Here is a 288,358-nt window from a genome sequence, read left to right as displayed (position 1 = left end):
ACTACAACTAACTAACTCACAACACCACTAACTAACTCACGCTACCACTAACTCGCACGCGATAACACTAACTGACTCTCTCACACTAACACTAACTCTCACAATAACTCAGTAAATCTCCAAAACCCCACCAGCAACACAGTCAAAGAAGCCATGCTTGTGTGGTGCTTATATACCCTGTGTAAATGTTTAATGATGTACCTGTTTGCCTTGTAAATTGTGTTCAGGTGTGCTTTGTTAGTAATTAGTATGTGTGCAATGTGTATTAGTTGTGTGAATTTGCGCATGCTCATATTGAGTTAGTATTTGTGGAATGTGTAGAATGTGATGATGTCATAGTGATTGTTTTGCATGACATTGTCCAATAGTATTATGTGTAAATGTAAATGTTTATTTGTGATGGTGTCGTATTTGTGAAGTTTTGTAAATGTTTGTTTGTACTAATATTCCGTAATGTTGAATGCGAGTGTTTTGATTGTGTATGAATGTGCAATTTTTCTTTCGTGTTGTTTTGTTCCGTGTTTCCGGATCGTAAGGTATATCTGTTTTCCTCGTTTAGTGTAATGTTTTATTTTCCCCGCTTGTGAATGTGTAATGCGTGTGTGCTACGTTTTGTGATTGTTGTTATGACATTTTCCTTTTGTTTTTATTGTGCATTATGTGTTATAGGTCATATGACCGAGCAGTGTGTATTTCTCGCGAGATCGAGTGTTAGGTGAAAAAAGCGTGCTTTTCTGATTTCTCATAGATCTCTATGGGAGACTGTCTAACGCGGGCGTGATTACGCGTCTAAAATATACGCGTTAGGAGTCGCGTTAGGAGCTTTTTTTGAAACTCTAAATACCAGAGTTAAAAACACCGTGCATTAGAGAAAAAAGACGCGTAGCTAACGCACCCCTTCTAACGCAACACTCTAAATCTAGCCGTAAGGGTTCAGTCTGCAATGGCTTAGATACAAGCTAATCACACAGTTAAAATGTATCTTATAATAAATGTTATTTCTCCAACATAGGTGTGTCCGGTCCACGGCGTCATCCTTACTTGTGGGATATTCTCTTCCCCAACAGGAAATGGCAAAGAGCCCAGCAAAGCTGGTCACATGATCCCTCCTAGGCTCCGCCTACCCCAGTCATTCTCTTTGCCGTTGCACAGGCAACATCTCCACGGAGATGGTTAAGAGTTTTTTGGTGTTTAAATGTAGTTTTTATCCTTCAATCAAGTGTTTGTTATTTTAAAATAGTGCTGGTATGTACTATTTACTCTGAAACAGAAAAGAGATGAAGATTTCTGTTTGTAAGAGGAAGATGATTTTAGCAAACGTTACTAAAATCGATGGCTGTTTCCACACAGGACTGTTGAGATGAAGTAACTTCAGTTGGGGGAAACAGTTGGCAGACTTTTCTGCTTGAGGTATGACTGGCCACATTTCTAACAAGACTTTGTAATGCTGGAAGGCTGTCATTTTCCCTATGGGGACCGGTAAGCCATTTTCTTAGTTTAAGTAAAAGAATAAAGGGCTTCATAAGGGCTTAAAAGACTGGTAGACATTTTTCTGGGCTAAAACGAGTACTTTACTAAGCATATTTGGCAGATTATAACTCTTAATAGTTATTATAATCTTGGGGATTGTTTTAAAAAAACGGCAGACACTGTATTGGACACCTTTTTCAATGGGGGCCTTTTCTAGTCATAGGCAGAGCCTCATTTTCGCGCCACTAATGCGCAGTTGTTTTTGGAGAGCAAGGCATGCAGATGCATGTGTGAGGAGCTAAGAACCACTGAAAAAGCTTATAGAAGGCGTCATTTGGTATCGTATTCCCCTCTGGGCTTGGTTGGGTCTCAGCAAAGCAGATACCTGGGACTGTATAGGGGTTAAATGTAAAAACGGCTCCGGTTCCGTTATTTTAAGGGTTAAAGCTTTCAAATTTGGTGTGCAATACTTTCAAGGCTTTAAGACACTGTGGTGAAATTTTGGTGAATTTTGAACAATTCCTTCATACTTTTTCACATATTCAGTAATAAAGTGTGTTCAGTTTAAAATTTAAAGTGACAGTAACGGTTTTATTTTAAAACGTTTTTTGTGCTTTGTTGTCAAGTTTAAGCCTGTTTAACATGTCTGAACCATCAGATAAACGATGTTCTATATGTATGAAAGCCAAGGTTTCTCCCCATTTAAATATATGTGATGATTGTGACATAGTGTCCAAACAAAGTAGAGACAATGATGCCACAGATAATGATATTGCCCAAGATCATTCCTCAAATGAGGGGAGTAAGCATGGTACTGCATCATCCCCTTCTGTGTCTACACCAGTTTTGCCCACACAAGAGGCCCCTAGTACATCTAGTGCGCCAATACTTATTACCATGCAACAATTAACGGCTGTAATGGATAATTCTATTGCAAACATTTTATCCAAAATGCCTACTTATCAGAGAAAGCGCGATTGCTCTGTTTTAAACACTGAAGAGCAAGAGGACGCTGATGATAACTGTTCTGACATACCCTCACACCAATCTGAAGGGGCCAGGAGGGAGGTTTTGTCTGAGGGAGAAATTTCTCAACAAGCTGAACCTGATGTTGTAACATTTAAATTTAAATTAGAACATCTCCGCGCACTACTTAAGGAGGTATTATCTACTCTGGATGATTGTGACAATTTGGTCATTCCAGAGAAATTATGTAAGATGGACAAGTTCCTAGAGGTTCCGGTGCCCCCCGATGCTTTTCCTATACCCAAGCGGGTGGCGGACATAGTAAATAAGGAATGGGAAAGGCCCGGCATACCTTTTGTTCCTCCCCCTATATTTAAGAAATTATTTCCTGTGGTCGACCCCAGAAAGGACTTATGGCAGACAGTCCCCAAGGTCGAGGGGGCGGTTTCCACTCTAAACAAACGCACTACTATCCCTATAGAAGATAGTTGTGCTTTCAAAGATCCTATGGATAAAAAATTAGAGGGTTTGCTTAAAAAGATGTTTGTTCAGCAAGGTTACCTTCTACAACCTATTTCATGCATTGTTCCTGTCACTACAGCAGCGTGTTTCTGGTTCGAAGAACTAGAAAAGTCGCTCAATAAAGAATCTTCGTATGAGGAGGTTATGGACAGAGTTCAAGCACTTAAATTGGCTAACTCTTTTATTTTAGATGCCGCTTTGCAATTAGCTAGATTAGCGGCGAAAAATTCAGGGTTTGCTATCGTGGCGCGCAGAGCGCTTTGGCTAAAGTCTTGGTCAGCGGATGTGTCTTCCAAGACAAAATTGCTTAACATCCCTTTCAAGGGTAAAACACTGTTTGGTCCTGATTTGAAAGAGATTATTTCAGACATCACCGGGGGAAAGGGCCACGCCCTTCCTCAGGATAGGTCTTTTAAGGCTAAAAATAAGCCTAATTTTCGTCCCTTTCGCAGAAACGGACCAGCCTCAAATTCTACATCCTCTAAGCAAGAGGGTAATACTTCTCAACCCAAACCAGCCTGGAGACCAATGCAAGGCTGGAACAAGGGTAAGCAGGCCAAGAAGCCTGCCACTGCTACCAAAACAGCATGAAGGGATGGCCCCCGATCCGGGACCGGATCTGGTGGGGGGCAGACTTTCTCTCTTTGCTCAGGCTTGGGCAAGAGATGTTCAGGATCCTTGGGCACTAGAAATAGTTTCTCAGGGTTATCTCCTGGAATTCAAGGAACTACCCCCAAGGGGAAGGTTCCACAGGTCTCAATTATCTTCAAACAAAATAAAAAGACAGGCATTCTTACATTGTGTAGAAGACCTGTTAAGAATGGGAGTAATTCATCCAGTTCCATTAGGAGAACAAGGGATGGGGTTTTACTCCAACCTGTTCATAGTTCCCAAAAAAGAGGGAACATTCAGACCAATTTTAGATCTCAAGATTCTAAACAAATTTCTCAGGGTTCCATCGTTCAAAATGGAAACCATTCGAACGATCCTTCCTACCATCCAGGAAGGTCAATTTATGACCACGGTGGATTTAAAGGATGCGTACCTACATATTCCTATCCACAAGGAACATCATCGGTTCCTAAGGTTCGCTTTTCTGGACAAGCATTACCAGTTTGTGGCACTTCCATTCGGATTAGCCACTGCTCCAAGGATTTTCACAAAGGTACTAGGGTCCCTTCTAGCGGTTCTAAGACCAAGGGGCATTGCAGTAGTACCTTACTTGGACGACATCCTGATTCAAGCGTCGTCTCTGTCAAAAGCAAAGGCTCATACGGACATCGTCCTAGCCTTTCTCAGATCTCACGGATGGAAGGTGAACATAGAAAAAAGTTCTCTGTCCCCGTCAACAAGAGTTCCCTTCTTGGGAACAATAATAGATTCCTTAGAAATGAGGATTTTTCTGACAGAGGTCAGAAAATCAAAACTTCTAAGCTCTTGTCAAGTACTTCATTCTGTTCTTCATCCTTCCATAGCGCAGTGCATGGAAGTAATAGGATTGATGGTTGCAGCAATGGACATAGTTCCTTTTGCACAAATTCATCTAAGACCATTACAACTGTGCATGCTCAGACAGTGGAATGGGGATTATACAGACTTGTCTCCGACGATTCAAGTAGATCAAAAGACCAGAGATTCACTCCGTTGGTGGCTGACCCTGGACAATCTGTCACAGGGAATGAGCTTCCGCAGACCAGAGTGGGTCATTGTCACGACCGACGCCAGCCTGGTGGGCTGGGGCGCGGTCTGGAAACCCCTGAAAGCGCAGGGTCTATGGTCTCGGGAAGAATCTCTTCTCCCGATAAACATTCTGGAACTGAGAGCGATATTCAATGCTCTCAAAGCTTGGCCTCACCTAGCAAAGGCCAAATTCATAAGGTTTCAATCAGACAACATGACGACTGTTGCATATATCAACCATCAGGGGGGAACAAGGAGTTCCCTGGCGATGGAGGAAGTGACCAAGATAATTCTATGGGCGGAGGATCACTCCTGCCACTTGTCTGCAATCCACATCCCAGGAGTGGAAAATTGGGAAGCGGATTTTCTGAGTCGTCAGACTTTCCATCCGGGGGAGTGGGAACTCCATCCGGAAATCTTTGCCCAAATAACACAATTATGGGGCATTCCAGACATGGATCTGATGGCCTCTCGTCAGAACTTCAAGGTTCCTTGTTACGGGTCCAGATCCAGGGATCTCAAGGCGACTCTAGTGGATGCACTAGTAGCGCCTTGGACCTTCAACCTAGCTTATGTATTCCCACCGTTTCCTCTCATTCCCAGGCTGGTAGCCAGGATCAATCAGGAGAGGGCTTCAGTGATCTTGATAGCTCCTGCGTGGCCACGCAGGACTTGGTATGCAGACCTGGTGAATATGTCATCGGCTCCACCATGGAAGCTACCTTTGAGACAGGACCTTCTTGTTCAAGGTCCATTCGAACATCCGAATCTGGTTTCCCTCCAACTGACTGCTTGGAGATTGAACGCTTGATTTTATCAAAGCGTGGGTTTTCAGATCCTGTAATAGATACTCTTATTCAGGCTAGAAAGCCTGTAACTAGAAAAATTTACCATAAAATATGGAAAAAATATATCTGTTGGTGTGAATCTAAAGGATTCCCATGGAACAAGATAAAAATTCCTAAGATTCTATCCTTTCTACAAGAAGGTTTGGAGAAAGGATTATCTGCAAGTTCTCTGAAGGGACAGATCTCTGCTTTATCTGTTTTACTTCACAAAAAGCTGGCAGCTGTGCCAGATGTTCAAGCTTTTGTTCAGGCTCTGGTTAGAATCAAGCCTGTTTACAGACCTTTGACTCCTCCCTGGAGTCTAAATCTAGTTCTTTCAGTTCTTCAAGGGGTTCCGTTTGAACCCTTACATTCCGTAGATATTAAGTTATTATCTTGGAAAGTTTTGTTTTTGGTTGCAATTTCTTCTGCTAGAAGAGTTTCAGAGTTATCTGCTCTGCAGTGTTCTCCGCCCTATCTGGTGTTTCATGCAGATAAGGTGGTTTTGCGTACTAAGCCTGGTTTTCTTCCGAAAGTTGTTTCCAACAAAAATATTAACCAGGAGATAGTTGTACCTTCTTTGTGTCCGAATCCAGTTTCAAAGAAGGAACGTTTGTTACACAATTTGGACGTAGTCCGTGCTCTAAAATTCTATTTAGAGGCTACTAAGGATTTCAGACAAACATCTTCTTTGTTTGTTGTTTATTCTGGTAAAAGGAGAGGTCAAAAAGCAACTTCTACCTCTTTCTTTTTGGCTTAAAAGCATTATCCGATTGGCTTATGAGACTGCCGGACGGCAGCCTCCTGAAAGAATCACAGCTCACTCCACTAGGGCTGTGGCTTCCACATGGGCCTTCAAGAACGAGGCTTCTGTTGACCAGATATGTAAGGCAGCGACTTGGTCTTCACTGCACACTTTTGCCAAATTTTACAAATTTGATACTTTTGCTTCTTCAGAGGCTATTTTTGGGAGAAAGGTTTTGCAAGCCGTGGTGCCTTCCATTTAGGTGACCTGATTTGCTCCCTCCCTTCATCCGTGTCCTAAAGCTTTGGTATTGGTTCCCACAAGTAAGGATGACGCCGTGGACCGGACACACCTATGTTGGAGAAAACAGAATTTATGCTTACCTGATAAATTACTTTCTCCAACGGTGTGTCCGGTCCACGGCCCGCCCTGGTTTTTTTAATCAGGTCTGATGAATTATTTTCTCTAACTACAGTCACCACGGTATCATATGATTTCTCCTATGCATATTCCTCCTGTACGTCGGTCGAATGACTGGGGTAGGCGGAGCCTAGGAGGGATCATGTGACCAGCTTTGCTGGGCTCTTTGCCATTTCTTGTTGGGGAAGAGAATATCCCACAAGTAAGGATGACGCCGTGGACCGGACACACCGTTGGAGAAAGTAATTTATCAGGTAAGCATAAATTCTGTTTTTTTAAATAAAAATGGATTTAGAAATAAAGGGATCATGTATGTTTTTTTTTAAATAATTTATGTTGTTGAATGTCCCTTTGAGTCATTTTATCTCTTCTTGCATTGACATCAATTGTTAGACATTTATCTGTCATTATTTGTCTATTCCTAATATAGATCATTTTAGTTTTAATCTTGAAACTCATGATACTATATTTGTAAAACATATACAAATTAATGTATACATTTGACTAGGGCTGCAACTAACGATTATTTTCATAATCGATTAATCGGCCGATTATTTTTTCGATTAATCGACTAATCGGATAAAAAGAGAATCAATAATAGTTTTCTATGTTTTAAATAACATCCACATTATGAGTGTTACAAATATAAACTTCAGACTAAAACTTTACATTAACACAAGTGTTTCTTCAATTTTTAAGCAGCAGAGCACAGTTATATAATTAAACAAAACAAAACCACAAACTGAAAAGAGGTAGAACTAGAAAGAGTTAGACTATCAATGTTAATAACATTCTGTTATTCACTCTTTCAGAAACTTTGCATTGAAATGCAAAAATCTCAACATGTCCACATGCTTCTGGCTAAAGCTGGTTCTCTGTTTGCAGCTATATTTCCTGCAGCAGAGAACAGGCTGTAGAGGTGTATAGGTTGGGTTTTGCCAATTTCACCAAAGTGGGATATTTATCTTTGTTAGCTCTTCACCAATGCTAAGTGTTTTCTACCTTGGCAAGGGGCCTCTCAATAAAGTAACCATTGACTTCATTCTAACATAAAAATATCTTGAATATCTATATGCAATGGTAAATAACCAGCTATAAGGTTAGGGGAAATATCTAGTCCGCTCTAAAAATAACGAATATATACTTATAAAGGTTGAATCTGGTACATATTATCACAATTTATTAAAAATCTAAAAAAAACAATAAAAAAAAATCAAAAGCGCTAAGGACTGTATATCAATAACAGGACAAAGCCTTACACATTTATTTATACAGTACATATAATCATCAATAGCAAGCAATACGCTAATAATTGGGCAAACAGATAATAGTGCACATCAATTTAAATAACACCCATTAATCTAGGGGCTAGGTGTAAATAACAAGCTCAGCACTATATCATACAAAGCATAGTTCCAAATCACCTGATTTAATATAAACAATCCAAATGATGACTATTATATCTGGGTTGCACATAAGCCAGGGGTAGTTGTAAACTTATACTGTTCTGAAAAAGTGAAAAGTATATGTCTGTAGACGTCCTTTAGGCAAAGGACATAACCATAAAATACAATACCATGTGCAGGAGCGCAGTGGAGTGAAGCAGCTGGTGTTGTGCACAGACCAACTAATTGCAAACCAACTAATCGATTAACTATTTTCATAATCGATTATGACGATTAGTTGTTGCAGCTCTACATTTGACCAACATGTATAAAGTAATGCCACTGTAACATCAAACTCATGTTCACGTCTCTGCGCAATTATTTTATCGATGAGCATTGCGCAATAATTAAAAGCGTAATTGTGCATCCGTGATTGTAAATATATTTTGATCTAGTAGTGTAATAAGTATATTTTAGATATGTTTTTAATATATTAACAATTGTGTGTATTACGATATTCAGATATGTTTAAAAATATTTGAAGATGAAAATTAATGTTTACAAGTTACGTAGTAATCGATATTCAATTGATAAAATGGCGGAGGATAGGGAGTTCACGGATGCACACTTCCATTTTATCTCTGTAAAGCATAATCGTCACTGCGCAATATTTATACTTATTCATATATGATGTTTGATGAATCTAAAATCATATGTATATCATCCTAGTTAACGTCTGTTGTAAATATGAATGTATACACAAAGATTAAAATATTATATCAAGTCTAATCTTTACCTGGTTCAACCTCTGTCCCGCTTGCTCCCAGGTCACCTATGTGAGGAGCACTGGCCTCTGGGTTGGGAGCATCAGCTGGATGCTGAGAGGGGGGTCAAGGACCATACGCTTCCAAATGAGGAGGGGAATTGGAGTTTGAGGAGTGAGCATAAAGTCTCCTCATGAGGCTTGAGGACTAGTTTCCATGGGGCTAAGCCATGAGCCTCACCTCTCTGACGGGAACGAGTCCACTCCTTCATGAGACTGACTTTATTCCGCAAACGCAACCTTATATCTCTGAATCTCCTACTTATTTGCAAGGGTGTCCTCTGGATGTCTGCCACTCCATTAACTGAGATAGAGACATACATTCAGGTGGCATTTTTTTCTGCTATAGTTGTCAACCTCCTCTGAGCCCCATAAAGCTGTGGATAATGCTCCTCCACCGTGTAGACCAGTGCCACACTCTCCTCTCTGGTGAATCTGGGAAGCACCATGTTGCCAAACAGGGTTTAGAGAACTGACAAAATTGGCTATGTGAATTGGACTTTTATATGAGGAAGTAAACATGAGATACACCATGGGATATGGTATCTGTATATCTCATTGGATAAAATAATATAATTTGCTAAATGTAGCATGTCTGTAAGGCCATACTGACTCAAGTCATGTTTGGGTGATGAACTCTTATTAGTCGTTACTTAATGGTTCATGGATTTATATCTTTGTAACTTACATACACATACCTCCTAGGGGTGCTATGACTACATTTGACATGTAAACTTTTCTTTATAATTTATGATAATGGAATGTGTATGTGATGCATAAATAATATACAGCATTCGTTAACTATTATGCTATTTTGTTTTCATTTGACTGTTTAAATATATTTTATTTAATATTCCGAAAGTAAATATTATCCAGGCACATTAGTAAATGTTTATTTAAACATGTCTGTTCGAATTAGACGTTTCAAAGTTTAATATTGAGCAATAGATGTGTAACATTGTTCAATTATAACTTTTTCTAATCCAGAATGTTAATATTGTATTTTTTCCTTTGTTATTAACCCCTTAACGACATGCGTCGTACAGGGTACGTCGCACACAACCTGGTCTTTAAAGACCAGCGACGTACCCTGTACGACGTTGGGGTTGAAAGCGGCTGGAAGCGATCCTGATCGCTTCCAGCCGCTTTCCGGTTATTGCGGTGATGCCTCGATATCGAGGCATCACTGCAATAACATTTTACCCCATCCGATGCAGAGAGAGCCACTCTGTGGCCCTCTCTGCACCGGACATCGATGGCCCGCAATCGTTGGTGGGTGGGAGCCGACGTGGGAGGCGGGTGGGCGGCCATCGGTGCATTAAGTAATGCAGCGGTGGGCGGGATCGTGGGCAGGCTCGCTGGGGGCGCGCACGGATGCGCGCGCGTGCACGGGGGAGGCGGGTGGGCGCGTGCACGGGGAGGGAGCGGGTGGGAACCATTACACTATGGAACAAATTTGGTTATACATATATAGGGAGAGAGGGGGGTATATAAAAGTATAAAATTTAATATATATAATCTAAGTGATCTGGGAGGGGGTGGGGTTTAGTCTTGGGGGGGGAAGCTACACTACAGAAAAGTGGGGGGAAAAAATAAAAAATATATCTTTTTTTATAAACTGGGTACTGGCAGACAGCTGCCAGTACCCAAGATGGCTCCCAAAAATTTAGAGGGGGAGGGTTAGAGAGCTGTTTGGGGGGGATCAGGGAGGTTTGGGGCTAAGGGGGATCCTACACAGCAGCATATGTAAATATGCTTAAAAAAAAGAATAAAAAAAAAAAGATACCTTTTATTTTAGTACTGGCAGACTTTCTGCCAGTACTTAAGATGGCGGGGACAATTGTGGGGTGGGGGAGGGAAGAGAGCTGTTTGGGAGGGATCAGGTGGTCTGATGTGTTAGGTGGGAGGCTGATCTCTACACTAAAGCTAACATTAACCCTGCAAGATCCCTAATTAACCCCTTCACTGCTAGACATAATACATGTGTGATGTGCAGCGGCATTTAGCAGTCTTCTAATTACCAAAAAGCATTGCCAAAACCATATATGCCTGCTATTTCTGAACAAAGGGGATCCCAGAGAAGCATTTACAACCATGTGTGCCATAATTGCACAAGCTGTTTGTAAATAATTTCAGTGAGAAACCTAAAATTGCGAAAAAAATTACGTTTTTTAAAATTTGATCGCATTTGGCGGTGAAATGGTGGCATTAAATATACCAAAATGGGCCTAGATCAATACTTTGGGTTGTCTACTACACTGCACTAACGCTAAAATTAACTCTACAAGCTCCCTACATGCTCCCTAATTCACCCCTTCACTGCTGGGCATAAAACACGTGTGGTGCGCAGTGGCATTTAGCAGCCTTCTAATTACCAAAAAGCAACACCAAAGCCATATAAGTCTGCTATTCCTGAACAAAGGGGATCCCAGAGAAGCATTTACAACCATTTATGCCATAATTGCACAAGTTGTTTGTAAATAATTTCTCTGAGAAACCTAAAGTTTGCGAAACAATTTGTGAAAAATTGAACAATTTTTTTTATTTGATTGCATTTGGCAGTGAAATGGTGGCATGAAATATACCAAAATGTGCCTAGATCAATACTTTGGGTTGTCTTCTAACAAAAAATATATACATGTTAAGGGATATTCAGGTATTCCTGACAGATATCAGGGTTCCAATGTAACTAGCGCTCATTTTGAAAAAAAGTGGTTTTGAAATAGCAAAGTGCTACTTGTATTTATTGCCCTATAACTTGCAAAAAAAGCAAAGAACATGTTAACATTGGGTATTTCTAAACTCAGGACAAAATATAGAAACTATTTAGCATGGGTGTTTTTTGGTGATTGTAGATGTGTAACAGATTTTGGGGGTCAAAGTTAGAAAAAGTATGTTTTTTTCCATTTTTTCCTCATATTTTATATTTTTTTTAATAATAAATTATAAGATATGATGAAAATAATGGTATCTTTAGAAAGTCCATTTAGTGGCGAGAAAAACGGTATATAATATGTGTGGGTACAGTAAATGAGTAAGAGGAAAATTACAGCTAAACACAAACACCGCAGAAATGTAAAAATAGCCCTGGTCTTTAAGGGAAAGAAATTGAAAAATGGCCTTGGTCCTTAAGGGGTTAAATAAATATTGTGACTTCTTGTCAAGTATTCACAGTGCTTCATTTTTTTTTTTTTTTTTTTTTTATAAAGTCGTCTTTTATTGGGTAGAAATGCTTAATACAACAATAAAAATGGGGGCTACATGCCCGGCAAGCATATTCAATACAGGTCACATTTCTCTGCATACACATAATATTTCAAGAGACGGCTATTATTAAACCTTAAGATAATCAAACATTTAGAACAACATAAATAACAATTCTGGTCAGTTGCTAAGTATAGATACTACTCTGTAATTAGCTGAATTATTAACTAAGATGGGTGGGCTGTAACCTTGAGGGATTCATCCCATAAAAATCTCATGTCATGGAAGAACTCTAGCTTATTTCTTTTCATAAAACCATATTCCTCCAGCACTAACATCTCCTCCACCTTTGTCAACCACATTTGTCCTGTCAATGATGTCGGCATTTTCCATTGTGCCGCTATTAGCGACTTTGCACTATTTATTCCTATTTGCAACAGCTGTCTCCGAAGTTTGCAAGGTATTTTTGGGTGTTGGTTGAATAATACTAAGTGGGGGGTAAGGTTGAAGTCTGGAATCAGTCCATTTCTGAAGTGGACTTCTATAAAATTCCAAAGCTGGGTCAGAGAACTACATTCCCACCACATGTGTAGGTAACTACCTTTTAGTCTACAACCTCTCCAGCATCTGTCGGAGGAGGAAGGGTAAATTGAGTGTAGCCTTGCTGGGGTCAAGTACCATCTGGTCAGAACTTTAAAATTAAGTTTGAGTATTTTGGGTGCTGTTGAAGTTTTTTTTGTGTGCTGAAAAATCCTACCCCAAGATCTATCACTTAATGTCTCGTTCAGTTCTCTGTGCCATTTATCAGTGTATGTTGGGAGTTCAAATTCCATTTGAGATTGTAGTATTGAACGCATCTTAGAGAGAGAATGTGGTATTTGCGTGTTGGCATTGCAAATCTTTTCAAAGGGGGTCAGTTGTCTTAGATAGTCAGTTTTATGTGGGGACGTGTTGATAAAATGGTCGAGTTGCATGTATTTTAACCATGGGTAGTAAACACCATTAGCTACTTCTTTTATGGCCTCCCTATGTAGCAATTTGCCCTCTCGTAGGAATTCCCAAAGGGGTGTTGTGTGTCCCCATTCCACTGCTCTTTGGTAATTTTTGTCTAGTCCTCCTGTAAGTTCTGCATTTAATGGGATCGGGAAGAGTGGGGATCTAGGACCCGAGATATAACTATTCTTCTGAACTAATAGGTCCCATTCTCTAAAGAAGTGGTAGTGTATAGGTAGTATTGAGCATTGTGGGGGTCTCAGCGACTTAGGAACCCAACAGAGGGCTCCCACCAACGGGACTTTCAATATATGGGAATCAATTGCAGTCCAGGCTTTTTGGCCTGACGGCGTATGCCAGTCTAGGACTCTTTGTAAAGTTATTGCGTCTATATAAATTTGTATATCGGGTAGACCAAGTCCCCCTAGTGTCGTGGGTCTGTGCATAGTAGCTTTGTTTACTCGAGGTTTGCATTTGCCCCATATGAATTTATTGATATGTTTTTGCATCTGAGTGGGGAACCATTTCGGTATAGCTATTGGTAGGGCTTGGAGAACGTATAGTATTCTAGGCAGTGTTGTCATCTTAATACATTGCACTCTACCCCACCAAGATATGGGCTTCCCCGACCATCTATTCAAGTCTTTCTGTAATGCTTGTTGTAAAGGTTCATAATTTGTTTTGAAAAGTATTCTCTGGGATGGGGAGAGGTATATACCTAAATATTTAAGAGCATCTGGTTGGAGCTTTAATGGACAAACTTCTGTTAATCTCATGAATATGTCTTGGCCAAGGGAGATGTTTAGTAGTTCTGATTTGGAGGTGTTAACCGCAAAATTGGAGTATTTACCATATTTGTCTAATTCTCTCATGATCTCTGCTATGGATTGAGACGGGTCAGTTATTGTGAAAAGAACATCATCGGCATATAGCGCTATTTTAAAGCTATGGGGGCCAATTTCTATACCTTTTATTAAGTGGTTTTTACGAACGTGCGATGCCAAAACCTCCATTGTCAGTACAAATAGCAAGGGGGACAAAGGGCAGCCCTGCCTAGTTCCGTTTCCTATTGAAAATAAGTTAGATAGAGTTCCGTTAGCTTTAACCTTTGCTGTTGGATGTGCATAAAGGCTAAAAATTCTATTGAGCATGTGGGGGCCTATTCCTATTTCTATTAGTGTTTCTCTGAGGAATTGCCAATCTAGCCTGTCGAAGGCCTTCTCGGCATCTGTTGCCATGAAGACCGTGGGGATTTTGTAGTGTTTTACATAAGATATAAGGGTCAGGGCTCTAATAGTGTTATCCCTTGCCTCTCTATGGGGGATGAAACCCACCTGGTCTGTATGAATAATGTCTATAAGTAATTTGTTTAGTCTTCTTGCTAAGATTTTTCCCAGAATTTTTAAATCTGCATTCAAGAGAGATATGGGTCTGAAATTTTTGGGGTCAGTGGGAACTTTATCCGGTTTCAAAATTACTGAGATATGTGCTTGTTGCATTGTGGCGGGTAAGGGAAGTGCCTCTGTCTATGGTCTGGAAAAAAGTAAGGAGGTGAGGGGCCAATGAAGACCTGAACATTTTATAATACATATTAGTGAACCCGTCTGGGCCTGGACTTTTCCCTGCTGGTAAGTATTTTATAACGGAGAGAACCTCCGCTAATGTGATAGGTGTCTCAAATTCTTCTTTCAAAGGTGTTTGGATTTTAGGTAGATTTGCTTCTTTTATATAATTTTTAATATCATTTAACCTATTTGTGGATTGGCTAGTTCGGATATTATATAGGTCGTTGTAATATGTACTAAAATGGTCTGCAATTTCTTTGCTCTCTATTAGTGTATGACCCAATGGCGTTATCAATTTGTGGATATTGGATTGCATTTTCTGTTCGTTAAGTAGTCTGGCTAGTTTTGGTCCTGCTCTGTTACTTTCATAAAAGTAAATTTTTTTAATTGCTAGGGCTTTTCTTTGTGCTTCTTTAGTTAGTATTTTATTAATATCCTCTCTTAGTTTAGTTATCTGTGAGAGAAGAGATGTGTCATTAGGGGTATTTTTGTGTTTTAATTCCAATTCAGTCAGTTGGGTTGTTAATGTCTGTATAGAGGAGTTATACTGTTTTCTCATGATGGCCTTTTGTTTCAGGCATTCCCCTCTGATATATGCCTTATGTGCCTCCCAGATAAAACCTGGTTGAGTCTCATTATTATTATTAAATAGGAAATATTCTGAGATTGCCTTTTGTAACACAGTCTGTACCGGGGGATAATGGAGAAGTGAGTTGTCCATTCTCCATATGAAGGGATTTATAGGCGTTTCCGGCCACTCCAGGTCCATAATAACCGCGGAGTGGTCAGACCACGCCGTAGTATTAATCTCTGTGTCTTTTAAAAGGGATAGGTGGTTCCTGTCTAGAAAAATGTAGTCGATGCGTGTGTACGTGGACCATGGGTGTGAATAAAAAGTAAAGTTCTTTTGCGTAGGATGTTGTATTCTCCACACATCAATCAATCCCAGAGAGTCTATCAGTGTATAAGCAGCGTTTGGGGCCCGAGATTTTGTCTGTGCGTGTTTCGAGGATGTGTCAAGCTTTGGGTCTAATGTGGTGTTGAAGTCCCCTCCCATAATCAGTAGGCCTTTTTTGTGTTCTAGGATAAGTGTGAGTAATGTATGGAAGAATTTTCGTCTGCAGCTCAATGGGGCGTATTCATTGACCAATGTGACAGGTCTGTTAAACAAAAATCCCACTAAGATTAGGATCCTGCCCTCTCCGTCTACTACCTTATTTTGTAATTGAAAGTGTAGATGTTTATGTATCAAGGTGCTAACCCCTTGCTTCTTAGTGTTATAAGCATTGTGGAAGCATGTTGGAAAGTCTTTTGATATGAGAGAAGGTTCCTCGCCAGCTACAAAGTGGGTCTCTTGGAGGAATACTATTGAATGAGAGAATTTCGACAGATGTTTGAGGGCTACTGAACGTTTAGTTGGGGAGTTAAGTCCCTTGGTGTTTTGGGTTAATATATGTACCTTAGGGGGTGACATGTGATCTTATCTTGGGAACTGTAAGCTTGTTTAAGGATTGGCTTACCTGTTGGAGACAGCTGTGCAAAGGTCTGAGGGTTCTTTCTTGAGACTGTCTGGAGGATGGAGCCTCTACTAAGGGAGCATGTTCTAAACGAGAGAAATAGATTGTTCTTCTATTTGTAGATCTAAAGGCAATAAATGTATTAGCAAAGTTGACCAGTTCAACACATACAAAACAACATAAACTCAGACATGACAAACAAAAACGAACATTACAAATACTCATTGGTGAGATTAACTAGTAATTTTTCAATTTTCAATGCAGACTACTAATAGTCCACGAGTGGGTGGGGGTTTTAGACTGATGGATTTGTCTCTCCACTCTAAGATGAGGTAATAAAGGTTGCTATCATGTAAATTAAGCTATCTATCACATTCAACTGGGGTTGTGAATCTAGGAGCTAGCTATTTTTTGTAAATGGCCAAGTTTTCAAAGCTAGCTAAAAAGTTCTAGCGAATTTAGTAAGGAAAATTTCAAGTGTCCTCTGCAGGATGTAAAGTGGGAACAGGATCCTGTTTCTCAGTGTTCCTTCTTTTGTATGGCACTGTAGACCAGTTCCCTCTGAGATTTAGACGCTGGTTGGCCCCTTTGGGTCTCATCATTTTTTTTGGTGTCTGAGAGTTTAGGCAAAGAAGGTTGTGCTATATTAAGTTGCTTGCAGAACTGTTCTATGTCCTCAGGTCCTCTGTAGGTATAGGTTTTATCCTCTTTCATGACCTTAATAGCAAAGGGAAATCCCCATCTATATGTTATTCCCAAATCTTGGAGGTGCAAGGTCAGGTATCTGGCCTCTTTGCGTTTGGCCAAGGTGATTGGACTGAGATCTGGAAAAACCTGTATGGTATCTTCTCCAAAGTGTAGAGGAGATTTTTTCTTGGCTGCCTGTAGTATCTTTTCTTTGTCTGTGTATTTGTGGCAGCACAGGATCACATCTCGAGGGGGCAGATGATCAGGGGGTTTCGGTCTTAAAGCCCTGTGGGCTCTGTCCAGAGTTATGGGGTCTTTTTCAGGATCTAGGAGATATTTGAATAGGTTTTGGAGGTAAGAGGAAAGTTGTTGCGGTACTATTTTTTCCGGAATGCCCCGGATTCGTAGATTCTGGAGGCGGCCTCTGTTATCTAAATCTTCCATTTGTATTTGAAGGTTTTCAATGGCCTCATGCTGGTACTGGAACGCTTGAGTGGTATTATCAGAAGATTTGTTAGTTTCTTCCATTTGTTCTTCCAGTTCCAGAACTCTTTCTCCCAGTTCCCTAATGTCTCTTTTCACTTCCGCAAGTCCGTCTTTGATAGCTTTGCTGACCTGGTGCGTTATGGTGGCAAGGTCTGCCTTTGTAGATAAAGCTTGCAAGTCAGCCCGAGTTATAGGTGTTAAGTCCTCATGAACAGAGTTATTTGATTGCGAGGAGTTATCATGTAGGTCTGGGATGAGCAATGCAGGATCCCCCCTTGCATGAGAGTCCTGACTTTTGAAATAAGAATTTAATTTGCCTCCTCGACAAAGTCCCCCCCTTAGAGGATTTATCTGTTTTGTTTTTATTTTTAGAAGACATTCTTTTGAATTTGTAAAGGAGCCTGCAGAGTCGATAATGGCCCTGTATCATAAAAGGCCTCTTCAACTGATTGAGGTTAACTGATATTTGAGGGTTGATTCCCTGCAGTGCATTAAATGGTCTTGTAATACTCCGTTTGTGTTAGTGTTGAGGATCCCTGCAATAAGCCAGTTGTTATGGAGTTCTTATAGAGTTACTCCGATTTAAATGATATTGGGTGACCTGAGGTTAGATGTTGTGGAGGATGTTAGTGTAGATATGTTTTTGAATGTTTCCTGTGGCCTACTGTCTCGTCGAAAACCACCTGTATTCTGATGCAGAATTGGTCCGGCGTATCAATCTGTAGTCTGATCCTCCGTGAAGATATAGGTGGTATATCTAGGCTGTCAGGCACTAACCTCCGTTCCATAAGAGCAGTCCGTGTTTACCGATGGATCAGCGTACACTATGTAAGTGTTGATGCGTCACAGGCTGCTCCGTTTCCTTGGGATAGGCCTCAGGCTGCAGCGGCGATCGTGTAGGGGACAAACTTCCTTAAAAGTTTGACCTTCTTATGTAAAGGGCTTTAGCAGGGTCCTGTAATACGATTATGCCCAGCTGGTGATTAAATTAAGCGTTATAAGACCCTCATCCGAGTCGACAGCACCGGAGCTTTCTAACTATGCGACCATTAGTCTCGCTGGTCGTCTCCGCCCCCCCACAGTGCTTCATTTTTAATGTTCTTACAATCCTAAAAATGCCCATCAATTGTGTGAAGTTATATTTTACATTTCAGAAATGCGAATCTTGTGTTGAAAGATACGTTTACCACGCTATATTTCACTATTGGTGAATTGTGTCATTTGTATTTTAAATATATGTTACAGACATGCCCTGATGGTTCCGGTGGAGGAGGAGCAAAGCAGGTGTAGCTGAGCTCTGCTCTCCAGTCCCATAGCTGTGGTTAGACGCGCCTTACCCCAAACCTTGTGGGGTTGCTCCTGGACAGTCAAATCATCGCTTCTGGAACCACAACAGCAGCAAACCACCCTGCTGTTTTTTGCATAAAATAAAATCATCTTAAAAAACAAACCATCTTAAAGAAAAGCCTTAAAAATCAGCTGCAATCTATGGGCGTATTACCAGAGCTGGACATTCTAAAAAATCCTTTTCGCTTCTGCTCTTAAACAAAAAGAAAGAAGGGAAAGCCTTTTTCATTTCTCCCGGCGTATATACCTACTTATATGTAAAGAAAAGACTGCTCTAACAACCGGATTCAAGCACCTGATACTCCGGGATTCCCTGCACCCTAGTAGGTCAATACTAGCTCACCCCTCTGGCCTCAATACACCTCACAACCCGCACCCCGCCTACCGAAGTCCAAAATACACTGTACCTGCAGAACGCGACTCCTACAGTGCCTGGGGCTCCTACTGCTTCATCTTCCTCCCGCTTGCCTGCCCCCCTCTCCCACTGGTGCTGCGTGAGAGGGTGGGAACACAGGAGTGTGATTGCCTGGAGATCCAAGGAAGTGATTGGATCTGTGGCCTTGCATCAGGAGGACATCCACGGAGGTTGGCCCCCTCCTCTCCCACCGATGTTGCGTGAGAGGAGGCGGGGCTGACTCAGAGCGCGACCAGAGCTTGGCCCAGCAGACGGACAGGCAGTGAGGTTCCTCCAGACTGCATCTGACTTGAGCTGCCCCCAGCAAGAGGTCCCAGCAGACGGCACCTGACGGTCGGTGTGCGGGGGATGAGGAGGTAAGACTGCTCAATTTTTACACTGAAAGCCTGACTGACAGGTAAACTTGGGACACTTTATCTGGCGAAGCTCTGCACGGCAGGGCAGTCTTGCTGATAATAACTTTTGAGTATGCTGGCCAAGAAAGGCAGGGGGTAACAATAAATAAAAAGAATAAATAAAAAAGCTAAGACCTACAGGGAAAAGGGAAAAAAAGCGAGCCAAGTGGAAAGGGAGAAGAGGAGAAGAAACAAGGGAAATAAATCCAAGGGGCTAAATTCCTTAAAAGACTTTATCTCTGCACTACCACTCCCCATTATAGAAAAGAAACAGAGGAAGGAGATCGAAATAGAAGGAGGAAAGAGGGGGAACAGAGGAGGGAAGAGATAAGCAAGAAGAGCAAAAGAAATATTGTTTTAAAGAGGAAAGAAAAGAAGAAAAAAAACAAACTATCAATCTTAAACAGATTGAGTGCTTCTCATCCTTTTTTCAGTCACTCTCCATGTTTTTTTTTTTTTTTTTTTTTTTTTTTTTTTTTGTTTGTTGCTTTTTTTTCCTGCCTTTTTTTTCCAGCAAGGGCTTACACAATATAAACTTTATACTTTAAAATCTCTTAGACTCCCTAAGTGTGCAATTAGGGTCTCCCTTAAATCCTGAAAAGCTCTATAAACTAAGAGGAAATAGTGGCAATAAAGTATCCATAAACATTAACGCTAAGGAGCCATTTAGATATTTTGTCACCAAGGTTCAAGAGCAGATAACTGCATAATTTTGAGATACTAAGTTACTTAAAAAGAACTCTTCGGACTTCCGGTGGGCGGCGTACCAAGATGGCCACGGACTGAAGCTGCTCCGTCTCAGCTCTTGTTATAGCAAGAATTAGTGGCCACACTTTTAGCCATCCATATCACCCTTGGCAAGCATTGTGCCCGGGTACCTACCAGGATCAAGATTTGACATCTCTTGGCTCCCGTGAAGTCATTAACAGAGAGAGGAGAACTGGCGCAACATTACACACTGTTCACAATATAGTAAGGAACAGACACAGAAATGGAAGCCTTTTCCACTGAAAGGGAACTCCGAGCCATGACTATTTCTCTCAAGGACCTGCTACTACCAGCTCTGGATAAAATAGAACTCACACTACAGAAATTGCTGACGGAAACTCAAGTCGGGAACTCCTTGAGCCCCTTTTCAACATGGCGCCGATTCACAGCAGAGGCATCTCAGGATAATGTCCACATGACTCCAGAGGTGCATCAATCAGAGCACAATGTGGGTTCGCAGGGGCAGCAGGCACACAATCCAGCTTTACTGGACACCGGCTTATTGGACCACCGCTCCCGCACCCAAGACAGAGCAGTAGAGATCGGCACAATCATGAGAGATAGAGTGCCAGCGCAGAGGAATATGGTAACAAGAAATACATGTGTATCGCAGCGTGATACTGGAACTTGCTTGTCTATTCAGCAGCTGCTGAAGAGTGCACTCTCCTATACAGCATGTCAGACATATGGCGACACATTGCTCCGAGAATCAAGACCGCTTGTTACTCAGCTAGTACACCCATCTGCAGCAGGGCTGTCTACAGCTGCCTGCAGCATCAGCTCCCACGTGGAGAACAATGGACGATACATTCGAAGGGCAATGGGCATCGGCTGAGTGCCAGTACAAATGAAGCCACAATGAGTCAGTTCAATCACAGGTACTAATTTTGTGAGAGGCGACTCGTTTCAGAGCTCGCTATACTCAGTCCAGCGTTTTGATTATATAGAAACCCTATCGTATGTGGAACAGAATTGACTCCAAGGATTCCCCAATTATATGTGCTGCAGCAAAGTTGTGTTTTTTTTTTTTTTTATGCTCCTCTATGAAAGACACTTCGGGAGAACTCTGATCATAGGTGCCCTTTATTATTATTAATTGTTGTTCACAACTGCTTGGCTTTATACTCGCAACTTCTGTGCCAACATAAAGGAACAATACTTCTAACTGTCGCAGTAGTTACTATGAAGAACTGCCGTAGTGAAGACCAGCTATATAAATATTTACACTAATGTTTATCTCCTTTACAGCGCCCTTGGTTGTTTGTGACCTGACTCCACACACAGTGTTAGCCTTATACTTTCGGAGCTTGGTATACTTTCATCCCTTCTCCTTACAAGCAGATAGCTGCTTGTACTGTGGCTAAGTTTTCAATTTTATTTTTAATCTCGTTTATTACAATCTAGTACCTGTTAAAATGTTTAGTTAATGTTTTGTTGTTGACATTTAGCAATGAGATAACCCTGGAAAGTCCTATTTTATTTTTCAGATAGTAAGCTTGTGACAACTCATGAATAACGTTGTTAAATATTCAATATTTCTGAACAACCTAATTTATTCCCAGTTGAAGTCAATTGTATCCCAGGGCGAAATGCCTATACTGCTGCTAACCTTTTGTAACAACCACACATTATATAAGAATTTTATCACAGTATAGCAGTATCAATTCTAACTGCATTATCCCACTTAAGTTTGCAGTCATATATAGAAATGTAAGCAGTTTATATTCCTGCCTCAGGCATGGTTATCTTGGTGCCTTTGATACACAAGAGCAGGCTTATTCCCCTCTTTTTCTTACTACTGAGACTGTTGCGTAGCAAGATATGAGCATTTATACCCACTGCAAAAGCTATGTTACTTCCTAACGCTGATAGATTACTATGCGAATAGGTACCATAATTATGCCCAGATCTCCTAACTATTATCTTTCCAACAGCGTTTGGAGCATTCAAAAATGGCCAATGAATTAGTTCATCATGGTACATATCAACCCTCTACAATTTTGAGAAATACCACCTATAGACCTTCAAGTTACTTTAAGGTATTACCTATAAGGCCCCCCTGGTATCTACTTTGTGCTGTTTGTGTCTTATTGTTTATTTTTGTTTTGTATTTAGTTAAGTTTTATTTTAAGGTTTTTGGAGGTTTAGAGCTTATAAAATGGAAAAACTCCAATATGGAGGTACATTTGCATGTATGCCAAACTGTTCTTTGATCTGTGATAGATTTTTGCAGCTCTCACTTTCCTCCTTAACCAACTACCAGACCACTGTTTATTAAAAGCAAACTATTGGGCAGTATAACCTACTATTAGATTCAGATATGCCTTCACAATAACACTCATATCAACTCATAGGATCAATAGTCTTATTAATTTAAAGGCATAAGCTTGCTTTCCCGGCAACACCAGGTAGCTTATATGCGGACACCCCTCATACACGCATAATAGGGATGGCATACCCCTGAATTCTCTGGGTCATCTGGAAATGTGTTTAATAATCTTAATTTTCATAATTGTTGTTTGGTTGAGGAGTTCTTATGTGTGTATTGTCTTAGTATTCTGTTAATTTTGTTTTTGCTAGTACTTATTCTCCTGTAGTAAGAGTAACTATCTTCAAGTGTCTAATGTAAGTAACATTTTGATATGTCATGTGCTCTGACACCTAATGTATTAGAAGATACTTCCACCACAATATAACTTGGCTTACATACATATACTCAATACTTATACGGATCTCATCTCACCCCCCTTTAAACCGTGTTTATCAATACCAATCCTCACTTATAAATAACCATAGTATATCAGGTCTTATCCCACAAGAACTAGCCCATCTCTACAAAATGTTTATGTATGAGGCCTGCAAGCACTCTCAGGGTTGTACCTTCACCTAATACTTAACCTGGTACCTTAACCTAATACTTACACAATGTTGCAATTCACGGTGAACCTAAAACTCTAAATAAGTGGAGGTTTTCCGCATTAGCTTCAAAGGGGGACATACATATATATACTCTCCGTGATAGAAGGTACTAGTTTACTTTATTTTAGTTTATTATTGTTTGGTTATGCTATGTTAGTGTAGGTTTTATTTAGTTTAGTTTAGTTTTGATGATACTATAAAATTTAGGGACACGGGTGCAACATAAGAAAATGCCTGAATAAGCTATATGTACCTCTAAATACATAAGTGTCTTTCATCTTTCTCAAAAATACGTGAATACTGTATATCGATTCTTATAATGTAACATTTAACCTAGAACTCTGATTGTAACTTGTTTTCTGTATTATTACTCTGAGTGCATATGAATATGTTGTCTTGCTCCTATGTCTCTTCAATAAAAAGAATTTAAAAAAAAAAAAAAAAAAAAAAGAACTCTTCTTTTTTCTTATTGGGACTATTTGAGAACTCTCTGATTGGAGAAATGATTTAAGTGCTGGCTTAGAAGAAAGTTTGTCTTCAAGATTGGATTTTTTTTTTTCTTTTTCTCTTTCTGTCCTTTAAATGCTCTATAATATGTAAAACAAAAAGAAGGGTGTAAAAATTTAAAAACCTGTTTTTTGTCTAAATCTGTTACATCTGGCTTGGGTATTACTGTATCAGAGCTGAACAAGGTGCAAAATAACTCTCTAAATTAGGGAATTACTTACCTTTATTAAATTTATAAAACAGAAAGAATAAAAGGGCAGTCTAACTTAGACACTGTTCTCTATCTCCAGTAGAGAAAATCTATCTTAGCATCTCTTAAAAGTATTGCACAAAAAAATCTAAATCTAATCTAACTAATATTCATTTCTTGTAAGGAAATAATACCTAGATTTATGTCATATAACATCCTAATTGAAAGAGAACTTTAAAATAATAGAATACTATAATCCTTGTATAAGGCTTGCCTTGTTCTTGTTTTCTTGTTTTTTTTTTTTTTCTCTTCTCTGAATTTTGATAGAAATCCTTCTTGTGTTATATAAGAACTTTATAACACGACTGGATGCCTAGATCTCTATATATTTTTCTCTCTGTGAATGATTAGAATTGAACTATTCTAGTAACAGTTATAATAAGGAGCTGACCTAGAGGGTTATAGAACTACAATTGGCCCACTTAAACTGTTCGTATTTTTCAGTTTTTGAAATAATTGCAGCCTAAATAGGCAAATACATAATTGGTGGTTTAGCCTACAGAAACTAATAACCATAAGATACAAATTTACATCTTGAAACCTATCAGAGTATTCTGCTGTGGAATATATTTGCATAACCTTGTTTAGGCTCTGCCATACGCTGGTCTTATTTCTTTATAACAGCACGGAAGCAATTCCATCACTAAACACTTTATAAAGTCACCCACCTTAACTTTATCTTTTTTTTTTTTTCTCTTTCTCTCCCTCCCTCACGTAGACTTCCCTCACCTTCACCCCCGCCCTCACTTATTCTATTATTTTTGAGTACTATCACTTTGTATGGATAAATTTATTACATCACCTTCCCTCATACTTAAACATAATCCAGGTATGGCAGCTAAACAGAGAGAACGAAAAAATAAAACCTTTACAGATAGCCCAGCAGAAGCCCAGGTAGAAAACACTGCAAAGATTCAAAATACTACATCTACGATAGATACACAAGCCTTAGTTTCTAGCATAATGGAAGCCATAAACCCCAAATTCGAAGTGTTGAAAACCGAAATTAAACAAGATATTCTAACCCTAACAACAGAAATAAAACAATTTTCCAGAAGGCTGCAAGAGGTTGAGCAACGAGTTTCAGACATTGAAGATGTCACAAATTTATATATTCCTAGAACAGAAGCTAATCAGAATGAAATAGTGAAAATTCAGACTAAATTGGAAGATTTGGAAAACAGGTCTAGAAGAAATAATCTTAGGATTATAGGTTTTCCAGAAACCAGACATAATGAGGATCTATTAAAAATAATGACCCAAACACTACCACAACTACTAAATATACCCCCACCTCAGCAACCTTATGTCATTGAGAGAGTTCACAGGTTGGGGAAACCACAAGATATCTCGAATGATCTTGTTAAACCAAGACCGATAATAGCGAGGTTCTTGAATTATCAAGATAAAATATCCTTTTTACAGCACTACCGCAAAAAACAACCACTTTATTATAACAATTCTAAAATTTTACTGTTTCAAGATTTCTCATTTGAAACCTCCACAAAAAGAAGAGAGCTATCCCCAATCTGTGGCAAGATGATAAATGCTGGGTGGCAAGCCACAGTAATATATCCAGCTAGACTTAAATTTATTCTAGAAGGGCAAACCTTTTTCTTTGACTCAGCAAAAGAAGCTGAGGAAAAATTTGCTGAATAGAACCCCAAAAATCACTAAATAAAAAGAAATAACATATGTTTTAAACTTTTTTGCCTAATTAAGATGACGCAAGTAGAAATGTATTTAATATTTTCTCTCTATCTCTGCTTTTTAAATGTAAACAAAGCAATTAGGAGGTGGCTCCCCCCTTTATTTTTTTTTTATTTTATTTTTTTTTCCTTTTTCCTCTCTCCCCCCCTCTTCCCTTTCTCCCCTGGGCTCCCTGGCTCCTCCTATTTATAAAATAAGAAACTATGAACCTTAATATTAGACTTACCTCCTGGAATATTGGGGGAATCTCCTCTCCAATAAAACGGAAAACTATTTTAAAACATCTTCGTAAATTAAACACAACTATAGAATTATTACAAGAAACACATCTAAACGCAGAAGAATCAAGTAAATTGAAATCTTCCTGGGTAGCTGAAGCCATTTTTGCTCCAACTTCCAATAGGAAAAAAGGAGTGGCGATATTATTGGGGAAAAAATTAAATTATGTTAAACTATTAACAATACTTGACCCTGAGAGTAGATTTATAATTTTAAAGATAAAAATAACCGACTCAATCTATACTATATGCAATTTATATGCGCCCAATATAATTGATCAAGAATTCTGGAACTCTCTCCAGGCTCAAATCTTGAAGGTGGCAGAAGGGCACACAATTTTAGCAGGAGACTTTAATATGGCCCCACGGTTCCCTATAGACAGACTGAGACAAAGTCACTCTCACAAAAAAACAAAAAAAGATAATCTTGAAGCGAAATTATTTAATTCTATTTTTCATAATTTAGCAGTCAGAGACATTTGGAGAACGCAGAATCCGGATGACAAAAACTATACATGCTACTCTAAATCGTTTAAATCATTCTCACGGATTGATCTTATATTAACTAGTGAGAGCTTATATAAAGCGGGAGCAAAAGCTTTAATTTCTGAAATATGTATCTCGGACCATGCTCCCATAATGTTAGATATTCCAAGTAAAAACATTAATAAAAAAATCAGCTCGTTTTTTCTATCCAAATTATTTAAATTCAAATCCTAAATTTAATAATTGGTTAAAAACTAAAATTGAGGAATATTTTCAATTCAACATTGGCTCAGTGTCAAATTTCGAAATAATATGGGAAACTGCAAAAGCAGTGATAAGGGGCGAAATAATCGCATATGTGGCTAAGTTCAAAAAGGACATGAGACAGAGGGAAAGTGAAGTGACGGCGGCCGTAACTAATGCCTATAATAGATATTTAAATGCTTCCTCAAATGACAATTGGAAAAGGTACTTAAAGGCAAAAAACGAACGAGATACACTCTTAATTTCCACCACATCTCACGCTGACTTAAAATACCAGGCGAACTTATTCAAATATGGCAATAAATCAGGCAGGCTACTCTCTAAATTAGTGAAGAATTGTAGACAGACGTCAATAATTGACGCCATACAAGAAGATGGTAAATTGATTACCTCTCATGAAGAAATCTCTAACTCTTTCTATCATTATTTCAAAACAATTTACTCATTGCCACCCTCGGAGGGTAACACACATGAGAAATTCTGGGAGGATATCATATTACCACACAATAGTAATGAAATTAATCTTAAATTAAACTCAGAGATACTAGAAAGTGAAGTTAATCAAGCAATTCAATCACTTAAACTCACAAAAGCTCCAGGCCCAGATGCACTGCCTAATGAACTTTATAAAAAGCTAGCCCCCACTCTTGTCCCTTATTTGACAAAGCTCTTTAACTTATATTATATAGATAATCTGGCAATTTCTCGTAACTTTGCGGCGTCCCAAACCATTCTCATACTCAAACCAGGGAAAGATCCAAACAAAAAAGAGTCGTATAGGCCTATAGCCCTTTTAAACTCAGATTATAAAATACTGATGTCCATCCTGGCTAAAAGACTACAGGAGGGACTATCAGAAAGTATTCATAAAGATCAAGCGGGGTTTCTTCATAATCGTAACTCTTCAGCTAAAATAAGGCAATTATTACTTACTATTGATTATTTTAAAAATAGTGATGAACAAGAGAAGGATGATCAATCTGATGCAGTAGTTATAGCCATCGACGCAGAAAAAGCGTTTGATAGAGTGAACCATGATCATATCCTGAATACACTTAACCGGTTTTGATTTAATAACAATTTCCCAAACTTTATCAAAAAGCTATGTGCTCAATCCTACACTGGATTAATAATTAATGGAACAGAGTCGAAAGTGATAAAAATAGAGAGAGGGACGCGGCAAGGCTGCCCTATATCGCCGCTACTTTTTGATTTGGCAATCGAGCCCTTTGCTATTAAAGTTAGAAAACACATTGAAGGTATAAAAATCAACAAAAAAGAGGTGAAACTGGCACTTTATGCCGATGATATACTAATATATATGGCTAACACCCATCTAAACATACCTAAACTTAAGAATATAATTAATTTATTTGGTCAATTCTCTGGGTATAAAGTTAACTATTCAAAATCTGAGCTGATGTGGTTGAAAAAAGCAAAGAGCTCCATAGCAAAAGTCCCCTTTAAAGTTGTTACAGAGGCATTTAGATACCTAGGGATCATGATCTCGGCCGATCCACAAAATTGGTACTCTGAATGTCCCCCCCCATCTTGGCACAAATTACTAATCACATGAAAAATTGGCAAAATCTTCCTCTATCACTATCTGGAAGAATAGCACTGTTTAAAATGGTGCTGCTGCCCAAAATTTTATGTATCTTGCAAAATCTTCCTATTCTATTGAGATCATATGATTTAAGGAAATTAAACACAACAGTTCGTCAATTTATCTGGCAATCAAGGAAACCAAGGATAGCAATACCTAAACTATCTTTCTCCAAACAAGCTCTTGGATTAGCTCTTCCTGATCTGTGTACATATAACTTAGCCTTTCTTGGTCGTATTGTAATCGACTGGATAATAGAATCGGATTACTTTACGGACAACACTCTAGAGGCTAATATGATATATCCTTATTCTCCCATGAGCCTAATTCATATAAATCTCAAAGAAATTCCGTCTCAAGTAAAAGCCCTCAAGTCAATTTATGTAATAATACAAGCCTGGAAAAAGATTGGGGCACAAGCAGGTGTAAATATAAATATTCCAAAGTTCCAGACGTTTATAGGGAATCCAGAATATCAGGAAGGATCACAATCAACAATATTAAAAAACTGGCAAAGAAAGGGTCTTAAATATGTAGCTCAATTTATTAATCCTATAACAGGAGTCATTTGATCCTTTGAGGATTTGAAACATGAATATGATCTTACCAATAGGGACTTTTTCGCATTTTTACAAGCAAGACATTATACGCAGCAGCTATTAAATACATTCCCAGGGAAATGGTCATGGGGTAAAATTGAAAATTGGCCAATTTTAGCCAAAGCAGGGCATCATTCTATTTCTACTTGTTATCTATACTTGATATCGCAGACTGAAAGTTCTAACTTAGAAACTATAGCCCTTAAATGGTCAGATTTGTTAACTGATGACATTGACCCAAAGCAGCATGTATCAAGATCAATACAATTGCTTTTTCAAGCCACAATCTCAGAGACCTGGAGAGAGTCCCATATAAAATTAATTTATCAAACCTACTATACACCCGAGAAAGGAGCTAAATGGAAGAATAAAAATTTCAATAAATGTCCAAAATGCAGTCTTCCGGCTGCAAATTTGATACATATGTTATGGACATGCCCCAAAATAAAACAATTATGGAATAGAATAGAATTTTGGATACTCAACGTCCTTAAAATATCTGCAAATAGACTTACTCCAAAAGATATAATATTCTTGATAGGTCAAAAAATCCCCTCAAGTGAAATTAAGATAATAAATTTAATCATTTTGGCCGTCAGATATCAAATATTTAAGAACTGGAAGAATAAATTCTCCCCAACAATAACAGAAGTTAAGAATTATTTAAAAAAACAACTAATAATGGAGCAAATGACTACATACTTGAACTCAGAGGAGGATATATGTAAATTCTTTAAAAAATGGTCTAAATTTATTAGAACTTTCCCAACCAGAGAAATTGATTATTTAATTTTTCCATTTAGAAATACTGAAATGGTTCTGCTTAATATCTGGTAGAATGTGGAGGAGCTTGGGGGGTACAGAGGGGTGGAGAGGGGTCTCGAGGAGAGAGGCTTGTCTGTTTATAATTATTATTTTTTTATTTATTTTTTTTGGCTCTTTTATTAAGGTAGGCCTCACTCTTAACAAGAAATAGATATCTAATATTGCAATAGGTCTAAGATGTTAGGATAAGCAAAATAAGAATTTCTTTTCATGAAGGCCCAAAATGACATTTATTTTTCATGATAATTATGTTGCTGTAACATTAAAGGGGAAGGGGGAAGGGAAAAGGAAGATAAGGGGTTGAGAATCCTCTCAATATTATACAAATGGTTTTGATTTACAAATGATGGTAATTCCCAGTAAAATGTCTTTGATAACATACATATCTATTTATATCTTTTTTTTTTCTTTTTCTGATTGTAATATCTGTGAAAGGAAGAAAAAAAGAAAAAAAAAATCAAAACATACCGCGTTCAAACTAAATATTTTCTTTAGATATTCTGTATGCTGACGTATAGTATATCCAATTTGACGATGGATAATAATAACTGTAGAGGTCTTAATAACAAGGGCCTAGATTTGGAGTTCGGCGGTAAAAGGGCTGTTAACGCTCCGCGGGCTTTTTTCTGGCCGCACCATAAATTTAACTCTGGTATCGAGAGTTTAATCAAATGCTGCGTTAGGCTCCAAAAAAGGAGCGTAGAGCATTTTTACCGCAAATGCAACTCTCGATACCAGAGTTGCTTACGGACGCGGCCGGCCTCAAAAACGTGCTCGTGCACGATATCCCCATAGGAAACAATGGGGCTGTTTGAGCTGGAAAAAAACCTAACACCTGCAAAAAAGCAGCGTTCAGCTCCTAACGCAGCCCCATTGTTTCCTATGGGGAAACACTTTCTACGTCTGCACCTAACACTCTAACATGTACCCCGAGTCTAAACACCCCTAACCTTACACTTATTAACCCCTAATCTGCCGCCCCCGCTATCGCTGAGCCCTGCATATTTTTTTAACCCCTAATCTGCCGCTCCGTAAACCGCCGCCACCTACGTTATCCCTATGTACCCCTAATCTGCTGCCCTAACATCGCCGACCCCTATATTATATTTATTAACCCCTAATCTGCCCCCCTCAATGTCGCCGACACCTGCCTACACTTATTAACCCCTAATCTGCCGAGCGGACCTGAGCGCTACTATAATAAAGTTATGAACCCCTAACCCGCCTCACTAACCCTATCATAAATAGTATTAACCCCTAATCTGCCCTCCCTAACATCGCCGACACCTAACTTCAATTATTAACCCCTAATCTGCCGACCGGAGCTCACCGCTATTCTAATAAATTGATTAACCCCTAAAGCTAAGTCTAACCCTAACACTAACACCCCCCTAAGTTAAATATAATTTTTATCTAACGAAATAAATTAACTCTTATTAAATAAATGATTCCTATTTAAAGCTAAATACTTACCTGTAAAATAAATCATAATATAGCTACAATATAAATTATAATTATATTATAGCTATTTTAGGATTAATATTTATTTTACAGGCAACTTTGTAATTATTTTAACCAGGTACAATAGCTATTAAATAGTTAAGAACTATTTAATAGTTACCTAGTTAAAATAATAACAAATTTACCTGTAAAATAAATCCTAACCTAAGATATAATTAAACCTAACACTACCCTATCAATAAAATAATTAAATAAACTACCTACAATTACCTACAATTAACCTAACACTACACTATCAATAAATTAATTAAACACAATTCCTACAAATAAATACAATTAAATAAACTAGCTAAAGTACAAAAAATAAAAAAGAACTAAGTTACAGAAAATAAAAAAATATTTACAAACATAAGAAAAATATTACAACAATTTTAAACTAATTACACCTACTCTAAGCCCCCTAATAAAATAACAAAGCCCCCCAAAATAAAAAATTCCCTACCCTATTCTAAATTAAAAAAGTTACAAGCTCTTTTACCTTACCAGCCCTGAACAGGGCCCTTTGCGGGGCATGCCCCAAGAATTTCAGCTCTTTTGCCTGTAAAAGAATAAATACAATACCCCCCCCCAACATTACAACCCACCACCCACATACCCCTAATCTAACCCAAACCCCCCTTAAATAAACCTAACACTAAGCCCCTGAAGATCTTCCTACCTTGTCTTCACCATACCAGGTTCACCGATCCGTCCTGAAGAGCTCCTCCGATGTCCTGATCCAAGCCCAAGCGGGGGCTGAAGAGGTCCATGATCCGGTCAAAGTCTTCATCCAAGCGGGGCAGAAGAGGATCTTCCATCCGATTGAAGTCATCATCCAGGCGGCATCTTCTATGGTCTTCCATCCGGAGCGAAGCGGCAGGATCCTGAAGACCTCCAGCGCGGAACATCCATCCGGACCGACGACTGAACGACGAATGACTGTTCCTTTAAGGGACGTCATCCAAGATGGCGTCCCTCGAATTCCGATTGGCTGATAGGATTCTATCAGCCAATCGGAATTAAGGTAGGAATTTTCTGATTGGCTGATGGAATCAGCCAATCAGAATCAAGTTCAATCCGATTTATTCTTTTACAGGCAAAAGAGCTGAAATTCTTGGGGCATGCCCCGCAAAGGGCCCTGTTCAGGGCTGGTAAGGTAAAAGAGCTTGTAACTTTTTTAATTTAGAATAGGGTAGGGAATTTTTTATTTTGGGGGGCTTTGTTATTTTATTAGGGGGCTTAGAGTAGGTGTAATTAGTTTAAAATTGTTGTAATATTTTTCTTATGTTTGTAAATATTTTTTTATTTTCTGTAACTTAGTTCTTTTTTATTTTTTGTACTTTAGCTAGTTTATTTAATTGTATTTATTTGTAGGAATTGTGTTTAATTAATTTATTGATAGTGTAGTGTTAGGTTAATTGTAGGTAATTGTAGGTAGTTTATTTAATTAATTTATTGATAGGGTAGTGTTAGGTTTAATTATAACTTAGGTTAGGATTTATTTTACAGGTACATTTGTTATTATTTTAACTAGGTAACTATTAAATAGTTCTTAACTATTTAATAGCTATTGTACCTGGTTAAAATAATTACAAAGTTGCCTGTAAAATAAATATTAATCCTAAAATAGCTATAATATAATTATAATTTATATTGTAGCTATATTAGGATTTATTTTACAGGTAAGTATTTAGCTTTAAATAGGAATCATTTATTTAATAAGAGTTAATTTATTTCGTTAGATAAAAATTATATTTAACTTAGGGGGGTGTTAGTGTTAGGGTTAGACTTAGCTTTAGGGGTTAATCAATTTATTAGAATAGCGGTGAGCTCCGGTCGGCAGATTAGGGGTTAATAATTGAAGTTAGGTGTCGGCGATGTTAGGGAGGGCAGATTAGGGGTTAATACTATTTATGATAGGGTTAGTGAGGCGGGTTAGGGGTTCATAACTTTATTATAGTAGCGCTCAGGTCCGCTCGGCAGATTAGGGGTTAATAAGTGTAGGCAGGTGTCGGCGACGTTGAGGGGGGCAGATTAGGGGTTAATAAATATAATATAGGGGTCGGCGATGTTAGGGGCAGCAGATTAGGGGTACATAGGGATAACGTAGGTGGCGGCGATTTGCGGTCGGAAGATTAGGGGTTAATTATTTTAAGTAGCTGGCGGCGACGTTGTGGGGGGCAAGTTAGGGGTTAATAAATATAATATAGGGGTCGGCGGGGTTAGGGGCAGCAGATTAGGGGTACATAAGTATAACGTAGGTGGCGGTCGGCAGATTAGGGGTTAAACATTTTTATTATAGTGGCGGCGGTGTGGGGGGACCTCGGTTTAGGGGTACATAGGTAGTTTATGGGTGTTAGTGTACTTTAGGGTACAGTAGTTAAGAGCTTTATGAACCGGCGTTAGCCAGAAAGCTCTTAACTCCTGCTATTTTCAGGCGGCTGGAATCTTGTCGTTAGAGCTCTAACGCTCACTTCAGAAACGACTCTAAATACCGGCGTTAGAAAGATCCCATTGAAAAGATAGGCTACGCAAATGGCGTAGGGGGATCTGCGGTATGGAAAAGTCGCGGCTGAAAAGTGAGCGTTAGATCCTTTAATCACTGACTCCAAATACCAGCGGGCGGCCAAAACCAGCGTTAGGAGCCTCTAACGCTGGTTTTGACGGCTACCGCCGAACTCCAAATCTAGGCCTTAGACTGTACATTTGTCCACTCTCATATGTCAGCACATTCATATTTTTTGTTGTTCTAAAATTGAAAAAAGTGAGGTTAAGCTTATTTCTTATCTGGTTGGATTATTCTGTGATGAAACAGAAATGAGTTTATGTGCTTAATAATGTGCATACTGTGTTTTTTTTTCTCTTTCATTTTTCTACTGTATTTGTGCATATTTTGTTATATCACAGTGGTGATGTATTGTAATATTAACCTCAATAAAAATTATTATAAAAATAAATAAATATATGTTACATTTATAAATTAAAGGGACATTAAAAAGAAATGATTATTGTAATTATTTCACATAAATCAAACCAATCATGTAATTCTATTAAATATTCACATATACTTAATTTATAGAATTAATTCTCATGTTTATTAAAAATTTTAAGGAACGGCTATGCAATACTGGGAAGTATCTGAAGACATCTGGATAACCATTGAAACTATGCATTGTTGACCACCCACAAATAAGCAGATAGCTCCCATTAATGCTTTGCTGCTCATGATCCTTTGTAGACCGTTTTTTTAACTAAGGATACCAAGATAATTAATCAATTTGGATTATCAAAGCTAAATGTATCCTTTTTTAAATATGCTCTATCTGAATCATGGAAGATGAACTTTGGGTTGCATGTCGCTTTCAATAAAAATTAAATACGCATCTCAAGCAATTAACAACAACAATTAAATAGTTAAGATATTGACATTTATATTATTGTTCTTATCATTGATAAATGCATGTAATACACACTATTCTAATAGTAAATATGCATAGGTAATTTTTGAAGAAAATAAGATTTAGATGCAGTGATGTCTAAAAATAAGAATACATTTAAATATATTAGTGTAGACAACGTCAAAGGTTAAGGGGCCACAACGCTTCATTTTCCCTACCGCTGCTATTACAAGTTTCCGTAGCGCCACAAATATCACCATCTATGCTCAAATACATACCGCTCACACAGACCCAGTAGTTAATGATATAACGCTGACAAAAACATCCACAAATCACTTCAAAAACATTACACAAAGTACACTTACACTCATACAAACACTCTACAATATTTTTATTTAAAATTTTTCATGTCAAAATATAACGGATAAAAATACGAGATCTCGGGTGTTTGAAAAAAAATGCACACAAACCCATTTTACATTGACTTACATAGACATACATTAGCTACATCTAACTACAAATATTATCACATGCATACAGAATTAGATACATACAAACAATATACAGCACATTATGTACACAAAACATATTTTTATTACTAAATTAACACGATTTAGCTACTTTTTCACAGAAGAACATGACGTCACTCACTTTACGCTCAACACAAGTGTTGGATTTTATTTCTCTTGAAATTTCTCTCCTCCATTGACTTCTATGTGTAATACATGCTCGTGCACGCAACCGGCAGATTTACCACAAAATATAGTAAAAATAACTCATTGTGTAGTTAATGAACTACACAATGAGTTATTTTTTCTATATTTTGTGCGTAGTGGAGGATTTTAAACTCGCCTTTTATCTCCCCCTAATTTAAAATGTTGTTGTATTCTGCCTGGAATCAACTTCACCCAGCAGTGATTCTAACCTTCTCCCAGCTGATGAGTGGCAAAAACCACGAAACAGTCTGTCCTGGGATGGTTATGAATCACTGCACTAACCCTAGCTAAGTTTATAAGCTGTGTGAACAGCGATACTTTGGCTTAAAGGGAACCTGCTGAAAAGCAGACTGAAGTAAAAAGGTGTGTCATTGTGTACTTAATTTGCATATCTTACCCAGAATCCTTTTCTGCATTGGAAACAATGTAATTCAGAGGTTTTCTGTGGGAAAACAAGCCTTTGGGCCTATCTAGATTTGTTAATGAACTACACAATGAGTTATTTTTTCTATATTTTGTGCGTAGTGGAGGATTTTAAACTCGCCTTTTATCTCCCCCTAATTTAAAATGTTATTTAGACTATATATAGGTTGAAATAATAAGCTGGAGGACGTATAAAAAAGGGATGAGGGAATGTTGTGATGACAGGCATGGAAAATGATAAGAGGTCTAATAGACAGAGATTAATTTAATTCAGAGTATATTTGTAAGAGTATATCTATATCCAAAGTCTTCATGGTCTGTGTTTTTCTGAGAACTTCCTAGAGACTAATTCTAAAAACTGTTTTTTTTTTAAATATATATATATAGAGCTCCTTTTAAAAAACATGGCTAGCCTAATTTCTAGCCTTCTAAGATACTCCATTGTTGTAGGCCATAGAGTTAATAATATAGTGTGTAAAATGCAGGTGTGATTACTCAAATTTGATTACTAAAAAATGGGATACTTGATAATACTTGTCCCTTGTATTGCACTACTTAGTAAAGTTAAAAATATGGGAGAGGTCTTCTTTATTGTTTAGGCCCTTAGGGTATAGGCAATTCAGGGAAAATATCCATTTGGATTCATGTAGGAGTAATTTCTGTTCATGATTTCCCCCTCTCAAATTTTTACTGACTATTTCTATTCCACAGAATTTCATAGCTTTGAGATTTCCTCCATGTTTTGTAGTAAAGTGTTTATATAGTGCAGTTTCTGTGCTTTTTCTTTCTATGCACAGTATGTGCTCTCTCATTCTGTCTTTTAATTGTCTGGAAGTTTGTCCTACAGATTGTAACTTGCATGGACATTCAATGAGGTATATAATACTTTGATCACAACATCTTATTAGATTGTTAATTGTGAATTTCTCTTTACTATAGTGAGATGAGAAGGAGTTGGTTTTCCAACCATTCTTACATGCCTTACAATTGGGGCAAGGGAAGAAACCTTTTATCCTCTTATTGCATTGATCCACCACAGCTCCTCTTTTCTGTTTGGGGATGCTGGGAGCCAATCTATTTTTTAAATAAACTTGGGGTGTGGGATTAGTGTTTCTCCTATGACATCATCTTCCTTTAACAATGACCAGTGTTTCCTGTAGATCTTCTCTATGATCTGTTTGTTTACACAGTATTCTGTGATGAAAGGGACATTGATAGTGTCATCAGATGATGTTTTCTTCTCTTTCATTTTGTATTTTAGAAGGTTTTTTCTGTCATTGGTTTTGATCTCCTCAATCTAGTAGTGCCTCATTGTATCCTCTATCGATGAATCTCTGTTTTAACACCTGTGTTTGTTCTTCCAATTTTTTCAGGTTTGTGCAAATTTTCTTGATCCTTAATAGTTGCCCTTTGGGGATGTTTTCTTTCCAAGTTGTGTGGTGGCAACTTTCACTATGAATGTAATTATTGCAGTCGACCTCCTTAAAGAAGGTCAAAGTCTCTATCTTTCCATTTACAATTTCTATTTTCAGATCAAGAAAATGTATGGCTTGTTTGCTGCATTCGTAGGTGAATTTCAGATACTTTTTGTTCTTATTCATGACTTCTATGGTGTAGTGTAGATCTTCCATAGTTCCTTTCCAAATTAACATGGGGTTAACTGCCTGTGGCTCTGGTGACATCACAGCTTTTTTGGAGTGCTATTTAGCACCCAGGGCTGGGATGTTGCTGAGTCACTTGATGTGTACCTGGTCTGGTCTTGGAGTGCAGTTCCCTTCTGTGTTTTGTATTTCACTGGGTGATTACATCCACCTGTGCACCACTTCTTTGTTCTCAGTTTGTTTGGCATTGTAAGCTCGCATGGTGTGGCTGTGTTAGGGACTCAGGCAGGGGAAAGGACCTTGACGTGGTGCCTGAGCTTTTTCCCATTTGGCCAGATGCAGTAACTAACCTTTCCAGTTGTGATTTTATCTTAGATGTGAGCTAGCTGGTGAGTGCTGGGTGTCTCTATGTGTTGTATTACTTTTTGTTTGTAATCCCCCTTGTTTCTTGCACCCATTCCGGACTGGGGTTAACTGCCTGTGGCTCTGGTGACATCACAGCTTTTTTGGAGTGCTATTTTGCACCCAGGGCTGGGAAGTTGCTGAGTCACTTGATGTGTACCTGGTCAGGTCTTGGAGTGCAGTTCCCTCCCGTGTTTTGTATTTCTCTGGGTAATTACATCCACCTGTGTACCCCTTCTTTCTTCTTAGTTTGTTTGGCTTTGTAAGCTCGCATGGTGCTGCTGTGTTAGGGACTCAGGCAGTGGAAAGGACCTTGACGTGGTGCCTGAGCTTTTCCCATTTGGCCAGATGCGGTAACTAACCTTTCCAGTTGTGATTTTATCTTAGCTGTGAGCTAGCTGGTGAGTGCTGGGTGTCTCTATGTGTTGTATTACTTTTTGTTTGTAATCCCCCTTGTTTCTTGCACCCATTCCGGACTGGGGTTAACTGCCTGTAGCTCTGGTGACATCACAGCTTTTTTGGAGTGCTATTTAGCACCCAGGGCTGGGATGTTGCTGAGTCACTTGATGTGTACCTGGTCCGGTCTTGGAGTGCAGTTCCCTTCCGTGTTTTGTATTTCTCTGGTTGATTACATCCACCTGTGCACCCCTTCTTTCTTCTTAGTTTGTTTGGCTTTCTAAGCTCGCATGGTGCGGCTGTGTTAGGGACTCAGGCAGTGGAAAGGACCTTGACGTGGTGCCTGAGCTTTTCCCATTTGGCCAGATGCAGTAACTAACCTTTCCAGTTGTGATTTTGTCTTAGCTTTGAGCTAGCTGGTGAGTGCTGGGTGTCTCTATGTGTTGTATTACTTTTTGTTTGTAATCCCCCTTGTTTCTTGCACCCATTTCGGACTGGGGTTAACTGCCTGTGGCTCTGGTGGCATCACAGCTTTTTTGGAGTGCTATTTAGCACCCAGGGCTGGGATGTTGCTGAGTCACTTGATGTGTACCTGGTCCGGTCTTGGAGTGCAGTTCCCTTCCGTGTTTTGTATTTCTCTGGGTGATTACATCCACCTGTGCACCACTTCTTTGTTCTCAGTTTGTTTGGCTTTGTAAGCTCGCATGGTGTGGCTGTATTAGGGACTCAGGCAGTGGAAAGGACCTTGACGTGGTGCCTGAGCTTTTCCCATTTGGCCAGATGCGGTAACTAACCTTTCCAGTTGTGATTTTATCTTAGCTGTGAGCTAGCTGGTGAGTGTTGGGTGTCTCTATGTGTTGTATTACTTTTTGTTTGTAATCCCCCTTGTTTCTTGCACCCATTCCGGACTGGGGTTAACTGCCTGTGGCTCTGGTGACATCACAGCTTTTTTGGAGTGCTATTTAGCACCCAGGGCTGGGATGTTGCTGAGTCACTTGATGTGTACCTGGTCCGGTCTTGGAGTGCAGTTCCCTTCCGTGTTTTGTATTTCTCTGGGTGATTACATCAACCTGTGCACCCCTTCTTTGTTCTCAGTTTGTTTGGCTTTGTAAGCTCGCATGGTGTGGCTGTGTTAGGGACTCAGGCAGTGGAAAGGACCTTGACGTGGTGCCTGAGCTTTTCCCATTTGGCCAGATGCGGTAACTAACCTTTCCAGTTGTGATTTGATCTTAGCTGTGAGCTAGCTGGTGAGTGTTGGGTGTCTCTATGTGTTGTATTACTATTTGTTTGTAATCCCCCTTGTTTCTTGCACCCATTCCGGACTGGAGTTAACTGCCTGTGGCTCTGGTGACATCACAGCTTTTTTGGAGTGCTATTTAGCACCCAGGGCTGGGATGTTGCTGAGTCACTTGATGTGTACTTGGTCCGGTCTTGGAGTGCAGTTCCCTTTCGTGTTTTGTATTTCTCTGGGTGATTACATCCACCTGTGCACCCCTTCTTTGTTCTCAGTTTGGCTTTGTAAGCTCGCATGGTGTGACTGTGTTAGGGACTCAGGCAGTGGAAAGGACCTTGACGTGGTGCCTGATCTTTTCCCATTTGGCCAGATGCGGTAACTAACCTTTCCAGTTGTGATTTTATCTTAGCTGTGAGCTAGCTGGTGAGTGGGTGTCTCTATGTGTTGTGTGTATATATATATATATATATATAAAAATATATAATATTATAGATGTCAGCCGTTACTTTTTCATTTTGAAACAATATTGCAGCAACATTAATCGATCAGATTCTATGCCATGTCTATGCACACATTATACACAAGTATGCACTTTCATTCATGTTAGCGTGGACGTGTGCTTTTTACTATAACATCGCGTTTAATAAGTATTTGTTACGCATATGAACAAACATTACGAAGGTGCACTGTATGTTATATTTCTTTTACAAAGATATGACGAGTCCACGGATTTCATCCTTACTTGGGGATATTAACCTCCTGCTAACAGGAAGTGGCAAAGAGCACCACAGCAGAGCTGTATATATAGCCCCTCCCCTTCCCCTCCACCCTCAGTCATTCTCTTTGCCTGTGTTATACTAGGAAGACATGGTAAAGTGAGGTGTTAGTTTTAGTTTCTTCAATCAAGAAGTTTTTTATTTTAAATGGTACCGGTGCATACTATTTTCCTCAGGGGGATATGGAAGAAGATTTCTGCCCTGAGGTTTGATGATCTTAGCATTTGTCACTAAGATCCACGCTGGTTCCCACAAGAATTCTGAAGGTAACCATGAGACATCTTCAGTGTGGAGACCGGTTTCATGCTACAAGCAGCATTAAGGTATGTGCAGTCTTTTTTCTGAGGAGACTTGGTGTATCAGAACTGGCTCGCATTATTTCCCTGTATGGGAATGGGGTAAGCAGTAAAGCCTATTTTAATAAGAGGGGTGTTACTGGACTCCCTATTTTATATTTATCATTAGTTGATATTTAGGCATTATGTGACATGGGAGACAATATAAAAAAACGATGTTTTATGTTTTTTATTTTTAGCACTTAAAACTTATTGGTTTTATGCTTGAGAGTTATATTGTGTGTGTATTTTTACTTTAGTGCGAAACTGCATTTCCATGCGGTGTTGTTTGGGCCTGCTCCAACTTTTGACCTTAAGGGGCAGAGCCTATTTTGGCGCAATTTCTTCAGGCTTAGCAGCAGCAAACAGTAACTTGGTGGCTCCTGGACTACGTAGCTGGTCTGAAGGGTTGGAAACTTGATTCGAAGTACCCTGGGGGCAGGTAGGCGCCGAGGTGCAGAGTGTATTTTTATCTATCTTTTGACTACATGTTGATATAAGTACTTCTAAAGCCCTATTTCTGCCCTTGCTTCTGGGTGCAGTAATTTTTGGATTAACCAACAATATTAAGTTAAATTTGGGAATAATTTAACGTTTTTTGTGCATTTTGGAAAAAATGTTCACTTTTTTTTTTCCTTAAAGTCACAGTACACGTTTTTTCTAAAGTTTATTTTATGCTATAAATAAGTGTTTAAACGACTTTTGTGGTATTACTAGTCTGTTCAACATGTCTGACATTGAGGTTTCTCATTGTTCTATGTGTTAAGAAGCTATTGTGGAACCCCCTCTAACATTGTGTAACTTTTGTACTGAAAGGGCTTTACAATGTAAAAAGCATATTTTAAATAAAGTAAGTGTGCCTAGGGATGATTCTCAGTCTGAAGAGAATCAGGATATGCCATCCAATTCTCCCCAAGTGTCACAACCTTTTATGCCCACACAAGAGACGCCTAGTACTTCTAGTGTGTCTAATTCCTTTACTCTGCAGGAGATGGCTGCAGTTATGTCAACTACCCTTACAGAGGTATTGTCTAAACTACCAGTGTTGCAGGGTAAACGCAGTAGGTCAAGTATTAATGTAAATACTGAATCCTCTGATGCTTTATTAGCTATTTCCGATGTTCCCTCACAGTGCTCTGAGTTGGGGATCAGGGAATTACTGTCTGAGGGTGACATTTCTAAATCAGGGAATGTTTTGCCTCAGACAGATTCGGATGCTATGTCATTTAAATTTAAGCTTGAACACCTCTGCCTGTTGCTTAGGGAGGTTTTAGCGACTCTGGATGATTGTGATCCTATTGTGATTCCTCCAGAGAAATTGTGTAAAATGGATAAATATTTGGAAGTTCCTACTTACATTGATGTTTTCCGGTTCCTAAGAGAATTTCGGAAATTATTAGCAAGGAATGGGATAGACCAGGTATACCGTTTTCTCCCTCTCCTAATTTTAAGAAAATGTTTCCTATATCAGATACCATTCGGGACTCATGGCAAGTGGTCCCTAAGGTAGAGGGAGCTATATCTTCCCTAGCTAAGCATACTACTATACCCATTGAGGATAGTTGTGCTTTCAAGGATCCTATGGATAAGAAATTAGAGGGTCTACTAAAGAAATGATTTGTTAATCAGGGTTTTCTTTTACAACCTACGGCTTGCATTATTCCAGTAACTACTGCAGCAGCTTTTTAGTTTGAGGCTCTAGAAGAGTCTCTTAAGGTTGAGACTCCATTAGATGACATTCTAGATAGAATTAAGGCACTTAAGCTAGCTAATTCTATTATTACTGATGCCGCTTTTGAAATTGCTAAATTAGCGGCAAAAAATGCAGGTTTTGCTATTTTAGCACGTAGAGCATTGTGGCTCAAATCTTGGTCTGCTGATGTGTCATCAAAACATAAGCTTTTAGCTATTCCCTTTAAAAGTAAGAACCTTTTTGGGCCAAAATTGAAGATCATTTCTGATATTACAGGAGGTAAGGACCATGCCCTACCTCAGGATAGGTCAGTTAAAATGAGGGGTAAACAGAATAATTTTCATTCCTTTCGGAACTTTAATAGAGGACCCCCCGCTTCTTCTTCCACAAAGCAGCATGAAGGGGTGGCCCCCAATCCAGAACCGGATCTAGTAGGGGGCAGACTTTCTTTCTTTGCTCAGGCTTGGGCAAGTGATGCTCAGGATTCATGGGCACTAGAAATAGTGACCCACGGTTATCAATTGGAATTCAAGGATTTTCTCCCAAGGGGGAGAGTTCATCTTTCAAAATTATCTGCAAACCAGATAAAGAGAGAGGCGTTCTTACGCTGTGTAAAATACCTTTTTACTATGGGAGTAATCTGTCCTGTTTCAAAATTGGAACAGGGACAGGGGTTTTACTCAAACCTATTTGTGGTCCCCAAAAAAGAGGGAACGTTCAGACCCATTTTGGACCTCAAGTGTCTAAACAAATTTCTAAAAGTTCCATCATTCAAGATGGAGACAATTCGAATGATTTTGCCAATGATCCAGGAGGGTCAATATATGACTACCGTGGATTTGAAGGAGGCTTACCTTCATATTCCAATCCACAAAGATCATCATCGGTGTCTAAGGTTTGCTTTCTTGGACAAACATTATCAGTTTGTGGCTCTTCCTTTTGGGTTGGCCACAGCACCCAGAATCTTCACAAAGGTTCTAGGGTCTCTTTTGGCAGTTCTCAGACCGCAAGGGATAGTGGTGGTGCCTTATCTGGACAATATTCTGATTCAGGCGTCAACATATCATTTGACAAAATCTCACACGGACACAGTGTTGTCTTTTCTGAAAACTCACGGCTGGAAAGTGAACATAGAGAAGAGTTCACTTGTTCCACACACAAGGGTTCCTTTTCTGGGAACTCTGATAGACTTGGTAACCATGAAAGTATTTCTGATGGAGGTCAGAAAATCAAAGATTTTGAATACTTGCCGAGCACTTCTGTCCATTCCTTGGCCATCAGTGGCTCAGTGTATGGAGTTAATCGCATTAATAGTAGTGGCAATGGACATCGTTCCATTTGCTCGCTTTCATCTCAGACCACTGCAACTGTGCATGCTCGGTCAGTGGAATGGGGATTATGCGGATTTATCTCCAAAGATAATTCTGGATCAAGAGACCAGAAACTCTCTTCTTTGGTGGTTGTCGCCAGATCATCTTTCCCAGGGGACTTGTTTCCGCAGACCCTCGTGTGTGATAGTGACAACAGATGCCAGCCTTCTGGGCTGGGGTGCAGTTTGGAACTCCCTGAAGGCTCAGGGTGTTTGGACTAAGGTGGAGTCTCTACTTCCAATCAATATTCTGGAACTGAGAGCAATATTCAATGTGCTTCAGGCATGGACTCAGTTGGCTTCAGCCAAATTAATCAGATTCCAGTCGGACAACATAACGACTGTGGCATATGTCAATCATCAGGGGGGAACAAGGAGTTCCTTAGCGATGATAGAAGTATCCAAGATAATAAGTTGGGCAGAGGCCCACTCTTGTCATCTGTCAGCGATCTACATCCCAGGGGTAGAGAACTGGGAAGCAAATTTTCGACAGACTTTTCATCCGGGGGAGTGGGAACTTCACCCAGAGGTATTTGCCTCATTGATTCTCAGATGGGGCAGACCGGATTTGGATTTGATGGCATCTCGTCAGAATGCCAAGCTTCCAAGATACGGATCCTGGTCAAGGGATCCTCAGGCCGAACTAATAGATGCCTTGGCAGTACCATGGTTGTTCAGCCTAGCTTATGTGTTTCCGCCATTTCCTCTCCTCCCATGCGTGATTGCTCGAATCAAACAGGAGAGAGCTTCAGTGATCCTGATAGCGCCTGCGTGGCCACGCAGGACTTGGTATGTGGATCTAGTGGACATGTCCTCTCTGCCACCGTGGAAACTTCAGTTGAGACAAGACTTCTCATTCAAGGTCCTTTCCAACATCCAAATCTAATTTCTCTGCAACTGACTGCGTGGAGATTGAACGCTTGATTTTATCGAAGCGAGGATTCTCTAAGTCAGTTATCAATACTTTGATACAGGCTAGAAAGCCTGTCACTAGAAAAATCTATCATAAGATATGGCGTAAATATCTTTTTGGTGTGAATCCAAGGGTTACTCATGGAGTAAAGTTAGGATTCCTAGGATTTTGTCTTTTCTCCAAGAAGGATTGGAGAAAGGGTTATCAGCAAGTTCCTTAAAGGGACAAATTTCAGCTTTGTCAATTCTGTTTCACAAACGTTTGGCAAATGTATCAGATGTTCAGTCTTTTTGTCAGGCTCTATCTAGAATTAAGCCTGTATTTAGACCTATTACTACTCCCTAGAGTTTGAATTTAGTTCTTTGAGTTCTGCAAAGGGTTCCGTTTGAACCTATGCATTCCATAGATATTAAACTATTATCTTGGAAAGTTCTGTTTTTGGTTGCTATTTCTTCTGCTCGAAGAGTTTCTGAGCTTTCAGCATTACAGTGTGATTCGCCTTATCTCATATTTCATTCTGATAAGGTGGTTTTTTACGTACCAAACCTGGGTTCCTTCCTAAGGTTGTTTCGAATAAGAATTTTAATCAGGAAATTGTTGTTCCTTCCTTGTGTCCTTATCCTTCTTCTAAGAAGGAGCGTCTGTTACATAACTTGGACGTGGTCCGTGCCTTAAAGTTTTACTTACAGGCAACTAAGGATTTACGTCAATCATCTTCATTATTCATTGTTTATTCTGGAAAGCGTAGGGGTCAGAAAGCTACGGCTACCTCTATTTCTCTTTGGCTGAGAAGTATCATCCGCCTGGCATATGAGACTACTGGACAGCAGCCTCCTGAAATAATTACGGCTCATTCTTCTAGGGCCATGGCTTCCACATGGGCTTTTAAAAATGATGCATCTGTGGAACAGATTTGTAAGGCTGCGACTTGGTCGTCCCTTCACACTTTTTCCAAATTTTCCAAATTTGATACTTTTGCTTCTTCTGAGGCTATCTTTGGGAGAAAGGTTCTTCAAGCATTGGTGCCTTCCGTTTAGGTTCCTGTCTTGTCCCTCCCTTTCATCCGTGTCCTATTGCTTTGGTATTGGTTTCCCACAAGTAAGGATGAAATTCGTGGACTTGTCATATCTTTGTAAAAGAAAACTAAATTTATGCTTACCTGATAAATTACTTTCTTTTACGATATGACGAATCCACGACCCACCCTGTTCTTTTTAAGACAATTTTTCTTTATATTTTTTGTAAACTTCAGTCACCTCTGCACCTTTTTAGCCTTTCCTTTTTTCTCTTCCTATACCTTCGGCCGAATGACTGGTGCAGAGGAAGGGGAGGGGCTATATATACAGCTCTGCTGTGGTGCTCTTTGCCACTTCCTGTTAGCAGGAGGTTAATATCCCACAAGTAAGGATGAAATACGTGGACTCGTCATATCGTAAAAGAAAGTAATTTATCAGGTAAGCATAAATTTAGTTTTTTGTCAGGATGCCAGGAATCAGACTGAGACGAGAAGTACAAAAATAATCACACCTTTATTAATAGCAAAATATACTAAAAAGTCCACAAGTCAAATAACAAGCTAGGAATCAAAACCAGAGCTGGTAGTTAGACGAGCCGAGTCAGGAGCCAAAGCAAATAGTCAGACGAGCCGAGTTAGGAGCCAAAGCGAGTAGTCAGACGAGACGGAATCAGGAACAAGGAGAACAGCAGAGTCAGGAACAAGCCAGGGATCAGGAACCAGGAGGGACATCAGACAGCCAGGTAATACACAGGAGCTCTCACAAACAGGTCTGAGAAAATGCAAGGGCAAAGCATACTGAACAGAGGCCCTTTAAATAATAAGTGATGACATCACAATTATGAGACTGCATCCTGTCTCACATGGATGATTTACACCAGTCTGGCCATAAAAGGAAGTGCAGGAAATGAGCAGCATCACACAGTATGCACCAGAGTCAGCAAGAGAGGTGAGTAAAATGGCTGCCAGCAGCACATGGCAAACAAAGCAGTAAAAAAAAAACTGACAGTACCCTCCCCTCAATGACCCCTCCCCACGGGAGGACAAAAGGCTTATTGGGGAAATGGGCATGGAAGGCATGGAGAAGCGCGGGAGCATGAACATCAGAGGAGGGAACCCATGAACGCTCCTCCGGACAGTAGCCCCTCCAGTGAACCAAATAATGTACTTGGCCCCTGGACATACATGAGTCAATAATGCTGCTGACCTCATACTCCTTATGGTTGTCAACAAAGATAGGACGGGGACGAGGCAACACAGTGGTAAACCGATTACAAACCAATGGTTTCAAGAGAGAGACATGAAAAACATTGGAGATGCGCATTTCAGGAGGAAGGTCAGGAGCGTAGGCCACAGGATTGACTCATCGGAGTATTTGAAAACGACCAACATAACAGGGAGCCAGTTTATTGGAAGGCACACAAAGGTTCAAGTTGCGGGAGGACAGCCAAACTCTCTCACCAACCTGGTAGGAAGGCGCGGGCAGACGCCTACGATCAGCCTGGAATTTTTGGCGCTGCATAGAACGATGAAAGCAATCTTGAATCTGCACCCACGTGGAACGGAGTTGCCGGAGATGCTCCTCCAAAGCTGTTATACCTGAGACATGAATGAATCGGGCAACAAGGATGGTTGAAACCCATAATTCGTCATGAACGGGGATAAATTACAGGAAGCATTAATAGCACTATTACGATCAAACTCTGCCCAAGGTAACAGTTCAGACCAATTATTGTGGTGATCTGAGACAGCAACGGAGAAACTGTTCCAGAGCTTGATTAGACCGTTCCGCAGCCCCATTGGATTGAGGGTGATATGCAGAGGAGAAGGAAAGCTGGATCCCCATTTGAGCACAAAAGGAACGCCAAAATCTAGAGACAAACTGGCTACCCCGGTCCGACACTATCTCCTTGGGTAACCCATGTAAACGGAAGACCTCCCGGGCAAAAATTGAAACAAGCTCCTGAGCAGTAGGCAACTTCTTCAAGGGAATGCAATGTGACATTTTAGAAAAACGGTCAACCACCATAAGGATAACAGTATTGCCATTGGAAACAGGGAGCTCGACAATGAAGTCCATGGAAAGATATGTCCAAGGATGCTCAGCATTAGCAATAGGTTGAAGAAGACCCACAGGAAGATGTCGAGGAGTCTTATTCTGTGCACAAACTGAGCAGGAGGACACATATGCAGCAACATCAGAACGAAGACCTGGCCACCAGAATTTTCGAGTGACAGACCAAATCATTTGGTTCTTGCCTGGGTGACCTGCAACTTTAGGATAGTGGTAAGTGTGCAAAAGTTTAGTTCGAAGATTCTCAGGAACAAAACAGTAGGTTTCTCAGGAGGTGCATTGGTTTGTGCAGCCAGGATCTCCTCCCCCAAGGGAGAAGTCAAATTAGTACATATGGTAGCCAAAATATGGTCGGGAGGTATAACTGGAGTGGGTACAGACTCCTCCTTGGACAGAGGCGAAAATTGTCGAGAGAGGGCATCAGCCCTAACATTCTCACTACCAGGCAGGTAGGAGACCACATAATTAAACTGAGACAAAAATAGCGCCCATCTGGCGTGTCGGGGCGACAAACGTTTTGCTTCAGATAGATAAGTTAAATTCTTGTGGTCAGTAAGAATGAGCACTGGCACGCTAGTACCCTCAAGAAGATGCCTCCATTCCTTAAGTGCCAAAATTATGGCCAGTAATTCCCTGTCACCAATTTCATAATTGCACTCCGCAGGAGACAATTTCTTAGGGAGGGCACCTACTTCAGTCTCAGACGCATCGACCTCAAGAACGAAAGGCAGGACAGGGTTAGGATGAGCCAGAACTGGAGCGGCAGCAAAGGCAGCCTTAAGACTATCAAAGGCCTTAATGGCAGTAGGTGACCAATGGAGTGGATCATTCTCTTTACGGGTCATGTCTGTGATAGGTTTGACCAAGGAAGAAAAGTTTTTAATAAACTTTCTATAGTAATTGGCAAACCCCAAAAAATGTTGAATAGACCAAAGACCAACTGGGCGAGGCCACTGCAGAACTGCAGATAACTTGTCAGGATCCATGGAGAACCCTGCAACGGAGATAACATAACCTAGGAAGGTTCCTTGAGTCTGATGGAACTCACATTTCTCGAGTTTACCGAACAGGCCGTTCTCATGTAGTCTATGAAGAACCCATGTAACATCAGAACGATGAGCCTCAAGTGTGGGTGAGTGTATGAGGATGTCGTTTAAGTACACCACAACACCCTGTTGCAACATATCTCGTAGGACATCATTAATAAAGTCCTGGAAAACAGCAGGAGCATTACATAGGCCAAAGGGCATTACAAGATACTAATAATGCCCGCTCCTGGTGTTAAATGCTGTTTTCCATTCGTGGCCCTCCTTGATCCTAACGAGATTGTACGCTCCTTTCAAATCAAGTTTAGTAAAGACCGTAGCTCCCTTGAGGCGGTCAAAGAGTTCTGTAATGAGCGGAATAGGGTAAGCATTCTTAATGGTAAGACAATTAAGACCCCTATAATCGATGTATGGTCTTAACTCGCCACCCATCTTCTTCACAAAGAAGAATCCAGCCCCTGCAGGAGATCAGGATTTGCGGATGATCCCCCGCGACAGAGCATTGGAAACATACTCCTCCATAGCACAATTCTCCACAACAGACAGAGGGTAAACCCGGCCCGAGGAGGAATTGCTCCGGGTTGCAGGTCTATGGCACAATCGTAAGACCGGTGAGGAGGCAACGTACCGGCACGCACCTTGTCAAAAACGTCTAGGAACTCTCGGTACTCCTTTTGCAATTGAGATACCAAAGAAGTGCACAAGACTTTAACTGGTTTCCGAAAACACGTGGAAATACATTGCAGAGACCACAACAAAATTTCAGACCAGCTCTAGTCAAGACTGGGATTGTGCTTTTGGAGCCAGGGATAACCCAGAACTACTGGAAAATGCGGAGAGTTTATCACCTGGAACTAGTGGGTTTAAAAATGGAGAGCCCCAACAGCCATGGATAACGGAGCAGTTTCATGAGTAACGAGTGCGGGCTGAAGGGGTCTGCCATCAATGGCCTCAATAGCAAGCGGAATGGACTGAGGCAAAACAGGAATGGAGTGCTTTGATATGGAAGCACTGTCAATGAAATAGCCCGCAGCACCGGAGTCAACAAGAGCATGGGTGACTATGGAGGAGTCGACCCAGGAAAGGACAACCTTGACCAAAGGTTTTTCCTTTAGCGGTTCTGGGGATGAGGATAAACCACCCAAGGTCTGCCCCCGACAGGACCTTAGGTGTGAGCGTTTCCCAGCCATGTAGGACAAGACTTCAAAAGGTGATCCTGTAACCCACAATAGAGGCAGAGCCCCTCCTCCTAAAGGCCCTCTCCGCCATGAAAAGGCGTGTGAATCCCAAATACATTGGCTCAGAATAATAGAACTAGTTATTGTGATGAGCACCGAGGGATCCAGCACTGATGGTAACCTGCCGTTGCAGGCTTCTGGTAAGTCCATTGACTCATTCATATGTCATTAAAGGTGTCTTTTTCATAAATATTCTGATCATGATTCTGATGAAGCATTCCATTTGAATAAAACTTATAATTTACTCCTCTTATGATATATATATATATTAAACAATTTTTATTAGTTTTCCATATAGATAATACAGTAGTACAGAGGGTTTCCACTAGACATATCATACAATGGTACAGTGGGTATGTATTTTCCAGTCCATTCTTTAGTGTCCTTTGCAATCTCGTTATGAGACTGAGTGAGCAGAGTTCTTGCGTGGATTATGGAGTAATGGGGGGGGAACCTTATAGTTGGGTTTTAACATAGAGCGGAAATATAACTTATCAAACTATAACGTGAAAATAAAAGTAACAACTGGAAACTGAGTTTTGTGATTATGAAGTGGTCAAGCTTCTTATTGTCCTTGTGGCTGAGAAGTTTAGCTGGCATCTTGGTAGTGGTCTGCATGTCTATCTCATTTTAGTGTTAGGTCCTAGCTTTAGTCAAAGGTGTCTCACAGTTTAGAGGCTTTATTGAGCGTTGAGTGTGTTGAGGAGTGACTCCCAATAAAACCTGACATCTAGGAATAGGTCTAGTTGGTTGCGCCTATAATAACCATACTGTTCTAGTTGCATGGTTTCTGAGACTTTTGATAACCATTGCTGGCTAGATGGGACGGAAAGAGATTTCCAGTTTTGTGCTATTAAGGCTTTCGCACTGTTTAGACATATTGTCAACAGTGTCGATCGTATCTTACATGGGTTCTCTGGTCTTAGATTGAACAGCGCTAGTGTGGGGGATAATGTAAAGTCGTTGCCCATGATGTTTTTTAGCTGAAGTTCTATCGACCTCCAAAAAGGTTTTATCTTGTCACATTGCCACCATATATGTGCCATTGTTCCCAATTCACCACATCCTCTCCAACATGATGCTGTAGAGGAGGGGTAGATTCTATGTAGTCTATGTGGTGTTAAGTACCACCGTGTAAGTATTTTAAAGTTTAGTTCTATAAATCTGGTGGAAGTTGATGACTTACGAGCATTGTTAAATATTTTCCTCCATTCCTTCTCACCTAGTTGTATCTTTAGGTCTCGTTGCCATTGTACAGTATATGATGGGAGGGGGGTCAGTTCTACATTTTCTAGCATTTTTTTTGCAAGTGATAAGGTGCCTTTAGTGGGAATTGCTGACAGGCAGCATTGTTCGAAGGGGGTGGGTGATCTTAGCAAGTTCTCTCTAGCTTGATTATTGCATATAAATATATATATATTTTTTTATTAGTTTAATAATAAGATCTCAAAGCTTCTTAGTCTACACCTTTGTGCTTCAGAACATGGCTAGCACATGTTTATATTTAGTATAAATTTAGACAACAATCATCAAGTGATACACACTTGAGAACACTTAAATGTTCCATGTACTCAGCTTTTAAGAATATTTTCAAAATACAGACACTAAAAGGTAATTATTACTCATCGATAAATATAAATCTTATTTCATTAGCATGCTCCATCAAAATGATGTAATTCCTAACTTTGGTTCAGTATATCTTTAATTCAACATTGATGTGTGTCCTTGAGCACCAGTAACACAGTAAAATATTTTGTTTTAACGTGTACAAAACATATTCGCCTAGACTACGAGTCTTGCGTTAGCCTTAAAAAGCAGCGTTGAGAGGTCCCAACGCTGCTTTTTAACGCCCGCTGGTATTACAAGTCTGGCAGGTACAGGTGTACCGCTCACTTTTTTTCCGCAACTCAAGCATTCCGCAAATCCACTTACGTCAATTGTGTATCCTATCTTTTTAATGGGACTTGCATAATTACGAGTCTTGGAAAAAGTGAGAGGTACAGCCTCTCTTGTCAAGACTCCTACCGCATTTAAAAGTCAGTAGTTAAGAGTTTTATGGGCTAACGCCGTAACATAAAACTCTTATCTAAAGTGCTAAAAAGTACACTAACACCCATAAACTACCTATTAATCCCTAAACTGAGGCTCCCACCCGCACATCCCAAACACTTTAATACATTTTTTTAACCCATAATCTGCCGACCGGACATCGCCGCCACTGTAATAAATATATTAACCCCTAAACTGCCGCACTCCCGCCTCGCAAACACTATTTACATTTTATTAACCCCTAATCTGCCGTCCCTAACATCACTGACACCTACCTACATTTATTAACCCCTATTCTGTTGCCCCCAATGTCGCTGCCACTATATTAACTGTATTAACCCCTAAACCTAAGTCTAACCCTAACCCCCCCTAACTTAAATATAATTTAAAATAGTCAGAAAAAAAAATTACTACAATTAACTAAATTATTCCTATTTAAAACTAAATACTTACCTTTAAAATAAACCCTAAAATAGATACAATGGGGGGTAGTTATCAAGCCGTCAACCTCAAATACGCTGGAATTCCGCAGCGTATTTGTGGCGAGGCTAATTCGCCTTAGTTATCAAGCCCTAGATACCAGCAAAAGTAGAATTTTGTGACGTAAGCTTCGATCCGCCGGACTCAATCCGACACAGATCGATTCTTACGTCACTCCAGATGTTCCGCACACAAGTGCGGCACAATCTGACTACTTTTGCTAGTTATCAAAAAACTAGCAGGTACGCTCGGCACTTTTCCGGCCCAGCGTACCTGGTTTTCAATCCGCCGCCCTGGAGGCGGCGGATCCCATAGAAATCAATGGGAGTCTGACCATAGCGAAAGTTCATGTTCGCTGCTGCCAGACATCCCATTGATTCCTATGTGAGCTGTCTACACCTAACACCCTAACATGTACCCTGAGTCTAAACACCCCTAATCTGCCCCCCCACACCACCGCAACTAAATAAAGTTATTACCCCCTAAACCGCCGCTCCCGGAGCCCACCGCAAGCTATACTAAATATGTTAACCCCTAAACCGCCGCTCCCGGAGCCCACCGCCACTCTAATAAACTGATTAACCCCTAAACCGTCGCTCCCGGAGCCCACCGCAAGCTATACTAAATATGTTAACCCCTAAACCGCCGCTCCCGGTCCCCACCGCAACTATAATATATGTATTAACCCCTAAACCGCCGCTCCCAAACCCCGCCGCCACCTAAATGACACCTATTAACCCCTATCCTGCCCCCCCTATACCGTCACCACCTATAATAAATTTATTAACCCCTATCCTGCCCCCCACAACACACCGCCGCCATTGTAATAAAATTATTAACCCCTAAACCTAGTCTAACCCTAACCCTAACACCCCCCTAACTTAAATATTAATTAAATAAATCTAAATAATATTTCTCTTATTATATAAATTAATCCTATTTAAAACTAAATACTTACCTTTAAAATAAACCCTAATATAGCTACAATATAAATAATAATTATCTTGTAGCTATTTTAGGATTTATATTTATTTTACAGGTAACTTTCAATTTATTTTAACTAGGTACAATAGCTATTAAATAGTTATTAACTATGTAATAGCTACCTAGCTAAAATAAAGAGACATTTACCTGTAAAATAAAAACTAACCTAAGTTACAATTACACCTAACACTACACTATACTTAAATAAATTATTTCTATTTAAAACTAAATACTTACCTGTAAAATAAACCCTAAGAAAGCTACAATATAATTAATAATTACATTGTAGCTATTTTAGGATTTATATTTATTTTACAGGTAACTTTGTATTTATTTTAGCTAGTTATAATAGTTATTAAATAGTTATTAATGTAAGGATTCCACTCCTGGTTTTCCTTCTTTTCCTACAGCTCACCTTCCACCTCTATTTAAGTCATGTCTCCGCCCCAAACAAGTGCTTAGTTATTAAGTTCATGACAGCTAAGCTCTATGCATCCAATTCCTATCCTGTGTATAAATTCATGAATTGAAGATATATGCTATTACAAGTTATTGGATTTACAATTACCAGCAGGAACTGCTCCTATAAACAACTTTTCCAGTGAACGGAATTAATTCATCTAAGTTACTTATTGTTTGCTCTGCAGCCAACACAAGCTTTTACACTGAGGATTGGATCTGTTTCATCAGACACCTGCAAGCAGGACAAACCGGGACTTTCAAGGAGTAACCGCAAGTAAAATAAAATCTTAAGTTGCTTCCACAAATTTAACTGATCTATTTACTGCACTTACTAGCATATCACTACTTTTGTTTCAATATATCATTTGTATCAAGCCGGTTTCACTGTAACGCTACGGAACAGCTCTGACGTCATCAGCTGGGGAACTCCTGTGTACCTGACACGCCCCTGTCAGCAGCTGCATGTTTCTGTGTTCTCTCTCACTACATAGCACACGGATACTATTACAAACAGCCTTTACAGTGGTTAGTCCACATTTCACTCGCTCACTATCTGAACTTAAGTCTCAATACTGAAATTCACTGATTATCATTTCTGAATTCTAATTCAAAGTTATTGAACTACCTTTGCAGTTATAGATTGGAATATTGCTACACATTAATAGTACCTTATTACTATAACTATATTCTCAGTCTTCAATTCATCATAAATTAAAACTCACTCTAAATCATCACAGCCTATGCTGAAATAATAGTCTGTATTTTAGAGTGAAACATTCATACTTTTACGGCAGTTGAGATCCAACATTAATAAGCACATTACAGAATAACTAAGCCATTATTATGGATCCAGCCGAGCTCCCACAAATTGTCTTTAACCTGTCACAAAGGGTAGACCAACTCAGCCAGGGTCTAAGAGAATTACAATTGGAGAATGAGACTTTGAGAAACGTTATAAAAGATTCCATCAATCCTAAGCTACCAGCCCAAGAGACCTCTCCTGAACCCTTTGTTGCTCCTCCAGAATGTTTTCAAGGAGACAGAAATCAATACCGCCACTTTAAGAATGCTTGCCTTCTTAATTTTTCTCTCAAGCCTAGGACTTATCCAAACGATAGGGTGAAAGTTCTCAGCATGATAAGTTATTTAAGGGGAGAACCCCGTATATGGGCTGACACACTATTCGAGACTAATAATCCGGTCCTATCATCTTTTTCGGCATTTCTTGACGTTATGGATGAATTGTATAATGATACCAACCTCCAAATAACAGCTGAGAGCAAAATGAGGAAATTGAAGCAAGGATCCAGACATGTGGAATATTACATAACGGAGTTCAAACAGTACTCCATTGACTCCCAATGGAATGCCATAGCCCTCAGAAATCAATTTAGGCTTGGTCTTTCTGATGCAGTCAAGGATGAATTAGCCAGAACAGAATTGCCAGAGACACTTGAGGCTCTTATGAAATTAAGTAGCCATATTGATAGAAGATTAAGGGAGAGAAGATCCGAACGACAATATTCAGACCAGCCAAACAAAAAGTTTTCCAGTCCTATCCAACCTACTCTTAGGTCTACTAGTCCCACCGGAGCTGAAGCTATGGATATCAGCATCTTCAGGGGACCTCTATCACCGGATGAACGTATGAGAAGAAAGACCCGGGGCCTTTGCATGTATTGTGGTGATCCAGCTCACAGTCTTAAGGACTGCCCTATCATACCCCAGAAAAAGAACAGTAAGTGTAACACTAACTTCACCTCTCAAGTAGTACTTAACAAACCACTTCACTGTTCTCTACTTTTGTCTTTACAGTAGGCAAGTAAACAGATCTCCGTCCCTGCTATCCTTGACACCGGAGCTCAAGGCAACTACATCGACAGCTCATTAGTGTCTATCAATAAAATACCCCTGATTAAGAAATTGTCTCCTATTTCACTTCGTGTTGTTGATGGCTCTGAGATTTCTTCTGGACCTATTACACATCATACCATTCCTCTTTCTGTCACTACATTAAACAATCATCATGAACATCTCTCTTTTGATGTGATTACATCTCCGTTATTTCCAATTGTTCTTGGGTTGGCTTGGCTACAACTACATGAACCTCAGATCACTTGGAAATCTTTAGACATACATTTAAACTCACAATATTGCCAACAAACCTGTATTAGGCAGTCATTACTTTCTCTGAACCCCACTTCTGACAGTCTTGTACCAATTGAATACAGTCACTTCGCTGAGGTTTTCAGTAAAAAAGAGGCTGAAACACTTCCTCCCCATCGATCCTATGACTGCCCCATAGAGTTGAAACCAGGTACAACTCCCCCCATAGGACATTTATATCCTCTATGTCAATCCGAATTAGACCATCTGAAAAGCTACTTAGATGAGAACTTGAAGAAAGGATTCATTCGTCCTTCTGTCTCACCAGCCGGTGCTGGTATGTTTTTTGTCCGAAACAAGGACAACTCTTTACGCCCTATTATCGATTTTAGACAACTAAATAAGATCACCATAAAAAATCGCTACCCACTTCCACTCATTCCGGAACTCATAGAGAGACTAAGACATGCTACTATCTACACTAAATTGGATCTGAGGGGAGCATACAACCTTGTACGCATCAGAGAGGGGGATGAATGGCTCACGGCTTTTAGAACAAGATATGGGTTGTATGAATACCTAGTTATGCCTTTCGGACTCACCAATGCACCAGCAACCTTCCAATTCTTTATAAATGACATTTTTCATGATTTACTCGATATTTGTGTCATAGTTTATTTAGATGACATTTTAATTTATTCCTCCAATACTACTGACCACATCAAACACGTTAGTTGGGTTTTATCTCGTCTCCAGGTTCACCGACTCTATGCCAAACTAGAAAAATGTATTTTTCATACTACAACGATTGATTTCCTGGGTTATTCCATCAGCCCTGAAGGCATTCAAATGCAAGAGGGAAAAGTTGAGGCAGTAAAATCATGGCCAACTCCTATGAACAGAAAGGATCTACAAAAATTCCTCGGATTCAGAAATTATTACAGGAAATTCATCCGAAATTTCTCAAGGATTTCGAAACCTCTTACCAAACTTACTAGCTCCAATTGCGTGTTCCGATGGTCGAAAGAAGCAGCTGATGCTTTCAGTTTCCTCAAGGAGTCTTTTTCTTCAGCTCCTATTTTAAAGTATCCTGACCCCGACCTGCAATATATATTGGAAGTGGATTCTTCGGACTATGCACTCAGTGCAGTCTTATCACAACGTAAGACACTCAAAGAACCTCTATTCCCTATCGGCTTCTTCTCAAAAATTATGTCCTCTGCAGAAATGAATTACTCCATAGGGGATAAAGAATTACTGGCCATCAAAAGAGCTTTGGAATTTTGGAGACATCTCCTGGAAAGTACATCTCATCCCATCATAATATATACAGACCATCGTAATCTTGAATTTCTACAGAACAACAAAACCTTATCTGGAAGACAGGTTAGATGGAGCCTCTTCTTCAGTCGTTTTGACTTCCAGATTTTGTATAGACCTGGATCGAAAAATGGAAAGGCAGATGCCCTCTCCCGCAGAGATCCTAGACCTATTCCAGAATATACACCTAGTTGTATCCTCCCACCTACTAAATTTCTCGCTTCACTATCTATATCAGTTCCAGATTATGAAGCCGCCTTAGGTTTGGAAAAACAAACACTTCTGAACTCCCTAATTAAGAAAGATGGGTTATATTTTCATGGTTCTCAGATTTACGTACCTGAACCACTCAGAGCACAAATAATTAAAGAACACCATGATCCTCCCTTACTTGGTCATGTAGGTATCAGACGCACTAAGGAATTAGTAAGCAGAACTTACTGGTGGCCATCCATGGAAAATTCTATCAAGCTTTATATTCAGCAGTGTAATACTTGCTCTGTATCCAAACCCGAGAGAAGACCTCCGTACGGACTCCTCATGCCTTTGGACATACCCACTTCACCCTGGGCTCACATTGGTATGGATTTTATAGTAGAACTACCACCAAGCTCTGGTTTCACCACCATTTTAGTCGTTACTGACCACTTTACTAAAATGGCACATTTCATTGCTTACCACAAGTTACCTACTTCCTCAGAAACTGCACATTTGTTTCTAAACAACGTTGTAAGGCATCATGGTTTACCGACTGTTTTGTTCACAGACAGAGGTAGCCAATTTACCTCAAGGTTTTGGAAAACACTCACTACAACTCTGCAAATTGAACAACGGCTCAGTACTGCCTTCCACCCGCAAACGAATGGACAAACTGAAAGATTGAACCAATGGCTTGAGCAATACTTACGTTGTTACTGTTCATACCATCAACATAAATGGTCATCTTTTCTTGCTATGGCAGAATTTTCCTACAATAACACTATCAACAGTACCACCAATTACTCTCCATTCTTTGCTAACTACGGTTTCAATCCTAGATTCAATTTTCAGCACTCCTCTTCTGAAAATACACCATCTGTTGACGAATTATTACAACGCCTATCAGAAAACTTCCATCATTTATGTACGAACATACAGCATGCACAAGCATCTCAGAAAAAGTATTATGACTTACGACGAAGAGTTCCTCCAAAGTATAAAATAGGGGACTTTGTATGGTTGTCAACAAAAAATATCAAGTTACATCTTCCCAAGAAGAAATTGGCTAGTCTATTCATAGGCCCATTCAAGATCACTCACATAGTAAATGAGAATGCAGTTACCTTGGATCTGCCTGATACTTTGGTAATACACCCTACCTTCCATGTCTCTTTACTTAAGCCTTATACAGGTCAACACCCTCCTACACCTTTCCTTCCTCCTGATCCGGTATGCCTGGACGCAAACATGTATGAAGTTCAGGATCTCCTGGATTCAAGATATTGTAATGGTGAACTTCAGTATCTTGTAAGATGGAAGGGGTTTTCATCTGACGAAGACTCCTGGGAACCTCATACCCATATTGATGCTACTAGGCTTGTTGCACGTTTCCATAGACGTTTTCCACACCTAAACATCCAGCCGTGGTCGGCTTGCTTGAGGGGGGGGACGTGTAAGGATTCCACTCCTGGTTTTCCTTCTTTTCCTACAGCTCACCTTCCACCTCTATTTAAGTCATGTCTCCGCCCCAAACAAGCGCTTAGTTATTAAGTTCATGACAGCTAAGCTCTATGCATCCAATTCCTATCCTGTGTATAAATTCATGAATTGAAGATATATGCTATTACAAGTTATTGGATTTACAATTACCAGCAGGAACTGCTCCTATAAACAACTTTTCCAGTGAACGGAATTAATTCATCTAAGTTACTTATTGTTTGCTCTGCAGCCAACACAAGCTTTTACACTGAGGATTGGATCTGTTTCATCAGACACCTGCAAGCAGGACAAACCGGGACTTTCAAGGAGTAACCGCAAGTAAAATAAAATCTTAAGTTGCTTCCACAAATTTAACTGATCTATTTACTGCACTTACTAGCATATCGCTACTTTTGTTTCAATATATCATTTGTATCAAGCCGGTTTCACTGTAACGCTACGGAACAGCTCTGACGTCATCAGCTGGGGAACTCCTGTGTACCTGACACGCCCCTGTCAGCAGCTGCATGTTTCTGTTTTCTCTCTCACTACATAGCACACGGATACTTTTACAAACAGCCTTTACAGTGGTTAGTCCACATTTCACTCGCTCACTATCTGAACTTAAGTCTCAATACTGAAATTCACTGATTATCATTTCTGAATTCTAATTCAAAGTTATTGAACTACCTTTGCAGTTATAGATTGGAATATTGCTACACATTAATAGTACCTTATTACTATAACTATATTCTCAGTCTTCAATTCATCATAAATTAAAACTCACTCTAAATCATCACAGCCTATGCTGAAATAATAGTCTGTATTTTAGAGTGAAACATTCATACTTTTACGGCAGTTGAGATCCAACATTAATAAGCACATTACAATTAACTATTTAATAACTACCTAGCTAAAAGAAATACAAAATTACCTGTAAAATAAATCCTAACCTAAGTTACAATTAAACCTAACACTACACTATCATTAAATTAATTAAATAAATTACCTACAAATAACTACAATTAAATAAACTAACTAAAGTACAAAAAAAAAAAAAAAATAAGTTACAAACATTTAAAAAATATTACAACAATTTTAAGCTACTTACACCTAATCTAAGCCCCCTAATAAAATAACAAAGCCCCCCAAAATAAAAAAATTCCCTACCCTATTCTAAATTAAAAAGTTCAAAGCTCTTTTACCTTACCAGCCCTTAAAAGGGCCTTTTGTGGGGCATGCCCCAAAGAATTCAGCTCTTTTGCCTGTAAAAGAAAAATACAACGCCCCAACATTAAAACCCACCACCCACATACCCCAATCTAACCCAAACCCCCCCTTAAAAAACCTAACACTACCCCCCTGAAGATCATCCTACCTTTAGTCGTCTTCAGCCAGCCGACCATCGATGGAACCGAAGAGGAGATCCGGAGCGGCAGAAGTCATCATCCAAGGGGCGCTGAAGAAATCTTCCATCCGATGAAGTCATCATCCAGGCGGCGCTGAAGAATTCTTCCATCCAGGCGATATCATCTTCCAAGCGGCGTCTTCAATCTTCATCCATCCGGAGCGGAGCCATCTTCAGACGAGCCGACGCGGAGCCATCCTCTTCTTCCCGACGACTACCGACGAATGGATATTCCTTTAAGGGACGTTATCCAAGATGGCGTCCCTTCAATTCCGATTGGCTGATAGGATTCTATCAGCCAATCGGAATTAAGGTAGGAAAAATCTGATTGGCTGATTGAATCAGCCAATCAGATTGAAGTTCAATCGGATTGGCTGATCCAATCAGCCAATCAGATTGAGCTTGCATTCTATTGGCTGTTCCGATCAGCCAATAGAATGCAAGCTCAATCTGATTGGCTGACAGCCGATGCGGAGTCAGCCGATGCGGAGCATCCTCTTCCAACGACATCCAACTGAATTGCATCAGCCAATAGGATTTTCCTACCTTAATTCCGATTGGCTGATAGAATCCTATCAGCCAATCGGAATTCAAGGGACACCATCTTGGATGACATAATTTAAAGGAACCTTCATTCTTCAGTTGGATGTCGTTGGAAGAGGATGCTCCGCGTCGGCTGGCTTGAAGATGGACCCGCTCTGGATGGATGAAGATAGAGGATGCCGCCTGGATGAAAACTTCTGGCCGTCTGGAGGTCCTCTTCTGCCCGGATCGGATGAAAACTTCTGGCCGTCTGGAGGTCCACTTCTGCCCGGTTGGGTGAAGACGTCTCAAGGTAGGGTGATCTTCAAGGGGTTAGTGTTAGGTTTTATTAAGGGGGGATTGGGTTGGTTTTAGAGTAGGGTTGGGTGTGTGGGTGGTGGGTTGTAATGTTGGGGGGTATTGTAATTTTTTTACAGGTAATAGAGCTGATTACTTTGGGGCAATGCCCCGCAAAAAGCTCTTTTAAGGGCTATTTGTAATTTAGTATTGGGTAGGGATTTTTATTATTTTGGGGGGGTTATTTTATTAGGGGGATTAGAGTCGGTGTAATTATTTTAAAATTATTTTTTGTAATTTAGTGTTTGGTTTTTTTTGTACTTTAGTTTATTTTATTTAATTGTAATTAGTTTAATTTAATTTAGGTAATTGTTACGGTACCAACAGTGTACCAAGGGTTAGTACCAAGGAACAATGTCCTGCATAGGGAATCAGCAATTCACAACCCAGCCAGTTTCAGGTTTAAAAACAGAATGTTATTTATTAAAGGCTATGCCTAGTATTTATGCAGGTCTGACCCCCCCCCCCCAGATGGGGGTTGAAAGACTGTTGTACATTACATGGAGGGAACAAGCCCTTTGACATGATACAATAGAATTATTTTACTTAAACACTTCAACCACAAGACACTCTTGGCTCTTCTTATCACTTAGGCGTTTTCTCTCTGAGGGTGATCAAACAATGGAATTCTTATCACTAACTAAATTATGGTTGGAGCCAGCAACCTGTGTTTAGAAAATAGTTTCTTAAAGCTAAACACAGTTAACTCCTTCAGTCCTGACAGAAGGGTCTGTCACATAGCTCCCCCCTTGTGGAACACTCCGGCAGACCCGGCTTGACCCTTTTGCGGGTCAACCTGGGGATGACCGGACTAGGAGGTGGTAGGCATGTCAGTTTGCTGGGACAATCCATCTGTATTCCCGTTATGAGAGAGAATTCCTGTCCATACAAACAAGGGTTCAAATTCCTCAGTGCCCAGACCAGGGCCAAACAGTCTTTCAAAATCCCATCAGCTTCTTTACGAGTTTTCTGTACCTGCTCTTTATAGGTATCCACAATCCCTTCATACTGACATAGGGTGCCCTTGAGTTGCTGCACCTCACTATGAGCCAGCGTCAGCTTCTCCTCAAGTGTCGCTAAGTTTGTCTTTAAGGTTTCATGTCCCACTCTCAAGCTGGTGTTTTCTGCAGTCTGTCGGTGCAGCTTGTCTAGCAGAGATTCACGTTCTAAACGTGCTTTTTCCTCTGCGCTCCTCTTCTCCTTCATCAGCGCATTGTAACGGGACCTCCACATATCAATAGCGGATAGAGATTTACTGAGCTCAGCGTCCTGGGGCTTAGCAGCAGGTGGGTCAGTCTCTGCTGCACAGATCTGGGCACGGGTAGTCACAGGGTTAACATCAGCGGGACCCATAGGAGCATAGGCAGAAACAAGGGGGGCCAAGTCATTTCCAAGAAGAACATCAGCAGGTAAGTCCTTCTTGACCCCCACATTCACAGGTCTAGCGCCCACTCCCCAATCCAAATGTACCCTGGCAACAGGTAGGCTGAACACATCGCCCCCTGCTACCCTCAAAGCCACAGTATCTCCAGTGTACTGTTTCTCAGACACCAAGTTCTTTTGAAGCAAGGTCATGGTAGCACCAGTATCCCGTAGACCACTGACCTTCTTCCCATTCACTTTAACCAGTTGCCGGTTATTCCGGTGGGCAGCTTGCACAAGGTCTGCCTCATGTAGGATGCTCCAGCATTCTTGCACCTCTACGTAGCGGGCCGCAGGCTGAGGATTACGTGGGATTCCGCCGGCGGGTCTTCTCCAGGACTGCGCTTGGTTCGCTGCGTTTAGGGGACACTCTGGTCTTTTGTGCCCTAGTTGCTTACATCTAAAGCACCGAATCGGTTGTGAGTAGCCCCGCGAATTGAACCGGGCTCTCTGAGGGTAGTTCGTGGCCGGATGCCGTGTGGTATAGCGGTGCGCTGGGGGTTGGTAACTGGCAGCTGCTGGGGTGACTGGGGGGTCTGTACTCCACTCTAGCAGGGGGCTTAGTGGTAGCAGTGTCCAGTTTGCGGGCATCCGTATACTCATCTGCCAAGCGAGCCGCTTCATGCAGGGTGGAGGGTTTACGGTCCCGAACCCACTCTCGAACTCCTGCGGGTAACTTGTCGAAGCAATGTTCCAACAGGAATAGCTGCAGCACCTCTTCCCCAGATACGGCTTGGCACCCCGCTATCCAGTGAGCTGCTGTGCGGTGCACCTTACATGCCCACTCAAGGTAGGAATCACCAGCTAATTTAACAGTGTCTCTGAACCGCCTCCGGTATGCCTCCGGTGTAACCGCATACCTGGAGAGCAGAGCCTCTTTTACAGTATTATAATCCCTGACTTCCTCATCTGGAATGGCCCGAAAAGCCTCATTGGCCCGGCCGGATAATTTTCCGGATAATATCATGACCCAGTCCTCTGCGGGTACCTTGTGTAGTGCACATTGCCTCTCAAAATCCGCAAGGTACCCATCAATCTCTCCTTCTGTTTCCAGGAAGTTTTTAAAAGCTGCAAAATTTACTTTTCTCTTTTCCACTGGGTTTGCTGCAGCGCCGCTTTGGCGAAGTAGGTTGGCCTCCACAGCTGCTATGACCCGGTCGATAATTTCCGCAGATGGGTTGGGGCCATAATGTGCCAGTCTTATTTTAACCGCCCGATCAAAGCTTGCTTCTGCGGGGGTTCTGTCTGCTATGCTGGGCCCATTGGTTCCTTCTGTCCCTGGTACTCTTTCCATCTTAGTCAGTATTGTAATAATCCCCCTCTTCCTGAGGTTACTGGCTTGTGTAGTTGCTCTTCTGGGCGATAAGGTTCATTCCGTCGCTTGCCAGCAATTGTTACGGTACCAACAGTGTACCAAGGGTTAGTACCAAGGAACAATGTCCTGCATAGGGAATCAGCAATTCACAACCCAGCCAGTTTCAGGTTTAAAAACAGAATGTTATTTATTAAAGGCTATGCCTAGTATTTATGCAGGTCTGACCCCCCCCCCCCCAGATGGGGGTTGAAAGACTGTTGTACATTACATGGAGGGAACAAGCCCTTTGACATGATACAATAGAATTATTTTACTTAAACACTTCAACCACAAGACACTCTTGGCTCTTCTTATCACTTAGGCGTTTTCTCTCTGAGGGTGATCAAACAATGGAATTCTTATCACTAACTAAATTATGGTTGGAGCCAGCAACCTGTGTTTAGAAAATAGTTTCTTAAAGCTAAACACAGTTAACTCCTTCAGTCCTGACAGAAGGGCCTGTCACAGTAATTAATTTATTTATAGTGTAGTGTTAGCTGTAATTGTAACTTAGGTTAGGGTTTATTTTACAGGTAAATTTGTAATTATTTTAGCTAGGTAGTTATTAAATAGTTAATAACTATTTAATAACTATTCTACCTAGTTAAAATAAATACAAAGTTGCCTGTAAAATAAAAAAAACCCTAATCTAGCTACAATGTAATTATTAGTTATATTGTAGCTATTTTAGGGTTTATTTTATAGGTAAGTATTTAGTTTTAAATAATTTGGGGGGCGGAGTCCGGAGCCCATGAGAATGGTCGCATACCCTTGCTGCTCTGATCCTGATTACACTATATACTACTTTATATATTGATCACCACAGAACTGAACCCTGAGAAACCCTTTGAACAAACCTAGGATCTTTTGCTAACAGCTGGCGATAGCCAAATTTCACTCTAGGTGCTCTTCCTTTGAATTAGGATTGGGACTCTACTCTAATTCTGCATGTGCAGCGGCCATCTTTTTAACCTCGTGGCTGTAGATTTTCATAAGTCTACCCGGACTCCTAAATTATCCTGAGGTCTGTTACCACCATTTAGACCCCCCGGCGGGTACCCTTTGCAGGCCTGTCGTTAAGGAGCAGTGCTGCCTCAATAGTCACTGCAACAGGAATAATCTTGCACATAACAAGTGGGGACTTCATTATTAGGAATACCGGATGGAGCCCATTGAAGCTACCCTTTTTACAAAGATTGTAAACCTACTAAATACACACTTTTCAAAGCTTGAGAACGACCTTATTACAGCTTGGGGAAATGGTGGCGACGAGACTAAGCCGAATTATGGGGACTTAGACAACATCCCAGTTCTGGAGCTGTTGCCTACTATGGAGGATAAGATGATCCCTACTGTAACGAGTGTAGCGCTGCCTTCAACGGATCAGCACAGCTTAGTGAGCACACTCGCTCCAGCTACTTTGGGGAATCATGTGGACACTGCTGTACCAAGCCTAACCGCGCTAACCCAGCCGCCTACTGCTTTGTCCTTGCCTCTTTTACAGAATCCTAATCAGTCTGTCCAGAGTAATCAGACGGACCTACCTGGCTCCCCGATGTTGGCCGCTGCAATACTACATGTTGCGGTGCCAGCTCAGAGGCATAAATGGCAGATATTTAGCGTGGCTCTCAACCCAGCAATATCTTCATCTACTTGTGGAACTGACCCCAGGCTGTGGCGACAACTATACAGGCAAGCATGCTCAGATCCCCATTGCGGTTCCCTGTGCCATAAACCCTGCATGGATGTTTTGAGGACTGGGGTGGGTTAACTTTTTCCATATCTCTGGCTCCAGGTAGCGAACAACCAAGGTTTTCTACCAATTAGGACTATCAAAGTCAGACGGACCCTTATGCATGTAATTGCCGTAATTTTTACTCATATTTTCGTAGTACATTAGTTAGAGCCAGCAGTTATGGCAACCACGGCTATAGAAGTGACACTTAGTTTTATATTTAGAGTTTTATTCACTTCAGCATATGTTTGACATGGGGGATGAATGTTTACCTGATATGTATCTATGGGATATGCATTAACGGTTTCACCCACTTAAAAGTCATAGCTACCTTTCAATGTTACTTTAATTCAATCCCTCTAGCTATTTTTTTTAAGAATTCCTGCTCCCTACTCCCACTTATAGAGCTTTGGGGTTTTGTTATCTGTGGCCGGGATGGCAGACCTTTAATTTTATTGCTCAATGGAAGGAGGTTTCTCCCTTTTTTTTATTTTATTTATTATTAAATGCATAGGTGTGATAACCAGCTTACTAATGTTCCTACTACAGCAGCTCCATTACATCTTTTAATATATGACCTGTAGGCCAAGTTAGGTATCTTTCCCCCTCAGCATAGCATATTGCTCAAGGAACCACAGATTACTACAATACTATATATATAAGCCACATCCATGGTCTTTGTACAGGTTCTAAGCCTATGTTTTCTCTAGGATATATGTAATTACCAAACAGTCCAGCTGCTTACTGTGGAGTGGGGCTGTTATATTAAGCCTGATTTAAAGCTATATTGCTACCAGTTGGAATCCTCCGGTAGACCACCATTGTTTGATTAACAACTATATTGTCCCCTTCCATATTATCCTTATAACTAAATAATAAAATAATACCTGAGGTCTCAATATTGAGATCCACAAGTGGTCTCCTCTCTTTAATATAGCCTTCGGTCCATGTTATTACTCTATAAAGTATGAGGTCCAAGAGTGGCCTCCTGTTCCCCATAGAAGGCTTAACCGATTATTGGCATGTGTTTCTCTTTCTTTTTTTTAGCAAATGTTCAGTCGCAGTGCTTTATATCTTATAAATGGTAGACATCATTTACTGTATACAAAACTTTTACTTTCAATTTTGCATTATGTTCCTTGATGTAGCAGATGTTGCTAATTGCATACGCCTTATTAATATGTAACTTATAAGATGTACCTTACTATATGCCCTGAAGAAATGTGACTACGCAAGGTTACAGATTTATATATGTACCAACACTTGTATTTTAACGTGTGTTCCTTTTCTTTTCCTTTTGCAGAGTTTGCTTCCTCTCAGAGCTCTAATTGTCAATTGCATATGTTTTACTATTTTGCACTTAATATGATGTATCTTTCCATAAGTCTTTTTTTTTTTCTTTTTTTCTTGGAATGTAACCACACAATGCTATGCAATGTCATTATATTTTCTTTGTATGCCAAAATTCTGACCTCAATAAAAATTATAAAATTAAATAGGACTAATTTAGTTAATCGTAGTTATTTTATTTCGATTTTTTTAAATTATATTTCAGTTAGGGGGGTTAGGTTTAGGGTTAGACTTAGATTTAGGGGTTAATAACTTTATTATAGTTGCGGCGACGTTGGGGACGGCAGATTAGGGGTTAAGAAGTGTAGGTTGGTTGCAGCGACATTGGGGGTGGCAGATTAGGGGTTAATAAATATAATGTAGGTATCGGCGATGTTGGTGGCAGCAGATTAGGGGTTCATAGGTATAATGTAGGTTGCGGCGGTGTACGGAGCGGCAGATTAGGGGTTAATAATATAATGCAGGTCTCAGCGATGTCGGGGGCGGCAGATTAGGGGTTAATAAGTGTAAGATTAGGGGTGTTTAGACTCGGGGTTCATGTTAGGGTGTTAGGTGTAAACATAAAATGTATTTTCCCATAGGAAACAATGGGGCTGCGTTAGGAGCTGAATGCTGCTTTTTTGCAGGTGTTAGGTTTTTTTCAGCCGGCTCAGCCCCATTGTTTCCTATGGGGAAATCGTGCACGAGCACATTTAGCCAGCTTACCGCTATCGTAAGCAGCGCTGGTATTGAGGTGAGATGTGGAGCTACATTTTGCTCAACGCTTACTTTTCTGCGGCTAACGCCGGGTTTGTAAAAACCCGTAATACCAGCGTTGTCTTAAGTGAGCGGTGAGAAAAAAAGGCTTGTTAACACCGCACACCATTACCGACAAAAACTCGTAATCTCGCCGATTATGTTTTACAGAGATTGATGTAACATGTGCGATGAAGGAGGAAGTGGCTACCTTGGAGTCTGATGGTACGTCAAATATTTATAACATGTATATAACGTAGGTTGACCATATTGCCGCTTTAAAAAGGGACACATAAAAATACATAGGTCAGGTCTGTTTTCAAGGCTGTTTCAAGAAATGTTTTGTATGAGAACCCTGATCTATGTATTTTTCATATGTGTCCATTTTTAAAGTGGGAATATGGTCACCCTAATATAACGTGTTTTGTTTCTAAATTACAATTGACGAAAAATAAAGTTTACAGCGTTGTACCTTTCAAATATATTATTCAATTCTTTTCAAATACCCTACTGCCCCCACTTTCTATATCATGCAGCATGAACATATGTTTTTATCTTCTGATACAGACAGGCATTGCTATTCTTCTGAGTGAAAAACAGACAATAAGATGAGCGCTAAATTAATAGCAAATTGAGAAAATAAAATATGTGATAATGTAAAAAAACATGTATATGATACCTAATATATAAGGTGTGCACTAAAATAAATAGTATAAATTGTAATAATTTATGATAACTGTTGTACTATATAAAGGATTAAAAGAGACCTAACGCTCTGTTAAAAATGTAAACACTTTAATATGCAGGTGAGTAAATTCATATAAACATTAAAAACATTAAAAAAACTAAACCTTGCAAGGTACTAACTAACAACTAAAATGGCATTGAGTTAGATGCGATATGTCAGGAACAAATTGTTTTGGAACAATATGTGCAAACAATTAAAATAACAACAATATCTAAAAAAATCTATAGGATTAGAAGTACATATCTTGATAGAAGTACAATGCAAGTCTAAAATAATGTCTCTTAAAACGGTGGTTAAGTAACCGTAAACAGTACCTTAATAGACCAAGAGCCCAAACAATCATTTTGGGAGGATAAGCAGTTATATCTTTCAACAAATGCTAATAAAAGTACAAGGCAAAACAAGTGTTGATTCTGATGATTTTGCAGGTTAGGTGGAGAACGTAGATCGTGTAATTCACTCCAGAGTGTGTCATAGGAGAAAAGAGTGACAGTCAGTTCACAATCCAAATCTTGGGATTGGTGGGTAACTATAAGCGATAATTTCAACAGACAGCGTCTGTAATTGAGTGCTGCAATTCCAACAGACAGCGTCTGTTTGTGTTTTGATATTCCAGAAAGACAGCGTCTGATGGGTAGTTTCCCACAGGTGATGAAGCAATGCAGAGGCTGTAGTGACTTCCTTTTTTTATACATTATCACATATTTTATTTTCTCAATTTGCTATTAATTTAGCACTCACCTTATTGACTGTTTTTCACTATTATTATTTACATATTGAGCAAGGTTGTAATTTTTAGGTGTAGCTTATATTGAGTCTTAGAAGTGTTTCCCTCATATTGTTGTTTTTTCTATTCATCTGAGTGCCTAGATGCAGACCATATAATTATGTCATCATTGTTTTGAACTTCTAAGCCACTTCTAAGTATACATAAAATATAATCGTGTTGAAATTCCTTGATTTAATTTCATGATGTATGATATGTAAATGGATTTTAAAATGATTTATGCGTAGACTGTCCATTTTAATTAAACAAACATTAATATACATCAAAACTAAAGCATGCATTTTGGAATGTGTCTATTAATATTGGGATGACATACGTTTAATCCTAATGTAAAAGAGAGATTCACAAAAAATACTCTGAAAATGTAATATCAGATCAAATTATATTCTTAATATTTAATATAAACAGTAGTATCTACTGTGTATATATTCTGAATAGTAATTGATTGAACCATCAAGCTTCAAATGATTCAATTTAAGATTACAAAGGCAATCACCAAAAAATATATGTAAATCAGTGTTTACCTGGTTTTAAAGGCTAGGTGGAGTGGCCATTTAGATTTGATCATATTACACACTCCCATATTATTCATTTGTTGGATTTTAAAAAATCAATCCACGGGCATGTGTCTAAAAGAACTCTATTGCACTTCTATCTCAAATGCATACATGCATACCAAAATATTATCCAAAAGATAAATATATTATAAAATCATAAAGATTAGCACATAATGTTGACTTTGAAAAATATGATTTGTAATGTATTTATGAAATGTTACATGAAAAATAACGGTGAACAGTCAGAGTTTAAAGGATCAATTAAATATTATTAATTATATTTGATTCAAATCTATCACTAACTTAAAACATAGTCATTATTGTAACTTTGTCTAAATATTTTATTAGAACAAGAATCCAGATTTTAAATAATGTTGAATCTTGATTTCTTTCAAGATAATAATTATATTTTCATATAATATATGTATTTATAGAATTATTTTATATATTTCAGATGGACCTTCCACTTCTGGGCATCAGCCTCCCCCCCCCAGCCAGAAGCCCCTCCCGCCCCTTCCCAGCCAGAATCAACTCCTGACCCTTCCCAAACTGAACCCGCTCCCGGCCCTTCCCATTCTTACTACTGTCCCTCCAATTAAATGATTCCTTGCCCCCACTCGTCACTCTCCCCGTTTGTCCCACCTTGTATCTCCCCCACCTGCACAGCCACCAACTCCCCAGGCCCCTGACTCCCCAGCTGTGCAGGCTCCACCGGAGCGGCAACCCAGTCCCCCACCTCGCCCCATCCCTCCCCATCAACACCTTAACCCTAATCCCAATCCCGACCTTCATTGTCCTGGGTGTCGGATTGTCCTTCCCAGCCACCGATATAAGTATCATTACGAATCAACATTAGAAGATACTTTCTTAAAGGGACATTATACTGATCTAATTATACATAAATTGAATTTGATTTGAAAATGTTTTTGATAAACCTTTTCTTTATTTGATTAATGTAAATGTTTCCGATCTTTAGTTTTGGAAATCAACATCCACATTTTCTAATATCTAAATGATATTGCCTAGATGTTGGATATCTATTATGTATATATGACAATATTTTGGATTTGGTATCACTGCCCTTTTCACAGTGTGTTATAAACCAAAGAAATATTTTTTTAAAGATTGATAGGGTTTTGATTTGTCTTAATATCTTAATGTTTTATCTCTGAAGAACATATTTAATGTGTAGATCTTCTATAAAGCATATTTAATTATAATAATAATTTGTATTTTAATTATTACAATGTCTCTTTTTATTATGTTCTGTAATTATTAATTTGTATTATTTATTTTTGTTTAGGTTGTGACTCATGGTTAACGCTAGAGGCTCCAGCACGTATTGAGCAGACCATGCTGAGTAACAATCAGTTGCTTGGTAGGATGCATGAGACCATGCGTATCCAGCTGCGACTTCATCGATTGACTCTAGAACGCATAATGTGGTTAGAGGCAATGGCATCTACTTATCAAAGCGTGGACTTTCTTGCATTGGACGGCACCAATACGCTCGCCTAAGATCACCTAACATCGCTGCCGCAGACCTGAATACGTTCTCCAAAGTTACCAAAAAAGCTGTCAAAAAGCTGCGCAACAAGTACGGTGCGATGAGCAGTGGACTATTGTTAACTAACAGTCATCGATCTCGCTGCTCTTCGGCTTTTTTCAGCTTTCTTGGTAAACTGTCACTAAACACCCACACTATACTATACTGTTTACCCCCTATAACGCCGCTCCCGGAGCCCACCACACCTAAATAAAGTTGTTAACCCCTAAACCGCCACTCCCGGAGCCCACCGCAACTCTAATAAATGTATTAACCCCTAAACCGCCGCTCCTGGAGCCCACCGCCACCTACATTATACATATTAACCCCTAATCTTCCGCCCCCTATACCGCCGCCACCTACATAAAGTTATTAACCCCTATCCTGCTGCTCCTGGACCCCGCCGCAACTAAATAAAGTGTTTAACCCCTAAACCGCCGCTCCCGGAGCCCACCGCCACATACATTATATTTATTAAACCCTAATCTGCCCCCCCCTACACCGCCGCCACCTACATTATATTTATTAACCCCTAATCTGCTCCCCCTACACCGCCGCCACTATATTAAATGTATTAACCCCTAAACCTAAGTCTAACACTAACTCTAACACCTCCTAACTTAAATATAATTTCTTTTGCATGATGTACCGAGTCCACGGATTCATCCTAACTTGTGGGATATTGTCCTTCCTGACAGGAAGTAGCAAAGAGAGCACCACAGCAGAGCTGTCTATATAGCTCCCCCTTAACTATTTACTCTCAGGCAGGACATAGATTAAGATTTCTGCCTGGAGGATGATGATCTTAGCATTTGTAACTAAGGTCCACTGCTGTTCCCACAGAAGCTGAGGAGTACAGGAAAACTTCAGTGTGAGGAACTGTTTCTTGCTATACAGCAATGAGGTATGTTCAGTCATATTTTCTGCAGAGACTGTGTTAACTCAGAAAGGCTGACAGTGTCCCCATTAGGGGAAGGGGAAGCAGTAATCCTAGTGTTATCAGAGGTTTTTGCATAAAGGGTTCATTTTTTGTGGGCACTCAGTTTGTTATGTGAATTTGGACAATCCAAGCCAACCTGGAGACCTAATCAGGCTTGAAACAAGGGTAAACAGGCCAAAAAGCCTGCTGCTGCCACTAAGTCAGCATGAAGGGGTAGCCCCCGATCCGGGACCGAATCTAGTAGGGGGCAGACTCTCTCTCTTTGCTCAGGCCTGGGCAAGAGACATTCAGGATTCCTGGGCAGTTAGAAATTGTAACCCAGGGATACCTTCTAGATTTCAAGGATTCCCCTCCAAGGGGGAGGTTCCATCTTTCTCAATTGTCTGTAAACCCGACAAAAAGAGAGGCGTTCTTACGCTGTGTAGAAGACCTTTTTACCATGGGAGTGATCTGCCCAGTTCCAAAAGCAGAACAGGGGCAGGGGTTCTACTCCAATCTGTTTATAGTTCCCAAAAAGGAGGGAACCTTCAGACCAATTCTGGATCTCAAGATCCTAAACCAATTCCTAAGAGTTCCATCATTCGGACTATCTTACCATTGATCCAGGAGGGTCAATATATGACCACCGTGGACTTAAAGGATGCATATCTGCACATTCCTATCCACAAAGATCATCTCCAGTTCCTCAGGTTCGCCTTTCTGGACAAGCATTATCAGTTTTGTGGCTCTTCCTTTCGGCTTGGCCACAGCGCCGCAAATCTTCACGAAGGTGCTAGGGTCCCTTCTGGCGGTTCTAAGGCCATGGGGCATAGCAGTGGCGCCTTATCTAGACGACATTCTAATTCAAGCGTCGTCCTTCCAACTAGCCAAGTCTCACATGGACTTAGTGTTGGCCTTTCTAAGGTCTCACGGGTGGAAAGTGAACGTAAAAAAGAGTTATCTTCCCCCCTCACAGGAGTTTCATTTCTAGGGACTCTGATAGACTCGGTGGACATGAAAATATTTCTGACGGAGGTCAGGAAATCAAAGATTTTGTCCACCTGCCGAGCTCTTCATTCCATTCCTCGGCCGTCAGTGGCTCAGTGTATGGAGGTAATCGGACTAATGGTAGCGGCAATGGACATAGTTCCGTTTGCTCGCTTGCATCTCAGACCACTGCAACTATGCATGCTCAATCAGTGGAATGGGGATTATGTGGATTTATATCCTCAGATAAATCTGGATCAAGAGACCAGAGACTCTCTTCTTTGGTGGTTGTCACAGGATCATCTGTCCCAGGGAATGTGTTTCCGCAGGCCAGAATGGGTTATAGTGATGACAGACGCCAGTTTTCTGGGCTGGGGTGCAGTCTGGAATTCCCTGAAAGCTCAGGGTTTGTGGACTCGGGAGGAGGCTCTCCTACCGATAAATTTTCTGGAATTAAGAGCGATATTCAATGCTCTCCAGGCATGGCCTCAGCTGGCTTCGAATTTTAAAACAGTAGTGTGGGTGAAGCGCTGAATCTAATCTCCAAAGCCTCACTGTAAAACTATCCCCTTCCTGGATAGTAACAATTTAAATAACAGATTTATAAATAGTGGGCGCTTAAAGCAGGAGATTCAGTAGATATGCAAAACAATTATAATTCCCTCTGTAGAGAATAGATCAGACTTTGGGGAATAATATCCAATCTACTACCGTTATAGTTATATTAAAATATTTAGTTAATAAACAAATCTGATATGTTAAAAAAATTTTTATTTGATGATCAATTCCAAAATGATAGTTAATATTCAAGATTAAGACAATAATTAATATTCAATATCTAAAACAATACACATTCACTCCCAACTATAGTTGCTCTTTCAGCCGTTCACACACTCCCTAAAACAATTACAGTCTAGATGTGTATAAAAACAAAATGCAAGCTTGAATTAGTATCAAAACCAGAAGGTGCAATATATTTCCAAAAAGGAAAAAGGTAATATTGTCTGTTCCTGATAAAAGATTTTATGATAAAAGTTTGTGCACAGTCTGGCTTCGGACAGATTCATCAGGTTTCAGTCGGACAACATCACGACTGTGGGTTATATCAATCATAAGGGCGGAACAAAGAGTTCCTTAGCGATGATAGAGGTCTCAAGGATAATCCAATGGGCAGAGGCTCACTCTTGCCATCTGTCAGAGATCTGTATCCCAGGTGTAGAGAACTGGGAGGCAGATTTTCTAAGTCGTCAGACTTTTCATCCGGGGGAGTGGGAACTCCATCTGGAGGCGTTTGCTCAGCTGGTTCGGCTATGGGGCACACCAGAGTTGGATCTGATGGCGTCTCATCAGAACGCCAAACTTCCTCGTTATGGCTCCAAGTCAAGGGATCCTCAGGCTTACTGATAGATGCTCTAGCAGTACCCTGGTCATTCAACCTGGCTTATGTGTTTCCATGAATAATAACCCCAGTAAAGAGGTGACCCTTTGGAAAACATAAACGTGTCTCTTATGCAGTGTAGGAATAGTGAGACATACTTGGTACCTCCACTGTTAGTGACCTCACTTGAATGACATAGTCTCCGCTTCTCCTTATTAATGCCAAACAGGACTTACCCTCTCTTCACGGCCCTTGTAAGGAATGCTCTCTTGCCTAGAGTGGAGAGCCATTCGGGAGACCTCTCTCCTGGGCTCTCTGCGGTACGGTCCTGCTCGGAGTATACTCCCACGAGCTAACAGCTACTCACACGCTGCACTGGCATCCGTCCAAACACTCCGGGGCTCCGTGAGATGACGTCACTCAGACGCGGCCGACTTGGGAGGGAGGGAGAATGGCATAGCCTGGCAGAACGATCCCAAAGGCAAACCGGGACAGCAGGTAAGATGTGTAGTCACTCTACACCGCTATCGTTACTTTAGCCTCCAAGACTTCACCAACTGCAAAGCACTCCAAGCAGGAATAGGCTCATACTTGAAAAAAAAACACATAAAGTCCGGAGCTGCGGTTAAAAGGTTCTTCTCTTTATTAATCCAATAAAAGCATACATGTGGGAATACAAGACAAAGACATGCCCTTAGTATCCAAAGCTTACGCGTTTCGGCTGGAGTGCCGTACTCATAGCTTTCTATTATGTGTTTCCACCTTTCCCTCTCCTTCCACGTCTGATTGCCAGAATCAAACAGGAGAGAGCATCAGTGATTTTGATAGCGCCTGCGTGGCCACGCAGGACTTGGTATGCAGACCTGGTGGACATGTCATCCCTTCCACCATGGTCTCTACCATTGAGACAGGACCTTCTGATTCAAGGTCCATTCAAGCATCCAAATCTAATTTCTCTGCAACTGACTGCTTGGAGATTGAACGCTTGATTCTATCAAAGCGGGGTTTCTCTGAGTCAGTCATAATATAACGATACAACTATAAATGTGGAACACAACTGCAGGTTAAAATGATAGATTGTTTTCACTAATGTAGTGGATCCCCTATGGGAAGAGGAGATCCTTTTTTATCAGTGATATTAATATTTTCTTAATACTGTATAGTTGTTACACAGTAATTGGTTGAGAGAAAGAGATGATTCTAGCTCTCTTAGAACTGTATTGCAATGAGAGATGATATGAAAAAAAAGGTAACAGGTGTTAAACACAGGTAACTTTCCAGCAAGAACTAAAGGAAAGTCTCTTTAACAAAAACACAGTTCCTCTGCTGTTGGTCCAAACAGTTACTTAGTAGTGTATTGCAGGGATGTTGGAGAGATAAATTAATCCCAGTGTAATTACAATACAAGCAGTCAGTTCCGTGTGTTAAACAAACACTGATTCAGCAACAAAAGTGTCAAGAAGGATTCCGGCATATGTATCTTATCAAGAGGTTAAATGTAAGTAACAGATCTCAAATGTACCTGAATGTCCAATGAATTGAATACTGATCCGTTCCTCTGCGAGCTTCCCTGCTCGGTAATCTCAGCAATGTGTCCGGGAGAACCGGAAGTGATGTCACGTCAGTCCGGTACAGCAGTTCTTGAGACTTACCGGGTAAGTAAAATAAGAAAGCAAGTTGTTAGTGGAAGTCCCGAATTTACCTGCAGTCTGATTGTCCCAATAGTGAACTGTAGCACACAGCAAAATCAGCAGCTCAGTAGTTAGTGCTTCACGGCAGCTTGTAATACAGGAAGGAAGAGAGACCTCTGTAATCCGTTTTTGGGAGATAGTAGAAATGCTGAAAGAGGAAAATACGAATCAGTGAATAAATTACAACTTTATATTTATCAGGCTTGTATCACACCTAACTTAGGCTAGGTTTCCAGAATACTGAGCAAGGTGTGTTGGGAGAGCACCTGTTTTAAAGGAGGTGTAACCAATCAGCAGCAGGGAGATGAATAATCCTTAAAGAGACAGCGAGAAACCCTGACATGACCCCCCTCTCAGGGTCGCTGTTCCACAGCGAGAGGACGAGGACGTTCAGGGTGTCTGCGATGAAAAACAGAGATCAAACGAGGAGCATTTAAATTGGAAACAGGTTCCCAAGAGTCCTCATCCACCGAGTAGTTTTTCCATCTCACCAGATACTGCAAGACTCCTTTGTGATATCTGGAATCTAAAACTGACTCAACCTCATATTCATCCAAAGCTAGTCCGGGATCAGTTGGTGGGAGTAATACCTGCTCATCTCTTGTCCTTATGTAAGGTTTTACCAAAGATACATGGACAGTAGGATGTATCTTCATTGTTGCAGGTAACTGCAATCGTATAGCATTTTCGTTTACAATTTTCTGAACGGGAAAAGGTCCAATAAAAAGAGTGGCTAACTTTTTTGAAGGGATCTGAAGCTTCAGATTTTTTGTGGAAAGCCACACTAAGTCTCCTATAGAATAGGTTGGTGGTTTCCTTCGACGAAGATCGTAGTAATGTTTCTGAGTATGTTGAGCTCTTAAGATATTTTCTTTTATATGCTTGAAATTTTCTTGTAGGGTGTTACATAAATCGTCAACTAATGGCGAATCGGGTGACCCATTTTTTGACAGTGGGAAATCCGGATGATAAGCGTAGTTCGCATAAAACGGTGTCATCTTTGTAGAGGAGTTAATTGAGTTGTTATATGCGAACTCAGCCATAGAGAGGAATTTTATCCAGTCTGTTTGATGGTATGAACAGTAACATCTGAGGTAATGGTCGAGCCATTGATTGAGTCTCTCAGCTTGACCATTGGTCTGTGGGTGAAATGCTGTGGTATAACGGTGGTCGATTTTAGTCAACTCACATAGCTTGGTCCAGAATTTCGAAGTGAATTGACATCCCCTATCAGTTGTCAAGATGGGGGGTATGCCATGTAACTTAACTATGTGGTCGATAAAAAGATGAGCTGTTTCAGAGGAGGAAGGGACCTTGTGATAGGGAACGAAATGAGCCATTTTAGTGAATAGATCTATGACTACAAAAATAGTTGTTTGTTTGTTGGATGGGGGCAAATCAACGATGAAGTCCATTGACACATGTTCCCAGGGTTTCTGTGGAACAGGAATGGACATTAAGAGTCCATACGGTGGTTTCCTCTCAGGTTTGGAAGTGGCACAAACCTTGCACGTCTTGATGTAGTTTTGAACAGTTGTTTTCATCTCAGGCCACCAGAAACTGCGTTTTATTCGCTCCATGGTCCGTCGGACACCAGGGTGTCCAGCAAGGGGTGAATCATGTGTTGACTGTAATAGTTGTAATCTCATATGAGAGGGCAAATAAATTTTATCCCCGTGATAGTATATTCCAGAGGTTTTTAAGAGATTGGGTTCTGGGGAAAGAGGTACATTCCTACAGTAATCCTTGAGTTCATCAAGTAATGGGATGGACAACCCGATAAAACACTCTGGAGGAACAATAGAAGTCCTAGTGTGCAAGGGTGTAGGTTTATTAGGGATGCGAGATAAGGCATCTGCCTTGCCGTTTTTTTCTGCAGGCCTATAAATGATGTTAAAATTGAATCGATCGAAGTAAAGGCTCCATCGTACTTGACGAGCCGAGAGTGTTTTATTCCTTTGGAGGTACTGGAGGTTCTTATGATCTGTGAAGATATTGATTGGTAGTTTAGTTCCTTCCAGGAGATGCCTCCAATGCTCTAGAGATCGGCGGATTGCCAACAACTCCTTATCCCCAATAGCATAATTTCTTTCAGCTGGAGTCATTGTTTTTGAATAGAAAGATATGGGATGTAGCGGTTCTTGTAAGGTTTTCTGTTGGGACAAGACAGCTCCAATTGCATAATCAGAGGAATCGACTTCCAATGTGTATTGATATTGTGGGTTTGGGAATTGAAGAATAGGTGCAGATGTAAACCTGGCTTTTAACAGATTGAATGTGCTTTTGGCATCAGAATCCCATCTGAATACAGCGTTAGAGCCAGTTAATCTTGTCAAAGGTTTTACCAGTGTGGAAAAATTCTTTATGAATTTTCTATAATAGTTAGAAAACCCTAAAAATCTCTGTAGATCCTTTTTTGTTTTAGGTTCTGGCCATTCTAGTACGGCGGTAACCTTTTCAGTCTGCATTTGTACTCCCTTGGGTGAGATGTTATACCCGAGGAAGGAGACATGATTAGTATGGAATTTACATTTTTCGGGTTTGGCATACAGCTTATGGACTCTAAGTCTGGAGAGGACCCAACGCACGTGTTTTTTGTGTTCTTCCATAGTTCTGGAATAAATGAGGATGTCGTCGAGATAGATGACTACGCACACGTCCAACAAATCACGAAACACATCGTTGATGAAGTGTTGGAACGTGGCGGGGGCATTGCATAGGCCGAACGGCATTACCAGGTACTCAAAAAGACCGTACCTGGTCCTAAATGCCGTCAGCCACTCATGACCTTCCTTTATCCGGATGAGGTTGTAGGCCCCTCTTAGGTCTAATTTAGAGAAGATGGTAGCTTCAGAGAGTCTTTCGATCATCTCTGGAATTAGGGGTAAAGGATATCGATTTTTTATTGTGCACTTATTAAGTTCACGATAATCTATTATGGGTCTGAGACTGGAATCTTTATTGCGGACAAAAAATATACCTGCACCAGCAGGGGAGGTGGAACTCCTGATGAAGCCTTTCCGCAAATTCTCCTCCAAATACGTTTTCAGGTGTTCTAGTTCTGGAGGACTTAAGGGATAGAGGTGTCCGCATGGTATCCTTGCACCAGGTTGGAGGTCTATGGGGCAATCGTATGCCCTATGGGGTGGTAAATTCTCAGCCTCAGTTTTGCTAAAGACATCTAGAAAGTCTTTGTATTCTGAGGGTAAATCTTCAGATTGGGGGTTAGTGTGAAATAAGAATTGATCATGGAAACAGGTTTCTTTGCAATAATCTGAAACAAAATTTATTGAGAATGGAGACCATACAATTGAAGGGTTATGGAGTTTAAGCCACTCCAAGCCTATAACCAAAGTAAAATGAGGAGAAGGTAAAACATCAAAAGAAATCATTTCAACATGTCCTGAAATGTTAGCATATAATGGTACAGTCTCTTGAGTAATAGGTCCGGAGGTCATAGGGGAACCGTCTATGACCTTGATTGGAATAGGGACTTTCTTTGTAATCAGTGGAATGTTGTTGGTTAGGCAGAACTCTTCATCAATATAGTTCCCTGTAGCACCAGAATCTATTATGGCGTCGTTAATCGTCAGACGTTTTTGATCCAGCTGCAGGAAGAGAGATAAAGTACAGTAAGAATTTGAAGCTTTCGGCAGAGATAGTATAGAGGTGTATGCTATGTGTGACATACCTTTCTTGGTTTTTGTCAGAACTGCGCAATCCTGGACAGAATGGGTGGGACTAGCGCAGTACATACATAGGTTTTTTACCTTACGTCGTAGTTTTTCCTCTGGAGTGAGGGGACCCCTTAGGAATCCAATCTCCATAGCCTCGGTCTGAGGTTTGGAATGACTGTAGGAGCTAATACCTGTTGAAGTTGAATAACTTTTAGGCTTCGTTTCTACAGTATAACGTTCTGCTTTTCTTTCACGTATGCGTCTATCGATCTGGGTGGCAACTCGCATAAAGTCATCCAAAGTTTTTGGCAGCTCAATCCTTGCGAATTCATCTTTTAGCGCCTCTGATAGCCCTAAACGGAACTGATTCCGCAAGGCAACGGGGCTCCAGAGCGAATCAGCAGCGAATTGTTTAAAATCCGTAATATACTCCTCCACAGGCCTTTTGCCTTGTTTGAGGCTCCTCATGGAGGTTTCTGCGGTTAATTGTATATCAGTGTCCTGAAACAATTCATCCATAGCTGAGAAGAATTCATTCAGGGACCCAAGTATGGAGTCATCGGTTTCAAAGAACCGGTCTGCCCAATTCCTGGGTTCCCCTCTGAGAAAGGAAATGGTAGTTAGAACCTTCACTCTCTCAGTGGGGTAAGTACGAGGTTTCATCAGAAATAGTAGGTGACATGCATTCTTAAATTGCCTATAAGCTTTTCTGTTCCCTGAAAATGTTTCTGGCAATGAAACTTGGGGTTCAGCTAATATTTCCAACTGGTTAGATTTAACAGCAATTGAATCTCTTATGACACCTTTTAAAGCAGCATTTTCTATACGTAGGTCATGCAAGCCTTGGGCTAGCTGATCTACTTTTTGGGATAAGTTGAAAACAATCTGGGGTAACTCTGCTGGTTCCATTTCCTTTTTAGGGCTCAGTATTATATAACGATACAACTATAAATGTGGAACACAACTGCAGGTTAAAATGATAGATTGTTTTCACTAATGTAGTGGATCCCCTATGGGAAGAGGAGATCCTTTTTTATCAGTGATATTAATATTTTCTTAATACTGTATAGTTGTTACACAGTAATTGGTTGAGAGAAAGAGATGATTCTAGCTCTCTTAGAACTGTATTGCAATGAGAGATGATATGAAAAAAAAGGTAACAGGTGTTAAACACAGGTAACTTTCCAGCAAGAACTAAAGGAAAGTCTCTTTAACAAAAACACAGTTCCTCTGCTGTTGGTCCAAACAGTTACTTAGTAGTGTATTGCAGGGATGTTGGAGAGATAAATTAATCCCAGTGTAATTACAATACAAGCAGTCAGTTCCGTGTGTTAAACAAACACTGATTCAGCAACAAAAGTGTCAAGAAGGATTCCGGCATATGTATCTTATCAAGAGGTTAAATGTAAGTAACAGATCTCAAATGTACCTGAATGTCCAATGAATTGAATACTGATCCGTTCCTCTGCGAGCTTCCCTGCTCGGTAATCTCAGCAATGTGTCCGGGAGAACCGGAAGTGATGTCACGTCAGTCCGGTACAGCAGTTCTTGAGACTTACCGGGTAAGTAAAATAAGAAAGCAAGTTGTTAGTGGAAGTCCCGAATTTACCTGCAGTCTGATTGTCCCAATAGTGAACTGTAGCACACAGCAAAATCAGCAGCTCAGTAGTTAGTGCTTCACGGCAGCTTGTAATACAGGAAGGAAGAGAGACCTCTGTAATCCGTTTTTGGGAGATAGTAGAAATGCTGAAAGAGGAAAATACGAATCAGTGAATAAATTACAACTTTATATTTATCAGGCTTGTATCACACCTAACTTAGGCTAGGTTTCCAGAATACTGAGCAAGGTGTGTTGGGAGAGCACCTGTTTTAAAGGAGGTGTAACCAATCAGCAGCAGGGAGATGAATAATCCTTAAAGAGACAGCGAGAAACCCTGACACATAAATACCTTGATTCAGGCTCGAAAGCCTGTTACCAGGAAAATTTATCATAAGATATGGTGTAAATATCTTTTTTGGTGCAAATCCAAAGGCTTCTTCTGGAGTAAAATCAGGATTCCTAGGATTTTGTCTTTTCTCCAAGAGGGATTTGAGAAAGGATTATCAGCTAGTTCCCTAAAGGGACAGATATCTGCTCTGTCTATTTAGTTGCACAAGCGTCTGGCAGATGTCCCAGACGTTCGGGCTTTTTGCCAGGCTTTAGTTAGAATTAAGCCTGTGTTTAAACCTATTGCTCCGCCATGGAGTCTAAATTTAGTTCTTAGAGTTCTTCAGGGGGTTCAGTTTGAACATATGCATTCCATAGATATTAAGCTTTTATCTTGGAAACTTTTGTTCCTAGTTGCTAGCTCTTCAGCTCGAAGAGTTTCTGAACTATCTGCATTACAATGTGACTCTCCTTATCTTGTGTTCCATGCTGATAAGGTGGTTTTGCGTACCAAGCCTGGGTTCCTACCTAAGGTTGTTACTAACAGGAATATCAATCAAAAAATTGTTGTTCCTTCTCTGTGTCCTAATCCTTCTTGTAAGAAGGAATGTCTGTTGCACAACTTGGACATGGTTCGTGCTTTGAAATTTTATTTGCAGGCAACCAAAGATTTTCGTCAAACATCTTCTTTGTTTGTTATCTATTCTGGAAAGCGTAGGGGTCAAAAGGCTATGGCAACTTCTCTTTCCTTTTGGCTGAAAAGCATCATCCGTTTGGCTTATGAAACTGCTGGACAGCAGCCTCCTGAAAGGATTACAGCTCATTCTACTAGAGCGGTAGCTTCCACATGGTAGCTTCCACATAGTTACATTGTAGCTATCTTAGGTTTTATTTTTATTTTACAGGCAACTTTGTATTTATTTTAACTAGCTTCAATAGTTATTAAATAGTTATTAACTATTTAATAACTACCTACTTAAAATAAATACAAAAGTACCTGTAAAATAAAACCTAACCTAAGTTACAATTACACCTAACAGTATACTATAATTAAATAATTTACCTACATTAACTACAATTAACTACAATTAAATAAAATTATCTAAAGTACAAAAACCCCCCACTAAATTACAGAAAATAATAAAATAATTACAAGATTTTTAAACTAATTATACCTAATCTAATCCCCCTAACAAAATAATAAAGCCACTTAAAATAAAATAGTCCTACCCTATACTAAATTACAAATAGCCCTTAAAAGGGCTTTTTGCGGGGCATTACCCCAAAGTAATCAGCTCTTTTACCTGAAGAAAAAGTACAGTACCCCCCAACATTAAAACCCACCACCCACACACCCAACCCTACTCTAAAACCCACTCAATGCCCCCTTTAAAAAACCTAACACTAACCCCTTGAAGATCACCATACCTTGAAGTGGTCCTCCAGATGGGCAGAAGTCTTCATCCAAGCCGGGCAGAAGAGGTCCTCCAGACGAGCAGAAGTCTTCATCCAGGCGGCATCTTCTATCTTCATCCATCCTGCGCGGATCGGATCCATCTTCAAGACATCCGACACGGAGCATCCTCTTCCATCGACGTCGACTGTAGAATGAAGGTTCCTTTAAATGACGTCATCCAAGATGGCGTCCCTTCAATTCTGATTGGCTGATAGAATTATATCAGCCAATTGGAATTAAGGTAGGAAAAATCCTATTGGTTGATAGAAGATGCCGCCTGGATGAAGACTTCTGCCCGTCTGGAGGACCACTTCGTCTGGCTTCGTTGAGGACTTCGGCCCGGTTGGGTGAAGACGTCTCAAGGTAGGGTGATCTTCAAGGGGTTAGTGTTAGGTTTTAATAAAGGGGGATTGGGTGGGTTTTAGAGTGGGGTTGGGTGTGTGGAACTCTTTTTTTTTAATAACGTAAAAAAGAGTTCTCTTCCCCCTCACAGGAGTTTCATTTCTAGGGACTCTGATAGACTCAGTGGACATGAAAATATTTCTGACGGAGGTCAGGAAATCAAAGATTTTGTCCACCTGCCGAGCTCTTCATTCCATTCCTCGGCCGTCAGTGGCTCAGTGTATGGAGGTAATCGGACTAATGGTAGCAGCAATGGACATAGTTCCGTTTGCTCGCTTGCATCTCAGACCACTGCAACTATGCATGCTCAATCAGTGGAATGGGGATTAAGTGGATTTATCTCCTCAGATAAATCTGGATCAAGAGACCAGAGACTCTCTTCTTTGGTGGTTGTCACAGGATCATCTGTCCCATGGAATGTGTTTCCGCAGGCCAGAATGGGTTATAGTGATGACAGACGCCAGTTTTCTGGGCTGGGGTGCAGTCTGGAATTCTCTGAAAGCTCAGGGTTTGTGGACTCGGGAGGAGGCTCTCCTACCGATAAATATTCTGGAATTAAGAGTGATATTCAATGCTCTCCAGGCATGGCCTCAGCTGGCTTCGGCCAGATTCATCAGGTTTCAGTCGGACAACATCACGACTGTGACTTATATCAATCATAAGGGCGGAACAAAGAGTTCCTTAGCAATGATAGAGGTCTCAAGGATAATCCAATGGGCAGAGGCTCACTCTTGCCATCTGTCAGCGATCTGTATCCCAGGTGTAGAGAACTGGGAGGCAGATTTTCTAAGTCGTCAGACTTTTCATCCGGGGGAGTGGGAACTCCATCCGGAGGTGTTTGCTCAGCTGGTTCAGCTATGGGGCACACCGGAGTTGGATCTGATGGCGTCTCGCCAGAACGCCAAACTTCCTTGTTATGGCTCCAGGTCAAGGGATCCTCAGACTTACTGATAGATGCTCTAGCAGTACCCTGGTCATTCAACCTGGCTTATGTGTTTCCACCTTTCCCTCTCCTTCCACGTCTGATTGCCAGAATCAAACAGGAGAGAGCATCAGTGATTTTGATAGCGCCTGCGTGGCCATGCAGGACTTGGTATGTAGACCTGGTGGACATGTCATCTCTTCCACCATGGTCTCTGCCATTGAGACAGGACCTTCTGATTCAAGGTCCATTCAAGCATCCAAATCTAATTTCTCTGCAACTGACTGCTTGGAGATTGAACGCTTGATTCTATCAAAGCGGGCAGACTCGAAAGCCTGTTACCAGGAAAATTTATCATAAGATATGGTGTAAATATCTTTTTTGGTGCGAATCCAAAGGCTTCTTCTGGAGTAAAATCAGGATTCCTAGGATTTTGTCTTTTCTCCAAGAGGGATTGGAGAAAGGATTATCAGCTAGTTCCCTAAAGGGACAGATATCTGCTCTGTCTATTTAGTTGCACAAGCGTCTGGCAGATGTTCCAGACGTTCAGGCTTTTTGTCAGGCTTTAGTTAGAATTAAGCCTGTGTTTAAACCTATTGCTCCGCCATGGAGTCTAAATTTAGTTCTTAGAGTTCTTCAGGGGGTTCAGTTTGAACATATGCATTCCATAGATATTAAGCTTTTATCTTGGAAACTTTTGTTCCTAGTTGCTAGCTCTTCAGCTCGAAGAGTTTCTGAACTATCTGCATTACAATGTGACTCTCCTTATCTTGTGTTCAATGCTGATAAGGTGGTTTTGCGTACCAAGCCTGGGTTCCTACCTAAGGTTGTTACTAACAGGAATATCAATCAAGAAATTGTTGTTCCTTCTCTGTGTCCTAATCCTTCTTGTAAGAAGGAACGTCTGTTGCACAACTTGGACGTGGTTCATGCTTTGACATTTTATTTGCAGGCAACCAAAGATTTTCGTCAAACATCTTCTTTGTTTGTTATCTATTCTGGAAAGCGTAGGGTCAAAAGGCTACGGCGACTTCTCTTTCCTTTTGGCTGAAAAGCATCATCCGTTTGGCTTATGAAACTACTGGACAGCAGCCTCCTGAAAGGATTACAGCTCATTCTACTAGAGCGGTAGCTTCCACATGGGCTTTTAAAAATGATGCTTCTGTTGAACAGATTTGTTAAGCTGCGACTTGGTCGTCGCTTCATACCTTTTCAAAATTTTATAAATTTGATACTTTTGCTTCTTCGGAGGCTAATTTTGGGAGAAAGGTTTTGCAAGCAGTGGTGCCTTCCATTTAGGTTCCTGTCTTGTCCCTCCCTTCATCCGTGTCCTAAAGCTTTGGTGGGATTGGTATCCCACAAGTTAGGATGAATCCGTGGACTCGGTACATCATGCAAAAGAAAACAAAATTTATGCTTACCTGATAAATTTCTTTCTTTTGGGATGTACCGAGCCCATGTCCCGCCCTGTCTATTCAAGACAGATAGTATTTTTTTATGTAAACTTCAGTCACCTCTGCACCTTATAGTTTCTCCTTTTCTTCCTTGGCCTTCGGTCGAATTACTGGGGGGTGGAGTTAAGGGGGGAGCTATATAGACAGCTCTGCTGTGGTGCTCTCTTTGCTACTTCCTGTCAGGAAGGACAATATCCCACAAGTTAGGATGAATCCGTGGACTCGGTACATCGCAAAAGAAAGAAATTTATCAGGTAAGCATAAATTTTGTTTTAAATAAATCGAAATAAATTATTCCTATTTAAAACTAAATACTTACATATAAAATAAACCCTAAGCTAGCTACAATATAACTAATAGTTACATTGTAGCTATCTTAGGTTTTATTTTTATTTTACAGGCAACTTTGTATTTATTTTAACTAGTTTCAATAGTTATTAAATAGTTATTAACTATTTAATAACTACCTAGTTAAAATAAATACAAATGTACCTGTAAAATAAAACCTAACCTAAGTTACAATTACACCTAACACTATACTATAATTAAATAATTTACCTACATTAACTACAATTAACTACAATTAAATAAAATTATCTAAAGTACAAAAACCCCCCCACTAAATTACAGAAAATAATAAAATAATTACAAGATTTTTAAACTAATTACACCTAATCTAATCCCCTAACAAAATAAAAAAGCCACTTAAAATAAAAAAGTCCTAGCCTACACTAAATTACAAATAGCCCTTAAAAGGGCTTTTTGCGTGGCATTGCCCCAAAGTAATCAGCTCTTTTACCTGAAAAAAGTACAATACCCCCCCAACATTAAAACCCACCACCCACACACCCAACCCTACTCTAAAACCCACCCAATACCCCCTTTAAAAAACCTAACACTAACCCCTTGAAGATCACCATACCTTGAAGTGGTCCTCCAGACGGGCAGAAGTCTTCATCCAAGCCGGGCAGAAGAGGTCCTCCAGACGGGCAGAAGTCTTCAACCAGGCGGCATCTTCTATCTTCATCTATCCTGCGCGGATCGGATCCATCTTCAAGACATCCGACACGGAGCATCCTCTTCCATCGACGTTGACTGTAGAATGAAGGTTCCTTTAAATGACATCATCCAAGATGGCGTCCATTCAATTCTGATTGGCTGATAGAATTCTATCAGCCAATTGGAATTAAGGTAGGAAAAATCCTATTGGTTGATAGAAGATGCCGCCTGGATGAAGACTTCTGCCCGTCTGGAGGACCACTTCGCCCGGCTTCGTTGAGGACTTCGGCCCGGTTGGGTGAAGACGTCTCAAGGTAGGGTGATCTTCAAGGGGTTAGTGTTAGGTTTTATTAAGCGGGGATTGGGTGGGTTTTAGAGTGGGGTTGGGTGTGTGGGTGGTGGGTTTTAATATTGGGGAGTATTGTACTTTTTTCAGGTAAAAGAACTGATTACTTTGGGGAAATGCCCCGCAAAAAGCCTTTTTAAGGGCTATTTGTAATTTAGTGTAGGGTAGGGCTTTTATTTTAGGGGGCTTTTTTATTTTGTTAGGGGGATTAGATTGGGTGTAATTAGTTTAAAAATCTTGTAATTATTTTATTATTTTCTAGGTAGTTATTAAATAGTTAATAACTATTTAGTAACTATTCTACCTAGTTAAAATAAATACAAAGTTGCCTGTAAAATAAAAATAAATCCTAAAATAGCTACAATGTAACTATTAGTTATATTGTAGCTAGTTTAGGGTTTATTTTATAGGTAAGTATTTAGTTTTAAATAGGAATAATTTATTTTGATTTATTTAAATTATATTTAAGTTAGGGGATGTTAGGGTTAGTGTTAGACTTAGGTTTAGGGGTTAATACATTTAATATAGTGGCGGCGGTGTGGGGGGCAGATTAGGGGTTAATAAATATAATGTAGGTGGCGGTGGTGTAGGGGGGGGCAGATTAGGGGTTAATAAGTATAATGTAGGTGGCGGTGGGCTCCGGGTGCGGCAGTTTAGGGGTTAAACACTTTAGCTGCGGTGGGGTCCGGGAGCATCGGTTTAGGGGTTAATAAGTATAATGTAGGTGGCGGCAGTGTAGGGGGGGGCAGATTAGGGGTGTTTAGACTCGGGGTACATGTTAGGGTGTTAGGTGTAGACATTCCCATAGGAATCAATGGGATATCGGGCAGCAGCAATTATTATTATTATTATTATTTTTTGCTATTAATAAAGGTGTGATTATTTTTGCACTTCTTGTCTGATTCCTGGTACCCTGATAGTCACCTTGTCAGATGGCTCCAATGGGGCTGTGTTGGCCTTTGTTTGTCCTTGTCAACTCCCTACAAGGACTGTGATGCACTATGTCACCTTGTCAGATGGCTCCAATGGGGCTGTGTTGGCCTTTGTTTGCCCTTGTCAACTCCCTACAAGGACTGTGATGCACTATGTCACCTTGTCAGGTGGCTCTAATGGGTCAGGTGGCTCTAATGGGGCTGATTTATCATTATGACTTGTTTTAAAGTTATCTTATTTCTTTATGTTTTATGACATTCCTATATCATATTCATCATAATAAAAATATAGTCATTAATATGTTATTTTTCATCTTTATTTATTCATGTCATTTATTAAAAACTATATTTTATGTGGTTAATCCTTAAAGGGACATGAAATAAAAAAATGGTCTTTCATGATTCACATATATAATACAAATTTTAACAAATTTAAATAATCTATTAAATAATTTGCTTCATCTTCTTAAGCACAAAAATACACTAAACAGCGCTAGGTTAATAGATTCACACCTAAAATTTAAAAATATGTTATTAATGCCAAAAAGGGAATGTTATCCACAATAATTTGGAGTGAAAAATAATATTAACAACAAAAAGTAGAAAAATTGATAAACAGATAGTCCATTGTACCTTTAAATCTCCAAATAGTACAAATGTTCATTCAGATAAAATATAAAAGTCTGGACAGGTTTCCACTTCTTTTCCCCTCCTTTGCTGCTTGTTTTAAAACTCTTCCTCCTCCAGAGTTTTGTGGGATACAGGATCCAAAATATGCAACCAAAAAGACAAAAGCGCAAAAGAGAGGGGATTCAAGTGTAGTTATTCAGACACCAAAATTCTTGCGCAAATGAAATTCTACTCACCAGAGTTGATATATATATATGCCTTTATTGTCAATACAACATTAAAATGACTCTGTGTCCCATAGACAGCAAACGGTTTCCCAAACAGTTAACAACTGGAAGTTCTAATCACAGGATACTACCTGCGGCGGGGATAGCCGGCTTGCCCACCCTCAGCTGTTACTCTTGGTTCCCGGAGCTCAGGACCAGTAGTTGATTACCCCAACGCATTTCCCCCGGTACTCGCCAGGTTTTTTCAAGGGGATCTGAACAGAAAATGGATGTCAGGCTTCTGTGGAACTCACAGCTTTATACCCGTATGTGTTTTGGTAAATACGCCCACTCCAGGGGCCCGGTTCTCATGTCCTTATTTGATTGGTTGAGTTTACCAGTTAGTAAAAGAGCAACAGATATTATCAATATTAAAACCATTACATCTGGTATACCATTTTGCACAAGTTAATCATCATAGTTACAAACAAATAGACATTCAACAAATATATACAGCAATGATAAAACCGTAAAACATTCAGAGCGCTCTTTCAGTTTTAAAAGGGAAATTTTCCCGGTGCAGTTTGAATATTGTTAAATCACTTAAGGTGGTATTGCACAATGTTTGTTTTTACTTACATGATAATATATCTTATGTACATCTGCTAAAAATTCTCAAAATAGTACATTATAAAATACATACATCTACAACTTTAAATATATAAAACCTATAAAATATACATCTACAAAAATCGATAGTTAAAAAAGTTCTCTAAAATAATAGACATTTTATATATCTAAAAAATACCATAAGATATTCTCTAAGACATTCAAGTGTATGAAGTAATTCATAGGAAAAATTAATATTTAAATTAAAAAAAAAATTAAAATATCTAAAACATTCCTAAAATCTAACCTTTACTAGATACACTTTTCCATTATACTACTTCTATTTACATATAAGCGGCCACATCTATATCAATATTGAGACCAGCAGAATATAAAGTCTTTAATTTATATATCCAATATGTTTCTAATTTTTGTAATTCCAACAGTCTGTTATGTTTAAGTGGCGAAATCCACCCAATTACCTGTACTTTTATGTTTAAATCTTTTTATTAGCATATTTTTTAGAACATGTTATAACATAACAAAATTAATGAGGAGACATTTTAACACTCAATTTCCAAAAATCCTTCACAGTATCCAATCTCCAATAAAAAAAAAAAAATACATATAAAAAAAAATTAACCAATCAATTACAGACCAATCTTCTTGTAGCCTTCACCCCAACAGAGTCAAGTATTAGTTGAGTTAGGCTACAATATTATAAGACATTTATACACTTTAATAATTGTCTGCACAAACCCATAATTAACATTTAGAAAAACAATAACAAATCAACAGTAACAGAGAAAAATAAGAAAGAAGAGAAAAAAAAAAAAGGGATGGGTGGGTGGGGATTAGATTAGGTCATTTGAAGTCATGACGTCTATATCCTTTTTTATTATTCTTCATCTATCACTTCTGTTTAAGAAAAAGTAGTGGTTCTTTAGTTGTGTAGGTGGATATGTCCATTTACTTAAATCTGCTAAACTTTGTGCGTCGCTAGCTAAGGTCTTGGAGCATAAGCATTCGGTCCCCTGAAGGTCCAATAGAACCAAATTTGATCTACTCTCTCCTTGTTATCCAGAATCCAAGCCGCTGATTCATACATAGAATATGTAGAAATAATTTTGTTAAGTATCTCCTGCCAGGAAAGATTGCCAGTTTTCCAATATTTGGCAATCCCTGTCCTTGTGACAGTGCACAAAATTTTTATGAATATATTTATGGAATTATTGAAGCGGGGGAAACGTTCATGAAGCAAAGCTTGGGCCTGAGTGAGTCGGATATTTTCATCCAATACATTACTAAGTAAAAGAGAGAGGGCATCCCAAATAGGTCTAATTCTGTCACATTCCCACCAAAGGTGGCTGTATGTGCCTAGGCTTTCACATCCTCTATAACATAATCTATTTCCCATAGGGGTCATATGTGCTGTCTGAATTGGGGTTAAGTACCATCTGAAGGTGGTCTTCATTGCATTTTCCCTTAAGTCTGCACTCAGCAGACCTTTTTCTGTGAGACCTAATAGATCTATCCATTTCTGCTCATCTATCTCCCGTCCTAAGTCCATCTCCCATTTCAGCATCAGTGATGTTTTAGAGTGAATATGCGACTTCTGGATGGCTACATATAGCTTTGAGATAGTGTGTTTTGTTCTATGAGGGGACTTGTACAATGCTTCTAAACTAGTCATAGATCGAGAGACATTGTGATCTTGGAACTGCTTAAAGGAGGATAATATTTGTAGATACAAGAACCAATGAAGCGAGAGTGGGGCGATTCTCTCTTGTAACTGTGTGAATGACATAAATTGCCCATTAATTACTAGGTCTGCAACCCTGTAGAGCCCTTTATTACTCCATTTGTTGATTAAGGTGCGGTGATCTCGAGTTAGTAGGTATCTAATTGGCATTACCCAAGAATATTGTGGTTTCAGTTTGGTGATTTTCGCTATCTTAGTCCAGGAATTTATAGTTGAGTCCAGAGAGGGCGGAACCGTCTGCCCTCTAGCCGAACCATGTGATTGTGAGCCCCACAGCATATCTGCAGGGGAGTCCCAGCCTCCCATTTCTGCCTCAAGAGTGGGCCAAATAGTATCTAAATCGGGCTTATCCAGGAGTGTTGTTTGAGCTAATCTAGCTGCATGGTAATGATCAACTAAATTGGGTGCCCCCACTCCTCCTATCGATTTATGTCTTGTGAAAATGGCTGATGCTATTCTAGGTAACTTTTTCCCTCATATATATTTTAATAAGTCCGATTGAAGCCGAATAATTTCTGGGATTGGGATTTTAATGGGGAGTTCCCTAAATAGATATAGTATACGTGGCAAAATGTTCATCTTAACCGCTGCTATACGACCATACCAAGAAAACGAGTATTGCGACCATTTTTGAATGTCTCGACGAATATCCCTAAATAAAGATATATAGTTGTACTTATATAATTGTCAAATTTAGTGTGGGATATGTATTCCCAAGTATTTTATGGAATGTTTGGCCCACTTAATTGAAAAGTTAAGTTCTATAAGCTTTTGTGTTTGATGTGGTAATATAATTGGGAGGACCTCGCTTTTCTCTAAATTAATTTTATAACCTGATATATTAGAGAAGGTGTCTAATAATTGGTATAAATTTGGGAGTGAAATAAGCGGTTTGGTGATAGTCAATAGGATGTCGTCCGCGAATAAAGTCAATTTGTATTCAGTGGAGCAAATTTTAAAACCTGATATATCTGGGGAACCCCTTATCCTTTACCTGTACTTTTAAAGAGGCAGGATCACTATTATGATGGTCAAAAAAATGTTTTGCCAAATTATGTTTAAATATTTTTTCTTTTATATTGTATATATGTTCATACACCCTACGTCTAATATGGCGCTTAGTGCGGCCCACATACATTAGGCCACACCCACAGCGTAAAAGATAGACCACATACGTGGACTCACAGTTGCTCCTAAAGTCTATTTCAAAAGTATCTGTTCCACTTGAATTATTAAAAAATTTAGATCTGTTGATATGGGGACACATGGTGCATCTGGATTTTGAGCATCGCATTGTTCCCTTCCAGTCACTGAGCCAAGTACCTTTTGATTCCATTTTGTCCTCTTTTATATCTCTTAACTTACTTGGAGCTAGAATATTCTTTAGGCTCATACCTTTCCTGTATGTTATATTTGCTTTTTCTTCTAATTGTGGTCCTAGTATCGGATCTGCCTTTAAAATAGACCAATGTTTATTTATAATATTTTTAATTGCTCCTGCTCCTCCATTAAATGTGGTCATAAACCTAATGCACTCATTGCTATTATTTTTATTTTTATTTTGGCTTTTTACCCCCATATTCTTTGGAGAAATAAGTTCTTTTCTATCTATTATAGTCGCTTTGTCTCTAGCTCCCTTAATTAGATTCATATCATATCCTTTAGCTCTAAATTTGTTTTCAAGAATGTCTGCTTACTGCTCATAATTTTGTAAATGAGTGCAATTTCTCCTAATTCGTAAAAATTTACTATAGGGTACGTTATTAATCCACGATTTTTTATGTGCACTAGTTGCCTCTATATATCCATTTCTTTCTGTTGATTTTCTAGAATTTTTAACACAAATAGTTTTCTTGTTGTTATGATTATCACTACTAAATAGTACCAGATCTAGAAATTCTATTGATATCTGTGAAGTTTGTTTAGTGAATCTCAGGTTATATGTATTATTATTCATATGGGAAACAAACTCATCTATTTTGGAATGATCACCTCGCCATAAGATGATAATATCATCTATATACCGGCCATATTTGTAAATATTGTCCGCAAATGAATTACTATTCCAGACATGCTCATTTTCTTGATATACTTTGCTGAAAGATTTATCTTTGCAAGATCATGAGTAGCAGAGAACCTAGGTTCTAGATGTTGATTGTTGGTTGCATATATATATTGGTTGTTATTGGCTCATCCATGTGTTCATTTAGAAACCATTAGTGAATTGATGCACCTTTAACAAATTATTCCAAGATTATTAAACTAATGAGATAATCGATGTAAATAGGGCTGAAACAACTAATCGACTTAATCGATAATAATCGATAATGAAAATCGTTGTTAACGATTTTCATTATCGATTAGTTGGTCAGTCGATTAGTTGGGCTGCTTGCAGCGTGCATGTGTGTAGAGTGAGGAAGAGAGGAAGACGCACCGTGGGACAGTTCACTTTGCTCACGCTGCACTGTTGTAAGGTAGGTCTCCCCCCGGTTATTTAACTTAGTTGTTTACTTGCTTAATACACATGCAGGCTGCAGCGTGTCAGATCAGTCCTGTAAGAAAGCGGACGTTTGTTGGGAAGGGCTGGTTGGGAAGGGCTGTGTAGACGGGGCATCAGTGACTTATCCTGCACACTCAAGCCATCTCAGATCATGCGCAGCACGCAGGGCGGCTCAGGATTCTTATAGTGCTTGCTAGCACACAGCAGCGAGACTTGGGAGTGCTGTCAAGGTAAAGAGCTGTGTGAGGGAACGGCACACACTGTGTTAAAAGCTTAGGCCTAAATATAAGAAAAAGTTTGCAAACGTATGTGCTAACTTAGTGACCGGCATCTGCAGATACCATGTTTATTTATCTCTCAAAAATATAACATGGTGCCTGCAGATGCCGGTCACTAAGTTAGCACACAAATTCGCAAATGTTTTCCTATGTTTAGGCCTAAGCTTTTATCACAGTGTGTGCCTTTCTCTCTCACACAGCTCTTTATCTTAGGGAGCTAAAAAGAGGCCATGTGTTGGGAAGGGCTGTGTGGGCAGGGGCATCAGGGACAGTTACCATTCATTTATTCCAGCACTTAGGAAGCCTTCTTAGAGCGTACTGGAAGTTACCTTTTTTGTTTAAAATAAAATAAATATATATTGGGCTTGGCAGAATGGCTTGCAGATCCTGCAATACATTTTTAAAAAAAAGTAATATTCCCTCCCTGGTAGTCTATTGGGGGAGCATTTGTCTGGTACACTACAGACCAACCATACTAATTGCTACTCCAATTTCCAGCTCTCACAGAGACATACACAGAAATCATGTCCATTCCATTTTCTGTCCCACATCTGTTGATTGAGCCAGATAATCATATTTGTTTTAAAGCACCAAATAAATTGCAATGTATTGTAAAAAGTAGTAGTTTCTCATGTATTTCCAATTACTAATACCAGCGGCAGAGTTTAACATGTAAGGAAGGAAGATTATACATTAGGTTTATATTTGAATATAGCAGTTCCTGTTAATTATACTTACAACCCAATAAAATGTGCTTAGTGTTTAGAGAGAGCAGACCAAGAGTCCTTAATTTATTTCTCACCATTTACTTGCAGAGACCAATACTTATAGTAGAGAAAATCAGAAAATTGAAAAGGAACATTTTAGTACCTCTCTGTTTATGTTACAACCCCACTGGGAGCATAATCATGATGACATCCCATGTAAACCTAAAAACTATTTTTAAAATAATTTTAGGAAAAATAAGTAATTTTAGTTTTTGGTTCTTTGGAACCGGCAGCGGAGAGAGAGCTTGAACTGGAAACCAGTCCACATCTGCTAATAATATAAAATATAATATTTCTCTTGTAAGATGTATCAAGTCCACGGATTCATCCTTTACTTGTGGGATATTCTCCTTCCCAACAGGAAGTGGCAAAGAGAGCACACAGCAGAGCTGTCCATATAGCTCCCCCTCTAGCTCCACCCCCCAGTCATTCTCTTTGCCGGCTCTAAGCAATCGGAAATGTAAAGTGAATGTGGTGTTAGAAATGTAGTTTTTATTTTCTACAAGCAAAAGTTTGTTATTTTAAATGGTACCGGTGTGTACTATTTACTCTCTAGCAGAAAGGAGATGAAGATTTCTGCAGGGAGGAAGATGATTTTAGCATGTTGTAACTAAAATCCACTGCTGTTCCCACAAAGGACTGAGGAGTACAAGAAAACTTCAGTTGGGGGGAACGGTTTGCAGATTAGGCTGCAAAAAAAGGTATGTTCACTCATTTATTTCTAGACAAGACTGTGATAATGCTAGAAAGGACTGATAATATCCCCATGAGGGAAGGGTAAGCTATATTCAGAAACTAAGTATGGAATTTTAAGCTTACATAACAGGGCTAGTTTATGCTGGTTGACACTACTTTATGGCAAACGGTTTTTATTGAAAATTTCGTTTGTTTGAGACACTTTGAGGGTTACTTTGGTTTTTTTTTTAGGGGTTTTTACCCACATGGCTATTATTCATACACTTGGGAGTGTTTCTTTAGGCCTCACAAGCACCATAGTGAGGTGGGAGGGGCCTAATTTTGCGCCTCAGATGTGCAGTTAAAATTGACTAGAAGTTCAGGCTGCTTCACATGGAGGGTCCGGCTGCAGTTTATGGGCCTATAAGAAGTTTTTTCCCCACAAATCTGGTTCCTAACAGGTAGGGCCACAGCAGAGCTGTGGCACGGTGCTGAAAGTTTTTTAACCTTTTTTTGGCTCACTGTCGATCCGGTTTTGGCATTAAGGGGTTAATCGTTTTTATTGCTAGTGGTGCAATCTTACTAATGCTTTAGGTACATACTGTAAAAATTTTGAAAAGTTTGCTGCATTTTTTCACTGTTTTGTAAAATTGTGTGCCTTTTTTATCTCTTAAAGGCACAGTAACGTTTTTTCAAAGTGTGTTTTTTTACTTGATTAAAGTGATTTCCAAGCCTGCTTGTTTTAATACTAGTCTGTTAAACATGTCTGACACCAAGGAAAATCCTTGTTCAATGTGTTTAGAAGCCATGGTGGAACCCCCCCTCAGAATGTGTCCCAATTGTACTGATATGTCTATACACTTTAAAGAACATATTGTTGCACTTAAAAATGTGGCCCAAGATGATTCTCAGACAGAAGGTAACAAGGTTAGTCCGTCAACCTCTCCCCAAGTGTCACAACCAGTTACGCCCGCTCAAGCGACGCCTAGCACCTCTAGTGCGTCTAACTCCTTTACCTTGCAAGACTTGGCGGCAGTTATGAATAATACTCTCTCAGTGTTTTTATCTAAACTGCACGTGTTACCTGCAAAACGTGATAGCTCTGTTTTAAGAACAGATTCTGAGCATTCTGATGCTTTAGTAGTTGTATCCGATATACCCTCACAACGCTCTGAAGTGGGGGCGAGGGATGTGCTGTCTGAGGGAGACATTTCCGATTCAGGAAAGGTTGCTCCTCAGACGGATTCAGATACATTGGCTTTTAAATTTAAACTAGAACACCTCCGCTTATTGCTCAGGGAGGTATTAGTTACTCTGGATGACTGCGACCCTATGGTGGTTCCAGAGAAATTGTGTAAAATGGACAAGTACCTTGAAGTTCCTGTTTACACTGATGTGTTCCCGGTCCCTAAGAGGATTGCGGATATTGTTACTAGGGAGTGGGATAGACCAGGTATTCCCTTTGTTCCCCCTCCTGTTTTTAAGAAAATGTTCCCCATATCTGACCCCATGCGGGACTCGTGGCAGACGGTCCCTAAGGTGGAGGGGGCTATTTCTTCACTTGCTAAACGCACAACCATACCAATTGAAGACAGTTGTGCTTTTAAAGACCCTATGGATAAAAAATTAGAGGGTTTACTTAAGAAAATTTTTGTTCAACAAGGTTTAATTCTCCAACCTATTGCGTGCATTGTTCCTGTAACTACTGCAGCTGCTTTCTGGTTCGAGGCGCTGGAAGATGCGCTCCAGACGGAGAACTCATATGAGGACATTATGGACAGAATTAAGGCTCTTAAGCTGGCTAATTCTTTTATCACAGATGCCGCTTTCCAACTAGCTAAGTTAGCGGCAAAGAATTCAGGTTTCGCCATTTTAGCGCGCAGGGCGCTATGGCTAAAGTCCTGGTCGGCCGATGTGTCATCAAAATCCAAACTCTTGAACATCCCTTTCAAAGGAAAGACCCTCTTCGGGCCTGAATTGAAAGAGATTATTTCAGAAATCACTGGGGGAAAAGGCTATGCTCTCCCTCAGGACAAGTCCTTTAAGATAAAGAACAAACAAAATAATTTTCGTTCCTTTCGGAATTTCAGGATCGGTCTCGATTCATCCTCCCCTGCTACAAAGCAAGAGGGTAACGCTTCGCAACCCAGGTCAGCCTGGAAACCTTACCAGGGCTGGAACAAGGGTAAACAGGCCAAGAAGCCTGCAGCTGCCTCCAAGACAGCATGATGGGGTAGCCCCAGATCCGGGACTGGATCTAGTAGGGGGCAGACTCTCTCTCTTCGCTCAGGCCTGGGCAAGAGACGTACACGATCCCTGGGCCTTAGAGATTGTATCCCAGGGATATCTTCTAGAATTCAAGGACTCCCCTCCAAGGGGAAGGTTCCACATTTTTCGTCTGTCTACAGACATGACAAAGAAAGAGGCGTTCTTACGCTGTGTAAAAGACCTACATACAATGGGAGTGATCCACCCAGTTCCAATTGCGGAACAAGGGCTGGGTTTTTACTCAAACCTGTTTGTGGTTCCCAAGAAAGAAGGAACTTTCAGACCAATCCTGGATCTCAAAATTCTAAACAAATTCCTCAGAGTCCCATCATTCAAGATGGAGACCATTCAGACAATCTTACCAATGATCCAGGAGGGTCAATATATGACTACCGTGGATCTAAAGGATGCGTATCTAGACATTCCTATCCACATAGATCATCACCAGTTTCTCAGGTTCGCCTTTCTGGACAAGCATTATCAGTTTGTGGCTCTTCCTTTTGGGTTGGCCACTGCTCCCAGAATTTTCACAAAGGTGCTAGGGTCCCCCTGGCGGTTCTAAGACCGCGGGGCATAGCAGTGGTGCCTTATCTAGACGACATCTTAATTCAGGCGTCGACTTTCCAAAGAGCCAAGTCTCACACGGAAATTGTATTGGCCTTTCTGAGGTCTCACGGGTGGAAGGTGAACATCAAAAAGAGTTCTCTCTACCCCCTCACAAGAGTTTCCTTCCTAGGAACCCTAATAGATTCGGTGGAAATTAAAATATTTCTGACGGAGGTCAGAAAGTTAAAACTCTTAACTACTTGCCGAGCTCTTCATTCCATTCCTTGGCCATCTGTAGCTCAGTGCATGGAGACAATTGGACTAATGGTAGCGGCAATGGACATAGTCCCTTTTGCACGGATACACCTCAGACCACTGCAACTATGCATGCTCAAACAGTGGAATGGGGATTATGTAGATTTGTCTCCTCAAATACAGTTGGACCAGGGGACCAGAGATTCTCTTCTCTGGTGGTTGTCTCAGGATCACCTGTCTCAGGGAATGTGTTTCCACAGACCAGAGTGGATCATCGTAACGACCGACACCAGTCTGTTGGGCTGGGGTGCAGTCTGGGACTCCCTGAAAGCTCAGGGCTTATGGTCTCGGGAAGAAGCTCTTCTCGCGATAAACATTCTGGAACTGAGGGCAATATTCAACGCTCTTCAGGCATGGCCTAAGCTAGCTGCGGCCAAATTCATCAGATTTCAGTCAGACAACATCACGACTGTAGCTTACGTCAATCATCAAGGGGGAACAAGGAGTTCCCTAGCAATGATGGAAGTAACCAAAATAAGTAACCAAAATAATCATGTGGGCGGAGGATCACTCTTGCCATCTCTCAGCAATTCACATCCCAGGAGTAGACAACTGGGAGGCAGATTTTCTAAGTCGTCAGACTTTTCACCCGGGGGAGTGGGAACTCTACCCGGAGGTATTTGCCCAGCTGACTCAGCTATGGGGCACTCCAGAATTGGATCTGATGGCGTCCCGTCAGAACACCAAGCTTCCTCTTTACGGGTCCAGATCCCGGGATCCCCAGGCGGTGCTGATAGATGCTCTAGCAGCGCCTTGGTCCTTCAATCTGGCCTATGTTTTTCCACCGTTTCCTCTCCTCCCTCGTCTGGTTGCCAGAATCAAGCAGGAGAGGGCTTCGGTGATTCTAATAGCGCCTGCGTGGCCACGCAGGACCTGGTATGCAGACCTAGTGGACATGTCATCTGTTCCACCATGGACACTACCAATGAGGCAGGACCTTCTAATACAAGGTCCTTTCAAACATCCAAATCTAATTTCTCTGCGACTGACTGCTTGGAGATTGAACGCCTAATTCAAGCGTGGTTTCTCTGAGTCGGTTATTGATACACTGATTCAGGCTAGAAAGCCTGTCACCAGGAAAATCTACCATAAGATTTGGCGAAAATATATTTTTTGGTGCAAATCCAAGGGTTATTCATGGAGTAAGATTAGGATTCCCAGGATATTGTCCTTTCTCCAAGAAGGATTAGAGAAAGGATTATCAGCTAGTTCCTTAAAAGGACAGATATCTGCTTTGTCTATTCTTTTACACAAACGTCTGGCAGAGGTACCAGACGTTCAAGCGTTTAGTCAGGCTTTAGTCAGAATCAAGCCTGTTTATAGACCTGTGGCTCCGCCATGGAGTCTGAATTTAGTTCTTTCAGTTCTGCAAGGGGTTCCGTTTGAACCTTTACATTCCATAGATATTTAACTTTTATCTTGGAAAGTTTTGTTTTTGGTAGCTATCTCTTCTGCTCGAAGAGTTTCAGAGTTATCTGCTTTACAGTGTGATTCACCTTACCTGGTTTTCCATGCAGATAAGGTAGTTTTGCGTACCAAACCTGGTTTTCTTCCTAAGGTTGTGTCTAATAAGAATATTAATCAGGAAATTGTTGTTCCTTCTCTGTGTCCTAATCCTTCTTCGAAGAAGGAACGTCTGTTACACAATCTTGATGTGGTTCGTGCTTTAAAGTTCTATTTACAAGCAACTAAGGATTTCAGACAAACAACTTCATTGTTTGTTATCTATTCTGGTAAGAGGAGAGGTCAGAAGGCGACTGCTACCTCTCTTTCCTTTTGGCTGAAAAGCATCATCCGTTTGGCCTATGAGAATGCTGGCCAGCAGCCTCCCCGAAACAATTACTGCTCATTCTACCAGAGCAGTGGCTTCCACATGGGCTTTTAAAAATGAGGCTTCTGTTGAACAGATTTGCAAGGCAGCGACTTGGTCTTCGCTGCATACTTTTTCCAAATTTTACAAATTCGATACTTTTGCTTCTTTGGAGGCTATTTTTGGGAGAAAGGTTTTACAAGCAGTGGTGCCTTCCGTTTAAGGTACCTGTCTTGTTCCCTCCCTTCATCCGTGTCCTAAAGCTTTGGTATTGGTATCCCACAAGTAAAGGATGAATCCGTGGACTCGATACATCTTACAAGAGAAAACAGAATTTATGCTTACCTGATAAATTACTTTCTCTTGTGATGTATCGAGTCCACGGCCCGCCCTGGCTATTAAGTCAGGTAGTTTTTTTGTTTAAACTACAGTCACCACTGCACCCTATGGTTTCTCCTTTTTTTTCCTAACCTTCGGTCGAATGACTGGGGGGTGGAGCTAGAGGGGGAGCTATATGGACAGCTCTGCTGTGTGCTCTCTTTGCCACTTCCTGTTGGGAAGGAGAATATCCCACAAGTAAAGGATGAATCCGTGGACTCGATACATCACAAGAGAAAGTAATTTATCAGGTAAGCATAAATTCTGTTTTTTATTTATTTTTTGTGTTTTTTTATATTATTTTTTTTTTTTAACCGATTAATCGAAAAAATAATTGACCAACTTATCGATTATGAAAATAATCGTTAGTTGCAGCCCTAGATGTAAATTATGAAGTTGATGGAAATAGTATCCTCTCTGTGAATCCTGAACTTAATTATTTGTATTTCATGTCCCTTTAAGTGATGCTGAACACAATTCTTAATTTATGGATATGCATTTCTAATGTATTTATTTTCTTTTGACATCAACATACACATATAATATGTTTAAAACCGACTATTAGTTGAATGTTGACAGCACATGTATTTCACTTACATCTTATTGTAGTAGTATAACAAAAGAAATCACTGTGTGTAATGCACATATTTTAGATGATTAATATCTTTCTATTATTATTGATTATCTTTAATTATCCAACGATATATTGCTATAGGTAAGCTGACCATATTTCCGCTTGAATAAGTGACACGTATGATAAATACATGTCATTATTCTTATTCCAAAAAATTCTTTAAACAGCTCTGAAAACATCCCTAACATATGTATTTCTTTTTAAAAACACAATCGCCTAAATTACGAGTCTTGCGTTAGCCTTAAAAAGCAGAGGTCCTAACGCTGCTTTTTTCCTAACGCTGGTATTACGAGTCTTGCCGGTACAGGTGTACCCCTCACTTTTTTTCCGCAACTCGAGCATACCGCAAATCCATTTACGTAAATTGCGTATCCTATCTTTTCAATGGGATTTTCCTAACCCCGGTATTACGAGTCTTGGAAAAAGCCTCTCCTGTCAAGACTCCTACCGCATTTAAAAGTCAGCAGATAAGAGTTTTATAAAACTCTTAACTAAAGTGCTAAAAAGTACACTAACACCCATAAACTACCTATTAACCCCTAAACCGAGCCCCCCCCATCGCAAACACTTAAATAAAATTTTAAACCCCTAATCTGCCGACCGGACATCGCCACCACTTTAATAAATATATTAACCCCTAAACCGCCGCACTCCGGCCTTGCAAACACTAGTTAAATTTTATTAACCCCTAATCTGCCGTCCCTAACATCGCCGACACCTACCTACAATTATTAACCCCTAATCTGCCGCCCCCAACGTCGCCGCCACTATAATAAAGTTATTAACCCCTAAATAGTTAATAACTATTTAATAACTATTGTACCTAGTTAAAATAAATACAAACTTGCCTGTAAAATAAAAATAAATCCTAAGATAGCTACAATGTAACTATTAGTTATATTGTAGCTAGCTTAGGGTTTATTTTATAGGTAAGTATTTAGTTTAAAAAAGGAATAATTTATTTAATGATAGGAATATTTATTTAGATGTATTTAAATTATATTTAAGTTAGGGGGGGTGTTAGGGTTACACTTAGATTTATGGGTTAATAACTTTATTATAGGGGCGGCAGATTAGGGGTTAATAATTGTAGTTAGGTGTCGGCGACATTGGGGGCAGCAGATTAGGGGTTAATAAATATAATGTAGGGTTCGGCGATCTTGGGGGCAGCAGATTAGGAGTTCGTAAGTATAAGTGGCGGCGGTGTCCGGAGCGGCATATTAGGGGTTAATAATATAAAGCAGGTGTCGGCGATGTCGGGGGCGGCGGATTAGGGGTTAATAAGTGTAAGATTAGGGGTGTTTAGACTCGGGGTTCATGTTAGGGTGTTAGGTGTAGACATAAATGTGTTTCCCCATAGGAATCAATGGGGCTGCATTAGGAGCTGAACGCTGCTTTTTTGCAGGTGTTAGGTTTTTTTTTCAGCCGGCTCTGCCCCATTGATTCCTATGGGGAAATCGTGCACGAGCACGTTTTGCCATCTTACCGCTACCGTAAGCAGCGCTGGTATTGAGGTGAGATGTGGAGCTAAATTCTGCTCTACGCTCACTTTATTGCGGCTAATGCCGGGTTTCTAAAGACCCGTAATACCAGCATTACTGTAGGTGAGCGGTAAGGAAAAACTGTGCGTTAGCACCGCACACCATTACCGACAAAAACTCGTAATCTAGCCGAATGAGTCCACGGATCATCTTAATTACTAATGGGATATTCACCTCCTGGTCAGCAGGAGGCGGCAAAGAGCACCACAGCAGAACTGTTAAATAGCTCCTCCCTTCCCTCCCACCCCAGTTATTCTCTTTGCCTACGTTAGTGATAGGAATTGGTAAAGTGAGGTGTTAGATAAGATTCTTCAGTCAAGAGTTTATTATTTTTAAAGTAGTGCAAGATTGTGCTGCTTTGTCCTGGGGTGTAGCCGTAGTCCATATCAGTCTCTTCAGTAGAGCTTTGGTGGCTTTAAAGCAATGGGAACTTGTGGGGCATAATTCTCACTGCACCTCCCATATATCTAATGCTGAGGAATATTTAGTAAGGAATTTCATTTTCTTCACAGGTCCATTTGGGGGATAGGACTCCTAAAACCTGGTGAACTGTCTTTGCTGTCAGGCAGACATTTGGGGTAAGTGCTTTATTATTTTTCCTGGGACTCTTAGAGGAAAAGGAGCACTTTACTTTCCTTTATTTTTTGCATAAAGGGCTTACAATGATTAGGCACTTTATTAAGGGACAAGAAAGCTCTCAGAGTCTGAGAGTAAAGGGACAGCGTGTTACAGGCACTGGGGCTGGAAGATTAGCTTTTAACTGGTGGTTCTTTGTTATGGCGTTTATTTTTAGAATTAACGTCCGTGTGAATGTTGTTGTGATTGGTAACGCCCATGATGGGCGGATCGTTTGTTTTGCGTGCCTTTTCTCTGCGTCTCTTCCTGTGGGCAATGTAAAGTCAGGAGACAGACCGGGTTGTTTTCCCTGCCTAGATACACATGGTTTGTCAAGTACAGGCGTTTTTAAATGCGGAGGGTTGCTGATTTGTTCCTCTATTGAACCCGCTGCGAGATTACGAGTTTTTGTCGGTAAGGGTTGCGTTGCTAACGAGCCTGTTTTTTTCACCGCTCCCTTAAGACAACGCTGGTATTACAGGTCTTTACAAACCTGGCGTTAGCCGCAAAAAGGTGAGCGTAGAGCAAAATTTAGCTCCACATCTCACCTCAATACCAGCGCAGTTTACGGTAGCAGTAAGCTGGCTAAACGTGCTCGTGCACGATTTCCCCATAGGAAACAATGGGGCTGATTCAGCCGGGAAAAACCTAACACCTTCAAAAAAGCAGTGTAAAGCTTCTGACGCAGCCCCATTGTTTCCTATGGGGAAATAAAAGTTATGTCTACACCTAACACCCTAACATGAACCCCGAGTCTAAACACAACTAATCTTACATTTATTAACCCCTAATCTGCCGCTCCGTACACCGCCGCCACCCACATTATACTTATGAACCCCTAATCTGCTGCCCCCAACATCGCCGACACCTACATTATATTAATTAACCCCTAATCTGCCCACCCAACGTCGCTGCAACCTAACTACACTTATTAAACCCTAATCTGCCTCCCCCATCGTCGCCGCTACTATATTACATTTATTAACCCCTAAACCTAAGTCTAAACCTAAATCTAACACCCCCCTAACTTAAATATAATTTAAATAAATCTAAATAAAATAACTACAATTAAATACATTATTCCTATTTAAAACTAAATACTTACCTATAAAATAAACCCTAAGATAGCTACAATATAACTAATAGTTACATTTGTATCTATCTTAGGGTTTATATTTATTTTACAGGCACCTTTGTATTTATTTTAACTAGGTACAATAGTTATTAAATAGTTATTAACTATTTAATAACTTCCTAGTTAAAATAAATACAAATTTACTTGTAAAATAAATCCTAACCTAAGTTACAATAACAACTAACACTACACTATAATTAAATTAATTACATAAACTAACTACAATTAAATTAAATAAACTAAAGTACGAAAAACAACAAACACTAAATTACAGAAAATAAAAAATAATTACAATGTTTTTAAACTAATTACACCTACTCTAATTCCCCTAATAAAATAAAAAAGCCCCCCAAAATAATAAAATTCCCTACCCTATACTAAATTACAAATAGCCCTTAAAAGGGCTTTTTGCGGGGCATTGCCCCAAAGTAATCAGCTCTATTACCTGTAAAAAAAAATACAATACCCCCCAACATTAAAACCCACCACCCACACTCCCAACCCTACTCTAAAACCCACCCAATCCCCCCTTAATAAAACCTATCACTACCCCCTTGAAGATCACCCTACCTTGAGCCGTCTTCACCCAGCCGGGCACAAGTGGACCTCCAGAGGGACAGAAGTCTTCATCCAATTCGGGCAGAAGAGTTCCTCCAAGCGGCAGGTCCATCTTCAATCCAGCTGACGCGGAGCATCCTCTTCAAACGAAGTCCAAGCGAAGAATGAAGGTTCCTTTAAATGACAATCATCCAAGATGGCGTCCCTTGATTTCCGATTGGCTAATAGGATTATATCAGCCAATTGGAATTAAGGTAGGAAAAATCCTATTGGCTGATCCAATCAGCCAATAGGATTGAGCTTGCATTCTATTGGCTGTTCCAATCAGCCAATAGAATGCAACCTCAATCCTATTGGCTCTCTTATATTATTGGCATTCAGTATGGACCTAGGAGACTTGCAAAGTGTTACTTGCTCCTTGTGTATGGATGCAAATGTGGAACCACCAATACCTTTCTGTCCCTCATGTATTGAGAGGACTTTAAGTTATAGGGAAAAGATTTTTCCTGAGCAAATTCTTCCTCAAGCGGATGCTGTTCAAGAGTCTAATGATGAGATTCAGGGTACGCTGAAGCTTTCTCCCCAAATGTCCCAAATATTACCGCCTGCTCTAGCGCCCGCTGGAGTTACCGTAAAAGACATAGCTGCTCTCATCTCTTCCTCTATTTCTGATGCATTGTCTGCTTTCCCAATATTGCAGACATTCAGTAAGTGAAGTATCTGATGCAGTTGTGGCAATATTGGAGTTACCCTCCCGAGGGACTGAAGAGGAGGGTAATGTGGTTTTATCTGAAGGTAAAATTTCAGATTCTGAAAGCTCATTGCCTCTGGCGGATTCGGAGGTGGTATCTTTTAGGTTTAAACTTGAACACCTCCGCCTGTTATTCAGGGAGGTTTTGATTACTTTGGATGACTGTGACTCCATGGTAGTGGTTGCCCCTTCAAAGTCTAGTAAATTGGACAGATATTTTGAAGTTCCTTCTTACTCAGACGTATTTCCTGTACCAAAGCGAGCATCAGAGATCATTACTAAGGAATGGGAGAGACCTGGCATTCCTTCCTCCCCCTCTCCTATTTTTAAGAAGATGTTTCCCATAGCTGACTCCTTCAAGGAGGCTTGGCAAACAGTTCCACCTTAGCCAAGAGAACTACTATTCCCATAGAGGATAGTTCTGCTTTCAAAGATCCTATGGACAAAAAATTAGAGGGTTTACTTAAAAAGATTTCTGTTTATTAGGGTTTGCAATGGCAGCCAGCTGCGAGCATTGCTACCGTCACTAGTGCGGCAGCATATTGGTTTGATGCTCTGTCTGAATCTATCAGAACTGAGACTTCTTTGGAAGAGATCCAAAACAGGATAAAAGCTTTGAAGCTGGCTAATGCTTTTATTACAGACGCTTCCCTTCAAATTATTAAATTGGGAGCTAAAATTTCAGGGTTTTCTATTCTGGCACGCAGAGCCTTATGGTTAAAGCCTTGGTCTGCAGAGGTATCACCTAAGTCTAAGCTTCTAGCTATTCCTTACAAGGGGAAGTCCTTGTTTGGACCTGGCCTCATGGAAATTATCTCTGATATCACGGGAGGTAAGGGTCATCTCCTACCTCAGGATTAGAGAAACAAACAAAAAGGGCGACAGAGTAATTTTCGTTCCTTTCGGAATTTCAAGGGAAATTCTTTCTCTACCTCCTCTAAGCAGGAACAATCTAAGCCTACATGGAGACCCAACCAGTCTTGGAATAAGGGTAAACAATCCAAGAAGCCGGCTACTGAATCTAAATCAGCATGAAGGGCTTGCCCCCGATCCGGGTCTAGATCTGGTAGGGGGCAGACTTTCCTTCTTCATTAAGGCTTGGGTTCAGGATGTTCAGGATCCCTGGGCAATAGAAATAGTGTCTCAGGGATACAAATCGGAGTTCAAAAGTTCTCCTCCCAGAGGCAGGTTTCTTCTTTCAAGATTATCTGTAGACCAGACAAAAAGAGAGGCATTCTTACATTGTGTAGAAGACCTCTCCGCCCTGGGAGTAATTGTTCCCATTCCAGTTCTGGAATGTGGTCAGGGGTTTTATTCCAATCTGTTTCTGGTACCCAAAAAGGAAGAAACCTTTAGACCGATTCTAGACCTCAAAAGTCTAAATGGATTTCTCAGAGTTTCGTCATTCAAGATGGAAACTATTCATTCCATTCTTCCTTTAATCCAGGAGGGTCAGTTTATGACAACGGTGAATTTAAAGGATGCATACCTTCATGACCCTATTCACAGGGAGCATCACAAGTTTCTAAGGTTTGGTTCCAGGACAAACACTTCCAGTTTGTGGCGCTTCCTTTCGGCCTGGCCACTGCTCCCAGAATTTTCACAAAGGTTCTGGGGTCTCTGTTGGCAGTTCTTCGGTCAAGGGGCGTTGGAGTGGCTCCTTATTTGGACGACATTCTAGTCCAAGAGCCATCTTTTCAACAAGCAAGATCCCACACAGACATAGTGTTATCTTTCCTGAGGTCTCACGGGTGGAAGGTACATGTAAAAAGGGTTCTCTAGTTCCAGTTACAAAAATCACCTTTTTGGGAACCATAATAGACTTATTGTCTATGAGGATTTTCCTGACAGAAGTCAGGAAATTAAAGATTATTGATACTTGTCTAGTCCTTCAGTCCATGCCTCGGCCGTCAGTGGCTCAGTGCATGGAGTTAATCAGGCTGACGGTGGCAGCTATGGACATCATCCCGTTTGCTCGGTTACATCTCAGACCTCTGCAGTTAAACATGCTCAGGCAATGGAACAGAGATTATGCGGATTTGTCTCCTCTAATAACTCTGGAGAAGGAGACAAGAAGCTCTCTTCAATGGTGGTTGTCTCTGGATCATCTATCCCAGGGAACCTGCTTTCACAGACCATCCTGGGTGGTTGTGACAACAGACGCCAGTCTTCTGGAGTGGGGAGCTGTTTGCGGCTCTCTTAAGGCTCAGGGAGTTTGGACTCAGAGTCTGTTCTTCCCATAAATATTTTAGAACTAAGGGCAATCTCCAATGCCCTTCTGGCCTAGCCCCAGTTAGCCTCACACCGGTTTATCAGGTTCAAGTCGGACAATATAACCTCAGTGGCTTACATCAATCATCAGGGAGGAACGAGGAGTTCCTTAGTGATGACAGAAGTAACCAAAATAATTCCGTGGGCGGAAGCTCACTCTTGTTACCTATCGGTGATCCACATCCCAGGGGTGGACAGCTGGGAGGCAGATTTCCTGAGCAGGCAGACTTTTCATCCGGGGGAGTGGGAACTCCATCCGGAAGTGTTTTCCGATCTGATTCACAAGTGGGGTCAGCCGTAATTCAATCTCATGGCATCTTGACAGAATGCCAAGCTGCCGAGGTACGGGTCGAGGTCCAGGGACCTTCAGACTAGCATACATTTTTCCTCCGTTGGCTCTTCATTCTCGAGTTATTGCTTGAATCAAAGAGGAGAGGGCGTCGGTGATCCTCATAACGCCGGCCTGGCCGCGCAAGATTTGGTATTCGGATCTGGTGGAGATGGCATCTATGCCACCCTGGAGACTTCCGTTGAGGAAGGATCTTCTAATTCAGGGACCCTTCCTTCATCCAAATCTAGTTTCTCTGAAGCTGACTGCTTGGAGATTGAACGCCTAATTTTATCCAAGCGGGGGTTTTCTGATTCGGTCATAGAGACCATGATTCAGGCACGTAAACTTGTTACTAGAAGGATTTACCATAAGATTTAGTGTAAGGTTTATCGACAAGTTCCCTAAAGGGTCAGATCTCGGCTTTATGTATTTTGTTACACAAACGTCTGGCGGATGTTCCAGATGTTCAATCCATTTGTCAGGCCTTAGTTAGGATCAGGCCTGTGTTTAAACCAGTTACTCCTCTATGGAGTCTTAATCTTGTTCTCAAAGATCTTCAAGGGGTTCCATTTGAGCCTATGCATTCCTTAGATATTAAGTTATCTTGGAAGGTTTTATTTCTTGTTGCTATTTCCTCTGCTCATAGAGTATCAGAGCTCTCGGCGTTACAGTACGAGTCTCCTTACCTTATATTCCATTCAGACAAGGTAGTTTTGCATACTAAGTTAGGTTTTCTTCCTAAAGTTGTTTCTGACAGGAACATTAATCAGGAGATTGTTGTTCCTTCTTTGTGTCCTAATCCTTCTTCTCAAAAGGAGTGTCTTCTACACAATTTGGATGTAGTCCGTGCTCTAAAGTTTTACTTGCAAGCGACTAAGGACTTTCGTCAGTCGTCTTCTTTGTTTGTCATTTTTTCGGGAAAACGTAAGGGACAGAAAGCTACAGCAACTTCTCTTTCTCTTTGGCTGAAGAGTATCATACATTTTGCTTATGAGACTGCTGGACAGCAGCCTCCTGAGAGAATTATGGCTCATTCCACAAGGGCTGTTGCTTCCTCATGGGCATTCAAAAATGAAGCTTCTGTGGAACAGATTTGCAAGGCTGCAACTTAGTCCTCTCTGCACACTTTTATAAAATTCTATAAATTTGACACTTTTGCCTCGGCTGAGGCCACTTTTGGGAGAAAGGCTCTTCAAGCAGTGGTGCCTTCCATTTAGGTTCCCTGTCTTGTCCCTCCCGTATCATCTGTGTACTTTAGCTTTGGTATTGGATCCCATTAGTAATTAAGATGATCCGTGTACTCATCGTATCTTAAAAAAGAAAAGAAAATTTATGCTTGCCTGAAAAATTTATTTCTATTTTGACACGATGAGTCCACGGCCCGCCCTGTTCTTGTAAGACAGGTTTTTCATTTTTATAAACGTCAGACACCTCTGCACCTAGGCTTTTCCTTTCTTTCCTTAACTTCGGTCGAATGACTGGAGTGGGAGGGAAGGGAGGAGCTATTTAACAGCTCTACTGTGGTGCTCTTTGCTGCCTCCTGCTGACCAGGAGGTGAATATCCCATTAGTAATTAAGATGATCCGTGGACTCATTGTGTCTAAAAAGAAATGCATTTATCAGGTAAGCATAAATTTTCTTTTCTAATGTGTCCCTTTTTAAAGCGGAAAGATGGTCACCAGAGCTATAGGTAACATATAATGTATAACCAATCCACATTTCTTCTACAAGATACGACGAGTCCACGGATTTCATCCTTACTTGTGGGATATTAACCTCCTGCTAACAGGAAGTGGCAAAGAGCACCACAGCAGAGCTGTATATATAGCTCCTCCCTTCCCTCCACCCCCAGTCATTCTCTTTGCCTGTGTTAGTAATAGGAAGAGGTAAAGTGAGGTGTTAGTTTTTGTTTCTTCAAACAAGAAGTTTTTATTTTAAATGGTACTATTACTATTTTATTAATGAATACTATTTTCCTCAGGAAGATATGGAAGAAGATTTCTGCCCTGAGGTTGATGATCTTAGCAGATGTAACTAATATCCATGTTGGTTCCCACAGAGCTTCTGAAGGTAGTACAAGAGAAATCTTCAGTGTGGAGAACGGTTTCATGCTACAAGCAGCATTGAGGTATGTTCAGACCTTTATTTCTGAGGAGACTTGGTATATCAGAACTGGCTGACATTTTTTCCCTGCAAGGGAAGGGGTAAGCAGTAGACCTGTAAACAAAGGGTATTACTGAAAATCCTGTGTTATTTATTTTATGACATAGTACTGGGCTTAAAGCAGCAAAAGGGCTTAAAGCAGCATATATAAAGGGACACTGGGAGAGGCAGCTTAACGGTTTTTATTTGGAAAGTTCAAATAATCAGTATGCCTGTATATTGATGTTCTGCTTAGGGGACCACATGGTTTTATTGCTAACCACTTCCCATGCAGTTGTACAGTCTAATGCGAACGTCATCCATGATGGGTGGGGCCTATTTTCGCACGCTCAGATGCGCAGTTTACTCTGACTGAGAAGGCAGCAGGCATTAGCTCCAGTTGGGCCTAAACTGGTGTTCTGTTAATCGGATCGTTATCGAGTCATTTTGAAGTACCCTGGGGGCAGGTTGGTGCCACAGCAGAACTGTGGCGAGGTGCAGGGGTAATTTTCTAAGTCAAACATATTTTTTGCTATAAATATCTTTTAGAGGTTAATTTCACCCTTTGCTCTTATGGTGCAATAATTTTTGGCACTATTGATTATGTGTAGTTAATTATTCAGCGTTATTTAATGTTTTTGATTGGATGACGTCTTTATGTGATCTTGGATGTGCCATGTTGCTTAAGACGTCACATGCAAAGCCGTAAAATCTGTCCTTTGATTGAATGAGGTTTTTACGCGATCTCGGATGCGCCATGTTGCTTACGACGTTACATGCAAAGCTGTAAAATCTGTCCTTTGATTGGATGACGTTTTTATGCGATCTCAGATGCGCCTTTGATTGGATGACCGTTTTTTATGCAATCTCGGATGCTCCATGTTGCTTAAGACGTCACATGCAAAACTGTAAAATGCGTCCTTTGATTGGATGATGTTTTTAAGCAATCTCAGATGCCCCATGTTGCTTAAGACGTCACATGCAAAGCTGTAAAATGCATCCTTTGATTGGATGATGTTTTTGCGCAATCTCGGATGCGCCATGTTGCTTAAGACGTCACATGCCAAGGTGTTAAATCCGTCTGATTGGATTACGTTCTCCCACAATATTTGATTTTCCACGTAACCTACGTTTGCGAATGAGAACACAAGTTTAAAACCATGACTTTCTTGGATTATGGATTGTGTCAATCAAGTACATTGTGTACAATATATTTTGATGGCTGTCTCGTTGAAGAAACGAATGAAAGCAATATGTTTTTCATGCAGAATAAATTTTGAGGCAAGTGCAAATCCATGTATATACTCCATCTTGTTTAATATGTTTGTCAACAATATTTTCACTTTACTAAATAATTAATGTGTTGTGTTGAATTTTCTACATATATAATTCCTAAAGATGCGCTTTTGTATTTGAATGAAATAATCAATATGCATTGACCTTTATCATATGTTAAATATATGAGATGTCTACTTATTCTAGATGTTATGTCCTGAGCGTGAATGTTGTTTAAAATGTTAGACTCTCTCAAAATCATGTAAGCGAATGTTCTGCTTTCATACACCTTCTAAATGAAATGTCTTTCTTAAAAAAATCAAACACTATAATGTAGCTTTAAAAAAATAGACTTTATTTAACACGTCAAGAGAAATATGGCATACAGGCTTAGTATCCTATTCAAATATTTTCTTGTTTTAACAAGTATGTGTAGATATACCAACAAGCCCTAAGGATTAGTATATGTTAGCATATGTTATTGTTTAAAGGGACAGTCAAGTCAAGCAAAACATTAATGATTTAAATATGAAAAAATGCAATTTTTTTAAAAAATTTCTCTTAAACTTTTATCCCCAATTTATATTTGTTCTCTTGGTGTTCTTATTTGAAAGCTAAACCTAGGAGGTTCATCTATTATTATTATTATTATTATACTTTATTTATTAAGCGCCAACATATTCCGCAGCGCTGTCCATGGATACAATTCATTTAAATAAAACAATACAAGACTTGTAAGATACAGGACAGAATTTACAAACACATACAGGAGGGATTGAGGGCCCTATTCCCATGGGAACTTACAATCTAGAAGGGTAGGAGGTTGAGAAACAGGAGGTGAGGACTGCAAGATTGAGAAGGATGTTAATACAGAGTTAGATGAGGGAAATATTAGGTAAGTGAAATTAATTTATTATTGAGTTGGTTGGTAGGCTTCCCTGAACAGAAAAGTCTTCAGGGAGCATTTAAAGGAAGAAAGATTATCTGCTCATTTCTTAGACCTTAAAGAGTGCATCTAATCTGAATGCATTTTGACTAATAGAGGGCATTAGTTAATGTGTTTCATAAAGAAAACATTGAGCTCATGCAGTATAGTAACCCTGGAGTGATCACTGATTATCTAAAATGCAGGTCTGTCAAAAGAACAGAAATAAAGGGTCATTTTGCAGAGGCATAGATACAAGGTTAATCACAGAAGTAAAACGTGTATTTCTATAACAGTCTTGTAATTCAAAACTTGATAATGCTTTTGAAAGGTTTTTCTTTGTAACCAACAATAATTCATGTTATAACTGACTCTTTAAGCTGTGTTGTTGGCATCAAAACAGTGATATGCCTTTATGTATAATTGTAATGGCCATTTTGTTTGAGATTAGGAGAACAGTTTTGACATCACATTGCAAAAACCAATCAATGTAATCAACAAGGACAGCATGTGATGATGTGGTCTCCACACACTTGTAAAACACACTCTGCAAACAATCTGCCTCCATGGACCCGGTCCCATAGAGGCCTATTAAATAAAGAGTGTGCTCCACAAGTGTAAGAAGACCACATCATCACATACCTATCCTTTACACATTAAATAAATAAAAATATATACAAAATTACTTCCTCTTCCTTCCCCTCTTCTCACAAGACTGAGGCTCGAGGGGGGGGGGGCAACTGCCCCCTCCAATGAGTTCTCATAGGAGATGTTTGGGGAAGAGGGGGAGGAGGAGTACTGTGAGTGGTTAAGGGATCACCAGGATGAGGAGTAGAATGAGGCAGAGGAGCAGATGGAGGAGGCCCAGGAGCAGATGGTGCAGGAGCAGATGGTGCATTTGGCACCTCTCGGAGGACCTGCAACATATTCTTAAGAGTATTCAAAATATCTCTTTGTCCTTCGCGAATATCATTCAGTACTCCTGTCAGGTACACTCTGTATTCCGCCTGTTCCCTCTGGGAGGCCCGCATCTCCTTGAGGAAATTATTCAAGATCTGCACCTCTGCTATCTCTGGGGGGATGTTCTCCTGAGGAGCTGATGCATGGCGGACTGCTGGTGCACGGCAGGCTGCTGGTGCACGAGGGGCTGCTGCAGTGATCTCTTCTGCAGCGGGGGCTTCATCATGATGATGGTGCAGGGATATCTTCCAGGTCTCCCCGAGGTGGTGAGTCATCTGCACCCCTCTCATGCCTGGGTGAAGGAGAAGCCTGTGGGTGCTGTGCTTCCTCCTCCCCGGGCTCAGACTCTGTATATTTAAAAAAGAAAGAAATCAAGATATTAGCACAGTTCCAAATAAAGATGTAAATGTTCTATTTGAAAGTGTATTAATGAGGCTGCCTTCATAATTCTATTGTAAGCAAAAGCAATCAATACAATTTCAGCATTTGCAAACCCGTCTTTCTGATATCTATATGGTCAATCTGAATGTCTTTTTGCATTTGTCTTAAATCTGTTTAAATGCACACCTAATCTGTAGACTAGATACTAATGTGATGGCTTTTCTTGAAATACAACTTTCACAAGGTAATTGTGAATGCGTTTACGTAATGTATAAAAAAGCGTAATTGGGTTAGTCATATCCTTAAACAAATTTTGCGTGTGAATGGGTTATGAGGTGGATGTAAAGAGATTAGTAAATGAGCTTACCGGCAGATGAGAGTGGCAGGTTCCCGGTATCAACTCCTCCGATACCGACTATGGCCACCTCGGAGATGTTGAGACGCAGCATTTCCTCCCAGCGGGAATACTCAAAAATTATTTCCGGACCACCACCGGTCCCGGCTAGGTATTCCCTCTCCCTTGTGAGCTTTCTTTTCAGTTCAGCTCTGCAGTCTCGGTAACGGTGCTGAATCGACTTCACATCGCTGTTATAGACCCCCACTGCATTTACGGCATCCCTGATCTCATTCCACCACTTCCTCTTATCCGAAGGGGTGGCCCTCAGTGCCTGCAGCCTCCTATACCTCTCCATATAAGCCTCTATAAGGGCCTCCTCATCCATGGTATATCTCTCCTCCCTCTGCCTTGGCTTCCCATGCGATGTGAGCCTCTGTTCCCCGGACTGTGAAGCTCCCTGTCTATGCTGCACACCACTGGGCCCAGTGTCTAACCTCCTCTACAAGCTCATCCCTGACCTCAGTCCTAGCCTCCTGCCTAATGAGCTCTAATAGCTGCGGGCTAATCTGCCCCCTATCCCTCCCTCTCTACATACTCAAACAAAATGTAAAGGTGCCCAAATGAAAGGGGGTCAAAATATTTAACAAAAAGTAAAAAAAGTGCTTAAAGTGTGAATGGGATATAAATAAAAGAGGGTAAGGGGTATTAAACAGACAAACCTATATGTGAAAAAAGACAAAAAACATAATTTATGTTAGAACTTACCTGATAAATTAATTTCTTTCATATTAGCAAGAGTCCATGAGCTAGTGACGTATGGGATATACATTCCTACCAGGAGGGGCAAAGTTTCCCAAACCTCAAAATGCCTATAAATACACCCCTCACCACACCCACAATTCAGTTTAATGAATAGCCAAGAAGTGGGGTAATAAGAAAGGAGCGAAAGCATCAAAATAAGGAATTGGAATAATTGTGCTTTATACAAAAAAATCCTAGCCACCACAAAAAAAGGGTGGGCCTCATGGACTCTTGCTAATATGAAAGAAATGAATTTATCAGGTAAGTTCTTACATAAATTATGTTTTCTTTCATGTAATTAGCAAGAGTCCATGAGCTAGTGAAGTATGGGATAATAAATACCCAAGATGTGGAACTTCCACGCAAGAGTCACTAGAGAGGGAGGGATAAAATAAAGACAGCCAATTCCGCTGAAAAATAATAATCCACAACCCAAAACAAAAGTTTTAATCTCAATAATGAAAAAAACTGAAATTATAAGCAGAAGAATCAAACTGAAACAGCTGCCTGAAGTACTTTTCTACCAAAAACTGCTTCAGAAGAAGAAAAAACATCAAAATGGTAGAATTTAGTAAAAGTATGCAAAGAAGACCAAGTTGCTGCTTTGCAAATCTGATCAACAGAAGCTTCATTCCTAAACGCCCAGGAAGTAGAAACTGACCTAGTAGAATGAGCCGTAATTCTTTGAGGCGGGGATTTACCCGACTCTACATAAGCATGATGAATCAAAGACTTTAACCAAGACGCCAAAGAAATGGCGGAGGCCTTCTGACCTTTTCTGGACCCAGAAAAGATAACAAATAGACTAGAAGTCTTTCTAAAATCTTTAGTAGCTTCAACATAATATTTCAAAGCTCTTACTACATCCAAAGAATGTAAAGATCTCTCCTTTGAATTCTTAGGATTAGGACACAATGAAGGGACAACAATTTCTCTACTAATGTTGTTAGAATTCACAACCTTAGGTAAAAATTTAAATGAAGTCCGCAACACTGCCTTATCCTGATGAAAAATCAGAAAAGGAGATTCACAAGAAAGAGCAGATAACTCAGAAACTCTTCTAGCAGAAGAGATGGCCAAAAGGAACAGAACTTTCCAAGAAAGTAATTTAATGTCCAGAGAATGCATAGGTTCAAACGGAGGAGCTTGTAAAGCCCTCAGAACCAAATTAAGACTCCAAGGAGGAGAGATTGACTTAATGACAGGTTTGATACGAACCAAAGCCTGTACAAAATAATGAATATCAGGAAGATTAGCAATCTTTCTGTGAAAAAGAACAGAAAGAGCAGAGATTTGTCCTTTCAAGGAACTTGCAGACAAACCTTTATCCAAACCATCCTGAAGAAACTGTAAAATTCTAGGAATTCTAAAAGAATGCCAGGAGAATTTATGAGAAGAACACCAAGAAATGTAAGTCTTCCAGACTCGATAATAAATCTTCCTAGACACAGATTTACGAGCCTGTAACATAGTATTAATTACTGAGTCAGAGAAACCTCTATGACTAAGATTCAAGCGTTCAATTTCCATACCTTCAAATTTAATGATTTGAGATCCTGATGGGAAAAAAGGGCCTTGAGATAGAAGGTCTGGTCTTAACGGAAGAGTCCAAGGTTGGCAATTGGCCATCCAAATGAGATCCGCATACCAAAACCTGTGAGGCCATGCTGGAGCCACCAGCAGTACAAACGAACGTTCCATTAGAATTTTGGAAATCACTTTTGGAAGAAGAACTAGAGGCGGAAAGATATAGGCAGGATGATAATTCCAAGGAAGCGACAACGCATCCACTGCCTCCGCCTGAGGATCCCTGGATCTGGACAGATACCTGGGAAGTTTCTTGTTTAGATGAGAGGCCATCAGATCTATTTCTGGAAGTCCCCAGATTTGAACAATCTGAAGAAATACCTCTGGGTGAAGAGACCATTTGCCTGGATGTAACGTCTGGCGACTGAGATAATCCGCTTCCCAATTGTCTACACCTGGGATGTGAACCGCAGAGATTAGACAGGAGCTGGATTCCACCCATACAAGTATCCGAGATACTTCTTTCATAGCCTGAGGACTGTGAGTCCCACCCTGATGATTGACATATGCCACGGTTGTGACATTGTCTGTCTGAAAACAAATAAACGATTCTCTCTTCAGAAGAGGCCAGAACTGAAGAGCTCTGAAAATCGCACGGAGTTCCAAAATGTTGATTGGTAATCTCACCTCCTGAGATTTCCAAACCCCCTGCGCTGTCAGAGATCCCCATACAGCTCCCCAACCTGACAGACTCGCATCTGTTGAGATCACAGTCCAGGTTGGACGAACAAAAGAAGCCCCTTGGACTAAACAATGGTGATCTATCCACCACGTCAGAGAGTGTCGTACATTGGGATTTAAGGATATTAATTGTGATATCTTTGTATAATCCCTGCACCACTGGTTCAGCATACAAAGCTGAAGAGGTCGCATGTGAAAACGAGCAAAGGGGATCGCGTCCGATGCAGCAGTCATGAGACCTAGAATTTCCATGCATAAAGCTACCGAAGGGAATGATTGAGACTGAAGGTTTCGACAGGCTGAAACCAATTTTAGACGTCTCTTTTCTGTTAGAGACAAGGTCATGGACACTGAATCTATTTGAAAACCCAAAAAGGTTACCTGTGTCTGAGGAATCAACGAACTCTTTGTTGAATTGATCCTCCAACCATGTCTTTGAAGAAACGACACAAGTTGATTCGTATGAGATTCTGCAGAATGTGAAGACTGAGCAAGTACCAAGATATCGTCCAAATAAGGAAATACCGCAATACCCTGTTCTCTGATTACAGAGAGAAGGGCACCGAGAACCTTTGAAAAGATTCTTGAAGCTGTTGCTAGGCCGAACGGAAGGGCCACAAACTGGTAATGCTTGTCTAGAAAAGAGAATCTCAGAAACTGAAAGTGATCTGGATGAATCGGAATATGAAGATATGCATCCTGTAAATCTATTGTGGACATATAATGCCCTTGCTGAACAAAAGGCAGAATAGTCCTTATAGTTACAATTTTGAATGTTGGTATCCTTACATAACGATTCAATATCTTTAGATCCAGAACTGGTCTGAAGGAATTCTCCTTCTTTGGTACAATGAATAGATTTGAGTAAAACCCCAGACCCTGTTCCAGAACTGGAACTGGCACAATTACTCCAGCCAACTCTAGATCTGAAACACATTTCAGAAATGCCTGAGCCTTCACTGGGTTTATTGGAATGCGAGAGAGAAAAAATCTTCTCGCAGGCGGCCTTACCTTGAAACCTATTCTGTACCCTTGTGAAACAATGTTCTGAATCCAAAGACTGTGAATCGAATTGATCCAAATGTCTTTGAAAAATCGTACAACTAACAAGTAATTGTAAATAGACTTACAAAAAAATAGATAACTCAAATCTGTGAAAAAAATAGCTAACTCAGCCCTCCATCATCAGGCAATAATGGTAATTAATAAAATTTGTTAACCACCATACATACACTAAAGTTTATTAGTTGGATAATATATTAACCACACATTCATCAGCATACGGTGAAAGAATTAAAAACACTACACCCTGGTGTGACAGGCTTTCTGAATTAATAGTAATAGAAATGTTTAAAGAAATCTAGGCAGCATAACTACAAAATATCAGCTAAGCCCTTACAATCCGAGGGCTAAATTACAGTTAATTTTTACAATTATATTATGCTGCTGCTAGTGTCAAAACACCAAGAGTGAGCAAGTTAAAAAAAGGGGAAAGACAGAGCTTATCCCAGAGGACCCCTGACGTACGTTTCACAAAAAATGCTTCCTCAGAGGGGTGGCGAGCCGCTGCTGAACTGTAATATTTTTTGGTCTATAACACCCTCCTCTGATACAGATTGGATAAGCCTGTGAGCCATTTTAAATGTTTTTATTGGCCACAATATTTGTCAATCAAAAGGTAAAGTAATGATAGGATAAAGTAAGGGGTGTTGTTTCATGACGTGAGCAGCATCGTCATGCATGGGCATGTTTGTTTACATTCACGTAATTAATTAGACCCCTATTGGATGATCACACTGATCATATGTTGTGTTATCGTAATATCACTTTGTGTATATTACAATATGTGTAGATCGTTGCTGCCATTATAAGTTCGTTAGCTAATTGAAATAATAATTAACTGTGATCCGTGACATGTTTACTTGCTCTGTAACAATCCACTCATCACATTATAAAATATTTAGAGAAACATACAAGGGTAATTTCTTGGTATGAATGCTTAACATTAAGTAGTGAGAGTATCACAAATTATTCTGCAATATTCCTCTATCAGTGTGAGACGTATATATATGAAATATAAGTAAAAGCATGTCTGACAATCCCAATAAAGGGCGTGTCAGAGTATGTTACACAGAAGCAGTTCTTTCGATTTAGTAGTCATTTGCCCATGGTCATGTGTGGGCGTGTTTATTTACATTCACGTCTACAGTAAGAGTCTCATTGGATGATCACACTGATCATATGTAGTATTATCGCAATATCGCTATTACGTCTAATACAATATGGGTGGATCACTGCTGTCAGTATAAACTCGTCAGCTAATTGCAGGGATAGTTTACTGAGATCCGTGACAGATTTAGTTGTTCTGTAGGGCTACACGTATTGTATTGTAGGATAAGAAGTACCAGGGGTCACATAAGAAAAATTTGTTAGCTAATTGAAATAATACTTCACTATGATCCGTGACATGTTTCCTTACTCTGTAATGTTCCACTCATCATATTAAAAGAAACAGACATCGTGATTTCTTAGTATAAGTGCTTAACATCAAGTAGTAAGTATATCACAAATTATTATACAATATTCCTCTCTTAGTACGAGACGTATATATATGAAACATAAATAAGAGCGTGTCTGACAATCCCAGTAAAGGGCGTGTCAGAGTATGTTACACTGAAGCAGTTCTTTTGATTGGGTAATCATTCGCCCCGGTCATGGGTAGGCGTGTTTATTTACATTCACGTCTTCAATAAGGCTCTCATTGGATGATCACACTGATCATATGTTGTATTATCTCAATATCGCTAATATGTCTAATACAATATAGGTAGATCACTAATGTCATTATAAACTCGTTAGCTAATTGTAGGAATAGTTTACTGCAATTGGTGACAGGTTTACTTGTTCTATAAGGCTACACGTATCGTATTGTAAGATGAGAAGTATCAGGGGTCACATTAAGAAAATAAACATGAGTGCTTTCAGGTTATTAATGCTCAATATTTGGTGTTGAATATATGGGGGATTATTCTACACTGATCTTTAATGACAGCGAGACTTATCATGTATTAAGTGTAAGGCCGCGCATTTCTGATAATCTCACTGGAGGACTTGTCAGAGTGTGTCACCCCGAAACAGTTCTTCAGGTTGGATAGTCATTCTCCCATATGTTATTGTTAAATCGTCAAAAGGGGCATGCCAGGTCATTATGCGTGGAGCCTTCATAAGTTATGATCATAAATATTTCAGAAATATTTCGGAAAAGGTGCCCATTCATGATCCGATTATGTCACAAAATATCATATACGTTTACCGTGTAGGGAGAAAAAATATTTAACTAATACTAAGGTATTCTGACTGGTGCAGTTAGTTACTTAAAAATATTTTAACTCAGCAGACCATCTTACAATGTTGCAGTCATTACGATGTTGTATGATACATAGGTGGTCATTGACATACAGTGACAGCAATCATAGATTGTATTCAGTCATTATGTGATAACACTATGTGAATTAATTGTGTTTACATTTGAAATTAGGGCATATTATTGAATGTTATATCATGACAGTTATACATCATTGGTTGATCGTATTGAGCTATACATCTTATGAATCATTGCAGTGGTATTAAATTAGATAAGTATGGTAATATATTATTAACCCATGAGCTGATGAAATATAGGTGAACTTTGTATCAATTAATGTAGCAAAGTCATCGTGTATTTGTTATCAAAACAAGAGCTTCCAAAATTTATGGGATCCGTGCTTTACAACTTCATTGTGTACAATATATGTGAATATAGTGATGTTTGGAGCTACAGGAAGAAAATTATAATTCATGTGAAAATGTGAATAGAAGTGGGTCTGTGATTATACAGAGACCATGGAAAAGTGAATAAAGTATTATATCTCTATAATAATGTAATGCATATACTAATCAGTATATGTAAAAATATTGAATAGCGTTAGTAAAAAACGCTATTTAGTGAATCATATGTGAGAATGTGTAATGGTGATGTGAATAAAAATTATAATATATGAACTTAAAGAAAATCACCATATTAATGTGTGGAAAGTGAAATTAAAGAATGTGTTATGATGCTATAATATTAGGAGTCAGTGAAAGGAAATAAATAAATGGTCTAAAGAAAAAATAGACCAGGAATTGTGACTGCAAATTATTGTGACATTATGGAATAGGTGATATGTGTAAAACAAAAAGAAAAAAATCTCATAATAAAATGTGAATCAAACATGGATGTGGTAAAAAAAGGGGGGGGGGGGAGTTATCATAATAAAAGAAAAAGAAAAAGATTCATGATCCCAAAATTAATCTCTCTTATAAATATACAAAGTAATTATTGAAGTCATTCATGCCATTTGGTTTTACTGAGTTTAAACGGTAAATCCATTTACATTCAAGTTTGAGTAAGATTTTCTCAAGATTGCCTCCTCTTACAACAAGGGAGGCTTTCTGGATTACCATATACTTTAAACTGGTGGTAGAGCAATTGTGATACATTTGGAAGTGTTTTGCAACAGATGTTAGTTTTATGCCCCTTGTTTCATCTTTATTGGCATTTTTTATATTGTTGGCGTGTTCAAGAATGCGGACCCGTATTTCACGTGTCGTCATGCCTACGTAGGTCATTTTGCAAGAGCAAAAGAGAACATATATAACCGCAGTTGTTCTGCAAGAAAAATATGTGTTTAGTGTATGTTGCTCTGTCTTCAATAGTTTTAGATTTTAATACATATTTGCAAGCAGAGCAAGAGCCACAAGGGTACATGCCTGGATTTGAATCCTTCTTTCTGATTGATCTCACAAAATGACTGGATACAAGTCTATCCCTAAGATTTGTTGGTCTTTTGTATCCGATAGAGATTTTATCACCAATGGTAGCCTTTAAGGAAGAATCATTCTGCAATATCTTCCAATGTTGATTGATTATTATAGTTACTTCTGACATTTGTGGATTATATGTGGTAATCAATCTGGGAAATTATTCATTACGTTCTTTGATCTTAGTGACAAGTAGATTCATTGTACACAATGAAGTTGTAAAGCACGGATCCCATAAATTTTGGAAGCTCTTGTTTTGATAACAAATACACGATGACTTTGCTACATTAATTGATACAAAGTTCACCTATATTTCATCAGCTCATGGGTTAATAATATATTACCATACTTATCTAATTTAATACCACTGCAATGATTCATAAGATGTATAGCTCAATACGATCAACCAATGATGTATAACTGTCATGATATAACATTCAATAATATGCCCTAATTTCAAATGTAAACACAATTAATTCACATAGTGTTATCACATAATGACTGAATACAATCTATGATTGCTGTCACTGTATGTCAATGACCACCTATGTATCATACAACATCGTAATGACTGCAACATTGTAAGATGGTCTGCTGAGTTAAAATATTTTTAAGTAACTAACTGCACCAGTCAGAATACCTTAGTATTAGTTAAATATTTTTTCTCCCTACACGGTAAACGTATATGATATTTTGTGACATAATCGGATCATGAATGGGCACCTTTTCCGAAATATTTCCGAAATATTTATGATCATAACTTATGAAGGCTCCACGCATAATGACCTGGCATGCCCCTTTTGACGATTTAACAATAACATATGGGAGAATGACTATCCAACCTGAAGAACTGTTTCGGGGTGACACACTCTGACAAGTCCTCCAGTGAGATTATCAGAAATGCGCGGCCTTACACTTAATACATGATAAGTCTCGCTGTCATTAAAGATCAGTGTAGAATAATCCCCCATATATTCAACACCAAATATTGAGCATTAATAACCTGAAAGCACTCATGTTTATTTTCTTAATGTGACCCCTGATACTTCTCATCTTACAATACGATACGTGTAGCCTTATAGAACAAGTAAACCTGTCACCAATTGCAGTAAACTATTCCTACAATTAGCTAACGAGTTTATAATGACATTAGTGATCTACCTATATTGTATTAGACATATTAGCGATATTGAGATAATACAACATATGATCAGTGTGATCATCCAATGAGAGCCTTATTGAAGACGTGAATGTAAATAAACACGCCTACCCATGACCGGGGCGAATGATTACCCAATCAAAAGAACTGCTTCAGTGTAACATACTCTGACACGCCCTTTACTGGGATTGTCAGACACGCTCTTATTTATGTTTCATATATATACGTCTCGTACTAAGAGAGGAATATTGTATAATAATTTGTGATATACTTACTACTTGATGTTAAGCACTTATACTAAGAAATCACCGATGTCTGTTTCTTTTAATATGATGAGTGGAACGTTACAGAGTAAGGAAACATGTCACGGATCATAGTGAAGTATTATTTCAATTAGCTAACAAATTTTTCTTATGTGACCCCTGGTACTTCTTATCCTACAATACGATACGTGTAGCCCTACAGAACAACTAAATCTGTCACGGATCTCAGTAAACTATCCCTGCAATTAGCTGACGAGTTTATACTGACAGCAGTGATCCACCCATATTGTATTAGACGTAATAGCGATATTGCGATAATACTACATATGATCAGTGTGATCATCCAATGAGACTCTTACTGTAGACGTGAATGTAAATAAACATGTCCACACATGACCATGGGCGAATGACTACCCAATCGAAAGAACTGCTTCTGTGTAACATACTCTGACACGCCCTTTATTGGGATTGTCAGACATGCTTTTACTTATATTTCATATATATACATCTCACACTGATAGAGGAATATTGCAGAATAATTTGTGATACTCTCACTACTTAATGTTAAGCATTCATACCAAGAAATTACCCTTGTATGTTTCTCTAAATATTTTATAATGTGATGAGTGGATTGTTACAGAGCAAGTAAATATGTCACGGATCACAGTTAATTATTATTTCAATTAGCTAACGAACTTATAATGGCAGCAACGATCTACACATATTGTAATATACACAAAGTGATATTACGATAACACAACATATGATCAGTGCGATCATCCAATAGGGGTCTAATTAATTACGTGAATGTAAACAAACATGCCCATGCATGACGATGCTGCTCACGTCATGAAACAACACCCCTTTATCCTATCATTACTTCACATTTTGATTGACAAATATTGTGGCCAATAAAAACATTTAAAATGGCTCACAGGCTTATAAATATTACAGTTCAGCAGCGGCTCGCCACCCCTCTGAGGAAGCGTTTTTTGTGAAACGTACGTCAGGGGTCCTCTGGGATAAGCTCTGTCTTTCCCCTTTTTTTTAACTTGCTCACCCTTGGTGTTTTGACACTAGCAGCAGCATAATATAATTGTAAAAATTAACTGTAATTTAGCCCTCGGATTGTAAGGGCTTAGCTGATATTTTGTAGTTATGCTGCCTAGATTTCTTTAAACATTTCTATTACTATTAATTCAGAAAGCCTGTCACACCAGGGTGTAGTGTTTTTAATTCTTTCACCGTATGCTGATGAATGTGTGGTCAGTATATTATCCAACTAATAAACTTTAGTGTATGTATGGTGGTTAACAAATTTTATTAATTACCATTATTGCCTGATGATGGAGGGCTGAGTTAGCTAATTTTTTCACAGATTTGAGTTATCTATTTTTTGTAAGTCTATTTACAATTACTTGTTAGTTGTATTCTGTCCTCTAACTCAAAATCTGTGGCATGCAGTCTAAGTAGTTTGGAGATTATAATACTCAAATTTGGCTATCAGCCTATAACTACAGACTTCCTGCGTATTCAAAACCCAGCCCCACCCCCACCTCCCCCTCTCCCCCCTTTTTTTTCCTTAATTGAAAAATCGTAACCTGCCCCCTACCAGCTGTGCTGGAATGAGGGCCGCACCTTCATGTGGATTTGGGGCTGGTTTTGACTTTCTAAAAGGCTTGGATTTATTCCAGATTGGAGGTTTCCAAACAGAAACCGTTCCTTTAGGGGAAGGGTCAGGCTTCTGTTCCTTATTCTGACGAAAGGAACGAAAACGATTAGCAGCCCTGTATTTACCTTTAGATTTTTGTCCTGAGGCAAAAAAGTTCCTTTCCCCCCAGTAACAGTTGAAATAATAGAATCCAACTTAGAACCAAATAATTTATTACCTTGGAAAGAAAGGGAAAGCAAAGTTGACTTAGAAGACATATCTGCATTCCAAGTTTTAAGCCATAAAGCTCTTCTGGCTAAAATAGACATATACCTGACATCAATTCTAATGATATCAAAGATGGCATCACAAATAAAGTTATTAGCATGTTGAAGAAGTTTAATAATGCTATGAGTATTATGGTCTGACACTTGTTGCGCTAAAGCCTCCAACCAGAAAGTGGAAGCGGCAGCAACATCAGCCAAAGAAATAGCAGGTCTAAGAAGATTACCTGAACATAAATAAGCTTTCCTTAGGAAGGATTCAATCTTCCTATCTAAAGGATCCTTAAAGGAAGTACTATCCGCCGTAGGAATAGTAGTACGTTTAGCAAGAGTAGAGATAGCCCCATCAACTTTAGGGATTTTGTCCCAAAACTCTAATCTGTCAGATGGCACAGGATACAATTTCTTAAACCTTTGAGAAGGAGTAAATGAAGTACCCAAATTATTCCATTCCCTAGAAATTACTTCAGAAATAGCATCAGGGACAGGAAAAACTTCTGGAATAACTATAGGATGTTTAAAAACAGAATTTAAATGCTTAGTAGATTTACTAGCCATAGAACAAGCTATTATGCTATTGTTCGTTTCCAGGTTGAGCGCTTCTCTCTTTTTATTTATGCAAATTATGACACTTAGGGAAGTCTCCCTAAGTGTGATGCGGGAATCCAGACGTGGACCCGTTGCTCAGTGTGCCTAGAGGGATATGGCTGCACCTCACTGACAAGGCCCACAATAGGCCGAAACGTACGTCTGGGGTTTTGCTGTTTCTCTTGTTCAGAGAGGGATTGCCTGGTATTTCGGGGCTGGACTGTACTGTGAAGTCAGGATCAGACTGATATGCTACAGGAAAGTTCTTCTCTGTGAAAGGCACATATTGAGCAAAAAGAGGCTGCTTCTAGGGTGGTAACTAGCCATAGAACAAGCTATTATGCTATTGTTCGTTCCCAGGTTGAGCGCTTCTCTCTTTTTATTTATGCAAATTATGACACTTAGGGAAGTCTCCCTAAGTGTGATGCGGGAATCCAGACGTGGACCCGTTGCTCAGTGTGCCTAGAGGGATATGGCTGCACCTCACTGACGAGGCCCACAATAGGCCGAAACGTACGTCTGGGGTTTTGCTGTTTCTCTTGTTCAGAGAGGGATTGCCTGGTATTTCGGGGCTGGACTGTACTGTGAAGTCAGGATCAGACTGATATGCTACAGGAAAGTTCTTCTCTGTGAAAGGCACATATTGAGCAAAAAGAGTCTGCTTCTAGGGTGGTAACTAGCCATAGAACAAGCTAATATGCTATTGTTCGTTCCCAGGTTGAGCGCTTCTCTCTTTTTATTTATGCAAATTATGACACTTAGGGAAGTCTCCCTAAGTGTGATGCGGGAATCCAGACGTGGACCCGTTGCTCAGTGTGCCTAGAGGGATATGGCTGCACCTCACTGACGAGGCCCACAATAGGCCGAAACGTACGTCTGGGGTTTTGCTGTTTCTCTTGTTCAGAGAGGGATTGCCTGGTATTTCGGGGCTGGACTGTACTGTGAAGTCAGGATCAGACTGATATGCTACAGGAAAGTTCTTCTCTGTGAAAGGCACATATTGAGCAAAAAGAGGCTGCTTCTAGGGTGGTAACTAGCCATAGAACAAGCTATTATGCTATTGTTCGTTCCCAGGTTGAGCGCTTCTCTCTTTTTATTTATATCAATTCTAATGATATCAAAGATGGCATCACAAATAAAGTTATTAGCATGTTGAAGAAGTTTAATAATGCTATGAGTATTATGGTCTGACACTTGTTGCGCTAAAGCCTCCAACCAGAAAGTGGAAGCGGCAGCAACATCAGCCAAAGAAATAGCAGGTCTAAGAAGATTACCTGAACATAAATAAGCTTTCCTTAGGAAGGATTCAATCTTCCTATCTAAAGGATCCTTAAAGGAAGTACTATCCGCCGTAGGAATAGTAGTACGTTTAGCAAGAGTAGAGATAGCCCCATCAACTTTAGGGATTTTGTCCCAAAACTCTAATCTGTCAGATGGCACAGGATACAATTTCTTAAACCTTTGAGAAGGAGTAAATGAAGTACCCAAATTATTCCATTCCCTAGAAATTACTTCAGAAATAGCATCAGGGACAGGAAAAACTTCTGGAATAACTATAGGAGGTTTAAAAACCGAATTTAAATGCTTAGTAGATTTTAGTATCAAGAGGACTAGACTCCTCCATATCTAATGCGATTAAAACTTCTTTAAGTAAAGAACGAAAAAATTCCATTTTAAATAAATATGAAGATTTATCAGTGTCAATATCTGAGACAGAATCTTCTGAACCAGATAAATCCTCATCAGAAACAGACAAGTCAGAATGATGACGGTTATCTAAAAATTAATCTGAAATATGAGAAGTTTTAAAAGACCTTTTACGTTTACTGGAAGGAGGAATAACAGACAGAGCCTTCCTAATAGATTTAGAAACAAATTCTTTTATATTAACAGGAACATCCTGAGCATTAGATGTTGAGGGAACAACAACAGGTAATGGATTATTACTAATGGAAATACTATCTGCATTAGCAAGTTTATCATGACATTCATCACAAACTACAGCTGGAGGAACAGTTACCACAAGTTTACAACAAATGCACTTAACTTTGGTAGAACCAGCATCAGGCAGCGTCTTTCCAGAAGTAGATTCTGATCCAGGGTCAATTTGAGACATCTTGCAATATGTAAAAGAAAAAACAACATATAAAGCAAAATTTATCAAATTCCTTAAATGACAGTTTCAGGAATGGGAAAAAATGCCAATGAACAAGCCTCTAGCAACCAGAAGCAATGAAAAATGAGACTGAAATAATGTGAAAAAAAGGTGGAGACAAGAATGACGCCCACATTTTTTGGCGCCAAAAATTACGCCCACATTATTGGCGCTAAGTACAACGCCTAAATTTTTTGGCGCTAAGAATGACGCCACATCCGGTGACGCCGACATTTTTGGCGCAAAAAAACGTTAAAAAAATGACGCAATCACGAACATCTTCCGGCGTCAATTAGGGCGCTGGAAATGAAAATTTTTTTTTTGCGCCAAAAAAGTCCGTGCCAAAAATGACACAATAAATAGAAGCATTTTCAGCCCCCGCGAGCCTAACAGCCCACAGGGAAAAAAGTCAATTTTTAAGGTAAGAAAAAAATGAACATTCATATGCATTATCCCAAATAATGAAACTGACTGTCTGAAATAAGGAATACTGATCATCCTGAATCATGGCAAATATAAGTTTAAAGACATATATTTAGAACTTTATATATAAAGTGCCCAACCATAGCTTAGAGTGTCACAAAAAATAAGACTTACTTACCCCAGGACACTCATCTACATATAGTAGATAGCCAAACCAGTACTGAAACGAGAATCAGTAGAGGTAATGGTATATAAGAGTATATCGTCGATCTGAAAAGGGAGGTAAGAGATGAATCTCTACGACCGATAACAGAGAACCTATGAAATAGATCCCTGTAGAAGGAGACCATTGAATTCAAATAGGCAATACTCTCTTCACATCCCTCTGATATTCACTGCACTCTGAGAGGAAAACCGGGCTCCAGCCTGCTGCGAAGCGCATATCAACGTAGAATCTAGCACAAACTTACTTCACCACCTCCACGGGAGGCAAAGTTTGTAAAACGGAATTGTGGGTGTGGTGAGGGGTGTATTTATAGGCATTTTGAGGTTTGGGAAACTTTGACCCTCCTGGTAGGAATGTATATCCCATACGTCACTAGCTCATGGACTCTTGCTAATTACATGAAAGAAATGAGGTTATCTAAACAATAAGTTTTTTTAAGAAAACAAAAACCTATGGGATGAAAGGGAATGGGGTATGGGCTTAAAGAGAATAGGGTATGGGATGAAAGGGAATGGGGTATGAAGTGTAGTATGAGAGCGAATGGGTTATGGAGTGTATGTAGTGTTAGTGATAAGTGTATGTATGTATTGAATGTGTTTGCATGTAAATGTGTTTATATAATGAATGTAGGAACAAAACACTCGCACACTCACCCAAACATACTCTCGCTCACTAACTCACACTAACTCACTCTCTCACACTAACTCTCAAACTAATTAATTCTCACACTAACTCACACTAATTCTCACTCTAACTCTCACTAAATCGCTCTACTCTCAAATCTCTCTACTTTCAAATCTCTCCAAACCCTCCAACGCCTAGACCTGCACCTAACTCGAAAAAGCAATACAGTCAAAGAAGCCATTCTTACAGCGTGCTTATATACCCTATGTTAATGTTTAAGGATGTACCAGTTTGCAAAGTAAAGGAGGTTTCAGGTGTGCTTTCTTTGTAATTAGTATGTTTGCAATGTGTATTAGTTGTTTGAATTTGTGCATGCTCATATTGATTTTGTATTTGTGTAATGTGTATAATGCGATGAGGTGATAGTGATCGTTTTGCATAACATTCTCCAAAAGTAGTATCTGTAAATGTAAATGCTGATTTGTGATTATCTCGTATTTGTCAAGTGCTGTAAATGTTTATTTATACTAATGTTACATAATCTGCAATGCGAATGTTTTGTTTGTGTATCAGTGTGCAATTCTTTTTTCATGTTGTTTTGTTCCGTGTTACAAGATCTGAGCGTATTTATCGATTCCTCGTTTAGTGTAAATGTTGTGCATTATTTTTTGCTTACAGTTGTGAATGTTGAATGCGTATATGTGCTATGTTGCGTGAGTGATTGTTGTTTGCACATTTGAGCTGTGTTTTTGTTGTGCATTATTTCTTATACGTAATATGACAGCAGTGTATATTTCTCGCAAGATCGAGTGTTAGATGAAAAATCCGTGATTAGTTCATTAAGCATTGATCTCTATGGGAGAATCTTTAATGCGCCCGTGATTACGCTTATTAAATAAATGCGGTAGTCGTGTTACCGCAATGCATTATGAGTTGATTTCAGACTTGTAATACCTACATTATAAAAGATACGCAATGGAAATAACGTACACGATATTAGCGAGCAGCCATAATGCAAAACTCGTAATCTGGCTGAGTGTCTTTCCAGGGTAATAATTTATTTGGTTCTCAGTTGGATTCTATTATTTCCTCTATCACTGAGGGGAAGGTAGTTTTTTGCCTCAAGATAAAAAAAATCTAAGGGTAAATCTAAAGCTTCTAATAATGCTCGTTCCTTTCGTCAGAATAGAGAGCAGAAAACCAATCCTTTCCCTGAGGACTCTGGTTCCAATTGGAAGCCATCTTCAAGTTGGAATAAATCCAAGCCTTTTAAGAAACCAAAGCCAGCCCCCAAGTCTGCATGAAGGTGCGGACCTCAATCCAGTTCAACTGGTGGGGGGCAGATTGATCAGTGGATTCAGATCATTGTCTCTCAAGGGTATCGAATAGGTTTCAGAATACAACCTCCTGTGAGAAGATTTTTTCTTTCTCACATGCCATCAAATCCTGTGAAATCTCAGGCTTTTCTGAAATGTGTTTCAGATCTGGAGCTTTCAGGGGTAATTATACCAGTTCAAATCTATTTATTGTCGCAAAGAAAGGAAATTCATTCAGACCAGTTCTGGATCTGAAGTTTTTGAATCGTTTTGTAAGGGTCCCAACTTTCAAGATGGTGACTATAAGGACTATTCTGCCTTTTGTTCAGCAAGGTCATTACATGTCCACAATAGACTTACAGGACGCTTATCTTCACATTCCGATTCATCCCGATCACTATCGGTTTCTGAGATTCTTTTTTCTAGACAAGCATTACCAATTTGTCGCTCTTCCATTTGGCCTATCGACAACTCTAAGAATCTTTTCAAAGGTTCTTAGTGCCCTTCTATCTGTAATCAGAGAGCAGGGTATTGCGGTGTTTCCTTATTTGGACGTTATCTTGGTTCTAGCTCAGGCTTTTCATTTAACAGAATCACACACAAATCAACTAGTGTTGTTTCTTCAAAGACATGGTTGGGGGATCAATTTACCAAAGAGTTTCTGGATTCCTCAGACAAGCGTCACCATTTTAGGTTTCCAGATAGATTCAGTGTCCATGACTCTGTCTATAAAAGACAAGAGACGAATGAAATTGGTTTCAGCCTGCCGAAACCTTCAGTCTCGATCATTCCTTTCAGTGGCTATGTGCATGGAAGTTTTAGGTCTCATTACTGCAACTTCGGGCGAGATCGCCTTTGCTCTGCAGCTTTGCATGCTGAATCAATGGTTCAGGGATTATACTCGGATATCACAGTTGATATTCTTAAATTCCAGCATTCAACTCTCTCTGACTTGGTGTTTGGACTGTAACAGGCTTTCATTAATCCTGTGATACACCTGTGCTTGTAAATGTAATTTTTAGTTAACAATGCATAACTTTGCAAATAAACTTTGTTTATAGCATGCTTGTCTCAATAAAAGCTGCTATGTAAATGTTAGTTTTAAATGTTAGTATTAACATTGCTATAAAATGTTTGATTAAAAACTATACCAACAGTAAGAAATACATTCTTTCAGAAAGACACTTATAACTTACTATAAATGAAAGATATCTTTTAAATCTTTCATAAATACTCCTATATATAAAGGAGTATAACCTTACATCTATATCATATTTATAAAGGATGAATATAAATTTTTCATATGCTTATCCTGCAATATTCAAATATATGTTTTAATAACGTTCTTTTACGATATATAAGATTTATAACTATGTTTAGTGGAATTAAAACAGTAACAAACGATGTTATATGATTTTCTGTACTGAATCTAAAATGGAGGATTGTTTAACCTTGTATTAGAAAATCCTAAGATGGATGCTAATTGCAATAATTACAAGTGCGTATGTCTAAACTCTTGTATAACAGATTTTCAAGGCCACGTTGTTGACATACAAAACTGTTGATAGGAAAAGCTAGACAAGTTTTGTTGATGTTAAAATGATGCTAAAAATACATATAAAAAGAAAACAATAAACGATGACGTCATCCAAATAAAAAACTATAAATACACCTTGTTGTAAACATGAGACAGGTGACTCTGACAGGATATTATAGAGCATCTCTAAGGATAAGATTTGGTTGCAAAGAAGTCATTTCGAGTGGTATGTAAACAATTGTTATTGAAAGCAAGTTTAACTGATAGTCTTTTAACTCTGTGTGTACTTTGGATTTAAATGAATTTAATTTTATATTACTTCTGTAAGCTGATTTTTCTGTATAATAAAAATTTATTTTTAAACAATGTTATCCTCTCAAGTACCATTTCTTTATTGTACTCAGAAACTTTCTTTGTAAGAAATGAGACCTATTTCATTGGTATAATATTAAAGGTCAGTGCTTGGAATTCATATTTCAATATAACTGTGCTTTAAGACTTTATAAGTGAATTAGGTGTGAACCACTACAATTGGCGTCCCTGGGTGTTTTGAGAGATAATATGTTTTATAATAATTATTATAATTTTACCTAGGTCCTCTTATACGTAAGAGATGGTGCTAGAATATCATGGCTAATCAGGATTTGCAGAATCTTTTAAAACTCAATTATGTGTTTAAGATGCAGATTGGTAGAGTCATTGGAAATTATGAGGTTATTGCTTTGGAGATACAGTTATGGTTTAATTCATTTAAACTTTGCTAATGCTGCTGGAGTAGTTTTGCAACAACCTATATATCACACTATAGATGCAGATTTTGATCCTGCAACACATAGAAATACAAATGTTTCTTATGATGGTATAGAAGAGATTTTAGGCAGACCTCCTGTTATTGCTACAGGAATACAAAGACATTGCCCTAAAGGCTTTAGCCTGAATTGAGATGTGGGGTACTCCTAGATTTAGTTTGTACAGTCCAGTATAGGGAAAATAAATAATACCAGCTGCAGAATATAAGCAAGCTGAGAGGGAAAACCTTTTTAGTGTGATACAATTTTTATGTTATATGTAAGCTCAGGTTTTAAATAGTGAAAATGTCTGGAGTGTCAGGCATATAGCAAGTTTGTTTTTTTTTGCTGAAGCTGCAGGAATTCCTAAATGAAATATAAAAACAACAATTGGAGTGATGCTATGCAATCCGAAGGACATAGCTTTGTGGTTAAATGACAGAGTTCATGCATTAGCTGGAGTTTATCCAACGTATTATCTTCCACAAAATAGAACATTGGTTAATGCTGTTTTATTCTCTGGTTTGTGTGTTTTTATATTTGAGGCAAGGAAGTGAAATTCAGTGATTTATGCATATCATGTAAAGACACAAGGTAAAGTTACTTTGGTTTCACTCGCTGATACTTTAGGAATGCTGAATAAAAATAGTAGCATTGTAGTAACATATTTGTTAGAGCTGAGATTTACAAAGAATAATCACGACATGGTATGGGGTTGTTTAAAGCCAAATGTTAAAGGACAAGGCTTAATTTTAGATATAGAGAGACAAATACTCTCTGTACCTATTGCTGAGAGACCTAAACAAATACCTGATATATATTAAGACATACTTATACACTTGTAGGTAAGGACCTGACTGGAGATGCACTAGTAACTTCAAATAGCAGAGAAAAGGAAAGGAAAGGAGAAAAGATTTTCCAGCAAAAGAATAACAGAGCTCAGTTTGTAAAAAAGAATGCAAGAGAACAATATCCACAAAAACAAACTAAATTTAACCCTCCACAACCTTACTCCCAAGCACCTCCATCTTACACCAATGAAAATCAGTTTATAACTATTTAGAGCAAATCTTCAGATTTGCCTTATGAGGAATTTCCTCGCAGGACATTGAGACCATTTTTAAAAAAAACTCCAGATCGGTATGGATTTGGAGATGGTAGTGTGAGATATAGAGGAAAAGGTGCAGGGGGTCAGGACAGATATCAGGAGCGTGAGATTCGTTCTACTGAAAGGGGTGAAATTTCAGTTACCCCAGCTACTACTAAAAAGGTAAGGAAAATAAAGAAATCACTATCAGACATCTAAGAAAAGTCTAAAGGTGAATAAAGTACAATTAACAGTAGAATATGGGGGAGAGATTTATGAGGTTATTTAGATACACAAGCAGAAATATCTTTAGTACGAACAAATATCTTAAAAGAAGATGTATTAGGCGATATAACTATACAGACTTTCGAGGGGGAAAGTACTTATCCCTCATGTAATGCACAGGTAAAAATAAATGGTAAAAGACTGCACTTAGAATTAGTTCAGCATCCTAAGCTTGATTCTGATTTTCTTATAGCTTATAAGGATGTAGCACATTTTATTTCATTGCAGCAGGAAGATGAACTTCCTTTAACTACTAGAGTTGATGTAGCAGCATTTATGAAAATGCAATTAGATAATACTGCAGTATCTGATGTTAGAAACTTAGATTTTTGCTTAAAGAAAAATGTTAAAATATTTCAGAAGTGGAAAATCAGGTTGGACATCGTAAAGGAATCAGTCATCATATTGCTACAGGCACATTAGTTCCTAAAGAACAGGCACAGTATAAAATCAATGGTGTAGCAATTCCCTATATACAGAAAGCCATTGATGATTTACTTAAACAAGGAGTACTAAAAGAACAGTACAGTCAAATGCACTCAGCAGTCTACCCTGTTCCCAAACCGGATGGTTCTTGGCGAATGGTATTAGACTATAGAGAAGCAAACAGAGTTACACCACAGGTGGCAACACAAAATATACATGCAGCTTCTATTTTACACAATTTGCAAAGGAAAACTTTTAAGACAAAGTTAGACTTGGCAAATGGTTTTTGGAGTCATCCTATTACTCCAGATAGTTACTGGATAACATGTTTTACTTGGAGAGGCAAAACTTTGGTATTTACCCGATTACCTCAGGGATTTTTGAATTCGAGTGTGTTATTTACTTCAGATGTAGTCAATTTATTGTCTAAATTTCCAGAAGTGGAGGTGTATGTGGATGACATATATTTTTCACATGATAGTGAGGAGTAACACATAGCAGTGTTGGATCAGGTTTTGACTATATTACATGCTGCAGGTTTTGTAGTATCTCTTAAGAAATCTCAAATTGCAGGACATACTGTTACGTTCTTGGGATTTGAAATTTCTGTAAGGGGGAGAGGATTATCTGATAATTATAAAGAAAAAATAGCAGCTTTAACACATCCACATTCTCTAAAACAATTACGTAATATAATTGGTTTACTTACTTATGCAATGTTTTTTTTATACCTGATTTCAATGTGTTAATTGCACCTCTGCATGCTGCAGTCTCAAGGGAGATAAAATCTGAAACAAAAAGACCAAGGATACTTTTTAAGTGGACGACTCAGGAAGAGGATGCATTAAATGCATTATTAGAGGCAGTAAATTGAATAGAGTATTTAGCTCAAAGAGATAGTACTAAGGATCTATCAGTTTACATAAATGTATCGCCGAATGCAAGCTATATAAGGTTATATAATGTAAATGAGACAATTCCAATAGCACTTCTATCTTATGTACATTCACAAACAGAGATAAAGTTTACTGCTGTTAGCTGTTAATATAGCACTGTTAAAGTCGAGACAGATTGCACAGGGGAAAGTTATATATGTACATACATCAGTAGCCTCACTTGATAACTTACAAAAGCAAACTATACCAGACAAGAAAGCACTAAAGAGTAGATGGATAAAATGGTTTTCTATTTTGGAAGACCCACAGATACATTTTATTCATGATAAGACTCTGACACCTCTAGATGATTTACCAGCTCCAAAGCAACCCCAAGTTGGAATTTACAAACTTATCCAAATGATCGTTATTCTGCAATATTTTATACTGATGGTTCTGCAGTAGTTTCTAGTAAAGAAAAAGTAAATAAATCTGCTGGGGCAGGAATTGCAAAATATTCCCCCACTCTGACTTTATTACGTTCATGGCAAATCCCTTTGGGAGATCATTCAGCTCCATTTGCAGAAATTTCTGCATTAGCATTTGCTATGAAGGAAGCATTGTTAGATAAAGGACCAGTGTTGATTGTAACTGATTCTGCATACCTGGCAAGATCTGTATTCCAGGATTTACGAATCTGGAAATCTAATGGTTTTTTAACTGCAAAGAAAAATCATTAAAGCATATTGTCAAATGGAAAGCAATTGCTGTTTATTTGGATCTAAAGCCTGATATTGAAGTAGTGCATGAACCAGCTCATAAAAAAGCTAGTTCTTCTTTGCATACAGAAGGCAATATATTTGCTGATACGCTTGCATAAAGTGTAAGTCAAAAATATGCAGTAAATGCAGTTAAAACTCGAATGACAGCAACCAGTAATCTTGATACAGAATTAAATGCTTGCTTGAATAAAACCAGACCTAATCCACCTGGTTATCCTAAAACATATCTTTATGAATTTAAAGACAAACATTGTATGGTTAAGATTGGAGACTAACAATTGATTATTCCCCCTGTCATAGACAGATGGAACATAACAGAAATGGCCCATTCTAGTATTGGACATCCTCATTTAGGGCGAGATAAAGTCTTATGTACCCTAAAGTCAAAATATTGGTGGCCTAATATGAAGGAAACGGTCATAAGAGTTATAGGGAATTGTAAAGTATGTCTCCTTGTTAATAATCCAAATCACCAGAAACAACCATACATTGTTAAAGAAATTCCTAATTTGATCTGATTTATTTAGATCACATAGGGCCTTTACCTACTTTGCATTGGCATAAATATGTGTTAGTATGTGTTGATGCTTGTACAAGGTTCACATGGTTATACCCTGTTAAAAGTGCCACGGCTAGTACCACGCTTGATAGTCTCAATTCCTTAGTAAGTATTGGTAAACCTAAAGCCCTACACTCAGATGCTGGATCAGCTTTTACATCTACTTAAGCACAAGAGTGGGCTAAGTCTTTTGATATAAAATGGGAAATCAGTGCACCTTATCATCCCCAAAGTAGTGGGGTTGTTGAAAGAAAAAATGCTGAGGTAAAACGATTGTTAACCAAGTTACTAACTAACCGCCCAAAACAGTGGTATCCCCTGTTAACTTATGTACAAGTAGATTTAAATAATATACCTTCTGTTATTTCTGGGAAAACACCTTATGAATTGTTATATGGTATACCTATGAATACAATGTTTAATACTGAGTACCTTTCTGCACCAGGGAGATTAGAGCAATTATCTATTTTACAAGAAATACATGATTGTTTTGCACGACCTGCTTTTACACCTAACCTTTTATGAGCTTGGACACCACAGGTTGGTCAGTTTGTCCAGGAAAGAGTTCAAGCAGCGAAACCTTTATGGCCAAGGTAAAGAGTGTCATTAACCCAAGGACTTTGATTATAGAAGACAAACAAGGAAAAGAGAATTGTCAGCATTGATAACTTAAAACCAGCTTCTAAATTTGAGTTAGAAGATGACAAACCCTCTGACTTACTCTCAGTGGGTTACTCTGAATGTAGCAAACCGGATTAATAATCAATTTCAAATGATGCCATTTTCTTCAAATTCAGAGACTATAACACCTTTTTTATTATGATGTTGAAGAAGGTGATCAAATAACTGAAGTAGATTAATTTGATACACCAACACCAGTTACAAGATCTAATCCTGTTTTACCTATCATAAATACTATGCTATCAGCACGAACACTGATACAACAACAAGGACTGAAAATGTTAAAGAACTTGTTCAATTACAAAAACCTTAAAATATTGAGCTATACAGTACTGATACTTTTTATACTTCTCCTTATCTTGATATCAACCTGCATGGTAGTTTTTCATCTACAGTGGAATAATCTTGCAAAGAGACCTGGAGCTGTTCTGGCATGGAATCAAACAAAAGCTCGAAAGGATGCTGTACCAACGATATCAAGACTAAAAAGAGTTGTACATTACAATCTGCAACCTGTAGAAACAAAGATGAATGGGCTACCGCGAGGAATTTATTGAAAACCATTTCCAAAACCTATAATACAAAAACAAAAAGTATTAGGAATATCTCAAGTCGTATTGATAGATTCAACAGTATTATCAAAGAAAGCAAATATCACAACTCAAATGGGAAGAAAATTGGTAAAAGATCACATAAATGGGCAAATGGAAATGATACAAGCAAAGACTTTGGAATATGATTTGCCTTTGCAAGAATACTGGAAACAAAAGACATACAGAGTAAAAATGTGTTTTTCAACATTTGCACATTGCTATTATGTGGACTTTCAAGGGACAAGGAGATGGCCTGCAAAAGAAATAAAAGCAGATCAATGTCCACGTCCTGGGATTACAATTGACAAAGTCAAGTATAAAGAATATCCTATTTTTTATCTAAAAACAGGACAATTAACATAAAAAGGCTTCTTTCCTGAAAATCACACAGATCCTCGCATTGCATTCTGGGAAAGTGCAAAGGAAGGAGTACAGGATTCATGGAGGAGTAGAATCCTATAATGGAGCAGTGTTTTGTACTAACACACTTTATTCAGAATGGTGGACACCAGAGTTACATACAGATGAAGGATACCTGCAACTATTTGAAAAGCTTCAGCTTGAAGTAATGGATCAACAGACAGGAAGACTGCGAGAGCAAGCATTACCTACAGAATGGAATGAGAAAGGAAAAGATTAAATGTTTTTGAATCTAAAAGAATGGGATACATGTACAAGGCCAAGATATGCAGCTTTCTTAAATACAATGTATTACAGTCACTCATGCAAAGAAAAGAACAATCTTTGTAATATAACAGTTGAAGATCTAATTAAAAAGGGCATTTGTGACTTGGAAACAAACTATCAATGTACATCCTGTTGTTTCTACCTTAAGGAATCAAGGACATATTTTTGTTTTTAACCTAAAGACATTGATAAGGGATTCCTACATTATGTAGGCATACCTGGGTTTTGGTGCGTGACAAAACATCACATTATTAACAAAAATTATGTAATATATTCCCTGTTTCAGAAATGTCTCATAGATAAAATATCCAGTAAAAGTAGTAATTGCAAGTATGAAACTACAAATGGATGTAAATATATCAGTTGATTGACATACCATGTAAATATGCTAAATGTTATAAGCAAAATGTGGCAGATATGACTTATGAGGAAGCTGCTTGGGGAACAAATAATATATTTGATAATGTAACATATATTACAATAGAGAATATAATTTCAGATGATTGTAATACAGAAGAAAAAACAAATAAAAGGCAGTTAATGTCTAATGCTGAAGTTTAGATATTGCCAGGGCATTTATTAAGTGATGCAGTATTAATTGTCAGTGAAATTTCAGATATTAATGATGAAGATTTAAAGAGAGGATTGATGATCTTAAGAGATCACATGATAACTATGCTAACTGCAGCGATGTCTGATTTTACAATGGTAGATGAAGAAATTAAAGCAGTAACAATACTAAATTATTTAACAGTTATGAGATTAATTTTACAAGAAGGACACATTGATATTACACTATTAAATGTTACAGAAATTTCTACACAATTAAGTCTAACGGTAAAACAAACAGAAATTATGCTGCATATTTCAAAATCAATGATTTATAAGAGAATTAAAGCGTAGAATAACAAATAACCCAGAAGATTGTGTATGGGAAATATATATATATATATATATATTATGAGATGATAATACCTGGAAATGTATACACAACAAATTGGGAGATTGTTAATTTTGGACATTTAATTAATTCTCCTGATCATATGGCATTGTTACAAATTCAACAACCATATCAATATGTTTCACAGTATTGTGATAGCTGGGAATATATTGAAACAGAAAACTGTATTGATCTAGGATATTTAGTATGTGAAAATGTCTACAAACGAAAACCATGTGGTGTTGATAAACAAGACTCTGATTGTATAGTTAAAGTTACACCATACACTCACATAGAACCAATTCATAATTGGTCATATGTTGTGATTACTAGTCAAAATGATTGTAATATCCCTATGTTGCAAGCTACAATGATAACAGTTAATTAATCTGTGGAGTGTTATAATACAATTTTAACGCCACCTGTGATTAAGAATATACATGCTAGGTCATATTTAACAATGCAAGTATCCCATATTACATTGCAAATTCCATACATTACAGCATTCTGGGCTCATTTACATAACATGCAAGTGAGATTAGGCTCCTCCCATGAAGCAATTGAGAATTTGGTTAAAAGGGCACATGCAGATCTCTTAAGAATTGACTTGCATGAAGGGGACTTTCCTACCTGGATTGGAACTTTAGGTATATCATTGATACTAATAATGCCAGCATTGGGTAATGTTATTTCAAAAATTGGAGAAGGTTTAGCTACAGTGGGGAATGGTATCTTTGGAGACATACTGGGAATATGTACTATGTATTAATAGCCATAGTATTGTGTATCATTTTATTTAGAATTTTTGTCCTTTCTTCCTAGGAGAAAATCTCATTAAAAAAAATAATAAGCAATTATTTGTCAACCTGTTTTCTTTTGAATGAAATACCAGAAAAGAAACGGCAAGCTTATTATCATGGTATGCTATAATTCATATATGCTATATGTATATATCTTGTTAAGCTATAATTTATAGGCCAATAACATCTGTAGAAGTAAAGATTTATTATTTTTATTATAAATGTATTTTTATTGTAAATGTAACCAGTGTAAACTTATTGGTTAGAAACATTAATAATCCTTTATTTTCACGAAGAAAACCTGTGGATTACAATTTATGATCTACTTGACTTAAAAAAACTTGGATTACAAATTGTTATCAGCGTCTCTGCATTAAAGCAGAATCAAGAATGAGGAATGTGCATGTTTTTTGTTTCTTTTCCTCATTGAAAAGGAAAGTAATAAATTTACTCCTACGACACACATTTTTATGAGGATATTTCTCCAAGCAAGAAATACCATGCTAACTGGACATCTATAACTCATCCACTAATGAATCATACAAGAATTAACAAGTTTCTATCAAATGGATATTTTGGAGAATTTATTTACGACGTATTCCTAAATGGCAAGTCATCTTCCATTGAGGAGGATTTAACATTTGTTACCTTGGGATTTGCAGTTATTTAACGTTACAATCTTGTAACTTATAAAAGGAATACTAATATGCTTCAACAAAGCTTTATGGAGATTTTTTATTTGTATGAATCCGTCGTATACTTACATTGGCTGGGATCCAACTGTTTTTCTTGCTGGCGCAGGAGTAAAACGTTTCTGTTCAACTAACAGTTTGCTTCAAACTTCCCATAACGGATTACAAACAAAATCCTGATTCTCCAAATCCAGAGAAAAGTTTGCTGCAATAATTCCATAGCGGATTACAAACGAAATGTTGATTATCTTGTTCAGTGGAACGTTTGCTGTAAAAATTTCCAAAACGGAATACAAACATGATGTTCTGTCTGGCTCAACGCTTCATGGATTAATTACAGATATACTCCTACTTGAAGAAGATTATGAAAAAGTTCTGTTTAATTCCTGTATCATTAATGTCTGACTTTATTTTGTTTGCATTATTAAGGACACTTTGATTTCATGTCCGTTACTCAGCTGAATCCTGGGCATTAATGACGCATTTCTTTTTCTGTGGGAACCAAGGGCTGGACACTTTTGTATCTTTTCCTCAAGAATGCATTGGAGGGGCTGTAACAGGCTTTCATTAATCCTGTGATACACCTGTGCTTGTAAATGTAATTTTTAGTTAACAATGCATAACTTTGCAAATAAACTTTGTTTATAGCATGCTTGTCTCAATAAAAGCTGCTATGTAAATGTTAGTTTTAAATGTTAGTATTAACATTGCTATAAAATGTTTGATTAAAAACTATACCAACAGTAAGAAATACATTCTTTCAGAAAGACACTTATAACTTACTATAAATGAAAGATATCTTTTAAATCTTTCATAAATACTCCTATATATAAAGGAGTATAACCTTACATCTATATCATATTTATAAAGGATGAATATAAATCTTTCATATGCTTATCCTGCAATATGCAAATATATGTTTTAATAACGTTCTTTTACGATATATAAGATTTATAACTATGTTTAGTGGAATTAAAACAGTAACAAACGATGTTATATGATTTTCTGTACTGAATCTAAAATGGAGGATTGTTTAACCTTGTATTAGAAAATCCTAAGATGGATGCTCATTGCAATAATTACAAGTGTGTATGTCTAAACTCTTGTATAACAGATTTTCAAGGCCACGTTGTTGACATACAAAACTGTTGATAGGAAAAGCTAGACAAGTTTTGTTGATGTTAAAATTATGCTAAAAATACATATAAAAAGAAAACAATAAATGATGACGTCATCCAAATAAAAAACTATAAATACACCTTGTTGTAAACATGAGGCAGGTGACTCTGACAGGATATTATAGAGCATCTCTAAGGATAAGATTTGGTTGCAAAGAAGTAATTTCGAGTGGTATGTAAACAATTGTTATTGAAAGAAAGTTTAACTGATAGTCTTTTAACTCTGTGTGTACTTTGGATTTAAATGAATTTAATTTTATATTACTTCTGTAAGCTGATTTTTCTGTATAATAAAAATTTATTTTTAAACAATGTTATCCTCTCAAGTACCATTTCTTTATTGTACTCAGAAACTTTCTTTGTAAGAAATGAGACCTATTTCATTGGTATAATATTAAAGGTCAGTGCTTGGAATTCATATTTCAATATAACTGTGCTTTAAGACTTTATAAGTGAATTAGGTGTGAACCACTACAGGACCATCATCGTATTGTTCTACGGGCTTCTTTTGTTCGTCCTTCCTGGACTGTAGTCTCAACAGATGCACGTCTTTCAGGTTGGGGAGCTGTCTGGGGGTCTCTAACAGCACAAGTGGTTTGGAATCCTCTAGAGGCGAGGTTACCAATCAATATCTTAGAACTCTGTGCTATTTTCAGGGCTCTTCAGACGTGGCCATTATTAAAGAGGGAACTTTTCATTTGGTTTCAGACAGACAATGTCACAACTATGGCATATGTCAATCATTAGGGAGGGACTTGCAGTCCTTTAGCAATGAAAGAAGTATCACGGACATTACATTCAGGGAAGTGGTCGCTCCATCCAGATGTTTTTTTTTTTCAGATTGTACAGATGTGGGGTCTTCCAGGAATATATCTGATGGCTTCCCATCTAAACAAGAAACTTCCCAGATACCATTCCAGTTCCAGGGATCATCAGGCAGAGATGGTGGATGTGTTAGCAGTTCCTTTGTTGTTGTCAGGGTTTTTTCCCTGTTGTTTGCCATGTGCTGCTGGCAGCCATTTTACTCACCTCTCTTCCTGACTATGGTGCATTGTGGGGGATGCTGCTCATTTCCTACACTTCCTTTTATGGCAAGACTGGTGTGTATCATTCATGTGAGACAGGATGCAGTCTCAGAATTGTGATGTCATCACTTATTATTTAAAGGGCCTCTGTTCAGTATGCTTTGCCTTTGCGTTGTCTCAGACCTGTTTGTGAGAGTTCCTGTGTATTACCTGGCTGCCTGACGTCCTTCCTGGTTCCTGATCCCTGGCTTGTTCCTGACTCTGCTGTTTTCCTTGTTCCTGATTCCGGCTCGTCTGACTATTCGCTATGGCTCCTGACTCGGCTCGTCTGACTACCAGCTCTGGTTTTGACTCCTGGCTTGTTATTTGACTTGTGGACTTTTTATTATTTTTTGCTATGAATAAAGGTGTGATTATTTTTGCAATTCTCGTCTCAGTCTGATTCCTGGCACCCTGACATTACGCAAAGGCCATGAATCCTGATGGTGCTAATAATCTACCTTTACCTGCCATAATTTCCAGGATGGATGAACAGGATCACAGCTTGGATCAATTTGCACTAGTCATGCAAATTCTGCTGACTCGCACTGCACATTTGGACCAAAGTGTACCGCAAGTTATGGCTGCTCCTGTTTCCGCTGCTGCACCTATGCCTACCAGGAGCATGTCCGGTTCTGCACCTCTACCTCAGCGATATGGAGGCGATCCTATTCAGTGCAAAGGGTTTTTGAACCAGGTGGGCATTTACTTTGAGATGTTACCACAGGCGTTTCCCTCTGACAGCGCTAAGGTGGGATTTCTCATCTTGTTACTCTCTGACACAGCTCTTGCCTGGGCTAATCCCATATGGGAGACTAATAAACCTGTGATTTCAAATTACCCTGAATTTGTGGCCTCCTTTCGAAGGGTATTTGATGTTCCGTCTCGCTCTTCCTCTGCTGCTAAACGACTCATGTCCATTCAGCAAGGTACAAGATCTGTTGCTCAGTATGCTATTGAGTTCCATACGCTTGCCGCAGAGGTAGGTTGGAACAATCAAGCCCTTGTTGCCGCCTTCTTTCATGGGCTCTCTGATGTGATTAAAGACGAAGTTGCTGCCAAAGATTTACCAGAGGATCTAGAGGCATTGGTGTCTTTTTTTATCCTAATTGACATCAGCACTTGCGGAAGCCTCCTGTTCCGTTGTCTCCTACGTGTTCGTTCCCACCCATGCCTCCCTCTCCTCCCATGCCTCCTGGTCCCGAGTCACCAGGTACTGCTAAGCCAATGCAGATGGGATTCACGTGTCTCTCCGTGGCGGAGAAGGCCTTTAGGAAGAGGGAGGGGCTCTGCCTCTATTGTGGGTTACAGGGCCTTTTGGAGTCTTGTCCTACACGGCCGGAAAACGCTCACACCTAAGGTCCTGATGGGGCCAGACCTTGGGTGGTTTATCCTCGTCCCTGAAACCGCTTAACGAGAAACCTTTTGTCACGGTTGTCCTTTCCAGGGTGGACTCCTCCATAGTCACTCAGGCTCTTGTTGACTCCGGTGCTGTGGGCTATTTCATTGACAGTGCTTTTGTATCAAAGCACTCCATTCCTGTTTTGCCTCGGTCCGTTCTGCCTGCTATTGAGGCCATTGATGGCAGGCCCCTTCAGCCCGCACTCATTACTCACGAAACTGCTCCGTTGTCTATGGCTGTTGGGGCTCTCCATTTTGAAACCCTCCAGTTCCAGGTGATAAACTCACCACATTTTCCGGTTCTTCTGGGTTATCCCTGGCTCAAAAGGCACAATCCCAGTCTCGACTGGCGCAGGTCTGAAATTTTGTCGTGGTCCCCGCAATGTATTTCCACTTGTCTTCGGAAACCAGTTAAAGTCTTGTGCACGTCTTCTGTATCTCAATTGCCAGAGGAGTACCGAGAGTTCCTAGACGTGTTTGACAAGGTGCGTGCCAGTATGTTGCCTCCTCACCGGTCTTACGATTGTGCCATAGACCTGCAACCCGGAGCCATTCCTCCTCGGGGCCGGGTGTACCCTCTGTCTGTTGCAGAGAATTGTGCTATGGAGGAGTATGTTGCCAATGCTCTGTCACAGGGAATCATCTGCAAATCCTGCTCTCCTGCAGGGGCTGGCTTCTTCTTTGTGAAGAAAAAGGGTGGCGAGTTAAGACCATGTATCGATTATAGGGGTCTTAATCGTCTTACCATTAAGAATGCTTACCCTATTCCGCTCATTACGGAACTCTTTGACCGCCTCAAGGGAGCTACAGTCTTTACTAAACTTGATTGAGAGGAGCGTACAATCTCGTTAGTATTAAGGAGGGTCACGGATGGAAAACAGCATTTAACACCAGGAGCGGGCATTATGAGTATCTTGTAATGCCCTTTGGCCTATGTAATGCTCCTGCTGTTTTTCAGGAATTTATTAATGATGTCCTACGAGATATGTTGCAACAGTGTGTTGTGGTGTACTTAAATGACATTCTCATACACTCACCCACACTTGAGGCTCATCCTTCTGATGTTACACAGGTTCTTCAGAGACTACGTGAGAACGGCCTGTTTTGTAAACTCGAGAAATGTGAGTTCCATCAGACTCAAGTAACCTTCCTAGATTATGTTATCTCTGTTGCAGGGTTCTTCATTGATCCTGACAAGTTATCTGCAGTTCTGCAGTAGCCTCGCCCAGTTGGTCTTCTGTCTATTCAACATTCTTTGGGGTTCGCCAATTACTATAGAAAGTTTATTAAAAACTTTTCTTCCTTGGTCAAACCTATCACAGACATGACCCGTAAAGAGAATGATCCACTCCATTGGTCACCTACTGCCATTACGGCCTTTGATAGTCTTAAGACTGCCTTTGCTGCCGCTCCAGTTCTGGCTCATCCTAACCCTGTCCTGCCTTTCGTTCTTGAGGTCGATGCATCTGAGACTGGAATAGGTGCCCTCTTGTCTCAACGTCCTATGCCTGACGGTTCCTTGCATCCGTGTGGTCTCTTCTCTAAGAAATTGTCTCCAGCAGAGTGCAATTATGAAATTGGCGACAGGGAATTACTGGACATAATTTTGGCACTCAAGGAATGGAGGCATCTTCTCGAGGGTACTAGCGTGCCAGTGCTCATTCTTACTGACCACAAGAATTTAACTTATTTATCTGAAGCAAAACGTTTGTCGCCCCGACAGGCCAGATGGGCGTTATTTTTGTCTCGGTTTAATTATGTGGTCTCCTACCTGCCTGGTAGTAAGAATGCTAAGGCTGATGCCCTCTCTCGACAATTTTCGCCTCTGTCTAAGGAGGAGTCTGTACCTACTCCTGTTATACCTCCTGACCATATTTTGGCTACCATACGTACTAATTTGACTTCTCCCTTGGGGGAGGAGATCCTGGCTGCACAGAGTTTTGTTCCTGAGAATCTTCAAACTAAACTTTTGCACACTTACCACTATCCTAAAGCCGCAGGTCACCCAGGCAAGAACCAAATGATTTGGTCTGTCAATTCTGGTGGCCAGGCCTTCGTTCTGATATTGCTGCGTATGTTGCCTCCTGCTCAGTTTGTGCACAGAATAAGACTCCTCAACGTCTTCCTGTGGGTCTTCTTCAACCTATTGCTAATGGTGAGCATTCTTGGACACATCTTTCCATAGACTTCATTGTCGAGCTCCCTGTTTCCAATGGCAATACTGTTATCTTTATGGTGGTTGACCGTTTTTCTAAAATGTCACATTACATTCCCTTGATGAAGCTGCCTACCGCTCAGGAGCTTGCTTCAATTTTTGCCCGGGAGGTCTTCCATTTACATGGGTTACCCAAGGAGATAGTGTCGGACTGGGGTAGCCAGTTTGTCTCCAGATTTTGGCATTCCTTTTGTGCTCAAATGGGGATCCAGCTTTCCTTCTCCTCTGCATATCACCCTCAATCCAAAGGGGCTGAGGAACGGTCTAATCAAGCTCTGGAACAGTTCCTCCGTTGCTATGTCTCAGATCACAATAATTGGTCTGAACTGTTACCTTGGGCAGAGTTTGCTCGTAATAGTGCTATTAATGCTTCCTCCAAGTTATCCCCGTTCATGGCGAATTATGGGTTTCAACCATCCTTGTTGCCCGATTCATTCATGTGTCAGGGTATTCAGGCTTTGGAGGAGCATCTCCGGCAACTCCGTTCCACGTGGGTGCAGATTCAGGATTGCCTTCATCGTTCTATGCAGCGCCAAAAGTTCCAGGCTGATCGTAGGCGTCTGCCCGCACCTTCCTACCAGGTTGGTGAGAGAGTTTGGCTGTCCTCCCGCAACTTGAACCTTCATGTGCTTTCCAATAAATTGGCTCCCCGTTATGTTGGTACTTTTCGAATACTCCGACGGGTTAATCCTGTGGCCTACGCTCTTGACCTTCCTCCTGCTATGCGCACCTCCAATGCTTTTCATGTCTCCCTCTTGAAACCATTGGTTTGTAATCGGTTTACTACTGTGTTGCCTTGTGCCCGTCCTATCTTTGTTGACAACCATGAGGAGTATGAGTCAGCAGCATTATTGACTCTCGTATGTCCAGGGGCCGTGTACAGTAATTGGTTCACTGGAGGGGCTACAGTCCAGAGGAGCATTCTTGGGTTCCCTCCTCTGATGTTCATGTTCCCGCCCTCCTCCGTGCCTTCCATGCCCTTTTCCCCAAAGAGCCTTTTGTCCTCCCGCAGGGAAGGGGTCGTTGAGGGGAGGGTACTGTCAGGGTTTTTTCCCTGTTGTTTGCCATGTGCTGCATTTTACTCACCTCTCTTCCTGACTATGGTGCATTGTGGGGGATGCTGCTCATTTCCTACACTTCCTTTTATGGCCAGACTGGTGTGCATCATCCATGTGAGACAGGATGCAGTCTCAGAATTGTGATGTCATCACTTATTTAAAGGACCTCTGTTTAGTATGCTTTGCGTTGTTTCAGACCTGTTTGGTCCTGTGTATTACCTGGCTGCCTGACGTCCTTCCTGGTTTCTGATCCCTGGCTTGTTCCTGACTCTGCTGTTTTCCTTGTTCCTGATTCCGGCTCATCTGACTATTCGCTTTGGCTCCTGACTCAGCTCGTCTGACTACCAGCTCTGGTTTTGACTCCTGGCTTGTTATTTGACTTGTGGACTTTTTATTATTTTTTGCTATGAATAAAGGTGTGATTATTTTTGCACTTTTCATCTCAGTCTGATTCCTGGCACCCTGACAGTTGTACCAACTTGCTTATGTTTTTCCGCCTATAGTTCTCCTTCCAAGGGTGATCTCCAAGATCAAAATTGAACAAATGCATGTGTTTCTAATAGCACCAGCATGGCCTCACAGGTTTTGGTATGCAGATCTTATCCGGATGTCCAGTTGCCAACCTTGGCCACTTCCTTAAGGCCAGACCTTTTGTGTCAAGGGCCGTTTTTCCATCAGGATCTTAAAACGCTAAATTTGAAGGTATGGAAATTGAACATTTAGTGCTTAGTCATAGAGGTTTCTCTGACTCAGTGATTAATACTATGTTGCAGGCTCGTAAGTCTGTTTCAAGGAAGATTTATTATCGAGTTTGGAAAACCTATATTTCATGGTGTTCTTCTCATAAATTTTCTTGGCATTCTTTTAGAATTCCTAGAATTTTAGTTTCTTCAGGACGGTTTGGATAAAGGTTTGTCTGCAAGTACTTTGAAGGGACAAATCTCTGCTCTTTCTGTCTTATTTCATAGAAAGATTGCTAAACTTCCTGATATTCACTGTTTTATTCAGGCTTTGGTCCGTATCAAGCCTATTATTAAATATATTTCTCCTCCATGGAGTCTTAATTTGGTTTTGAAGGTTCCTCCTTTTTAGCCTATGCATTCTTTGGATATTAAATGACTTTCTTGGAAAGTATTGTTTCTTTGGCTATCTATTTCTGAATTGTCTGCTCTCTCTTGTGAGTCTCCTTTTCTGACTTTCCATCAGGATAAAGCTGTTTTGCGGATTTCATTTAAATTTCTTCCCAAGGTTGTGAATTCTAACATTAGTAGGGAAATTGTTGTTCCTTCCTTGTGTCCGAATCCTAAGAATACTCTTGAAAGGTCTTTACAATCTTTGGATGTGGTAAAAGCTTTGAAATACTATGTTGAGGCTACTAAGGATTTGTTATGTATCTGGCTTCTCCTTTAAGGTAACCATCTTGGTTGTTTTAGACTCCACTTCTCTCATTTTTACCTTATTTAACATAACCATTTACACTGATTCCTTGCTTGATTATTTGCTCATTGCCTAAGGGTAAGATTTACTCATATCAAGCCTGTATGAAGAACATATCTTATACACTGGTATTTGACACTCATAGGAACTCTAATTTCAAGTTTATTTTCACTTACCTGAATTCTGCTCAAGTACAACATTCTCAGGTGTCTAGGTACTCCTCCTTCTCACACATCTAGCCAGATTCTGCCTGCTACTCCTGGAACTCAATTCGGCATCAAACAACTGTCAGTTCTCCCTGGAATCACACACAGACTAACTGCTTCAGGAACCGGTACCGGTAAGACTTTAAGTGTGTACACAAATACCTATATCCATGTTCTTATTTTTAAAACCGTATACGTGAAGGATTTTCTTATTTTTATTCAATTTTCATTTTGCATGTAAATTTTGTCTTGAGTTTGAATTAGCATTTTCAATATGTACCTTTTATTTTTTCTGCTCAGTTTTCTATGCATAACACCTGTCTGTTTAAATATAATCTAGGAGTTAAACGTAGCTGCCATTCCAACTGAACTCCAATTAAACATTATCCTTAGACATTTTTAGTCAATTCTTTAGATTTGTATCAAACTGTTACAAATTTAGAGCAACATCAACGCTTTGTTTAGTACAACATTAATTCTCAATATTTCTGTTGTCCACTCAGCCACAAAACTTTAATATAGGGCAATAAGTTAGTCTGTCTAGCTGAATATTGCATGATTTCAGGAAGACTTCCAGTCTATTTTTTGTCTTTTCTGGTTCTAGGAAAGGAAAGGTGGCGGGGCAGTCTCCGCCTCAGAGAATTACAGCTCAGTCTACTAGGTCAGTTGCCACTTCTTGGGCTTTTAAGAATGAAGCTTCTGTTGATCAGATTTTCAAAGCAGCAACTTGGTCTTCTTTGCATACATTTACTAAATATTACCATTTTTATGTATTTTCTTCTTCTGAAGCAGTCTTTGGTATAAAAGTTCTTCATGCAGCTGTCTCAGTTTGATTCTTCTGCTTATATTTTAACGAAAACGTATTTTTTGTTGGATTTAATTTCTCAGCGGAAATAGCCGTTTTTATTTTATTCCTCCCTCTCTAGTGACTCTTCTGTGGACTTCCATATCTTGGGTATTATATTTCATACGTCACTAGCTCATGGACTCTTGCTATTTGCATGAAAGAAAACATAATTTATGTAAGAACTTACCTGATAAATTCATTTCTTTCATAATGGCAAGAGTCCATGAGGCCCACCCTATTTTTTGTATAAATGCACAATATTTTTTTTCCAGTTCTTTTTTGCATGCTTTTTTACTCATTTTTACACCTCACTACTTGGCTATATGTTAAACTGAAGTGTGTGTGTGTGGTGGGAGGTGTATTTATAGGCATTTTGAGGTTTGGGAAACGTTGCCCCCTCCTGGTAAGAATGTATATCCCATACGTCACTAGCTCATGGACTCTTGCCATTATGAAAGAAATTATTTTATCAGGTAAGTTCTTACATAAATTATGTTTTTTAAACCGTAAAAATGTTGGTGTAGACCAGGGGTGTGAAATTGGCGGCCTGCGGGCCTCATGTGGCCCACTACGTAATTTTGTGCGGCCCACACCACCTCCATAAAAATATGTAAAATAATAATTATAATATGCTTATTACTTAAAAAGCAAGTGCGTTTACTGTTAGGGTTGCGCATATGTGCAACCACCATTCAGCTCTCCTTTATAATGACTGCATCCCTTTTTTCTGACATTGTGATTCACTTGTTTTATAGTGAGCAGCTGCACTATGGTAGCAATATCATTAAAATGATCAAGGACGTACAGGGTACGTCCTACAAAAAAAACGGTTGTTAATGACCAAGTACGTTCCATGTACGTCCTTAGGGATTTCATCGGTATCACTTCCAGCAGCTTTCAGGGTATTGCAGCGATGCCTCAATATTGAGGCATTTTGCAATATCCTCTGCTAAGCAAGAGATGCAGAGAGGGCCGATCGTTGGTAGCGTAGGAGAGATAGGAGGGAGGCAGACTGAAGTGAGAGGAGCGGGAGGGGGCGTTAGAGGGGCGGGGCCTACATCTATCGAGTTCAACCTATACAAATATAAAATATTTACAAAAAGCTCCAGTTGCAGAAGATTAAATCTCCTTTCCTCCAACCTTAAATTGTGACCTCTTGTCACAAACAATTTTCTTGGAATAAACAGACCTTCTGCCATCTCTTTATATGGGCCTTGAATATTTTTATATAAAGTAATCATGTCACCTCTCAAGCGCCTTTTTTCTACAGAAACAGACCCAGTTTGGCTAGCCTCTCCTCATATCTTAAATTCTCCATTCCCCTTATTAGCTTTGTGGCCATTCTCTGAACTTTTTCTAGTTCTGCAGTATCTTTTTTTGTGATCGGTCCCCAGAACTGCAATCCATACTCAAGGTGAGGTCTTACCAGGGCTTTATATAGTGACAGAATTATGCTTTCCTCCCTTGAAACAATGCCTCTTTTAATACATGCTAGTATCTTATTAGCCTTTGAAGCCGCTGCCCAGCATTGTGCACCCATCTTTAGCTTGTTATCTATTACTACTCCCAAATCCCTTTCCTCCTCTGTTTGGCTAAGTCTTGTCCCATTCAAATAATAAATTGCCTGCTTATTTAGAACCTTGAATTTTCCTGTATTAAATCTCATTTTCCATTTACCTGCCCATACTTCTAATTTTTGCAGATCCCTTTGTAACGAAAGTTCATCCTGCTCTGACCTAATGACCTTACTTAACTTTGTTTCATCTGCAAAAATAGAGATGTCGCTATTAAATCCGTGCTCCAAGTCATTTATAAAAATATTAAAAAGAACAGGGCCCAGTACTGATCCCTGGGGGACTCCACTGATTACCTTAGTCCAATCTGAGTATGATCCATTTTCTACTACTCGTCGCTCCGTATATTTTATCCAGTTATTTATCCATGAGCTAACATTTTAAGCTATTCCCAGTCCCTTAATTTTGTGCATTAATGTGGCACTATGGAAAAAGTGGGAAGGAGTGGGATAATAAGTTTAGTATAATGATCTAGGAGGGGGCAGGATAGTAGGGGAATGGGGGGCAGCTACACTACGGAAAAAAGTTTTTTATAAATAAATTTTAAAAAAGCAAAAAAAATATAGCGAAATGGGTACTGGCAGACAACTGCCAGTACCTAACATGGCAGCTAATAGGTAGAGGGGGAGGGTTAGAGAGCTGTTTGGGGGGGTCAGGGAGGTTGAGAGGTAAGGGGGGCTACTACCCTGCAAAAGATATATATAAAAAAAAATAACTTTTATTTTTATACTGGCAGACTTTCTGCCAGTACTTAAGATGGGGGTGACCTTTGGGGGGTGGGAGAGGGAAGAGAGCTGTTTGAGGGGGGTCAGGGAGGGATCAGGGGGTGGGATGTGTCAGGTGGGAGGCTGATCTCTACACTAAAGCTAAAATTACCCCTACAAGCTACCTAATTAACTCCTTCACTGCTGGGCATAATAAAAGTGTGGCGCACAGTGGTATTTAGCGGCATTTTGATTACCAAAAAGCAGTAAGAAAATTGAAAAATGGTCTGGTCTTTAATCGGTTAAAAAAAGAAAACACACATAAGTGCATAATGACTTTTTTGACACATGCAGCACTTCTTTATATGTGTCAATTACTATGGCAGCACTGATTTCACACATTATTTTTGCCCATTCCTTTCCATAATTTTATCTTTAACTAAAATCCCATACTTTATATTTGTTAAATATATATTTTATGTTTTAATTTTATATTATGTACAACAGGGGCTCCATTACATATGCGGCGTCGCCCGCAAAAGCCGCCGCCGGGTTTTATGCGATTTTGGTATTACATAAATGGCACCGCATATAAATGTGGCACGTACATTTCACCCATCGCCTGCAATGTTTACTCCCATAAGGTAACATAGAACCGCGTCGCAAATCGTATCACATATTCCGCGCAAGGTCTTACGTGGCGAAAATGGAGAAATTTTACTCCATCTTCACCTTGCCACATAAAGGCAGCAAGCCTTGCGTTGAGTATGTAAACACCGTAACTCCCGTAACTGCCTGAAAATAGTAACTAACGCATGCGCAATGCCTATCTACCTGTCAACCGCAATCCCCCACTGCAATAACTAATAAAGTATATTAACCCCTATATCCGCCATCAAACCCACATCGCAACTAATAAAGTATTAACCCCTAAATCCGCCAACCCCAACATCGCAAACTACCTAATAAATGTATTAACCCCTAATCCGCCATTAAACCACAACGCAATAAACCTATTAAACTATTAACCTCTAATCCGCCAAACCCACACAACGCAATAATGCTAATAAATTTATTAACCCCTAAACCGCCAAACCCCACAACGCAAATAACTAATCAATAAGCCCCTTAACTTAACACCCCCTAAACTAACCCATTACATGTATTAAAATAAAACTAAATTACAATTAAATCTATTAACCCCTAAACCGCCAAATCCCACAACGCAAATAACTAATCACTAAGCCCCCTAACCTAACACCCCCTAAATTAACATAATTTACATAAATTAAAATAAAACTAAATTACAATTAAAATTACTTTAAAAAAAAAATTAAATTGAGCTAAAATTACAGAAAATAAAAAGCTAAAATTACAGAAAATAAAAAAAGTCTAACATTACAGAAAATAAAAACAAAATTATCAAAAATAAAAAAATTATACCAAATCCCAATGAAAATAAAAAAGCCCCCCAAAATAAAAACACCCCCTAATCTAATAATAAACTACCAATAGCCCTTAAAAGGGCCTTTTGTAGGGCAGTGCCCTAAAGTAATCAGCTCTTTCCTTCTTAATACAAGGAGAGTCCATTGCATCATTTCTTACTGTTGGGAAATACTGAACCTGGCCACCAGGAGGAGGCAAAGACACCCCAGCCAAAGGCTTAAATTCCTCTCCCACTTTCCCTATCCCCCAGTCATTCTTTGCCTTTCGTCACAGGAGGATGGCAGAGAAGTGTCAGAAGATTTCGGAGTGTTTCTCAGGAGGGATATATGCCTTTTGTTATGGAACTGGAGTTTTAAGTAGTCTTGTCAGCCTCTCAGTGAAAGCATTCATGGTCTGGATTCACGGTCTGGCGATGCAGGAAGAGTCTTTCTGCGAACTCATCCAGACTGCCTCCTAACAGCTCCATTAAGCATCCAGTGTTGACGAGTTTCACTGTCTGCTTTCTTCACTCAAGTCCATGTCAGGAGCGATGGACAAGAATGTCACACTTGAGAGGCTGTGTTTCTGTTCCACAGCATGTATTCTGGTAAGATCATTTTAATTTTTACTTATGTTGAAATTGCTGAAGACAGGGTCACACTCCCTTTATCTTTATAGAATCGTGGGTTACCTGAAGGAGGTTATTAAACAGTGGGTAATAATCAAATGTGTTTTCTTTGATTTATGCTGCTTTATGTGTGAGATTTATTTGGGCTCATAAACTGTTGTTATGCAATAACGGAACATACAGGTTTTTACTTTCTCTTTGAACACTGCGCTGCTTGTAGATTGGTGTGCTTTTTCTCATAGCAGGGGCAGTCCTGCACTGTGCACCACGTGACTGGGTGTGGTCACACTCTAGTTTTTCTCTTTCCTAACTGAGCTAGCTGTCGGAGAGGTCACTTCTTCTCTGGTTTGCTGGGTCTAGGAGGTTGTGAGTGCCCCAGTCATTGGGGGTATAAAGGTGCCGTTTTTTTGTTAGAAATAAAAAGTGCATTTATTTGTATCCTACTGTTGTTAGCGCAAGCTATGGAGGATCCTGATATGCTTGAGGGTACTCCCTCTATTCCTAATAGTAATACCTGTCTTTATTGTGAGGAGGCCTTGGTGTGCCCGCCCTCTCAATTATGTTCCATATACATTAACAAGGTTATTATGTCTAAGAATGTTAACCCCTTTAGTACGGCTGAGTCCTCCACCTTTGAAGACTCGCCGTCCTGTGAGGTGTGTACCCATTAATCATCTTCATTGTCGCATGCAGCTTCCAGTAGCATGCCTGATCCTCTGTCTGGAGGAGGCCTTTTACCATCGGACTTTACCACGCAGTTAAAGACAGTGGTATCTGAGGCCCTTAGTGCTTACCTCACCCTGCTAAGCACAAGCAAAAGGTTAAACATAGCTCTCCGTTCCAGAGGACATCCAGTGATTTGTATGATTTGTCTGCTTTTCAAGTATTCCAGGATGGGTCACACTCTGAATCATCAGAGGTAGAAATTTCTGGTTCGGAGTCTGCTACCTCTAGGCCTCCGGCTGAGGAGGAGCCAGCCTTTAAATATAAAATTGAACACCTATGTTTTCTTCTAAAGGAGGGTCTGTCGACTCTAGAGGTTCCAGAGGCCAAGTTGCTTGATGAACCTTGATGATACCTAAATTAGACAGAGTGTATGAGGACAGGGTAGCTCTGCTAACTTTTCCTGTCCCTGTAAAAATGGTGAATATTATTAAAAATGAATGGGATAGAATTGGATCTTCCTTTTCTCCTTCGTCTGCATTTAAGAAAATTATTCCTGGTCCCAGACTCTAAGTTGAGCTATGGGGTTCCGTCCGTAAGGTGGATGGTGCTATCTCCACATTAGCTAAACATACTACTATCCCTCTTGAGGATAGCTCGTCTTTCAGAGAGCCGATGGATAAAAAAAATGGAAACCTTTCTCAGAATAGAGGAAACCTTTCACCATAGAGGATATTTATTTCAACTGACAGCGGCTGTTGCCTCGGTTGCTGGAGCTGTGGCCTACTGGTGCGACTCCTTATCAAAATTGATCGAGGTGGAGGGTCCCCTCCACGTTATCCAAGACAGAAAATCTAAGGGACAAGGTTCTAATTTTCATTCCTTTCGTTCTGAAAAGTCCCAACATCAGCAGGCCTTCTCTAAGCCCGAGCAAACCAAGAGCACTTGGAAGCCGGCTCAATCCTGAAATAAATCCAAGCAGAACAAGAAGCCAAACCAAGAAGAAGTCGGCATGAAGGGGCAGCCCCCGATCCTCAACAGGATCGTGTAGGGGGCAGACTGTCGCTGTTTTCAGATGCTTGGTCCAGGGACGTGCAGGATCTGTGGGTCCTGGAGGGCATAGCTCAGGGATACAAGATAGATTTCAAATCTCATCCACCCAAGGGCAGATTTCTCCTCTCAAGCCTGTCGTTAAAACCAGAAAAGAGGGAAGCTTTTCTGGGGTGCTTGCAGGATCTGTCCTCTTTGGGGGTCATTGTCCTGGTTCCTATCGCAGAAAGAGGTTTGGGGTCCCAAAGAAAGAGGGAACTTCCCGCCCAATTCTGGACCTATAGTGCTTAAACAAATTTCTAAATGTCCCCTCGTTCAAGATGGAGACAATAAGGTCCATTCTTCCTCTAGTGCAGGAAGGACAGTTCATGACCACTATAGAACTAAAGAATGCCTACCTTCACATTCCAATCCACAGGGACCACTTCCAGTTCCTAAGGTGTGCATTCCTGGATCAGCACTTCCAGTTCATTGCACTTCCGTTTGGTCTAGCTACGGCACCAATAATCTTTACAAAGGTTCTAGGAGCTCTCCTGGCTGTCGCCAGAACCCAAGGTATAGCAGTAGCTACCTACTTGGATGACATTCCGTTTCAAGCACCATCTTTTCGTCTAGCAGAGGACCATTCGGTATCTCTTCTCTCTCTTCTTCAATCACATGGATGGAAGATAAACTAAGAGAAGAGGTCTCTTATTCCAAGCACCAGGGTAGAACTCCTGGGTACTATAATAGATTCAATATCCATGAGGATATTTGTAATTGACCAGAGACGGTGCATGCTATCTTTGTCATGTCTTGCCCTCCGGACCTCCTTAAGGCAATCTGTGGCTCAGTGTATGGAGGTAATTGGTCTCATGGTGTCCAGCAATTCCCTTTGCCAGGTTCCATCTCAGACTGCTACAGCTGTGCACTGCTGAGGCAGTGGAACGGTGATTATGCGGATCTGTCTCAACAGATTTCCCTGGACAACCGGTCTAGAGAATCGTTCTCTTGGTGGCTCTGTCTATATCATCTGTCCCGAGGGACATCCTTTCTCAGACCATCCTGGGAGATTGTGACTACGTACGCAAGCCTCTCAGGATGGGGAGCTGTTTGGGGTGCCAAAAAGGCGTAGGGCCTGTGGTCACAGGAGGAAAGCTCCCTCCTGATCAACATTTTGGAACTTTGAGCAATTTACAATGTTCTGAAGGCTTGGCGTTTTCTGGGTTCATCCCAGTTTATCAGATTCCAATCGGGCAATATAACCTTGGTGGCTTACATTAACTATCAGGGGGGAACGAGAAGCTCCCTAGCGTGGGACATGTGATCTGGGTCAGCTACTAGAGAAAACTCTTTAATATATTTTTTCTATAGTTGAAATATACTAGTATTATAGTCAGGATGTGGCTTAGATACATATAATTTATTATTATTCGTTTTCCAAATCTATCAGAAACAGTCATTGTGGATTGTTTGCTAGATTGTCTGCTATATTGTCCACCTATAGATATATCAAATTGATATGATTATGATCTATTGTGAGAGATTTCATCACTATTATTAATTCTTATATGATTACAGCTGTAACTTGATGAGATAATTTATAAACAATAGGAAATACTTTAACATCACTAGTTTTTATTTTTAAGTTATCACTCGCTCCATAGGAAGACAACCATCTGAGACCCTTTATATGTAATGTCTACTGTTATTGTATCATATATCACTACTTTATCAATATGTATACGTCTCTAGCGGCCCTTTATCATCACCAATATTGCGTAAGTTACGCATCACTTAGCAATATTTTCATAATAATAACTATCACATAACATTTGATATGGTTAACATATTATACACTCGCAACTTTCATTTCATCCACTCATTGTCAATTAGAATGAAACTACGAATTTTATTAATAGTTAACATCACACCCCACATTTCTCCACTTTTTTCATCTAGATATTTATTGACATTTATATTATGGTTTTTGTATTAGCTTCAAACCTGATGAATCTAAGTTCACTATTATAAGCATACTGAATCACTATCCAGGAGGACCTATGACTTAAATCCTCCTAGATAACTCTTTAGCTTACACCCCCCTCCCCCCATTTTTTTCAATTGTATGTATACACCCCACAGATACTAAATCACACACAATTATTTGTTTATTTTACATAGTGCTACTTCCCTATTTATATTATATATCTTGGTATTGGATGAGGTAAATAAATAATATTGGATAAAGTAGTCAAGATGAGTGATCCAAATAATTCACATACATTATGATATTTCATTACTAAATATAATGGATAGCGCAGTTAATATGAGTGATCTAAATAACTCACAAACAGTATGACATTTTATTATACAAGTGTATTATCATTATTATTTTTTCATCTCTTACGAACATTGTGTACTACAGACATGGATACACATATCATCTTTAGCAATTAGATTGACGTTTCTTCTTTTTTTCACTGATAGAATACAACCTTACACTTTGTCCCTATTTACCAATAACCACTGTGATCATAAGAAGCACAGTGTACCACCATTTTCGATTGGCTCATGGACACACTCACCTTAGAATGTATATGCACTGTTGGAGGAAGATAAACGGGTGCTGATTGGAGTAGTAACACACTCCCTCTATTATACAAATACCGATTGGAGCGTGCTTACACTCCCTCTAAATTAGCAGATACAATTGGAGGAAGTTCCCGTATCTGCAGAATACGTCAGAAAACAGTGTAGAGAGTTTTACGCTTAAGATGGCGTCTTTTCAAATAAGTTGGCAACAAGATTTAGATCGATCTAACCGATACCCCACTATGACACAAACTTGTTTTTTTATAAAACAATAACATGATTCTGGAAATCGTAACTCTAGAAGGTAAAGAGGTATAACACTGGCAGTATTACAAAGGGTGAGATTGTTCTCTACATACAGCTCACAATACTACATAGTGTTGTTACCATTTATCTAGTATGACTCACACAAGGTAGTGTTTTTAACTATAGTGTGAACAAAGGTTTTCTTATGAATTTTATTCTCATTGTTTGGATATACACATCAATACATCATTTATGGGTATAACATATTTTAATGTATTGTGTGCTTTACAGGTTGACTAACGTTTTTATATCTGATGCAGGTGGCTTATGTATTTATTTACTGAGAATTATAAACATGGTCTGGTCATTTTTTTTCATTAGCCCTTGTTTATGTGTGGTCGCCATACCAATGAGATTTTTTGCATAATGATCTGCATGTATGAATTCACCTGTTTACTCTTATGTCAAATTGTGGTTACTATAGTAATTAATTGATGTATGGTTGCTATACCAATGATGTTTTTGTACAATGATCTGCCTATTTGAATTCACCTGTTCACTCCTATGTCAATTGTGGTTACCATAGTAATTAATTGATGCCGAGCACACATTGGTGTAAATCTTAATTGATTGTCCTATCAGAAAACTTTTAGGTTTTTGATTTTGTTATATAGCAAGTGTATTTTATATATGAGGCTGAGAAATGCGTCGCTGTGTTATTTAAGATTTTAAACTTTTATATACACTTGCTTCTGTGGTATTTCATGTAATTACCAAGCTGTGGTGCAATATTGCACAATCTCTCCTTGCCGGTAGCTGTGGATTATCCTTGCTAATAGTCTACTGGGCGACTTCGAGGTTCCAGTTTGCTATTACTGCACCTGGAGGTGCTTTGTATTCTGTAAGTACAATCTTATGGTTTCATCCTCCCTTTGCTCAAATGTTATTGGGCCATGTTGGTTTGCCTTTTTCTCCTTCCAGGCATCTCACCATAGGCCTCCCAAGGAACTCTTACCGGATCCTTGTTGAGGGTTAACAATGAGCTGTACTTCTGTGAAGCTCCAGCCTGTTATATTAGCACATTTCTCTACTTGTATTCACATATCTCTGCTCTGGTGGTACTAGGCCATGGTGGCGCCTCTGTTTTTCTCTCTTCCCAGATTCTGACCATCAGGATGACCATCCTTCGACAGAGTGCTACCGCCTTTTTGGGATTCTAACTTTTTGTCTGATGGACATTTATATACCATTTTAGATTGCTAAGTATATTGTTACTGTTGTATCATCATCTGTTGCTGTTGCATTTTTTATTAATATATTAGTCAACTTTTATATTGTTCGATTTTATATTATATATGCATCATGTGTGAAAGGGAGGCGCACCCTAAAGGGTGTGGTGTGCATTTGTGTACACCACTCTCTATACTGCTGCCTGCTGCGAGATTGCCGCCTTGCAATGTGAGCCCCCTTATCTGGTATTTCATTCGGATAAGGCTGTCTTACGTACTAAGTTAAGGTTTCAGACCGCAACATCAATCAAGAGATTGTGCTCCCTTCATTGTGTATTTGTGGCATACTCTGGGAAGAATAAGGGCCAGAAGGTCTCTTCAACTTCCTTATCCTTTTGGTTGAGGAGTCTTATCCGCTTAGCCTATGAGACAGCGGGACTTAGACCTCCTCAGAGAATTACGGCTCATTCTACTAGAGCAGTGGCTTCCTATTGGGCCTTTAAGAACGAGGCCTCTATGGAGCAGATTTGTAAGGCGGCCACTTGGTCCTCCTTACATACTTTTTCTAAATTTTGCTAGTTTTATGTTTTTGCTTCAGCTGAAGCAGCCTTCGGTTGAAAGGTTTTGCAGGCTGTGGTGCACTCAGATTAGGGTCCGCATTTATTTTTCCCTCCCATTATCATTCAGTGTCCTCTAGAGCTTGGGTATAAGTTTCCCAACAGTAAGGAATGATGCCATGGACTCTCTTTGTATTAAGAAGGAAAACATAAATTATGCTATAATTTTCTTCTGGCACCTTTTATACCGTGATATTTCTCCTACTGTTCCTTGTTCCCTTGGCAGAATGACTGGGGGATAGGGGAAGTGGGAGAGGTATTTAAGCATTTGGCTGGGGTGTCTTTGCCTCCTCCTAGTGGCCAGGTTCAGTATTTCCCAACAGTAAGGAATGATGCCGTGGACTCTCCTTGTACAGAAGGAAATTAAATTATCTGGTAGGCATAATTTATGTTTTTTCTTAAAAAAAATACTAAGTCCCCCTCTAACAGTAAAACCCTCAACCCACCAAACCCCCCAAAATAAAAGAACCTAACACTAAAAAAACCTAAACTACTCATTGCCCCTAAAGGGGCATTTGATTGGGCATTGCCCTTAAAAGGGCCCATAACCCTAATCTAAAAAAAAAAAGACTAAATCTAACCCCCAGGTTGGTACTCATGGTTCCTGAAGTCCGGCGGAGAAGGTCCTCTTCCAGGCGGTGAAGTCTTCTTCCAAGAGGCAACCAGTTCCTGAAGTCTGTCGGTGAAGTCATCTTCCAAGCGGGGACCTCTTCTTTCTTTATCCAAGACCAAGGTGAATCGGAGATGAGCGTGGAGCAAGGACCGGCAACCGCGGAGTCATGGAGCTTGGAGGATCCTCTTCGTACGATCTCCGCCGTACACTGAATAGTAAATTCAAGGTACGCGATTAAATATGGCATCCCTTGAATTCCTATTGGCTGATTTAATTCTTCAAATTCAAATCAGCCAATAGGATGAGAGCTACTGAAATCCTATTGGCTGTCCAATTCTGTAGCACACATAATATGCTCAGCTAGCTCCCAGATGAGCATTGTTTTCCCTCAACAAAGGATACTTACAGCAAAATCCAAAAGTCACTTCTCTCTGCTTATCCTCCTTGATCTGTCTGCAGTCTTTGATACTGCTGACCACCCTCTTTTGCTCGAAACCCTCCAATCCTTCGGCATTTGTCACACAGCCCTCTTGTGGTTCTCTTCCTACCAGTCTAACCGTACCTTTAGTGTAGCCTTCTCTGGGACTTCCTCTGCCCTGTTACCACTTTCTGTTGGAGTACCGCAAGGCTCTGTCGGTCCCCTTCTCTTCTCAATCTACATGTCATCTTTAGGTTCCCTAATAAAGTCCCACGGGTTTCAATGTCATTTGTATGCTGACCACACCCAAATCTGCATCTCTGCTCCAGACCTATCTCCTTCCTTGCTAACCCGTGTCTTTCTCACATCTCTTCATGGATGTCCTCTCACTACCTTAAGCTAAATCTCTCCAAAACTGAGCTCCTTATTTCCCCCCTTCTTCTAAAATCTCCACCCCCCATCTCTCTATAACTGTTGACAACTCCATCATTACCCCAACCCTGCATGCCCAATGTCTTGGGGTCACACTTGACTCAGATCTTTCTTTCACTCCTCATATTCAGGCCTTGGCTAAATCCTGCTGCTTACACCTTAAAAACATCTCTAAAGTTAAAAATCTCCTTACACCTCCACTCTCTGATCCTTTTCCGCCTCGACTACTGCAACTCCGTCCTCTCTGGTCTTTGTAGCTGCTGCCTAGCTCCTTTACAATCCATAATCAATGCCTCTGCCAGGCCCATCTTCCTTACACGTCGATCTTCATCTGCTGCACCACTCTGCCAATCCCTTCACTAGCTTCCTCTTGCCTCTAGGATTAAACACAAAATTCCGACTCTGATATACAAAGCCCTCAACTGCACTACTCCCCCCTATATCTCAGACTTTGTCTCCAGATAATCTCCCTCCCGTCCCCTTTGCTCTGCTCACAACCTCCTACTATCCTCCTCTCTTGTTACCTCCTCACATTCCTGTTTACAGGACTTCTCCAGACTGGCTCCCATCTTGTGGAACTCTTTGCCTCACTCCAAAAGACTCTCCCCTAGTTTTGAAAGCTTCAAGATGTCTCTAAAGACTCTACTGTTCAAGGATGCATACAACCTACACTAACCTTTCCTAATACCAGTTCCTCTCCTCCATTGCTATCCCCCACAAACCCCCTTAGAATGTAAGCATAAGAGCCCATCTGTTTGCAGATCACCTTCATAAAAGTTGACTACAACAGTGCGACTCTCTGCAGGGCCCTCTAACCATTCGATTCCTATAAATGCTACCTTGTATACCGCCTAAGTTTATAGCTATTCAGAATCTGTTGGTGCTCTACAAATAACCGATAATAATAATACCAAGAAAATTAAGCACATTTGATAAAATAAGTAAATCTAAATAATGGTATGATCTAATCTGAATCACAAAAGACAGATTTTGGGTAGATGTTCCTTTAAGGTCTATTTTTTTAACTCTATGTTCATTTTATAACATTTTTGCTGTGAAGAAGGGGCATGTTATTTCTGCAGACAGAAATTCACAGTTTTGAGAATTACGAAAACCAAAATTATGTGATATCTTCTAAATAGAAAAATTGCACAGAATAATCTAACACAAACATTGGGGAGAGCATGACATTATGAATGGATTAGTGGAAATTCTAATACTTATTTCAAGATGAATAAACTGGATTATAATATATCTTGAATAAAAACTTTTTTCCTCAGAAAGCATTTTATTAAACAAAAGTCCTATTTAATTTTATTTTAAAAATAACATATTTTTACCCTCCCAGCCTCCTGTCTGAATTGTCAAATGATTATTAAAGGGACAGTAAAGTCAAAATTAAAATTCATGATTCAGATAGAGCATGCAATTTTAAACAACTTTCAAATTTACTTCTGTTATCAAATTTGCATTGTTCTCTTGGTATCAGGAGTGTGCACGTGTCTTTAGTACTCTATGGCAGAAGTGTTTTTGCAACATATAACAAAGCTACAAATAATGTTGCAAACTCTGCTGCCATAGAGTACTAAAGACATGTGCACACTCCTAAGCCTACCTTGTTTTACTCTTCAATAAAAGATACCAAGAGAATGAAGCAAATGTGCTAAAAAAATGCAAACTGGAAAATTGTTTAAAAATTGTAGGTTCTATCTGAATCATGAAAGTTTAATTTTGACTTTACTGTCCCTTTAAGAACCAATTTTAAGAGAAAATATTTTCCTCATTAAAAACATTAAATGCTTTCTCCCCTGTATGGATTTTCAGATGTCTAATAAGATGTGATTTTTGGAAAAAACATTTCCCACATTCAGAACATGAAAATGTTTTGTCACCTGTATGGATCACCTGATGTCTAATAAGATGTGATTTCTGGGTAAACCGTTTCCCACATCCACAACATGAAAACGCTTTCTCTCCTGTATGTATTTTTTGATGCTTAATAAGATGTGATTTCAGAGTAAAACGTCTACCACAGTCAGAACATGCAAATGCCTTTTCTCCTGTATGAATTTTCTGATGAGTAGTAAGACTTGCTTTCTGAGTAAAACATTTTCCACATTCAGAACATGAAAATGCTTTTTCTCCTGTATGAATTTTCATATGTTTATTAAGATCCGATTTTACGAGAAAACATTTTCTACATTCAGAACATGAAAATATTTTCTCTCCTGTATGAATTTTCTGATGCTTAATAAGATATGATTTCTGAGTAAAACATTTCCCACATCCAGAACATGAAAAAGCTTTCTCTCCTATATGAATTTTCTGATGAATAAGAAGATATGATTTCAGACTAAAACATTTCCCACAGTCCAAACATGTATATGCTTTCTCTTCTGTGTGAATTTTGCGATGGTTAGCAAGATGTGATTTAACAATAAAACTTTTCCCACATTCAGAACATGAAAATGCTTTTTCTCCTGTATGAATTTTCTGATGAGTAGTAAGACTTGCTTTCTGAGTAAAACTTTTTCCACATACAGAACATGAAAATGCTTTCTCTCCCGTATGAATTTTCTGATGGTTAATAAGATTTGATTTAACAGTAAAACTGTTCCCACATTCAGAACATGAAAATGCTTTTTCTCCTGTATGTATTTTCTGATGAGTATTAAGACTTGCTTTCTGAGTAAAACTTTTCCCACATTCAGAACATGAAAATGCTTTGTCTCCTGTATGAATTTTCTGATGAGTAGTAAGACTTACTTTCTGAGTAAAACTTTTTCCACATTCAGAACATGTAAATGCTTTTTCTCCTGTATGCATTTTTTGATGAGTAATAAGATGTGATTTCCGATAAAAACATTTCCCACAGTAAGAACATGTAAATGCTTTCTCTCCTGTATGAATTGTCTGATGGTTGACAAGATGTGATTTTACAGTGAAACATTTCCCACAGTCCAAACATGTATATGCTTTCTCTCCTGTATGAATTTTCTGATGAGTTGTAAGACTTGCTTTCTGAGTAAAACTTTTCCCACAGTCAGAACATGAAAATGCTTTCTCTCCTGTATGAATTTTCTGATGAGTTATAAGACTTGCTTTTTGAGTAAAACTTTTCCCACAGTCAGAACATGAAAACACCCTTTCTCCTGTATGAATTTTCTGATGAGTAGTAAGATTTGATTTCCGATTAAAACATTTCCCACAGTCAGAACATGTAAATGCTTTCTCTCCTGTATGCATTTTCTGATGAAAAATACGATTTAATTTAAAATTTTGAAAATTACTTAAAGAAGTATCAGCACTCTGGCCATGATTAGGATCAACAAAATCTGTGAAAGAAATGCAATAGGAACATTGTTATTTATTGAAGACACAATCATTTTTTCATAACATAATTAGTGCCACTAATTGGGAAAGGTTAAATAAAGCAATTACTGTTTTAAATTATTGTCTACTGTTAAGGTGAAAGAGCACCTGTCACCTATACTTTCCCCAGACATTATAGATTTAAAACAAAGTTTCATAAGTCTATAGGCCTGATATTCAAAACCTTGCTGGCATGGAGAGAAATCACGTAAAATCTTTGTTTTTTTTAGATCTTGTATTGTAATGTAGGAGTCTCTGTTTCACATAAAGAACACTACATGGCAGCATAAACATTTCTCAAGATAAAATTTGTTTAATTTTTTTTAAGGGCTTTGCTGTACCGATGAGACTTCTTAGAATAACTTGCCTGAGTGGTGAGGTTTTGAATATCAGGGCCTTAGTCTGTTTCCACAAATATTACTCAATTTTAAATCATAAGAAAACATACTATTGTAAACAATAATTTCTTTATAACAAACTAAAATAAAAAAAATTCTTACCTGATAATTTCATTTCCTTCTTGGCAGTGAGAGTCCACGAGAACATACATAACCTATGGGAAATACTATTCTTGCCCACCAGAAGGAGGCAAAGACACCCCAAACAAGACTATAAATATATCCCCCACTTCCCTTACCCTCCAGGAGTTCAGGAAAAGTAAAGAGAGATACACAGTATACAGAGGTGCAAAAAAACTACTTCCGCCACTACAAAAAAATTCAGGTGGGGTTGTGGACTCTCACTGCCAAGAAGGAAATTAAATTATAAGGTAAGAATAATTTATATTTTCCTTCAATTGGCAGTACAAGTCCATGAGAACATTCATAAACTATGGGAAACAAATATCCAAGCTGTGTAGTTCACAAATGTTTGGTAGGGAAAGGTAGTGAAGGAAGTCCTAAGTACTAGGCACCACTGCTTGAAGAACCCTCCTCCCCAAAAGATGCCTTCAGCGAGGCAAAAACATCAAACTTATAGAAGTTCGTGAAAGTGTGCAAGGAAGATCACTTTGCGGCCTTACAGATCTGTTCAAATGACACCTCATTCTTGAAAGCCCAAGTAAAAGACACTGCACGGGTAGAATGTGCCATGATTTTTGAAGGAGGACCCTAACCTGCCTCCCTGTAAGCCGTACTAATCAGACTTCTCAGCCAAAAGGAAATAGTAACAGCAGAGGCCTTCTGCCCTTTGCGCTTGCTGGTATACAGAATGAATAAGGAAGAATATTGATGAAAATCTTTAGTAGTGTGAAAGTAGAACTTCAACGCTCTGACCACATCCAGATTGTGCAACAGTCTCTCCTTGGAGGAAGACGAATTGGGACAAAGAGAAGGAACCACAATCTGCTGATTGATTTTATGAGTATTCATCACCTTAGGTAGAAAGCCCTGTTTTGTTCTCAACACAAAACAAAAAATGAATAGCAGCACTCCAATAAAGTTATCTTCAAACTTTTATTGCATATCCAGGAGTACAAAAAGACAGCAACGTTTCGGACTACATGTCCTTCATCATGCCATACATACATCACTTCCTCCACCTCCTTATATACCCCTTAGGACACACCCACACACAATATAATTAACTCTTTCCAAACTCCTAATACTATTCTTACTTCTGCATACGTGGGTATCCTAATTGTTAAATGTCAAAATTACTAAACTAATTACCAATTCACCTATATATAACATAAAAAGGTGAAAAATACACAGAATTTCTTGAATGCACCAACAATATTTAGAAAGTATTCTATTTAAAGAAAAAAGCCATACTTAAATATGTTAATTTCAGTTGCAGTTTTCTTATATCATTACTTTTTTCTTTTTTTCTTTTTTTCATAACATCACCACACATTCTCAAGGTCTGGGTGACATCTAACTTCATATACAACACTAATTATACAAGAAAAGAGAGACAAAGATAGAGATTAGTTAATTACAAATTCAAAGAGAAACAAATTTTAAAGAAATACAGATAAATCATAATCCTTATTCATACCAAATGGAACTAATGAATTCAAAGTAAAAATCCAAAAAGAAGGATAGCACCAGATTTAAATTTAAACACAGGGTTTCCAATTTCTCCAGAAAGGAGAGAGATAGTTTGGTGAATATTAAAAATAACAAACTATTAATAATTAAATCTGCGGATAAGGGCGGAGGCACTGTGTTGCAGAACAAAGGGGATTATGTTTCAGAAATATTACGCCAATTGTCTGATAAGGATATTTATTTACCTATTGCGTATAATCCTGTGTTTATCATTGAGAAGGAATTAAATAAGTGCATTGATGTTGCTATTCAAAAAGGCATTATTGGGCAAGAAGAAAAAGAATTTTTGATTAACAGGCACCCGAGAACACCTGTCTTATATACACTACCAAAAATCCATAAAAATTTGATGAGACCACCTGGTCGTCCAATTGTGGCAGGTGTGGACAGTGTGTTCTCGGGTGGAGTCCCAATCATTCATCAGGGATACTGGGGATTTCCTAAATAAATTGGAGGATATCTCTGTACCTCTGGATAAATGTATACTTTTTAGTATGGATGTGTCCAGCCTATATACCTCCATCAGTCATGATGGGGGTGTGGGGGCAGTGGATAAAATGATTACAGATTCGAATTTGTTTACTGGAGAGGAGAAACATTTTGTCTTGGAATTGTTAGACATTATACTTCGTTACAATTACTTTTTATTTCAGGACCAGTTTTACATTCAGAAGCAAGGTACAGCAATGGGCTCCAATGTTGCCCCTACATATGCCAACATATATATGAGTATATATGAAGAAAAACTTGTCTACAGTAATGAATTGTTTAAACAGTATGGCGCCACTTGGTGGCGCTATATTGATGATGTGTTTGGCATATGGCTGGGCGACATTGGAAGCCTATTGCAGTTTGTGGATACACTAAATCTGTCTACTAGGAATATCAAGTTTACCCTGGTTTACAGTGAGGAAAGTGTGGCTTTTTTAGATACTTTGGTTTTCAAAGATAAAGACAGAATCAGGATAGATCTGTATAAGAAAGAGACTGACAGGAATGATCTTTTATTAGCGAGCAGTGCACATCCTCAGTCTCTAAAGAACTCCCTACCAAAAAGCCAGTTGATGCGGGTATGCCGCATTGTGTCAGAAGACGAATTAAGTGAAAAAAGGCTTAGGGAGATGGGAGATCTCTTTTTAGACCGAGGATATGATGAAAAGTTGATCCACAGGGAAATTGATAAGACACTTGAGATGACAAGAGAGAGTCTGTTAAAACCTCAGGTGAAAATTAAAGAGAGGAATGGGGACAAACTTGTTTTTGTCTCCAAATATAATGAAATAAGTATACAAATTCATAAGATAATTTGTAGACATTGGCATATTTTAGCAAATTGTAATTCAGACATACCAGAATTCCAGAAGACACCTATGCCTACGTATAGAAGGGGTATGAACTTAAGAGATACCTTGGTAAAGGCAGACATTGGGAGTACTAAAAGTGAAAAGCAGAAGTACATCACAAGTAAAAATTTGGGTTGTTACCCATGTCTTGGGTGCTTCCATTGTAATAGTATGATTAAGGGACCCACTTTTGTACATCCACAGTCAGGAAAGAAATTTTGGATCAAAGATTTTTTAACATGTAATACAGAGTATGCCATCTATCTCCTTAAATGCCCATGTGGTTTGATCTATTTAGGGGAGACGACCCGTAGGGTACATGATAGAATCACTGAGCATAAATCAAACATCAGGAAAAAGAACCTAAAATCGCCTGTAGCCACTCATTTTCTAGAAGCCCAACATGGGGTGAGCCAACTTAGATTTCAAATTCTTGAACATGTTCCCCCTGGTAGACGAGGGGGGGATAGGGAACAGCATTTGAAACAGAGAAAGGCTTTTTGGATTTTTACTTTGAATTCATTAGTTCCATTTGGTATGAATAAGGATTATGATTTATCTGTATTTCTTTAAAATTTGTTTCTCTTTGAATTTGTAATTAACTAATCTCTATCTTTGTCTCTCTTTTCTTGTATAATTAGTGTTGTATATGAAGTTAGATGTCACCCAGACCTTGAGAATGTGTGGTGATGTTATGAAAAAAGAAAAAAGTAATGATATAAGAAAACTGCAATTGAAATTAACATATTTAAGTATGGCTTTTTTCTTTAAATAGAATACTTTCTAAATATTGTTGATGCATTCAAGAAATTCTGTGTATTTTTCACCTTTTTATGTTATATATAGGTGAATTGGTAATTAGTTTAGTAATTTTGACATTTAACAATTAGGATACCCACATATGCAGAAGTAAGAATAGTATTAGGAGTTTGGAAAGAGTTAATTATATTGTGTGTGGGTGTGTCCTAAGGGGTATATAAGGAGGTGGAGGAAGTGATGTATGTATGGCATGATGAAGGACATGTAGTCCGAAACGTTGCTGTCTTTTTGTACTCCTGGATATGCAATAAAAGTTTGAAGATAACTTTATTGGAGTGCTGCTATTCATTTTTTGCTTTGGAATTTTTTTTGCTGGGCTGTGCAGTGCCTAGCTATAGCGTGCACCCATCTAATAACAGTGTGAGCTGGACTTTCATGATTGATTGTTCTCAACACAGCCTTATCCCGATGAAATACCACATACAGAGGATCACACATCAAAGCTGAAAGTTCTGATACCCTCAGAGCAGAAGAAACAGCCAATAGGAAAACCACCTTCTAAGTGAGTAACTTGATATCAACACAGAGGCTCAAATCAGATTCGGGCCAAAGCTTAAACATACTCTTGAACATCTGGTAAACTAGCCAACTTTTTGTGAAACAGAACCAAAAGGGCAGAAATATGACCCTTGATGGAACTGGCTGACAGGCCTTTCTCCAGGCCCTCCTGGAGAGACTAAAGGATACCCAGAGTCTTCACTCTATGCCAAGAATAACCTTGCTGGTCACATCAGTGAAGGTAAGTTCTCCAGACCTTGTAGTAGATGTGTCTGGCGACCGGCTTACTGTAATGATAAACCTAGACTAACTAAGTTAAAATTCCTCATATAAATCTATACATCTGAATTAATAATCAGGTGTGTAGCTGATTTAGAACACACCATTAAAACAATAACTAAAGTTGTGAAAAGCTGCCGAATCAGCAGTTTGTATAGCTTTAAATTTGCAGATAAAAGTCTCTCTAAATCTAAAGCAAGTTACAAAGGACAATGAGTGAATTTCAGGATGGAATAAACAGAGAACAGAAAACGAATCTCTAGTTGCAACACAGAGTAAAAAATATAAGTCACAATTCATACAAGTGTTTTGAGGCAAAAATATATACAAAGATCCCTTAGAGATATTACAGGAAGGCTCCTTAACCACAGCAGAGAGAGAGTGTTCCCATGAAATGGCATCCACCTTACCAGTTACTGCTGACGATCAGAGAGATCCGTTCACATGGAGGTTCAGAATTGTTTGGGGCAAAAACAGAGAGGAAGCCTGCAATGGCGAGAGGAGGAGACACAAGGCAATCCTGAAGCGGAGTTCGGAGAGGTGATTGGATCAACTGGAAAGACAAGTAACACACCCAGAATACAGAGTTATCTTAAGATTATTCTGTAGAAATGGAGAGAGCAGCAGAGAGAAATCCATTGGTTGAAAGGCAATAATGCTGTAACTAGATACGTAACAAACACAAAATCTGGAAATCCACAATGAGCAAAAATAGAACCCTCGAAATAGAACCTCCAGGTTCTAATTCAGGAGACTGGCAGGAGAAAGAGCAAAAAATAAGAAAATGCTCAACAGAGAGAGTAATTAAAGGAGCTGAATATAAACAGCATGGAATACTTGCAAACTAATCAAGCAATGCTCGAACGTCTGACACAGATGATATAGAAGGAAATCTAATGAGGAGGAGTTTAATTAAAGCTGCAGTACAGAATAGGACACTTACAAGCCTGAATAAGAGTATTATTCACATTATCAGAGAAGCCTCTCTGAGCCAAAATCAACTTTTCAATCTCCAGGCAGTCAGCCTCAGAGTATCTAGATTTTAGTAGAGGTATCTCCACCACAAATAATCCTCCCTGAGGATTCAGTCATGAGGTTTATGAGGATAACGTTTATGAAAAGCTCTCAATAGTTTCTGAGCATGTAAATCAGTGAGCAGAATCCAAGAGTCCTCCTCTGTACCATAGCTCTGCCAGTGAATCGGATACTGTAAATGTCCCCTTCTTCTTCTAGAATCAAAGATACTTTCCACCTCATTTTTCTCCTGATTATCCACAAGAATCAGAGATCCGAAGGTTTGGGCTTTTCCTGGGAAGGTATTCTTGATGTAAGGTTTCAATAAAGACATATGAAACATAGGATGAATGTTATAAGAGGTTGGAAACCTTAGGTTAACTGTGCTTGGATAAGGACTCATGACAGGAAAAGGTCCAATATACTGGTTACCAAGTTTTTTAGAAGGTACGTTCAAACGTAAATTTTAGTGGAGAGCCATACCATATCTGATACGTGATAAGTTGGTGATGGTCGATGTTGTTTATCGTAGTAAATCTTTTGCTGTTTCTTGGTGTGTGTGTAAGATTCCTCTTTAAAATCTGAAAAGAAGTTTGAATTTTTTTTTGAAAAGTCCAATGCAGCTAGACAATTAGATTAGAGTGGCAAATTTGTTACATTATTTGGGTGGAACCCATAAGCTGCATAGAAAAGGGGATACATGGTTAGAAGAATTTATGGAATTATTATATGAAAACTCAGCCATAGGTAGTAGCTGGTGCCAATCGTCCTGCAGATGTGAGATATAACACCTAAGATACTGCTCTAAAGTCTGGTTAACTCGTTCAGTGAGCCCATTTGTCTGAGGATGATAAGCTGTGGACAATCTAGAGCCAATCTTAAGGAGACAACATAGTTGTTTCCAAAATTTAGAAGTAAATTGTGTACCTCTGTCTGTTATAAATATGTTGGGTAATCCATATAATCTCACAATTTTCTGAATAAAAAATTCTGCTGTCTTTAGGGCAGTAGGTAGACCTTTAAGTGGTATAAAATGTAAAGTGATCGACTACAACCAAGATAGTATTGTAGGAATTTGATAGTGGTAAGTTGACAATAAAATCCATTGAGATGGTTGACCAAGGTACATCTGGAATGGGCAGAGGTCTCAATAACCCGACAGGTTTCATATGGTCCTTTCACACTTCCTATGTCCATAGGAACTACTGTACATGGGGTCTTATCTTTGACTTGGATATGAATTCCTTCTAGGTATACAATCAGTATGTGTTTTCTCTGCCTTTCTTTCACGGTACTTTCAGTCCATGTATATACAAATCTTAATTAATGCTTCCAGTGAGTCTGGCATTTCAATTCGGGAGAGTTCATCTTTAAGAACACCTGATAACCCAATCTGAAACTGATTTTTTAAACTTAACTGATTCCATTCAGAATCTATAGACCACATTTGGAATTTGGCTATATAATCTTAAACAGGTCTCCTTCCCAGCCTAAGGGATAGCAGGTTATTTTCAGCAGTGAGCTGTTTGTTTGCATCTTCATACAATGTTGCCATAGTGGCAAAGAAGTTATCAACAGAATTGAGAGTAGCAACGTTATTTTCAAAAAAAGATTTGCCCATATTCTGGGTTCTCCTTTTAAAAATGAAATTAAAGTGCAGACCTTGGTTCTGTCTGATGCGTAGGTCTTAGATTTTAGAACAAAAAACATTAGGCAAGAAGTTTTAAACTCTCTGAAGTCGGAACGTGTTCCAAAAAATATCATAGGGGGATTTATTAAAGGTTCAGGTATTTCAGCATTTTTTGCCATCATAAAGTCAGTAATCAGACCCTTCAGAGAATGATTCTCCTTCTGTAATTCAGTTATACAGTGAGACAAAAAGTCCACCTTTTGATTAAGGTTTGATATGTGGTGTGATACCTCAAATTGGTCCATTATGACTATATAATGTAGAAAAATTGGCTTGATTATTATGTAATGATAAACCTAGACTAACTAAGTTAAGATTCCTCATATAAATTTATACATCTAAATTAATAATCAGGTGTGTAGCTGATTTAGAACACATCATTAAAACAATAACTAAAGGTGTGAAAAGATCCAGAATCAGCAGTTTGTATAGCTTTAAATTTGCAGATAAAAGTCTCTGCAAATCAAAAGCAAGTTACAAAGGACAATAAGTGAATTTCAGGATGGAATAAACAGAAAACAGAAAACAAATCTCTAGTTGCAACACAGAGTAAAAAAATATAAGTCACAATTCATACAATTGTTTTGAGGCAAAAATATATACAAAGATTCCTTAGAGATATTACAGGAAGGCTCCTTCACAACAGCAGGGAGAGTGTTCCCATAAAGCGGCATCCACCTTAACGGTTGGTTACTGCTAACGATCAGAGAGATCCCTTCACACGGAGGTTCAGAATTGTTTGGGGTGGAGACAGAGAGGAAGCCTGCAATGACTAGAGGAGGAACACAAGGCAATCCTGGAGCCGAGTTTGGAGAGGTGAGGGGATCAGCTGGAAAGACAGGTAACACACCGAGGATACAGAGATAATTATTCTGTAGAAACGGAGAGAGCAGCTTCCGCTTCAGGAGAGAGAAAGTCTGTTGGTTGAAAGGCAATAATTCTGTAAACTAGATACGTAACAAACAGAAAATCGGGAAATCCACAATGAGCAAAAATAGAACCTTTGAAATAGAACCTCCAGGTTCTAATTCAGGAGACTGGCAGGAGAAAGAGCAAAAAAACATAATTTATGCTTACCTGATAAATTCCTTTCTTCTGTAGTGTGATCAGTCCACGGGTCATCATTACTTCTGGGATATTAACTGCTCCCCTACAGGAAGTGCAAGAGGATTCACCCAGCAGAGTTGCTATATAGCTCCTCCCCTCTACGTCACCTCCAGTCATTCGACCAAGGACCAACGAGAAAGGAGAAGCCAAGGGTGTAGTGGTGACTGGAGTATAATTTAAAAAATATTTACCTGCCTTAAAAAACAGGGCGGGCCGTGGACTGATCACACTACAGAAGAAAGGAATTTATCAGGTAAGCATAAATTATGTTTTCTTCTGTTAAGTGTGATCAGTCCACGGGTCATCATTACTTCTGGGATACCAATACCAAAGCAAAAGTACACGGATGACGGGAGGGATAGGCAGGCTCTTTATACAGAAGGAACCACTGCCTGAAGAACCTTTCTCCCAAAAATAGCCTCCGAGGAAGCAAAAGTGTCAAATTTGTAAAATTTGTAAAAAGTATGAAGCGAAGACCAAGTTGCAGCCTTGCAAATCTGTTCAACAGAGGCCTCATTCTTAAAGGCCCAAGTGGAAGCCACAGCTCTAGTGGAATGAGCTGTAATTCTTTCAGGAGGCTGCTGTCCAGCAGTCTCATAAGCTAAACGAATTATGCTACGAAGCCAAAAAGAGAGAGAGGTAGCAGAAGCTTTTTGACCTCTCCTCTGACCAGAGTAAACGACAAACAGGGAAGACGTTTGTCGAAAATCTTTAGTTGCCTGTAAATAAAATTTAAGGGCACGAACTACATCGAGATTGTGCAAAAGACGTTCCTTCCTCGAAGAAGGATTTGGGCACAAGGATGGAACAACAATCTCCTGATTGATATTCCTGTTAGTGACTACCTTAGGTAAGAACCCAGGTTTAGTACGCAGAACTACCTTATCCGAGTGAAAAATCAAATAAGGAGAATCACAATGTAAGGCTGATAACTCAGAGACTCTTCGAGCCGAGGAAATAGCCATTAAAAATAGAACTTTCCAAGATAACAACTTTATATCAATGGAATGAAGGGGTTCAAACGGAACGCCCTGTAAAACGTTAAGAACAAGGTTTAAACTCCATGGTGGAGCCACAGCTTTAAACACAGGTTTAATCCTGGCCAAAGCCTGACAAAAAGCCTGAACGTCTGGAACTTCTGACAGACGCTTGTGTAACAGAATGGACAGAGCTGAGATCTGTCCCTTTAAGGAACTAGCGGATAACCCCTTTTCTAAACCTTCTTGTAGAAAAGACAATATCCTAGGAATCCTAACCTTACTCCAAGAGTAACCTTTGGATTCGCACCAATATAGGTATTTACGCCATATTTTATGGTAAATCTTTCTGGTAACAGGCTTTCTAGCCTGTATTAAGGTATCAATAACTGACTCAGAAAAACCACGCTTTGATAAGATCAAGCGTTCAATTTCCAAGCAGTCAGCTTCAGAGAAGTTAGATTTTGATGTTTGAAAGGACCCTGAATCAGAAGGTCCTGTTTCAGAGGTAACGACCAAGGTGGACAGAATGACATGTCCACCAGATCTGCATACCAAGTCCTGCGTGGCCATGCAGGCGCTATTAGAATCACTGATGCTTTCTCCTGTTTGATTCTGGCAATCAATCGAGGAAGCATCGGGAAAGGTGGAAACACATAAGCCATCCTGAAGGTCCATGGTGCTGTCAAGGCATCTATCAGGACCGCTCCCGGATCCCTGGATCTGGACCCGTAGCGCGGAAGCTTGGCGTTCTGTCGAGACGCCATGAGATCTATCTCTGGTTTGCCCCAACGTCGAAGTATTTGGGCAAAGACCTCTGGATGAAGTTCCCACTCCCCCGGATGAAAAGTCTGACGACTTAAGAAATCCGCCTCCCAGTTCTCCACTCCCGGGATGTGGATTGCAGACAGGTGGCAAGAGTGAGACTCTGCCCAGCGAATTATCTTCGATACTTCCATCATTGCTAGGGAGCTTCTTGTCCCTCCCTGATGGTTGATATAAGCTACAGTCGTGATGTTGTCCGACTGGAACCTGATGAACCCCCGAGTTGTTAACTGGGGCCAAGCCAGAAGAGCATTGAGGACTGCTCTCAATTCCAGAATGTTTATTGGAAGGAGACTCTCCTCCTGATTCCATAGTCCCTGAGCCTTCAGAGAATTCCAGACAGCGCCCCAACCTAGTAGGCTGGCGTCTGTTGTTACAATTGACCAGTCTGGCCTGCTGAATGGCATTCCCCTGGACAGATGTGGCCGATAAAGCCACCATAGAAGAGAATTTCTGGTCTCTTGATTCAGATTTAGAGTGGGGGACAAATCTGAGTAATCCCCATTCCACTGACTTAGCATGCACAGTTGCAGTGGTCTGAGATGCAGGCGTGCAAAAGGAACTATGTCCATTGCTGCTACCATTAGTCCGATTACCTCCATGCATTGAGCTACTGACGGGTGTTGAATGGAATGAAGGACACGGCATGCATTTTGAAGTTTTGTTAACCTGTCCTCTGTCAGGTAAATCTTCATTTCTACAGAATCTATCAGAGTCCCCAGGAAGGGAACTCTTGTGAGTGGAAAGAGAGAACTTTTCTCTTCGTTCACTTTCCATCCATGCGACCTTAGAAATGCCAGTACTATCTCTGTATGAGATTTGGCAGTTTGAAAGCTTGAAGCTTGTATCAGTATGTCGTCTAAGTACGGAGCTACTGAAATTCCTCGCGGTCTTAGTACCGCCAGAAGAGTGCCCAGAACCTTTGTGAAGATTCTTGGAGCCGTAGCCAGTCCGAATGGAAGAGCTACAAACTGGTAATGCCTGTCTAAAAAGGCAAACCTTAGATACCGGTAATGACTTCTGTGAATCGGTATGTGAAGGTAAGCATCCTTTAAATCCACTGTGGTCATGTACTGACCCTCTTGGATCATGGGCAAAATTGTTCGAATAGTTTCCATCTTGAACGATGGAACTCTTAGGAATTTGTTTAGGATCTTTAAATCCAAGATTGGCCTGAAGGTTCCCTCTTTCTTGGGAACTACAAACAGATTTGAGTAAAACCCTTGTCCTTGTTCCAACCGCGGAACTGGATGGATCACTCCCATTAATAAAAGATCTTGTACGCAGCGTAGAAACGCTTCCTTCTTTGTTAGGTTTGTTGACAACCTTGACAGATGAAATCTCCCTCTTGGGGGAGAGGATTTGAAGTCCAGAAGGTATCCCTGAGATATGATCTCTAACGCCCAGGGATCCTGAACATCTCTTGCCCAAGCCTGGGCGAAGAGGGAAAGTCTGCCCCCCACTAGATCCGGTCCCGGATCGGGGGCCCTCAATTCATGCTGTCTTAGGGGCAGCAGCAGGTTTTCTGGCTTGTTTGCCCCTGTTCCAGGACTGGTTAGGTTTCCAGCCTTGTCTGTAGCGAGCAACAGCTCCTTCCTGTTTTGGTGCAGAGGAAGTTGATGCTGCTCCTGCTTTGAAATTACGAAAGGAACGAAAATTGGACTGTCTAGCCTTGGCTTTGGCCTTGTCCTGAGGCAGGGCATGACCTTTACCTCCTGTAATGTCAGCAATAATCTCTTTCGCATACGAAGAGAGAAGCGCTCTACCAGGAACGAACAACAGCTCAGTGGCTTGTTCTATGGCGATTTACCACCCGGAAGCAGCCTCTTTTAGACCAGTGTGCTTTTCACAGAAGAAAACTTTCCTGAAGTATATCAGTCTGATCCTGCCAAGTAAGGTCAGTCCAGCCCCGAAATACCAGGCAATTCTCCTCTGAACAAGGAACATGACAACCCCAGACGATCGTTTCGGCCTCCTATGGGCCTCGTCAGTGAGGTGCAGCCACATTCCTCTAAGCACACTGGGCAAGGAGTCCACGTCTGGTTTCCCCCATCACCCATAGGGAGACTTCCCCAGGGTCATAATAATTTGCATACGAAGAGAGAAGCGCTCTACCAGGAACGAACAACAGCTCAGTGGCTTGTTCTATGGCGATTTACCACCCGGAAGCAGCCTCTTTTAGACCAGTGTGCTTTTCACAGAAGAAAACTTTCCTGAAGTATATCAGTCTGATCCTGCCAAGTAAGGTCAGTCCAGCCCCGAAATACCAGGCAATTCTCCTCTGAACAAGGAACATGACAACCCCAGACGATCGTTTCGGCCTCCTATGGGCCTCGTCAGTGAGGTGCAGCCACATTCCTCTAAGCACACTGGGCAAGGAGTCCACGTCTGGTTTCCCCCATCACCCATAGGGAGACTTCCCCAGGGTCATAATAATTTGCATACGAAGAGAGAAGCGCTCTACCAGGAACGAACAACAGCTCAGTGGCTTGTTCTATGGCGATTTACCACCCGGAAGCAGCCTCTTTTAGACCAGTGTGCTTTTCACAGAAGAAAACTTTCCTGAAGTATATCAGTCTGATCCTGCCAAGTAAGGTCAGTCCAGCCCCGAAATACCAGGCAATTCTCCTCTGAACAAGGAACATGACAACCCCAGACGATCGTTTCGGCCTCCTATGGGCCTCGTCAGTGAGGTGCAGCCACATTCCTCTAAGCACACTGGGCAAGGAGTCCACGTCTGGTTTCCCCCATCACCCATAGGGAGACTTCCCCAGGGTCATAATAATTTGCATACGAAGAGAGAAGCGCTCTACCAGGAACGAACAACAGCTCAGTGGCTTGTTCTATGGCGATTTACCACCCGGAAGCAGCCTCTTTTAGACCAGTGTGCTTTTCACAGAAGAAAACTTTCCTGAAGTATATCAGTCTGATCCTGCCAAGTAAGGTCAGTCCAGCCCCGAAATACCAGGCAATTCTCCTCTGAACAAGGAACATGACAACCCCAGACGATCGTTTCGGCCTCCTATGGGCCTCGTCAGTGAGGTGCAGCCACATTCCTCTAAGCACACTGGGCAAGGAGTCCACGTCTGGTTTCCCCCATCACCCATAGGGAGACTTCCCCAGGGTCATAATAATTTGCATACGAAGAGAGAAGCGCTCTACCAGGAACGAACAACAGCTCAGTGGCTTGTTCTATGGCGATTTACCACCCGGAAGCAGCCTCTTTTAGACCAGTGTGCTTTTCACAGAAGAAAACTTTCCTGAAGTATATCAGTCTGATCCTGCCAAGTAAGGTCAGTCCAGCCCCGAAATACCAGGCAATTCTCCTCTGAACAAGGAACATGACAACCCCAGACGATCGTTTCGGCCTCCTATGGGCCTCGTCAGTGAGGTGCAGCCACATTCCTCTAAGCACACTGGGCAAGGAGTCCACGTCTGGTTTCCCCCATCACCCATAGGGAGACTTCCCCAGGGTCATAATAATTTGCATACGAAGAGAGAAGCGCTCTACCAGGAACGAACAACAGCTCAGTGGCTTGTTCTATGGCGATTCACCACCCGGAAGCAGCCTCTTTCAAGCCGGGCCCGAATAAGGTCTGCCCTTTGAAAGGAATATTAAGCAATTTAGATTTAGACGTAACATCAGCTGACCAGGATTTCAGCCACAGAGCTCTGCGTGCCTGAATGGCGAATCCTGAATTTTTAGCCGCAAGTTTAGTTAAATGTACTACGGCATCTGAAATAAATGAATTAGCTAACTTAAGGAATTTAAGTTTGTGTGTGATGTCATCTAGTGTGGATGATTGAAGTGTCTCTTCCAGAGACTCAAACCAAAATGCTGCTGCAGCCGTGACAGGCGCAATACATGCAAGAGGTTGCAATATAAACCCTTGTTGAACAAACATTTTCTTAAGGTAACCCTCTAATTTTTTATCCATTGGATCTGAAAAAGCACAGCTATCCTCCACTGGGATAGTGGTACGCTTAGCTAAAGTAGAAACTGCTCCCTCCACCTTAGGGACCATTTGCCATAAGTCCCGTGTGGCGGCGTCTATTGGAAACATCTTTCTGAATATAGGAGGGGGTGAGAAAGGCACACCGGGTCTATCCCACTCCTTAGTAACAATGTCAGTAAGTCTCTTAGGTATAGGAAAAACGTCAGTACTCGTCGGTACCGCAAAATATTTATCCAACCTACACATTTTCTCTGGGATTGCAACTGTGTTACAATCATTCAGAGCCGCTAATACCTCCCCTAGTAACACACGGAGGTTCTCAAGCTTAAATTTAAAATTTGAAATGTCTGAGTCCAGTTTATTTGGATCAGAACCGTCACCCACAGAATGAAGCTCTCCGTCTTCACGTTCTGCAAATTGTGACGCAGTATCAGACATGGCCCTTGCATTATCAGCGCACTCTGTTCTCACCCCAGAGTGATCACGTTTACCTCTTAGTTCTGGTAGTTTAGCCAAAACTTCAGTCATAACAGTAGCCATATCTTGTAATGTGATTTGTAATGGCCGCCCAGATGTACTCGGCGCTACAATATCACGCACCTCCTGAGCGGGAGATGCAGGTACTGACACGTGAGGCGAGTTAGTCGGCATAACTCTCCCCTCGTTGTTTGGTGAAATATGTTCAATTTGTACAGATTGACTGTTTTTTAAAGTAGCATCAATACATTTAGTACATAAATTTCTATTGGGCTCCACTTTGGCATTAACACATATAGCACAGAGATATTCCTCTGAATCAGACATGTTTAACACACTAGCAAATAAACAGCAACTTGGAAATACTTTTCAAAGTAATTTACAAATAATATGAAAACGAACTGTGCCTTTAAGAAGCACAGAAAAAAATTATAACAGTTAAAATAATTAAGTTATAGCATCAATCTTTGTCAGAATATACAGTTTTAGCAAAGGATTGTTCCCCTCAGCAATGATAACTAACCCAGGCAGCAGAAAAAAATACACAAATAAACGTTTTTTTTTTTTGTTTTTTTTTATCACAGTCAATACAATCAGCACAGCTCTGCTGTAATGATTACTTCCCTCAAAAAAGGCTTTGGAGATCCCTGAACTCTGTAGAGATGAACCGGATCATGCAGGAAGAAAATGAACCTCTGACTGAGTTTTTTTGATGCATAGTAAAAGTGCCAAAAACGGCCCCTCCCCCACACACATAACAGTGAGAGGGATCAGTGAACTGCTCTAATTTAAATCAAAACTATTGCCAAGTGGAAAAATAGTGCCCAAAACATTTTTTCACCCAGTACCTCAGAGAAAAAAACGTTTTTACATGCCAGCAAAAAAACGTTTTACCTCAATAATTAATTGTCATTTAAAACCTATTGCAAGTCCCTGCAAATTAGGTTAAGTCTATGTATACAGTCTAAAAACCAGAGAAGTACCATTCCCCAGAAAACTGAAGTGTAAAATATACATACATGACAGCCTGATATCAGCTACATCTACTGCATTCAAGGCTGAGTTTACATTATAACGGTATGGCAGGATTTTCTCATCAATTCCATGTCAGAAAATAATAAACTGCTACATACCTCTTTGCAGATTAATCTGCCTGCTGCCCCCTGATCTGAAGTTTACCTCTCCTCAGATGGCCGAGAAACAGCAATATGATCTTAACTACTCCGGCTAAAATCATAGAAAAAACTCAGGTAGATTCTTCTTCAAATTCTACCAGAGAAGGAATAACACACTCCGGTGCTATTATAAAATAACAAACTTTTGATTGAAGATATAAAAACTAAATATATCACCATAGTCCTCTCACACATCCTATCTAGTCGTTGGGTGCAAGAGAATGACTGGAGGTGACGTAGAGGGGAGGAGCTATATAGCAACTCTGCTGGGTGAATCCTCTTGCACTTCCTGTAGGGGAGCAGTTAATATCCCAGAAGTAATGATGACCCGTGGACTGATCACACTTAACAGAAGAAATAAGAAAACGCTTAAAAGAGAGAGTAATTAGAGGAGATGAATATAAACAGCAAGGAATACTTGCAAAATAATCAAGCAACGCTTGAAAGTCTGACACAGCTGACATAGAAGGAAATCTAATGAGGAGGAGTTGTATTAAAGCTGCAGTACAGAATAGGACACTTACAAGCCTGAATTAAGAGTATTATTCAAATTATCAGAGAAGCCTCTCTGAGCCAAAATCAACTTTTCAATCTTCAGGCAGTCAGCCTCAGAGTATCTAGATTTTAGTAGAGGAACGGTCCTTAAATAAGCAGATGCTGACGTAGAGGACACCGCCAAGGAGGAACAGACGATAATTTCACTAGATCTGCATACCAGGTCCTACATGGCCATGTAGGTGCTATTAGAATATTTTGTATACTTTTCTGTTTGATCCAGGTTGAAGTTCCACAAAAACCACTAGAGCATCCACTAGCTCCGTCTGAGGCTCTTTCTTTTTCTATATATATATTTTTTTAAATAAAAAACTTTAACCTACCACTGCCTGCACTGATATCATGTGAGTGTGACATGACTACAGGGGTTAGTGTTTCTGTTTTACCCATTGGTGTTTATGTGTGTATGTATGTAAGTGACCGTGTGTGTATTTATGCATGTATGTGTGTATGTTTGTGGAACCAGCAAATTTCAGACCTTGTTACTACAGCATGGGGGGGCAGGGGGTAAACAGTATCACTATACAGTACCACTATATACAATATGGGGGATGGACCATGTCACTGACTACTGTGGTCACTTAATAAAGTACTGGGTGGGTAGGGTCAGGCCAGCCATCTCACTGGCAGATTACAGACTGTGTCACTAACTTACTATATACAGTACTGGGGGGTTAAACAGTGTCACTATATACAGTAATAGGGGGTCAGACCATCTCACAGACTGTGGGCACAGGGTACCTCCTTTTGCAGACATGTAATCTGATTCACATTTTTTTTCTGTGTTAAATGTAAAAAAAAATGTATTAAATTCACCTTTTTTTTGGAGGGGGGAGGGGCGATGGGGGGGGCCCCTTCTTAGATTCTTGCACCTGGGCCCTGTGGTTTCTAGTTATGCCTCTGGGCTCTCTGGACCTTGCTATATCTGGAACCCCCCATCTGTGAGTTTTCTCTAGAAAAACCTGAATCAGAGACCACTCCCCTGAGTAAAGTGTCTGCCTGCTCAAGAAATCCACTTCCCAATTCTCCACACCTTGGATGTGGATAGCTGAAATCCGACATTGATGTCTCTCCACCCAGAGCAGGATTCTGAACACCTACTGCATCGCCAGATAACTCCGTGTGCCACCCTGATCGTTGATGTAGGCCACAGTCGTGATGTTATCCGAAATTGAATAAACTGGGAGGAACCCAATTAGGTCAATGCTAGGAGTGCATTGTATATTGCCCTCAACTTGAGAATGCTGATCAGGAGGGGAACCTCCTCCAGACACCAGGTTCCCTGAGCTCTCACAGAACCCCACACCGCCCCACAACCGGACAGACTCTGTGGTGATTACTACCCAGGAGGTACAAAGGGTATAAGAACTGGGCCTGGCATTGCCACCAAGTAAGACTCTCTCTCAACAGAGCGTCCAGAAAGTTTACTCTTGTAGCTGGTATGAGAGAGCTCTTTTCTAGGTTGCCTGGAGACACAAGAGAGACACTGCAATAACCTGCAGAGGAACCACATCCAATAAAGCTCCCAGTACCTTGATGAACACTTGAGGTGCTGTAGCCAATCCGAAAGGAAGCACAACAAACATAGTATTGTCTAGGAAGGCAAATTGAAGGAAATATTAATGATCCTTGTGGCTCGTAATATGAAGGTATGAGCATTCTTTAGATCTATAGTGGACATAACTGACTCTCTTGAATTAAAAGAAGAATGGACTTTATAGTCTACATCTTGAAGGTGGGGAACCTCACAAATTTGTTGAGTCCCTTCAAATCCCAAATAGGGCAAAACGTGCCTTCATTTTTGGGAACCACAAAGAAGTTGGAGTAGAACCCTTTTCCTCTTTCTGCTCGGGGAACTGGAACCACTATTCCTATGGCGAGGAGCTCATCCATGCAAGGGAGCAGAGCCTCTCTTTTAACAGGGATTCCCAATACTCTTGACATTAAGAAGCGTTCTCTCTGGGCTTATTCTGTAACCCTGATGAACAATATCCAGTACCCATGGAGGAGGAGAGTCTGACCACATATGACCTGTTCCCAGGTTGGGGACAGACCCATCATGCTGTCTCCGCCCTTCTCTGGTTCCTGTTCGGACGAAAGGCCCAGGCTTAGTTTTCTTATCCTGTGGTAGGATAGCTCCTTTTCCATCTGTAACAGCAGCAATAACGGAGTCCAGGCCCAGACCAAACAGATACTTGCCCTTAAAGGGTAAGGATAACAGGCAAGACTTAGAAACGTTGTCCGCAGACCAAGACTTAAGCTACAGAGCCCTCCTGGATAGAACCGCAAAGATGGCATTCTTAGCGTTAATGCAAAAAATCTGGAGAATAGCATCCCTGATGAAGGCATTAGCCAGCTTCATAGACTGAATATGATCCTGAATCTTCTCTAGAGGAGTCTCTACTGTAATGTACTCTCTAAGGAGTCACACCAGAATTTAGCCACTCCCATGACTGCAGCTATTCTCATTACAGGAAGAAACAGGGTGCCAGACTGATAAAACAGTCACCTGAGGTGTCCCTCAAGCAATTTATCTAAGGGATCTTTAAAGGATGTGCTGTCCTCAAGCTGTATAGTAGTATGCTTGGCCAATGTGGAGATAGCACTGTCCACCTTTGGGACACTATTCCAGACCTCCGCATGAGCAGCTGGAACAGGAAAAGATCTCTTAAAGGCCACAGAAGGAGCAAAAGGGGACAACAAAATATGCACAGGAATATAGGCCACAGCATAATCTACGCCTATCCATACACTACAACATCTACATATTTACATTATAATTCACACAGCCTAGAATAAGGTACATCATAACAGCCCCTAACCACTGACAGTTATAAAAAAAACTTGTGGACTTTGGTGCCTGAATTACCAAAGAGATCTTAGAGACTAGACACCAGCTGTAAACCTATAGATTATAAACATAAGATACAAAATCTCATCACCATATGCATATTTTATAACACTCATGTTTTAGATACAGAAGAGTGAAATGTAGTTTGTTATAACTAGTTACTATGTTTTCTTAGATTGCAGCTGACCGTTAAACTCAGAATGCTCCCTGAGGTATAAGTCCTAAATATATGTAAGTTCTTTTTTAGTATAAAGATGCACTAATTTACAAATGTATATTTGATATTTATATTTCAATTAGTGAATTAGCTGGTGGAGCTCATATCTATTAATGTCAAGGGTCTTAATAGCCCTGGGAAGCGCTCCATATTTACTTGAGATCTACATAGAATAGCGGGGGGATATTATATACATACAGGAGACACACTTCCCCAGATCTAAGGAACCTAAGTTGTCCAATTGATATTACCCGAATGCTTACTTTGCCTCAGGCCCATCAAAGAAAAAATGGAGTGGGCATACTCTTCCACTCCAAAATGCCTTTCCAGCTGGCTCGCTCTTCTGTAGACCAATAACTCTAGCCAATGTGTACTTTCCCAATCAGGCACAGGATTCTTTTTTCAAAAACTTTGTACGTAAGTTATTAGAAGTGCAAACAGGCATCCTTTTCCTGGGGGGAGATTTTAATGCATCATTGAACCCTACCCTTGACACGTCTGATGGCATCTCCAGCTTTTCCTTCAAGGTCATTAAACGCCTTGTGGGATCCCTAAGAGATCTAGTCCTACGTGACATTTGGTGCACGCTGCATCCAGAGGCTAGGAACTTCACCTTCTAATCCTATCCACATAGAAACAAGAAAACAAGAATTGATTATCTATTCACAGATCCTGTAGGTCTTCCACTTGTAACATCAGATCAATAACATGCTCGGATCATCCTCCAATCAGTTGCTCGATTCTATGGCCAAATGTCCCAATTACTCCATATGTGTGGAGGTTGGATGCTAGATAACCCTCTGCTCAAAATAGAATTGCAAAAAACCCTAGAATACTTCCGTCTCAATACAGATGAATTCATGAGCAACACTACAATTTGGGAGGTGCACAAATGTGTCCTCAGAGGCGAATTAATTAGATATAAAATTAACTTAACTAAAAAGAAAAAGGAACAATACAAGATAATACTACACCAGGTGGCCCAGGGTGAGCTGGTCCATAAAAAGCAACCCAGGGATGAGTCCCTACAGAATACCTTGACCCAGGCAAGGACAGCCATTTTGCACTACCTGCAAGGAGAACATCAAAAAAAGGCCTTGTTACTTAGGCAGCAATTTTTTGAGCAGGGTGACAAGACAGGGAAGCTCCTGGCTTGAGCTACTTCCCGTACCAAACTTAAATCCTATGTGTATGAGTTATCTGACCAACATGGTACCAAACATACAGATGGCCTATCAATTGCTAATGTGTGGTGATTTCTATGAATTACTATACAATATCCATCCACTAAGACAACATAGAGAAGGGTCCCCCTCCAGCTCAATTCAGAACAGGCCATCCTAGAATATCTATCAGGTGTAAATATGCCCAAACTATCAAAAGAGAATGCAGACTTCTTACAGTCCCCTTTCACTTTGACTGAAATTTGGGCCAACTATTATAAATCCTTTTCTGACATTTTAGCGCCTCAATTGCTTTTATCTTCAACCAATAACCAGAGACATTGTTCCTCCCTAGTACAATGTTAGAAGCACACATTTCCATAATTCCTAAGCCAGATAAACCCACAAACAAACCAGAAAGTTATCGTCCAATATCTTTGCTCAATTCAGATGTGAAAATCTTGGCTAAAATCCTGGCCAATCGATTAAATAAGTTCCTACCTCATTTGGTTTCTATGGATCAAGTGGGGTTCATTCCTACCCGGGAAGCACGTGATAATACTCTCAAAGTGATTCAACTAATCACACACACACAACAAATCTATCCCCCTTGCGCTTGTCTCAATGGACGCTGATCGGGTGAACTGGTCATTCATGTGCCTTACTCTGATTAAGCTGGGATAACTTTATAAACTGTGTGTTCTCACTCTATTCCATGTCTAATCCAAAGGTACGAGTTAATGGCTTTCTAAATTGTTCCAGATCAAAAATGGAACAAGGCAGGGATGTCACCTTTCCTCGCTTCTATTTGCTCTCACAAGAGAAGTACTGGCGAGTAAAATACTAGCAAATCTAAAAATAAGAGATATCAAGGTGGGCCATACAGAGCACAAGCTTGCAATGTATGCCAATGATGTCCTCTTGACAATATCAGATACCATCTCATCTCTTCAAGCATCGCTGGCAGAATATGGAGCGGTCTCTGACTTCCTCCTTAACCCTTCAAAATCAGAGATTTTGAACATTACTGACCACCCTGGAACCTTTGATACCCTTCAATCACATTGCCCTATTAAGATTGCCTCTCACACCCTGAAATACTTGGGTATCTCTGACTCCCACCATAAAGAACTGGTAGAACACAATTATAAGCACATTAGGGATGAAATCCTAAGAGATCTGGCCAACTGGAAAAACAAAACATAAATTATGTTTACCTGATAATTTCATTTCCATCTGTATGAGGAGAGTCCACGGCTTCATTCATTACTTGTGGGAATACAGAACCTGGCCACCAGGAGGAGGCAAAGACAACCCAGCCAAAGGCTTAAATACCTCCCCCACTCCCCTCATTCCCCAGTCATTCTGCCGAGGGAACAAGGAACAGTAGGATAAATATCATGATATAAATGGTGACCATACCCAAGCTCTAGAGGACACTGAATGAAAAAAACGGGAGGGTAAAGGAGAGGTGGATCCTATTCTTAGGGCACCACAGCCTGCAAGACCTTTTATTCCAAAAGCTGCTTATGCCGAAGCAAAAACATAAAATTTGCAAAAGTATGTAAGGAGGACCAGGTAGCTGCCTTACAAATCTGCTCCATAGAGGCCTTATTCTTGAAGGCCCACAAAGAGACCACAGCTCTAGTTGAGTAGAGCCGTAATCCTCTGAGGAGGCCTATGCCCCGCTGTCTCATAAGCCAAGCGAATGATGCTCCTCAACCAAAAAGATAGGGAAGTGGAAGAAGCCTTCTGCCCTTTGTGCTTCCCCGAATAGACAACAATGTCGAAGTCTGCCTGAATTCCATCGTAGTCTGAAGATAGAACTTGAAAATCTTGAACCACATCCAAATTATGAAATAACCTCTACATAGAAGAAAAAAGGTTAGGACACAAGGAAGGAACCACGATCTCCTGATTGATGTTGCGATCAGACACAACCTTGGGGAGAAATCCCAACCCAGTGCGAAGAACAGCCTTATCAGCATGAAAAAACAGGTAAGGAGGCTCACATTGCAAGGCCGCCAACTTAGAAACTCTGCGTGCCGAAGCAATAGCCAGTAGGAAAAGAACCTTCCAAGATAGTTATTTAATGCCAAGAGAATGCATAGGCTCAAACGGAGTCCTCTACAAAATCTTAAGAACCAAATTTAAGCTCCAAGGTGGAGCAGAATGTCTAAATAGAGGCCTGATTCTGGACAGTGCCTGAACAAAAGACTGAATATCAGGAAGCTCAGCGAGCTTCTTGTGTAACAACACAGATAGAGCCGAAATCTGTCCCTTTAAGGAACTGGCAGTAAGTCCCTTCTCCAAACCGTCCTGGAGAAAGGAAAGGATCCTGGATACCTTGACCTTATGCCAGGGATATCCACGTTCCTCAAACCAGAATAAGTAGGTCCTCCAGATCTTATGATAGATGCGTCAGGTGACTGGCTTCCTGGCTTGAATGAGAGTATCAATCACTCTTTCAGAAAACCCTCTCTTGGCTAGGACTAAGCGTTTAATCTCCACGCAGTCAGCCTCAGAGAATCTAGATTTTGATGCACAAAAGGGACCCTGTACCAGCAGATCTCTGCGACAGGGTAACCTCCATGGAGGAGACGATGACATCCCCACCAGATCCGCAAACCACATCCTTCACGACCACAATGGAGCAATCAGAATAGTTGATGCGGGCCACTACTCGAGGAAGAAGTGGTAATGGTGGAAATATGTAGACTAGGTTGAACCCCAAGGCACTGCTAAGGCATCTATCAGCTATGCCTGGGGATCCCTGGACCATGACCCATATCTGGGTAGCTTGAAGTTGAGTCTGGACGCCATGAGATCTATATCCGGCGTCCCCCATCTGTTGAATATCTCCGCAAACACCTCGGGATGGAGAGACCATTTCCCCAAAAGAAACGATTGTCTGCTGAGAAAATCCGCTTCCCAGTTGACAACACCCAGAATGTGGATCGCTGACAGCGAGCAGTTGTGGGTCTCTGCCCAGTCCAGAATCCGAGATACTTCCCTCATGGCTAGGGAGCTTCTCATTTCCCCCTGGTGGTTGATGTAAGTCACCGAGGTAATATTGTCCGACTTGAACCTGAGAAACTGGGACAAACCTAGGAGGGGCCAAGCCCTCAGAGCGTTAAAGATCGCTCAATGTTCCAGAATGTTGATCGGAAGGAGCTACTCCTCGAGTCCACCTGCCCTGTGCCTTCCTGGCACCCCAAACATCACCCCATCCTGATAGGCTTGCGTCTGTAGTCACAATCTCCCAGGATGGTCTCAAGAAGAAGGATGTCCCCTGGGACAGCCAATCCGGACAAATCCACCAAGAAAGGAATTCTCTCGCTCGGTTGTCCAGAGAAATATGTTGGGATAGATCTGTGTTATAGCCGTTCCATTGCCTCAACATGCACAACTGAAGGGGTCTGAGATGGAACCTGGTGTATGGAATGACATCTATGCTGGAAACCATAAGCCCAATCATCTCCATACACCAGGCCACAGATGGCCTTGAGGAGGTCTGAAGGGCAAGATAGCTGGCTGCAATCTTGCAACGTCTCTGATCTGTAAGGATGTAATATCTTCATGGATATGGAGTTTATTATCATGCCCAGGAATTCCACTCTGTTGCTGGGAACAATGGACGCCTGCTGCGGCGAAGTTTAGCCTTGCAGCCCTTTAACTTTACCATCCAATACAGGCCAAGAAAAAGCAATGAAAAACGCAGACGGCCTTTCCCGGCAAACTGAAACAGAATAGCTCCTCTGACAGTCCCAGGCTGAACAGTTTGTGGATCAAGCAGGGTCTGCCGGACTGGAAAGGGGGAGCTGTCATGTATACCAGGCTGCCAAGGTTGAACCTCTACGCCATACTACCTAGCCCCTCACATTTTCTCACCGGATTTGGACTTTGGAGGTCTTTTGCGATCTCCCAAATGCTTGGTTTTGTTTATTTTGTGTGCTTTCCATCCGTCCGGAAGAGCTGATCTCTGACCGCTTAACCCCTTTCCAGCTGGCCGGGCTCCTGGAACTACCAGCCGGCCGCGCCTCCTCGCATACCCACTGACATTCACACCCAGTCGCTTCAGCGGCCCTTCATCCCAGAGCTCCACTCTTTTGGGGATGGGCAAAGAGGTGGGGTGATTGCGGGAGGAGAGCTCTCTTGGGAACTGGGGGTTCCGGACCCCCCTACAACTCATATTTTCCTTCGGCCTTCCTGGTGTACGTTTGATCACCCCTATCCTCGGCCCCCAGCCATGGATCACGTTGCAGGGTGTCATTGGGCTTTCCAACGACACCCGGGAAGTGCCGCCATTCCCCAGAGATCTTCCCGGAATAGCCACCACTGTACCGCTGGGACTACATGGGATAATAGACACTATGGGGGGCACCAGCCTGTCTGAAGGGGCGGGAATGGCAGGAGATCTGGGGATCTGATAAGGCTATATATCTTGATCAGTTTGTGTATAAAAACAGTGTGTTTCCACAATAAAGTTGTTCTTTTGGTTCACCTGAATTCTAGTCTGTCTAGTTATTTGGGTGGGCTCCGTTATAATCACTTTTCTCCGCTACATAGTGGCATGTTCCAGGTATAGGAAGGACCTTTTGGCAGAGCTACCAGTCGTGGTAGCCGGTATCCGCCACACTTCTCTTAACCTCCCTAGAGGTAAATCCATCAGATCTTTATGATCCCCCTATTCGGTGTGTAAAGAGAATAGGGGTCTAAGTTATTACTATAATATTGATCAAGGTCGGATGCAATATTTATATGATCTTATAAGCAATATTAATACCAATGATATATGTAATAGTAATGTAAATGTAATATGACAAGCTCAACTATGCTGGAAATTTAAACTACATCTTCATTAAAGGGACATAATACTCATATGCTAAATCAATTGAAACTGATGCAGTATAACTGTTAAAAGCTGACATGAAAATATCACCTGAGCATCTCTATGTAAAAAATGAAGATATTTTACCTCACAAATTTTTCAGCTCAGCAGAGTAAGTGCTGTGTAACAAGTTATACTCAGCTGCTGCCAAGCTGCAGGTAAAAAAATTTTTTTAAAAAATGAAGAAATGAACAGCAGCCAATCAGCATTAACAGTGCTGAGGTCATGAACTCTTTTACTGTGATCTCATGAGATTTCACTTAACTCTCATGAGATTTCATAGTAAACTTCCTCAAACTTAATAGGGAAATAAGATGAGTGTGCACAAAGCTCACTCCCTTAGCTGTTCCAGGACAGACATACTGATTTGCTGCTTAAAGTCCTTTACAATGGGATGTGGCTACTGAGGAATTTTTGAGGTAAAATATCTTTCTTTTTTACATAGAGATGTTCAGGTGATATTTTCCTGTCAGCTTTTTACAGCTATGCTGCATCACTTTCAAGTGTTTCAACATTTGGGTATCATGGCCCTTTAAAAGACTTTTGATACAACCTCTCCAAACTTTTGGAGGACAGATGCCGTACAAAAACATAATTTATGTAAGAACTTACCTGATAAATTAATTTCTTTCATATTAGCAAGAGTCCATGAGCTAGTGACGTATGGGATATACATTCCTACCAGGAGGGGCAAAGTTTCCCAAACCTCAAAATGCCTATAAATACACCCCTCACCACACCCACAATTCAGTTTTACAAACTTTGCCTCCTATGGAGGTGGTGAAGTAAGTTTGTGCTAGATTCTACGTTGATATGCGCTCCGCAGCAAGTTGGAGCCCGGTTTTCCTCTCAGCGTGCAGTGAATGTCAGAGGGATGTGAGGAGAGTATTGCCTATTTTGAATACAGTGATCTCCTTCTACGGGGTCTATTTCATAGGTTCTCTGTTATCGGTCGTAGAGATTCATCTCTTACCTCCCTTTTCAGATCGACGATATACTCTTATTTATATACCATTACCTCTGCTGATTTTCGTTTCAGTACTGGTTTGGCTTTCTACAAACATGTAGATGAGTGTCCTGGGGTAAGTAAATCTTATTTTCTGTGACACTCTAAGCTATGGTTGGGCACTTTGTTTATAAAGTTCTAAATATATGTATTCAAACATTTATTTGCCTTGACTCAGGATGTTCAACATTCCTTATTTTCAGACAGTCAGTTTCATATTTGGGATAATGCATTTGAATCAATCATTTTTTCTTACCTTAAAAAATTTGACTCTTTTTTCCCTGTGGGCTGTTAGGCTCGCGGGGGCTGAAAATGCTTCATTTTATTGCGTCATTCTTGGCGCTGACTTTTTTGGCGCAAAAAATCTTTTCTGCTGGTAGCTCCGGCATGGCCTCACAGGTTTTGGTATGCGGATCTTGTCCGGATGGCCTCTTGCCATCCGTGGACTCTTCCGCTACGACCAGACCTTCTGTCGCAAGGTCCTTTTTTCCATCAGGATCTCAAATCCTTAAATTTAAAGGTATGGAGATTGAACGCTTGATTCTTGGTCAAAGAGGTTTCTCTGACTCTGTGATTAATACTATGTTACAGGCTCGTAAATCTGTATCCAGAGAGATATATTATAGAGTCTGGAAGACTTATATTTCTTGGTGTCTTTCTCATCAATTTTCTTGGCATTCTTTTAGAATTCCGAGAATTTTACAGTTTCTTCAGGATGGTTTAGATAAAGATAGATAAATACACCCCTCACCACACCCACAATTCAGTTTAACGAATAGCCAAGAAGTGGGGTGATAAGAAAAAAGTGCGAAAGCATATATAAAATAAGGAATTGGAATAATTGTGCTTTATACAAAAAAATCATAACCACCACAAAAAAGGGCGGGCCTCATGGACTCTTGCTAATATGAAAGAAATGAATTTATCAGGTAAGTTCTTACATAAATTATGTTTTCTTTCATGTAATTAGCAAGAGTCCATGAGCTAGTGACGTATGGGATAATGATTACCCAAGATGTGGATCTTTCCACGCAAGAGTCACTAGAGAGGGAGGGATAAAATAAAGACAGCCAATTCCTGCTGAAAATAATCCACACCCAAAATAAAGTTTAATGAAAAACATAAGCAGAAGATTCAAACTGAAACCGCTGCCTGAAGTACTTTTCTACCAAAAACTGCTTCAGAAGAAGAAAATACATCAAAATGGTAGAATTTAGTAAAAGTATGCAAAGAGGACCAAGTTGCTGCTTTGCAAATCTGATCAACCGAAGCCTCATTCCTAAACGCCCAGGAAGTAGAAACTGACCTAGTAGAATGAGCTGTAATCCTTTGAGGCGGAGTTTTACCCGACTCAACATAGGCAAGATGAATTAAAGATTTCAACCAAGATGCCAAAGAAATGGCAGAAGCTTTCTGGCCTTTTCTAGAACCGGAAAAGATAACAAATAGACTAGAAGTCTTTCGGAAAGACTTAGTAGCTTCAACATAATATTTTAAAGCTCTAACAACATCCAAAGAATGCAACGATTTCTCCTTAGAATTCTTAGGATTAGGACATAATGAAGGAACTACAATTTCTCTACTAATGTTGTTGGAATTCACAACTTTAGGTAAAAATTCAAAAGAAGTTCGCAACACCGCCTTATCCTGATGAAAAATCAGAAAAGGAGACTCACAAGAAAGAGCAGATAGTTCAGAGACTCTTCTGGCAGAAGAGATCGCCAAAAGGAACAAAACTTTCCAAGAAAGTAATTTAATGTCCAAAGAATGCATAGGTTCAAACGGAGGAGCTTGAAGAGCCCCCAGAACCAAATTCAAACTCCAAGGAGGAGAAATTGACTTAATGACAGGTTTTATACGAACCAAAGCTTGTACAAAACAATGAATATCAGGAAGATTAGCAATCTTTCTGTGAAAAAGAACAGAAAGAGCAGAGATTTGTCCTTTCAAAGAACTTGCGGATAAACCTTTATCTAAACCATCCTGAAGAAACTGTAAAATTCTCGGAATTCTAAAAGAATGCCAAGAAAATTGATGAGAAAGACACCAAGAAATATAAGTCTTCCAGACTCTATAATATATCTCTCTGGATACAGATTTACGAGCCTGTAACATAGTATTAATCACAGAGTCAGAGAAACCTCTTTGACCAAGAATCAAGCGTTCAATCTCCATACCTTTAAATTTAAGGATTTGAGATCCTGATGGAAAAAAGGACCTTGCGACAGAAGGTCTGGTCGTAGCGGAAGAGTCCACGGATGGCAAGAGGCCATCCGGACAAGATCCGCATACCAAAACCTGTGAGGCCATGCCGGAGCTACCAGCAGAAAAGATTTTTTGCGCCAAAAAAGTCAGCGCCAAGAATGACGCAATAAAATGAAGCATTTTCAGCCCCCGCGAGCCTAACAGCCCACAGGGAAAAAAGAGTCAAATTTTTTAAGGTAAGAAAAAATGATTGATTCAAATGCATTATCCCAAATATGAAACTGACTGTCTGAAAATAAGGAATGTTGAACATCCTGAGTCAAGGCAAATAAATGTTTGAATACATATATTTAGAACTTTATAAACAAAGTGCCCAACCATAGCTTAGAGTGTCACAGAAAATAAGATTTACTTACCCCAGGACACTCATCTACATGTTTGTAGAAAGCCAAACCAGTACTGAAACGAAAATCAGCAGAGGTAATGGTATATAAATAAGAGTATATCGTCGATCTGAAAAGGGAGGTAAGAGATGAATCTCTACGACCGATAACAGAGAACCTATGAAATAGACCCCGTAGAAGGAGATCACTGTATTCAAAATAGGCAATACTCTCCTCACATCCCTCTGACATTCACTGCACGCTGAGAGGAAAACCGGGCTCCAACTTGCTGCGGAGCGCATATCAACGTAGAATCTAGCACAAACTTACTTCACCACCTCCATAGGAGGCAAAGTTTGTAAAACTGAATTGTGGGTGTGGTGAGGGGTGTATTTATAGGCATTTTGAGGTTTGGGAAACTTTGCCCCTCCTGGTAGGAATGTATATCCCATACGTCACTAGCTCATGGACTCTTGCTAATTACATGAAAGAAATGGCAGAACAAATACTTGATACAGAAAATAACACCTCCTGTTTATAATACTTATGTTGCCTTTGTAATGTTGTATATTTGTCTACAATAAAGCTTGTTATAATAAAAAAAAACATGTTTCCTGGGGGGGCGGAGCCTACAGCTGAAGCGGCTGGTTGTGTCTTGAAGGTGTTCCTCTCTCCACTTTGGTTTTCTGAATTATTTTATTGTTTTCTGTTTGAAACGCTATATACTCATTGCTTCTACATCACCCAGACATTCCACCAAACAAGATACTGAGGTGCTCAGAGGCCAATCTCAAGTAAATCTTCCTTGCCTATGTTCTCCAGTTAGGCCACGCGGCTGCTGCTTACTAAGGTGGCAGGCAGTTTGTGGAGCCGGGGCTGCAGCATATTCCCCCCACCAGGAGACTGGGTTAAAGTGTAGTGTTAATTATAAATACACTAATATTGCAGCAATTCAGAAAGGAAATATTCATAACTGCTGTTAAGATGGCTATGGCCGCAATCGATAAATGGGAAGTGGAGATACAGAATTTGATACAGCGCCACTTTGCTGATCTGGAGAAACAATTGTGCCATATCCTAGAGACAGGAGGTTCTACACCCCTAGACTATGGAGATAATGCTACGGAAACTAATGTGGAGGTGATCGCTACAGTGCGACATTCCTCCTCAATAGCTCAGGTCTTGCTCGATCCGGATCGCCTCAGCTACTCATTGGCGAGAGAACTTCTACAGAGGCAGCTGCAAGATCAGCCAACGGGGCTAAGCTAGTAGATTACACTACCTACCTTATAGAGCTCCTGGTCTCTAACCAAGTTTCAGATTGTCTGTCTGCAGGGGAGAGGAGTGGCACATCAGTGTCTCAGGAGCCCTTAAAAATAGCTAACAAGAACACCACATGTCTTTCCAGAACTCTTACATATATGGCAGTCGCCCTCTGTGAGTATGGAGATGACAGCTGAAAAGTACTTCCTCGTGGCTGGAGGCGGTGGACTTGCATATCGGTTCTACGGTGGGAAACTACCACGGAGGCCGCAATCCAGGCCTCATCGCTTCTTAGTGGGCGGGCGAAATCGCCCTTGCTATCTATATAGGAAACCTTGCCTCCCCACATTGTTCAGGCATTAAGAACTGGAGTGGGTTACCTGTACTCACCGCAGATGGCGGATCAGTCGATTTGGGAGCAATCTGGTGCTTACTCCATGATAGTCAGCCTGTATCTCAGCACGAAGGTCTGGTTTCCACACTGGATCATTTACCCAATCTTTACCTACCCTCTGAAAACCGGAGTGGGGTGACTGTATCTTGGGAAAATGATTTAATGTGGAGCGTAATCCTACATATCTCCATTATACCCAGTTCATCTTCTGCTACTTAGCTATGTGGACTTAATAACTTGTTGGTGCAAGTATATATTTTTGATTGCGATCTCCCACTACAGTATTTAATTGTTTTAAATAAGGGGGCTGCTCAAGTTTGCAATACATATGCTAAATTTAGGGTATTATACTGTTAAAGGGACATGAAACCCACATTTTTTATTTCATGATTTAGAAAGAGCATGTGATTTTAAACAACTTTCTAATTTACCTTTATTATCTAATTTGCTTTATTCTCATTATATCCTTTGCTGAAAAGCATATCTAGATAGGCTCAGTAGCTGCTGATTGGTGGCTGCACATAGATGCCTCATGTGATTGGCTCATCCATGTGCAATGTTTTTTCTTCAACAAAGGATATCTAAAGAATTAAGCAAATTAGATAATAGAAGTAAATTGGAAAGTTGTTTAAAAACATAATTTATGTAAGAACTTACCTGATAAATTCATTTCTTTCATATTAGCAAGAGTCCATGAGCTAGTGACGTATGGGATATACATTCCTACCAGGAGGGGCAAAGTTTCCCAAACCTTAAAATGCCTATAAATACACCCCTCACCACACCCACAATTCAGTTTAACGAATAGCCAAGAAGTGGGGTGATAAAAAAGTGCGAAAGCATATAAAATAAGGAATTGGAATAATTGTGCTTTATACAAAAAAATCATAACCACCACAAAAAAGGGTGGGCCTCATGGACTCTTGCTAATATGAAAGAAATGAATTTATCAGGTAAGTTCTTACATAAATTATGTTTTCTTTCATGTAATTAGCAAGAGTCCATGAGCTAGTGACGTATGGGATAATGACTACCCAAGATGTGGATCTTTCCACACAAGAGTCACTAGAGAGGGAGGGATAAAATAAAGACAGCCAATTCCTGCTGAAAATAATCCACACCCAAAATAAAGTTTAATAAAAAACATAAGCAGAAGATTCAGACTGAAACTGCTGCCTGAAATACTTTTCTACCAAAAACTGCTTCAGAAGAAGAAAATACATCAAAAATGGTAGAATTTAGTAAAAATATGCAAAGAGGACCAAGTTGCAACTATGCAAATGTGATCAACCGAATCTTCATTCCTAAACGCCCAGGAAGTAGAAACTGACCTGGTAGAATGAGCTGTAATCCTCTGAGGCGGAGTTTTACCCAATGGCAAAAGCTTTCTGGCCTTTCTAGAACCGGAAAAGATAACAAATAGACTAGAAGTCTTTCTGAAAGACTTAGTAGCTTGAACATAATATTTCAAAGCTCTAACAACATCCAAAGAATGCAATGATTTCTCCTTAGAATTCTTAGGATTAGGACATAATGAAGGAACCACAATTTCTCTACTAATGTTGTTGGAATTCACAACTTTAGGTAAAAATGCAAAAGAAGTTCGCAACACCACCTCATCCTGATGAAAAATCAGAAAAGGAGACTCACAAGAAAGAGCAGATAAATCAGAAACTCTTCTGGCAGAAGAGATGGCCAAAAGGAACAAAACTCTCCAAGAAAGTAATTTAATGACCAATGAATGCATAGGTTCAAAGGGAGGAGCTTGAAGAGCTCCCAGAACCAAATTCAAACTCCAAGGAGGAGAAATTGACTTAATGACAGGTTTTATATGAACCAAAGCTTGTATAAAACAATAAATATCAGGAAGAATAGCAATCTTTCTGTAAAAAGAACAGAAAGAGCAGAGATTTGTCCTTTCAAGGAACTTGCAGACAAACCCTTATCTAAACCATCCTGAAGAAACTGTAAAATTCTCGGAATTCTAAAAGAATGCCAAGAAAAAAGATGAGAAAGACACCAAAAAATATAAGTCTTCCAGACTTTATAACATATCTCTCTAGATACAGATTTACGAGCCTGTAACATAGTATTAATCACAGAGTCAGAGAACCTCTTTGACCAAGAATCAAGCGTTCAATCTCCATACCTTAAAATTTAAGGATTTGAGATCCTGATGGAAAAAAAGGACCTTGCGACAGAAGGTCTGGTCTTAACGGAAGAGTCCACGGCTGTCAAGAGGCCATCCGGACAAGATCCGCATACCAAACCTATAAGGCCATGCCGGAGCTACCAGCAGAACAAACGAGCATTCCTTCAGAATCTTGGAGATTACTCTTGGAAGAAGAACTAGAGGCGGAAAGATATATACAGGATGATACTTCCAAGGAAGTGATAATGCATCCACTGCCTCCGCCTAAGGATCCCGGGATCTGGACAGATATCTGGGAAGTTTCTTGATTAGATGGGACGCCATCAGATCTATTTCTGGAAATTCCCACATTTGAACAACCTGAAGAAATACCTCTGGGTGAAGAAACCATTCACCCGGATGCAACGTTTGGCGACTTAGATAAACCGCTTCCCAATTGTCTACACCTGGGAAATGAACCGCAGAGATTAGACAGGAGCTGGAATCCGCCCAAACCAAAAAAATTGAGATACTTCTTTCATAGCCAGAGGACTGTGAGTCGCTCCTTGATGATGTATGCCACAGTTGTGACATTGTCTGTCTGAAAACAAATGAACGATTCTCTCTACAGAAGAGGCCAAAACTGAAGAGCTCTGAAAATTGCACGGAGTTCCAAAATATTTATCGGTAATCTCACCTCCTGAGATTCCCAAACTCCTTGTGCCGACAGAGATCCCCACACAGCTCCCCAACCTGTGAGACTTGTATCTATTGAAATTACAGTCCAGGTCGAAAGCACAAAAGAAGCCCCCTGAATTAAACGATGGTGATCTGTCCACCACGTTAGAGAGTGTCGAACAATCGGTTTTAAAGATATAAATTGAAATATCTTTGTGTAATCCTTGCACCATTGATTCAGCATACAGAGCTGAAGAGGTCGCATGTGAAAAACAGTCATAAGACCTAGAATTTCCATGCATAAGGTTACCGAAGGGAATGATTGTGACTGAAGGTTTCGACAAACTAAAAACAATTTAGACGTCTCTTGTCTGTTAAAGACAGAGTCATGGACACTGAATCTATCTGGAAACCCAGAAAGATTACCCTTGACTGAGGAATCAATGAACTTTTTGATAAATTGATCCTCCAACCATGATCTTGAAGAAACAACACAAGTCGAATCGCATGAGATTCTTTGAATGAGAAGACTGAGCAAATACCAAGATAATCGTCCAAATAAGGAAATACAAAAACCCTGTTCTCTGAATACAGAAAGATGGGCACCGAGAATCTTTGAAAAAAATTCTTGGAACTGAGGCTAGGCCAAACAGTAGAGCCACAAAACTGGTAATGCTTGTCTAAAAAGAGAATCTCAAACACTAAAAGTGATCTGAATGAATCGGAATATGCAGATACACATCCTGCAAAACTATAGTAGACATAAAATGCCCTTACTAAATAAAAGGCAGAATAGTCCAACAGTAACCATCTTGAATGTTGGTATACATAACGATTCAATATTGATAGATCCGGAACTGGTCTGAAGGAATTGACCTTCTTTGGTACAATGAAGAGATAAAATAAAACCCTAGCCCCTGTTCCAGAACTGGAACTGGCATAATCACTCCAGCCAACTCTAGATCTGAAACACATTTCAGAAATGCTGAGCCTTGCTGTGTTAACTGGGACACGGGAAGAAAAAAATCTCTTAGCAGGAGGCCTTAACTGAAGCCAATTCTGTACCTTTCTGAAACAATGTTCTGAAACCAGAGTTTGAGAATGGAATTGATCCAAACTCCATTGAATAAAACATAATCTGCCCCATACCAGCTGAACTGGAAAAAAGGGCCGCACCTTCATGGGTACTTAGGAACTGACTATAGGTTTCTATAAGGCTTGAATATATTCCAAACTGGAAATAGTTTCCAAACTGAAACCGCTCCTGAGGATGAAGAATCAGGCTTTTGCTCCTTATTATGAGAAAAAGAACGAAAAAATGATTATTACCCTGGAAAAAAAGGGAAAAACAAAGTTAACTTTAGAAGACATATCAGCATTCCAAGTTAAATCCATAAAGCTTTTCTAGCTAAAATAGCTAGAGACATATACCTGACATCAACTCAAATGATATCAAAGATGGTATCACCAATAAGCATGTTATAGAATAAAAATAATGCTATAAAATTATGATCTGATACTTGTTGCGCTAAAACTTCTAACCAAAAAGATGAAGCTGCAGCAACATCCGGTATAGCAGGTCTAAGAAGATTACCTAAACATAAGTAAACTTTTCTTAGAAAGGATTCAATTCTCTTTTCTAAAGGATCCTTAAATTTAGTACTATCTGCCGTAAGAATAGTAGTACATTTTAGCAGGAATAGAGACAGCCCCAAACCTTAGGGATTTTGTCCCCAAAAAACTCTAATCTGTCAGATGGCACAGAATATAATTGCTTAAACGTTTTAGGAGGAGTAAAAGAATTACCCAAATTATTCCATTCCCTGGAAATTACTTCAGAAAAAGCATCAGGGAGATTAAACACTTCTGGAATAACTACAGGAGAAAAAAAAACCCTATTTAAACGTTTAGATTTAGTATCAAGAGGACCAGAATCCTCTATATCAAAAGCAATTAATACGTCTTTAAATAAAGAACAAATAAATTCCATCTTGAACAAATAAAAAGATTTAACAGCATCAACCTCTGAGACAGAAACTTCTGAACCAGAAGAACCATTATCAGTATCAGAACGATGATGTTCATTTAAAAATTCATCTGAAAAAAAGAGAAGTTTTAAAAGACTTTTATGTAAACTAGAAGGAGAAAAAACAGACATAGCCTTCTAAATGGATTTAAAAAATAAAATCTCTTATGTTTATCAGGAACACTCTGAAAATTAAATGTTGACGGAACAGCAACAGGTAATATAACAGTACTAAAGGAAATTTTATCTGCATTAATAAGTTTGTCATGACATGCAATACAAACAACAGCTGGAGAAACAGGTACCAAAAATTTATAGCAGATACACTTAGCTTGGTAGATCCAGCACTTGACAGCGATTTTCCTGTAGTATCTTCTGACTCAGATGCAACGTGAGACATCTTGCAATATGTAAGAGAAAAAACAACATATATATAAAGCAAAATTGATCAAATTCCTTAAATGACAGTTTCAGGAATGGGAAAAAATGCCAAAGAACAAGCTTCTAGCAACCAGAAGCAATAAAAAATGAGACTTAAATAATGAGGAGACTAAAGCGACGCCCATATTATTTGGCGCCTAAATGCTTTTGGCGCCAAAATGACGCCACATCCGGAACGCCGTCATTTTTGGCGCGAAATAACGTCAAAAAATGACGTAACTTCCGGCGACACGTATGACGCCGGAAACGGAAATAGAATTTTTGCGCCAAAAAAGTCCGCGCCAAAAATGACGCAATAAAATGAAGCATTTTCAGCCCCCGCGAGCCTAACAGCCCACAGGGAAAAAAGAGTCAAATTTTTGAAGGTAAGAAAAAAATGATTAATTCAAATGCATTATCCCAAATATGAAACTGACTGTCTGAAAATAAGGAAAGTTGAACATTCTGAGTCAAGGCAAATAAATGTTTGAATACATATATTTAGAACTTTATAAACAAAGTGCCCAACCATAGCTTGGAGTGTCACAGAAAATAAGACTTACTTACCCCAGGACACTCATCTACATATAGCAGATAGCCAAACCAGTACTGAAACGAGAATCAGCAGAGGTAATGGTATATATAAGAGTATATCGTCGATCTGAAAAGGGAGGTAAGAGATGAATCTCTACGACCGATAACAGAGAACCTATGAAATAGACCCCGTAGAAGGAGATCACTGCATTCAAATAGGCAATACTCTTCTCACATCCCTCTGACATTCACTGCACGCTGAGAGGAAAACCGGGCTCCAACTTGCTGCGGAGCGCATATCAACGTAGAATCTAGCACAAACTTACTTCACCACCTCCCTCGGAGGCAAAGTTTGTAAAACTGAATTGTGGGTGTGGTGAGGGGTGTATTTATAGGCATTTTAAGGTTTGGGAAACTTTGCCCCTCCTGGTAGGAATGTATATCCCATACGTCACTAGCTCATGGACTCTTGCTAATTACATGAAAGAAATTGTATTCTCAATCTGAATCATGAAAGAAACATTTTGGGTTTAGTGTCCCTTTAAATATTGACTTTATATTGCCATAATCCTGCTTACATAGCCTGATTGTATTAATAACAGTTTATGAGGTTGCTTGTTTATGCTTAAATAAGTATGTTAACTATGGGGTTGCGTATCTCTATGCACAGATTCAACACTACTATTAAACTTATATGAATAGCTTATATTGAGGCAAGAGGGGGTCACAAATTATGTTGGGATCATTGAGTTAAACCTGGCTTGCTTACAGCACTTTCAGCTAACTAGTCTGCTGAGGAAGTCTCTGTCAGATAGAGCCATATAGCGTAGACTAATGTCCAGGGCTGTTTACCCTCTATCAAGATCTCATGATTCCAAGGCCGTCTCCCAATTGTTATTAAACCTATAATAATTATGCAAGTCCCTGTGTCTTCCCATAGTTAGCCCAAATTATAGCCTGACCCCTAGGTGTAGGGTGCAATTAGATCTATAGCTCCTTCATATCTTCACAGTTCACAGAATACATATATACTTTATGCTACCCAAAGCCAGACAGAGTTTCAATGCCCAATCAGATAGGATAGTCTATTAACATAGTTGGTAGTTTACTAGACCACGTCACCTAGTCTCCTGTTATGGTGCATAGGGCCCATGCTCATATGACAGGATTATCCTACTCACAAATGCTGATTTGCTGAGACATGATACCATACATAGTTACCATATTGAAAATTTTAAAGTATTTCATGAGTGTTATCTCCTAACAGCAGTTAATATAACTCATATTTCTACCTATATTGTACTTAAACCAACTTGTTGACCTCACACACAAGTGATCAGTGATATATTCCCCTTTATATGTATTATGAGATAGTATTTAAATGCCTTAAAGACCCCAGTCAACTCCTTGGAATTAGCTATATATACTTTGGTCCCCAATTCATATCCAATTCCCTCCATTGCACATAGTCTTAATAGCCTAGTTTCCTATTCCTAATATAGTGTATTTCTTTTTCTTCTTACCTTGTTATGCTTTATCATTTCATTCATATAATTTTACTAAGAGTACAATTGGAATACAACAAACTACTATATGTACCCTATAAAATAAAAAAATAAAAATGGATGTTTATCAGTTGGGATCCAAAAGTGGTCCCCTATTGTTCATGATTATCCTCTGTAGCTTTATTCCCCCTGTAGTGTAGCGAGGTCCAAAAGTGGCCTCAGATTTCATTTAGAGGACATACAGTTTAACTGGCAAGCATGTTGTATAATGATATCCTTTAATGCAAAATGTTAGTGAGTGACAGCGCTAAGAAGCATAGGTCAAAAAGTTTCTTATATATTCAGTGAGTTATTTGTAATATATGGTAGGTATAAATATGTGATCATATACAAAAGCAAATATATGTTTGCTGGCAGTAAAGAAAATTAAAAAATGTAGAGCACTCTAGTGCGGTCAAATAGAAAATGTTTATCCAAATAGCATATATATTAGATAGATACAAATCTTTGATATATAAAAGAAAATATGTGTATGCTAACGATAAAAAAAAGGTTTATAACACTCAAGTGTGATCAGATAAAAATAACATATATTTAAAAACACATATTTTCACAAACATACATAAGGGACGTCTCCCTTCAATTAAAACAATGTAGCTAAAATGCCTATTATCAGGGAAAGTGGGCCACGATCTGCGTTCCTTTAATAGGACTCTTATCTCGAAGAACAGAAATATAGGAAAATAGGATATGAGTCCGAGCGGTTTCCAAATAATGTGGGGAACTGATTTATTAAGGCAGTTTATATAGGTGTAAATATAGTTAATAAGGTACCTTATTGATGCAGTGTTTCCTTTAAGCAGTGTTGCGTTAAGCTTTTAACGAAAAAAATACCCCTAAATACATATATAACATATATAACCAAATATATAACATATATAACCAAACAGATATCGATGTCCCGTTCATAACTAACTACAATTGTGACAATAGAATCATTACAAAAATCTTGAATAAACATTGGCATCTTATCCAAACAGACCCTATAATTGGCAATAAAGTTAAAGATCGGCCAAGAATAATTTATAGAAAAGCTCAAAACTTTAAAAGCTTATTGGCACCTAGCGAATTGAAACCAAAAAAATGTAAGGGATATATACAAAACTTAAAAGGAGACCCTCTACAAGGTTTCTTTCCATGTTTTGGATGCAAATCCTGCCAATTCTCAAGTAAAATCAAATCACTCACTTCCACTTCTAACAATTATAAACACATTTTAAAATAAATTATAAGATGTAAGGATAAAGGAGTTATTTATGCCATTAAATGCACTTGTAATAAAATAAACTTAGGAGAAACCACAAGAACCCTCAGAGAACGGATAACAGAACATATCATATTAATAAAGGGACTCGACACTTATTTATACAGTCATTTTAGAGAAGTTCATAAAAACAAACTAAAAGATTTTAAGTATTGGGGTATCAAAAAGATTAGCTCTGATTGGCGGGGAGGTAGTCTAGAACTCAAACTGCTTAAATTAGAAGCAGAACTTATTTATAAAATGGACACCCTCCAACCATCAGGATTAAACTCAGAGATAGACATCTCTCCTTTTCTATGAACATTATGAATACTATAAAATTTAAAATGGAACAGTTACAAAATACTGATGATATAAGATCTTAAGATAATATAGTTACAAATATTGAATTTTTAAAGAAAACTTTTTTTTTTTCTTTAAAGGAATTATTACCCTACAAATAAGGGGTTGAACGTCTTTAAACATACACTTTCCCAAATATAGAGATATATTTTTTGGAATATAACTCTTTCTTTATAGTTTAATTTCACTAATAAGCAATACTCATGAATACTCTATTTCATCTCTATTTATATCTCACTCTTATATCTTTGATATTAAAAAAAACAAAAAAACTCACATGCTGAAGTATTTTTATATCTTTGACATTTTAAATAAAAAAAAACCTCACATGCTGAAGTATTTTTATATCTTTGACATTTTAAATTAAAAAAAAACCTCACATGCTGAAGTATTTTTATATCTTTGACATTTTAAATAAAAATAAATAATTAAAAAAAAACTCACATGCTGAAGTATTTGTCAAAAAAATCGATTAACAACAATTTTAAAATCACTCACACTATCCCAAATACATTTTAACCTTTATATTTTAACTTTTAGGCGAATATGTATTAAAATTGTTATTTAGCGAAATATTAACTTTTGATTTTATATTATGTTGTTTTAGGCGAATATGAACTAGATTGTTAGTTTGTTATTTAGCTATGTATTAACTTTTCATGATACTATCAAAGATACACTCAAATGATAGTTTCAATGCGCCACAATACAATGCCTGATATAAAATGTTGCCAGTATCCAAAATGGAGTATCTAACTTCAATTCAATTCTAGCTGAAGTCAATTTGAAAGATGACCAAATAATCCCTTTATATAGAGCAAAGTTTAGATTGATATATGTCTTGATAAAGCCCTACAGTGGCGAAACGCGTTGACCAGGACTAATCCTAACTTTGCTCTGAACTACTGATTGCATCACAGTCAGCTTTTACTACTGATTTTGGAATCCAAATTTTTAGCTGTTTGCTAAACAGCCTCACTACCACAAACTGAGTATCCAGCTCTCCAAGTATCGTTCTGGAATTGCTGTATGAACGATCACACCACTACTAGTGGTATACACCTTTGATCTGAAGACCAGCATTCACAGAGTGCTACATTTGCACATACAGTTGTTACACTGTCGCCTGTTGCTTTCATTACCAAGGACTGTGAAATTGAATGCCTAGAAGGTATATTCACAATTGCATCCATTTGAATGATGTTCATATTTATGTGAAGGTAAAACTTTCATCTCTGCACCACTGGGAGCTAGCTGATATACGCTTCAAACAGATTGCTGCTTGGAAGCAGGGAAGAAATATCATCTCAGCTGAAGGTATACAATCTGTCTTTTTGTTAAAAGCTTAACACAGCGCTGTTTAAAGGAAACACTGCATAAATAAGGCAAATCTTCCATCTCTGCACCACTGGGAGCTAGCTGATATACGGTCCAAACAGATCGCTGTTTGGAAGCAGAGAAGAAATATCACCCTAGCTGAAGGTATACCATCTCTTTTTTTTGTTAAAAGCTTAACGCAGCACTAACGACACGCGTCGTACATGGTACGTCTTGCACAAACTGGTCTTTAAAGACCAGCGACGTACCCTGTACGACGTTGGGGTTGAAAGCGGCTGGAAGCGATCCTGATCGCTTCCAGCCGCTTTCCGGTTATTGTAGTGATGCCTCGATATCGAGGCATCACTGCAATAACATTTTTCCCCATCCGATGCAGAGAGAGCCACTCTGTGGCCCTCTCTGCACCGGACATCAATGCCGCGATCGTTGGTGGGTGGGAGCAGACGTGGGAGGCGGGTGGGCGGCGATCGATGGCTTACCGGTGGGCGGGATCGTGGGCGGGATTGCTGGGGGGCGCGCACGGACGCGCGCGCGTGCACAGGGGAGGCGGGCGGGCGCGTGCACGGGGAGGGAGCGGGTGGGAACCATTACACTATGGAACAGTGTGGTTTCTATTTAGAGGGAGAGAGGGGGAATAAATGTTAATCAAAGTGATCTGGGAGGGGGTGGGGGTTTAGTCTGGGGGGGGAAGCTACACTACAGAAAAAGTGGGGAAAAAATAAAAAAATATACATTTTTTTTGTAAACTGGGTACTGGCAGACAGCTGCCAGTACCCAAGATGGCTCCCAATAATGTAGAGGGGGAGGGTTAGAGAGCTGTTTGGGGGGGGATCAGGGAGGTTTGGGGCTAAGAGGGATCCTACACAGCAGCATATGTAAATATGCTCCCAAAAAAAAAAGAAAAAAAAAAGGATACCTTTTATTTTAGTACTGGCAGACTTTCTGCCAGTACTTAAGATGGCGGGGACAATTGTGGGGTGGGGGAGGGAAGAGAGCTGTTTGGGAGGGATCAGGGGGTCTGATGTGTCAGGTGGGAGGCTGATCTCTACACTAAAGCTAAAATTAACCCTGCAAGCTCCCTACAAGATCCCTAATTAACCCCTTCACTGCTAGCCATAATACACGTGTGATGTGCAGCGGCATTTAGCAGCCTTCTAATTACCAAAAAGCATTGCCAAAGCCATATATGTCTGCTATTTCTGAACAAAGGGGATACCAGAGAAGCATTTACAACCATTTGTGCCATAATTGCACAAGCTTTAGTGCTATAATTATACCTGTGTATCAGCACACACAGCTTGTCTATATGACACAGACCCGGTACTACTGCAGCTGTAGTGCTATAATTATACCTGTGTATCAGCACACACAGCTTGTCTATGTGAGCCCAGACCCAGTACTACTGCAGCTGTAGTGCTATAATTATACCTGTGTATCAGCACACACAGCTTGTCTATGTGAGCCCAGACCCAGTACTACTGCAGCTGTAGTGCTATAATTATACCTGTGTATCAGCACACACAGCTTGTCTAAATGAGCTCAGACCCAGTACTACAGCAGCTGTAATGCTATAATTATATCTGTGTATCAGCACACACTATTTGTCTATGTGATTCACACCCAGCACTACTGCCGCTGTAGTGCTATAATTATAGCCGTGTATCAGCACATACAGCATTTCTATATGACTCACACCTAGTACTACTGCAGCTGTAGTGCTATAATTATTCATGTGTATCAGCACACACAGCTTGTCTATATGAACTCAGACCCAGTACTACTGCAGCTGTAGTGCTATAATTATACTGTGTATCAGCACACACAGCTTGTCTATGTGACTCACACCCAGTACTACTGCAGCTGTAGTGCTATAATTATACCTGTGTATCAGCACACACAGCTTGTCTATGTGACACAGACCCAGTACTACTGCAGCTGTAGTGCTATAATTATACCTGTGTATCAGCACACACAGCTTGTCTATGTGACACAGACCCAGTACTACTGCAGCTGTAGTGCTATAATTATACCTGTGTATCAGGTCACACAGCTTGTCTATGCGACACAGACCCAGTACTACTGCAGCAGTTGTAGTGCTATAATTATACATGTGTATCAGCACACACAGCTTGACTATGTGACACCCACCCAGTACTACTGCAGCTGTAGTGCTCTAATTATACCTGTGTATCAGCACACACAGCTTGTCTATGACTCAGACCCAGTACTACTGCAGCTGTAGTGCTATCATTATACATGTGTATCAGCACACACAACTTGTCTATGTGACACAGACCCAGTACTACTGCAGCTATAGTGCTATAATTATACTGTGTATCAGCACACACAGCTTGTCTATGTGACTCACACCCAGTACTACTGCAACTGTAGTGCTATAATTATACCTGTGTATCAGCACATACAGCTTGTCTATGTGACTCAGACCTAGTACTACTGCAGCTGTAGTGCTATAATTATACCTGTGTATCAGCACACACAGCTTGTCTATGTGAGAGCAGACCCAGTACTACTGCAGCTGTAGTGCTATAATTATACCCGTGTATCAGAACACACAGCTTTTCTATATGACTCATAACTAGTACTACTGCAGATGTAGTGCTATAATTATTCATGTGTATCAGCACACACAGCTTGTCTATATGAGCTCAGACCCAGTACTACTGCAGCTGTAGTGCTATAATTATACCTGTGTATCAGCACACACAGCTTGTGTATGTGACACAGACCCAGTACTACTGCAGCTGTAGTGCTATAATTATACCCATGTATCAGCACACACAGCTTGTCTATGTGACACATACACAGTACTAATGCAGCTGTAGTGATATAATTATATCTGTGTAGCAGCACACACAGTTTGTGTATGTGACTCACACCCAGTACTACTGCAGCTGTAGTGCTATAATTATACCTGTGTATCAGCACACACAGCTTGTCTAAATGAGCTCAGACCCAGTACTACAGCAGCTGTAATGCTATAATTATATCTGTGTATCAGCACACACTATTTGTCTATATGAGCTCAGACCCAGTACTACTGCAGCTGTAGTGCTATAATTATACTGTGTATCAGCACACACAGCTTGTCTATGTGACTCAGACCCAGTACTACTGCAGCTGCAGTGCTATAATTATACTGTGTATCAGCACACACAGCTTGTCTATGTGACTCACACCCAGTACTTCTGCAACTGTAGTGCTATAATTATACCTGTGTATCAGCACATACAGCTTGTCTATGTGACTCAGACCCAGTACTACTGCAGCTGTAGTGCTATAATTATACCTGTGTATCAGCACACACAGCTTGTCTATGTGAGATCAGACCCAGTACTACTGCAGCTGTAGTGCTATAATTATACCTGTGTATCAGCACACACAGCTCGTCTATGTGACTCAGACCCAGTACTACTGCAGCTGTAGTGCTATAATGATACCTGTGTATCAGCACACACAGCTTGTCTATGTGACTCACACCCAGTACTACTGCAGCTGTAGTGCTATAATTATACCTGTGTATCAGCACACACAGCTTTTCTATGTGAGATTAGACCCAGTACTACTGCAGCTGTAGTGCTATAATTATACCTGTGTATCAGCACACACAGCTTGTCTATGTGAGATTAGACCCAGTACTACTGCAGCTGTAGTGCTATATAATTATACCTGTGTATCAGCACACACAGCTTGTCTATGTGACTCACACCCAGTACTACTGCAGCTGTAGTGCTATAATTATACCTGTGTATCAGCACACACAGCTTTTCTATGTGAGATTAGACCCAGTACTACTGCAGCTGTAGTGCTATATAATGATACCTGTGTATCAGTACACACAGCTTGTCTATGTGATACAGACCCAGTACTACTGCAGCTATAGTGCTATAATTATACCTGTGTATCAGCACATACAGCTTGTCTATGTGACTCAGACCCAGTACTACTGCAGCTGTAGTGCTATAATTATACCTGTGTATCAGCACACACAGCTTGTCTATGTGAGATTAGACCCAGTACTACTGCAGCTGTAGTGCTATATAATTATACCTGTGTATCAGCACACACAGCTTGTCTATGTGACTCACACCCAGTACTACTGCAGCTGTAGTGCTATAATTATACTGTGTATCAGCACACACAGCGTGTCTATGTGATACAGACCCAGTACACCTGCAGCTATAGTGCTATAATTATACCTGTGTATCAGCACACACAGCTTTTCGATGTGAGATTAGACCCAGTACTACTGCAGCTGTAGTGCTATATAATTATACCTGTGTATCAGCACACACATTTTGTCTATGTGACTCAGACCCAGTACTACTGCAGCTGTAGTGCTATAATTATACCTGTGTATCAGCACACACAGCTTGTCTATGAGAGATCAGACCCAGTACTACTGCAGCTGTAGTGCTATAATTATACCTGTGTATCAGCACACACAGCTCGTCTATGTGACTCAGACCCAGTACTACTGCAGCTGTAGTGCTATAATGATACCTGTGTATCAGCACACACAGCTTGTCTATGTGACTCACACCCAGTACTACTGCAGCTGTAGTGCTATAATTATACCTGTGTATCAGTACACACAGCTTGTCTATGTGATACAGACCCAGTACTACTGCAGCTATAGTGCTATAATTATACCTGTGTATCAGCACACACAGCTTTTCTATGTGAGATTAGACCCAGTACTACTGCAGCTGTAGTGCTATATAATTATACCTGTGTATCAGCACACACAGCTTGTCTATGTGACTCACACCCAGTACTACTGCAGCTGTAGTGCTATAATTATACTGTGTATCAGCACACACAGCGTGTCTATGTGATACAGACCCAGTACACCTGCAGCTATAGTGCTATAATTATACCTGTGTATCAGCACACACAGCTTTTCGATGTGAGATTAGACCCAGTACTACTGCAGCTGTAGTGCTATATAATTATACCTGTGTATCAGCACACACAGTTTGTCTATGTGACTCAGACCCAGTACTACTGCAGCTGTAGTGCTATAATTACAGGGAGTGCAGAATTATTAGGCAAATGAGTATTTTGACCGCATCATCCACTTTATGCATGTTGTCTTACTCCAAGCTGTATAGGCTCGAAAGCCTACTACCAATTAAGCATATTAGGTGATGTGCATCTCTGTAATGAGAAGGGGTGTGGTCTAATGACATCAACACCCTATATCAGGTGTGCATAATTATTAGGCAACTTCCTTTCCTTTGGCAAAATGGGTCAAAAGAAGGACTTGACAGGCTCAGAAAAGTCAAAAATAGTGAGATATCTTGCAGGGGGATGCAGCACTCTTAAAATTGCAAAGCTTCTGAAGCGTGATCATCGAACAATCAAGCGTTTCATTCAAAATAGTCAACAGGGTTGCAAGAAGCGTGTGGAAAAACCAAGGCGCAAAATAACTGCCCATGAACTGAGAAAAGTCAAGCGTGCAGCTGCCAAGATGCCACTTGCCACCAGTTTGGCCATATTTCAGAGCTGCAACATCACTGGAGTGCCCAAAAGCACAAGGTGTGCAATACTCAGAGACATGGCCAAGGTAAGAAAGGCTGAAAGACGACCACCACTGAACAAGACACACAAGCTGAAACGTCAAGACTGGGCCAAGAAATATCTCAAGACTGATTTTTCTAAGGTTTTATGGACTGATGAAATGAGAGTGAGTCTTGATGGGCCAGATGGATGGGCCCGTGGCTGCATTGGTAAAGGGCAGAGAGCTCCAGTCCGACTCAGACGCCAGCAAGGTGGAGGTGGAGTACTGGTTTGGGCTGGTATCATCAAAGATGAGCTTGTTGGGCCTTTTCGGGTTGAGGATGGAGTCAAGCTCAACTCCCAGTCCTACTGCCAGTTTCTGGAAGACACCTTCTTCAAGCAGTGGTACAGGAAGAAGTCTGCATCCTTCAAGAAAAACATGATTTTCATGCAGGACAATGCTCCATCACACGCGTCCAAGTACTCCACAGCGTGGCTGGCAAGAAAGGATATAAAAGAAGAAAATCTAATGACATGGCCTCCTTGTTCACCTGATCTGAACCCCATTGAGAACCTGTGGTCCATCATCAAATGTGAGATTTACAAGGAGGGAAAACAGTACACCTCTCTGAACAGTGTCTGGGAGGCTGTGGTTGCTGCTGCACGCAATGTTGATGGTGAACAGATCAAAACACTGACAGAATCCATGGATGGCAGGCTTTTGAGTGTCCTTGCAAAGAAAGGTGGCTATATTGGTCACTGATTTGTTTTTGTTTTGTTTTTGAATGTCAGAAATGTATATTTGTGAATGTTGAGATGTTATATTGGTTTCACTGGTAAAAATAAATAATTGAAATGGGTATATATTTGTTTTTTGTTAAGTTGCCTAATAATTATGCACAGTAATAGTCACCTGCACACACAGATATCCCCCTAAAATAGCTAAAACTAAAAACAAACTAAAAACTACTTCCAAAAATATTCAGCTTTGATATTAATGAGTTTTTTGGGTTCATTGAGAACATGGTTGTTGTTCAATAATAAAATTAATCCTCAAAAATACAACTTGCCTAATAATTCTGCACTCCCTGTATACCTGTGTATCAGCACACACAGCTTGTCTATGACTCAGACCCAGTACTACTGCAGCTGTAGTGCTATAATTATACCTGTGTATCAGCACACACAGCTTGTCTATGTGAGATTAGACCCAGTACTACTGCAGCTGTAGTGCTATATAATTATACCTGTGTATCAGCACACACAGCTTGTCTATGTGACTCACACCCAGTACTACTGCAGCTGTAGTGCTATAATTATACTGTGTATCAGCACACACAGCGTGTCTATGTGATACAGACCCAGTACTACTGCAGCTATAGTGCTATAATTATACCTGTGTATCAGCACACACAGCTTTTCTATGTGAGATTAGACCCAGTACTACTGCAGCTGTAGTGCTATATAATTATACCTGTGTATCAGCACACACAGTTTGTCTATGTGACTCAGACCCAGTACTACTGCAGCTGTAGTGCTATAATTATACCTGTGTATCAGCACACACAGCTTGTCTATGTGAGATTAGACCCAGTACTACTGCAGCTGTAGTGCTATATAATTATACCTGTGTATCAGCACACACAGCTTGTCTATGTGACTCACACCCAGTACTACTGCAGCTGTAGTGCTATAATTATACCTGTGTATCAGTACACACAGCTTGTCTATGTGACTCAGACCCAGTACTACTGCAGCTGTAGTGCTATAATTATACCTGTGTATCAGCACACACAGCTTGTCTATGTGACTCACACCCAGTACTACTGCAGCTGTAGTGCTATAATTATACCTGTGTATCAGCACACACAGCTCGTCTATGTGACTCAGACCCAGTACTACTGCAGCTGTAGTGCTATAATGATACCTGTGTATCAGCACACACAGCTTGTCTATGTGACTCACACCCAGTACTACTGCAGCTGTAGTGCTATAATTATACCTGTGTATCAGTACACACAGCTTGTCTATGTGATACAGACCCAGTACTACTGCAGCTATAGTGCTATAATTATACCTGTGTATCAGCACACACAGCTTTTCTATGTGAGATTAGACCCAGTACTACTGCAGCTGTAGTGCTATATAATTATACCTGTGTATCAGCACACACAGCTTGTCTATTTGACTCAGACCCAGTACTACTGCAGCTGTAGTGCTATAATTATACCTGTGTATCAGCACACACAGCTTGTCTATGTGAGATTAGACCCAGTACTACTGCAGCTGTAGTGCTATATAATTATACCTGTGTATCAGCACACACAGCTTGTCTATGTGACTCACACCCAGTACTACTGCAGCTGTAGTGCTATAATTATACTGTGTATCAGCACACACAGCGTGTCTATGTGATACAGACCCAGTACTACTGCAGCTATAGTGCTATAATTATACCTGTGTATCAGCACACACAGCTTTTCTATGTGAGATTAGACCCAGTACTACTGCAGCTGTAGTGCTATATAATTATACCTGTGTATCAGCACACACAGTTTGTCTATGTGACTCAGACCCAGTACTACTGCAGCTGTAGTGCTATAATTATACCTGTGTATCAGCACACACAGCTTGTCTATGTGAGATTAGACCCAGTACTACTGCAGCTGTAGTGCTATATAATTATACCTGTGTATCAGCACACACAGCTTGTCTATGTGACTCACACCCAGTACTACTGCAGCTGTAGTGCTATAATTATACTGTGTATCAGCACACACAGCTTGTCTATGTGACTCACACCCAGTACTACTGCAGCTGTAGTGCTATAATTATACTATGTATCAGCACACACAGCTCGTCTATGTGAGCTATAATCACTGACAAATGCCCTTTTCATGGTGATTTTAAGATTATTTTTTTTTAAAGATAGGTTTTATTGGGTGGGTTTATTTTAGTTTTAGGATGTAAAAATGTAGTGTAATACATAGTGCAATGATTTCTATTAAGTATAAGCAACTGCTTAGTGCTTTTTAATACAACAATGAAACAGACTGTTTAACATCCATTTAAGTAGTTTAGGAGTTATTACGGTTTTGGGGTTAATGTATAATATAATAATATAGTGTAGCGGGGTATTTTGCAATGGGGGATGTGCCGGTTTAGGGGTTAATATTATAGCAGAGCATTTGCGTTGGGGTGTGGCAGTTTAGGGGTTTATAGTGTAGCCGGGTATTTTGCAATGGGGGAAGTGGGGGCTTATGGGTTAATAATATAGTGGGGTATTTTGTGATGGGGTTATGGCATTTTAAGGGTTAACAGTGTAGGGGGTGGATAGTTTAGGTTGAAAAACTAAATTGTAATATTTTTTTTAATGCAATTTTTTTGAAGCGCAAACCCTTTGAGCGTAAAATGCAATTGCGTTCTCATTTTTGCCTTTAATGGTGCCCTTAGAAAGTAGAGGGAGAGCAAATGATCACAAATTCCCGCAAACGAACTTGCGGCAATTTAAACACTGCTCCAGATGTAATACAGAGTTAAGGACAAAAAATACTTTGGTCTTGCACTTGCGCTTGCACTGGACTCCACTCATAATCTAGCCTATCTGGGTTAGGCTGGTACTCAATGTAACCAGAGAACAAAGTAAAATTGATAATAGGAGTAAATTAGAAAGTTGCTTAAAATTGAATTGGAGAGATGGAGGTTCCGGGGGAGGAGATTCGGTGCAGAATGTACTCTGAGCGCTCGCTCTCTGCTACTCCCACAAAAGCCATTGGCGGTGAGTTTCGCACCAAAACCCTGGTTCTGGGTGGTAGAGATCTGGAAGGCAACATCGACACCGGTACCTCCGCAGTGCAAACACATCGCACTGTATTGAAGTGGCCCCTGCAGCCGTCATAGAGCTGACAAACAGCATACCCGAGGCTGAGAATAGAGGATCTTCTTCGGTCCTCCCCTCCCACCGGTGCTGCGTGAGGGGGCAGACAGGACGTAAAGGAGTGATGATGCCCGCTGAAGCTGGAAGGATAACAGGTGCACAGGTCTAGCCCTCCTCCCACTGGTGCTGCGTGGGGAGGTGCTGACTGCTCGATAGGCAAGAACTACTGTATACCCTGGGCATGAAGGATCGCTAAACACCTAGGACACCAGGAAGGTATAAACAACCAAACAGGTACCGGTTTTCAGCTGCCATAGAGGGTGCGTGGAATCTGAAGCTCTGCCACCTTCAGCATATGGAGTTGTGATACATAGGGTATTGCTTGGTATATAGGCTCTAAAGGAAAGCCTCTATATAGCTCTCACAGTATTAAAGAATTGGGAGCAAGATCACTGCATGTTTAAGGGGAAATAAAACTAAAGGCCCAGAAAAATACTTGTTTTTCCCCCCCTCCCCATCATAAAATTCCTCAGTTTAATTTGAGAGGAAGTAGGGCTGAAGAATCCTACTTAAAGGGACAGTCAAGTCCAAAAAAAACTTTCATGATTTAAATAGGGCATGCAATTTTAAACAACTTCCCAGTTTACTTTTATCACCAATTTTGCTTTGTTCTCTTGGTATTCTTAGTTGAAAGCTAAACCTAGGAGGTTCATATGCTAATTTCTTAGACCTTGAAGACTGCCTCTAATCTGAATACATTTTGACCACTAGAGGGCATTAGTTCACATGTTTCATATAGATAACATTGAGCTCATGCACATAAAGTGACCGAGGAGAGAGCACTGATTGGCTAAACTGCATGTCTGTCAAAAGAACTGAAATAAGGGGGCAGTCAGCAGAGGCTTAGATACAAGATAATTACAGAGGTAAAACGTGTATTATTATAACTGTGTTGGATATGCAAAACTGGGGAATGGGTGATAAAGGGATTATCTATCTTTTTAAACAACAAAAATTCTGATGTTGACTGTCCCTTTAAGAAGAACGCTACTCCCCTAACTAAATATACCCTCAGACTCCCCTTCTATATATTGGACACAAAGAAAGAAAAAAAAACTGTTAGATCAAGAGAAAATGTATTGCTTTACTAACTATTTGTTTCACTAATCTTTGCTAACACTGTGAACTGCTTGCAATCTCCTACATTTTGCTTACTTACATATATCCTCTGCAAAGAGAAATCAAAAGCTGAGAACATTGCTTGCTTAGCCGAGGATTGTGGCTGCAACTAACTTTTTTTCTTCTGTTCAGTCAATAATGGACATAAAGGCATAAACACCCAGGTGCTGTGGGAGCCAGTCTCACCAACTGTTTGTGCTACTAAAAAATCTTTGGATGCTTTGAATTTCTTTCTTTCTGCTCCATTTCTCTTTATCCTAAAGCAAGAAGCTAAAAGCTGAGAACAGGAGCTAATCTATTTTTTTCATTGTATTATTTTTGCAATGAATTTGTACTGTATTTGCAATTAATCTCCCCCCCCCCCCCCAGCACATTGGTATGCTAGCAAAATAAGGTGTTGAAAAAATATAAAGACCCAGTAGGGGTTAGGAAATGTGATCCCAAATTGGGGGAGAATTTATATAAATTTACTGATTTTTATTAGTTTTTTTTTTTTTTCAACACAGCAAGATATTTAGAGATATGGTGTAAACAGGTGGGTTTTTTTAGGGAAAATTACTGTTAGGGTCTCTGATACAAAAACTGAACTGAGATCTACATATTGTGGGCTCTGGCCACGAGATTAGCTTTTATACCCCCACTCTGTCTATTCTTTAGAGTAACAGGGACTCCTGCTGTTCTGGCTATGTGTTTAGCTGTTGTGTTATCAGAGGTATTTGCTATTAACAATTCTACTGGAGACATAGTTTGTCTAATTGTCATGTAGATATGCTTGTTTGAATGTAATTGGTTTTGAAAAGTTAAAAACTGAACTTGATGCTCTAGTGATTGCTAAAGACACTTGGTATTTAAGAGTGCATAGTTTTGGCAGGTTTATATAACTAGAGCTAGATTAAAGGAATCAATCACTCAATAGTGAGACCAGGGCACAATCCTAAAGGCCCCAGACAGGTCTTATATTTTAGCAGGGTGCACTACCTAGGAAGAACTAATATTGTTAGGTTACTGTCATATCCAAGGCTTAGAACCTATTTGGAATCCTAGCTAAAGATTCTAGTTAATTTGGTCTACCTCTCATTGCTGGTCCTAAACCTAATTGAAATTCACACTTTTTCCTTCCCATAGCACATCCTTCACTTAAAGGGACAGTATACTGTAAAATAGTTTTTCCCTTAATGTGTTTACAATTGCTTTTTTTACCAACTGCAGAGTAAAAAATGTATGAAAATTAGCTTTTTAAGGTTTATTTCTGTATATTAAAGCTCTGATTTTGTGTTTTGAAGCCACAGCCTAATAAAATGGGTTGAGCTTGTAGGTATAATCAGATCTCATTACTGTATCACATTGTGCACATATGCCTGCTTCTTTATCTTATATCTGTCCTTAAATCAATCACCAATACTTTGAGAGAACAATGGAAAATCAACATTTTATTACCTTATCTCTGCTTTATCACACTGGGAGTGTAATTTCTTCTGCTGGCTGTGTTTACAAAGCTTATCTACAGCTGGTACGCGCGGCCACAAACTTTCAGAATAGGTGGGGATACCACATGCTAAATTAACCATTTCAAATGCCAATATAAGGGTAAAGGAGCTACTTGTAAACAATTTAATACACTCCAGCAGGTAAAGTGGATCATTGGGAACAAATTAAAGGGGAGAAATATTTGAGTAAACTGTCTCTTTAAGCACTTACCCAGCACCAACCCTTCTCCCTCCCTTCCCTTTTTTTTCCCCCTTACCCCCTGCCCCACTAATCAATTTTTGATCACTCACTTCCACTAGGCAAGGGGTTCTCCCCCTTCCCCCTCTCACTTTTGTAATTTTAGGTTGAGAACCTTTATTTTCACGTATTCTTGTCACATAGACAAATTTCCTTTTTTTTTTTTTTTTTTGTATTACTTTTTATTGAAACAAAAATGGGTACAATTATAGAACAAGAAAAACATCGTATTGACATCACATAGGCAAAATTATACATATATTTCTCTCTTATTCTCGAAGTAGAATTCAAAGAAAATAAAGTCAAGTACCCATGTTGTAATTTTCCAGACCTTCACATCCAACCACCTTAACCCTCATTGTGAGAGAAAAAGGGGGGTCCATTCATTCAAGAGACATAAAAAAAAACAGTAAAAAGAGAAAAAAAAAAAGTTTATTAATGTAGATGGAAAAAAAAAAAACAACCAGACCCTATCTCTCTCTCTTATCTCTCGCCACCCCCCAAATGCTCCTCTCTTCCCCCCTCACAATTCGACCACATTTAATACCATTCGGTGGGAAAGACCCCCTGCAGTATCAAAGTTTCAAAATACTCTGATCTTCGGAAGTTATTAATAAGGGAAAACTGAATATCTCGTGGATAAGATAAAATAACTTTTAGCCATTTTAAAAAAAAGGCTTTAATCTTTTGATTTTGTAGAACCGAGATACTCAATTGTTCAAAGATTATTTGGGAATATATTAAATTTATGAAACATGGCAGTGAAGGGGCCTTTTTACTTTTCCAGTTCTTTAATATTAAATTGCGCCCCAGCATAATCGCTGTGTTAATAAGATTAACATTATCTCTGTTAGTCTCTGAGTTACAAAGAAAGAATATGTGCTTAGATTCAATTTTTATCCTGTTGTCTAGACTTTTGTTAAGCCAAAATTCTATTTTGGTCCAGAACTGCAGAATTTTGGGGCAATTCCAGAAACAGTGTATTATATCTGCCATAGAATAATTACATCTGGGGCACGTGTTTGAGGAATTCATATTCCATTTAGACATTTTTTTAGGTGTAAGATAGGCCTTGTTAAGTAGCTTTAAGTGCGATTCTTTCCAAGACGTAGAAATAGTAGCACACTGTGATATACCTTTAAATTTGCACATCACAAGTACTTCCTTCCTATTTAAGGAAACACTCTAGCCTCATTCTGGGCCTGAAAATTGAAGTTGTTTCTTCACAGTTCACTTTGTCTCCTGTGAAATAACTTTGCTCTTAGACTTTACTAAGTCTTTCAGGTCCTTAAGCTCATTTCTTACTATATGCGCTGCATATTCTGTTGCTGCCTTTACTCTCTACCGGAACCAGCCTCCCAGATTACTACGCTTACCGGAACTTCTTACTACAGACGCCGAAGTCGCGCTCACACTGAGCGGTCACCGGAGCTCAATCTGCCTGCCTGTCAGCTCCTCTTAGCTCTCTCATACCCACGCTGCCTCAACCTCCCTGGTTACAAGCTAAGTACCGCTCTCCACGCACAAATACTTACCTTGTTATTTTTGCATCAATCCTATATACGATTGCCTTTTTGTATATTAACCTGTCATCTGGAAAAGTACTTTTGATACGTATTTGGGATATATGAGAGTGTGTTTGGACTGTATATATTTTATTGATTGCTTGTGTGAGTGCGTGAAAACCTTGCTTATACATAAAAGCAACAACTTTACCCTGGATATTATTGAACTGCCATTTGAGTGATTTAACCCATTTATTACTCTCATTTTCTCTGTGGTTCTCATTTTCTTATGTGTTATTGCAAGATATAATTTCATGTATATTAAATCAATTACTAAACTAATGCCTCACCTTATATAACAAGTTGAACAAGTGATTTCTTCTTGCTTATTATAAGAAAAGAGCAACAAAACCTTTATTTTTGTCATAGATTTGTATTCACCATTTAAAGTGATTGTGAATATCACACACACCTAACCCATTTAAGACTTAAACTCAATATGTCTGGAGAAATATCCGGGTCAAGAGTATTCCATTTCTCACAGAGACTATCGACTATTAACTGGCCTTGCTTAGCTAACATAATTTTATAGAGTAGGGCGATACTATCGGCTAGATTTGGAGTTTTGTCGGTAACGACCCGAAAAACTAACGCCGGCTTTTTTCTGGCCGCACCATAAAAATAACTCTGGTATTGAGAGTCCACATAAAGGCTGCGTTAGGCTTTAAAAAAGAGCGTAGAGCATTTTTAACGCAGCTTCAACTCTCGATACCAGAGTTGCTTACGGACGCGGCCAGCCTCAAAAACGTGCTCGTGCACGATTCCCCCATAGGAAACAATGGGGCTGTTTGAGCTGAAAAAAAACCTAACACCTGCAAAAAAGCCGCGTTCAGCTCCTAACGCAGCCCCATTGTTTGCTATGGGGAAACACTTCCTACGTCTGCACCTAACACCCTAACATGTACCCCGAGTCTAAACACCCCTAACCTTACACTTATTAACCCCTAATCTGCCGCCCCCGCTATCGCTGACCCCTGCATATTATTATTAACCCCTAACGTGCCGCTCCGTAAACCGCCGCTACTTACATTATCCCTATGTACCCCTAATCTGCTGCCCTAACATCGCCGACCCCTATATTATATTTATTAACCCCTAATCTGCCGCCCACAACGTCGCCTCCACCTAACTACACTTATTAACCCCTAATCTACCGAGCGGACCTGAGTGCTACTATAATAAAGTTATTAACCCCTAATCCGCCTCACTAACCCTATAATAAATAGTATTAACCCCTAATCTGCCCTCCCTAACATCGCCGACACCTAACTTCAATTATTAACCCCTAATCTGCCGACCGGAGCTCACCGCTATTCTAATAAATGTATTAACCCCTAAAGCTAAGTCTAACCCTAACACTAACACCCCCCTAAGTTAAATATAATTTACATCTAACGAAATTAATTAACTCTTATTAAATAAATTATTCCTATTTAAAGATAAATACTTACCTGTAAAATAAATCCTAATATAGCTACAATATAAATTATAATTATATTATAGCTATTTTAGGATTTATATTTATTTTACAGGCAACTTTGTATTTATTTTAACCAGGTACAATAGCTATTAAATAGTTAAGAACTATTTAATAGCTAAAATAGTTAAAATAATTACAAATTTACCTGTAAAATAAATCCTAACCTAAGTTACAATTAAACCTAACACTACACTATCAATAAATTAATTAAATAAACTACCTACAATTAACCTAACACTACACTATCAATAAATTAATTAAATACAATTCCTACAAATAAATACAATTAAATAAACTAGCTAAAGTACAAAAAATAAAAAAGAACTAAGTTACAAAAAATAAAAAAATATTTACAAACATAAGAAAAATATTACAACAATTTTAAACTAATTACACCTACTCTAAGCCCCCTAATAAAATAACAAAGACCCCCAAAATAACAAAATGCCCTACCCTATTCTAAATTACTACATTTCAAAGCTCTTTTACCTTACCAGCCCTGAACAGGGCCCTTTGCGGGGCATGCCCCAAGAAATTCAGCTCTTTTGCCTGTAAAAAAAAACATACAATACCCCCCCCCCCAACATTACAACCCACCACCCACATACCCCTAATCTAACCCAAACCCCCCTTAAATAAACCTAACACTAAGCCCCTGAAGATTTTCCTACCTTGTCTTCACCCTACCAGGTTCACCGATCCGTCCTGAAGAGCTCCTCCGATGTCCTAATCCAAGCCCAAGCGGGGGGCTGAAGAGGTCCATGATCCGGTTGAAGTCTTCATCCAAGCGGGAGCTGAAGAGGTCCATGATCCGGATGAAGTCTTCTATCAACGGCATCTTCAATCTTCTTTCTTCCGGATCCATCTTGCAGACCTCCGACGCGGAACATCCTCTTCTCCCGACGCCTACTAGCTGAATGACGGTTCCTTTAAGGGACGTCATCCAAGATGGCGTCCCTCGAATTCCGATTGGCTGATAGGATTCTATCAGCCAATCGGAATTAAGGTAGGAATATTCTGATTGGTTGATGGAACCAGCCAATCAGAATCAAGTTCAATCCGATTGGCTGATTCGATCAGCCAATCAGATTGAGCTTGCATTCTATTGGCTGTTCCGATCAGCCAATAGAATGCGAGCTCAATCTGATTGGCTGATTGGATCAGCCAATCGGATTGATCTTGATTCTGATTGGCTGATTCCATCAGCCAATCAGAATATTCCTACCTTAATTCCGATTGGCTGATAGAATCCTATCAGCCAATCGGAATTCGAGGGACGCCATCTTGGATGACGTCCCTTAAAGGAACCGTCATTCGGCTAGTAGGCGTCGGAGGTCTGCAAGATGGATCCGGAAGAAAGAAGATTGAAGATGCCGTTGATAGAAGACTTCATCCGGATCATGGACCTCTTCAGCTCCCGCTTGGATGAAGACTTCAGCCGGATCATGGACCTCTTCAGCTCCCGCTTGGATGAAGACTTCAGCCGGATCATGGACCTCTTCAGCCCCCCGCTTGGGCTTGGATTAGGACATCGGAGGAGCTCTTCAGGACGGATCGGTGAACCTGGTAGGGTGAAGACAAGGTAGGAAGATCTTCAGGGGCTTAGTGTTAGGTTTATTTAAGGGGGGTTTGGGTTAGATTAGGGGTATGTGGGTGGTGGGTTGTAATGTTGGGGGGGGGTATTGTATGTTTTTTTTTACAGGCAAAAGAGCTGAATTTCTTGGGGCATGCCCCGCAAAGGGCCCTGTTCAGGGCTGGTAAGGTAAAAGAGCTTTGAAATGTAGTAATTTAAAATAGGGTAGGGCATTTTGTTATTTTGGGGGTCTTTGTTATTTTATTAGGGGGCTTAGAGTAGGTGTAATTGGTTTAAAATTGTTGTAAAATGTTTCCTTTTTTTGTAAATATTTTTTTATTTTTTGTAACTTAGTTCTTTTTTATTTTTTGTACTTTAGCTAGTTTATTTAATTGTATTTATTTGTAGGAATTGTATTTAATTAATTTAATGATAGTGTAGTGTTAGGTTTAATTGTAACTTAGGTTAAGATTTATTTTACAGGTAATTTTGTTATTATTTTAACTAGGTAACTATTAAATAGTTCTTAACTATTTAATAGCTATTGTACCTGGTTAAAATAATTACAAAGTTGCCTGTAAAATAAATATTAATCCTAAAATAGCTACAATATAATTATAATTTATATTGTAGCTAAATTAGGGTTTATTTTACAGGTAAGTATTTAGCTTTAAATAGGAATAATTTATTTAATAAGAGTTAATTAATTTCGTTAGATTTAAATTATATTTAATTTAGGGGGGTGTTAGTGTTAGACTTAGCTTTAGGGGTTAATACATTTATTAGAATAGCGGTGAGCTCCGGTCGGCAGATTAGGGGTTAATAATTGAAGTTAGGTGTCGGCGATGTTAGGAAGGGCAGATTAGGGGTTAATACTATTTATTATAGGGTTAGTGAGGCGGATTAGGGGTTAATAACTTTATTATAGTAGCGGTGCGGTCCGCTCGGCAGATTAGGGGTTAATAAGTGTAGGCAGGTGGAGGCGACGTTGAGGGGGGCAGATTAGGGGTTAATAAATATAATATAGGGGTCGGCGGTGTTAGGGGCAGCATATTAGGGGTACATAGCTATAATGTAGGTGGCGGCACTTTGCGGTCGGCAGATTAGGGGTTAATAAGTGTAGGTAGCTGGCGGCGACGTTGTGGGGGGCAGATTAGGGGTTAATAAATATAATACAGGGGTCGGCGGTGTTAGGGGCAGCAGATTAGGGGTACATAAGTATAACGTAGGTGGCGGTCGGCAGATTAGGGGTTAAAAAAAATTATTCGAGTGTCGGCGATGTGGGGGGACCTCGGTTTAGGGGTACATAGGTAGTTTATGGGTGTTAGTGTACTTTAGAGCACAGTAGTTAAGAGCTTTATGAACCGGCGTTAGCCCAGAAAGCTCTTAACTACTGACTTTTTTTTCCTGCGGCTGGAGTTTTGTCGTTAGATGTCTAACGCTCACTTCAGAAACGACTCTAAATACCGGAGTTAGAAAGATCCCATTGAAAAGATAGGATACGCAAATGACGTAAGGGGATCTGCGGTATGGAAAAGTCGCGGCTGAAAAGTGAGCGTTAGACCCTATTTTGAGTGACTCCAAATACCGGCGGTAGCCTAAAACCAGCGTTAGGAGCCTCTAACACTGGTTTTCACGGCTAACGCCAAACTCCAAATCTAGGTCTAAGTTTGCCTGTTTTATAACATATTAGATATTTTTAAATTTGGCCCCATCCTTCGTCTTCAAGCTCTGATATTTTACTTTCTACTATAAAATGTCTAATCTGAAGGTAAGCATAAACTTTTTTGTTTGAGAGAGAAAATTCTTTAGCAATGTCTTCAAATGTTCTCGTCTGAAGATGGTTGTTTAGGCATTGATAAACATATATTAAGCCTTTTTGCGCCCAAACATTATACACTTCATAAGATAGACCGGGAATAAATTTTGGATTACCTCGTATTGGAAGAAATGGAGATATCTCAAACTTAAGTTTAAGTAATTTATTTAATTTTTGCCAGGCTTCTATAGTATTCCGTATTAATATCAATTTTTTTATGTCGTGTGGCAACTGTGCTATTGGGCAGTGTAACAGAGCTTTCAATATATATGGGGCGCACAGTTGTTCTTCTATACAACAATATGTAAGGTGGTTAGCTTCTGCTAGCCAGTCAAATGCGAAGCGCGCGAGTATAGCTATATTGTATTTTTTAATGTCAGGGAGAGATAGACCACCTTCTTCAAACTTAAGTACTAATTTTGTTATAGATAGCATATGTCTCTTATTGTTCCATAAGAAGTTGCTACACTCTCTGTTAAATCTTTTTATATCTTGATCCTTTATAAATAGTGGTAGATTTTGCATTATGTAGATTAATTGGGGCAACAATATAGTTTTTATAATCATCATCTTGGCAGAAAGGGAGATAGGAAAAGCAATCCATCGTTGTAATTTCTCAGAGGCTTTTTAAAAAAAAGTAGAGTAGTTTAATTTATACCATTGGTTAGGGTCAACATGAAATTTTATCCCTAGATAGTTAATACTCACAGAATCTTGAAAGGGGTGTTCTTGAATACTTTTTTTGGTCTTACATAACCAGAGGATTTCAGTTTTACTAGCGTTAATTTTATACCCTGAGATAGAACTAAATTTATCAATAATATTTAAAGCCTGTGGTATACTTCTTTTAGTATTTCTAACAAATAGTAGCAGATCATCTGCATATAAGGATAAGACTAATTTTTCTTGTCCTAACCTAATACCTTGCAGCTCTTGCCTTAATATGATAGCTAAAGGTTCTATCGCCAGGTTAAACAGCAAAGGAGAGAGTGGGCATCCCTGTCTCGTTCCCCTGTATAGAGTTAGATTCGCAGTATAACTATTATTAATTAAAATACTAGACCGTGGATGGTCATATAAGATTTTAATAAATTGTAGAAAGTGTCCTGAAAAACTGAAAAAATTTAATGCAGTAAATAGATGATCCCAAACCACAGAATCAAACGCTTTTTCGGCCTCAATGGTAATTAATGCGAAGTCCTGATTGTCTGTTTTCCTATCCGCTGTTTTGTTCCAGAAATGTTCTAATACCAAGGCTACTTTCCGACTGTTTTTAATGGAAGATCTTTGATACATAAAGCCTGTTTGATCAGCATGAATAATAGGGTCGAGACAAGCTTTCAATCGGTTTGCCACAATATGTGTTAATAACTTATAGTCGGCATTGAGTAGTGAGATAGGTCTATATGACTTGGGATCTAATGGATTTTTCCCTTTTTTCAGGATCAATGAGATGATAGACTCGGAAAAATATTTAGACATATTTAGACCATTAATATAATATTGGTTATATAGTAAAACTAAGCTATCTGCTATCTCTGTTCTGAGTATTTTGTACATCTCAGCAGGTATCTGATCTGGACCTGGCGATTTATTAGCCTTAGCGTTATTTATAGATTCCAAGACTTCCTCTTTCGTTATAGGTCTGTTAAGAACACTAACTGACTCTTGCAAGATTTTAGGTAATATAATCTGATGCCAGAAGTTATTCTTATTCTCAGTATTTATTTCTTTTGCAGAGTATAGATTTTGATAGAATTCTAAAAAAACATTTTTAATTTTAGTCTGGTCTGTGACTCTATCTGGCCCATCATTAATTGCTTCTATTGTATTGGATTTTGTCCTGGCTTTATCTAACCTGGATAGGAATTTGGCCGACTTCCCAAAGTGGCCTTTATATTTAGCGCTTAATTTAAGTTCTTCCCATGATACCTTTTTTTTTTATAAAAATATCCCTTTCTGCTTTAGCCAGTCTATATTTATCTCTGAATTGTTTGGAGGGGTTAATGATATATCTATCATATGCATTCTGCAGTTGTTTGGATACCTGAATTTCTCTTTCTCGTAGCTTCTTTTTTTTTGAAGACATATAAGCTTTAATATGTCCTCTGAGATAGGCCTTCGCAGCTTCCCAAAATATTTCTATTTTCCCACGGTATTCTATATTTAAAGTTTCATATTCTCTCCACTTATATTTTAGCCAATTACCAAATTCTAGATTATCTACTAAGAATTTTGGGAAGAAAAAGTTGTTCCTTTCACTGCTCTGAATTGGTTGTAATTGCGTGGTCTGATATCAGAATATCAAATATCTCTGCCTTGGTTTCTAACTTAAGAAGTGAAGTCGAGATAAAAAAAAAATCTATCCGTGAAAAGGAACCGTGGCTTTTAGAGTCACAGGTGAAGAACCTCGTATCTGGGTACTGTAAACGCCATATATCGTGGAGCTTTAAATTTTTACAAACTTGTTTAAAAATTTTTGCTTTCTGTTTGGAAAAGGATGAAATTTTAGGCGAAAATTTATCTAGCGCTTCTGTGGGAATTAAATTAAAATCGCCTGCTAAAATTATATTTTGTCTGAGAAATCTAGTTAGCATAAAAACTAGGTTATTCCAAAAACTAGGCTCTGTATTGTTGGGGCCATAGACATTACAGATCACCAGTCTGAGGCTGTTCACCTGTATCTCCAAAACTGCCCATCTAGCCTGGGGATCCAAAATTGTGTTCAGGATACTATAAGATAATTTTTTGTTTATTAAGATGGCAACTCCTTTTTTTCTTCTAAAACATGGGGTGGCTATCACCTCCCCAACCCACTTACTTTTAAGTTTAGCAATTTCCTCCACTTTTAGATGTGTTTCTTATAATAGAATATCTGGATTATGTTTACCCAATTGGTTGATTATTATTTTCCTTTTAATTGTAGAGGTGATGCCCCCCACATTCCACAAAAGACATTTAATATTTTCCTTCATTGATGGGGCTTTTTAAGTCTATTAGGGGAAAGAGAAGGAAAACACAGAACGAGAGAGAGGGCGAGAGAGAGAGAGAAGAAAAAAACAAAAAAAAAAACAAACTAACATTTAAGCATAACAACCAAATAACAAAAAATTCCAGCTGAAGCAAAACAGGATCTAATAGATCTTTTAACATATATCTTAGATTAATAGACAGCCAATAAATCCTAGATGCTTTAAACAGGTTTCCCCTTTCTAGCAAATATATTAGCATGATCCTTCTAAAAGTAGATTACCTCCTGTAAATTCCTAAAATTTTCAAATGAGTGATAACTTGTGTTTTTAAAAATAAGCTTTAGCTTCTTCTAAATTGTCTAGTCTAACAATGCCCTCCTTCTCTTCTATGACAATTTTAGCAGGATACAGTAATTTGGCTAAAAAGCCCTCTTGAATCAGCCTAGAACAAAAGGGTGCCATTTCTTTCCTCCTAAAAGCTGTATCTGCCGAGTAATCCTGAAATAATAGGATTTTATTTTCTACAATACAAAAATCTCGAGCTTTTCTATATGTTCTGAGGATGTTTGTTTTGTCTTGGAAATTCAAAAACTTTATCAGAATTGGTCTCTGGGCATTTTTCCCGTTACCTCTACTTCTAGGTGGTCCAAATCTATGGGCTCTTTCTACCATTATTGGCACCTGCACATGTTCTATACCTAGGGCCTGAGGGAGAGTTATTGCAGCAAATTGTAAGAGATTCTTATATTGTTCTGTCTCAGGTAAGCCTATTATTTTTAGATTATTCCGCCGAGAGCGGTCTTCTAAGTCATCTATCCTAGCAGTCAAAATCATATTTTTCTTTTCCAAATCTGATATTTTTTGCGAGTGATTGTTACATATATCTTCTACTGTAGATACTCTATCTTCTACTTCTGTGAGTCTGTTGGCAAATACTTTAAGTTCTGATGATAGACTGGATATTTGATTTTTAAGAAATTCAAATTGGGGCATAAAAATGTCACTCAGCTGAGTGATTAATGGTTGTAGATCTGCTTTTACATTTATACCCTCACTAGTATTGTCCATCATTGCATCTGATGTACGTAGCTTCCTGTCTTTGATTTTAGGCGGCATGATCTGTGGAAATGTGGTGTGTGGGGTGAGGAATCTTTCCATATATTCCTCGTGTTGTGAGGGAAAAAATTTCTTAATACACACCTTGAAACCCCCTCTCCAGCAATGGCGACTAAACATAGAGAAAGGAAAAATAAGAATAACTTAGAGACTCAGGCCGATATTCACTCACCTATCACTAACAATGCAATACCAGATACTCAAACATTGGTAGCTAGCACCTCTGAGGCCTTGGCACCCAGATTTGACACCCGTTTTTCTCTGTGAAAAAAATCACAAAAAGACAAAGGCGCCTCCTGGTGTAATACAGTTGGTGAAAGAGATTTGTTAGGTTCTCAAAAAGGTACTCACCAGGAGGCGCCTTTGTCTTTTTGTGATTTTTTCACAGAGAAAACTTGCTCTCAGATCCTGATTTCCCTGACAAAGCAGCTGACTCCAGTCATCATCTGTGTTCCTGATCATTGATCATCCTGGTATTTGATCATATTCATCATTTGGGACTATTCCCACCCCAATTGGGACATTTACCATCTATATAACATTGCAGAAGAAGACAGCATTTCCAGATAAGAACCTTTCAGGAATTTCTTATTACTGTATTTGTTATTGTTTGTGTTGTATCCTATGTTTCTCATAGTCCCATATTTATAAGAATTGTTTCTTATTTGTTTACATTATTTCATATAGTATATTTCATTCTAGTTATTTCATGTAATTTCTTTTTCTCTTCTCTCTTAGCCTAATTACATAGTAATCATATAGGGTCCTGTGCGCCCCCTAGTAGTAACACACCCTTAGTGTTACTGATTGTTTCTTTAGATTTGACACCCTCAAGTTTGAGATTAAGCAAGATATTCTATCCTTGACAAACTAAATTAGACAATTTTCAAACAGGTTACAAGAGGCAGAACAGAGAGTGTCAGATCTAGAAGATATTAGAACAATTCACAGCTCTAAACTTGAGGCTACTGATTCAATTCTTTCAAATATTCAGCTTAAAATAGAGGACCTAGAAAATCGCTCTAGGAGAAACAATTTTAGAACAATAGGGGTCCCAGAGGAAAAACAGTATGACGACTTAGACAAATGTATTTCTGTGACTTTAGTTCAACTTTTAAAAATCCCCCCTTCTCGCCTACCAATTATTGTCGAAAGAGTACATAGGCTTGGCAGGCTATCAAACGGGGGTAGAGGAAATATGAGGGCAAGACCAATAATAGCTAAATTGTTAAATTATCAGGACAAGGCCACTCTTTTTCAATATCACCGTAAAAATCAACCCATCTCACTTGAGGCGTCAAATATATTTTTATTTCAGGATTTCTCAGCAGAAACGGCAGGAAAGAGGAAGGAATTGTCCCCTGCTTGTACAAAATTGATAAATCTGGGCTACCGTGCTATGCTAATTTATCCTGCTAAGCTAAAGGTTTCTATAAATGATGAAGTGTATTTTTTTGAATCTGCCAAAGAAGCAGACACATTTGTAGCTGATTTGAATAACCAGGACAATAGTTGATCCATGATATGGGAATCTTTTTCTCTCTTATTTAATAAACCTCTCAATGAGGATCCTGTGTGTGGTTCGGGGGCCAATCTGGGGTTACAAGGGTTTATGTGGATGTTCGTTTAATCCTTTTTTTTTTTCTCTCCATGCCTCTTAATTTGTTAAGAAAATGGGTAAGGTAGATAAATTTAAAATAGTTTCCTGGAATATTGGAGGTCTTACTTCTCCTATTAAACGAAAGGCAATTATTTCTTATTTAAGAAAGACCGACACAGATATAGCTTTTCTACAAGAAACCCACTTCAATTCAGCAGAGGTATTACAATTAAAATTCTCATGGGTTAAGGAAGTTTTTCCCTTCACAGGCACGGAGAGGAAAAGAGGAGTGGCAATCTTGAAAGGAAAAATAATTAAATATGAAATTTTGCATACCATCACAGACCCAGAGGGGAGATTTTTAATGATGAAAATAAAAATAGCTGGAATTTTATATACACTGTGTAATATTTATGTTTCCAATGTTGTTGATCCAATATTCTGGGATGCATTACAATCAAGAATTCTTGTAAATTCGGAGGGATACCTGATCCTAGGGGGGGATTTTTAATATGGCACCACTCTATCCATTGGATAGGTTAAGGCAGAATCCTAGGACAGGGAAGAGTAAGCGAGACAGCTTGGAGACTAAGCTGTTTAATAAGATCTCACAAAACCTGGCGATTAGAGATATTTGGAGATCACAGAATACAGATGCAAGAGACTTTACATGCTTATCTAAAGCCCACAAAACATTATCTATGATAGATCTATTTTTAATTGATGAAAGGCTTTGTAAACTGCAGGTTAAAGCAGTAATCACCCCAATCTGTATTTCAGATCATGGCCCTATTTTCTTGGAATTTCAAGTGAATGAATTTAAGTCAAGGGTTTCTCGCTTTTTCTTCCCCACATATTTAGCAAATGATCTAAAATTCAAAAATTGGCTTAAGCTTAAATATGAAGAATATGTGCACTTTAATAAAGTATACATTAATCGCCCGGCTACATTTTGGGAGGCGGCCAAGGCAGTTCTTAGTGGAGAAATGATTGCTTATAGTGTCAACAGATCTAAAAAATTTAAAAAACACGAGAATCTGAAGTATTAAAGGTAGTAATTAATTCATATAATTATTATCTACTTTTAGTTCTTCAGAAAACTGGGCCAAATATACTAGATCAAAAAGTGAGAGGGACATGTTTCTGGTATATAGAGAGACACAAAAGGAGTTAAGACTCTAAGAAAGATTATATAGATATTGCAATAAGGCTGGGAAATTACTGGCAAATTTGGTAAAAAAAGATAGAAGATCCCCACTGATTGATAGGCTGTACCATGAAGGGAAAACTTTTACAAATCCAGAAGATATTGCAAAAACTTTTTCAGATTATTACCAAGAGCTCTATTCTTTCAGAAACTCAGATAAGGGTCAATCTGCTGATTTTTGGAGTAAAATTTCCTATCCTTCCCTTAATCGAGAATTAGTCACAGTTGTGAACGCCCCCATTTCTGAAATGGAAATTTCAAAAGCTATTCAAGACCTCCCATTAAACAAAACACCAGGACCTGATGCGTTACCTAACGAATTTTATAAAATTCTTTCACCATCCATTGTTCCATTTCTAAGCAATTTTTTTAATGATATGTACACTGATGGCAACCCAGTTTCCCCTCATTTCACTGCATCTTTTACTACTTTGATTCTGAATCCAGAGAAGGATCCTACCAAAAAAAGAGTCTTATAGACCTATAGCATTGTTGAATTCAGATTATAAGATCCTCACCTTTATGATAGCCAAGAGACTACAATCTGTACTTTCTGAATTGATTCACAAAGATCAAGCCGGGTTTTTGCAGAATCAGAATTCTTCAGCTAAGATTAGGGAAGTTTTAGTTACTATAGATTATTTTAAGACCCTGGAAAAGATGGAGCAGAGGAGAGAGGGGGACACCCTTGATTTAGCAATTATCTCAATTGATGCCGAAAAAGCTTTTGACTCAATTTATCATGATCATTTATTTTCTCTTATTCAATTTGGCCTTCGAGGTAATCTGCTTAAATTTGTGGAGAATCTATATAATAAAGCGCACACAAAGATAATCGTTAACAATATGTTATCTTCAGAGATATTACTTGAGAGAGGAACTAGACAGGGGTGCCCCCTCTCTCCTCTTCTTTTTGATATTTCTATGGAACCCTTGGCAATCATGATCAGACAACAAATGGAAGGTATAAAACTAGGTAAAAAGGAGCTTAAAATTGCTTTGTATGCTGATGATATCCTTTATATCTCTAATACCGAACTAATATACCAAAACTCATCACAATTATAAATCAATTTGGCTCCTTCTCTGGATATAGGATTAATACTTCAAAATCTGAATTTCTATGGGTTAGGAAAAATACATTTCCCCATTAAATATACCTTTCAGAGTCACAGAATCTTTTAGATATCTTGGAATTATTATTTCGACTAATCCGCATAATTTCTATAAGCTTAATATTTTGCCAGTCTTGACAACATTTAGAGACAGTCTGAAACTGTGGCAGAATCTACCGTTATCTATTGCAGGTCGCATTGCCTTGTTTAAAATCATCCTTCTCCCAAAATTATTATACGTTTTGCAGAATATTTCAATAATTTTGAAGGGAAGGGACATTGAAAAAGTTAATAATATGCTGAGAAGTTTTATATGGCAGAATAAGAAACCTAGGATTTTGCTAACTAAACATTCTTTACCTTGGAAGTCCGGTGGTTTTTCTTTACCAGATTTGCGTTTATACAACTTGGCCTTTCTCGTACCAATTGTGGTTGACTGGATTCTTAATAAAGATTATGTAATTAATAATGAATTGGAAAAAAGTGTGTTATCCATTTCTCCCCATGGCTTTAATTCATTGTAATCCTAGATCAGTACCTCAGGAAGTAAAAAGGTATAAAACAATTATGTGTCCCTTACAGGCATGGTGGAAGATAGGTAGGCTACTAAAAAGGAACTGGGAGGTATCTAACTATATGCCATTTGTAGGGAACCCCAAATTTCAAGCGGGATTGCAGTCTATACCTTTTCAAAGATGGCACACTTTGGGGCTGGATAATATCTCCCAAATAGTAGATAGAGAGAGACAATGTGTTAAAACATTTGAGACCTTGAAAGGAGAGTTTCATCTTTTAGATAAATCATTTTTTGCTTATCTACAAGCAAGATATTTTATTCACAAATTAGCAAATTAGTTTGGTTGGAATTGGTCTCTTGGGAACATGGAAAATTTGCTTGTGATGGCAAGAAACGGGTACATGTCAATTTCGATATGCTATAAACTTTTGAGCTCTAATAAAGGTGAGCTAAATTTAGAAAGTATTTCTGCCACATGGAATTTATTAATACCTCATCATAATATTGATGTTAGGCTTATTCAAGGCTCCATTGCAAGAGTCAAACAAACTACTCTATCCACAACATGGAGGAAATCTCATACTAAGTTATTATCTAGGACTTACTTCACTTCGAAGAAAGGTCTTAGATATGGGAATATTCATTTTAATAAATGTCCAAAATTTTCATTATTATCAGCTGACCTTATCCATACGTTGTGGGACTGTCCCAAGATTAAACATTGGCTTAAAATTGAATACTGGATCAACAAACTATTGAAGATATCTAATCTTTAAGAATAGGAAGAAAAGCGCAACCCCTAATATTATAGAGCTTAAAAACTGTTTGAAGAAACAGTGTATGCTGGAACAGATAGACACCAACATTAATAAGGAACCGGATATCGGACGCTTTTTTAAAAAGTGGTCAATATTTATTAAAACGCTTCATGTCAATGAGATAGAATATTTGATTTTTCCATTCAGAACTAGTGCTATTAGGAGTATGGTAATCTACCCCTTTTCGGGGGTTTTTTGTTTGTTTTTTGGGGGTTGGGGTGACCAGTTGATTGGACTTGTCCCTAGAGCTCCTTTCTCTGGTACCTAGTTCTTGATGAGTAAGGTTAATATATTGTAGAGAATGGAATTGGAATCTTACAGGGAGTGCAGAATTATTAGGCAAGTTGTATTTTTGAGGATTAATTTTATTATTGAACAACAACCATGTTCTCAATGAACCCAAAAAACTCATTAATATCAAAGCTGAATATTTTTGGAAGTAGTTTTTAGTTTGTTTTTAGTTTTAACTATTTTAGGGGGATATCTGTGTGTGCAGGTGACTATTACTGTGCATAATTATTAGGCAACTTAACAAAAAACAAATATATACCCATTTCAATTATTTATTTTTCCCAGTGAAACCAATATAACATCTCAACATTCACAAATATACATTTCTGACATTCAAAAACAAAACAAAAACAAATCAGTGACCAATATAGCCACCTTTCTTTGCAAGGACACTCAAAAGCCTGCCATCCATGGATTCTGTCAGTGTTTTGATCTGTTCACCATCAACATTGCACGCAGCAGCAACCACAGCCTCCCAGACACTGTTCAGAGAGGTGTACTGTTTTCCCTCCTTGTAAATCTCACATTTGATGATGGACCACAGGTTTTCAATGGGGTTCAGATCAGGTGAACAAGGAGGCCATGTCATTAGATTTTCTTCTTTTATACCCTTTCTTGCCAGCCACGCTGTGGAGTACTTGGACGCGTGTGATGGAGCATTGTCCTGCATGAAAATCATGTTTTTCTTGAAGGATGCAGACTTCTTCCTGTACCACTGCTTGAAGAAGGTGTCTTCCAGAAACTGGCAGTAGGACTGGGAGTTGAGCTTGACTCCATCCTCAACCCGAAAAGGCCCCACAAGCTCATCTTTGATGATACCAGCCCAAACCAGTACTCCACCTCCACCTTGCTGGCGTCTGAGTCGGACTGGAGCTCTCTGCCCTTTACCAATCCAGCCACGGGCCCATCCATCTGGCCCATCAAGACTCACTCTCATTTCATCAGTCCATAAAACCTTAGAAAAATCAGTCTTGAGATATTTCTTGGCCCAGTCTTGACGTTTCAGCTTGTGTGTCTTGTTCAGTGGTGGTCGTCTTTCAGCCTTTCTTACCTTGGCCATGTCTCTGAGTATTGCACACCTTGTGCTTTTGGGCACTCAGTGATGTTGCAGCTCTGAAATATGGCCAAACTGGTGGCAAGTGGCATCTTGGCAGCTGCACGCTTGACTTTTCTCAGTTCATGGGCAGTTATTTTGCGCCTTGGTTTTTCCACACGCTTCTTGCGACCCTGTTGACTATTTTGAATGAAACGCTTGATTGTTCGATGATCACGCTTCAGAAGCTTTGCAATTTTAAGAGTGCTGCATCCCTCTGCAAGATATCTCACTATTTTTTACTTTTCTGAGCCTGTCAAGTCTTTCTTTTGACCCATTTTGCCAAAGGAAAGGAAGTTGCCTAATAATTATGCACACCTGATATAGGGTGTTGTTGTCATTAGACCACACCCCTTCTCATTACAGAGATGCACATCACCTAATATGCTTAATTGGTAGTAGGCTTTCGAGCCTATACAGCTTGGAGTAAGACAACATGCATAAAGAGGATGATGTGGTCAAAATACTCATTTGCCTAATAATTCTGCACTCCCTGTATAGGATTAGGGAAGGTTCAAAGAATGTAATTACTTAAGGGAAATGTTTTGTTATTTTTTCTGCTGAATTTTTTAAAGACAAAATAGAAAATACAAGCACAGTGAAAGGAAAAATATAGATTTCCTTTTTTTTTTGTATTAGTGTTATACTTTGACTCTTCATTGCAAACATTAATCCTATTATTAAGATACCTTGCACTTGGGTTATAGGAACATAACTGTATATTTGATATTGTTTGATTTTCTTTGTTTTAGCGGCTTAAGGAGAATGTTCATATGATTTATATGTTCAAAGTTTGGTGTTATTATTTTGCAAGGTGTTATGTACATGTTCTGTGTTTTCTCTGTGCTGGAAAAAAAAAATTGAATGCTCTACCTGAATCATGAAAGAACACATTTTGGTTAATATCTCTTTACATTTAATTAAAAAAAAAACCCAAACAAACAACAAAACATTTTATGCTTTTCCTAGCCGACAACTAGAAACGTTGGTGTTAGTATGCGTCCCACTGGGCAGCAAAAAAATCTGAACAGAAAAGCTTTTTTTTTTAAAATACAATAAAAGCTTGTAAAAAGGCTGTTGTGTGATATATATATTATACAGGGAGATCTATAGAAAGCTATATTAGTAACATTAAAGGGACACTGTACCCAAATCTTTTTCTTTTGTGATTCAGATAGAGCATGCAATTTTAAGCAACTTTCTAATTTACTCCTATTATCAATTTTTCTTTGTTCTCTTGCTATCATTATTTGAAAAAGAAGGCATCTAAGCTTTTTTTTGGTTTCAGTACTCTGGACACCACTTTTTTCTTGGTGGATGAATGTATCCTCCAATCAGCAAGGACAACCCAGGTTGTTCACCAAAAATGGGCCGGCATCTAAACTTACATTCTTGCATTTCAAATAAAGATACCAAGAGAATGAAAAAAAATTGATGATAGGAGTAAATTAGAAAGTTGCATAAAATTTCATGCTCAATCTGAATCACAAAAGAAAAATTTTGGGTACAGTGTCCCTTTAAAATAAATTATAATCAAGGTCCTAAACTAGTGATAATTAAATTTAACAAAAATAAATAAATAAATAACATATTATACTTTTTCTAGTGGGGAGCCAAAATTATTAGTCCATACCTAGAAACAACGGTGTCAGCGGGCATCCCACTGGAGGAAAAAAAAAAATCAGAACAGAAAGGCTTTTTTAAAAATAAAATAAAGCTTTTAAAAAGAGCTGTTGTCTAAATATATAAATATATATATCCACAGAACAAAGCGCACTCCAAAGGACTTTGATATAATGATATAAGCAATAATCACTTTGATAAGCGTGAACGTTTTTAGGTAAACAAACCCTTCCTCAGACAGTGAATAAAGAACACTTACCCACCACCAAACATATAACACTTCATGAGAGCTGCAAGATGCAACATTCTTAGACATGCCCCCAACATGGGTGTAATCATCCGGGGCAGCGCGAGTCTGCATATGAACAATCTGTTGTGGAAAAATAAAATCACGTAAGCAAGAGCAACAAGAACTTAAATAGCATGACAATGGATAGAAGAAATGCTGTACAATACTCTCAGGGCAATAGCGGAACAATGAGTATGTCCCATTGGTTGCATATGTATCTCAGTGGTTACCATGGTAACATATACACAACAACGCCAGTAGGCGGAGAGAAAGCATATGCGGCCAGTGCGAACAACCCACAGTGTTAGCAGATAATCCAAATGTCAATAATATCCAAAATGGACAAACGTAGTAAATGAACATTATATAGTATTAATAAAAGGGCTGGTACATATTAGTACATGTTAGTATCGATTTAAAATAATAAAGAGTAACACATCACTCTATATCAATAGAGGAAATCTATATTTTATTCCTTAGATCATATCAAGGACCAGACCTACAAAATAGTGACAATTATTGCATAGAACCGACCAGTTAACCACTATAGGCTAGTAATTTATAAATTATAGTAGAGAAACTGTGACAATACATAACTCTAAGTCGTATAAATATTTTAGAAATATAATGGAAAGTGGGCTCAAATGGATCATGACATTTGTTGCAATTTATTCTAGTGATGAGAAAGCAATACCCAACATCATCGGTAAACATTGGGAGATTGTTAATACTGATAAATCACTACCTTTATTACAAACACCTCCCCCACAGATGGGATATAGAAGGGCTAGGTAGGGGACTTTCTAGTTAAAACAGACCCAGTACAATGCTATAGAAAAACCACCTGGATGGATACTTTCGATGTGTAGGCTGTGTAACCTGTGGGGGTCTCATAACAGGCACCTCATTTACACATCCCCACAAGAGGAAAATGTATAAACATTGGTATCGTTTAACATGTACTACCACTCATATTATATATCTCCTACATTGTATTTGTGGATTGTACTATGTAGGAAAGACCTCTGATGACCTACGGACACGGATGGCAAATCATCGCTCAGTCATCCATATGGCTCTAAAGAAGGGAACTTCTGAACAACCGGTGGCACGACACTTTTTGGATTTACAGCATAAAGCAACGGACCTGAAATATACCATTATTGACCATGTTCCCCCCATGAACAGAGAGGGTGATCGCAACAAGGTGCTGCTGCAGCGGGAGGCAAAATGGACATTTTATTTGGACACACTAATACCCATCTTGACTGGCAAGTATTCTTGTGAATGCCGGTCTGACATTTATGAGATCCATGATCCATTTGAGTCCACTTTCCATTATATTTCTAAAATATTTATACGACTTAGAGTTATGTATTGTCACAGTTTCTCTACTATAATATATAAATTACTAGCCTATAGTGGTTAACTGGTCGGTTCTCACTGGCAATTAAATTGCGAGAGATTCTTCCCGGGATTCCGCTGGGTAGTCAAAATTTGAAAATATTACTCTATGCTGATGACATTTTACTATTTTTGAATAAAACGGCAATAACAATTCCGAAAGTGGTTCATACGATAAATATTTTTAGTTCTTTTGCGGGTTATAAAATAAATATGGAGAAGAGCGACGTGATGTGGCTCGGCCAGAAGGAGGTAGATTACCCCAATACAATATTCCATAAAGTTAATTCTATTAAATATCTCGGATTAGAGATCAATAGAAATCCAAAACTATGGTACCAGGCAAACTTTACGCCACTCTTTCAAAAAATTCAAGATGACCTCAAGCTTTGGACCGCTTTTCCTCTTTCACTTACTGCTTCTATCAATTTAATTAAAACTATAATTTTCCCTAAAATTCTTTACTACCTGCAAAATTTACCCCTTATAATTTTAAATAAGGATTTGAAAAATCTGTCTTCCTGGTTTTCGAAGTTCTTATGGAAAACCAAAAAACCGCGTATTTCGATCAATAGGTTGACCCAGAAATATGCGGACGCAGGCCTGGCCCTACCAAATAATAGATTATACAACTGGGCTTCCCTGATTAAAATTGCAGTTGACTGGATTGCTCAGACCAATCTGGTCTCTACATACGAGCTTTAATCATATATGGTGAAACCGTGGTCTTTAAAAGCCCTCCTACATTGTCCTCTGCATCTATTACCTTCCAGGATATCTCCCCTTATCGCAGTCAGGAATATAGTGGTGATTTGGCAAAAGTCCTGTAAACTTCTTAAAATGAATCCTTCTTTTTCAGATTTTTTGCCTATTAGGGGGAATCCGCTGTTTTTACCTGGTGTGGATCAAAAGTGCTTTCAAGAATGGCAGGGTGGGGGGCTCGAATATGTGTATCAGTTAGTTAATAACGATTTCCAGATACTCCCCTGGGAGACTATAAGGGAACAATTCTCGCTACCTAGGTCGAACCGATTTGCCTACTTCCAAATTCGTCATTTTATTGGTTCTCAAAATTGGCACGCGTTTCAGTAGAGAGGACTGGTCCGAGATCATAATCTGCATTAGAAAATTCAACGGTGGAGATGCGTCAATTTCTTTAATCTATGACATTATGTTGACTAAACAAGGTATATTGGAGGAGGATAAATTAATTAAACTTTGGTGGCCTTATATCCCTTCTATAGATCGTGAGAAAATATCTAATAGCCTTGGGACAGTAGCGAAATATCCGGTGCCAGTAAGCTGGAAAGAATCTCATTTCAAATTACTAAATAACTATTATATTTCTCCAGCTCGCTTAACTAAATATTTCCCTGATAAAGCTTTCAAGTGTGAGCATTGTTCATATATTCGGGCTGATCTCCTCCATATGTTATGGGCCTGCCCTAAAATCTTTCAATTATGGCAAAAGGTGCAATTCTGGTATAATAGAGTCTTTGAAAGTACTATTTCCATACCTCTGGAGGATATAGTGTTACTTTTTACAGATGAGAGAGGTGATGCTAGTTTACGTACCCTAAATACAATTATTCTAACGGTGAGGTATAATATTTTTAAAAAATGTATATCAAAGACCTCTCCTTGTTTATCGCTAGTTTTGAGGGACATCGAAGCTCAGATTATTTTCGAATCTTTCCATTTACGACAGTTATCCAAAAAGAGAATTAGAAAGTTTCTGATAGGTTGGGCCCCGGTTATTAAATAATACCCGCTGGATGTGCAGAGACAAATTTTATCACCCTTTGTAGCTTCAGTAAGTTTTGCTGAGTTGGTTATACTGCAGGTATTTCCAGATACTTGGATAAGAAATAGTAGTGATATTGATTAAGTTAGGTTAAGACTCCATAGTTGGAGGATATAGAGTATTATATTAGGATCCTGGAGAGGAGTAGGGGGGGGGTTCTCCCTTTTTTTTTTTCTTCTTTCTCTTTTCTTCCTTTCTTTCTTTTCTTTTTGTGTATTATCTCAGAAGAATTTTAGTTTATGTATATTTTCAAAATTAGCCACTTCAATTTGATTATTGTCGGACAAGTGGGACAATATTATGCATATTTGGGAGAATGTTTTCTTTAATATGTTTTTGTATCAGATTTGATATATTATGTATCCTGCGTGACATTGTTTATGTTGAGAACATCTGTCTTTTTTTCTTTTGTTTGTAGTGTCTAAATGTAAATAAAAAAAAAACAAAACTGGTCGGTTCTATGCAATAATTGTCACTATTTTGTAGGTCTGGGTCTTGATGTGATCTAAGGAGTACAATATAGATTTCCTCTAGTGGTATAGAGTGACGTTTTACTCTTTATTGTTATAAATCGATACTAATATGTACCAGCCCTTTAATCCTATATAATTTTCATTTACTATTTTTGTCCATTTTGGATATTATTGACATTTGGATTATCTGCTAACACTGTGGGTTGTTCGCGCTGACTGCATATGCTTTCTCTCCACCTACTGGCGTTTTTGTGTATATGTTACCATGGTAACCCCTGAGATACATATGCAACCAATGGGACACTCTCGTTGTTCCGTTATTGCCCTCAGATATTGAGTATTGTACAGCATTTCTTCTATCTATTGCCACGCTATTTAAGTTCTTGTTGATCTTGCTTATGTGATTTTATTTTTCCACAACAGATTGTTCATATGCAGACTCGTGCTGCCCCGGATGATTACGCCCATGTTGGGGGCATGTCTACTGGGTAGAACGTAGCGTCTTGCAGCTCTCACGGAGTGTTATATGTTTGGTGGTGGGTAAGTGTTCTTTATTCACTGTTTGAGGACGGGTTTGTTTACCCGAAAACGTTCACGCTTATTAAAGTGATTATTGCTTATATGATAAGTCCTTTGGAGTGTGCTTTGTTCTGTGGATATTGTGATAAGGTTTGCTGCACCCAAGGCTGCTGCTCATTATTTTTCTGGAGTGCACACTGTTTGGAGATATATATAGATCTAACACTGAAAATAAAAAAGGCTAGATTACAAGTAGCGTGCTAACTGTCAGTCACAAGTCATATCATATTTTTGGGGCTTTTTGCGTTCAACAGAGATAGCTCTCATATTACAAGTGGAAAGTAAATGCGAAAGAAAGAGTACAATCGCATTTTATGCTCGTCAGCTTAGTGCAACTGAAAAACTTGCGTAGAGGATAGTGCGTTAAAAAAGCTGCACTAAACACATCATAAATACATTTAAAATTACAGTTTCACTCATATAAACACGATCTGATAAAAAAATTATTCATATAAATATTTAAAAAGTTATAAGGGTTTAAAGGTATATGACAAGGTGTTTGTACTACAAAGGGCTACATTGTATATATCCATACACACCTGTATATCTATTCCTATAGATATATACTGTAGGTATAGAAAGCAATTTTACATTAACATTATCATATACTGTATATATATATAATATATATTTATTTTTTTGTTTGAATTTGTAATTATTATTAATATATTTTAATATTTGATAATTAATATTTCAAGAACATGCTTTGAGATTTGTAATTCTTAATGTGCACTAACCCAAATTAAAAAAAAAAATAATCAAACCATAAAAACATGATTTAAATCATAAAGTATAAACCACACAGAGCAAACTGACTGTGACAATAACCATGAACAAACCAAGAGCTTGGCCAGTGACTATGAACATCACATATGAGGCTAGATTACAAATGGCAATATGAAGTGCCCCAGAAGGCTCCAGGTTAAGTCCTATAACCACATCAGACTTTAGCAACTGCTCTGCCAGCCAGGGCCACCATCAGGGGGTGACAGGGGTGACAAGAACAACTTATTTAAAAAAAAATAATTGACAGCCACCAGAGGGTACTACAGCAGAGTGCTATTGAGCCTGGGAAATGTTATTGCAAGGAGTAAAGCATTAGCATTTGAGAGGATTTCTGAGTGTGCACTAAACCACTATGCACAGTGTGAGACAGACTTGGCACTTAAGTTTGTACAGTGTGTGTCTGAGTCAGACGGCAGATCATTTTCATTTGCAGAGGAGGTAGGACTTACTTAGTAAATGTTTTTTTTTCTTTGTGCAATTTCGGATTGTAACTTTAGTGTGGTAGTAGTTGTATGGTGGGGCCAGGAGTCCATAAAAAATTTTTTTTTAGCAATATGCAGCAGTGTATTTATGATTATTTGACAATGCTGTAGAAATTCATGCAGAAATGTTTCCTCCTCAATACACAAATGATAGGTGCCCTTTTGGCAGATATGAGGTTTTTTTTTATTAATATATATATATATATATATATATATATATTTTAATTACATTACAGTTTACTGCCCCTTTATGCAAGGACTTTCCAGATGCAAAGAGGCATTTTATCTAAGATTTTTACATCTGCATAAAATGTTATACTCTCAGACTAAGATTGCTCAGTGTTTGAAATGAGACAGGTTAACTTAACACGGTTAAGTTTACACTACAACTGACTTAATTTTGTATCAGGTTCCTTGGTTATTTGAATCACAACTGCAGAGTCTAAATAAATTATATTTGTTTCACAACTGAAGTACAGGCTATTATATCAGCATAGACTGTTTTATTCAGAGTGATTTTTATAAGTAATGGCAGTAAGTCTTTATATGGTTATATTATATCGTTATACCATATAAATATTTAGAGGCTGAAAATAAGTATTATTATTAATAACAACTTTTGACAATAATTGTGCTCAAACCCAAATGTGAGAGATAGTGTTCATTGTAATAATCACTGAGGCATGAGAGATGTGAGACACACAGACTGCAGCTGCTGACAGGGGCGTGACCTGCTGCGAGACACAGCACACAGAGTAAGGCTTGTAGCGTGTAAATCTGAACACAGACTAGTGATTGTAAATAGAGCTGTGAGACACGCTGAGTTGTATGAAGCTGTGTGACGTCACATAAAGTCCGTTACTGTCCGGTATGAAAATGTATTCAAAGGAAGTTCATAGAATTAAATAAAACATTCGTTGCAATCAAAGTAATTTCTGAGAGACAAAGTCAGTTTACAAAAGTTCAAAAAGGAAACATGAAATTTGTAATTAGCCGTTACCTAAGGCATCCAAGGTAAATTAGATTTGATACTAATACCGTAGTAGTAGTTGGTAGAATCCTCCTGTTGGAAATTAGATAGCAATTCCTGTAGAGATTAGGAGTTGAATAACTTAATACTTCTTGGAATAGAAATCTTCAGGATGAATGAGACTAGTTGTTATTAGTCCCTTTGTGACCAAACTGCAGCTGGTATTTGTAAATCCAAATGTTAAAGTAGTAGAAGTAAAACTTCTTTTGATAAGTATGTAGCTTATAAGAAAGAGAGCACTGGTTTCAGCAAACAATACTCAACAACTAAGCACTTGTTTGGGGCGGGGTGATGCCTTAAGTACAGGTGAGGAAGGTAAGTTGAGGCAAAAAGTAAAAGCAGGACTGGAATCCTTACAGATCCCCCCCCTCAAGCAAGCCGACCACGGGTTGGAATTTAGGTCTGTTTGGATATCTTCTATGAAAACGAGCAATAAGCTTTGGAGCATTAATGTGTGCATGAGGTTCCCAAGTATCATCCTCTGGGGCGAACCCTTTCCATCGGACCAGATACTGTAATTCCCCATTATAAAATCTTGAGTCCAAAAGATCATAAACTTCATAGACATCAGTGCCCAATTGAATAGGAGAAGGGGGTAGAAGTGGTACATCAGGTTTATCTCCCAAGTAGGGTTTCAATAATGATACATGGAAAGTTGGGTGGATGGGTAAAGAATCAGGTAGATCAAGCCTGACGGCATTTTCATTGATGATGTGTAGAATTTTGAATGGACCAAGGAACAACCCAGCCAATTTTTTACTTGGTAAGTGCATTTTAATGTTTTTGGAAGATAACCAAACATAGTCCCCTATAGAATATTTCGGAGAAGCTCTACGACGTAAATCATAAAATTTCTTCTGAGACGCCTGAGCTTGTTTGATGTTATCTCGTAAATGTAGAAAATTTTCAGCTATGTTTTGTGTTAGCACATCAACAGATGGTGAGTCATGTGTAGAAGTCGTTTGGATAGTGAATCTTGGATTAAAACCATAGTTGGCGAAAAAGGGAGAGTAATTTGTAGTGCTGTTAATGGTATTGTTATAGGCAAATTCAGCCATGGAGAGAAAGGAAGTCCATTTATTTTGATGATATGAGCAATAGCATCGTAAATATTGCTCAAGCCACTGATTGAGTCTCTCAGTTTGGCCATTAGTCTGAGGGTGGAAGGCTGTGCTTAACCTTTGATCGATTTGGAGTGCTTTAGTGAGTGCTTTCCAGAAGCGTGAGGTGAATTGGGTTCCTCTATCAGTAGTTAAAATGGATGGTAACCCGTGGTATCGTACAATGTGGTTTAGAAATAAATATGCTGTTTCAATGGAAGTGGGTAACTTATGAAAAGGAATAAAATGTGCCATTTTAGTAAAATGATCGGTAACAACTAAAATGGTGGTTTGTCCAGAACTAGGTGGTAGATCAACTATAAAATCCATTCCCAAATGAGACCAAGGAGATTCCGGTACTTCCAAAGGAATTAAATAGCCATAGGGAGGTCTCCTTTCTGGTTTTGATACTGTACAGGTTGTACAATGTTGTATATATTCCTTTATACTGGTTTTCATCGATGGCCACCAGTAACTTCTGGAGATGAGCTCATGTGTACGTTTGATTCCTGGATGACCAATTAGTGGAGGGTCATGATGATCTTTGATTATTTTCTGTCTGAAACGTTCTGGAATATAAAGTTTAGAATCATGGAAGTAAAAACCATCCTGGAGGGTTAGGCTATCTAGTAGGGTTTGGTCTTCTGAAGAAAGATCAGATTGGTATTCCTTATCCTGTTGAGATAGGATAGCAAGGAATCGAGTAGGGGGAAGAATGCTAGTAGGAGAGTCTTCCTGTATAGGTCTTGAATCTCGTCGAGAGAGTGCATCTGCCTTCCCATTTTTTGAACCCGGCCTGTACATGATTTGGAAATTGAAACGACTAAAGTAGAGACTCCATCTCACTTGACGTCCAGATAAAGTTTTATTATTTTGTAAATATTCCAAATTCCGGTGATCCGTATAAATCACTATAGGTAGGGAGGTACCTTCAAGGAGATGTCTCCAGAATTCGAAGGCTCTTTTAATGGCTAGAAGTTCCTTGTCCCCAATGGAATAATTGATCTCTGCTGGAGTCATAATCTTTGAATAGAACCCAACTGGGTGTAGTGGTTCTGTAGGAGACTGTCTTTGGGAGAGGACAGCGCCAAGAGCATAATCTGAAGAATCCACCTCTAGGGTATATTGAAGGTTTGGATCAGGATATTTCAGAATGGGGGCAGATGAAAAGGAATTCTTTAGGAAGTTGAACGCATCATCCTGTTCTTTAGTCCACTGGAAAGAGCAATTAGCACTAGTTAATTTAGTCAGAGGTTTTGCAATTTTAGAAAAATTGCGAATGAACTTTCTGTAATAGTTACTGAAACCAAGAAACTTTTGTAGTTCTTTCCGTGTTGAAGGTGTGGGCCATGATTTTACTGCTTCCACTTTGTTATCTTGCATTTGAATCCCATTTGGGCTGATGGAGTAACCCAGGAACTCTATTTTGTTGGTGTGGAAAATACATTTTTCCAATTTGGCGTATAGCCGATGGACTTGGAGTCTTGCTAAAACCCAACTAACATGTTTGATATGTTCTTCTAGATTTGTGGAATAGATTAAAATGTCATCTAGGTAGACAACAACACATGTGTCAAGGAGATCATGGAAAATGTCATTAATAAAGAACTGGAAAGTTGCGGGTGCGTTAGTTAAGCCGAAAGGCATAACTAGATATTCAAACAACCCATACCTAGTTCTGAAAGCGGTAAGCCACTCATCCCCCTCACGGATACGCACTAAATTGTACGCCCCTCTCAAATCTAATTTAGTAAAAATCTGAGCATGCCTGAGTCTTTCTATGAGTTCAGGAATGAGGGGGAGAGGGTATCGGGTTTTTATGGTTATTTTGTTCAATTGTCTGAAGTCAATAATAGGCCGAAGAGATTGGTCTTTGTTCCGAACAAAGAACATTCCTGCACCAGCAGGGGAAACCGAAGGACGGATAAACCCTTTCTTTAGATTTTCATCTAGGTAAGTTTTTAGATGATCCAGTTCCGGTTGACAAAGTGGGTATAAATGTCCAATAGGTGTCGTGGTTCCAGGTTTCAGTTCAATAGGGCAGTCGTAGATTCTGTGTGGGGGAAGGGTATCTGCTTCCTTCTTACTGAAGACTTCAGAGAACTGCTTGTACATTTCTGGTATCAGAGTTTCTGATGTGGAGGATAAACTGTGAAAAAAAGTTCTATGGCAAGTCTGTTGACAGAAATCAGAATTTAATTGAACTTTTAAGGATTTCCAATTAATATCAGGTTCGTGTAGCTGTAACCAAGCTAGCCCAAGTACTATTGGGAATAATGGAGAAGTGATTACATCAAAAGTGAGATGTTCATGATGTGTTTTTAATGTAGTGACAGAGAGCGGGATGGTGTGATGTGTAATTGGCCCTGATGATATCTCAGAGCCATCAACCACACGAAGGAAAATAGGAGACAACTTTTTTATCAATGGTATTTTATTTTTAGAAACCAGAGAACTGTCAATGTAGTTTCCTTGTGCTCCTGTATCCAAGATGGCTGGAATGGTCAGTTGTTTATTTGCCCACTGTAGAGAAAGAAGTAAAGAACAATGAAGAGGGTTGTTATGCTTTGACTGGAGAGAAAGATTGGTATGGTACTTACTCTTCTTGTTCTGTGGCAAAGATGGGCAATCCTTTAAAGTATGAGATGAGGATGCGCAATACATGCAGAGGCCTCTAGTCTTCCTTCTGATACGTTCTTCAGGAGTTAGAGGTCCTCTGAAAAAACTTATATCCATTGCTTCAGCACCAGTTGAACCAGTATGAGGACTGTTAGAAGTGGGATGGTTAAAAACCTTATCCTTCTTATGAACAATTTCAGGGTATTGACGTTCAAATCTTCTTTCACGTAATCTCCTATCAATTTGCCTGCTGAGCTTCATAAGGCCTTCCAATGTTTCAGGTAACTCAGTTCGGGCTAATTCATCCTTTACTGCGTCAGAGAGTCCAAGCCTGAACTGGTTTTTTAAAGCAATGGCGTTCCACTGAGAGTCAATAGAATATTGCTTGAATTCTGTTATGTAACATTCAACAGGTTTGTTACCTTGTTTTAAATTCCTCATCTTTTTCTCAGAAGTATACTGTAGGTTAGAATCATAATATAATTCATCCATGATATCCAGAAAAGATGAAAAAGATGAAAGAACAGCATTATTTGTCTCAAAGAGAGTGTCTGCCCAAATGCGAGGTTCACCTCTTAAATAGCTTATCATTGTAAGGACTTTAACCCTATCATTTGGGTATGTTTTAGGTTTAAGGGTGAAATTAAGCAGACAAGCATTTTTGAATTGACGGTATAAATTCCTATCTCCATTGAAAAAATCTGGAGGTGCAATAAATTGTTCTGACAGATTGTCAGGAAGGCTCTGTTTAATAGAGACAGTGTCTTTTATTACTTTTCTTAAAGTTTCATTTTCTAATTGTAACTCTCTAAAGGCTTGACTAAGTTGGTCAACTCTTTGTGTTAAATTATAAACAATTTGAGGAAGCTCTGCTGGATCCATATTTTATGGCTTAGTTGTTATATCAGGTTCCTTGGTTATTTGAATCACAACTGCAGAGTCTAAATAAATTATATTTGTTTCACAACTGAAGTACAGGCTATTATATCAGCATAGACTGTTTTATTCAGAGTGATTTTTATAAGTAATGGCAGTAAGTCTTTATATGGTTATATTATATCGTTATACCATATAAATATTTAGAGGCTGAAAATAAGTATTATTATTAATAACAACTTTTGACAATAATTGTGCTCAAACCCAAATGTGAGAGATAGTGTTCATTGTAATAATCACTGAGGCATGAGAGATGTGAGACACACAGACTGCAGCTGCTGACAGGGGCGTGACCTGCTGCGAGACACAGCACACAGAGTAAGGCTTGTAGCGTGTAAATCTGAACACAGACTAGTGATTGTAAATAGAGCTGTGAGACACGCTGAGTTGTATGAAGCTGTGTGACGTCACATAAAGTCCGTTACTGTCCGGTATGAAAATGTATTCAAAGGAAGTTCATAGAATTAAATAAAACATTCGTTGCAATCAAAGTAATTTCTGAGAGACAAAGTCAGTTTACAAAAGTTCAAAAAGGAAACATGAAATTTGTAATTAGCCGTTACCTAAGGCATCCAAGGTAAATTAGATTTGATACTAATACCGTAGTAGTAGTTGGTAGAATCCTCCTGTTGGAAATTAGATAGCAATTCCTGTAGAGATTAGGAGTTGAATAACTTAATACTTCTTGGAATAGAAATCTTCAGGATGAATGAGACTAGTTGTTATTAGTCCCTTTGTGACCAAACTGCAGCTGGTATTTGTAAATCCAAATGTTAAAGTAGTAGAAGTAAAACTTCTTTTGATAAGTATGTAGCTTATAAGAAAGAGAGCACTGGTTTCAGCAAACAATACTCAACAACTAAGCACTTGTTTGGGGCGGGGTGATGCCTTAAGTACAGGTGAGGAAGGTAAGTTGAGGCAAAAAGTAAAAGCAGGACTGGAATCCTTACATTTTGAAATACATACAAACAAGTCTAATCCTGCATTTAACCAAATGGTTCCACCAAAGCCATATAGAGTACAGCATTTTCAAAATCCATAAGTACAGCTGACAGATAGGAATATTTGTACACCATATTTGAAGCGGTGCTCTTGGTGGGGAAAATGGGGGAAAACAAACAAACATATGTCAACCTTTCAAAAGTAATTTTCTTTATCTAGCCATCTACCCAGATCATTAATGTACAATTTTGAATTCACAGAATTATTTTTGTTTGCACATTTAGAAATATGATTCTTGATCTCTTAATTTCTGCAATTTTTTTTATCATGCATGTCACACACTGTTGATTTAGGGGATGCAATGTGCAGACATTTTACCTCCTGTGAGTGTTTCTGTGGGTGTTTGTGTTTACGTCTTTGTGCTTTTGTTTGTGTCTCTATGAGTGTGTATGTAATTTTTTCTGTGGATCTCTCTGTAAGGGTGGGTGTGTATGTCTTTGTGCATATTCTGGGAATGTCTGTGAGGGTGTGTGCGTATGTCTTTGTGCTTTTTTCTATGGGTGTCTCTATGGGTGTCTCTGTGAGGGTGTGTGTATGTATGTCTTTGTGTATTTTCTCTGAATGCTTCTGTGAGGGTGGGTGTGTATGTCTTTGTGTGTTTTCTGTGGATGTCTCTGTGAGGGTGGGTGTGTGTATGTATGTGTGTATGTGTTTTCTGTGGGTGTCTCTGTGAGGGTGTGTATATGTCTGGGCATTTTCTGTGGGTGTCTCTGTGAGAGTGCGTGTATGTCTTTGTGTGTTTTCTGTGGTTGTCTTCCTGTGTGTGTATGTCCTTGTGTGTTTTCTGTGGGTGTCAGTGAGGGTGTGTGTGGGTGTATGTATGTCTTTGTGTGATTTATGTGGTTGTCTTCCTGTGTGTGTATGTATTTGTGTGTTTTCTGTGGGTGTCTGTGTGTGTGTGTGTATATGTCTTTGTGTGTTTTCTGAGGCTGTCTCTGTCTGTGTTTCCTTGGGTGTATGTGCAAGTTTGTGTTTGCGTGTCCATTGTCTGTTCCTTTTTAGGACATTTTGACCTTACTACTGAATATTCACACCTTGCTACAGACTTTGATACTAATAAGACCTTTTCTAGAGACATTTCTAGTGGCGGCCCTGCTGCAAGCCCATACTCATATGCACGTGCAATGCAACCTTCCTATCATCCCTGCAAATCCCTGTAAAACTCTCATACCCATGCTCTGTCAGCCCAACACATACCCTTGGTCCTGTGACTACTCTATCAGATGAAACAAATGGCCCTACAGGCACTTTGTTGCAAGGCCTCAGATCTGACTTCCCACCCTGCAACTTCAAACATTATTACTTTTTTATTTTTTTTTTATTGAGGTTAAATATGAAACAAACAATATCCGGCAAATACAAGATACAAGAGCAAATTGTTGAGTGCTAAGACATTTTACAGATAATATAAGCATTTTAGACATTAAGAGTACAATTTAGATCATATATTTTGTCATTACAATTCACTCTACATAAAAACTGTAATTGCCCTCAAAGAGAAACAAACAAACCTCATTCTTTAATAATGATAACAAGCAATACATCCCCTTATAGTAGCAATTAAGATACAAAACATACCCTTGAAGAGAAAAAAAAATGAAGGCCACTTTTGTACCCTCTAAACTAAATTTGAACCAAAGAGGGTATATGAGGGGATATGAGACAGTGGTTACTCATGGGTTCCACTAACTATGGTATGAAATACACTTCAAGGGCACCATTTGAACCCTTTAGTCTGTAAATCCAAAATAGGTAGTCTATAGAACCCTAAGAACTATAAAATAGGTAAAATGCAAGGTTTAGCCCAAATGAAAAATAGTGGCCACGTATGGACCACCTAGGCTTAATTTACGTAATAAGGGGGCCCTAGGGGGTTATATCAAATATAGCATATATATATGAAAACTACTTACTGGATAAAGGGTAACAGTAACTATAGTGGTCAGGTTGTGGCTTATTGTATAAAAACAGCTTTAGGCCAGATCTACTTTAACCTTTAAGGAGACAATATAGCTTTCTTAAACCAACTTATTTAGACAGGAGTGTGACCAGATTAGGTATAATACATAAATGCCATCTAACTAGCTTTTGCCAGCCTGAAAGGTAGAGTACATTTTTATCAGCTTAATCATAAAGCTAAGGTACATGTAAGCATAAATAGGACAGCTAGCCACCTGGGAATCATATATAAAAGGTTTGGGGTACTTTTCAGAGAAGAATGTGACCCCTCTTCAGGTGTAGTCATTAAGCAACTAGTATAAGACATAAGATGACATAACTGTTTAGTGGAACTTTTCACAACAAAAACAGAATTTATGCTTACCTGATAAATTACTTTCTCCAACGGTGTGTCCGGTCCACGGCGTCATCCTTACTTGTGGGATATTCTCTTCCCCAACAGGAAATGGCAAAGAGCCCAGCAAAGCTGGTCATATGATCCCTCCTAGGCTCCGCCTACCCCAGTCATTTCGACCGACGTACAGGAGGAAATATGCATAGGAGAAACCATATGATACCGTGGTGACTGTAGTTAGAGAAAATAATTCATCAGACCTGATTAAAAAAACCAGGGCGGGCCGTGGACCGGACACACCGTTGGAGAAAGTAATTTATCAGGTAAGCATAAATTCTGTTTTCTCCAACATAGGTGTGTCCGGTCCACGGCGTCATCCTTACTTGTGGGAACCAATACCAAAGCTTTAGGACACGGATGAAGGGAGGGAGCAAATCAGGTCACCTAAATGGAAGGCACCACGGCTTGCAAAACCTTTCTCCCAAAAATAGCCTCTGAAGAAGCAAAAGTATCAAATTTGTAAAATTTGGCAAAAGTGTGCAGTGAAGACCAAGTCGCTGCCTTACATATCTGGTCAACAGAAGCCTCGTTCTTGAAGGCCCATGTGGAAGCCACAGCCCTAGTGGAGTGAGCTGTGATTCTTTCAGGAGGCTGCCGTCCGGCAGTCTCATAAGCCAAACGGATAATGCTTTTAAGCCAAAAAGAAAGAGAGGTAGAAGTTGCTTTTTGACCTCTCCTTTTACCAGAATAAACAACAAACAAAGAAGAAGTTTGTCTGAAATCTTTAGTGGCCTCTAAATAGAATTTTAGAGCACGGACTACGTCCAAATTGTGTAACAAACGTTCCTTCTTTGAAACTGGATTCGGGCACAAAGAAGGTACAACTATCTCCTGGTTAATATTCTTGTTGGAAACAACTTTCGGAAGAAAACCAGGCTTAGTACGCAAAACCACCTTATCTGCATGGAACACCAGATAGGGCGGAGAACACTGCAGAGCAGATAACTCAGAAACTCTTCTAGCAGAAGAAATTGCAACCAAAAACAAAACTTTCCAAGATAATAACTTAATATCTACGGAATGTAAGGGTTCAAACGGAACCCCTTGAAGAACTGAAAGAACTAGATTAAGACTCCAGGGAGGAGTCAAAGGTCTGTAAACAGGCTTGATTCTAACCAGAGCCTGAACAAATGCTTGAACGTCTGGCACAGCTGCCAGCCTTTTGTGAAGTAAAACAGATAACGCAGAAATCTGTCCCTTCAGAGAACTTGCAGATAATCCCTTCTCCAAACCCTCTTGTAGAAAGGATAAAATCCTAGGAATTTTTATCTTGTTCCATGGGAATCCTTTAGATTCACACCAATAGATATATTTTTTCCATATCTTATGGTAAATTTTTCTAGTTACAGGCTTTCTAGCCTGAATCAGAGTATCTATTACAGAATCTGAAAACCCACGCTTTGATAAAATCAAGCGTTCAATCTCCAAGCAGTCAGTTGGAGAGAAACCAGATTCGGATGTTCGAATGGACCTTGAACAAGAAGGTCCTGTCTCAAAGGTAGCTTCCATGGTGGAGCCGATGACATATTCACCAGGTCTGCATACCAAGTCCTGCGTGGCCACGCAGGAGCTATCAAGATCACCGAAGCCCTCTCCTGGTTGATCCTGGCTACCAGCCTGGGAATGAGAGGAAACGGTGGGAAAACATAAGCTAGGTTGAAGGTCCAAGGTGCTACTAGTGCATCTACTAGAGTCGCCTTGGGATCCCTGGATCTGGACCCGTAACAAGGAACCTTGAAGTTCTGACGAGACGCCATCAGATCCATGTCTGGAATGCCCCATAATTGAGTTATTTGGGCAAAGATTTCCGGGTGGAGTTCCCACTCCCCAGGATGGAATGTCTGACGACTCAGAAAATCCGCTTCCCAATTTTCCACTCCTGGGATGTGGATTGCAGACAAGTGGCAGGAGTGATCCTCCGCCCATTGAATTATCTTGGTCACTTCCTCCATCGCCAGGGAACTCCTTGTTCCCCCCTGATGGTTGATATATGCAACTGTCGTCATGTTGTCTGATTGAAACCTTATGAATTTGGCCTTTGCTAGATGAGGCCAAGCTTTGAGAGCATTGAATATCGCTCTCAGTTCCAGAATGTTTATCGGGAGAAGAGATTCTTCCCGAGACCATAGACCCTGAGCTTTCAGGGGTTCCCAGACCGCGCCCCAGCCCACCAGACTGGCGTCGGTCGTGACAATGACCCACTCTGGTCTGCGGAAGCTCATTCCCTGTGACAGGTTGTCCAGGATTAGCCACCAACGGAGTGAATCTCTGGTCCTTTGATCTACTTGAATCGTCGGAGACAAGTCTGTATAATCCCCATTCCACTGTCTGAGCATGCACAGTTGTAATGGTCTTAGATGAATTCGTGCAAAAGGAACTATGTCCATTGCTGCAACCATCAATCCTATTACTTCCATGCACTGCGCTATGGAAGGACGAAGAACAGAATGAAGAACTTGACAAGAACTTAGAAGTTTTGATTTTCTGACCTCTGTCAGAAAAATTCTCATTTCTAAGGAGTCTATTATTGTTCCCAAGAAGGGAACTCTTGTTGACGGGGAAAGAGAACTTTTTTCTATGTTTACTTTCCATCCGTGAGATCTGAGAAAGGCTAGGACGATGTCCGTATGAGCCTTTGCTTTTGACAGAGACGACGCTTGAATCAGGATGTCGTCCAAGTACGGTACTACTGCAATGCCCCTTGGTCTTAGAACCGCTAGAAGGGACCCTAGTACCTTTGTGAAAATTCTCGGAGCAGTGGCTAATCCGAATGTAAGTGCCACAAACTGGTAATGCTTGTCTAGAAAAGCGAACCTTAGGAACTGATGATGTTCCTTGTGGATAGGAATATGGAGGTACGCATCCTTTAAATCCACCGTGGTCATAAATTGACCTTCCTGGATGGTAGGAAGGATCGTTCGAATGGTTTCCATTTTGAACGATGGAACCCTGAGAAATTTGTTTAGGATCTTGAGATCTAGAATTGGTCTGAACGTTCCCTCTTTTTTGGGAACTATGAACAGGTTGGAGTAAAACCCCATCCCTTGTTCTCTTATTGGAACTGGATGAATTACTCCCATCCTTAACAGGTCTTCTACACAATGTAAGAATGCCTGTCTTTTTATTTTGTTTGAAGATAATTGAGACCTGTGGAACCTTCCCCTTGGGGGTAGTTCCTTGAATTCCAGGAGATAACCTTGAGAAACTATTTCTAGTGCCCAAGGATCCTGAACATCTCTTGCCCAAGCCTGAGCAAAGAGAGAAAGTCTGCCCCCCACCAGATCCGGTCCCGGATCGGGGGCCATCCCTTCATGCTGTTTTGGTAGCAGTGGCAGGCTTCTTGGCCTGCTTACCCTTGTTCCAGCCTTGCATCGGTCTCCAGGCTGGTTTGGGTTGAGAAGTATTACCCTCTTGCTTAGAGGATGTAGAAGTAGAGGCTGGTCCGTTTCTGCGAAAGGGACGAAAATTAGGCTTATTTCTAGCCTTAAAAGACCTATCCTGAGGAAGGGCGTGACCCTTTCCTCCGGTGATGTCTGAAATAATCTCTTTCAAATCAGGACCAAACAGTGTTTTGCCCTTGAAAGGGATGTTAAGCAATTTTGTCTTGGAAGACACATCCGCTGACCAAGACTTTAGCCAGAGCACTCTGCGCGCCACGATAGCAAACCCTGAATTTTTCGCCGCTAATCTCGCTAATTGCAAAGCGGCATCTAGAATAAAAGAGTTAGCCAATTTAAGTGCATGAACTCTGTCCATAACCTCCTCATACGAAGATTCTTTATCGAGCGACTTTTCTAGTTCTTCGAACCAGAAACACGCTGCCGTAGTGACAGGAACAATGCATGAAATTGGTTGAAGAAGGTAACCTTGCTGAACAAACATTTTTTTAAGCAAACCCTCTAATTTTTTATCCATAGGATCTTTAAAAGCACAACTATCTTCTATGGGAATAGTAGTGCGTTTGTTTAGAGTATAGACCGCCCCCTCGACCTTAGGGACTGTCTGCCATAAGTCCTTTCTGGGGTCGACTATAGGAAATAATTTCTTAAATATTGGGGGAGGCACAAAAGGTATGCCGGGCCTTTCCCATTCCTTGTTTACTATGTCCGCCACCCGCTTGGGTATAGGAAAAACATCGGGGGGCACCGGAACCTCTAGGAACTTGTCCATCTTACATAATTTCTCTGGAATGACCAAATTGTCACAATCATCCAGAGTAGATAATACCTCCTTAAGCAGTGCGTGGAGATGTTCTAATTTAAATTTAAATGTTACAACATCAGGTTCAGCTTGTTGAGAAATTTTTCCTGAATCTGAAATTTCTCCCTCAGACAAAACCTCCCTCCTGGCCCCTTCAGATTGGTGTGAGGGTATGTCAGAAGCGTTATCATCAGCGTCCTCTTGCTCTTCAGTGTTTAAAACAGAGCAATCGCGCTTTCTTTGATAAGTAGGCATTTTAGATAAAATATTTGCAATAGAATTATCCATAACAGCCGTTAATTGTTGCATAGTAATAAGTATTGGCGCACTAGATGTACTAGGGGCCTCTAGTGTGGGCAAAACTGGTGTAGACACAGAAGGGGGTGATGCAGTACCATGCTTACTCCCCTCATCTGAAGAATCATCTTGGGCACTATTATTATCTGTGGCATCATTGTCCCTACTTTGTTTGGACACCATGTCACAATTATCACATATATTTAAATGGGGAGACACATTGGCTTTCATACATATAGAACATCGTTTATCTGATGGTTCAGACATGTTAAACAGGCTTAAACTTGTCAACAAAGCACAAAAAACGTTTTAAAATAAAACCGTTACTGTCACTTTAAATTTTAAACAGAACACACTTTATGACTGAATATGCGAAAAAGTATGAAGCAATTGTTCAAAATTCACCAAAATTTCACCACAGTGTCTTAAAGCCTTAAAAGTATTGCACACCAAAAATAACGGAACCGGAGCCGTTTTTACATTTAACCCCTATACAGTCCCAGGAATCTGCTTTGCTGAGACCCAACCAAGCCCAGAGGGGAATACGATACCAAATGACGCCTTCTATAAGCTTTTTCAGTGGATCTTAGCTCCTCACACATGCATCTGCATGCCTTGCCTTCCAAAAACAACTGCGCATTAGTGGCGCGAAAATGAGGCTCTGCCTATGACTAGAGAAGGCCCCCATCTGAAAAAGGTGTCCATACAGTGCCTGCCGTTTTTTAACAACAAACCCCAAGATTATAATAACTATAAAGCGCTATAATCTGTCAAATATGCTTAGCAAGTAATCGTTTTAGCCCAGAAAAATGTCTACCAGTTTTTGAAGCCCTTATAAAGCCCTTTATTCTTATACTTAATCTAAGAAAATGGCTTACCGGTCCCCATAGGGAAAATGACAGCCTTCCAGCATTACCAAGTCGTGTTAGAAATGTGGCCATCATACCTCAGGCAGAAAAGTCTGCCAACTGCTTCCCCCAACTGAAGTTACTTCATCTCAACAGTCCTGTGTGGAAACAGCAATCGATTTTAGTAACGTTTGCTAAAATCATCTTCCTCTCACAAACAGAAATCTTCTTCTCTTTTCTGTTTCAGAGTAAATAGTACATACCAGCACTATTTTAAAATAACAAACACTTGATTGAAGAATAAAAACTACATTTAAACACCAAAAAACTCTTAGCCATCTCCGTGGAGATGTTGCCTGTGCAAAGGCAAAGAGAATGACTGGGGTAGGAGGAGCCTAGGAGGGATCATATGACCAGCTTTGCTGGGCTCTTTGCCATTTCCTGTTGGGGAAGAGAATATCCCACAAGTAAGGATGACGCCGTGGACCGGACACACCTATGTTGGAGAAAATCATAACATATTTAGTTAAAACTGAGCATAGTAATTAAGCATATACTGTCATAATCTGAAGTCTCAAAATATACAGCATAATAATTGCTAAGTGCGTTGCTAACATGATGAATGCACAGAGTTATAACCAGGTATATATCTTTGTAAACATAATAAATGCTTGTGTGCCCTTGTTAGATCTGGTATATGGTAGTATATAAAGATTTTAAATATAGGCTCAGCTGCCGTTACATGTGACCGAGGGCTTGTACATTAACAGTGTAGACAGATGCTTATACAAAATTACACCAGATTCCTCCACCAGATTATAGTGTCATTAAGCCGGAGAAAGTTTGCTGTGTAGGTATGGCGCTCTAATGTCCATGTGTAGCTATGGAACTGGGTGTTACCTACACTAATGCCGGTGCGTGTAAGTCCTGAGAGCAGTGTCCTTGCAAAATTTCACCCCACTCCAGCATTTTGGACTGCTAATATGTGTCTGACACTTCTACCCCACTCCAGCTTTGTAGGCAGCTGTATATTATGGCGCATATGTCCTAAGCGGGACTAGTTCGTACTGCTACACTGAACTTTTCAGCCCTGGTATAGCAAGTTTATCAGGCATCTGGAGAAGTCAAGTGAAAATATCCCAATAAAGGGATATAAAAGAGCGCTGGTGTTTAAAAAGAAAACAATATACAATTTAAAACCAAATATTGTACTATTGATATAGTAGATCAAGTCTACCGTATTAGTCCTGTTTACTGTCCATATGCTGGTGGTAAATAGGGAATAAAGATGTCCTCTTGAATGGAATAATGAATCAGGCTGTTCCTCTTGATCCCAGAGAGTGTGGAACAACTGTTGAAGAAGAATAGAGAGAGGGCGCCACAATAGCGTGATATCGTCTGGAATGCAGGTACAGATAAAAGAAGATTTTATGCTTACCAGATGGTGTGGCACTGTACTGTAACCAGTGCAAGAGAGCAGGCTAGCACTTAACAGTGGCTAGTACACTGTAGGAGCCAGGCTCCAAAGGCACTTGTCCTAGTTGCAACTTGGTGTTTGTCTCCTGTTGTCTGGACTTGTCTGGACTTCAGGTGCTGCAAAGGAGTAATCTTATGTGTGTTGTTCAGATGGTATGTATGAACCACAACACAGACAACTTCAAATAAAAATGACTTTTAATATTTTATGACGCGTTTCTCCACCTACATGGGGTTGTTTCATCAGATAAAAAAGTGAATGTCATCATTAACAATTGTTGGCAATTTATACACATTTGTGTATCAAAAGAGGAAGTTGTCATCAAATATGTAATCCAATAGAAAAACATTTGTGTGCATTCAGCTGTGGAACCAGCACAGGATCCCAGCTGTTACAATTTGGATAATTAGACTAATTTGCAAGGTTGTATGTATATGAGAATCTAAAATTTAACCTGTTAGTTGCAAAATGGGTGAAATAAAACAATCTTGTCACTTTATGTTTACTACCATTTATTACATATGTAACCTCACTGAATTGTTTGTTATAATAGATGCTATTCATTTGCATTTAAAAGATAATATATTTAGTTAAAAATGTTGGCAGATAAAAAGTGTGTGTGTTAGAAGTAAAGTAATTCATAATACAATTCTGAATGGGAGACAGAGTTTTAGACCTGTTGTTTATATTTAAGCATATGAAAAATGTTAAATCTTTGTAGTAGATAGAAAGTGTGTATGTGTGAAGTAAAGTAGTTTATAATCAAAATCTAAATGGGAATCTAAGTTTTGAACCTGTTGTTTGTATTTAAGCATATGAAAAATGTTAAATTCTTGTAGAAGATGTATGTTTGTATAGATGGTCACTTTGTTTACTTTAATAGTTGTTGTATAAACACATATTAATTTGTGTAGTGAACACTATTTTTTATAAATTGTGTGTACCTATGTATTTAAAAAGGTAAAAAGAGGAAGAAAAAAAAAAAAAAAAGAAAAAAGAAAATGTGTGTATGTCATAAATAAAAAAAGATTCATTGAATCTAGATGTGAATCTGATCATCTAACCTATTGTTTGTATTGTGAATATGAAAATTAAAAGATTAGAAATATCTATTTTTGTAGCTCCAAATTGATTAATTATAATGGATTGATGCATGTTTGAACTCAATAAAATATTTTAATAGAATAAACATTCTAAATCTAGAAAATATGTTTGTACATTTTAGATGCCTATACACAAAATTGTTCAGTGAATAGGAATATTTAGGTGTATGTGTATCCATGCACACATAATTATAAGAAAAAAGAAAGAAGAAAAGAAAAAAGAAAAAACACCCCCTTTCTCCTTGTAAAAAACTGTGCGTGTGTGTGCTAGTATATATACATATTGTGTATGTGTGTGTGTACAATGTGTGTGTGTATATGTGTGTGTGCTTATATATATACATATTGTACATGTATGTGTGTACATTATGTATGTGTGTGTGTGTGTGTGTATATGTATACATGTGTGAATGTGTATGCATATGTGCGTGTACACACACACACACAAAAAAAACAAATGTATGTGCGTGTGTGTGTGTACACTTATATGTAATGAATTAGGAATTATTGGAAATCAGTACTTGGTCTCACTCCCTTCACCTCAAGTGAGGACAATGGTAATGCCAATTGGGAGTGTTGTTTTAACCTATTTGTCAATAGTGCCTCTGACTTGTGGATGTAATAGGATGTCATGAAAGGAGAATAGTAATGCCATTTGGGAGTGTTGTTTTAACCTATTTGCCAATAGTGTATCTGACTTATGGATGTTGTAGAATGTATTTGTATTTTGTATCAGACAAAATAACGGCTGTGAATGTCTATCAATTGAAGGCTGCTAAATCCAGGTTGGCATTTAACCCTTGGGGGTGAAGGGTCTTCAGTCGATAGATCCAGTATGTTTCACGCTGTCTGAGTCTAGTAAGTCTATTGTAATCAGGACTCTTTGGAATAAAATCAATGGGAATGTATGTAAAAATGTATGGATTTCCATTGTGTTTAGTTAGACAGTGATTTGGTATGCTATGTTTAATTTGTTTTTTTCTACAGTTTTTACAGTTGCGGTGATGTTCACCCCATCTGTTTCTCAGTTTCCTGTTTCTCAGTTACTTCTAACACACACACTTTTTATCTGCCAACATTTTTAACTAAATATATTATCTTTTAAATGCAAATGAATAGCATCTATTATAACAAACAATTCAGTGAGGTTACATATGTAATAAATGGTAGTAAACATAAAGTGACAAGATTGTTTTATTTCACCCATTTTGCAACTAACAGGTTAAATTTTAGATTCTCATATACATACAACCTTGCAAATTAGTCTAATTATCCAAATTGTAACAGCTCGGATCCTGTGTTGGTTCCACAGCTGAATGCACACAAATGTTTTTCTATTGGATTACATATTTGATGACAACTTCCTCTTTTGATACACAAATGTGTATAAATTGCCAACAATTGTTAATGATGACATTCACTTTTTTATCTGATGAAACAACCCCTGTAGGTTGAGAAACGCGTCATAAAATATTAAAAGTCATTTTTATTTGAAGTTGTCTGTGTTGTGGTTCATACATACCATCTGAACAACACACATAAGATTACTCCTTTGCAGCACCTGAAGTCCAGACAAGTCCAGACAACAGGAGACAAACACCAAGTTGCAACTAGGACAAGTGCCTTTGGAGCCTGGCTCCTACAGTGTACTAGCCACTGTTAAGTGCTAGCCTGCTCTCTTGCACTGGTTACAGTACAGTGCCACACCATCTGGTAAGCATAAAATCTTCTTTTATCTGTACCTGCATTCAAGACGATATCACGCTATTGTGGCGCCCTCTCTCTATTCTTCTTCATCTGGAGAAGTCGCTGCTGTCAAGGTTTTTTCCCTGTTTTGTTTGCCATGTGCTGCTAGCAGCCATTTTACTCACCTCTCTTGCTGACTCTGGTTCATACTGTGTTCTGCTGCTCATTTCCTGCACTTCCTTATATGACCAGACTGGTGTACATCATCCGTGTGAGACAGGATGCAGTCTCATAATTGTGATATCATCACTTATTTTTTAAAGTGCCTGTGTTCAGTATGCTTTGCCCTTGTGTTGTCTCAGACCTGTTTGTGAGAGCTCCTGTGTATTTCCTGGCTGTCTGGCATCCCTCCTGGTTCCTGATCCCTGGCTTGTTCCTGACTCTGTTGTTCTCCTTGTTCCTGATTCCGGCTCGTCTGACTACTCACTTTGGCTCCTGACTCGGCTCGTCTGACTATTCGCTTTGGCTCCTGACTCGGCTCGTCTGACTACCAGCTCTGGTTTTGATTCCTGGCTTGTTATTTAACTTATGGACTTTTTATTATTTTTTGCTATTAATAAAGGTGTGATTATTTTTGCACTTCTCGTCTCAGTCTGATTCCTGGCATCCTGACATTACGCAAGGGCCATGAATCATAATGGTGCTAATAATCCACCTTTACCTGCCATAATTTCCAGGATGGATGAACAGGATCACTGCTTGGATCAATTTGCATTAGCCCTGCAAACCCTGCTGACTCGCACTGCACATTTGGACCAAAGTGTCCCGCAATTTATGGCTGCTCCTGTTTCCGCTGCTGCACCTAGTCCTACCAGGAGCATGTCCGGTTCTGCACCTCTACCTCAGCGATATGGAGGCGATCCTAATCAGTGCAGAGGGTTTTTGAACCAGGTGGGCATTTACTTTGAGATGTTACCTCAAGCGTTTCCCTCTGACAGAGCTAAGGTGGGGTTTCTCATCTCGTTACTCTCTGACGCAGCTCTTGCCTGGGCTAATCCCTTGTGGGAGATTAATAAACCTGTGATTTCAAATTACCCTGAATTTGTGGCCTCCTTTCGAAGGGTATTTGATGTTCCAGCTCGCTCCTCCTCTGCTGCTAAACGACTCATGTCCATTCAGCAAGGTACAAGATCTGTTGCTCAGTATGCCATTGAGTTCCGTCCACTTGCCGCAGAGGTAGGTTGGAACAATGAAGCCCTTGTTGCCGCCTTCTTTCATGGGCTCTCTGATGCGATTAAAGACGAAGTTGCTGCCAGAGATTTACCAGAGGATCTCAAGGTATTGGTGTCTTTTTTTATCCTAATTGACATCAGACTCAGAGAGAGGCCCTCTTTCAAGGAGCGCTTGCGGAAGCCTCTTTTTCCGTTTTCTCCTACATGTTCGTTCCCACCCATGCCTCCCTCTCCTCCCATGCCTCCTGGTCCCGAGTCACCAGGTACTGCTGAGCCAATGCAGTTGGGATTCACGCGTCTCTCCGTGGCGGAGAGGGCATTTAGGAGGAGGGAGGTGTTCTGCCTCTATTGTTGGTTACAGGACCACCTTTTGAAGTCTTATCCTACACTGCCGGGAAACGCCAACACCTAAGGTCCTGTCGGGGGCAGACCTTGGGTGGTTTATTCTCATCCCCGGAACCGCTAAAGGAGAAACCTTTGGTCACGGTTGTCCTTTCCTGGGTGGACTCCTCCATAGTCACCCAGGCTCCTGTTGAATCCGGTGCTGCGGGGTATTTCATTGACAGTGCTTTTGTATCAAAGCACTCCATTCCTGTTTCGGTCCGTTCTGCTTGCTATTGAGGCAATTGATGGCAGGCCCCTACAGCCCGCACTCGTTACTCACGAAACTGCTCCGTTATCCATGGCAGTTGGGGCTCTCCATTTTGAAACCCTCCAGTTCCAGGTGATAAACTCTCCGCATTTTCCGATTGTTCTGGGTTATCCCTGGCTCTAAAAGCACAATCCCAGTTTCAACTGGTGCAGGTTCAAAATTTTGTCATGGTCTACGCAATGTATTTCCACTTTTCTTTGGAAACCAGTTAAAGTCTTGTGCACGTCTTTGGTATCTCAATTGCCAGAGGAGTACCAAGAGTTCCTAGACGTTTTTGACAAGGTGCGTGCCGTTACGCTGCCTCCTCACCGGTCTTACGATTGTGCCATAGACCTGCAACCCGGAGCCATTCCTCCTTGGGGCCGGGTTTACCATCTGTTTGTTGCGTAGAATTGTGCTATGGAGGAGTATGTTGCCGATGCTCTGTCGCGGGGGATCATCCACAAATCCTGCCATCTTGTCTCAACTTCCTACGCCTGACGGTTCCTTGCATCCGTGTGGTTTCTTCTCTAAGAAATTGTCTCCAGCGGAGTGCAATTATGACATTGGCAACAGGGAATTACTGGCCATAATTTTGGCACTCAAGGAATGGAGGCATCTGATCGAGGGTACTAGCGTGCCAATGCTCATTCTTACTGACCACAAGAATTTAACTTATCTTTCTGAAGCAAAACGTTTGTCACCCCGACAGGCCAGATGGGCGCTATTTTTGTCTCAGTTTAATTATGTGGTCTCCTACCTGCCTGGTAGTAAGAATGTTAGGGCTGATGCCCTCTCTCAACAATTTCCACCTCTGTCCAAGGAGGAGTCTGTACCTACTCCAGTTATACTTCCTGAAAATATTTTGACTACCATACGTACTAATTTGACTTCTCCCTTGGGGGAGGAGATCCTGGCTGCACAAACCAATGCACCTCCTGAGAAACCTAGTGGTAAGTGTTTTGTTCCTGAGAATCTTCGAACTAAACTTTTGCACACTTACCACTATCCTAAAGCCGCAGGTCACCCAGGCAAGAACCAAATGATTTGGTCTGTCACTCGACAATTCTGGTGGCCAGGTCTTCCTTCTGATGTTGCTGCTTATGTTGCCTCCTGCTCAGTTTGTGCACAGAATAAGACTCCTCGACGTCTTCCTATGGGTCTTCTTCAACCTATTGCTAATGGTGAGCGTCCTTGGACACATCTTTCCATGGACTTCATTGTCAAGCTCCCTGTTTCCAATGGGAATACTGTTATCCTTATGGTGGTTGACCGTTTTTCTAAAATGTCACATTGCATTCCCTTGAAGAAGTTGCCTACCGCTCAGGAGCTTGCTTCAATTTTTGCCCGGGAGGTCTTCCGTTTACATGGGTTACCCAAGGAGATAGTGTCGGACCGGGGTAGCCAGTTGCTCTCCAGATTTTGGCATTCCTTTTGTGCTCAAATGGGGATCCAGCTTCCCTTCTCCTCGGCTTATCACCCTCAATCCAATGGGGCTGCGGAACGGTCTAATCAAGCTCTGGAACAGTTCCTCCCTTGCTATGTCTCAGATCACCACAATAATTGGTCTGAACTGTTACCTTGGGCAGAGTTTGCTCGTAATAGTGCTATTAATGCTTCCTCCAAGTTATCCCCGTTCATGGTGAATTATGGGTTTCAACCATCCTTGTTGCCGATTCTTTCATGTCTCAGGGTATTCCGGCTTTGGAGGAGCATCTCCGGCAACTCCGTTCCACGTGGGTGCATATTCAGGATTGCCTTCATCGTTCTATGCAGCGCCAAATGTTCCAGGCTGATCGTAGGCGTCTGCCCGCGCCTTCCTTCTAGGTTGGTGAGAGAGTTTGGCTGTCCTCCCACAACTTGAATCTTCATGTGCCTTCCAATAAACTGGCTCCCCGTTATGTTGGTCCATTTCGAATACTCCGATGGGTCAATCCTGTGGCCTATGTTCTTGACCTTCCTCCTGCAATGCGCATCTCCAATGTTTTTCATGTCTCCCTCTTGAAACCATTGGTTTGTAATCGGTTTACCACTGTGTTGCCTCATCCCCATCCTATCTTTGTTGACAACCATGAGTAGTATGAGGTCAGCAGCATTATTGACTCTCGTATGTCCAGGGGCCGCGTACAGTATTTGGTTCACTGGAGGAGCTACGGTCCAGAGGAGCGTTCATGGGTTCCCTCCTCTGATGTTCATGCTCCCGCCTTCCTCCGTGCCTTCCATGCCCGTTTCCCCAATAAGCCTTTTGTCCTCCCGCGGGGGAGGGGTCATTGAGGGGAGGGTACTGTCAGGTTTTTTCCCTGTTTTGTTTGCCATGTGCTGCTGGCAGCCATTTTACTCACCTCTCTTGCTGACTCTGGTGCATACTGTGTTATGCTGCTCATTTCCTGCACTTCCTTTTATGGCCAGACTGGTGTACATCATCCGTGTGAGACAGGATGCAGTCTCATAATTGTGATGTCATCACTTATTTTTTAAAGGGCCTCTGTTCAGTATGCTTTGCCCTTGCGTTGTCTCAGATGTATCAGTGTTTTCACATGCTAGCTTCATTTGTGTTATCATGAGGTTAAAATGATCTGACAGCCACTTTTCTAAAGCCGTCAGCAAGGATTTTTCTAAAGGCTGCATTTTGTATATTGTAGGGAAGGGGATATAACTCAAATTGAATATTGGGAAGTGTGCAGCATATACAGCGGTTCGTCCTGTGTCTTCAGGATAATGGAGAGTGCTAGATGAAGGCTTAGGCCGTTAGAAGGCCTCCGCTACGCACCACATCTATTTAGGTCTTCCGGGGTGAAATCTGCATAAATAATAAGTATATTTTTCTGTTCAATAGATCTTGGACTGTAAAATATTATTGGAAAGTGGCTCAGATTGTAAGATTTAAGAGCAGTAAATAGCGGTTATATATGCTTTTGTATTCTCCCTTAAAGGAAAGCAGCTATCTTCATACATTATTTTATTATAGCACACATGTTTTGTTCTGCATTTATTCTAGCCCTAACACTTTACTTCAGGTCTCCATGCGCATTACATTTTTCCTACTTGAGAGCAACACATAACTCATTATTTTTAATATATGAGCGATGAGAGTACACCCTGCATTATCCATTGAAATCTTATGGAGTGCTAAATAAATGTCATCCACGTTAAGATTCACTGGTAAATCTTTTTCACGATTCAATAGAAATACTAGATTGTGTGCTATACTTAGTGCAGAGTGGCAATATGTGCTATCAGTATTGCTCCACTTGTAATCGAGCCCATAGTTAGTAATTTCTGAAGACTCACACAAAGAATGTGGATATCTCCTGTAAGTATGCACCTGTAAGCACTCTCAGCCTAGACTATGAGGCAGTAGTTCCAGAACGGGTTGAAATAAAATATAACTTTTATTGTAAATTGCACTTAAAATAAGGGTAACACACAAATTAAAAACGACACTAGCACCTCCTTGAAATCTGTGAAATGGTTCACTCTAAGGAGGACTCATTGAATCAAAGGCCTAATATAAATGATTATATCCTCCTATGTAGAGTTATAATTGCTCAGCTATACTACTGCTATTGGGTCCAAATAATGTTTGTGTATAGTCATAATATGGCTAACACCCTATATAAGGATATTTGGTTACCCTAATAACTCTAGTTCATGTGGTATAAGCCAGAATTATGTCTGTTTGTATAAGTATTCTCTGTAAGGACAATAGCTGCTTTGTCTGTCCTGGTAAGGCAACCAGTCCACACTAGTTTATTGTATGACTAGTGTGTGTTTATTGGAAATCAATACTTGGTGTTGCTTATGTATAAATATATAATGAATCACGTTCTGTAATGTGAATAGAAGTTGTAACGTTTTTTTTTTTGTTTTTTTTTAAATCTTTTATTTAAACTTAGCCATTCAAAACAGAAAGGAAATTACCAAATTCCGAACATGGTTATTGTCACGCAGGACAGTCAATCTTTCAAAGAAAAAGAAAAATATTTCAAATAAACTGTAAATAATGCACTTACAATATTGAACAGAGTTTTCAGCCTATACTTTGGCCAAGTCCGGAATTCCATATCAACTAACATCATAATGGCTAATATTTTATAGGCATATAAACAACAATTAAGACACCAAAACAAGCCTATAACACAAATAAGCACTGAAAAAAAGAGAGGGAGAGAAAGAGGGGAAAAAAGAAAAAAAAAAAAAAAAGGGAAGGGCCCCCCCCCCCCCATAAAACGATATCTTGTAAAGTATCTATAAACCCCACTTAATCTATATCACGAGCATTCCTGAGCCAAGTCTCCAGAAATACCTGTAATATAACCAGCTCTGCAAAACTCACCGAGGACAGAAATGCCATTAAGATCTGCTTCTGGAGACTAGGAGTATAGGTTTTAATAACCGGCGCCCAGCCTACCAAAAATTCTCTTATTCTTTTTTCAGATACCTGCTGCAAATGGAAAGATTCGAAAATGATATGAGCTTGAATATCTCTCAATACTGAAGGAAAAGTGGGGGGAGACTTTGACATCCATTTTTTGAAAATATTATATCTCACCGTCAATACAATAGTATTTACGACCCGCCGCGTAGGACTATTTCCCTCCTCTATAAATAGCAACACTACCTCCTTAAAGGTCAGGGAAATAGCACTTTCGAATACTCTGTTATACCAATATTGTACCTTCTGCCAGAGTTGAAAAATTTTAGGGCAGGTCCATAACATATGACAGATATCCGCCCGGACATACGAACAGTGTTCACATATAAATACTTTACCCGGGTAATATTTAGTTAATGTTGCCGGAGAAAAATATGAATTGTTTAATAATTTTAAATGAGATTCTTTCCAACTCTCTACCACCGGAAATCTGACCACTGTTGCCAGACTTTTGGATATTGACTCAAACTCTAGGGCTGGAAAATAGAATCGCCAGGATTGACTCAATTTATCCTTCTCTCCTATACCTTGTTTGGAAAGCATAATATCATATAGAAGAGAGATTGATGCATCCCCTCCAATAAATTTTCTGATACAGATCTTGATCTCGGGCCACTCCCATCCTCTAGACGCATACCAACTTTGAGCGGAAAGAAAATGACGGATTTGAAAATAAGCAAATCGATTAGAACTGGGTAGAGAGAATTTCTCCCTAATGGTCTCCCACGGGAGTATCTGCATACCATTATCGAGTAGTTGATACACATATTCAAGCCCTCCAGCCATCCAGACCTGAAAACATTTATGATCTATTCCTGGTCGAAAAAGGGGATTCCCTCTAATAGGCAGAAAGTCCGAAAAAGAGGGGTCTATTTTGGCCAGTTTACAAAATTTATGCCATATCACTACTACATTCCTAACTGAACTAATGGAGGATACCTTCGTCGGCAGAGCCTTCAGCGGGCAATGCAAGAGCGCCACTAGGGACCATGGTTTAACCATGTACGATTCCAGCTCATATGTAGTAACCAAGTTGGACTGCGCAATCCAATCCAATGCTATTTTAATCAGAGCTGCCCAATTGTATAATTTAATACTGGGCAGGGCTATGCCTGCCTCGATATATTTCTGTGTTAGCCTGTTAATCGATATTCGAGGTTTCTTCGATTTCCAAAGAAACCTCGAAAACCAAGAAGATAAATCCTTCAAATCCCTGTTAGTTGTAACGTTTTGTGCGCAACACTGATGTTATATATTATTTTAAACACATATGTAAAATTGCTTTCTGATGTATAAGTTCAATACATTTCACAACCGATTGATCAGTGCAAATCTTTATTATTATGTTTGTACTGTATTTTCTCTGTTATCCTCCACTTCATAAGTACTAGAGGATTGCCATTGGTCTTGCTAATGCTATAGTCACTAATTGGTTAATGATACATACAGCACAAAAATGGCAGTGACAAACAATGATATCACTATGTTGTCCATATAAGTCACAATTTCTTTTTCTCTGTTTGCACAGTGCACATATCACCCATAATATCTAGTGTTAATTATAAAACGTCAACACTATCCTTGTGTTGCCACTATGTATCACTATTTTGTTAGGTTCAATCAGCGCTACAAACTTGTGACCAGAAATTATAGTATCTTACATACAGGACAAAACTGTCAATCTGTGTCGCTGTAATGTATAATTCAGTTTGCACTGTGTTACAACCTCTAGTTCTGTCAATTATGGTTGCTACTATCTCGGTTTTTGCATTCCTTCTCTATTGTCCTACACAGTTAAAAGTATGGCTGTCCGTATTATTATTAATGTGAACTCTGGCTAAGTCTGGCACAACCCAGACTCTTCAACAAATTAACTGAGTATAGCAGATACTTAATATAGGTATTATTTAGATTAACATGGAAGTGCTAGGCTTTTAAAAAGATTTGGAGCGCCCAAACGCTCGCAATGACTCCTGACTAGTTTCGCCCCTCCGGGCTTTGTCAAAGGCGGCGAGCCGCCGATTCTTTGGGAGTATATAACGGTTAAACCGGAAGTCCCGCCTTGCTTCTTTTGTGATTGGCTCATGATTGGACAAGATTCATTGATTGACAGCTTCCACTTCCAATCATATGTTGCTGTTGTTAGTATGTGTCCTCTGCTGGGGTTACGCGAGCTTTCAGAGCATTGTATATCAGATTCAGTTAATGCTCTGTACAACTTCTTCAAGTGATCCAATTAAATTGATGTTTTCATGGTGTTTAAAATATTGATACGTGTCCCATTATTGGAAGGGATATTTATAATTGTAACTATACATTCGATCACATTTAGATATATGTTTAAGTTCTAGTCTGCTAGAAACTTATAAATACATATTATTAATGAAAGGAAGATAATTTTTGAATATCTATATACATTATTGTTAATATTTGTTATAGGTTTGGCCTGTGCTACAGTGAAGAAATGATTTAGTGTTTTAATATTAATGTGTATATACGTGAAACTATCTATAAGTGTTGGTGAAAAAATATGTGAAAAAAATATTTTGTTATTTATAAAAATAAAAAGAATTATTTAGTCTCAATACTACTGTGAGTGCTTCTATTATTTGAAGAACACCTCTATGTTAAATAAAAAAAAAAAAAAAAATTTTATTTTTTTGGTGTGTGTTGTGATGCTTGAATGTTGATTTGTGATGAAAGTTTTCTTGCTATTGGTTTTGAAGCAAGCTGTGTGTGTCTGTGCTGTTGTATGTGTGTATTAATTACATGATAGGTTGAATTTAATTATTTATTATAAATGCACTAGTTGGACAATCTATACCAATGATTCGTGACTGTGTTTTTCTAGATAGATTTTGTGACACTTGATTTATTTGTGAAAAGTTGAGGGAAGGGGTGAAAAGACTGTTTTGACAAAACTGTCTCTTTTAATGACTCTTCATATTGTAAACTATTATTTATATTGTTTCTTATTGTTTTTCATATTGTGTGTCTAGCTTTCTAATTGTGATCTGTTTCTAGTAGTTCTTTGATCATTTGAATTGAACCCTTTACATATTCTATACGGTTCATGTATCCATATGTATATCATGATGTTCACAAAAAAATATAATAGTTATTCTGTTCATTTAGCCCCTGTGGTTGGACTGAGTTTAATAAATAGATCCACCTGCTCTCAGCTTTCAATAGGGCTGTCTCTAAATTTCCTCCTCTCATTCCTAAACTCACTTTTTCTATACCCCAGCATTGTAAATCATTTGGGTTTGAATTGTGGAATTTTAAGAAATGTGCAGCTACACTAGTTATAGATTTCATTTCTTCCTTATCTTTCGCTGCATTTTTAATATTTCTTAAGTGTTCCATTAGCCTCAGATGTAGTTTCCTCGAGGTCATTCCTACATAGTACAGGTTGCATGTACAGTGTAGTACATAAATTACACTCTCTGTATTGCAACTTATGTATCTTTTGATGTTATGTTTCTTCCTGAATATATCTGTGATAGTATCTGTGTTGCGTATGTATTTACAGGTGCTGCAGTTGCCACATTTATGTGCTCCTGGTTTGAATGCTGTTTTAGTTTTCTTCTTTTGAAAATGACTACTAGTTATGAGATCTTTTACATTTTTCGTCCTTCTGTATCCAACTGAGGGTCTATCACCTAGAGTGGTCTTTAGTGTCGGATCCATCATTAAGATATTCCAATGTTTCTGTATGATGTTCAGAATTTGTGGAGTTTGGCTGTTGTATGTCATAATCAGCCTGGGTATATTTGAGCTCTTTTTATGTTTTTTGAAAAGGAGGTCATGTCTTGGAGTATGTGCTGCTCTATATTTAGCTTTTTTGGTACTCCTTTTACTGTACCCTCTTTTCCACAGTCGTTCTTCCAATTCTTTTGCCCTGGTGTTGAATACCTGCTCATCTGAGCAATTTCTGCGTAGTCTTAAAAATTCTCTGGTCGGTAAACTTTTCATTGTGCCCGGAGCGTGTGCACTTGTACTATGTAGCACACTGTTTGCAGCAGTAGGCTTCCTGTATAGATTGGTAGTCACATTACCATCACTTCTCTTATTGATTGTTATGTCCAAAAAGTTTATTTTGGTGAGACTTTCTTCATGTGTTAATTTGATGTTCAGATCATTTTGATTTAAATGTTTTAAGAAGTTTAATAACTCACTGTGTGTGCCTTCCCAGATGAAAAGGATGTCATCTATGAACCGTATCTACAGTGGGATATTATCAGTATACTTTTGATTGCTTTCTGTAAACACAAATTCTTTCTCCCACCAGCCTAAAAACAAGTTGGCATAAGTGGGGGCACAGGTAGTGCCCATGGCTGTGCCTCTGGTCTGAAGATAGAACTGGCCATCAAATGTGAAGAAATTGTAATTCAGTACAAAATCCAACATTTTTAAAATGAAGTTGTCATGTTCCCTGTTTTCTTCAGAGTACCGTTCTAAAAAGTATCTGATGGCTTGTAACCCTTGTTGATGGTTAATCGAGGTATAGAGGGACTCTACATCTGTAGTGACTAGCCAAGTAGTGTCATTTAGAGTTAAATTTTCTAGTCTTTGTAGAACCTGCATTGAGTCTTGTACATATGATGGCAGTTCTTCTACATACTGCCGTAATCTTAAATCAATATATGAGCTAGCTCTCTCTGTTAAGCTCTCGATGCCTGACACTATGGGTCTACCTGGTGGAATTTGTGCATTTTTATGTATTTTCGGTATCATATAAAAAGTGGCAATCTTAGGTTTATCCACTTTTAGATATTTGTGTTCCTTGGTTGTGATGACTCCTTCTTTGAAGGCCTTGTTGACCATGTTGGAATAAATTTTTGAATAGCCTTCCATGGGATTATGTAACAATCTAGTATAACAGGACTTATCTTTTAGTTGTTTGTTGGCCTCTTTAAGGTACAGATCTATAGGCCAGATGACTATATTGCCACCTTTGTCTGACCCACGAATGACTACTTCGTCCCATTGTGTCATTTTGTGTATTGCCTGTTGTTCTTCAAACGTTAAATTGTATTTTTTGGGGGCTAGTTTGAGTGATGTAATATTCCGGCACACACAGTCTCTGAACATCTCAATTTGAGGATTGTTGTAATTTTTTGGTACAAATGTGGATTTGTTTCTTATGTTTCCTCTCCATCTGTCTGGAGTCTTAGGTTCTGATTCACCTAGTAAATCCTCTAGATCATTTAAAGTTAATCTTTCTTCTTCTGTCCATCCTGACATATTTTCTTCTTCTAGTAAACAATTGTACATCTTTTACAACCTCAAATTTATCCACATTATTGGTTGGACAAAAGGATAAACCTTTAGATAGTACTGAGATGTGATTGGATGTGAGTTTTAATGTAGATAAATTAATTACTCTCATTAATTCATTCTGATCTGTGAGAAGGGGCTCTGTCCCCTCCTGGGTGGTCTCCAGTGGCCTTGTTGTCCTCTCTGATACCTGGTTCTGCCTCTTGTTGGTCTTTTGTTTATGCCTCCCCCCTCTGCGTATTCCCCTCCTGCCTCTCTTGCATCTAAAAAATCTTTCCTCTTATTTCTGCTTGATGACCTGGGTACAATCGGTTTGGATGGGGGTATAGTTGTCTGCTGTGGGGGAATGCTATTGGAACTCCCTTCTTCTCCATCTGTATCAGAGATATCACTTTCTATGATATTCACTCTTGGGTTTTTGTTTGTATTTCTATAGAACCCATTATTTCGCCATTTATACACTCTGTTATTACTGTAATCACTGATGTCTCTATTGAGTTTCCCAGATTTGATGTTTTTGAGTTCTTGCTCATACTTGTCTAGTTCTTGTTGGTACATTTTATACTGTTGATTAAAGTCAGGATTTAGCTCAAGATCATATTCTAGTGTGTCATGTTTTACTAGAATTTTCATTAGTTTATCTGAACACTCAGAGAGAGCTTCTTCCCACTCTATTGTTAAACTATCATTTTTGAACTCAAATGCTGGAAATAACTGTATACGTAAACCCCTGGGTATGAGTTTCCTTTCTATGTATTTTTCAAAAAAGTGTTTATTCCACCAAGTTTTATCCTGTTTATATAGGGTTCTATGTAGATCTTTTAAAGCCCCATCAAGTGAAGTGGCTACCGGTGTCTTTCCTGTATTTTGGCCACTATCAAAAATGTCATTTAGGTCCGCTGTTCTTTTTAGCTGTCTTGCTTGTCTGTCTGTATCAAATACAGATTCCATTGTTAGATATGATATATAAGAGTCTATGTGCTCTATTGTTCAGAAAAATCTGGAAATCCCAGACAACTTTACTTATGTTACTACACACGAACAATGGCACCACAAGGGCTTTTTCCCTCTTATTGAATAATTACAAACTATAATATAGTATAATATAATGAATCACGTTCTGTAATGTGAATAGAAGTTGTAACGTTTTGTGCGCAACACTGATGTTATATATTATTTTAAACACATATGTAAAATTGCTTTCTGATGTATAAGTTCAATACATTTCACAACCGATTGATCAGTGCAAATCTTTATTATTATGTTTGTACTGTATTTTCTCTGTTATCCTCCACTTCATAAGTACTAGAGGATTGCATTGGTCTTGCTAATGCTGTAGTCACTAATTGGTTAATGATACATACAGCACAAAAATGGCAGTGACAAACAATGATATCACTATGTTGTCCATATAAGTCACAATTTCTTTTTCTCTGTTTGCACAGTGCACATATCACCCATAATATCTAGTGTTAATTATAAAACGTCAACACTATCCTTGTGTTGCCACTATGTATCACTAATTTTGTTAGGTTCAATCAGCGCTACAAACTTGTGACCAGAAATTATAGTATCTTACATACAGGACAAAACTGTCAATCTGTGTCGCTGTAATGTATAACAATAAAAGTTATATTTTATTTCAACCCGTTCTGGAACTACTGCCTCATAGTCTAGGCTGAGAGCGCTTACAGGTGCATACTTACAGGAGATATCCACATTCTTTGTGCGAGTCTTCTTAGTCTTCAGAAATACATTTATTTATGCATTTAGCACCATTCCCTATATAATTAATATTTGACTGACTAATAATATTTAGTTTGTAATTATTCAATAAGAGGGAAAAAGCCCTTGTGGTGCCATTGTTCGTGTGTAGTAACATAGTTAGTAATTTATTACTCACCTTCGGTAATTGCAAAACTTCCCACATACGGCTCCTCTCTGTTCTCAATCTGTGTAACAAGTAAAGGTTTCTCAAGAACATATCCTGTAAGGACATAAATCACAAATTATGTAAGAAACAAACCACTATATGGTGCCAAAAATAAATTATTACCATTAGCTGGTTACTCAGTAAAAAGAAGATTCACAGGTCCTGCTGCTGAAATTTATTTTAAACTTCATTACAAAAAGATTATACTTCTATAAAAAAAACACATTTTCATTTGTAAAGTATATTGTAAGAATCCTAATAAAACCTGAAATGCACCGGTGTACTATTGTATGTGTCTGTAAACTAAGTATAAAAAGAAATATATTTTATATAACCCAGTTCGATTTTCTTATCCTCAGATTTCTATAACCCCTATTTTAATGTAAAAGGGTTGTATTAAAAATAAATGAAATCCGTAATCTGACATAGTTACATGTTTTTTTAATAAATAATTAGCATTGTGCTCTGTGTGTGTGATCAGGGGATAAAGGCCATTTTAACCATCTACCACTGATAGGGGCACAAGAAACTGCTCTTTACTGGAACATCAGATTGAAGGAATATTACACATATCTGCATATTATAATGTCTCTGTTAGAGTATTTTCTACCCATATAATATATCCCCTAGTATAAAGTGCGGCAGGGGCTGCTGGTTTCCATAGATAAATCTATCACAATTACATGAGACCTTACATTGGAAATATGGGTTATACGTCCATCTGAGTTGTGACAGTAGCCAGATACTGAGCTCCACTAGAGCTGCTGCTTCCCGCACCCAGAACTAAGATGACTCTGGGAAATTACTGTGTGTTATGACATCACACACACACACATGTATGACAGGATCACTATGGGTCAGCAGCACAATGTGTGATGTATAAATGGTGGTGGGATCTCAGCTAGATCACCAAGTAGTGAGCAGTGCAAGGGAAGGGTACACAGGGCTGTATATCTCATGAATGTACATGTAACCCAACTTTTTTATGTTTCAAGCATACAATCTTAAATAACTTTCCAGTTTACTTCTTCATTCTCTTTCTATTCTTTTTTGAAGGACGTTATGCATTACTGGGAGCTATCTGAAAGCAAATGACATGAGGCATATATGTGCAGTCACCAATCAGCAGCTTCTGAGCCTACCTATGTATATTTTTCAACAAAGGAGACAAAGAGAATGAAACAAATTAGATCATAAAAATTAAATGGAAAGTTATTTAAAATTGCATGCTCTCTCTGAATTATAAAAGAAAAAAATTGGGTTTCATGTCCCTTTAACAAATGACTAATAACCAATACACAAATTTTATACCTGTTTAACAGAAGCCCAGATTACGTGTCACTTATTTGTGTTTTCCTCTTTGTCCCATCCCCTGTAGAGTTATATAAATTATTACCTAGAGAGCTGAGGGTCTGGTAATTCTCCATCATCACATCCTTATAAAGCTCTTTTTGTTCTTCAGCTAAACAGCCCCACTCCTCTTCCGAGAAATAAACTGCAACTTCATCAAACTCCATTTGTTCCTTAAAATTTAAAAAAAAAAAACCCCATAAAAACAGGATTTAAATCATAAAGTATAAACCACACAGAGAAAACTGACTGTGACAATAACCATTAACAAACCAAGAGCTCGGCCAGTGACTATGAACAGCCCATATGGGGCTAGATTACAAGTGGCACGCTATTTATCTCTCTTGTGCGGTAACTCAAGTTGAGAGTAAAACTTTTTTGAATGAACGATGAGCACAAAAAGCAAAATTTCGAATAATGTTTTCCCCCCATAGACTCCAATGTAGCACACAAAGTGTAAAAAAAACAAACACCCTTACTCCCATGCGAACCCGATCGCACTTTTTTTTTTATACAATATATAGCTATACCTATATATAGATCTTGTCACAGAAGGGCACTCACATGACTTTCATATATACCAGCTGATTAAGCTTGTCTAACGGGAGTGCAGCTGAACTGCTGATGCACTAATATGTTTTTCCAAAACATTTTTTCTTGAGAAAGGCCTAACATAAGGCCAAAACGTCGACTTATGATCTATTCCTCTATGAGTTTGAAAGATTTGAATTTTATCTATGAAAGTCCTGTAAGTGCCCTTCTGTGACAAGAACTGTATATTTGATTCAAGGAATGCACCCGGGCACAGATTGTATCTGATTGGTTGGAGTGCTGGACTGCGGGATATATACCTATATATAGGTATACAGGGAGTGCAGAATTATTAGGCAAGTTGTATTTTTGAGGATTAATTTTATTATTGAACAACAACCATGTTCTCAATGAACCCAAAAAACTAATTAATATCAAAGCTGAATAGTTTTGGAAGTAGTTTTTAGTTTGTTTTTAGTTATAGCTATTTTAGGGGGATATCTGTGTGTGCAGGTGACTATTACTGTGCATAATTATTAGGCAACTTAACAAAAAACAAATATATACCCATTTCAATTATTTATTTTTACCAGTGAAACCAATATAACATCTCAACATTCACAAATATACATTTCTGACATTCAAAAACAAAACAAAAACAAATCAGTGACCAATATAGCCACCTTTCTTTGCAAGGACACTCAAAAGCCTGCCATCCATGGATTCTGTCAGTGTTTTGATCTATTCACCATCAACATTGCGTGCAGCAGCAACCACAGCCTCCCAGACACTGTTCAGAGAGGTGTACTGTTTTCCCTCCTTGTAAATCTCACATTTGATGATGGACCACAGGTTCTCAATGGGGTTCAGATCAGGTGAACAAGGAGGCCATGTCATTAGATTTTCTTCTTTTATACCCTTTCTTGCCAGCCATGCTGTGGAGTACTTGGACGCGTGTGATGGAGCATTGTCCAACATGAAAATCATGTTTTTCTTGAAGGATGCAGACTTCTTCCTGTACCACTGCTTGAAGAAGGTGTCTTCCAGAAACTGGCAGTAGGACTGGGAGTTGAGCTTGACTCTATCCTCAACCCGAAAAGGCCCCACAAGCTCATCTTTGATTATACCAGCCCAAACCAGTACTCCACCTCCACCTTGCTGGCGTCTGAGTCGGACTGGAGCTCTCTGCCCTTTACCAATCCAGCCACGGGCCCATCCATCTGGCCCATCAAGACTCACTCTCATTTCATCAGTCCATAAAAACTTAGAAAAATCAGTCTTGAGATATTTCTTGGCCCAGTCTTGACGTTTCAGCTTGTGTGCCTTGTTCAGTGGTGGTCGTCTTTCAGCCTTTCTTACCTTGGCCATGTCTCTGAGTATTGCACACCTTGTGCTTTTGGGCACTCCAGTGATGTTGCAGCTCTGAAATATGGCCAAACTGGTGGCAAGTGGCATCTTGGCAGCTGCACGCTTGACTTTTCTCAGTTCATGGGCAGTTATTTTGCGCCTTGGTTTTTCCACACGCTTCTTGCGACCCTGTTGACTATTCTGAATGAAACGCTTGATTGTTCGATGATCACGCTTCAGAAGCTTTGCAATTTTAAGAGTGCTGCATCCCTCTGCAAGATATCTCACTATTTTTTACTTTTCTGAGCCTGTCAAGTCCTTCTTTTGACCCATTTTGCCAAAGGAAAGGAAGTTGCCTAATAATTATGCACACCTGATATAGGGTGTTGATGTCATTAGACCACACCCCTTCTCATTACAGAGATGCACATCACCTAATATGCTTAATTGGTAGTAGGCTTTCGAGCCTATACAGCTTGGAGTAAGACAACATGCATAAAGAGGATGATGTGGTCAAAATACTCATTTGCCTAATAATTCTGCACTCCCTGTAGATATATATACAGATATATAGGAATATCCGTTTAAAAATATATTGAACATATTACCCTATGTGAAGAACATTGTAATGTGAAATATTTACAGTAAATACATAGTTAAACATTTTATTAAATATGAATATTGCATAAATATGATTCTTCATATTTTCAAATTCTTGACTACAAAGAACTCCAAAACACACACACATATATATATATATATATATATATATATATATATATATATATACCTCACCTCCCCAGTAATAATGTAGATCTCTGAGATCTGGTTCTTCTCTGTCCTCTTCTTGATGGTCACACGTGAATCAGCCCAATACGCCAACTAAAGAGGAGGATGTAAATGTTAAATATAAATTAACAGATCTGTGTCTACATCAAACAAACTTCTCTGACAATGAAACCATTCAAGTTAATTACTACATATTTGGTTAGATACTTAGGCATCTTCAACGTGAAAAAATGTGTTACCAATATTATTTGTTTTACTTAACCCCTTAATGACCACAGCACTTTTCCGTCCGTTTGGGACCAAGGCTATTTTTAAATTTTTGCGGTGTTTGTGTTTAGCTGTAATTTTCTTCTTACTCATTTACTGTACCCACACATATTATATACCGTTTTTCTCGCCACTAAATGGACTTTCTAAAGATACCATTATTTTCATCATATCTTATAATTTACTATAAAAAAAAATATAAAATATGAGGAAAAATTGAAAAAAAAACACACTTTTTCTAACTTTGACCCCCAAAATCTGTTACATATCTACAACCACCAAAAAACACCCATGCTAAATAGTTTCAAAATTTTGTCCTGAGTTTAGAAATACCCAATGTTTACATGTTCTTTGCTTTTTTTGCAAGTTATAGGGCCATAAATACAAGTAGCACTTTGCTATTTCCAAACCACTTTTTTCCAAAATTAGCGCTAGTTACATTAGAACACTAATATCTTTCAGGAATCCCTGAATATCCCTTGACATGTATATATTTTTTTTTAGTAGACATCCCAAAGTATTGATCTAGGACAATTTTGATATATTTCATACCACCATTTCACCGCCAAATGCGATCAAATACAAAAAATCGTTCACTTTTTCACAAATTTTTTCACAAACTTTTGGTTTCTCACTGAAATTATTTACAAACAACTTGTGCAATTATGGCATAAATGGTTGTAAATTCTTCTCTGGGATCCCCTTTGTTCAGAAATAGCAGACATATATGGCTTTGGCGTTGCTTTTTGGTAATTAGAAGGCCGCTAAATGCCACTGCGCACCACAAGTGTATTATGCCCAGCAGTTAAGGGGTTAATTAGGGAGCTTGTAGGGTTAATTTTAGCTTTAGTGTAGTATAGTAGACAACCCCAAGTATTGATCTAGGCACATTTTGGTATATTTCATGCCACCATTTCACCGCCAAATGCGATCAAATTGAAAAAAAAGTAAAATTTTTCACAATTTTAGGTTTCTCACTGAAATAATTTACAAACAGCTTGTGCAATTATGGCACAAATGGTTGTAAATACTTGTCTGGGATCCCCTTTGTTCAGAAATAGCAGACATATATGACTTTGGCGTTGCTTTCTGGTAATTAGAAGGCCGCTAAATCCTGCTGCGCCTCACACGTGTATTATGGCTAGCAGTGAAGGGGTTAATTAGGGAGTTTGTAGGGAGCTTGCAGGGTTAATTTTAGCTTTAGTGTAGAGATCAGCCTCCCACCTGACACATCCCACCCCCTGATCCCTCCCAAACAGCTCCCTTCCCTCCCCCACCCCACAATTGTCCCCGCCATCTTAAGTACTGGCAGAAAGTCTGCCAGTACTAAAATAAAAGCTCCCTGATCCCCCCCAAAACCGCTCTCTGACCATCCCCTCTGCCTCATTGGGGGCCATCTTGGGTACTGGCAGCTGTCTGCCAGTACCCAGTTTGCAAAATAAAAGTGCTTTTTTTATATTTATTTGGCTTTTTTCTGTAGTGTAGCTTCCCCCCCACACAGACAAACCCCCACCACCTTGCTGATCTTTTTTTTTTTTTTAAATATTAAGCCATTTAAACATTTTGTATTAACACATTTTTTGTAGTGTAGCGGTTCCCACCCGCTCCCTCCCCGTGCACGCGCCCGCCCCCGCCCTCCCGTGCGCGCCCCCGCTCATCCCCGCCCACGATCCCGCCCCCCCTGCACATAACCAGGGCCATCGATGGCCGCCACCCGCCTCCCGGTCCGGCTCCCACCCACCAACGCAGGGAGCCACCGATCTCCGGTGCAGAGAGGGCCACAGAGTGGCTCTCTCTGCACCGGATGGCTTAAAAAAGTTATTGCAGGATGCCTCCATATCGAGGCATCACTGCAATAACCGGAAAGCAGCTGGAAGCGAGCAGGATCGCTTCCAGCTGCTTTCCAAACCGAGGACGTGCAGGGTACGTTCTCAGGCATTAACTGCCTTTTTTTGAGGACGTACCCTGCACGTCCTCGGTCGTTAAGGGGTTAAAGGGCCATAATACCTAAATGTTTAAACACTTGAAAGTGATGCAGTATAGCTGTAAAAAGCTGACTAGAAAATATCACCTGAACATCTCTATGTAAAAAATAAAGATATTTTACCTCAATAGTTCCTCAGTAGCCACATCCCATTGTAAAGGACTTCTAAGCCGCAAATCAGTATGTCTGTCCCAGGACAGCGGAAGGAGCGAGCTTTTGTGTACACTCATCTTATTTCCCTATTCAGTGTAAGGAAGTTTACAATGAAATCTCATGAGAGTTAAGTGAAATCTCATGAGATCACAGTAAAAGAGTTCATGACCTCAGTTCTTTTACCTGCTGCTGGGCAGCAGCTGAGTATAACTTTTTACACAGAACTTACTCTGCTGAGCTTAAGAAGTTGTGAGGTAAAATATCTTCCTTTTTTACATTGAGATGCTCAGGTGATATTTTCCTGTCAGCTTTTTACAGTTATACTGAATCAGCTTCAAGTGATTTAGCATATGAGTATTATGTCCCTTTAAAGCTTTTACACACACACCATATTCCCAGTGCATTATACAGATATATAATATTATGTACTAGTTCCCTCTGAGATGCACACAACATATCCACAGTACATTTTACACAGATATATAATATTATGGGGTATTTCCCTCTGAGACACTCACCATATCCCTAGTACATTATACACAGATATATATTATAACATAGTTCCCTCTGAGACACACACAACATATCCCCACCACATTTTACACAGATATATAATATTAGGCATAGTTCCCACTAAGACACACATACACTATATCCCCAGAACATTATACACAGATATATAATATTATGGCGTAGTTTCCTCTGAGACACACATACACACACACCATATCCCCAGTAGATTATACACAAATATATAATATTATGGAATAGTTCCCTCACACACACACACCATATCCCCAGTACATTATACACAGATATATAATATTATGAAGTAGTTCCCTCTGAGACACACACGCCATATCCCCAGATATATAATATTATGGAGTAGTTCCCTCTAATACAAACACACACCATATCTCCAGTAAATTATACACAAATATATATTATGGAGTAGATTCCTCTGATACATACACACCATATCCCCTTTATATTATACACATATATAGAATATTATGGAGTAGTTCCCTCTGAGACACACACACTATTCCCAGTGCATTATACACAGATATATAATATTATGTATTAGTTACTTGGAGAGACACACACCATATCTCCAGTACATTATACACAGATATATAATATTATGTAGTAGTTCCCTCTGAGACACACATGCCATATCCCCAGTAAATTATACACAGATATATAATATTATGGAGTAGTTACTCTGAGACACACACACTATATCCCTAGTACATTATATACAGATATATAAAATTATGGAGTATTTCCCTCTGAGACACACATGCCATATCCCCAATACATTATACACAGATATATATTATGGAGTAGTTACCTCTAACACAAAAACATACCATATCTCCAATACATTATATTATAATATTATGGAGTAATTCTCTCTGAGACACACACAATATATCCCCAGTACATTATACACAAATACATAATATTATGTTGTAGTTCCCTCTGAGACACACACACTATACACAGTGCATTATACACAGATATATAATATTATGTATTATAGTTACTTGGAGAGACACAAACCATATCCCCAGTACATTATACACAGAGATATAATATTATGTAGTAGTTCCCTCTGAGACACACATGCCATTTCCCCAGAATATTATACACAGATATATACTATTGTGGAGTAGTTCTCTCTGATACATATACACCACATTCCCAGTACATTATACACCTATATATAATATTATGGAGTAATTCTCTCTGAGACACACACACACTATATCCTCAGTACATTATACTTAGATATAGAATATTATGGAGTAGTTCCCTCTGACACATATACACCATATCCCCAGTACATTATACACAGATATATAATATTATGGAGTAGATCCCTCTTAGACTAACACAAGATATCACTAGTACATTATACACACATATTTAATAATATGGAGTAGTTCCCTGTGAGACACACACACAATTCCCCCAGTATATTATACAAAACTATATAATATTATGGAGTAGTTCCCTCTGAGACATTCACACACACATCATATCCCAGTGCATTAAGCACAGATATAGAATATTATGGAGTAGTTCCCTCTGATACATATACACCACATCCCCTGTACTTTATACACATATATATAATATTATGGAGCAATTCCCTCTGAGACACACACACTATATCCCCAGTACATTATACATACATCATATCCCAGTGCATTAAGCACAGATATAGAATATTATGGAGTAGTTCCCTCTGATACATATACACCACATCCCCTGTACTTTATACACATATATATAATATTATGGAGCAATTCCCTCGGAGACACACACTATATATCCCCAGTACATTATACATAGATATATAATATTATGGAGTAGTTCACCTCTGATACATATACACTATATCCCCAGTACATTATACATAGATATATAATATTATGGAGTAGTTCACCTCTGATACATATACACCATATCCCCAATACATTATACACAGATATATAATATTATGGAGTAATTCCCTCTGAGACACACACACCATATCCCCAATACATTATACACAGATATATAATAGTATGGAGTAGTTCCCTCTGATACATATACAGCATATCCCCAGTACATTATACACAGATATATAATATTATGGAGTAATTCCCTCTGAGACACACACACTATATTCCCCAGTACATTATACATATATAATAGTATGGAGTAGTTCCCTCTGATACATATACACCATATCCCCAGTACATGATTATACACAGATATATAATATTATGGAGTAGTTCCCTCTGAGACAAACACACAGACACAATACCCCAAGCACACTACATACAGATATATAACACTACACTGAGCCCCTTTCCCAGTACCTGACATAAGCTATTGTTGAGTTATTATTCACAAAAGGACACTGTTTATAGCCACATTCGTAAACCCACTATTTTGAGATGAGACTGTTAGTTAGTTCTACTTCTGCTGCAAGACCGGTGATGTCACATAGCTGCAGCGAACAAATGGTACTTACACATTTGAGAAGGGTCTAGCTGCAGAGTCCAGACTGGAGCTCCACTCTAGACAGGAAACATGTGACCTCCACTCAAAGCTTTTTTTTTTTTTTTAAATCAACTTTAATGTAACAAACAACCTATAGACAATCATTCTGAAAACGAAACATTTTGCAGCTTTCTTGTACTCATTCACAGTGGTTTATGCTGATTGTCATTTATAAGGTAACCACTGTGGCTGTCATTGTGAATGTCATTTATAAGGTAACCACTGTGACTGTCATTTATGAGGTAATCACTGTGACTGTCATTTATAAGGTAAGTACTGTGACTGTCATTTATGAGGTAATCACTGTGACTGTCATTTATAAGGTAAGCACTGTGACTGTCATTTATAAGGTAACCACTGTGACTGTCACTTATAAGGTAATCACTGTGACTGTCACTTATAAGGTAACCACTGTGACTGTCACTTATAAGGTAATCACTGTGACTGTCATTTATAAGGTAACCACTGTGACTGTCACTTATAAGGTAATCACTGTGACTGTCATTTATAAGGTAACCACTGTGACTGTCACTTATAAGGTAATCACTGTGACTGTCATTTATAAGGTAACCACTGTGACTGTCATTTATAAGGTAACCACTGTGACTGTCACTTATAAGGTAATCACTGTGACTGTCATTTATAAGGTAACCACTGTGTGACTGTCATTTATAGGATAACCACTGTGACTGTCATTTATAAGGTAACCACTGTGACTGTCACTTATAAGGTAACCACTGTGACTGTCATTTATAAGGTAACCACTGTGACTGTCATTTATAAGGTAACCACTGTGAATAATAACAAGAAAGCTGCAAAATGTACAAGGCTGAAGTTGGATTCTTATTTAGTCAGCTTCTTATTCTGCAACTGATTGCAATTTGCAAAATAAAGATTTATAAACAAAATATCTAGCATTATTTTTAGAATAAATAATTAAATAAAATACACTTCCCAAAAACCTAAACAAACTTACATTTTATAAATAAAAATCATCTTATATTGCAATAAACA

At 39.4% G+C, this 288,358-nt stretch overlaps 1 protein-coding gene across 1 annotated transcript; it reads right to left on the bottom strand.

The window, feature by feature from the left end:
* Positions 1-165,576: 165,576 nt before the first annotated feature.
* Positions 165,577-287,259, bottom strand: LOC128657234 (gastrula zinc finger protein XlCGF57.1-like). The gene is made up of 6 exons (XM_053711499.1): positions 287,161-287,259; positions 281,890-281,976; positions 279,263-279,389; positions 277,837-277,920; positions 240,147-240,257; positions 165,577-167,323 (listed from the first exon to the last, which is right to left on the bottom strand). Exon 6 carries the CDS (start codon positions 167,232-167,234, stop codon positions 165,750-165,752), a length of 1,485 nt encoding a protein of 494 aa, XP_053567474.1. The 5' UTR covers positions 167,235-167,323; positions 240,147-240,257; positions 277,837-277,920; positions 279,263-279,389; positions 281,890-281,976; positions 287,161-287,259; the 3' UTR covers positions 165,577-165,749.
* Positions 287,260-288,358: the final 1,099 nt, after the last annotated feature.

The sequence above is a fragment of the Bombina bombina genome, chromosome 4 (assembly GCF_027579735.1).
Source record: "Bombina bombina isolate aBomBom1 chromosome 4, aBomBom1.pri, whole genome shotgun sequence".
In the NCBI taxonomy this organism is placed as follows: Eukaryota; Metazoa; Chordata; class Amphibia; order Anura; family Bombinatoridae; genus Bombina; species Bombina bombina.
The sequence above is the reverse complement of the archived record's forward strand: the minus strand, read 5'-3'. Positions and strand labels throughout refer to the sequence as shown.

Bases quoted from the DNA above. Each gene is read 5' to 3' on its own strand.
- LOC128657234 (XM_053711499.1), bottom strand. From the start codon at position 167,234: ATGCATACAGGAGAGAAAGCATTTACATGTTCTGACTGTGGGAAATGT.